General features: G+C 50.8%; 2 protein-coding genes, 2 non-coding genes and 1 pseudogene across 7 annotated transcripts in view; 2 read left to right on the top strand and 3 right to left on the bottom strand.

Moving 5' to 3' along the window:
- Window positions 1-40,360: 40,360 nt before the first annotated feature.
- On the top strand, window positions 40,361-159,735 carry AGPAT3 (1-acylglycerol-3-phosphate O-acyltransferase 3). Of its 2 annotated transcripts, XM_025379131.1 has the most exons (10): window positions 40,361-40,550; window positions 73,024-73,086; window positions 129,763-129,988; window positions 139,210-139,379; window positions 140,688-140,849; window positions 142,179-142,332; window positions 143,295-143,397; window positions 150,096-150,171; window positions 153,595-153,793; window positions 154,896-159,735. In XM_025379131.1, exons 3-10 carry the CDS (start codon window positions 129,811-129,813, stop codon window positions 154,982-154,984), a joined length of 1,131 nt encoding a protein of 376 aa, XP_025234916.1. In that variant the 5' UTR covers window positions 40,361-40,550; window positions 73,024-73,086; window positions 129,763-129,810; the 3' UTR covers window positions 154,985-159,735. The 2 variants fall into 2 exon arrangements, with proteins under 2 accessions (XP_025234916.1, XP_025234918.1); XM_025379133.1 differs by lacking the exons at window positions 40,361-40,550; window positions 73,024-73,086 and adding an exon at window positions 92,320-92,765.
- On the bottom strand, window positions 86,914-87,016 carry LOC112621898. Its single transcript, XR_003118830.1, has one exon. It is a non-coding gene; the product is annotated as a U6 spliceosomal RNA (small nuclear RNA).
- A 9,240-nt stretch (window positions 159,736-168,975) lies between the features above and the next one.
- LOC112621853 lies at window positions 168,976-169,080 on the bottom strand. The gene has a single exon (XR_003118791.1). It is a non-coding gene; the product is annotated as a U6 spliceosomal RNA (small nuclear RNA).
- An 18,260-nt stretch (window positions 169,081-187,340) lies between these two features.
- TRAPPC10 (trafficking protein particle complex 10) overlaps window positions 187,341-282,046 on the top strand; it is a 99,374-nt gene continuing 4,668 nt past the window's right edge. Inside the window, exons 1-22 of one of the 3 annotated variants that reach the window (XM_025379828.1) lie at window positions 187,347-187,582; window positions 208,341-208,422; window positions 214,718-214,853; window positions 229,052-229,248; window positions 233,771-233,966; window positions 237,162-237,273; window positions 240,927-241,041; window positions 241,415-241,662; window positions 253,146-253,292; window positions 253,873-253,987; window positions 255,319-255,395; window positions 256,449-256,540; window positions 258,301-258,441; window positions 258,756-258,868; window positions 263,254-263,768; window positions 264,909-265,050; window positions 267,588-267,746; window positions 268,480-268,709; window positions 270,223-270,323; window positions 272,324-272,450; window positions 274,479-274,649; window positions 278,707-278,884. In XM_025379828.1, the coding sequence (XP_025235613.1) occupies window positions 241,492-241,662; window positions 253,146-253,292; window positions 253,873-253,987; window positions 255,319-255,395; window positions 256,449-256,540; window positions 258,301-258,441; window positions 258,756-258,868; window positions 263,254-263,768; window positions 264,909-265,050; window positions 267,588-267,746; window positions 268,480-268,709; window positions 270,223-270,323; window positions 272,324-272,450; window positions 274,479-274,649; window positions 278,707-278,884 (2,479 nt within the window). In that variant the 5' untranslated portion in view covers window positions 187,347-187,582; window positions 208,341-208,422; window positions 214,718-214,853; ... (3 more) ...; window positions 240,927-241,041; window positions 241,415-241,491. Of the gene's footprint in view, window positions 187,583-208,340; window positions 208,423-214,717; window positions 214,854-229,051; window positions 229,249-233,770; window positions 233,967-237,161; window positions 237,274-240,926; window positions 241,042-241,414; window positions 241,663-253,145; window positions 253,293-253,872; window positions 253,988-255,215; window positions 255,396-256,448; window positions 256,541-258,300; window positions 258,442-258,755; window positions 258,869-263,253; window positions 263,769-264,908; window positions 265,051-267,587; window positions 267,747-268,479; window positions 268,710-270,222; window positions 270,324-272,323; window positions 272,451-274,478; window positions 274,650-278,706; window positions 278,885-282,046 lie in introns of those variants that run through there. The other 2 variants (XM_025379827.1, XM_025379829.1) reach the window with 2 other exon arrangements.
- LOC112620863 lies at window positions 223,188-223,881 on the bottom strand (annotated as a pseudogene).

The raw sequence follows: 282,046 nt of genomic DNA, 5'->3' as shown, positions 1-282,046 counted from the left end.
CCCAGGCTGGAGTGCAGTGGCGCGATCTCGGCTCACTGCAAGCTCCGCCTCCCGGGTTCACGCCATTCTCCTGCCTCAGCCTCCCGAGTAGCTGGGACTACAGGCGCCCACAACCGCGCCCGGCTAATTTTTTGTATTTTTAGTAGAGACGGGGTTTCACCGTGGTCTCGATCTCGTGAGCTTGTGATCCGCCCGCCTCGGCCTCCCAAAGTGCTGGGATTACAGGCGTGAGCCACCGCGCCCGGCCGGAACCTAAGCCTTTTTAAAGACCAACTTCAAGATGTTATTCATGCAGCGTTCAGTTCCCTGTTGTGGGTGCACGATCGGGCGGCTGTGCGCTGCAGCACAGTTCATCTTAGAGTGTCTCAGCGCCCCACAGAGCAAGTCCCCACGCAGGGCCACCTTTACTTGGAGGTGACTCCGGGGAGGGGCCCGTGGACTTGCAGGGTGGTGAGGCGAGTGTGTGCATGTACAGCTTCCTCCAGCAGCTAAACGGTCTAGAACAAACATGCTGTGTCCTTGCTGACTTCAGAGCTTCAGTAGCAACCCACGCCGCAGCTTCACAGTTCACAGTTGTCACAGGCTCTGCTGGGAGGTGACATTCTGGGGACTGAGCAGCAGCTCTGGAGTTACTTAGAGGGGCCGTCTCCGGGTGGCCCCCTGCTTTTCTTCCTTGCCTTGGTACCGGTAGATGGAGACCCCAGCTGCGGTCCTGCCAGCCCACCGTGGCTTACATGCCAAAGGCTCTCGGCCAGCCTGGGTCGCCAGAGGTGCCCATTTTCCTGCCTGGCATGGCTGAGCAGAGCCAAGAAACAGCCTTGAGCCACAAGACCTCTCCCTCAGCCAGAATGTTCTCTGTATGAACTGCTCATGCTCAAATATGATCGTGACCTGTAACTTCTCCCGGTAGGCCCCGCGGGAAGCGGCGGCATTGCACGGGCGAGGGAGGTAAGCAGGGAGCAGCCCCCGTGAGGGTGGGCCCTGCAGCTGCGGCCGGGGTGAGGGGAGGGGCTGAGGGGTGGACGGCAAGTCAGGCGGCGCCCTGGGTGCTGTGGGGCAGTTCACGCAGGAGTGTGACCTGGCCAGGCAATTTTGGACCCACTCTCTGGCTGTGGGATCGAGGGTGGGTTTGGGGACAGTTCTGGAGCAACCCTGGGACTGGAACATGGACCCATGTCTCCCAGAACTTCCACGGTTGTGTATACTGCCTGATAAAGATAGACGGGGAATGGGGACTGTCCCCCTCTTTAGCCCAGAAGTTCCCCTGAGGGGCACGAGACCCCATGTGGTGACTGTTGAGGCCTGGACGGTGGTGGTGGATGAAGAGGCCTGGTTTGCAGTGTGTGTGGTGCTGTGGTCTCTACCAGAAGAGGGCCCAGGAGTGGACATCCATGTGCCCAGCCCCCAGCTCGCGCAGTAAGGAGCCAGCCCCACAGCCACAGCCTGGAGCCTGAAAGGGAACATCTCCATCTCTGATGGGAACCTTTTCCCCGAATGGACTGTTCCACTGTGAAGAGAACGGCCAGCACCGAGGTGAGCCGCTCGGAGATCATCCCTCCAGGCATCACTTATATGAAGAGAACGGCCAGCACCGAGGTGAGCCGCTCGGAGATCATCCCTCCAGGCATCACTTAGCAGCACACAGGGCTGGTTTTATTTCCTGAACCGGATTCAGCCGGAAGGAGCTGCCGCGGACTGCCTCGGAGTCTTCCCGTGGGGGCCGTCTCCCCAACGCGTGGCCTCTCCCCCGTGTGGCATCTCCCCCTCGTGGCCTCTCCCCCGTGTGGCATCACCTGTGGGTTCTCACTGCGTGGAGCCCTGGCCCCCTCCTGTGGGGAGGACTGGCCATTGGGTTCTGGGTTCCACAGTCCACAGAGGGCAGCCTGGCCCTCTCTGTGCCTCCCCCAGGGATGTTGCTGCTCCTTTGCCCTCTTGTGTCACCTCCCCTGTCACCTGCCCTCTAGGACCTGCATGGCTGCAGTCCCACTGGCTGCCTCTGGGGGGTGCCCATGGTCCTGGAATGGGCTTCGGGGAGACTATGCCACCCAGGGCCTGTCCAACCCTTCCTCCAGGCCCTTCTTGCTGCCCCGTGTGACCCAGGATCCCTTTGGGCGAGGGCCTTGTTCTCTCCCTGAGTGGAGCCTCTGCAGGTGCTTCGCGAGGGCTGGCACCCACCTCTGCCTGTGTGCCACGGCCTGGGATGGACCCTGCAGCTGTGGCCCTCCTGGCACTGTCCCTACCCTGTGCCCTGGTGGGTGTGCAGTAGGGACAGGCACCCTGGGGTCCTTGGAGGCTCAGCCTCGTTAGCCCTCACCTCCGAGACCCCACTGTGGCCGCTGTGTCCACTCGGGGCTCATCTCAAGCCTGACCAGAGGTGGGGAGGGGGCAGAGGGGGCCACATAGGAGCCTGTACCAGCCTCTTCCTCACCATGGGGTGGGGGCACTTCCTTCCCATGGGGTCTCAGGCTTGCGGGCTCCGCCCAGCTGCCCAGGCCCCAGAAGGCACTTCTGACCCTTCTCTTTGGGGTCTGCCCTGGGGGGCTCCAGGCCACTCGTTCCACCCTGTCCCTCTCCTGGAGCCTCCAAGCACCTCAATTCTGACTGTGGGGAAAACAGAACCCTGGGAAGAAGCCTCTCGGCTGTGGGCAGGGGAGGGCAGCCGGAGCCCCAGCTGCCCCACAGGACCATTGGGTGAAGGCAGAGCCTGGGGGGAAAGTCAGGCCTGCGCATGGGCCCCGTCCTGTTGGTGTCGGCGTCCCTGAGTGAGCAGCCGCCTGCCGTCCCCTGGAAAGAGAGGCAGCTTGGAAAAGCAGCTTCAAGCCTTGGAGTCCCGCCCAGCTGCTAGCAGCCCCTGGGTCATGGTGCGAAGGGGAAGGGTGGGGGCTGGAGGAGGAGAGAGAGAGGAGTGTGCCCAGGGCCCCTGAGGGCCAATCTGGAGGCGTGTGGGGTGAGGCGGTGCTGGCTGTGCCCCTGTCTGAGATGGGCAGAGGGAAGGCACCTGGGGCTGAGCCGGGCTCCCCAGGCCAGTCCCTCACTGCTCTGGGGTTTGGTTTCCTAACCTGCACAAAGGGCGGGTCCTGCGCTCTGCGGAGGCCACACGGGGCCTCCCTGGGGCACTGAGTCTGACTTATTTCTGGAAACTGAGGCACAGGAGGACGTTGATAACTGGCCTCCCGCTGTCCTCTTTCCCAGGGGTGCAACTCGTCCATCCCCAGGGTTTCAGATTTGCCCAGCATGTTGCAACAACTGCCTGGCACTCAGCTTGCCCGGTGCCGCCTGGCCCTGCAGCCTTTCCCAGGCCTCACAAGGGCGGCACAGATGGGGAATCTCCATCTGCAGGGGCGTCACCCCCGAGAGATGTGTCTGCCCCACACCACGCTCCCTCGACGGTCACGTGGGTCCCGCGAGGGCACGAGTGACTCTTCCCAGGGTTGCAGCGTTGGGGTGTGCCAGCCTGGCCCCGTGGGTGCGGAGTGCTATGGACCCCTCGGTCCTCCCGACCTCGTTTCCCTTTGACATAGAAGGTCTGCGTGGCATGAATTCCAGTGACAACAGGCCGGGCGGGCCAGGCTCCCTGCGCCCCTGGTACCGCTGCCCAGGGCCGGTCTCTGCAGTCACCCTCCTTCCTTCCTGGTGGCTCCTCCCTCCCTCCTTTGTTCTTCTTTCTTTTCCTGCCTAAATGTTTATCCAGTCCCTCCTGTGTTAAGTGTCCGTGCTGTGCAACAAATTACCTTGAGCTTGGTGATTTCACCACCACTGCAGGTCAGCGCCCAGCCGTAGGTGAGGGTTTGGGAGGTATGGCTGGGCCCGCCCAGGGTTCCCAGGCTGAAGCAGGTGCTGGGGCTGCCGGGCACTGGAGGCTGGGCCTCTCCCACACTCCCTGGCTGTTGGGAGGGTGCATTCTTTTTTCTTCCACGTCTTCTAGAGGATGCCCTCTTGGCTGTAGGCCTCCCGTTTCTCTCATGGGCTCTTCCTGGGGTTCCCTCAGATCCTGGAGGTACCCACAGCCCGCTTCCCTGAGGCTTCCCCACCCCCACACTTTGCTGCTTCAGTGCCAGCAGGAGAAATTCTCTCTCATCAGCTTCCTCGGAGAAGGGCTCACCTGGTCAGGTCAGGCCCCACGCTCGGGTGGGCACAGTAGGGCGCACTCCGTGGTGCACCCAGAACCCGCCCCCACAGCCCCCAAGTTCTGCACCCCTCTCAGAGCTTGAACCAGGGGCAGCGCAGTGGGCAGTCCCTTGCCTCTCCTGTCCCTGGAAAACTCTGCTCTGGGCAGTTTGGCGGAGAGTGAGAGGATTTGAAAACGTTGGTATGTGACAGGAGCTGGCACATTCCAAAAGTGGCTCCAGATTCCTTGGACGCCCAGACCATCCACCCTGGTGCCACAGTACCTGATCCCCATGGCCAGGGCATTGGCGAGCAAGGCAGGGGCAGGGGAGGGGCGTTCCAGGTCCTCCCTCCTTGCCTTGACCTACATCCCAGGTGACCCAGCAAGGCCCAGACCCCTGCCCCCTGCCCTGCCTCACAGTCAGGGTTCCATGTTCATCCTCATCCTCAGCTGAAGCTATGTCTCACATGGTCCCCTCTGAGCCCCCGTGTCGCCCTCAGGCCCCAAGTGTGGGGCCTGGCCAGAGGCAGGTGGGTAACAAGGAATGAGTATAGGGCTTATGGTGCCGTGGCCTGTCTGCTGCCTGGTCTGTCCTAGGGCCAGTGGCCCTGTCCCTAGGGTGTGGGACACAGGTCCCATTCCCCGGGGAAGTGAAGGGCGCAGGCAGCAGGCAGTCCCGTCCCCTCCCCTAGGGTGTGCCTGGGCAGCTCCTGGGCTGGCCGACTTGGAGCTAGCCTGAGTGCAGGTTTTGAGTCTGAGCACCAGGTCTTCACACTGCCCCCGGAAGCCCTTGGGCACCTCCTGCTTTGTGCCACTTGCCCTGGGGTCTGTCCCTCCCTTGGACAGACAACAGTGTCCTACTTTTTTTTTTTTTGAGACAGAGTCTCACTCTGTCGCCTAGGCTGGAGTGTAATGGTGCGATCTCGGCTCACTGCAACCTCTGCCTCCTGGGTTCAAGCGATTCTCCTGCCTCAGCCTCCTGAGTAGCTGGGATTACAGGCACGCACCACCATGCCCAGCTAATTTTTGTATTTTTAGTAGAGACAGGGTTTCACCATGTTGGCCAGGCTGGTTTCGAACTCCTGACCTCATGATCCTCCAGCCTTGGCCTCCCAAAGTGCTGGGATTACAGGTGTGAGCCACTGCGCCTGGCCTATAATGTCCTGCTCTTGCCCAAAGGCTCTGAGCCGTTCGGGTCCCCTGGACACGGAGAAGCCACAGCCCAGTGCCACCTGTCCTTTCTCTCCGCTACTCACAGAGGCCGAGGTCTGCACACCCATGGCTGTCCCAGGCTGCCCGCCAGGAGCTGTGTTTTCACTGGCCAGGCTGTTTCTTAGCCCTGCGGTTCCCAAGGAAACGGCTTCCAGGCCAGCCCGGATGAAGTTCACTTTTCTCCCAACTGAAATGAGGCTTAATTGAATCCAGCCTCCGCTCCCTGCACCTCCACATCCTGAGTTTCTGCTCCGGCTCTCTCAGCCTGGGTCAGGTTGGGTGGATGATGACACCGTGTTCTGGCTTTGGGGTTTAGGTCGGAGTTGCTGGGGCCTGTGTGGGCTGATCACGGCGCTCTGTGGAGAGGGAGGGAGCCGCAGGTGAGCCCTGGAGCACAAACTGCCTGGAGTTGGGCTGGCTGGGGCAGGAGGGCTGTCTTTCGGGCACCCTTCCAACCCGTCAGTCAGCCGTGGGCTGCCCTTCCATTGAGATGCAGGGCAAACCTTGATGAGGTTTGTTCAAGGTGAATGTGTGTGAGGTGTGAGCCACCGTACCTGGCCCATAATGTCCTACTCTTGCCTCTTGCCTCAGGCAAGGGTCCCCAACACCCGGGCTCAGCCTGTTTTGGAGGAAGGAAGGAAGCAAGAAGACTACACGAAGCCCCCAGTGAGTGTAGTGGAGAAAACAGAGCCAGGTGAAGGATCGGACGTGTGAAGGGCGAGCATGTGGTCGCGGAGGGCTCCTTTGGGCAAAGATTAGAGGCAAAGCCAGGAGCCAGGTGGATATTTGGGGCAGAGTGGAGTCGACGACAGGAGTAGCCAGTGCCAAGGTCATGCGGGGGTGCACCCATGTGTAGACCGATGAGGGGGCTGTGGCTGCAGGGGAAAGGTGGGCGGGGCAGGGGGGCGGCCCCGGAGAGAACAAGTGGTCCCATTCTTCAGACCCCTGTGTGAGTTTGCTCTGATGGCTGTGACAAAGGACCTCAGGCTGGGGCTTCAGCAACCCACACAGATTCTCCCGCAGTCCCAGAGGCTGGGGCCTGAGGCCAGGGTGCGGTGGGGCTGGTTCCTGAGGCCTCTCTCCTGGGCGGCCTCCCGGTGCCTCCTCCCTGTGTCCTCGCAGGGCTGTCCTCCCGTGTGACTGTGTCCTTATTGCTGCTTATAAAAACACAGGCTCGGCCGGGCGCGGTGGCTCAAGCCTGTAATCCCAGCACTTTGGGAGGCCGAGACGGGCGGATCACGAGGTCAGGAGATCGAGACCATCCTGGCTGACACGGTGAAACCCTGTCTCTACTAAAAAATACAAAAAACTAGCCGGGCGAGGTGGCGGGCGCCTGTAGTCCCCGCTACTCGGGAGGCTGAGGCAGGAGAATGGCGTAAACCCGGGAGGCGGAGCTTGCAGTGAGCCGAGATCTGGCCACTGCACTCCAGCCTGGGCGGCACAGCGAGACTCCGTCTCAAAAAAAAAAAAAAAAAAAACAAAAAACACAGGCTGGGTGGGGTCCACGCAAATAGCCTTATTTTAACTTAAAAAATTTGTTTTTATGTTCTGGCTTCTCAATACATTTTTTTTTAATTAAGGTATTTGTGACACAGAGATCATATATTTAAGATACAATTTGCAATTTATGACCTATTTTTAACCTAATCGCCTCCTTTTTTTTTTTTTTTTTTTTTTTTGAGGGAGTGTCTCGCTGTTTTGCAGGCTGGAGTGCAGTGGTGCGATCTCAGCTCGCTGCAAGCTCCACCCGCCGAGTTCACGCCATTCTCCTGCCTCAGCCTCCCAAGCAGCTGGGACTACAGGTGCCCACCACCATGCCCGGCTTTTTGTATTTTTTAGTAGAGATGGGGTTTCACTGTGTTAGCCAGGATGGTCTCGATCTCCTGACTTCGTGATTCGCCCGCCTCAGCCTCCCAAAGTGCTGGGATTACAGGCGTGAGCCACTGCGCCCAGCCGCCTGGCCTCTCTTTTTGAAAAGAAGTGACCAACACATTTTACGAGATAACGTAACCTCAACACCAAACAAACGAGGACATTACCAGAAAGGATAATTACTGGTCAATCTTTATTATTAGAAAAATATTTTTAAAAACAGCAAAGAAAATAACAGCAAAATTCATCAAGCAATGGATTTTGTCCCGGGAACTCAGGTTTAGTAAACATTACAAAAGGTACCCAGATAATGCACCTTTTACTACTCTCACCAGTTAAAGGAGAAAAGACGTGTGCCTGTCTCAGCTGGTTCATAGCTGATACTCAGTAAAAGTCAACAAAGCAATGACCTCAACAGGAGAAAAATTTTCTTCCAAAAATCTACAGAAAACGCTTGATGGCAAAAAAAATAATAATTTTTTTTTTTTTAAGAGATGGGGTCTTGCGCCAGGCACGGTGGCTCACGCCTGTAATCGCAGCACTTTGGGAGGCCGATGTAGGTGGAATATGAGGTCAGGTGATTGAGACCATCCTGGCTAACACGGTGAAACCCCATCTCCACTAACCATACAAAAAATTAGCCGGGCGTGGTAGCGGGCGCCTGTAGTCCCAGCTACTCGGGTGGCTGAGGCAGGAGAATGGCGTGAACCTGGGAGGCGGAGCTTGCAGTGAGCTGAGATCCGGCCACTGCACTCCAGCCTGGGCGACAGAGCAAGACTCTGTCTCAAAAAAAAATAAAAAAAAAAAAAAGATGGGGGCTTGCTGTGTTGCCAAGTGATCCTCCTGCCTCAGCTTCCGAGTAGCTGGGATCACAGGCGTGAGCCCCCGTGCCCAGCTCAGAGGGGCTTCTTGTAAGTTAGGAGGAAGCCCAGGCCTTCCCTCCAGATGTGGTTGAGCTGGAGCTCGCTGGAGCTGGGGGAGAGAAAAAGGAAAGAAAGGAGAAGGGCACCCCAGAGAAGGCGCCTCTGTCCCACCCGCAGCGGACGTGTGAGCCACCACGCCTGGCCCCTCAATTTTTAAGAACATCACTAGTTTGTAAAATAGACTTTGTTTTTTATTCTTGCTTTAATGATGCATTTGTCTGCTATTCTCTGAACAGTGACTGTCTGCCGGGCTCCTCGCTGGGTGCTGGGGATGCCCCTGGAGCTTCCCTGCCCCCAGCAATAGGAGAAGGGAGGGGAGGGGCTGCGGGGCCGCTAGAGGAGGTAGTGGTGCCAGAAGTAGGAGAGTGGCCACACGTGGAAGGAAGGGAGCCGTGTTGTCTGGGGACTGTAGGAGGGTAGGGGGCTGACACATGGGTGCAACCTGGGTAGACATGACTGGGACAGAGGGAGGATGCAGTGGCTACGTAACTGACACTGGGGCCAGGGCAGCCTGGGCGCTGACAGCAGAGGAGCCCACCATGCCCTGGCCGGGCTTGGACATTGCCAGTGGGGAACAGAGGTGGTCCCACCCGGGCCAGCAGTGACGCAGGAGTGTCCCAGTTTTCCCGGCACAGGCTCCTGGTGACCAGCAGGGACCCTGTCCCCACCTGGCACTGAGTTACCACAGCCCCAAGCTCTGGTTGTTGGATAAACCCTTGTCCATGGTGAGCTGTCTTCAGCAGCGAGCTCTGGGGCGAGAGAAGGCTGCAGTCAGGGACATGGGAAAATGTCATTTCAGAGAGGCAGCTCGGAGGCTGAGAAATGGGCTTCTAGAACCTCACACTAACGTGCCTAAAGGGGCAGCAGGCATGGATCCCAAAGGTGCGTGTGTCCAGGCCTCCCTTGGCGGTCCCAGGCCTGCTGGCCTCGGTGTCCGGGTTGGCAGCGGCTGGCAGGTTGTGGTTCCCGCCGACACGGTGATGCTGCCCGCCCCAAGGCAAAGGGTGTCCTGGCGGGGGCCTGAGGGCATCTTCGGAGGAGTCCCTGCCCGGCACCACCTCCTCTCGGCTGGTCTCTCTGGTTTTAGGTTGCTTTGAACAGAATAAGCTCTTTTGTTACAAGAACAGGAGCCTGGAAAGCAGGTACGGACCAATGACTCATCCTAACCGCAGGAGTTTACACAGTAAGGACCCAAGCGGAAGCCCAGGACCCCGGGCTCAGACCCACCGCCCCGCGGGACCCTGGCCTCAAGTCTGCCACCCCACGGGACCCCGGCGCTCAGACCCACCGCCCCGCGGGACCCCGGCCCTCAGGCCCACCGCCCCCGCGGGACCCCGGGCTCGGGCCCAGGCGGCTTTGGCTGCTCATCTTCAAGGCCCCAAAGCTCCAATTTCTGCTCCTTTTTATTTTTATTTATTTTTGAGACAGGATCTCACTCTGTGGCCCAGGTGTGATTATAGCTCACTGCAGCCTGGACCTCCTGGGCTCAGGTGATCCTCCCTCCTCAGCCTACCAAGCAGCTGGGACCTCAGGCGCAGCCACAGTATACCGGCCTCTGCTCTCTTCCATACACGACGTAAGCAGCCGGGAGTGACACCTGCCCAAGTCCTCGTAGGTCTCCTCAGGTCCTGTCGGGTCATCAGGGCCGAGATCGGCTGAGGGTCGGGTGTTCACAGGCTGATTTCAGGCTGGGCCTGCTGACCACAGGCCTGGGAGTAAACCCCATGTCCCTGAGGCCTCTTCCCTGGTCTCCATCCTATCCCCGGTAACTTGGCCTCTGCTTCATCTTGGATAAACTGTGACCCCACAGAGGTCAGAAAGCCAAACCCTGCCCCTGGGAGGTTCTCGTCCCATTTCAACTCCTTTTCTAATTCGGTGATGAGTCAGCAAACCTGAGCCTGGAGTGGCCGTGCAGACGGGTCCCCGGCCAAAGGCCCTGGGTCTTCCAGCAGCTCTTGTTGTCACTGGGACCTAGCCTGCTACCAACGTTCCCAAGAGCGGTGGGGCTGTCCCCCACACCCAGGTCCCATCAGCGAGGCTGGCGGACGGGGAAGCCAGGCTCGCCTTCCCTCTGGGTCCTCGATTCTCGCTGGATCAACAGTGTCGCAAGTCAGACTCCTTAAAACTGCTTTCCAAGGGAACCCAAAATATCTGTTTCTAGAAGTGTTGGCAGTCAAGAGCTGGAGATGACTCACAGCCCAGCCAGCGTCTCCTCTTCCGCACCCACGCTGCTGGGTCTATTTCTAGACAGCTTGGTTGTGTGCGGAGTTCAGGGAACCTGGATCTTCCAGCATCTTGTCTTCACTGGAATGTTCCATCAGTGGTTCTGTCCGGAGTATCTGGCGTGCTGTTTGCAGCCACTCCCCTGAAGCTCAAAGGCAATAATGAGCTCTCCCAGTGATAAAGACAAAGTCACTTATGTTCCACATCATTGCCCTTTGCATTGATAGATGTTTAATTGCATCGTGGAGGTTTTCTGAGGCAGGCGGTTGGAGTATGGAAGTGGTCACTGTGGAAGCCACAGTCGCGTTTGTGCTGTTTTCAGGAGGCCTTCATCCCGAGCCCTGCACCCCACCCTGGCCACAGTGCCTAGCATCGCCTCCATCCCTGGGACAGGAAGCCAAGGGCCAGAGTAGCCCCTGCCTGTGAGCAGTGAGGGACTGTGCAGTGCTTTCATTCAATCCATCCCCGTTTTCTTATCAACAAAGTGAGGATGAGAATGCCTCAAAATCACAATGCTTACCTTTCAGGGTTGTTTTGAGGAGTAAGAGATGACACACGAGCGGGTTGCACCCAGCAGGCACTCCATGTGTGCAGGGATCAGTGTGCACACAGCAGGCACTCCATGTGTGCAGGTCCCTCCTCCTTCTGGACGTTTATTGAGCGCCTCCCTGACAGTGCCCTGCATTCGCTACAGGTGTCGTGCCCACTGAGGAGAGGCCCCTGGATCGAGTCCGGGAGGGCGCGGCTCCACCTCTCCCAGCTGCGGACCAGGAAGAGCCTCTCAGACTGCTCTTCAGGGCCATGTGGAGCTGAGGTTGGTGCCACTGTCTGATGGCCCGATGGCTGCAGACCACCGGCTATGTCTAAATCCATGAAAGTCCTAAATGAGCTAACAAACTGTTCGTGAGATCTTTTCTGTCCTCCTACTGGACACCCGTATTTCCACGAAGACCTGGAAGGCCCGTTAGAACTCGGAAACGGGCCGCCCCGAGTTGGGTTTTGGAAGGTGGTGTCGGGAGCTCTTGCCTCAACCCCAGCCTGCAGCCTCCTCTTCCCAGCTGGGACCCTCCCGGCACCACTACAGCCCTCAGCAAATAGCTGTCCTTGGCCGCCTCTTGGGCCTGGGGTGGTGCCCTTGGAGGAAGAACCCAGGAGAGGCTCATGCAGACCCCAGAGGCCAGCTGGGGGTCTTTGGGCAGAGAAATCTCCATCCGGGGCCCTGGAATGTGGTCTAGAAGGTGAGGGGGGGGCACTCTGGGCAGATGTTCCCTGGGCCCTGCGACGGCCCTGCCCTCCGGGTTGAAGGAGGCTGGGTGCCTCCCACAGCCTGGGTCTCCCCACCGGCCCCACCACGGGGAGATCAGCTCAGCAAAGGCACACCCAGCGCTGAGACTCCCGGTCCCCAGAGCTTCACCCGGAGGTTAGGGCAGAACTTCATCCATCAGGAACTGGGGGTTCAGCCTTTTCCATCCCTCTCCCATCCTGCCCTGGGAGAGGCTGTCCCCAGGCTCAGGGGTTCCTTTGGCCTCTTGGCAGGGTTCTCAGGGGCACCAGCAGTGAGCTGCCCGCGGTGCTCAGTGGTGCCCAGCGGGAAGCTGGCCCCTGCCCCCCACTGGCTCACCTGGCCACAGTGAGACGTCCCCATGCAGGATCCCGCACCAGCTCGGCTTGCTGAGAACCCGGCCAAGGCAGGTGTCAAATATGGTAACCCGAGAAGACAGGAATTTCAGTAGCCTCGGACACAGGGGCAGCATGATCCAGCGCCCAGCGCCAGGTCTGCTCTGATGGCACGGCCAGGATGGCGGGTCCCACACATTCCGACTCGTGTGGAAGGGCTACACTACTTAGAAGAAGAGGGTTTTATCACAGTAGCTAGCGCTGAGGGGACTGCAGTGTGGCCACCATCCCTTATCTTGTTTGCTCACTGCGTGCGCCTGCACAGACCCCCCCTGCCCCGCTGTGGACACACCGAGGAAGGGGCGTGGGGAGGCTGGAGGAGACAGGAGAGCCCTCCCACCACGCCCCTCCCCTGGCACAGGGCTGCATTTGCCCTCAGCCCCCAACTTACGGCTGCACAGAGCGGCAGAACTGGGGGTGCTGAGGTCCAGGGTTGGGAGGGGCTTAAAGCCTGAGAGGAGAAGAGAAGGAGAAGCAGCAAATTAGCACAAGGTGGCCCAGGATGGGGACCAGGAAGTGACCGTGTGAGGTGGCCGTGTCCACCCATTGCGAGGGTCAGACCTGTGGGCTGGATCCTGAACTGCCCTCTGGAGAAGCCGGCCCTCCAGGCCTAGGCATCCCTGAGCTTCCCTGGGGGAGGAGAAGCAGCTGGGAAGCCTGTCCCGTGCGAGGGACATCACGGGGCCCTTGAGCCGAGAGAGATGCATCTGGGTGTGGGGAGTATGGGGTGGGGTCTTGGTTGAGCAGCAGTTTAGGGAGGGCCGCAGCAAGCTTAGCTGGTACCAGCTACTCGGGAGGCTGAGACAGAAGAATGGCTTGAGCTCGGGAGGCAGAGGTTGCAGTGAGCCAAGATTGCATCATTGCACTCCAGCCTGGGTGACAGAGCAGGACTCCGTCTCAAAAAAAAAAAAAAAAATTACAGTAATTGGCTGGGTGTGGTGACTCATGGCTGTAATCCCACACTTTGGGAGGCAAGGCGGGCAGATCTCTTGATCCAGGAGTTCGAGACCAGCCTGGGCATCATAGCAAAACCCCATTTCTACCAAAAAAAAAAAAAAAAACAAACAAAAAACCAAAATTAGGCAGGTGTGGTGGCATTCATCTGTGGTCCCAGCTACTCTGGAGGCTTAGGTATAAGGGTGGCTTGAGCCTGGGAGGCAGAGGTTGCAGTGAGCTGAGATAGTACCACTGCATTCCAGCCTGGGCATGACAGAGCCAGACCCTCAATTTAAAACATTATAAAAAACAAAACAAAACCAAAAAAGTGATGACCGGGCGTGGTGGCTTATGCCTGTATTCCCAGCACTTTGGGAGGCTGAGGGGGCAGATCATTTGAGGTCAGGAGTTTGAGACCAGCCTGGCCAACATGGTGAAATTCTGTCACTACTAAAAATACAAAAATTAGCTGGGTATAGTGGTGCATGCCTATAATCCCAGCTACTTGGGAGACTGAGGTGGGCAGATCATTTGAGCCCAGGAGTTCAAGACCAGCCTGGGCAAGTGGCAAGACCTCAGCTCTACAAAAAATATAAAAATTAGGTCAGGTGCCATGGCTGGCTGGACACGGTGGCTTACGCTTGTAATCCCAGCCCTTTGGGAGGCCAAGGTGGGCAGATCACCTGAAGTCTGGCATTCAAGACCAGCCTGGCCAACATGGTGAAACCCCGTCTGTACTAAAAATACAAAAATTAGCCGGGCATGGTGGCACATGCCTGTAATCGTAGCTACTTGGGAGGCAGAGGCAAGAGGCTCCCTTGAACCTTGAACCTGGGAGGCAGAGGTTGCAGTGAGCTGAGATCATACCACTGCACTCCAGTCTGGGCCACAGAGTGAGACTCTGTCTCAGAAAAAAAAAAGAAAAAGAAAAAGAAAAGACAGCAAGAACCATAAAAGAAAATTGGATATATTGGACTTCATCAAAATTGAAAAGTTCTGCTTATTAAAAGACATCATTACAAAATAAGTAGGTGAGTCATAGACTGAGAGAAAAATATTTATAAAATACACATTTGTCAATAAAAAGAAAAAGAAGGCAACTAAAAATGGGCAAGCAGTCTGAACAGGCACGTCACAAAAGATGACACACAGATGGCCAATAAGCACACGAAAAAGTACTTGACGTCATCAGACATTGAGGAAATACAAGTTAAAACCACATGAGATACGTCATCAGAAAGGCTGAAGCTAGAGTGATGGGGTGTTTAGCTGTGGTGTGGGCCCCGGAACCCCTCCTGCACACTGCGGGTGGATGTGTAAATGATACAATCCCTTTGGTACAAGATCTGGTAGTTTCTTGTAAAACTGAATATACAACTACCCTATAACCTGGAAACTGCTCTATCGAATTTTTATGGAGAGGCCGGGCGTGGTGACGTGCACCTGGAATCCCAGGCTTGAGGCAGGAGAATCGCCTGAACCCAGGAGGTGGAGCTTGCAGTGAGCCGAGATCACACCACTGCACGCCAGCCTGGGCAAAAGAGCAAGACCTTGTTTCTTAAAAAACAAAAAATCTGCCCGGGCGCGGTGGCTCACGCCTGTAATCCCAGCACTTTGGGAGGCCGAGGCGGGCAGATCACGAGGTCAGATCGAGACCATCCTGGTTAACACGGTGAAACCCCATCTCTACTGGAAATACAAAAAATTAGCTGGGCATAGTGGCAGGTGCCTGTAGTCCCAGCTATTTGGGAGGCTGAGGCAGGAGAATGGCTTGAACCCGGGAGGTGGAGCCTGCAGTAAGCTGAGATGGCGCCACTGCACTCCAGCCTGGGCAACAGAGCGAGACTCTGTCTCAAAAAAAAAAAAAAAATCTCGAGGAACATCTTAGTCTTGCCATAAGATACTTCTAACATCTTAGTCAGAACTATCAAAATAGTTCTGACCTCCCAGACCCCCCAGGGCATCAAATGAGTCCACATAGGAGAACCCCGCACCCCGTGGCCTCTACACGGACAGACTCAAGCGAAGTTATCACCCCACTTCTACTCAAACAGGAACATTCTCCCACAAAGCCACAGTGCTGACGCCGCACTAAGGAAATTCACAGCGGTGTCTTTCTGTTGGAGCCCGATATCCAGTTCACACTCAGGCTCCCGGCTGTGCCAGCGTGTCACGTGCAGTGTTTTTCCAAACCAGCGCTGTCCTTGGCCGCGGGTTTCTTGTCCCTATTGTGGCAGAAGCCCCCAGCCCTCCCCACTTTTCCCTCTCCGTGGCGGTTTGAGGACACTGACTCAGAAGAGAAGGCACACCCCGGGCCCATCACTGAACAGCCCTCCCCAGTGCTCCTGAAACAGGCAGTGCTGTCTACAGCAGGTGTCTCGGCAGGAGAGGAGAAGCCACCTGACTGCTGGCTTCCATCTTGGATTTCGTGCTGCTTTGGGTGATGGACGTGGACAGGGAACCACCCCAGTGTGGACGGTGCCCATGACCCTCAGGCAACATGAGACACAGCTGCTTCCACATGCCAGGAAGGCTGTTAGAAAATCCCGCATGTCACCCACCTTCACCGCCAGGAGTCACTCGGTGGTCACTGGGCTGTGGCCCCGTGGTGGGATTGGCTTCTCACAGGTGGCTGCCTGCACCAGGCTGGTTGGTCACCGCAAACCCACACTGCCTTCCCACGCCAGCTGGTCAGCTCAGGAGCCGGCCTTGCTTCTTGGTGTCCTCGGCCACGGCCCTTGTTCATCAGACATGAAGGGAGCTCACCAAGGACCACCCGATGATGCAGAGTTCTTATCCAGCCACACAACGGCCTTCACGCAGCTGCCCTTCAGGAAATAAAATTTAACTCTAACCTGCCTATGTGTGCACGCACTGTCTTGTTATTAAATGCACCAACATATTACTTTAATAATTCCATAACTTTTTCATTTTAATTGATTTTCTTTGCAAACAGATGTGTTTTATCTTATGGATTTGTCAGCATCATTTGGGAAGAAGTCCATAGGGCTCAGCAGATAACCAGGTGGGCCATGGCATAAACATGTTAAGAACGTGCTTGCTTCGACAATACATGTGCTAAAATTGGAACGATACAGAGAAGATTAGCAAATTTTAAAAAAAAGTCAGGAATTCAGTACGTTCAGGTACGGTGCCTCACGCCTGTAATCCCAGCACTTTGGAAGGCCGAGGTAGAAGGACTGCTTGAGGCCAAGAGGTTGAGACCAGCCTGAGCGACATAGGAGACCCGTCTCTACTAAAAATAAAAAATTAGCTGGGTGTGGTGGTGCAAGCCTGCTGTTCTAGCTACTTAGGAGGCTGAGGCGGGAGGATCGCGTGAGCCCAGGAATTTGAGGTTGCAGTGAGCTGTGACTGCGCCATTGCACTCCAGCCTGGGCGACAGAGCAAGACCTTGTCTCAAAAAACAAAACAAAACAAACCCCAACAAGCTTGGTCTGGAGGATTTTGGAGCCATCCTGGTCAAAATGTGTGCAGGGTCTTGTGGATGATCTGTGAGTTCACGCTGCCCTCATGTGAGGCCACGGTGTGGGTCATCCCATGGGTGGGGACACCAAATGGGCCACGTGGTTGGGGCAGTGACCTTGAGAGCTCTCCTTTGTGAGGGTCCTTGGCAGTGAGCAAGTTGCCGGCTCAGCAGCACCGTGGACACGGCTTTCCCACACACCCCCTGGGTTTCAGCAGCCAGTCCTCACCCCCGCCTGAATCAGCCGTTCCCCGAGGGGGCTGGTGTCTGGAGACATTCTCAGTTGGCTGTTCCTGCCATACTTCTTAGCTGGCATTTTCTGTAAGGAGAAGCTGTTCCTCATTAACTAGAAAAGGCTGGGTGACTGGTGATCCCTTTCCTTTCAAAGCCAGTCTTCAGAGGGAGGGATTCGCAGGATGTCACCTCCCGGTGACAAATGACATTTGCTTCCTTCCTCACTCTCTCTTTGGTGTCACTGTGGACTTACAGATTTTTTCTTTTCTTTTTTGAATTGGAGTCTCACTCTGTCACCCAGGCTGGAGTACGGTGGCGCAATCTTGGCTCACTGCAACCTTTGCCTCCCAGGTTCAAGTATTCTCCTGCCTCAGCCTCCCGAGTAGCTGAGATTACAGGCACCCGCCACCTCGCCCGGCTAATGTCTGTATTTTTATTAGAGACGGGGTTTCACCATGTTGGCCGGGCTGGTCTTGAACTCCTAACCTCAGATGATCCACTAGCCTCGGCCTCCCAAAGTGCTGAGATTATAGGCTCGAGCCAGATTTTCATTTAGTAATAGTTTACAATCAAAATAATCGATTGCTCTTTTTTTTTTTTTTTTTTTTTGAGACAGAGTCTGGCTCTGTCGCCCAGGCTGGAGTGCAGTGGCCAGATCTCAGCTCACTGCAAGCTCCGCCTCCCGAGCTTACACCATTCTCCTACCTCAGCCTCCAGAGTAGCTAGGACTACAGGCGCCCACCACGTCACCCGGCTAGTTTTTGTATTTTTTTTTTTAGTAGAGACGGGGTTTCAACGTGTTAGCCAGGATGGTCTCGATCTCCTGACCTCATGATCTGCCCATCTCGGCCTCCCAAAGTGCTGGGATTACAGGCTTGAGCCACCGTGCCCGGCTCGATTGCTCTTTTTAATGTTCCAAATGACCCACACTTGGACAGTGGGAGCCCCTGGCGGCCCAGCCCTCCACCCTGCCAGGCATGGGCAAGTGTCCTCACCTCTGGCATGACCAGTTGCCAGGCACACCAGGACCTCCCCTGCCCCATCCTGGAGTCAGCCCCTTCTCCAAAGAGAGCGCCCCACAGCCCTGAGCAGCTGGGCGTGAAATCACAGCCGTCCTGTGGGCACAGAACGCAGCCTCTCTCTGCCTCAAGCTGTCCTGTGTGACTGTTTCTCTCTCTCTCAGTGACCCTTCCAGGCTCAGGATTTTCGGGGTGCCTAGAGCATACGTGCTTTCCATTTTTAAGGCTTATTTTCCCGTATGCTGCATGATGTGGCCTCCTCGGGCATCCGAGGCCCCGCCAAGGGTTTCCAACACGTGTCGATGACAAAACACCAGGCCCTTCTCCTCCCCTCACCCTGTGCCCCCACAAGTCCATTAGTAAGTCATGCTGGCCCCACCTGGACGATGTTTCCAGCATCTGACCTGCCCTCCAGGCTGCCCTCACCCAGGCCTGCACACTCCCTGTGCCCACATCCCCAGTGCACATGGCTCCCTGCAGCCCTGCAGCTTTGCAGAGAAGGCAACGTTTCTGAGTCCCTCGTCACCAATGAGGCAGCTGGCCTCCCGGGCAGGTGACATGTGAGGCTGGCAGCAGCTCCCAGGGAGTGCCACAGCAGGGACTCCTGAGGTTCCTGAGATTGCTTGAGAGCTGTCACCTTGCTCCTGGCCTTCCTTAGGGTCCCGTCCAGCAGCTGCGAGAGCCTTTGAGCACCTACGTCTGAACCCTTCTCCTCGGAACACCCGGAGTGGCTTCCACTCTCTGGACCAGATCTGACTGATAGCCCCAGACAGCCCTTCCCCGCACAGGGTCGGGGGCAGTGGAGATGACCCTTTCCCAGGGCCTCCCTGTGACTGGCAGGAAATGTCAGCAACCACTGGCCACCTTCCCACTCGACTCAGACCTTAGTTTTCCATGATGACTGTTTCAGTGATGGTTTATAAATATCAGATGCCAGGCTGTTTTTTTAAAAAGACGTGTGACAGTTCCTCAAAAGCTTAAACATATGAAACATAGAGTTGTCATGTGACATAGCAATTCTGCTCCTAGGACAGACCCAGAATACTGAAATCAGGGACTCAAAGAGATGCTTGCCTCGGGAGGCTCCGAGCGGTGCTCACAATGCTAAAAGGTGGAATCAATCTGGGGTTCCCTGACAAATGAATGGGCACACTCAGAGTGGCACCCGGTCTACTGAACATATTTTGGCTCCTGTGCGGGCGGCACCTTTTGTCAATGGGTGTCTAGCACTGCACTCCAGCCTGGGCGATATAGCAAGGCTCTGTCTCAAAACAAACAAACAAAAAAGCAGTGCCAAGAACAGGAAGGTGCGATGGAATTGCTGTGGTAGGCCCTTAGACACACATGAAGCGCAGTGATGTTGTTTCAGGGTGGAATATGCTAAGTTGAAGGTGTGCATTGTATCACTTGGTAGACAGGGAGCTCCCAGGGGGACAGGGAGAGGAGAGAAAGCCATTCGAGTTCAGCAAGCTTGCCCCTACTGTGGACACTGGCTGGTTTAAAGGAGAGGAGCCTGCAGAGGGCCCAGTGGGTCTGGGGGTGAGGGGGTGTCTCTACTGGGTGCAACCCCATCTCACTTCCTCCCTTCTGCAAGGCTGGGGGTCCACACACTGTTTCTGTGGTTTTCATGGCCGCCCTCCACATTCCATCTGGCGATGGGCTGAGGAGTCTTAAGAGGACCAGCACCTCCCCGCCCTCCAGACGAGCCTGCCTACGTCCAGGAGCGCCCGTCGCCTCCCCGCCGTGCCGAGGAGCCTGCCCTCCCCGCCACGCTGAGGAGCCTGCGCACACCCAGGAGCACCCTTCGCCTCCTAGCCTGCCCGGGTGCTGTCTGGTGCCATCGTCTACCGTGGCATTGGGTTCTCGGGGCGCAGCAGGAGGGTCTCAGAGCTCAGAGCTTGTGCCTGCCAGGGCCGTGTCTCTCAAGGCGCCCATGGCAGTCAGTCCTTCCTGTTGCGGCTTCCATGTGGCCAGGCTGAGTCCCCAAGTCTCATTCAGAGGGGGGACTGGCGCAGCCGCCGCGCTCACGATCTTTCCCTTCAATGAGCAGCTTTGGTGAATCATCTCTGAAAAGACAGCTGAATTATTTAAAGCGAGCGCATCCATGAGAGGGAACTGCTTGCTGGGGCCGCAGGCCTTGCTGTGAGCTGTTCACCAGGAGGGAGCTGGCTGTGCAGGGGCTATGAAGGCTGCAGGTGTGAAGGTGGAGTGGTTACCGGGCAGGGGCACAGTGTGACCCGCCTGGGCAGAGGGCCCTGGCCTGTCTCAGAGGTGAGCTCACAGGTCTGGAAATGGTCTGAGTAGAAAGGATCGGTCTCCGGAGGAAAGCGTACTCTTCCTATTGCCAGAACCCTGTGGGGTTTTTATTGATATTTCACTGGATTGCAAATGTTGAAAATGTTGCAAAACGAACATCCTGGTGACTCTAGTGTTTCCTGACCCTCACAAACCTCTGCAGAGGCTGTCGGATCGGACCCCAAACCACAGCGGGGCTGTGGTAGAGGAACTGCGGGAAAAGCAGGTTTCCTATAAGGAAAGACAAGAGGAAGCTTGCTCTCCACACCCAGACCACTGGGCGTGGTGGTCGGGGAGCCCTTGGGGGAGCCGTAGTGGGGCGTGGAGACCTGCTCCATTGTGCCCCTGACCAGGGCTGGGCCTGGCTCTGACTCCGGGGTGGGCCGTGATGCCACCTGTCTTCTGCAGACGAGAACGAACACTGGGGCCCCCTGACTCCAGGATGGGCGGTGGTGCCACCTGTCTACTGCAGACGAGAACACTGGGGCCCCCTGGAGCTTGTTTCAAGAACGACTCCAGAGCCGGATGTTTGCAGTGGGAGGAGAGGAAGGGAGTGCCTGGCTGTGTCTTCTTCATCTCCCTGAACGCAGGAGGGGGCAGCCGGGCTGCAGGCCTGACCCCTGTGGGGAAAGCACACCCGGTGCAAAACTGTTCTCTGACTGATGTGACGATAAAAGTGAATGGCAGGTCCTTCTCACACTGCATGTGAAAAGGCGGCCCTGGAAGTGCCGCTGCTTGGCTCCAGCGCCCTGGCTTGTTCGGAGCAAGCTGCGGGCCACAGGGAGCCCCTCGAGGATCTGCTGGCTTCATGCTCTGAGCGCCAAGGTGGGGACGGGGTCTTCCTCAGCATCTTCAGGAAGGAAACAAGCACTGCCTTTCCTTGTGGGCCAAGTTCCAGGCCCTGCCCCTCCCTGAAGGGCAAGGGACATTGGGGGACAAGGGATAGACCTCCTGGGGACACATCCTTTCCCAGGCCAGCCTGAGCGCCAGAGTTTGATTTTATTAAGGGAGTCAGAAGGGGGCCCGTACAGACAGACCTTCATGGGACCACTATGGCCCAGACACCATGGCTACAGGCCACCCCCAAGAAGAGGGCAGGGTCATGAGGCACAGGGACTCCAGCCCTCCAGACACAGCAGTCCCGGCCATCTCCTCACCCTGGTCCCTCACCCCAGCCCCACAGGATGACCATCACTGGCCACATAGAACTGAGGAGCTAGGACCCCACCAGGGCCAAACCCTGACAGGGAGGGTCACCAGACATCAAAACGAGAGGGAGATGGGAAGAGAGAGAAAGAGGCAGTGGGGAGGAGAAAGAAGATGTCTTGGAATTTCATACTATTCAATGTTCAAAAATCAAGCATCAGGGATAGCCGATTTTGCAGTGTCAGAGTAAGACCCTCTCCAAATCTGTTTCTCCATGAAAGCAATGAGAATACTGGCAAAAATTGTAACAGTGAACTTTTTCAGAGCTTTGGAAATTCACCAAAGGGTTGCAACCCTCTGAGGAGCATCTCTACTAAAAAATACAACAAATTAGCCAGGCGTGGTGGCAGCACCTGTAGTCCCAGCTACTCGGGAGGCTGAGGCAGGAGAATGGCGTGAACCCGGGAGGCAGAGCTTGAGCCGAGATTGTGCCACTGCACTCCAGCCTGGGCAGCAGAGCGAGACTCCGTCTCAAAAAACAAACAAACAAAAAAACAAAAACAAAAAACAGCTGAATCTCATTGGAACAATGAGTGTTGGAGCATTTTAGCTGTCACTGTTTCTATTCCCCCCACCCACCCCTGCAGCGGCCTTGAAAACCAGCCTTCTGGCACCCACTGGCAGACTTAGGGTGGGTTTGGAGCTCCCAGAAGCCCCACCCCCTGATAATTGTCACTATTTGACCCATCTGGCAGCTTCCTAGAAGCACCCCGCCCCCAACACCACCACCCCTTGAAGGGCTTGGTTTTATTGACCTGACTCAGACCTTATTCATTCGGAACAGCTCTTTCCCTGGGATGATTGTTGAGAACCGTCTGTGGAAACTGCTTAGCATCACAGCTGCCTAGCTGGTGTTACCAGGAGCGGCAAACAAGAAGATCAAAACCTTAAAAGGAAAAGCTGGGGAATGGGATGTCCACAGGGGGTTTGAAAGGCTGACCTGTTCCCGGGAATCTAGCAATTAGAAATCACTAATAGAAGAAAATTTGGGAAATTCACAAACATGTGCCAGTTAAGTAACATACTCCTAAATCACCAATGAATTAAAGAGGAAATCACAAAATAAATTAGAAAATACTTTGAGATGAATGAAAATAAAACCAGAGGCTGGGCGCGGTGGCTCAAGCCTGTAATCCCAGCACTTTGGGAGGCCGAGACGGGCGGATCACGAGGTCAGAAGATTGAGACCATCCTGGCTAACCCGGTGAAACCCCATCTCTACTAAAAAATACAAAAAACTAGCCGGGCAAGGTGGCGGGCGCCTGTAGTCCCAGCTACTCGGGAGGCTGAGGCAGGAGAATGGCGTAAACCCGGGAGGCGGAGCTTGCAGTGAGCTGAGATCCGGCCACTGCGCTCCAGCCTGGACGACAGAGCAAGACTCCATCTCAAAAAAAAAAAAAAAAAAAAAGAAAAGAAAACCAGAACATATCAAGATTTATGGAATGTAGAAATGAAGTGGCTGGAGGAAAATTTATAGCTGTAAACACCTGCATTAGTAAAGAAGAAGGAAAAACAATGAGATACCACTACATGTCCACTAGAATGGTGAAAATCCAAAGCACTGACAACACCAAATGCTCATGAGGACGTGGAGCCACAGGAACGCCCATTCATTGCTGGTGGGAATGCAGAATGGTGCAGCCACTTTGGAAGGCAGTTTGGCCCCATCTTACAAAAGTCAACACGCCCCTTCCACAGGACCCGGCAACCACACTCTTCAGTATTTACCCAAATGAGCTGAAAACTTACATCCACACAAAAACCTGCACATAGGACTGGATGTAGTAGCTCACACCTGTAATCTCAGCACATTGGGAGGCCAAGGTGGGAGGATCGCTTGAGCCCAGGAGTTCAAGACTAGCCTGTGCAATAAAATGAGATCCCATTTCTACAAAAATTTTTAAAAATTACCCAAGTGTGGTGACACACACCTGTGGTCCCAGCTACTCAGGAGGTTGAGGTGGGAGGATGGCTTGAGGCCAGGAGTTCAACGCTACAGTGAGCTATGATCACACCACTGCATTCCAGCCTGGGCGACAGAGAAAGACCCTGTCTCAAAAAACAAAACAAAACCAAAAAACCAACCAAACAAAAACCTACACCTGGATATTTATAGCAGCTTTATTCATAACTTCTAAGACTTGGAAGCAACCAAGATGTCCTTCAGTATGTGAATGGATAAATAAACGGCGATGCATCCAGACAGCATCCAGACTATTATTCAGCACTGAGAAGAAATGAGCTGTCAACTGTGAAAAGATGTGGAGGAACTTTAGATGTGTATTGCCAGGTGACAGAAGCAGTCTGAAAATCCTACCTACTAGGTGATTCTGTATGGGAGGAAAAGCCGTACCTCTACCCTCTTGGGGTCTTCAGCTGGGTCTGAGAATCAAACTGACCTAAGTCAGATTAATAGGAGAAAAGCAGGCCGGGCGCGGTGGCTCAAGCCTGTAATCCCAGCACTTTGGGAGGCCGAGACGGGCGGATCACGAGGTCAGAAGATCGAGACCATCCTGGCTAACACGGTGAAACCCCGTCTCTACTAAAAAATACAAAAAACTAGCCGGGCAAGGTGGCGGGCGCCTGTAGTCCCAGCTACTCGGGAGGCTGAGGCAGGAGAATGGCGTAAACCCGGGAGGCGGAGCTTGCAGTGAGCTGAGATCCGGCCACTGCACTCCAGCCCGGGCGACAGAGCCAGACTCCGTCTCAAAAAAAAAAATAAAATAAAATAAAATAGGAGAAAAGCAGGGCTGGGCACGGTGGCTCACATCTGTAATCCCAGCACTTTGGGAGGCCGAGGTGGGCGGATCACTTGAAGTCAGGAGTTTGAGACCAGCCTGGCCAATATGGTGAAACTCCGTCTCTACTAAAAATACAAAAATTAGCCAGGTACGGTGGCAAGCGCCTGTAGTCCCAGCTACTTGGGAGGCTGAGGCAGGAGAATCACTTGAACCTGGGAGGCAGAGGTTGCAGTGAGCCGAGATTGTGCCCCTGCACTCCAGCCTGGCAACAGAATGAGACTCCATCTCAAAAACAAACAAACAAACAAAAAAACAACACAGGAGAAAAGCAGATTTTGTTTTACAGGTACATGGAAGTCCCCACAAGAAGATGAAGACCCAAAGCCAGGCCTAAATGTCTATAGATTAGGTTGAGCAAAGAGAGGAAATTGTGGAAAAGTCACTAAAATATATGAGGCGACTAAAGGAAGACAAGAATTATTTTAACAAGATCTGTTTGTACAGATTTCTCTCTGCCTCGAATCCCCATCTCTGGTGATAAAAATGTTTCTTTCCTCCTGGTGTAGGGAACTGGGCTCTTACATGGGAATTTAATCTACTTTCAGGAAGAAAAGCGGGGGGTCTAAGCGTACTTCTTGCAGCTACTTTTATTTTTAGTGCCTTTAGCTAAAATAATTCTTATACCATAGTGGCAGGTTTTTGGCTGGCATATTCCCTTCAATTCCGACTATATGATCTCTGGAAAAGACAAAACTATGAAGACAGTAAAAAGATCAGCGTTCGCTGGGGTAGGAGGAGGGAGGCATGAATAAGGAGAGCACAGAGGACTTTTAGGGCCATAGAATACTCTGCATGATACTGTACTGATGGATCCATGCCATATCCATGTGTGAAAACCCACAGAATGTACAACACAAGTAGGCTGGGTGCAGTGGCTCACGCCAGTAATCCCAGCGTTGTGGGAGGCCGGGTGGATGACCTGAGGTCAGGAGTTTGAGACCAGCCTGGCCAACAGGATGAAACCCCATCTCTACTAAAAATACGAAAATTAGTTAGGTGTGGTGGTGGGTGTCTGTAATACTGGCTACTCGGGAGGCTGAGGCTGGAGAATCACTTGAACACGGGAGGCGGAGGTTGCAGTGAGCTGAGGTCACACCACTGCACTCCAGCCTGGGTGACAGAGTGAGACTCCATCTCTAATAATAATAATAATAATAATAATAATAATAATATTAATGCTAAGGACAGTCGTGTATGAGTTTCTGTGGGAACACGTTTTCATTTATTTGGGAGCTTTACCTAGCAGTGGAACTGTGGGTCACACAGTAACTCTATGTTGAACTTTTGGAGAGGCTGCTGCCCTGCTACCAGAAGTGTTTGCACCATGCTGCATTCCCATGAGCGTCCCCTTCAGTGCTCTCTGTGACCTGCCTGTTTTACTCTAAGCATCTGAGTGGGTGTGAAGTAATGATTCATCATAGTTTTGATTTGCGTTGCCTTAAGCTTACTGGTGTTGACCGTTTCTTCATGTGGTACTGGTGGGAGTGGCTTTTATTATAATACGTTAGTGTCTAATATATTATAATTAGTGTATAATGAGCAATGAGGAAGGCCAGAGGTGACTTTGGTCGCCGTCTTGGTTTCGGTGGGTTTTGGCGGGTGTCTTTATTGCTTTATCAGCAGGGTCTTTGTGACCTGTGTCTTGTGATACCAGTCCTGCTGACCTCCTACCTCATCCTGTGGCTAAGAATGCCTGGCCTCCAGGGAATGCAGCAGCCCAGCAGGTCTCAGCCTCGTTTTACCCAGCCCCGATTCAAGAAGGAGTTGCTCTGGTTCAAATGCCTCTGACAGTAGGAGGAGCTGAAGATTATCGGGGCTGTTAGGGCAACTGCCCATACTTAGGAAATGGCAGGGCCTGAGGGCTGTGGAGCTGAACCTGAGTGCAGGGGGGAGCGGGGCAGTTATCTGGAAGGCCGAGGAGCGGGGCAGTTATCTGGAAGGCCGAGGAGCGGGGCAGTTATCTGGAAGGCCGGGGAGCGGGGCAGTTATCTGGAAGGCCGCTTTTGAGGAAAGGTGTTATAGGTGCCCCCACTAGCACATCTGATGGGGACAGGGCCACACGAGGATGGCAGGAACAGGGCTGCAGGAGCTTCAGCCAGAGAGGAAACAGGAACTCCGGGAGGGGCTGGACCTGTGGGCTCTGTCCAGCATCCTGGAACAGACGTAGCAAGGAAGGAAGGGTGTGGCAGGGGTGGAGGTGCCGCCTAGAGCACCAGTGTTTGGGAGGGCACGCCCACCTGTTCCGGAGCAGACACTTTAGAGGCACTCAATAAACACTAGCCCCTGTTTTATTGACTAATGATAGTCAATGTGAAAGGAAAATAAACCTTGGGACCCCAAAATTACTAAGTTATTTATACTGAAGGAAAAAGTCAAGCAGGGAACTGCTTAGGGCCAACCTGCCTCCCACTCTATTCAAAGTCATCCCTCTGCTTACTGAGATAAGCATATCTGATTGCTTCCTTTGAAAAGGCTAATCAGAAACTCAAAAGAATGCAACCATTGGCCCAGCGTGGTGGCTTACACCTATAATCCCAGCACTTTGGGAGGCGGAGGCAGGCAGATCACTTGAGGTCAGGAGTTCAGGACCAGCCTGGCCAACATGGTGAAACCCCATCTCTACTAAAAATACAAAAATTAGCCGGGCATGGAGGTGGGCAACAAGCGCCCGTAATCCCAGCTACTTGGGAGCCTGAGGCAGGAGAATCACTTGAACCCAGGAGGCAGAGGTTGCAGTGAGCTGAGACCATACCACTGCACTCCAGCCTGGGTAACAGGCTGTCTCAAAACAAAACAACAACAACAACAACAACAAAAACCAGAATGCAACCATTTGTCTCTTATCTACCTGTGACCTGGAAGGCCCCTCCCCACTTCAAGTTGTCCTCTTTCCATACCAAACCAATGTCCTCTGCATTAGTCCATTTTCACACTGCTATAAAGACAACATGCCCAAGACTGGGTCATTTAGAAATAAAAGAGGTTTCATTGACTCATGGTTCTGTAGGGCTGGGGAGACCTCAGGAAACTTACAAATCATGGTGGAAAGGGAAGTGGCATGTCTTACATAGTGGCAGGCGAGAGACTGGTGAGCGAAGGGGGAAGAGCCCTTGATAAAACTATCAGATCTCATGAGAACCTCCTCACTATCACAAGGACAGCAAGGTGGAACCCTGGCACCCAGTCACCTCCCACCAGGTCTTGACCTAAACATGTGGGGATATGGGAATTGCCATTCAAGATGAGATTTGGGTGGGGACACAAAGCCAAACCATTCAAGATGAGATTTGGGTGGGGACACAAAGCCAAACCATTCAAGATGAGATTTGGGTGGGGACACAAAGCCTAACCATATCAATGTCTTACATATATTGATTAACATCTCGTGCCTCCCTAAAATGTATAAAACTAAGCTGTATGCTGAGCACCTTGGGCACAGGTCGCCAGGTCCTCCTGAGGCTGTGTCACAGATGTGTGCCCTTAACTTTGGAAAAAATAAACTTCCTAAATTGACTGAGACTTGTCTCAGATATTCGGGGTTCATATCAAAGACCAGGGCAAATGCCTAGTCATGAGCATGGGTACATGGAAAGAGATGGGGACAGGCCACACATGAGCAAAGCCAGCTGGGGCCCCAAAAGCATCAGAAGGGGGTGAGGCCCCACCTCATGAGCAGACTCTGTATTCACTGGTCCAGGGGGGCTGTTGGAGGTGCAGGCAGTTGGTATTGGCAGCCAGGCCACAGGGGAATCGTGAACATCTGAACTGAACCCTCCTCAGGACAGATGTTTTTAAATTTCACTTAAACCACGACCTCTTCATTATACAGGTTATAAAATAAACTGTTGCCAGGTTTGCTGTGAAATGGCTTTCTTCTCAGCAGACTGCTTGCTGTGTGTATTAATCAGAGTTCAATTACAGACCGTCTGGCGTCTGTGCGTGTCCCAGCTGGGCTGGTGTGTGCTGTGACAATTGTCCACAACTGGGGGTCTATCTACTGGATCCCCAAGGAGAAAGCTTCCTTCGTGGACGGCACGACCATTTCCACGCACACAACCCTGGCGGGGGGAGCTGGAGTTTGCCCAAGTCCCTCAGCAGTCACAGTGATAGGTGCTTCACATTTGTTTCTCATTTTAGCCTCAAGACAACTCTGCTGTCAATTCTGATTCCAAGTCTCCCCAGAGGTCAAACAAGGCTGGGAAGCTGAGTGACCTGGCAGGGACCTGACCATTGCAGGGAGGGGGCTGTGGACGGAGCCAGAGGCTTCCAAAGAGATGGGAAAGCATCCAGTTTGCAGACCAGGAAGCAGCACATCTGGAACCGTGAGGTAGGGAGGAGCTTCGAGATCATCCAGGGGGACCTCCTACCTGCCGGGGTCTTCCACTCCTGTTCCCTCCCAAGCAGCTCTCTGCTCAAAGTCTGTGTGAGCAAGGGTCCCTGACAGCTTAACTGGGGTCGGGGGAAGGATGAGCTGCCCCTCCTATTTAATTTTAATTTTTTTTTTTTTTGAGACAGAATTTTGCTCTTGTTGCCCAGGCTGGAGTGCAGTGGTGCGATCTCGTCTCACTGCAACCTTTGACTCCCGGGTTCAAGCAATTCTCCTGCCTCAGCCTCCCAAGTAGATGGGATTACAGGCATGTGTCACCATGCCCAGCTACTTTTGTATTTTTAGTAGAGACGGGGATTTCTCAAAGTTGGCCGTCCCGACCTCTGGTGATCTGCCCCCCTCAGCCTCCCAAAGTGCTAGGATTACAGGCATAACCCACCGCACCTGGCCTATTTTAATTTTTTTTGTGAGACAGGATCTCACTCTGTCACCCAGGTTGGAGTGTGGTGGCACCATCGGGGCTGCAGCCTCAGCCGCCCCAGGCTCAAGTGGTTCTCCTACCTCAGCTTCCCGGGTAGCTGGGACTATAGGTTCGTGCTACCATGCCTGGATAATGTTTCTATTTTTTGTAGAAAGAGGATCTCGCCATGTTACCCTGGGTGGTCTCGAATTCCTGGACTCACGCAATCCTGCCACCTCTGCCTCCCAAAGTGCTGGGATTACAGGTGTGAGCCACCACATCTGGCCTGCCCCTCCTATTTTGTTCCAATTATTTATGAGGGGTTGTGCAAAGATGCTCTCCAGCTAAAGAGACTGAGCTTTTACTCCCTGCAGCTGTGTGACCTCAGGCAAGTTTGTCTCGAAGGTGCTTCCGCTGCACAGGTATAGCATGCAATGAACGGGGGCTATAGTCATGACGACGACGATGGTGATGATGGTGCTTTGCCCTGATTCTGATTGGCTGGGTCGGTGAAGGGCTGGGGCGCTTCCTCCTGAACATGATTCAATGAACCGCCTCAGAGAAACACTCCTGCACCTCACAATGTTCCCCCTCGTGCTCTTGTCTTCTCTTTCCTACCAGATTCCAAATTCCCTTCTCAAGAGGTGGCATGAACCTGTGAGTCCCAGCTGCCACCAACAGAGAAGTGAGCAAGCCGTGTCCTTCATCGATCCGGCCAGTCAGCACCTCCGTCTCTCCATGCAGGCCAGGCGGCTCCCGATGCGGCACTTCCTCCTGGCAGCCTGGCAGCTTTGCATCTGTAAGGCGAATATTACTGTAGAGTGACTTTCAGTGTTACATAAGTCACTCGTGTATTGCAGAAAGAGAGAGAGGAAAAGAGAACGCTGAGCGTTCGGGTGGGTTTGCCTACCCCGGATTCACGTGTCGAAGCCCTAACCTCCAGCACTGCAGAAGGGGACTGTGTTGGAGATGAGGTCCAAACAGAGGTGATTAGAGTAAAACGAGGTCACTAGGGTGGGCCCTGATTGGACTGGTGTCCTTGTAAGAAGAGCAGATGAGGACACACACACACGCACAGAGGGACGGCCCTGTGGGGATACAGAGAGGAGATGGCGTCTACATGCCAAGGAGAGGCCTCAGAGGAACCAGCCCTGCCGATGCCTTGATCTTGGGTATCCAGCCCCCAGGATGTGAGAGGATCCGTGTCTGTGGCTGCGGCCCTGCACCCTGTGTTCTGTGCACAGCAGCCCAGGAGGCAAATCCAGCACATCAGCAAGGCTGAGAACACGCTTGTCTTTGTGGCTCCTACTGCCAGACGCCACCACACAAGCAAGGGACTGCAGACTCCCTGCTGTCAGGAATTTGCTCCATGTCTGTCCTTGCAGACAACACCTCCATTGTGGAGCCTTCCAGGAGACGGGCGCTGCTCAGGCTGGGTGCACAGCAGGGCCAAGGCAGGGCAGGGCTCCTGTATCAGGGCCCAGGTGGGGTTGCCAGGTACAGCCCTGTCGGGGAAAGGCCTCCAAGGAAGTGGATTTGTAGAGGAGACACTCAGAGACAGAATTTCAGAGAAACCCGTCGGTGGCTTTCCCCAGATTCACCTGATCCATGCAGAGACCTGGGAGACCAGCTGGGCAGCGCCCACCACCACTTTTGACCATGCAGGAAGCAGAGGCTCTGAACAAGACGATCTGCCCCCAGCAGAAGCCCCACAGCGACGGCACGCACACAGACTCCTCCAGCATGGCCACCCCTCCCAACAAGGCCATGTCCAAAGGCAGGGGTGCCTGTGGTGGCAGAGAACCCATGCCTCCTGCCCCTCACTGCACCGCGCTCAGGAGGCACCAGGGACTGAGCCCTTCCAGCCCTGGCGAAAAAGAGGAACAAAACCACACTAATTTTACAAGACCGGGTTCAGTCTGTGGCCTGTCCTGACACTGAAGGAGGGCTTATTTTTTAGGGTAATGACAGGACCAGGGATGTTAGGAAATTAACCAGATAAGAACTGAAACTGAGGGAAAGGCCCTGAAGTTCCTCCTCCAGTGTTTCCAAGAAGTGAAGCTCAGCTTGTGTTTAGCAGTCTCTGTGGTGCCTTCCTCCGCGGTGGCCCCAGGCGGGAGGGGTGTGGTCTGAGTGCCCTTATCTAACGCTCTCTTTTCTCCCAGAAATAACTCTTCTGTTACTCCCAGTTCTGAATTTTTTTTTTTTTTTTTTTTTTTTTTTTTTTTTTTTTAAAGACAGCACCTCTTTCTGTCACCCAGGCTGGAGGGCAGTGGCATGATCTTATCTCATCTCGTTGCAACCTCCACCTCCTGGATTCAAGCGATTCTCCCACTTCAGCCTCCTGAGTAGCTGGGATTTCAAGCACCCGCCACCAAGCCCAGCGAAGTTTTGTATTTTTATAGAGATGGGGTTTTACCATGTTAGCCAGGCTGGTCTTGAATTCCTGACCTCAAATGATCTGCCCACCTCAGCTAGGATTACAGGCGTGAGTCACTGTGCCCAGCCTTGAAATTTGTTTGGGTGGGGGGTACACAGAGAGGAAGTTTATTTGGTGAATGCTGATGGCAAACATCATCCAAGAGAGACAAGATGGGAAAGGTGCTACCACCAGAGACCCGAGGGAGCCTCAGGCTAGATGTGTAATGTCACCCAGGGAAAGGCCCGGGCTCTGGGAGGCTGGGAAGACCCTCAGCCATTCAGCACCCTGCAGATGAGCACTTCAGAGTCGAGGCAACCACTGCTGTCCTCATGCCCTGCCACCAGCATCTCTCCTCCTTCTTCTGTCGTCTTCTCACCCAGTGAGACAAGAACGTGCCGGATTTCCGCACCCATGACGGTGCCATTTCCTTCCTCGTCAAATACCTGAAGTCTTTCCACATAATCCTCGTAGGTGCCCTGGTCCTTGTTCCTGGCCACCGTCCGCAGCATGGGCAGGAAGTGCTCAAAGTCCAGCACCTTCACATTCACCTCATACTCTTGGGGTTCCCCAGGACCTCGAGCGCCTCGGCGTTGGTGGGGTTCTGGCCCAGGGCCCTCGTCACGTCCCCACAGGGGCTGGAAGGACCTTGCCATCACCTGTTCAGTCAAACAGCCGAAGGCAGCCTTGAACTCTGCGCTGGTCCTCGGTGAAGTCGCATGTCTTGACTGCTCAGCTTTGTGGGACCTTTCCCTGCAGTAATAGCTCAGTGAAATATTTCATAATCACGATCTACGTCTACGCCTAAATCGCCCTGCCTAAAGCACTGAATAGCCTTCCGAGAAAACTTCGCTTCATGCTAACTCGCTGGGCTTTTTTCTGGAAGACTTCCTTGGCCCCACCAGCATCAGTACTTGAGCTGCTCCTTTCCCTGTTTCTCAGGAATTAGGTGGTAAATTGGACCTGTGAGCTGTTGGATTCTCCTGCACGCCTTTAAAATACCAAATCGCGGGGCACGGTGGCTCACACCCGTCATCCCAGCACTGTGGGAGGCTGAGGCGGGTGGATCACCTGAGGTCAGGAGTTCGGGACCAGCCTGGCCAACATGGTGAGACCCCATCTTTACTAAAAATACAAAAATTAGCCAGGCATGATGGTGGGCACCTGTAATCCCAGCTACTTGGGAGGCTCAGGCAGGAGAATCGCTTGAACCCGGGGGGTGGAGATTGCAGTGAGCCGAGATCCTGCCACTGCACTGCAGCGTGGGTGACAAGAACAAAACTCTGTCTCAAAGAGAAAGGAAGAAAGGAAGAAAGAAAGAAGGAAGGAAGGAAGGAAGGAAACAAATCTGTCAGGCTTGGTGGCCCCTGCCTATAATCCCAGGACTTTGGGAGGTCGAGGTGGGCAGATCACCTGAGGTCAGGAGTTCGAAACCAGCCTGGCCAACTTGGTGAAACCTCATCTCTACTAAAAACACAATATTAGCTAGGAGTGAGGACACACTCCTGTAATCCTAGCTACTCAGGAGGCTGAGGCAGGAGAATCGCTTGAATCTGGGAGGCAGAGGTTGTAGCGAGCTGACATTGTGCCATTGCACTCCAGCCTGGGAGACAAGAGCAAAACTCTGTTTTAAACAACAACAACAACAACAAAACAACAAAAACAAAAAACAACAAAAAACCCCAAATCTGTTGGGAAGCTAAAGTGGGAGGATCACTTGAGCCCAGGAGTTCAAGAGCAGCCTAGCAATATAGTGAGACCCTGTCTCTACCGAAAAAAAGACAATTTAGCTGAGCATGGTAGCTCACAACTGTAGTCTCAGCTACTGGGGAGGATGAGGCAGGAGGATCACTTGAGCCCAGGAGGTCGAGGCTACAGTGAGCAGCACTGCAGAGTGCAGTGATCACACCACTGCACTCTAGGGTGAGTGATAGAGTAAGATCCTGTCTCAAAACAAATAAACTCAAAATTTGAACAGGTGAATTTTTTTTTTTTTTTTTTTGATTCGCATCTCGCTCTGTCGCCCAGGCTGGAGTGCAGTCGCGTGATCTCAGCTCCTGCAAGCTCCGCCTCCCGGGTTCACGCCATGCTTCTGCCTCAGCCTCCTGAGTAGCTGGGACTACAGGCACCTGCCGCCACAGCCGGCTAATTTTTTGTATTTTTAGTAGACATGGGGTTTCACCATGTTAGTCAGGATGGTCTCTATCTCCCGACCTCGTGATCTGCCCGTCTCGGCCTCCCAAAGTGCTGGGATTACAGGTGTGAGCCACCGCACCTGGCTGTGAATTTTTAGAAATTGTATGTATGGTTTTTTTTGTTTTGTTTTGTTTTCCCCAGAGTGCAATTTGAAAAAATGTTTGTGTAAAAGAGAGACACTAAAGTTTTTGCTTGCTCGTGTGCGCATGGCCTGTGTCCTGGGGTGTAGGCGTCTGGGAGGAAAGGAGGCCTTCCTTTGAGAGATGACATTACCCCGTGGTTTCTAAGGGGGAAACGCATCACTGGGGAGTTGAAGTGGGTCTGTCCCCTTCCCTGTGTCAGGGGCCTGCTCAGGGCAGTGGTTCCTGCCTTCATGAGGAGGCTTTTGTGAATTTAAGGGGCCGGTGGTCTTCAGTTCGGAAACAGGCCTGCAGAGTAGGGTGTGGGTCCCAGGAGGTGCTCTGGTCAAAGCCGCATTTCTAAGCAAGGGGGAGGCTGAGGTCTCCTTTGCAGTCCCCTGTGTCACGTAGGCCTCCGGGCGGTGGACACTCAGTGGGGTTTGGGTGCACGGGGCATGCGGGGCGTTGTAACTCCTGTGAAAGACACCAGAGGGGAATGGGACTGGCAGGCGAGCCTCAGACCCAGGCCCCAAGCAAAGGCTGGTGGCCAGGAGCATGGGGCCGCGTACCCTGCCTGCTTGGACTGGCTGGGGTGCCTGAAGAGGGCAGCCTCGGCTTGCATCCCAACAGCCTCCGCTTGGTCTCTCTCTGTCTCTGCTCCTTCCTCAGCCAGGACCTTGGAGCTCCTCAGACTCTGACACTTGCTGAGAGGGTGCGAAGCGTGGACCACAGCTCGCAGCTCTCACCTGCCCAGGCCCCGCACTGGGCTTTGCAGGTCCACAATCTCCACCACGCAGCCACTGCACAGTGCAGTTACTGTTGCCCCACTTTGCAGGAGAGATAAGATCTGGACTCACACCCAGGGCTGCTACTCTGTGCAGACACTTCCCCACTGGCTGGCGCTGGCCTGCTCTTGTGACCTTGACTTTGACCTCCAGGCTGATGAAGCCAGGCTCCTCTGGCAGTCGCTCTCTACTCTCTGCTGACCCCTGGGATGGGGGATGGATGTGTTACAGGAAATGGGTCCAGATCCAGACACCAAGAGGGGGTTCTTGGAGCTTGCACAAGAAATAATTCAGGGCAAGTCCGTAAAGTGAAAGCAAGTTTATTAGGAAAATAAAGGAATTAAGAATGGCTACTCCATAGACAGAGCAGCCCCAGGACTGCTGGTCGCTCATTTTTGTGATTATTTCTTTTTTTTTTTTTTTTTTTTTTTTGAGACGGAGTCTCGCTCTGTCGCCCAGGCTGGAGTGCAGTGGCCGGATCTCAGCTCACTGCAAGCTCCGCCTCCCGGGTTCACGCCATTCTCCTGCCTCAGCCTCCCGAGTAGCTGGGACTACAGGCGCCCGCCACATCGCCCGGCTAGTTTTTTGTATTTTTTTTTGTAGAGACGGGGTTTCACCGTGTTAGCCAGGATGGTCTCGATCTCCTGACCTCGTGATCCGCCCGTCTCGGCCTCCCAAAGTGCTGGGATTACAGGCTTGAGCCACCGCGCCCGGCCGTGATTATTTCTTGATATGCTAAACAAGGGGCGGATTATTCATGCCTCCCTTTTTTAGACCAATAGGGTAACTTCCTGATGTTGCCCTGGCGTTTGTAAACTGTCATGGCGCTGGTGGGAGTGTAGCAATGAGGACGGTCAGAGGTCACTCTTGTTTCCATCTTGGTTTTGGTGGGTTTTATCCAGCTTCTTTACTGCAACCTGTTTTATCAGCAAGTTCTTTATGACCTGTATTTGTGCCGACCTCCTATCTCATCCTGTGACTTAGAATGCCTTACCTGTCTGGGAATGCAGCCCAGTAGGTCTCAGCCTTTTACTCAGCCCCTGTTCAAGATGGAGTTGCTCTGGTTCAAATGCCTCTGACAGACGGCAACTATGTCATCTGACTCAGCGCCTCCAGACTGAACTGTTTCTCAAGAATCATTTCCAGGGGCGAGGTCTTAGTGCACCCAGGGTTTCCAATCTCTTTGCTGTGAAATATCTTGTTTATAATTTTTGCCTCTGTAGAAGTCTATGTTTAAAAAATAATGTGTCTCCTAGGAAAAAAAATGCCTTTGTTTGCAGTGTTTTCGTATTACATATAGCCAAAAATAGTTAACGTCCATCCAGCAGAGTTTAGCATCCACACGCTGGAGTTCATGTATTTACACAAAGTTATTATCTTTCGTTTTGGTAAACTTTTACATCTGAGACAAACATAGAGTTGTCTTTGGGCTTTTAAGAATTCCTGAGGGCCCCTGGCTCTCCCGGCATCCTCTTGGAGATCAGGGAAGTCTGGGTGGGAACCTCCTCACTTTACAAAAAAAGAAACTAAGACCAAATGGGTAACGTCCTCCTTTAAGGTCACAGGCTGGCGCCGAGCCTTGGCTCTCAGCTCCCCTGGCAGTCGCGTGACTCAGCGCCCAACCCCAGCTGCCCCAGGGCCCTCCTTGCTGCCAGCCACTGCCTGTCCTCTCCCCTGACCTGCCTTGAGCCAGACTGGGCCCCCTGGGCCTTGGGCAGGGCTGGGTGGGAAAGTTGTCCAATGAGGCCCCCTCAGAACTGGAAAGCCTCCTTCTGGGTGTAGAGGTGGGCGTCAATCTGCCATTTGGCCCTGGGATCACCTCTGTGGCTCAGTTTGCTTATCTGTGAGGCCAGATGTTGGCAAGTTCAGGCTGAGAATTAAAGCGAATAATGAAGAGGGAACCCCTTTCCCAGGGCCTGGCTCATACGCACCGTGGACAACAAATGCCAAAAGGCTGGGCACGGTGGCTCACACCTGTAGTCTCAGCACTCTGGGAGGTCGAGGTGGGTAGATCACTTGAGGTCAGGAGTTTGAGACCAGCCTGGCCAACATGGTGAAACCCCATCACTACTGAAAATACAAAGATTAGCCAGGGGTGGTGGCGTGCACCTGTAATCCCAGCTACTCGGGAGTCTGAATGAGGCAGGAGAATCACTGGAACCCAGGATGTGCAGTGAGCCAAGATCGTGCCATTGCACTCCAACCTGGGCAACAGAGCAAGTCTCTGTCTCAAACAAACAAATAAAAAAACTACTTTTCCTCTTTTGATTCCTTGCAAAAATCTCCTCTCTGGACAAATACTTCTCAAGGTCAGAATCTTCCTTTGCCCCCAGTTTTTCACTGAGAAGGCTGAGGATCTGAGTCTCTCTCTCTTTTTTTTTCTTTTGAGATCAGTTTCACTCTGTTGCCCACACAGGAGTACAATGGCATGATCTTGGCTCACCACGAGTCTCTTTCTTAATAACGAACCCCATTATCGGGTAAGGAGAAGCTGCTGTGCTGTGGCTGCATCAGGGCCTAGAGCTGGGCTGCCTGCCTCTGCTGCCCCGCGTGCTGGTGGATAAGGTAGGGAGGTTTGTTATGCCTCGGTTTCCTTAAAGGTAAAATGGGGTGTCAATCATTATCTCTACCTTGTGGCCTGGTTTTGGTTAATGAACTAATCTACGCACGTAACAAGGGCTCAATAAAGGTTAGTGATGACGCTTGCTGCCAATCTGAGCACCTGCTCGCTGGAACCCTGTAAACAGTTAAGGGTGGGTGGCCGACTTCCAGCTCCCTTTAAATGTTTCTCTGAGTGTCTGCGCACCTGCAGTTCTCCAGGGGCTCAGCTCGGATCTCAGTGATCACAGATTCTAATGAAGAAAGGGTCTGCCTCTGTCATCCAGGCTGGAGTGCAGGGCTGCATGGCTCACTGCACCCTCGACTCCCACCTAGGCCTCCTGAGTAGCTGAGACTACAGGTGTGCTCTACCACACCCAGTAATTTTAATTTTAATTTGGTTGCCCAGGCTGGTCTGTCAGTCAAGTTTTACACCATTGAGACAAACATAATATTTGGGGCTGATCTAAAAGCTCAAAGTGAGGCTGAAGGAACCGTCCAAGGTTTCAGTGAAGAGGTACATCATAATTCATTTTTAATAAGTATACAGAGCTGGGCGACTCATGCCTGTAATCCCGGCATTTTGGGAGGCCAAGGTGGGAGGATCGTCGAAGCCAGGAGTCTGAGAACAGCCTGGGTAACAGAGTGAGACGCCATATCTACTAAATAAATAATTAAATAAATAAATAAATAAATAAATAAATAAATAAATAACTAGCTAGCTGGGTGTGGCGGTGCATGCTTATAGCCCTAGCTATTTGAGAGGCTGAGGTGGGAGGATCCCTTGAGGGATCCTGCCGTGGGCTATGATCATAACACTGCACTCCTAGCCTGGCTAACAGGGGGACCCCCTTTTTCTAATAATAATAATCATCATAAATTTAAAAATTTATGAATTATAAAATGTGTGCTCATGATAAATCCAAACATTACTACCTAACATACATAGAAATTTTATTGTAATAAAATTTATTTACCCCTGCCCATTCAGTATCATATCTTCAAAGAGCTTTCTGGACTTGTATCTGACCATATTGTTTTCTGTTTTTTTTGTTTGTTTTTTTTGAGCAGAGTCTCGCTCTATCGCCCAGGCCAGAGTGCAATGGCTAGATCTCAGCTCACTGCAGCCTCTGCCTCTCAGGTTCAAACAATTCTTCTGTCTCAGCCTCCTGAGTAACTAGGATTACAAGAGAGCACCACCACGCCCAGCTAATTTTTGTATCTTGTTTTAGCAGAGGTAGAGTTTCACCATGCTGGTCAGGCTGGTCTGGAACCCCTGACCTCAAGTGATCCGCTCACCTTGGCCTCCCAAAGTGCTGGGATTACAGGTGTGAGCCACAGCATCCGGCCTTTTTTGTTTTTTTGAGATGGAGTCTCACTCTGTCGCCCAGGTTGGAGTGCAGTGGCAAAATCCTGGCTCACTGCAACCTCTGCCTCCTGGGTTCAAGCAATTCTCTGCCTCAGCCTCCCGAGTAGTTGGGATTACAGGCGCCTGTCATCACGCCAGGCTAATTTTTTTTTTGTATTTTTAGTAGATACGGGGTTTCACCATCTTGGCCAGTCTAGTCTTGAACTCCTGACCTCATGATCCACCCGCCTCGGCCACCCAAAGTGCTGGGATTACAGAGAGGTGTGAGCCACTGCGCCCGGTCATTTTTTTCTTTGTTTTAAATAAAGCACATCATTGTATATTCATTGCTCTGCACTATTTTTATTTTTTAATTTAACAGATCTTGGAGACTATATCCTATCAGCATGCACATATTATCACATTAAAACTTTAGAAAAATGTTTTAAATTAAAAATGCCAAATGAATGTTCTAGAGTTTATTTAACCAAGTGTCTGGTTGTTTTCAGGCTTCCTGTGATTATAGGTGGAGATGTAAGTCAGCACATCCCTGTATCCACACATCCCGCAGGTGCCTGTGGGAATTTATCTGCGGCACAGATTACCCAAAGTGACATGAGGGGTAAGAGGTTTTACAAATGGTGAATTCCACCAGCTTTGCAAAGCTTAACTCCTTTTTCAAGAATAAGGGAACTGTGAGTAGGACAGGTGCACGGTACTTTCATTTTATTTTAGTCTAAGTATCTAAGTATTTTCCGAAATAATTTGAGGAGGCTTAAAGGGAGGTGCAGGCTGCGTGCGGGGGCCTCATGCTTGTAATCTCAGCACTTTGGGAGGAGGAGCTGGGAGAATCACTTGAGCTCAGGAGTTCGAGATCAGCCTGGGCAACACCGTGAGACCCCATTTCTACAAAAAAAAATTTTTTTAAAGTAGGCAGACATGGTGGTGTGTGCCTGTGGTCCCAGCTACTTGGCAGGCTGAGGTGGGAGGATCGCTTGAGCCCTGGAGTTCAAGGCTTCAGTGAGCTATGATTGTACCACTGCACTCCAGGCTGGGCGACAGAGCAAGACCCTGTCTCAATAATAAAAATAAAAGGAAAAAAAGGGGCACAGTAGACAGTACCAGTACTTGGTATTTAAAATGGTTTTCAAATGAAGCCCACCCAAGCTCAGCAAGTCCAGCCTGGGCCTGAGGACCTGAGCAGGCGCCAGGTCACACGAGGTACCGGGTGCAGGAGACGGAGTCCGCCGCGCCCCCTGCCCTGACAGCGGCACCTGCGCGGCCTCCCCGGGCGGGTTCTGGGACCTGCCGCTGACCAGGTGCAGGGGAGGGGGGCACCGGAGCCGCTGTCCTGGGGCTGAGCGGCTCCGCGGTCCGGAGGGGACGGCGTCAGCACCCGCGTGGGTTCTCAAGGCAGCTCCAGGGCGACCCCCACCCCCGCCAGGGTCAAGTGTCGATACGATGTTGCCAGCCGGGTGCCAACTACGAATAAGTCCAAGGGCGCAGCACGTGGGCCGAAACGCGATCCTTCCGCGGAGCCGCTGCTCGCAGGGCCGTCCTCACCGAGCCCGCCGCGCGGCGACCCCTGACGGCGACCCTAAGCCCCGGCCGACGGGGGGAGGAGCTCGCGCCCGAAACTTCCCGGCGCCCGCAGGAGACCCTGGCCGGGGAGATGCCCGGGCCCAGGCCGAGCTCGGAGGCCCCTCCCGGCCCCACCCCGCGCCCCGGCCCCCTCTGCCTCCTCTGCCCCCGACCCCGTCCGTGGGAGCCCTCGCGGGACCCCAGCCTGGTCCTTCGCCAGCTCCCCCCGTTCAGTCCCGACCTCCCTGATCCCCGCGCCTCCCGCGGCCCCGGCCCGTCCGCACCCCTCCCCCAACCCGGTCCCCAGCCCCGTCCGTTAGCGGATCCCACCCGCTCCGCACCCGGCCCACGCCTCTCTCCGCGCGCGTGTCCCCCCGTGTCCCCCCCGCTTCCCCCCCCCCGCGTCGCCCCCCCCCGCCCCCCCCCCCCGCCCCCCCCCCCCGCTTCCTCCCCCCGTGTCCCCCCGCGCGTCCCCCCCGCGTGTCCCTCGGCCGCCCCGCGCGCGCCGGCGGAACTGTGGGATCGCCGCGCACAGGAAGTGGCGGCGGCGGCGCGGCCGAGGGCGGAGGGCGGCGGGATGGGGGCCGGGGGCGGCGGGCGCCGCACTCGCTGAGGCCCCGACGCAGGGCCGGGCCGGGCCCAGGGCCGAGGAGCGCAGCGGCCGGAACGGGGCCGCGGAGGTGACGCCGGGGACGCCCGCGCGACGAGCAGGTGGCGGCGGCTGCAGGTGAGTGCCGAGGCCCCCGCCCGAGGTCGGGCCGCCCCCCACATCCCCCACCGCCCGCCGCCGCCCGAGGTCGCCCCCCCGCCGCCGGAGGTCGCCCCTGTCCCCGCCGCCCGACCTCGGGCCGCCCGGGGCCCCGCGCCGCAATGGGCCGGCCGCGCTCCGCGGGGCGCGGGGCCTGGGAAGGCGCGGGGCCGGGAGGGGTCTGGGCCCGGGTCCTGTGCATCCCCCGCAACCCGGGCCTTCCCGGCGGCCTGGTCCCGCGCGAGGCCCCGGCCACTTCCCGCAGCAGCCTCGGTGGCGCTGGGCCCGGCGGGAGGCCCGGGGGTTCGGGGCGCCCGGGAGGGGCCCGGGCTGGGGCTGAGGGAGGGCGAGTGGGTTCCCGCGGGGACGTCCCCTCCCTCCGTCCTGGACTCTGCTCCAGGCCCCGCCCGGCTCCCCCGTGGACAGGACGCGCCCGCCGCCTGGTTTCGGGGCGCGGCGGACCCGGGACCCCCCCAGGGGCCTCCTCCTTGCGCGCCCAGACCGTGGGGGCAGTTTCACTTTTTGCCGCTCCGCGCGGGGAGGGCTGCGGGGCCCAGGGTTGACTGTGCGTTCGGCCCGGAGACCGGCGGCGCGTTTGCACCGGGCGGGTCACAGGATGGGGTCAGTCCGGGAACCAGAGCCCTGGGGGCGAAAACCCACCCCGCCACCGCAGGACTCCTGGAACAGTGGGTCCCAAGTACTTATCAAAGGAGGGTTATTAGTATTTGAAGCTAGTTGAAAATGGTGCAGTTTTTTTTTTTTTTTTTTTTAACTTTGAGAGAAGTTTAGTGACATGGGGAAAATGCTTTTATAAATGGTTTCCCAGACCTTTTTTTTTTTTTTTTTTTTTTAAGCACAATTTTAAAAACCTTGTCTAAGAGAATACTTGAGCAGTTGGGTTCTTTTTCTTGGGAAACATGATCTTAGAAGGAAAGATGTGGGCTGTTGGCCTCCAGACAGAGGGTGATGAGCGTGCGGCTCCCATTAAAAATGAAAGCCAACGCCGAGAACAGAGTGCACGGCTCCTGCTGGGGGCTGGGAGGTGGGGCGGGCCCAGGCTGCTAGAGGGACCCAGGATCCTGCAGCTTTTAAATTGCAGGCGCGGCTGCTCCGACTCGCTTAGGAATTGCTGATCTTCGCCTTCTCAGTGTAAAAGCTTCAGAGGGGTCTCCCGGGGGTGCTGGGCACTCTCTTAATTTGGTTGCTTCTTTGCTGCTCCCCCTCCCCCTTTCCAACTAGTCCCCCCTCCTCCACAGAGTTCGGAGTTAGCCTGTCCCTGTTACAACTCTCTTCTTGTATCCATTTCTGGTTACTCTTAGGTATCTTCTTGAGGACATTGTCTAAAAAGCAGCTACATGCCATTGACATTCAGACCGAACAGGGCCCCTTGGCCTTGGAAGGTTAGGGGCCTTAAATGTTCTGAAGCTGACTTCATGGATTGGCCGCCCTCTGTGGTCACCCTACCTGTGTGTGGCCCTGTCCTGGCGGATCTGCCAGGGGAACGCGCTGCAGCAGCCTGAAGACTGCTGGGTTAAAGGCAGTGTGGCCGGGTGGGAAAGTCCCCAGGGGTGTGGATTCTACAAAAGGCCTTCCTGGAGGGAGGGTGCTGCCCCACCCCAGGCCGGGCCCCAGTGCAGACTCCGCGCCGGGGAGCTACACCCTGCGCCTGCACGCGCTTCTGTGTGCCAGGGCTGGGGAAGCAAACTGAAAGTAATGGTTTTGTTTTGGAAATTAGAAAAGAACATTCATCAAAGTAATCTGTTCCGGGCGGTAGACACGTGACTGATACACATGCCTCCCATCCCCTCCGCACTTTGACCTCCTAAACAAATGGTCTGACAAAACAGGGCTTGAGTTACTTGCCGGAGGTTATGTCACGAAACGGCAGGGCCGACTTGAGGCTTACATCCTTGGAACTCCCACCTCCACTGACCCGTCCCGGTGCTGAAAGTCGGTGGATGCTATCCCTGGTCAAATCAGAGGTAGGTGGGAAATGTTGAAATTCTCCTAAACAGGGAAGGGGAAGATCAGAATGTGTGTTTGAGAAGAGCCTGATTTCCTGGATTCCTTTGGCAGAGGGGTGTCCTTAACTCGCCCAGTCACATTTACCCTCTTCATCGACCTTTCGCCCCGCTTAGTCTCTCACAGTGTGGGCCCCACGCTGAAGCCCCTACTGCTTGGCACTGAAGAGCCAGTGCAGGCCCCTTGTCACCATCAAAACCCACCTCTGGTAAATGGCTTCTGCTTCCACATTTTCCCTCCCTCTCTGGCCTTGTCAAAAACTCTTGTGATTTCCCTGTTACAAGCTATTGCTGGTAGACTGGTGGTTCTAGAGCACAGCATGGGACGTGATTGGCTACATTTGACTGCTTCCTTTTTAATGACTTGTTTAATGTGAGATCTTTAGCTACTCCATCTCATTGCAAGATTTTTGTTACAGTAAAGTTGGACTGAGTTTTCTAAAGACGGTTGCTCAGAAATTCCATGGGAATTTACTTTTGGTTAACCGAAGAGTGTTTGGGGTTTTAAAAGGGTCGTTTCAAGTGGTAAAGTAACATGACAATGAGCCGTCTGTCCTTCCTAAAACCACTTCATAATAATTTCAAGATGAGTTCTAAGCTACCAGTTTCAAAGTGCTGCATTTCAGGCAAATGCATTAGTGGTTCACCTTCTGACAGGCTTTCATTTAGTCATTTCGAAGTGGCCATGTTTTGATTATCTTTGTCAAGCAAAGTGCAGGAGATGTCACTCTAATAACCTTGGGACAGTGTCTGTGTTTAGTTTTGGAGGCGGGAAGGCCAAGTCAATGGTGAAAGTTGGCATTAGTTCTCTCTGCAGGGCCAAAGTCTACCTGGCCATTAGGCTACATGGATGCTGGGGTTAAATTGGCCACATCTTTTCCCAAGCCTAAGTAGAAGGATTGCAGATGGGATATGTTTTAAATGTTACTGGTGGTGAATCGAAAGCAACACAAGTACCCTTCAGTGCGTGACAGGCAGAAATCTCCCTCCTGGCTGGCGTGCCCTGTCACTTAGGACTCAAAGTGGAGCTGGGTGCTCTTGGTGGGACATTGTGCCTGCAGCCCAGAGGCCTGTCCCCTGTGACTGGGAAGGCCATGCATCATTGACGGAGATGGTCTCGATTCCTTTCCGAAAGCGGGTAGGGAATGAAATGCATAATAAATAACAATAATGATGAATTGTAAAATGAGCCGTAGTAACAAGCTGTACAAGGAAATACCTGTCCTGAGATCGATTATTCACCCCTGACTGTCTGCCCTCCTGGTTCTCAGCCAGGTGCCGGGAGCTGAGTACCAGTGCTGCAGCCGTGGTGGTTCTTATTCTCTTCTTCCTATCCTAGTTGCTGACCTGACATTAAATCTGTCACCTGCTTTATGACATGCTTACCTTATTATTTTATAAGCTCCTCTATATCCCTGTAAAGAGAGTGGTATTACCCCATCACACAGAAACTGACAGAGACACTGACAGGGGAAACTGAATGGGGAAGCCTGGCCAGCATCTCAGCTTGTGCAAATCTAGATTTAAACAAAGGTCTGATAGAATCCAAAGCTGTGATTCTTTCCACCAAACCACCTTGATGCTCGTAAGATCCAATAGATGAAAATCTACATTTCTGAAACAGAGACTAAGTCATTGGCTTCACATGTACATATTATACATTTAAACACTTTTCACTTGTAGAAGGGCCATACTTGCTGGACTGGGGGCTCTGAAATCTCCATCTGAATTGATAGACACAGATACATGCTAGATATGGTATGGAATCAAGAAGAAAATTAATTCAATTGACGTAAATTCATCTACGCTGAGCTTTTTATGGTACACTTGGTGGGAGTAGAATGAAGAGCTGTTTATTGACTCCTCGTGTGAAGAATGTGCTGATGATTGGGTTAAGCTTTTCATTGATTGATTTCTGATTTAGGCCCTTGTCCTAGTCTAATTGGAGTGATTGATTGAGTGAACAAATGTGCATTTTATTAGGGAGCTACACATAATCTTTGCGTTGAGAAATTAATCAGTTGTTAGACTTTGTAAAATATGGTGTAATAGCATTGATTTTTGCCCAAATAGACAAGTCAGATTGTTAGAGGAAGACCACGTCAGTTTGGGTTGCGCGGTTATCAGTTTGGGAAGCAGGTGCCAAGATGAGATGTGGAGTGCAGGGAGAAACCCTGCAGAGGATGGTGGGGGAGCACGCAGAACTCCAGGCAGATCTGACCCCCGTGAGAGGAGGCGGGAGGGAGCAGGGCTGGAGAGGAGGAGCCTCAGACTCAGCCCTGAGTTAGGCACAGCCAGCCCAGTGCCAAGTGGACCCCCAGGGTGGCCCTGCATGAGTACCCCCTTTGGTCATTACCCCTGAAGGAGTCCCAAAGGTGTCTCAGCAAGGAGGCTGTGGCTCACCTGCCTCCTCACCTGTCACCTTGAAGCTACTCTCTCTGGCAGAGCTCCATGGCAGCCTCAGAGACAAAGTTTAGGGACTTAAAATTTTATGCATTTATTTTAGAGATGGGGCCTTGCTGTGTTGCCCAGGGTGAACTCAAACTCCTGGGCTCAAGCGATCCTCCCACCTTGGCCTCCCAAGTGTCTGGGACTATAGGTGCTGCCACCACGCCTGACTAAGTTTAGTGACTTTTGATAATCCACAAAAACAAAAGGAACAGTAAAGACAGTCCCAACTGTGACTCACTATGCCGCATGGGCGGGCGGGCTTTTGGATTAGTTTTAGAAAGCGAACCACCGCCGTCCTCCTTGGACTCCCTGCCGTGGCTGGCAGTGAGCTGGCGCAGGGAGGCGAAGTGCTGGTGTTCTGGGAATTTTCAAATGCGCTCCAGCGATCAGAACACACGTGTTTCAGTGCACACAGGTTATTTTCAGTTTTCTAAATCAGGAGCTTATTACTACGACTAAAGTTCTAGAACATTGGTTAGAAAATATGTTTGTCGTGCAGTTCAGTTCCAGCTCCAGGCTAGCATTGCATTTTCCTGGAGCCCCAAAGCCTTTGTAACTTTTATTTCTTTTTTTTTTTTTTTTTTTGAGACGGAGTCTCGCTCTGTCGCCCAGGCTGGAGTGCAGTGGCGCGATCTCGGCTCACTGCAAGCTCCGCCTCCCGGGCTTACGCCATTCTCCTGCCTCAGCCTCCCGAGTAGCTGGGACTACAGGCGCCCACCACCTCGCCTGGCTAGTTTTTTGTATTTTTTAGTAGAGACGGGGTTTCACCGTGTTCACCAGGATGGTCTCGATCTCCTGACCTCGTGATCCACCCGTCTCGGCCTCCCAAAGTGCTGGGATTACAGGCTTGAGCCACCGCGCCCGGCCAACTTTTATTTCTTTTCTTTAAATGTTAGTGAATTATTGGGGCCCTGTGTGGTGGTTCACACCTGTAATGCCAGCACTTTGGGAGGCCGAGGCGGGTGGATCACTTGAGGTCAGGGGTTCGAGACCAGCCTGGCCAACATGATGAAACCCTGTCTCTACTCAAAAAAAAAAAAAAAAAAAAAAAAAAAATTAGCCGGGTGTGGTGGTGCATGCATAGGTCCCAGCTACTCAGGACGCTGAGGAAGGAGAATCCCTTGAACCTGGGAGGCGGACTTTGCAGTGAGCTGAGATCGTGCCACTGCACTCTAGCCTGGGCGACAGAGCCAGACTTCATCTCAATAAATGAATAAATATATAAATAAAGCTATACAGGAAAATCGTAAACACAGATTCTGACAGGGTCCAACCAGAAAGGTAAGTGAGAATGCAGACATGAGGCCTAGGAAGGGGGGGGTGGCGGTGGTGAATATGAGTGAGAAACTGAGGCCTCTTCCATGGGGTCTGGTTCACCTGGCCACCCGCCACTGACCCCCAGCTGAGCAGGGCTAGGTGGGTATAGGACCAGAGTGACTCCATCTTTAGTTTTCCGAGAGAAGCCAGGTATCTGGAGTTTTATATGCAATGTATTTATTTTTAACAAACTGCACATGCCAAATTACAAATGTTGCCACCTGAATTCAGCCGGGGCTACTATTTTTACAGCCTCTGGGCTACAGTATTTGTTTATTTCTTGAAACAAAGTAACTGAACTAATTAAATGAGGACAAAACGGGCACTTCCAAAACGCAGGAAGAGAGGGGAAAAATCCCAAGAATTTATGTGCAGATGAAACCAAAAGAATCATTGCCGCTGTCTCAGGGATGGCTGCTGGAAACAGCATTCTCTGATGATGCTTAGAGGAAAGGAGAAGTGGGTACTAAGAGAATAAACATCAATTGGAAAACAAAGTAACTCCACGTGTCTTTAAGTGCCTACAGGAGACCCTCCCATAAGATCTATGCAAAGATGAAGCCTGCAAAAAACTAATGTTTTCAGAATTCATCCATACATTTACCAGAAGCACTTCTAATCTTGACCTGTTTATATGGAATGTTCTGTGTCCGTGTCTCTGGGCACACGTGTGTAGCCCTCTAATGTCCTGCATGCTTACCTCTGAGTGGGCTGTGTCCCAGAATGACATCAAGTCACACAGCCACCAGCAATGTGTGAGGTTGATCCACATACTCGTTAGCACTCGGCATTGCTGTTGATTTTTGCAAAGATAGTCCATGCAAACTGTTGTGCAATTGTGGTCTTGCTTTATGCCTCCCTGCTGGATGAATTGAGTATTTGTGGGTCATGGGTGTCCTTCCCTGTGAAATACCTGTTCATGTGCTTCATCCATTTTTCTTTTGGGTTATATCTTTTTCTCACCTATTCCTTGTATATAGTTTCCATATTATATATTTCCTTATAGATTCTGGATGTTCATCTTTGGTTGTAATGTGTGCATTATATACTTTTCCCAGTTGAGTTTTATCTTTGCACTTTTTTTGTTTTGGTGAAAAGATAGTTTAATGTAATGTATAATTTTATCCATCCTTCTTTTCTAGGTAGTGCCTTTTGCATGTTACTTTAAGTTCTTCCCAATTCTTGGGTCACAAATGTATTCTGTATTACTATTAGTAGTAGTAGTAGTAATAGTAGTAGTAGTAGTATTTTGAGATGGAGTCTTGCTCTGTTGCCCAGGCTGGAATGCAGTGGCACGATCTCGGCTCACTGCAAGCTCCGCCTCCCAGGTTCACGCCATGCTCCTGCCTCAGCCTCCCCAGTAGCTGGGACTACAGGCACCCACCACTACGCCCGGCTAATTTTTTGTATTTTTTAGTAGAGATGGGGTTTCACCATGTTAGCCAGGATGGTCTCGATCTCCTGACCTCCTGATCCGCCCACCTCGGCCTCCCAAAGTGCTGGGATTACAGGCGTAAGCCACCATGCCTGGCCTGTATTCTGTATTTTTTTGTAAAAGTTGTAAAGTTTGCTTTCTCTGCTTAAGCCCTTTATCCCTCTGGAGTTGGCTGTGCAGGTCTTCCTCGGTGTCTTGATAAAGCACTGCGGTATTCCACATTCCGCCGGACACTCTGTGCTCACGTTTATTCCCAGGTGCTCTTTTTATTGTTCTCGCTTTTGTAAATGGTGTTTGTTTGTTTGTTTTTGAGACAGAATCTTGCTCTGTTGCCCAGGCTGGAGTGCAGTGGCAGAATCTCAATTCACTGCAACTCTGCCTCCTGGGTTCAAGTGATTTTCCTGCTTCAGCCTCCCGAGTAGCTGGGATTACAGGCATGTGCCACCATGCCTGGCTAATTTTTGTATTTTTAGTAGAGACAGGGTTTCACCATGTTGGCCAGGCTGGTCTCCAACTCCTGACCTCCAGTGATCTGCCCACCTCGGCCTCCCAAAGTGCTGGAATTACAGGCATGAGCCACCATGCCCGGCTGTAAGTGATGTTTTTTTTTTTTTTTTTTTTTTTTTTTTTTTTTTTTTTTTTTTTTTTGAGACGGAGTCTCGCTCTGTCTCCCGGGCTGGAGTTGCAGTGGCCGGATCTCAGCTCACTGCAAGCTCCGCCTCCCGGGTTCACGCCATTCTCCTGCCTCAGCCTCCCGAGTAGCTGGGACTACAGGCGCCGCCACCTCACCCGGCTAGTTTTTTTTTTGTATTTTTTTTTAGTAGAGACGGGGTTTCACCATGTTCACCAGGATGGTCTCGATCTCCTGACCTCGTGATCCACCCGTCTCGGCCTCCCAAAGTGCTGGGATTACAGGCTTGAGCCACCGCGCCCGGCCAATGTTTTTTATTTTTATTGATTTCTAATTCTTTGCTGCTGTTCTGCAGAAAAGCAGTTGGCTTTTGGGTATTGATTCAATAGCTGATCACCTTGCCATTGCTTAAAATTTGTAGATTTTGGGGATTTTCTCAGTAGACATTCATGTCATGTGGGAATGGTGAATATTGTTTCTTCCTTATATCTTTCATGTTTTTCCTTCCTGTTTTGCTGCCTGGGCCAGGCCCTGAGCAGGGCTGGATGGAAGCGTGACAGGCCCTCCTTGTCCCGTTCCTGATTTTAGGGAAACGCTTCTGCCATGTTGCCTTCTGGTGTGGGTACAAACAGTGGCCACTTAGTTCTGAATCGTCCCACTCTGCCTCCTCGAAGCAGAGGAGGCCTGGTGTGAGAAATACAAACGAAGTGACCCAAAAGCAAGGAGCTGGAGAGATGGAAGGTCCACTGTCATGGGTCACCAGGGAGACACAGAAACAAAACCACAGAGAGCCGTGGCCTCCCCTTGCTGGGATGGCGAAACTTAAAAGACCGTGGGGACAAGTGATGGAGAAGATGTAGGGGCAGATGGAGCACTGGTGCCAGTGTGGCTGCTCTAGAGAATGGCAGGAGCTGCAGGGAGATGGCATCGAGTGTGGGGTGCACCTGCCATCTGCTTCCCAGGGGACGTGCTAAGATGTTCATAGCGGCATATGTGTTAGAGTCAGACTCTGGGAGCTCTCTCAATGCCTGTCTCCAAATAAAATGAAAAATATCTTGTGCTACATTCACCATGGAAAGGGGAAGGAAGTAGGTCCTCCAGGCAGCAACATGTGTGCGCCTCTGGAGGATAATGCTGGGAGGAAGGAGTGAGCCGCAGAAGTGTGCACAGCACTAGACTCCATCAAGATAAAGCACGTGCACCAGCAAAACCCACGTGCCATGAGGACTCAGGCTCTAGTGCTTGGAAGGAGAACACAGGGTGCTTCTGCATCTTCCGCCTCCCGTGTTCACGCGATCCTCCTTCAGCCTCCCGAGTAGCTGGGATTACAGGCGCGCACCACCACACCTGGCTAATTTTTGCATTTTCTTTTTTCCTTTTTTTTTTTTTTTTTGAGACGGAGTCTCGCTCTGTCGCCCAGGCTGGAGTGCAGTGGTGCAGTCTCGGCTCACTGCAAGCTCCACCTCCCAGGTTCATGCCATTCTCCTGCCTCAGCCTCCCGAGTAGCTGGGACTACAGGCGCCCGCCACCTCGCCCGGCTAGATTTTTGTATTTTTTAGTAGAGACGGGGTTTCACCGGGTTAGCCAGGATGGGCTCGATCTCCTGACCTCGTGATCCGCCCGTCTCGGCCTCCCAAAGTGCTGGGATTACAGGCTTGAGCCACCGCGCCCGGCCTAATTTTTGCATTTTCAATAGAGACGGGGTTTTACCATGTTGGCCAGGCTGGTCTCAAACTCCTGACCTCAGGTGATCCTCCCACCTCGGCCTCCTAAAATGCTGGAATTACAGGCATGAGCCACTGTGTCCGGCCCAAGTTGTCAGTTTCTTTTTTTTTTTTTTTTTTTTGAGACCGAGTCTGGCTCTGTCGCCCAGGCTGGAGTGCTGTGGCCGGATCTCAGCTCACTGCAAGCTCCGCCTCCCGGGTTTACGCCATTCTCCTGCCTCAGCCTCCGGAGTAGCTGGGACTACAGGAGCCCGCCACCTCGCCCGGCTAGTTTTTTGTATTTTTTAGTAGAGACGGGGTTTCACCGTGTTAGCCAGGATGGTCTCGATCTCCCGACCTCGTGATCCGCCCGTCTCGGCCTCCCAAAGTGCTGGGATTACAAGCTTGAGCCACCGCGCCCGGCCAGTTGTCAGTTTCTTAAACAAAGGTCAGAATATTTTCTTGATTTTTAGATCTCTACTATATCTGACAGTAAATCACCCTTTTCATTCCTAAAATGGTTTTACCTTTCTTTTCTAGATTCATCTCACAGAGGCTCATCTGTTTTACTCGTGTTCACAAAGAACCAGCTATTAGTCTTGCTGATTTTCTCTACTGTGTCTTTGTTTCTGCATCACTAATTTCTGCTTTCATTGTCAGGATTTCCTTCTACACTCTTTGGGTTTATTCTGGCATTCTCTTTCTAGGTTACTGAATTGAAACATTAAATTTTTTATTTTCTCTAAGCTTAGGTTCTTAATTTTCAACTTTCTGTCATAAGTATTTCGCTATTTTTTTTTGAGACAGAGTCTCCCTCTGTCACCCAGGCTGGAGTACAGTGGCGTGATCTCGGCTCACTGCAACCTCCGCCTTTCAGATTCAGGTGGTTCTCCTGCCTCAGCCTCCTGAGTAGCTGGGATTACAGGCATGTGCCACCATGCCTGGCTAACTTTTGTATTTTTAGTAGAGACAGGGTTTCACCATGTTGGCCAGGCTGGTCTTGAACTACTGACCTCAGGCGGGGTTTCACCATGTTGGCCAGGCTGGTCTTGAACTCCGCCTTAGCCTCCCAAAGTGCTGGGATTACAGGCATGAGCCACCGCGCCCGGCCCTGTCATAAGCATTTAAGGCTTTATAGCTTTCCTACTTAGTTCTGCTGTACTGTCGTCTTGTTTATTTTGATATGTAATATTTTCATTGTTCAGCATTTTACAATTTTATTATTCTTCCATGACCCATGAATGCTTTTATGTCCAAAGCCATTGAGGATTTCAGGTTATGTTTTTATTATGGTATCAGCTGAAAAGGCTCACGGGCAGAGGATATAGTCTGTATAGCACTGAGTCTCTGGCATTTCTTTAAGGATTGAATTCTATTGTGTATCTTCTGGCTTATAAAGTTGCTGTTAGGAAGTCAGCTGTCATTTCGATTGTCCTTCCTGTGTCAGTAGTAAGCTGTTTGTCTGGCTGCTTTTATAGTCTCTTTATTTCTGGTGTTTTTCAACTTCACTGTGGTCTTTCTAGCATGGATTTCTTTTTATTTATCCTGTTTTGGATTCATTGTACTTCCTGAAGATAAAGTATCATGTCTTTCAGCAATTCTGGAAAAATTTCAGCCATTATTTTGTTGAATATAGTTATTCTGCAGTGTCCACTAGGGATTGGTTCCATAACCCAACACGGTTACCAAAATCAGTGGATGCTTAATTTCCTGATGTAAAATGGTGTATTTGTATATAACCTGTGCACATCCTCTCATATATATATATTTTTTCTTTTTTTTTTTTTTTTTTTGAGATGGAGCCTCGCTCAGTTGTCCAAGCTGGAGTGCAGTGGCACAATCTTAGCTCACTGTAACCTCCGCCTCCCAGGTTCAAGCAATTCTCAAGCCTCAGCCTCCCAAGTAGCTGGAATTACAGGCACCTACCACCACGCCCGGCTAATTTTTGTGTTTTTAGTAGAGACGGGGTTTCACCATGTTGGCCAGGCTGGTCTTGAACTCTGACTTTGTGATCTGCCCACCTCGGCCTCCCTCCCATGTATTTTTAAATCATCTTTAAATTACTTATAATATCTAATACAATGCCTATGTATAACTTCATTAATGTGGATTTAACATAGTAGAGAGTAGAAAATTTGAGTTTTGCTTTTTGGAATTTTTCCCCCCAGATATCTTTGATCTGTGGTCAAATCCGCAAATATGGAACCCCTAGATATGAAGGGTCAACCATATAGCATCTGCCTTATGCTTGGCTTTCTTGTACCATCCTCCCAGCCACTTAAACTCTCGTTCATGTTTTTGCCTTTCAGTCTTTTTATGCTTCATTCCAGGTTATTTCTTCAGCTCTGTTTTCCAGTTTAACAACTCTATCTTCATCTCCATCTACTGTGCCATATATATCTATTTTTAATATATTAAATAATTTTATATATATATAAAATTATTATTTTTGAGATAGAGTCTTGCTTTGTCACCCAGGCTGGAGTGCAGTGGTGCGATCTCGGCTCACTATAACCCCTGCCTCCTGGATTCAAGTGATTCTCCTGCCTCAGCTTCATGAATAGCTGGGATTATAGGTGCCCACCACCATGCCTGGCTAATTTTTGTATTTTTAGTAGAGATGGGTTTCACCCATTTGACCAGGCTGGTCTCAAACTCCTGACCTCAGGTGATCCACCCGGCTTGGCCTTGCAAAGTGCTGGGATTACAGGCGTGAGCCACTGCGCCTGGCTGAAATGGTGCTATTCTTGAGATCTGGCCTCTGTACTATTAATATTTAACCCGTTCTTCTTCTTCTTCTTTTTCTTTTCTTTTTTTTTGATAGAGATGGGGTCTTGCTATGTTGCTAGGGCTGGTCTTGAACTCCCAGGGTCAAATGATCCTCTCACCTCAGCCTGCCAAGTGCTGGGATTACAGGCACCATGCCCAGCCTAACCTGTTCTTTTAATTTTCATTTTTTTAATGGTTATGTTTTTCATTCCTGAAAGTTCTCTTTGTTTCTTTCCAAGTTTGCCTCTCCTCTTGTTTGGTATTCTTTTCCTGACACTTATTTTTATTTTCTCTTTATGTCTAAACATACTTATTTTCTATACTGTAACTGATAATACCAAAGGATAATAATATTAACAAATACTAAAATTTGAATTTTTTGAGGGTTGGACTCTGCTACTTGTTCTGCTGCCTCTTGCTCACTGATGTTTGCCTGTCACACGCTTTGTGATTTTGGATTGTGGGCTCATTTCACGTGGGCTTTGTCTGTAGATTCCTGCAAGACTTGAAGGGAGCAAAACCTCCCTGGAGAAACCCTGCTCCTGCCAGGAGTCCAGGAATGGGACTGATCTCGAATTACTTTAGGCTCATTTCCTGGGCTCACAAAAGGGATGTCTAAAGATGTAATTGACTTAGATGGAAAGTGATCATATAGCAGAAATCTGAGATTGAAGAACTTGCTGATGGTGTAGGTGGAACTACATCAATCCTGATGAATGAAACCGTAATGACAGTAGAAAGAATGTCACAGATTAGATATACCAAAATGACCCGACTGTCTGGGGGGAAATTTTATCTAACTCTAAAACTGCCTGGTGGAGGACAACGTGTAATTTCCAGGGTGTTTAAGGTTGGGAAGCCTCCCCGCTGAGTACATCATTATCAAATGCTTTTCACCAGTTTTGGTGGTGGTGTTGGTAGTGGTGTTGTGTTTTGAGACAAAGTCTCATTCTGTAGCCCAAGCTGGAGTGCAGTGGCAGGATCTCAGCTCACTGCAAACTCTGCCTCCAGGGCTCAAGTGATTCTTATGCCTCAGTCTCCTGAGTAGCTGGGATTACAGGCATGAGCCACCATGCCCAGCCCACCAGTTTTAACAATTGCAAAATGTGACTCAGATTTTGTCCTTATAAACTTAACTTTTTGTCAACTTCCCTGTCACCCATCCCACCTGAGATGCTTTCTGCTACTTTAAGATAGGCAGACTAGGTTGCCATTTCTTTTTTCTTTCTTTTTCTTTTTTTTTTTTTTTTTTTGAGACAGAGTCTGGCTCTGTTGCCCAGGCTGGAGTGCAATGGCCCGATCTCGGCTAACTGCAAGCTCTGCCTCCCGAGTTCATGTCATTCTCCTGCCTCAGCCTCCCAAGTAACTGGGACTACAGGCACCTGCCATCACTCCTGGCTAATTTTTTTTTGTATTTTTAGTAGAGACAGGGTTTCACTGTGTTAGCCAGGATGGTCTCAATCTCCTTACCTCGTGATCCGCCTACGTCGGCCTCCCACCGTGCTGGGATTACAGGTGTGAACCACTGCGCCTGGCCTAGGTTGCCCTTTCAATTGGCTTTCTTCAGATGACTTTTATTTGGTAACTGAAGAACCGCTGTACATATACATGGCATATGCCAGTAATAGTTAAAGGGCATGTCAGGTTTCAAAAGTAGAAAATAAATGTGAAGAAAAAGACTAGGAAGCACCTGAAATGGTGCTATTCTTTTTTTTTTTTTTTTTTTTTGAGATTCGCTCTTGTTGCGCAGTCTGGAGTGCAATGGCACCATCTCAGCTCACCACAACCTCTGCCTCCCAGGTTCAAGCGATTCTTCTGCCTCAGCCTCCTGAGTAGCCGAGATTACAGGCATGTGCCACCATGCCCTGCTAATTTTTTGTATTTTTAATAGAGACAGAATTTCTCCATGTTGGTCAGGCTGGCCTTGAACTCCCGACCTCAGGTGATCCGCCTGCCTTGGCCTCCGAAAGTGCTGGGATTACAGGCCTGAGCCACCGCGCCTGGCTGAAAAGGGTGCTATTCTTGAGATCTGGCTGAGGATATCTTCCCAGCAGGCCCACTCCCATCCGTTCTTCTGGTACCACCATCTTGTCTGCTCTGTCTTCTGTCTCCCTTGGTGTCCAGGAGAGAAACCTGGGCCCTATAAATGACCCCCTTCCTCCATCTCCTTCACCCCCTTCCCCATCTATGGCTCCTTGACCCTCATGATTCCTCCTGCCCACTCCCTGCCCCACTGCCAGCCTCACCTTCGACCAGGTCTGCCCGTGACCTTGCATGAGGGTCGCTTCAGTTCAGCTCCCATCACACTCGTTCCCTGCAGCACAAGAGGCAGTGTTTCGGTAGCCCCGCACGTTCCCCGCCACTGCCTGCTCAGCCCCCCGTGACGACGCCTACTGATGCACCCCCACACCCCGTCTTCAAGCTGCCCCACTGGCCACACTCTGCCTGGGACCTTAGCCTGCCTGGAACACTCTTTCTCCTTTTGCCTGGTGACTTCGACCTGGATGTCACTTTGCCGAGGTGGCCTGCTCCTATCCCGAGTGTGAGTTAGATACACACACTCTTAACACACAACGGAGTCACGCTGCGGCTCTGTCTCTGTGGCCTGCCCGCCTCAGTTCCCGTTGCACTGCTCGCCTTCCCATTTGTCTCCTTGTCTGTTCTTCCTCAGCAGTTTGTGAGGCTGCACGTGTGAAAATGCATTGTCGATGGCACAGTGGCACGTGGAACTGCTGTGCCATGTGTGTGTCGGGGCAGCCGTGTTGTGTGTGGCTGCGTGCATTCTGAGTCCTGGCTGGGCTGCCCGGGGAGGATGGCACTTAGGGAAGAGTGACTGCAATCAGTGAGCCCCCCGTTGAAAAGCAGAGCAATCTAGAAGCAACAGCCTGAGCTCTGCGCCTTTGTCCTGAGCTGGCCTGAGGACCTCCGGGCACCTGGTGCTCTTGGTTCCCGTGAGCTCCCATGTCCCCGCATCCTGGCGTGTGGGCTTCTCCCTACGCTCCTGGGGTGGAGCTGAGAAGACGTGGGTTCTGCCCATCTCTCTCACTGTTTATTCTTGAAGAACAGGGTAGCACGACCCCAGGGCTGAGGACACAGCCCTGCATCTCTTGTTTCCCCGGGCATCTCGGGAGCGCTGTGGAAACTCAGGCTGTGGACTTGAGCTTTGACATCAGTTGGCACCGGCCCTCTGCACCCACGAGACTGGTGTGTGTCTGTGGCCTCCCAGGCTGGCGCTGCGTTCCTGGACCAGCATCCGATTCCCCTGCTGCTGAATCACTTCATGGCTCAGCACAGCTGAGGGCAGCATCTGTTATCCCCTAGAGCCCGAGATCTGGGAGTGGCAGGGGCGGCTGCCGTTCCTGCGGAGCACACCGGAGAGGCATCTGCAGGGGCGGGGTGGGGCTCCTGGTCAGCCTGTTCTTGTCTTGTTCTCGTGCCACTTTCTCAGGTATGCGAGGGCTGCCTTTGTGAGTCACTGGCAGGAAGATGGGAAAGGGCCTCTGCAGGTCTCTACTGCCAGGAGCTCAGCTTTGATCTTGAGTGCCGGGGGCCGTCCAGCTTCCCTGGCCGGGATTCTGACGACTCAGAGACGGTAGCTGCCCGTTTCCCCGTGGTATTGCCACTGAGTGTGGGGATGGGTCACAGCTATGTCTGTGGCCTTTTGCAGATCAGCTTCAGAATTTGCGATCACATTGATGGTAGGACAGATTCATTTCACAATGATTTTGCCAATTACCCTTGTTATTTCCACTCACATATATCTCCCCAAAGTGGAAACAAGGACACGCCTAGAGACAGGTGCTGGACGTCTCCTGCTCACTGGCATTAAGTGGGCAGGTGGCTTATTGCTGGGTGTTGGTCCCTGGATGTTTCCAGTCAAGTGTGTTTGACATGGTGATGAATTGAACACATGACAGGTGGCAGTATGTTAACTGTTCGTAGCAAGGAAGATTTGGTTTGAGGCTGGTGGTTTGATTACAAGTTGGTCATTCTTAATGCCGGGGAGGGGGAAGAGAGAGAAAATGAGAGAGAGAGAATGAATGAGAATAAATGTAAGAACTTTTTTTGGAAGAAAAGAAAATTGAGAAGGAAGTGATAGTAATTGCTAATAGTTTTTACTTTGTCACTTATGTATTTATTTCCAGCAAAGGATCAGTTTTTTCTCCTTCCAAATTTTGTGCAAGAGGAAGAAAACTGGAAGTATTTAATAACTTTGTCATAATTTCTATTTTGTGCCTTGTGATTACATTGTCTTTTGGGGAGTGGGTCAACTTTTTCTTAAATTAAGAAATACTTTATATGAAAACACATACATAAAGTATTGAGCCCCTGCACCTGCCTCAAGTGGAGAAATTAACCACTATAAATACTTTAGAAGGCAAAGGGTTGGTGAAGCTAAAAACTTCTAAAATTCTTAACATGCAAACAGAAAAGGGATGTGGGAAGGATGTCGCCCTCAGAGAACCTGTCGTATCTCAGCCTGTGCTGTCTGGGGCAGACAGCATGAGCCACGCAGCCCACAGAGGCATGCTGGAAACATGGCTGGTGGGAACTGAGATATGCTCCTGGCGTGAAATGCACGCCAATCTCAGAGGCTTAATATGAAAGAGAATGTAAGTGATCTCATTCATATTTTTCTATATTGTTACATGTAGAAATGATAATATTTTGGATATACTGAGTTAAATAAAATGTATTATTAGTTTTTTTTTTAGACGGAGTTTTGCTGTGTCACCCAGGCTGGAGTGCAATGGCACGATCTCGGCCCACTGCAACATCTGCCTCCTGGGTTCAAGTGATTCTCCTGTCTCAGCCTCCTGAGTACCTGGGATTACAGGCACCCGCCACCACACCCAGCTAATTTTTTGTATTTTTAATAGAGACAGGGTTTCATCATATTGGTCAGGCTGGTCTCGAACTCCTAACCTCAGGTGATCTACCTGCCTCGGCCTCCCAAAGTGCTGGGATTATAGGCGTGAGCCACCATGCCGGGCCTATTAAAAATATTTTTTTGCCAATTTCTTTTTACTTTTGAATGTGGCCTCTAGCCATGTGAAGTTGCACACAGGCTAGCATTTGCAGCTCACGTGTGTTTGCCATGCTGGCATGGTCCAGGGTCTAAGCCACTGCAGGGGCAGAGCCTCGTGCCTTGGGTGAGTCCCTCACGTGGGGGCCCTGTGCCCCAGGCTGAGGGAGTGGTCAGTCTCAGCCTGTCATTCTCTGCCCTGCTGGGCCCCAAGTCTCCTTTGCATAATGGAGGTAATGCAGGAAAATGCTTAGAGCAGGGTCTGGCGAATGTGTTATTAATGCTTCATGTTATTAATAAAGCATTGTGATGTCTCTTTTTCAGTATGGAAATAGATTTCATAGATTGCACCCAGGATTTCAGATTGACATGTATTTCCATCTGGAAACTCTTGCACGCGTCTGCACTGGGAGATAAAGTGGTCCCTGTTGGCTCAAGCTGCAGTGAGAGGGTGGTGGGGGTAGACTCAGTCCCTCGCTGGGGTTGGCCAAGGCAGGCTTCCTCTTCCTCCCTGAGGTGTGTGTTATGGGAGGTTTCATTCCTGGAAAATCCAGTGTCTGTGAAACCAAGGTACATGCATTTGCATCAGAGTTGGAGTCAGCTCTCAGCCTGGGGGTCAGGTGTCTGGTAAGACCCGTGAAGGGTGCATTTCAGCCCCCTCTCTTAGAACCAGCAATGCCTTCCATCACTGCGACAGCAAACACCCCTCCACGAGTCTCACCGGATGTGTCAGAGAGCCCTTGGGTCTCCTCCAGCCACGGGTGCCCTGGTCTTGGGGGGTGGTGCTGGCCTCTTAGGGTGGTACCCCTGGGTGGGCTTAAGGAGGTAGCTGCCCAGCTCTGCCTGTTGCCTCCATCCTCAAGGGCCTGGGGGCAACTGCTGGCCACCGAGTAGTGTCCAGTGTCACAGCCCCTCGCTTGTCCTGTGGGGCCACCCGTGAGATGCAGGATTCCTAGTTAGCCCCAACACCAGGTCCACACCTCCACACAGGCCTGGAAGGCAGGAGAGAGCAACCTTTCTCCTCCTTTAGTTGTGAATTATCAGCACCTAGAAACTTAAGAGGGCAGATACTAAATTGCTGGAGACTGTGAAGCTGTGATACAGAGTTGCTCTTCCCTTCCTGGCTGGGACGCTGGCCTGCGGCGCCTCCTGCCCGGGTCACTCCGCTGCGTGTGCTTCACGGCCACCGTGAGGCTGACCTGCCTCAGACACCCTCCTCCTTGAGCCTCAAGGGCCTCATGGCCTGGACCTCCGTGATCAGCCGGAGGAGCCCGGAGTCCATGGTGGTGCGGCCTCCTGCCCACTCTGGGACCCCAGGGTGAGGGCCTGTCCTCGCTGAGCCTCCGAGGGCGGTTCTGAGCCTCTTGGATAACATTTTCTCTCCTGTTTACAAGCAGGAACTCCTTGCATAAATGAGTTGGGGGAAAACCCCTGCAGATGACATAGCTTGGGCCCTGGGCCCCTGGGAGCCGTTTCTGTTCCTTGTCACTCAGCCCAGCCAGTCCTTGAGTTTTTCCCGAGTGTCCTCAATAAGGAATAGTGAGCCCGGGTATTTTCTTCTGGTCAGTATTCTGGTTGTTTGTTTGTTTGTTTGTTTTTTTGAGACATGCAGTTTCACTCTATTGCCCAAGCTGGAGTGCAGTGGCACGATCTCGGCTCACTGCAGCCTTTGCCTCCTGGGTTCAAGCGATTCTCCTGCCTCAGCCTCCCGAGTAGCTGGGATTGCAGGTGCACACTGCCACACCTGGCTAATTTTTGTATTTTTAATAGAGACAGAGTTTTGCCATGTTGGCCAGGCTGGTCTCGAACTTCTGACCTCAGAGAGTCCACCTGCCTCGGCCTCCCAAAGTGCTGGGATTACAGGTGTAAGCCACTGTGCCCGGCTAATTTTGTATTTTTAGTAGAGAGACCGGGTTTCTCCATGTTGGTCAGGCTGGTCTTGAACTCCTGAGCTCAGGTAATCCGCTTGCCTCGGCCTCCCAAAGTGCTGGGATTACAGGCGTGAGCCACCATGCCCAGCCAGTGTTTTGGTCTGTTTGTGATGGGTGTAAGAATTTCTCTCTTTAAAGAGGTGCATCTGGCCAGGTGGTTACCTCTGTCACCAGAGATGAGTCACCCTGTCTCAGCTCGCAGGGCTTCCTGGACTTCCCCAGATAGTCCCCAGGGCTGGGGGCCTGTCACAGGTGTAGCCCCGCCACTCCCTTTGACGTCATTCTCCTCTCCCCTTCCCCTCCTTCCCCTGCTCCTTCCCCCTCCTCCTCCTCCCTCCTCCTCCTCCCTCCTCCTTCCCCCTCCTCCTCCCTCCTCCTTCCACCTCCTCCTCCTCTCTTGCCGAGGGCATTTGGCCTCATAGATAAGTGGTTTCTAATGAGCTTACTGGTTTCCGATGGCCTGTGGGGAGTGACTCTGGGCTTTCTGTGCTGCCTCTTCAGCCTTGTCCCTGTTTTCTGCTGTGCGGAGCTCGGCCCTTTCCTAATCCGAAGGAGCCACACAGTCCCTTCCTGTGCTGCCTCTGGTCTCGCCCAGCTGGCTGTGCTGTTGCGGGATGTGGGGCCCAGCCTCCTGCTCCTTCAGAGGCCTGGGGCAGGCGGAGCCGGGGTGTCCTGGTACTGGATGCTGGGTGGCCCAGTGCTGGGTGCGCTGGTGCTGGATGCTGTGTGCCTAGGCACTGGATGCTGGGGTGGCCTGGTGCTGGGTGCTGGGGTGGCCTGGTGCTGGGTGCTGGGGTGGCCTGGTGCTGGGTGCTGGGTGGCCTGGTGTTGAGTGCTGGGTGGCCTGGTGCTGGGTGCTGGGGTGGCCTGGTGCTGGGTGCTGGGTGGCCTGGTGCTGGATGCTGGGTGGCCTGGTACTGGGTGCTGGGTGGCCTGGTGCTGGGTGCTGGGTCCTCTGGTGGTGGATGCAGAGGCAGGGCTATCTGTGGGTCTGACCTTGGGTGTGGGGCGAGCCGGGTCAGCTTTTCAAAGCACACGTTGGGCTGCTGCTTGTGTAATTGTCTCCTGCTTGTGTAATTGTCCCCTTGTCTCTGCTGTCTCCCTTCTCCCCTCACCTGGGATAGCTCGGAGTTAACAGTGATGCCTTTGTTTTTTGTCAAAAGCATCATACTCATGCCCTGTGGCATTCTCTTTAAGGGAAGCACTGGTTTTACTGAAGATGTGCTTCAGTACAGTGACGCGCGGTGCTGAGCAAGGCAGGGAACTGGCGCCTGACCTGTCTATGCTGGCCGGCCGTGCTCCCGTGACCCTGCAGCTAGACCTCAAATGGTGTCCCCACCTCCCTCAGCCAACTGTGACCCCTCTGGTAGTGTGGAACTCGCAGAGGCTGGGTGCAGGAGGCCTGGGCCTGGGCCGGATGGGTTCCCTGCACAGCTGCTTTTGTGTCATTGATACAGACGCAGAGACTCACTTCTCTGCTTCCTGTGTTCCTAGTTGGTCTCCAGTTCTTGAACAAATAACTTTCAATTGCAATTTTTTTCTCTATTTATGATTGCCAGATTTTTGTTTGTTTGTTTGTTTTTTGTTTTTTTGAGACAGAGTTGCACTGTGTTGCTCATGTTAGAGTGCAGTGGCGCGGTCTCAGCTCATTGCAACCCCCACCTCCCGGGTTCAAGCAGTTCTCCTGTCTCAGCTTCCCAAGTAGCTGGGATGTGCCACCACGCCCAGCTAATTTTTGTATTTTTAGTAGAGATGGGGTTTCACCATGTTGGTCAGGCTGGTCTTGAACTCCTGACCTCAAGTGATCCACCCGCCTTGGCCTCCTAAAGCGCAGAGATTATAGGCGTGAGCCACCGCGCCCAGCGCCAGTTTCTTATATAAGCTCATTTGGAGGAAGAAAAGGGCCTGTTGTTTGATGACTCTGTGGCCCCAGGCCCAGCCTGGAGTGTACAGCTGGAGTTTGTTGCACAGGCGAGGAGAGCCACAGGTGAAGGTGTGCAGGTGCGCAGGGCTCCTGTGGGCGAGGGCACCATGGCTCAGGGACGTGTGAGCAGTATTTTCAGGAGCACTGAGGAGCAGGCCAGTGCTGGCAAGGGGGTTCCTTGGCAGCAGCTGACAGGAGGGAAGGTTGCCAGGTCAGGGGCTCCAAATACAGGTAGGGGTTTTTGCAAAGCCGGGGCAGTGACATGGCAATCGCGATGCCATAGGAAGCCAAAGCCTGCAAAGGGCACAGCTGGGTGGATGCAGCACCTGTGGCCAGAGACTGGTGGCTAAGCATGGAGGTGCCTGGTGAGGAGACTGGCAGGGCTTGGAGCTGATGGTTAGGGAGGGAGGAGCCAGTATCACCTCCTGGCAGTCCCCCTGCTGTGCTGTCAAATATTTGGTCTTTATACCAGGTCTTTTTTTATTAAAAAAATTTTTTTTTAAGATGGAGTCTTGCTCTGTTGCCCAGACTGGAGTGCAGTGGCACGATCTCGGCTCACTGCAGCCTCTGCCTCCCAGGTTCAAGTGATTCTCATGCATCAGTCTCCCGAATAGCTGGGATTCCAGCTGTATGCTATCACACCTGGCTATGTTTTTGTATTATTAGTAGAGATGGAGTTTCACCATGTTGGCCAGACTGGTCTCAAATTCCTGACCTCAAGTGATCCACCCGCCTCGGCCTCCAAAAGTACTAGGATTACAGGCATGAGCCATCACACCTGGCCAAATACTAGGTTTTATTCATTCTTTCTAACTAATTTTTGTACCCATTAACCTCCCTCTACCCCCATATCCTTCCCAGCCTTCTCTTCTCTATCTTCATGAGTTCAGTTGTTTTGATTTTTAGATCCCACAAATAAGTGGGAACATGTTATACTTATCTTTCTGTGCCTGGCTTATTTCACTTAATATAGTGAGCTGCAGTTCCATCCATGTTGTTGCAAATGACAGAATTTCATTCTTTTTTATGACGGAATAGTACTCCATTGTGTATGAGAACCACATTTTCTTTCTTTTTTTTCTTTGAGACAGAGTCTCGATCAGTCACCCAGGCTGGAGTGCGGTGGCGTGATACCGGCTCAATGCAAGCTCCGCCTCCCGGGTTCACGCCATTCTCCTGCCTCAGCCTCCTGAGTAGCTGGGACTACAGGCGCCCGCCACCTCGCCTGGCTAATTGTTTTTGTATTTTAGTAGAGACGGGGTTTCACCGTGTTAGCCAGGATGGTCTCGATCTCCTGACCTCGTGATCCGCCCGTCTCGGCCTCCCAAAGTGCTGGGATTACAGGCGTGAGCCACCGCACCTGGCCTCATTTTCTTATCATTCGTGTGTTTACTTGAGTAGCACTTTTAATTTCCTCCAAGAACTTTTTCTTTGCCTTCATCACTTGGCCAACTGTTTGGCACAAGAGGCCCAGTTTTTGGCCTGTCTCGGCTTTCAACACACCTTCCTCAGCAGGCTTAGTCACTTCCAGCTTTTGATGTAAAGTGAGAACCGTGCGACTCATCCTTTTACTTGGACACTTACAGGCCATCAGAGGGTTATTAAGTGGCCTCATTTCAACACTGCTGTGTAACAGGGAATAGGGAAGCTGGGGCAGAGGGAGAGATGGGAATAGGCGGTCGGCGGAGCAGTTCAGAGCATGCACGACCTTTATCCACTCAGTTCCTCCTCTGATAGCGGCCCGGTTCACAGCACTGAAAAAATTATGGTAGGAACATCAAAGATCACTGACCACAGGTCACCATGACAGGTATAATAATCCTGAAAAAGTTTGAACGATTGCAAAAGTTATCAAAATGTGCCACAGACGCCGGAAGTGAGCCCTGGCTGTTAGAAAGACGCGGCCGATAGACTTGCTGGATTCAGGGCTGCCACGAACCTTCACGCTGCAGAAACTCAGTGTCTGGAAGTGCACTGAAGCCAGGCACAGTGAACAAGCTTCCTTCCGGCTTCTGGCATTCATGCTCGTGAGAGAGACTGCTCTGTAATTATCCTTCGCGTCCTGTTTTTGTCAGGTTTTGGCAAAAAGATTATATTAGCTTCAAGATGCACTGAGCATGGCCAGGTATTTCTTTCTTTTTTTTTTTTTTTGTTTTTTTTTTTTTTTACTTCTCTAAAAGAGTTTATGGACGATTGGAATCCCTACACCAAGAGTGTAGGATCTCACTGGTGAAACCGTTCTGAACTTAGCGTGATCATTTTTTTGGTGGTAGATGTTCGACTTCTGTTTCAGTTTTGTAACGATTATGGTATTCTTTGGGTTTTCTTTTTTCTTTTTTTGGTAACAGCTTTGTGGAGATATAGTTCACCCACTATATGACTCACCCATTTTGAGGGGATAAGTGTGATAGTTTAATATATTCACATAATTTGTAAAGGTCAATTTGGTATAAATTGGCACATCTGTCACCTTAAGTATTTGTCTTATCTTTAAGCTTAAAACATTCAAGTTCTTCTCCATTATCTATTTTGAAATATGCAATAGATTATTGTAAACTGTAGTCACCGTACTGATCTGTAAACACTGGGTCTTATTTCTAAGTCTTGCTTCTTTTATCCAGTGTTTATCTGTACCCGCTAATCAGCCTCTCTTCCTCTCCGCCTCTGATTTATTCTTGAGGATATTTTTGTCTGTTATCGTTCTTAGGAATTTGTCCATTTAAGTTTACATTTTTAAGTTCATTGCTACAAAGAGGCATCAGTAGCCTCTGATTTTAAAAGACCTGAAGCACTGGACCCTGTTCCCCTTTCTTTCCTGACCTGATTCGCGCCTCCTCTCTTTTTATCATCAACTCTCTTGATAAAACTCTTGATTTTATTGATCTTTTCAGAGAACCAACTTTGTGGCTTTTTGTATGTTTTCTATCTTATTAATTTCTGAGTTTTAGATTGTTTTGTTCCTTCTTCTAAATTTGTTTTCCTAATTTTTTGAGATACATCTTGTGTCATTTGTTTTCAGCATTTTATTTATTTATTTATTTATTTATTTATTTATTTATTTATTTATTTTTTGAGACAGAGTCTTGCTCTGTCCCCCAGTCTGGAGTGCAGTGGTGCAGTCTCGGCTTACTGCAACCTCCACCTCCAGGATTCAAGCGATTCTCCTGCCTCAGCCTCTGATGTAGCTGGGACTACAAGTGCATGCCACCAAGCCCAGCTAATTTTTTGTATTTTTTTAGTAGAGACAGAGTTTCCCCATGTGGCCCAGGCTGGTCTCCAACTCCTGGACTCAGGCAATCCGCCCGCCTTGGCCTCCCAAAGTGCTAGGATTACAAGTGTGAGCCACTGCACCCGGCCTGTTATTAGCATTTTAAAATGTTCTAATGCAGTCCACACTTAAGGTTGCTGTTCCCCTTAGGAACTATTTAGGCTGCATCATGCAGCTTATATGTTGTGACATGAATTTCTTTTTTTTTACTGTTTTGTTCAACATATTTTTGAATTCCTGTTTTGAATTTTTTGACAGTTGATCACTTTAAAAAAAATTTTTTTTTGAGTCAGAGTCTCTGTCAGCCAGGCTGGAGTGCAGTGGTGTGATCTTGGCTCATTGCAACATAAACCTCTCAGGTTCAAGTGATTCTCCTGCCTCAGCTTCCCAAGTAGCTGGGATTACAAGCGCCCGCCATCACGCCTGGTTAATTTTTTTTTTTTTTTTTTTTGACACAGAGTCTCGCTTTGTTGCCTAGGCTGGAGTGCAGTGGCACAATCTTGGCTCACTGCAACTTCCACCTCCCTGGTTTGAGTGGTTCTTCTGCCTCAGCCTCCCAAGTAGCTGGGATTACAGGCACCTGCTACCATGCCTAGCTAATTTTTTGTATTTTTAGTAGAGACAGAGTTTCACTATATTGGTCAGGCTGGTCTCGAACTCCTGACCTCAGGTGATCCACCCGCGTTAGCCTCCCGAAGTGCTGAGACTATAGGCATGAGCCACTGCGCCTGGCCTAATTTTTGTATTTTTAGTAGAGATGGGCTTTCACCATGCTGGCCAGGCTGGTCTCGAACTCCTGAGTTCAAGTGATCCACCACCTTGGCTTCCCAAAGTGTTGGGATTACAGGCGTGAGCCACCACGCCCGGCCATGATAACTGTTTTTAACTTCTGAACAGACTAGGATTTTTGCAGATAACTTTTTGTTACTTTTTTTCCCTAGTTTAAGTGTCTTTGGGGTGAAGGAATCTGCTCTGCTTGATCTCTGTCTTCTGAAACTTGTTACGGCTTGCCTTATGGCTCAGCACATGGTCAGATTTTAAAATGTTCTGTGTCTTTGAACAGATTCTAGTTCTGCAGTGGTAGGGGCAGCGTTGTGTGTAGTTTCATTGAATCAAGTTTATTCATCGTGTTGTTCAAATCTTCTATACCAAGGGTCAGCAAACCTTAGCCCATAGGCTTAGCCTGGCTAGCTACCTGCTTTTATAAAGTTTTATTGGATCACAGTCATACCCATTTGTTTATGTCTTGTCTACAGCTGTTTTTGCATTGTGGATTTGCCTATTTTTTCTTGCAATTCTATCAAGTTTTGCTTTATATACTTGAGAGCTATGTTATTAGGTGATAAAGACTTAAAATTTTATATCTTCCTTATGAATGAAGTGACTATTGACTGTGAAATGATCTTCTTAACTTTTTAATGCTTTCTGCCTTTCAGACTTGGTCTGGAATTAATATAGCGGCACCAGCTGCCTTTTGTTTACTGTTTGCTTTGCATGTCTCTTATTTTTTTATTTTTAATTTTTCTGTGTCTTTAAGTCTTTTTTTTTTTTTTTTCTCCCCGAGACGGAGTCTCGCTCTGTTGCCCAGGCTGGAGTGCAGTGGCCGGATCTCAGCTCACTGTAAGCTCCGCCTCCCGAGTTTACGCCATTCTCCTGCCTCAGCCTCCCAAGTAGCTGGGACTACAGGCGCCCGCCACCTCGCCCGGCTAGTTTTTTGTATTTTTTAGTAGAGACGGGGTTTCACTGTGTTAGCCAGGATGGTCTCGATCTCCTGACCTCGATCCGCCCGTCTTGGCCTCCCAAAGTGCTGGGATTACAGGCTTGAGCCACCGCGCCCAGCCTTAAGTCTTAAAAGTGTCTCTTGTAGACAGTGTATGGATTGGAGGATTTTTTTTTAATTGAAGTTTGACAGTCCTTTTTTTAAGTCTGATAACTAAAAAAATGTAACTGGATCATTTATTGGGTTTACCTTAAAGGTAGCTACAGATATTTGCGTTTAAATATACCATCTTATATTTTGCTGATTTCTTGGTCTGTGCTGATTTTTTTCCTTTCCTTCTCCTTTCTTGCTCTTTTTTGAGTCAACTATTGATTCTTTCATTTTCTGCCCTCCACCAGTCTGGATGTTATAGACTCTATTCTTTTTTTTTTGAGATGGAGTCTTGTTGTGTTGCCCATGCTGCAGTGCAGTAGTGCGATCAATCTTGGCTCACTGCAAGCTCGGCCTCCCGGGTTCATGCCATTCTCCTGCCTCAGCCTCCTGAGTAGCTGGGACTACAGGTGCCCGCCACCATGTCTGGCTAGTTTTTTGTATTTTTAGTAGAGACGGGGTTTCGCCGTGTTAGCCAGGATGGTCTCAATCTCCTGACCTCGTGATCTGCCCACCTCGGCCTCCCAAAGTGCTGGGATTACAGGCGTGAGCCACCACACCCGGCCAACTCTGTTCTTTTATTGGTTTCCCCACAAGCACAACATTCTTACTAAACAAATCTGCAATTAACCTGTACCTTTTACACTTGGGAATATCCAAGGACCTGCGAGCATCCTTACTTTCATTAATGCCCTTTACAACTAGTAGGCTGTATATTTAAATTCTCTTTTTTTCCCCCCAAGACGGAGTCTTGCTCTATCGCCCAGGCTGGAGTGCAGTGGTGCAATCTTGGCTCACTACAGCCTCTGCCTCCTGGGTTCAAGCAGTTCTCTTGCCTCAGTCTCCCGAGTAGCTGGGATTACAGGCACCCGCCATTATGCCCAGCTAATTTTTGTATTTTTAGTAGAGATGGGTCTTCTCTGTGTTGGCCAGGCTGGTCTTGAACTCCTGACCTCAGGTGATAGCCCACCTTGGCATCCCAAAGTGCTGGGATTACAGGCGTGAGCCACCACGCCCGGCCTGTGTATTCAAATTCTTTTTTACTTTTGAATATCACAAAACATTGCTGGATTATTACTTTTTTTTTTCTTTTTCTGTGGATAACAGGGTTTTGCCATGTTGTCTATGCTGGTCTCGAACTCCTGAACTCAAGTGATCCTTGTGCCTTGGCGTCCCAAAGTGCTCGGATTACAGGCGTGAGCCACTGTGCCCGGCCTGATTACATTTTGTGTTAGATTTGCACACACTTGCCGCTTTCTTTGCTTTTATGTTTGGCATCTCAGACTTCCCGTCTGGGATCACTTTTTCTCCTTGAAGTGCACGTATGTGAGAAATTCCTCTAGTCAGAGTGTGCTGGTGGTGAACCCACCCCTTTTGTGTTTGTCCGGAAATGCTGGTTTTCCCTGCTCCTTGGGGGACGTGCTTGCTGGTTGCAGAACTCTCGGTTGGCAGTGGTGTTCTTTCAGAACTTTGATGTCAGCCTCTGCTTGGCCTCAGCATCTTTTTGTGTGAAGAAATCCTTGTCAGCACGTCTCTCCTTTGAAGGTAATCTCCCTTTTTTCTCAGGTTGCTTCTACGATCAAAATTTAAAACTTTTGTGCTTCAAAGGACACCATCAAGAAAGTGAAAGGACGACCGCAGGAAGGAGGAAGATGTTTGTAAATCACAGATCTGGCTGGGGACGTGCATCCAGAGCCTCTAAAGGTCTCTTAGAAGCCTGAGTGACTCGTGACCGAACCCTCGGGAACCCTTGCCCTTACTGAGTGCATTGGGAAGGGCTGGCAGACGGGGAGAAGGGAGCCCTGCTGCTTGGGCTGGCCGCAGTGAGCAGCAGCAACGCTGTGGTTCTGGCTCTTGCCTTCCTGCCCTGTGCAGAGCACCCCTCCCCATCTGCTCCCTGTGACTGAGAATTACTGGTCCCCCGGGAAGGCTTCCTTGTGTGCACAGTGGCTGCCTTGGCCCCAGTTCTCTCGGGTATTGAGAGGAGCCTGGGAGAACCCGTGGCTGGGAGTGGTGGAGATTGGCAACCCGCTGCTGGTGATGCTGTTGACCTACCTAGGTCAAGAAGAAACTGGGAAGAGGCCATGAACAGAGGAGGAGTGTCTCAGGTGCTGTCAGCACACGGTCTGCCTTTGGAGCACTGCCTTCTTTCTGCTGATTAACTGCAGGCTTGCCTTCTAGTTTAATGTGAGCAGGCAGATAGTCCTGCTATTGCATTCTGACACAGAAAATATACTTTGAATGAGCTGCCTTCATTGAGAGTAAATGATCTGGAGATAGAAAGAAAAGGCAAATGCTTTTGTTCTCTTCAAGAGTTGGCTGTCAGGCTGGCTCTGCAAGTCAGGCGCTCTGCAGCTGAGGTTCCACTTTAGACCTAGGTCAGTGTGTCTTGGAGAGGGAACACCTGCCAAGTCCATTGGAGAAGCCCATTCTGGATGAGCAAGAACTTGGATTTAAAAACGCAAGATTCCAGCTTGTACTTCTAGCCATGATGGAAGATACAGGGCAAATTTCACAGCCTACCTTAATCAACCAGAAGATCAAACAAAAGTGCATGAAGCCACAGGCCTCAGACACTGGTGGCAGGCTGTGTGGACGGTGACCGGAGAGGGGCATAAGGGGAGTGAGGCCTTGATAGCCCAGCTTGTCACCTGCGGAGTCTCCAGCCACAGGGCAGGGAGGGGAACCAGGACCTGGTGGAGACAGTGTGGAGTTAAGGGGCTCCAGGAAGGCTGGAATGTACAAAGAAAAATATGGGAGAAGAGGGAGTTGCATAAAGAAACAGCTTTGGAGAGCTGAGGAGGGGCCTTCCAGTCTTTGAGAGCTGACCACAGGTGGCGTGTGGATGCTGCCTGGGTGAGGGAAAGGGGCATGGGAGAGCAGGGGTGGCACAGTCCCCGAGTTCACAGGGTGGGGTCTGTGTGCTCAGTGGTCAGAGGGAGAGACTCACCACCCACGTTTGTCCTACAAAGGTCTGCTCGGGACTCACCAAACAGAGCTTACGAGCGAGATTCGAAAGGATCAGACTGGTTCTAGGTTGACTGCTCCTGGAACAAAGCCCAGAGATGCAGGACAGTAGCAAACCCAGCGTCCGGCGCCAAGTTCATAGGCACCAAGCTCACAGTGCCCAGCAGCCAAGCAAAAGTGACTGCCATACGGAAAACCCAGAAGAGGAAAATCAACGGTTAGAAACATCCAGGCTAGACACTGTAGCTCCCACCTGCAATCCCAGCACTTTGGGAGGCTGAGGCAGGAGGATCACTTGAGCCCAGGAGTTCAAGACCAGCCTGGGCCACATAGCAAGACCCTGTCTCTAAAAAGATATGTGTTCTTTTGTTTGTTTAAAAAAATAATTAGCTGAGTATAGTGGTGTGCACTTGTAGTTCCAGCTACTCAAAGGCAGAGGCAGGAGGATCCCTTGAGCCTGGAGTTTGAGGCTGCAGTGAGCTATGATTATGCCACTGCCCTCTAGCCTAGGCAACAGAGTGAAACTCTGTTAAAAAAAAGAAGAGAAAAGCGAAGGGAAGGGAACTATATCTATCCAGAGGATGGAGCTAGCAGACAAGGATGTTAAGATGGCATATGTTCCATGTGTTCAATGTCAGGGAATATATGATAAAAATAAAGAAAAAATGGAAGATATGAAAAAACGACCCAGGGCCAGACGTCATGGCTCACGCCTGTAATCCCAGCACTTTGGGAGGCTGAGGTGTGAGGATTGTTTAAGCTCAGGAGATCAAGACCACCCTAGACAACCCCATCTGTACAGAAAAGTACAAAAATTAACTGGGCGTGGTGGTGCACACCTGTGGTCTCAGCTCTTAGGAAGCTGAGGTAGGGGGATGGCTTGAGCCCAGCAAGGTTGAGGCTGCAGTGAGCCATGATCATACCATTGCACTCCAGCCTGGGTGACAGCGTGGGACTGTCTCAAAAAGAAAAAAGATCCAAAGAAAAAAGACCCAAATAAATCTTCTAAAAATGAAAAATATGCTGAATGGGATTAATGGTGGATTAGACATTGCAGAAGAAAAGATCAGTGTACTTGAAGACACAACACTTTGTAAAATGAAACACAAAGAAAGACCAAAAAATGAACAGAGCATCAGTGGGACCATATCGAGCAGAGTGACGTACACAGCTGGTTTCCAGAAAAGAGGCTCACGTGGTAGAAAATACTTGAGGACAATAATGGCTGGATCTGATGAACACTCATTCCGAAGAAGCTCAACAAATCTCAGACAGAAGAAACATGAAGACGTTCACCCCAGTACACACACACCATCATCCAATTGCCGAGAATCCTAAAAGTAGACAGAGGCAAACGCTGTCACGTACAGAGGAACAAAGACAAAAGTGAGAACTGGCTTCTGATCAGAAACTATACGATTTGAAGACAGTGGAGGAATGCCTTTCAAACACCCAAAGACAATATTGGACACCTATCTGCAAAAACAATGGCCCTTTACCCTACTTTATGCTATATTTAAAAATTATCTCAAAATGGATCATAGACCTAAACGTGAAAGCTAGAACTGTAAGATTAATACAAGAAAATATGTGATATATACACTGTCTTTGTCAGTTTGGGCTGCTATAAAAAAAATTAACACCGACTGGCTGGCTTAAGTAACCGACATTTATTTCTCACAGTTCTAGGGGCTGGAAGTCCGAGGTCAAGGTGCCTATAGGTTTGGTGCCTGGTGAGGGCCTCTCCTTGGTTGTGCCCTCATATGGCAGAGAGACAGGAAGCAGCTGGCTTGTGTCTTTTGGCATAATGGCACCAATCCCATTTTTGAGGCTCCTCCCTCTTGGCCTAATCCCCTGCCAATGGCCCTGTCTCCAAATTTTCATCACATTAGCAGGGAGGATTTCAATGTATGAATTTGGACCAGGCATGGTGACTCATACCTGTAATTCCAGCACTTTGGGAGGGCAAGGCGGCCGGATCACTTGAGTTCAAGAGTTCAGGACCAGCCTAGGCAACATAGTGAAATGCTGTCTCTACAAAAAATTAAAAAAAAATTATCTGGGCATAGTGGCACACACCTGTAGTCCCAGCTACTTGGGAGGCTGAGGTGGGAGAATCACTTGAGCCCAGAAGACTGAGGCTGCTGTGAGTCGTGATTGTGCCACGGTGACTCCAGCCTGAGTGACAGAGCGAGATCCTGTCTCAAAAAAACATATGAATTTGTGGCTGGGGGATACAAACATTCAGTCCATAGTGTCTGTAGTGGAATATTATCCAGCCTTAAATGTGAATGACATTCTGACACCTGCCACCAAGTGGGTGAGCCTTGAGGACATTATGTTAAGTGAAATAAACCAGTCACATAAGGACAAATGTGTGTGATTCCACTTATATGAGGTCCCTAGAGTGGTTAACTCAGAGACAGAAAGTGGGATGGTGGGTGCCAGGGGCTGGGGGGATGGTGTTTAATGAGGTCGGTGTTTAATGGGGACAGTGTTTCTGCTTGGGAAGATGGGAAAGTTCTGGAAATGGACAGGGGTGATGGTTGCACAGCAGTGGGAATGGACGTAAAGCCCCTGAACCACGCACCTAAAAATGGTGAATTTTATGTGATGTATATTTTACCACAATGTAACACAAATGAGCAAACACGGGCTTTTTCCCGATTGCGGGCAGGCAGGCTAATGGTCTGCTGGGGCGGCTGGGCTGGACTTTGGAGCGGCCCAGGGCTGCGGCTGGCAGGGCTTTGGGGAGCAGCGGGAGTGCATGTAAGGCTGGTGTACCTGTCGCAGGAGCCGTGGCATCCGCGGTGGCCCCACCTTTCCAGGAGCCTGCAGGTGGCTTCCCCGTGTCCGTCCTGGGGCGTGACCTCTGGTGGCTCCGGGACTGTTCATTTATGAGCCATCTGTTGGGCCTCCTGGCCAGGCAGTGGCAAGCAGTGCGACAGCAACGCCCTGAATGGCCTTGACCCTGATGTTTAAGTTACGGAGTGTTGGATCAGGAGAGGATGTTAATGCGTGCTTGTCAGTCTCCCTGGCATGCAGCCTTTCGGGTTTTGAAGTGGCCACACGTATTTGGTCACACGGCGTCTCTCCAGTCCTACGCAAGCACGTTGACATGTGTGCCTTTCACTTTCAGGCTTGTCCAGCCGGAAGCCCTGAGGACAGCTGTTCCCACTGGCTCTGCTAACCTTGTGCCTTGGTAAGTGGGCAGTGAGGCCGCCTGACACAAGGCGCCGTGTGTGTGTGTGTGTGTGTGTGTGTGTGTGTGTGTGTCCAGTGTTGGGGTCAGTGTTGGACCTTGATACCTTGTTGATTAATTTTTCTTAAAGGGTATATATTTTAACCTTTGCTTGTGACCAACAGAATATTTATTATGGTCTCTTCTAATTTGTCCAAAACCCAGATGGTAAAGTTCAGGTAACTTTGTTCTCTTCCTGCGAGGGGTGAGCTGAGCTCAAAGGGGCTGAGCTACAAATGCCGCTGGGCTGAGGCGCCTGCCCGGGCACAGCTGACATGGGGGTCACTTCATAGGGCTGCCCTGGCTCTGTTAGCAGCCCAGGAAGTCCATCTCTCTCCTGGAGACCGACTGGGAGCCATCTGTGGGATGGGGCAGACCTGTGGCCTGGGGACAGCTACACGATCCCCGTGGGGAGCCCAGCTGGCTATTGCTGGAGGGTGCCCTGCTCCTGGGGGTCGGTGCCCTGCTCCTGGGGGCTGCTCTCCTCAGGAAGCCCTGGGTTTGGCCGAGAGCAGGGGATTGCCTGGCCGTTGAGTCACTGGGTGGGCCCGGGGATGGGCAGCTCCTCCTGTGCTCCTGCGGCCCGTCCTCATAGGGCCCCTGCCCACTGCTCCCGTGTGTTCCGCCCCCATTCCCAGGCCCGCTGCTGCGGCTGATGAGGCTGCAGGTCCCTTCCAGGTGGGCCTGGACCCCGTGTCCTTCTCCCGCCGTGGCTGCTTTCGACCTGGGAGGCGTCTCTCCTCCAAATACTGTCGGCAGAGATCAAATCTCATCCCTGATGTTCTGAGGCTTCCAGGTGTAACTCACAGGCTCAGTTCTGGGTAGGCAGGTGATTTAGCCTCCTGCCTCCCAGTCACAACCCAGGGTGTGTTGACAGCTGCCATTTGATGAAAACAAACATGAGCAGGATTGACGTGGCCAGTGCCAAGCTCGAGCTTTCAGAGAGGCAGTCATGGCTGACCTCGAACAGCGCTGCTGACCGTCTGAGCCGGGTGCTGAATGCCTCCTTAGTTTTTAAATTAAAATGACTGCATTTAGTGTCTCTTTTTATTTTTTATTATTTATTTATTTTGAGACAGTCTGACTCTGTCGCCCAGGCTGGAGTGCAGTGGAACGATCTCGGCTCACTGCAACCTCCGCTTCCTGGGTTCAAATGATTCTCCTGCCTCAGCCCCCCGAGTAGCTGGGTCTACAGGCGCCCGCCACCACGCCCAGCTAATTTTTGTATTTTTAGTAGAGACAGGGTTTCACCATGTCGGCCGGGATGGTCTCTATTGCTTGACCTCGTGATCCGCCCGCCTTGGCCTCCCAAAGTGCTGGGATTACAGGCTTGAGTCACCGTGCCCAGCCTAGTGTCTCTTCAGGATTGTTTTATTAAGATCGCTTATTTGATAGCAGATACTATAAAGTTACTAACGATACTGTAAAGACACAGTGGCAGCTCCCAGCTGTGGCACTCCGAGCTCTCCTCTAACATTCTGAATTCACAAACGTTTACTTGCTGGGTTTGCTCATTGTTGATTTAATACTTTGCCTGTGGTTTAAACTGTTAAATTGTTGCAAATTGCTATTCTGTGCAAAATAAACTTGCACTGTCTTGCACCCCCCAGTTCGGCTCTCACGGCATTCCCGGCGTTCCCACTCTTCTGTGTGTGCTTTGGCTATTGTGGGACTGTACTCAGGGCTGAGAGGAGGGCATGGGGCTTCCGCCGTGGCCACAGGGCTGTGGGAAGGCCACCAGCAAGGGCTGGGGGGCCAGGGGGCTTCTAATCTGTCAGGTGCAGGACGTGGCGCACGTGGGCTTGTGCTGTGGACGAGGTTTTGCTTCTAGGGGAGAAACTGGCCAAGGTGCACCAGGCATCAGCAGACCTCTCCCAGAAAGAGGACATTTCGAGAAGATGAAGGTGGAAATCAGTTTGACCTCCTTGGTCCCTTTTCTGGGGACAGGGAATCACGGTTCTGTAACAGCCGAGATCTGGGGGAAAGAACGGGAAGAAGGACAGGTTGGAAACAGTGTGTCTTTGGGGGCTAGTAATGGCTGCAGAGCAACCCGAATCAGATTTACAACCAAGCTTCCAGGATGAGTAACTTGACATTCACAAAACTGGATGACTGTCAGTGGTAGCGCCGCATGTATCACTTTTGGGAGGGAGGAGAGATGGCAGAACTAAACAGACGGTGCCGCACTGCAGCCCCCTGCCCAAGCTGGTGAGTGTTAACATCGAAATCTGTAGCAAAACATTTGCCCATGACTTGCACCAGTACCTCTCGAAAGGTGCCCAAATATCTAACAAACATCTGAAAAGGCAACTTCATTGGTTATCAGAGAAATGAACATTTAAACCCAGAAATGTTGTATCACTCCACAGTCAGTGGATTGGCTAAAACCAACGAGTCAGATAAGGCCAGAGTTGGTGAGGAGGTGGGATGGGGCGCGATGGGGTGCGATGGGACGCTTGTTCCTCATGGTGGCTGTGACTTGACCTCTTTTTGGAAAACTTTGGCGGTATCTTCCAAAGTGGAGCAAACCCATGGCTTGTGACCCAGCTGCTCTGCTCTGGGACATGAACCCACAGCCAGGCCCAAGGGCATCACCGGCTCTGTGTTCATCAGACCCGTGTGCCCTGCGGAGGTGGACTGGGTGAATACACTGCTGTGTACATGCCCAGGGGAGCAGCATGGAATGAGGTGCGTGGAGACAGCCCCGCTCCGCCTGGACGAGCCGACAGGCACATGCTGGGTGGAAGAAGCGCAGTGGGTCAGCACATGTGCAAGGCGTGCAGCGCAGTGACAGACCTAGCAGGGGAGCAGGAGGCGCAGCTGCCCTGGCAGGAGGCAAAGGAGGCCTGGGGGGCTTCAAGGGCTGGCGAGGGTCTGTTGCTGTCCCTCCCCTCCCCTCCCCTCCCCTCCCCTCCCCTCCCTTCCCTTCACTTCCCGTTTTTGTTTGTTTGTTTGTTTGTTTGTTTGAGACGGAGTCTCACTCTGCCTCCCAGGCTGGAGTGCAGTGGTGCGAGCTCAGCTCACTTCAGCTTTGAGTTCTCCTGGGCTGAAGGGATCCTCCCGCCTCAGCCTCCCGGCAGCTGGGACCACGGGCATGTGCCACCACACCCGGCTAACTTTTTTATTTTTTGTAGAGACCGGGTTTTGCCATGTTGCCCAGGCTGGTCTTGAACTCCTGGGCTCAAGCGATCTGCCTGCCTTGGCCTCCCAAAGTAGTTGGGACTCGTTTCTTGATCTGGGTGCTGCTGGTCAGAGTGGATCCTCTCTGGAATTTCATCCAGCCGCACGCTGAAGATTTATGTACTTCTCTGTGTCTGTTACACTTTAACGGAAAGTTTCCTATAAAACCGTGCCATACCGGGCGCGGCGGCTCACGCATGTAATCCCAGCACTTTGGGAGGCCAAGGCGGGCGGATCACGAGGTCAGAAGATCAAGACCATCCTGGCTAACACAGTGAAACCCCCTCTCTACTAAAAATACAAATAATTAGCTGGGTGTGGCGGCGGGCACCTGTAGTCCCAGCTACTCAGGAGGCTGAGGCAAGAGAATGGCGTAAACCCGGGAGGCGGAGCTTGCAGTGAGCCAAGATTGCACTCCAGCCTGGGTGACAGAGCGAGACTCCATCTCAGAAAATGACGAAAAAAAAAACCGTGCCACATAAGCTTCGTTAGAGCTTGCGTTTTCAGTTTCATCTGATTCCCTCTGTGAAAAATACGTGCTTCTACAAAACAGCAGACTCAAAAAGCAACAACAACCAAACCCTCAAACCCAGCCGACCGGTACCATGTTAAAGCCACACGTCTGTCGATTTGCCTGCCGGGTGTTTGCACGGCCTCTCCGTCGCCGTCGCACGGCTCGGTGTGCTGGAGACCCCGGAGGACAGAGCAGTGCCCACCCGCATGGAAGCACGTTCCTGTAACAGCAGAGCAAAGGGATGACAGCCTTCGGAGGAGGCCGCTGGCCCAAGCTCCCCAGGGACACTTTGACATTCCATGTGCGGGAAGACCTGAGCACTTCAGAGCCTAAATTACGTGGGAAAAATGTGTGTGTGTCCCAAAGCTGGAGTGAGATTTCCAAGGCATGTATGAGGCACTTGGCAAGCTTCATTTGTGCCCTAAAGCACAAAGTACCAGGGCTTGGGGTGAATTTGGTGACATCCAGAGCTGGTAGCCTTATTGGGGCTAGTCACCCCCCAGCGCTGAGGACTGCGGGGAAGGAATGCCTGTCATGAGTGGAACAGCCGTGTTCACACACGGCCACCTGCTAGCCTGACCCGTGTGTTGAGCCCCGGCCCTTCTCCATCAGAGAGGAAGAGTCCCGATTGGGGAGAGCACACGGGCTGGGAGCTTGTGGAGCCCAGTGTGTGACTTGCTGCATGATTCACAGCAAGGCATTTGCTTTCCTGGGCCTTGGTGACCCGTCTGGGAAGTGGGCACAGGAGCCCAGCTCTTGCATAGATAGCAGGTGAGGGCATGGGGTGGGGGGAGTGGAGCCAGGGCTCGTGGGGGCAGCCCTAGAAGGATGAGAAGGGACCTATGGCCTCCAGCTCCAGGTTCAGGACTGAAATGCCAGCAGCTCCTAAAACCTTTGGGTTCTTTAAGAAAAGGCTAATTGCAGAGGACACTTGCTGACGAGGGCGAGGACCAAAGCCCGTGCTGCGTCAGCGTGGTGGCCTGCCAGCTCCAGGCTGCAAAAGTCCCTCGTCATTTCATTTCCTTCCATCCCTGTGGAGCGAACCCTGTTGTTTGCGTTTTTCAGATGAGGATACAGGCTCAGGCTCAGCTCACACGGCCCCCGGATGCCCGTCTGTGCTCCGAGGTTGGCCTGCGTCTTCTGCTCCCGGGTCCTCACGTGCCCCCGTCACAGCCACCCCTGCCCTGAGAGGGAGGCCACTGGGAAAAACCCTGAGAGCGGCCGGGCCTCAGCTCAATGGACTTCATTCGTTGATTCTAATTTTTACTTACTATTTTTTTTTCTTTGTGCAACAAACATTGTCTGATAAGGGACTTCACTCTTCCAACTTCAAGAAAGGTTCCTCGTGGGTCTGGGTGCTGCAAGGGCCCCATTGGGCCGATCCGGTGACATCACTTGGGGTGGCTTCCTCGGAAGCTGCAGGCCCCTCGGTCCACGGCCCCGTCACAGCAGGCAGTGGACTGGCCGGCGGTGGGCCACTCGTTTTTCATACACATTTTAAGAGGATTTTAAAGTGTTCTTGAGTCTTTCTTGGATAACGAAAGGTATCTGGACGGTGCCGTTCCATCGTATTTGTCTCAGGTCTCATCTCTCCTCACTCTGCCCTCGTTGTAGGAGAGCCTGGCTCCCAGGCCTGCAGGCCAACCGTGGATCTCTGAGAAGCCACTGGGTGGGACTTTGTTCTCTGCTGCAGGGGGAAGCTGTAAGGGAGCACCGGGCCCCCGTCCTGAGCGTTAGTCCACCGTCCTGCAGGGTCTATCTGAACGCTAGCCTGGTGGGGAGGGGGGCCCAGGCCTCATCGTGGAGAGGGTGGGGGTGAGGAGTAAGCCCCCAGGTGGCACATTGCAGCCCCCAGGGCACCCTGGGCTGGGAGTTTAGGAGACCTAGGACGCATCCTGGGGAAGTGAGGCAGGTATGTGGTGTCTTGTTCTTTCCGGGTTAAAACCCACAGCATGACCTGTGGCTGGGATCCCCCTGTTCGTGAGTTCTCAAGCGAGGGGAGCCTGAAGGGTGTGACTCACACCTGTCTCAGGAGCACGGAGGACAGAGGCGGATGGAGACGGCCTCCCTCTGTGCTTCCGGCCTCTTTCTGGGGAATTCGTGTTCAGCCCTGACGGCAGCCAAAGGTTTGTGCCAGTCTGGTCCTGCGCCCATGAGAGGGTGCTGGGCTGCAGAGATTGGTGGCAGATGCCCTGGAGGAGGGGAGTGGAGCCACAGGTGTCTCCCAGTGGCTGTGGCCGCACGTGTTGCCAGCAGCAGTCTAGGGTCCTAACACAGCGAGTGAAGGACAGGTGGAGGGGAGGGCCGAGGAGGGCCGGCCTTCCCTCTGGAAGCAAGCGTGCTACATGCCCACGGGGGACTGGAGGTGGTGGGTGTTCCAGGTCACTGTGCAGTTCTTACACCTTTGCTGTGCGTTGGAGGAGGAATTATCTTTGTGCTCTAAAGTGTGATATAGGCCGGGCACGGTGGCTCAAGCCTGTAATCCCAGCACTTTGGGAGGCCGAGACGGGCGGATCACGAGGTCAGGAGATCGAGACCATCCTGGCTAACACGGTGAAACCCCGTCTCTACTAAAAATACAAAAACTTAGCCGGGCATGGTAGTGGGCGCCTGTAGTCCCAGCTACTCGGGAGGCTGAGGCAGGAGAATGGCGTGAACCCGGGAGGAGGAGCTTGCAGTGAGCTGAGATCCGGCCACTGCACTCCAGCCTGGGTGACAGAGCGAGACTCCGTCTCAAAAAAAAAAAAAAAAAAAAAAAAGTGTGATATATATGAGGCGAGAGCAAAGGGCTCAGACTTTGATCTGCCAAGCTATGTCTCGTGAAGTCAGGTATTCTGCAAGGGAAGCTTCTTTCTTAAGAAACAAATCAGTGTTCAGGACAAGGCTGTACTGTTCCAACCACTGCAGAGACAGAGGATTGGAGGTTAATGTGCACACAAGTTAATTTTCCATTTGATATTTACCTTTTCATTATAGAAGTAATACATGTTTATGAAACTTAAACACAGAGGCAAATCTAATAAATAATTAAAGTTGCATTCTTCACTCCATCCCAAATGCCACTCTTTTTCCTGGAGGGAACCACTATAAGTGGTTTGTGGTTTATCATTCTAGAGTTTATACAAAGTACATGTAAGAACATACATACACACACAGGGTTTCCAAAAATGCACCTACGTGTCATGACATCTCTCGGCAAAACCTGATTTTAACTTGTCTTGGGAAACTTTCACTACACATAGATCTACTTCATTTAAAGAAACACTTCCTTTTTTATGCATGTTCTAAAGAGGTACCTATAGACACACACACGTATGCATTATGTCTGTGTGATGGTTTCGGAGCAGTTACCTGATCATCAGTCTCCCAGAACCAGAGTGTGCCTTAAAGACTTGAACTGTGTGTGTGCGATTTGGAAAGTGTCCTAGAACTGCGCTCTTATATTGAGGGACTGGGCAGGGTCAGAAGCAGCCTGTGCAGGCCAACGCAGTGAGGCCTGTCCAGGAAGATTTCAACACTGGCCCTCACAGCTCCCCGGTTTCTGGGTGACCCCGCCTGGCCCAGATGCCGCCTCGCTGGAAGGCGGACTTTGCCTCCTGCCTGCTGTTTCTGTCTGTCTATCTGGTGCGTTCATAAGTTCATCAAGGTGGCAAGGAGGCCCTAGGTGCTCCGTGGCCTGGGCTGCAGACTCCTTTTCCACTGTGGAGCCGCTGTGCTCTGAAACGTCCTGCACGGGGTTCCTCCTGTTGGAACACAGGTAAAGGGCTCTATGCATGCATATTTCTGCGTGTTTTATTGACCGGGTCACCTGTGTTCGTTAGCTAGCAGCTCCCCTGCAGTCATCTGAAGTGCAGGGCAGCAGACACAGGGGCGGTGACGTTCGTCTGACCATGCCTGGTCACAAGGCTGCTGTGTGTCTGTGGGTGCGTCTTCTCTCAGACGCTGCCTGCCTGGCACGCCCTTACCTCTTGGTGAATGTAATTCAAAGCAAAGGCTGCCCCTGGAACTGCCAGGCCGGGCCCCAGCATGTCTTGCTGTGCTGGTTTGGCTTTAGGTCAGGGGGTCCTGGTGGAACTCTACAGACTCGTGGTCGTGATGGCGCTGGGAGCCTAGAGGTATCTTAGTTGTCCTCACAGGCTTGACTTGGGTGTTGCTGTAAGTGTTCTTCTCGTCACTTCCATGTGGATTGGAATCAGGAGGCATGTCCATGGCAACACGTGGGCCTGAACTGGATGGGACCACTGTGTGTCTTCAGTCCAGCCTGCCAGAGTGACAGAGGATGATGCCGGGGCCACAGGGCAAGCCTGGCACACAAGCAAAAGGTGGGGCACATGGGAGTCACATCTCCTTTTTATTGTGGCCTTGTCTCCCTTCCTCTTCCCTCCCAAGTGAAGATGAATTTCTCCTGAGGAAGGCACTGGCCATGGCGCAGACCTGGCAAGGAAGGCAGGCAGCCCCCGTGGACGCCAGGGGTGCTCTGGCCGTGGCCGGGAACTTGTGGATTTTCCGTGCAGATGATCGTGTCATGTACAAATGATGAAAGCTTGCTTTGTTCTTTCCAATCTTTATCTCTCTGCTTTACTTGTCCTATGCCACTGGCTGCAGGAAGTGCCCTGTGGAACGGGGCCTCGTGCCTGCTTCTTTCTTAGTCGGTGGTACGTGGCCATGGACTTTAGCATCTGCTTTTCCTGAGTCTAAATGCAAATCATCCTGTTGCTTTTCTCCTTTTATCACTTAGTGTCAATAGTCCTGTTAATTGGTTTTCTATAGTAAACCATTCCTGTGTCCTAGGATAAACCAAATATGGTCATGATATTTTGGTGAAGTCCTGGCTGGAGTCAGTTTGCAAACATATATTTACTGTGGGTATTCCATCGCTGGGCATGCATGAGGCTGGCCTTTAACTACAGGGCGCTCTGCCTTGTCCCTGGTGTTGGCTGCGGTGCCTTTGGTGTTTGCCCAGCGAGTGAAATGCTGACTGGCCTGTGAATGAGCACCTCACTGGAAGTTCAGTGAGTGTCTTCTCCTAGGGGAGGCAGACATTGAATTCGTGTAATATTTTGTACTGGCCGCTGCTTTGCTGAGTGTTTTCACTGGGAAGCCAGGGTTGAATTTTCTTGTGTTGCCTGTCAAGCCTTCTTGTTAAGGAATCAGATGAACTTTGTTAGTCAGTTTCCTCATAGCAAACCATCCTTGCATTCATGAAACAGATCCACATGGTCATCATGTGTGTGTTGACTTTTTAATGCGCTGTTAGCCCTGTTTGCTAAGTTTTAAAGACATTTTTGCATTCGTAGTCGTATGAAGAGCAGTGATTCTCAAACCTATGGGCTCTTTACACTCTTAAAAAATTACTGAGGGCCTGGTGTGGTGGCTCAGGCCTATAATCCCAGCACTTTGGGAGGCCGAGGTGGGTGGGTCACTTGAGCTCAGAAGTTTGAGACCAGCCTGGGCAACATGGTAAAACCCCGTCTCTATAAAAAATACAAAAATTAGCCAGGCATGGTGGCACATGCCTCTAGTACCAGCTACTTGGGAGGCTGAGATGGGAGGATCACCTGAGCCCCAGGGGTGGAGGTTGCAGTGAGCTGAGATCACCCCACTGCACCCCAGCCTGGGTGACAGAGCAAGACCCTGTCTCAAAAAAAAAAAAAATTATTGAGGACCCCAAAGAGATTTTGCTTTTGAGTTGCAACTATTGTGGTCCTTAACTGGGGTGACTCCCCTTGTCCTCTGGCGGACATTTGGCGATGGCAGGAGATGTTTTTGGTTGGCAGCTGCCGGGAGACAGTCACTCCTGCATCAAATGCACAAAGACCAGGGAGACTGCTGAATCCCGCAGGGCACAGCTGGCCCCACAGCAGAGTTATCCCATCCAAAATGCCAGGAGTACTGAGGTCAAGAGACCTCTAATATGGTGTTGGTAGACGCTAGTTAAGAAATTAACAGTAAGGCCGGGCGCGGTGGCTCAAGCCTGTAATCCCAGCACTTTGGGAGGCCGAGACGGGCGGATCACAAGGTCAGGAGATCGAGACCATCCTGGCGAACACGGTGAAACCCCGTCTCTACTAAAAATACATAAAAAACTAGCCGGGCGAGGTGGCGGGCGCCTGTAGTCCCAGCTACTTGGGAGGCTGAGGCAGGAGAATGGAGTAAACCCGGGAGGCGGGGCTTGCAGTGAGCTGAGATCCGGCCACAGCACTCCAGCCTGGGCGGCAGAGCAAGACTCTGTCTCAAAAAAAAAAAAAAAAAAAAAAGAAATTAACAGTAAGAACATTTAAAAATATTTAATAATTCATTTCAAAGCCCAATGCGTACAAAAAATATTTTTTTTTTCCTGTGTCCTGGGATAAACCAGCTTTTGTAAGGAAAACCCATAGTTTCCAAAATTAGTAAGGACAGTGGCCCTGTTTTCTATTTTTATGTCTCTTTGATGTCTGACCTCAGCGACCACAGCCGACATCTCTCTGCCTCTGCAGGCAGCCCGTTGTGCTGTGTCGTGGCTGAGGCTCATAAAGAAAATTATGCTGCACAAGGCTCTGAGCTCGTGAAGAAGGCTCTCAGAAACCCCCTGCCTGCGAGGTCTGGGCCCCCCCGGGTTCCTCACGCCACAATTTGAGACGGTGATTCAGACACATTTCCTTCTTCCCTTCCCTCTGCACCCTTTCTCCTTGTGAATTTTATGTCACTGTTGCTTCATTAAAGGGATTGGGACGTCTTCCTTCTTTACATTCTGGGAAAGTTTAATTAATGTTAAAATAGTCTATTCTTATAGGATTTGTAGAATTCACTTGTGAAATCATCTGCCTTTGGTATTTTTGTTAGAGGTAAATTTTATAAAACTGTTTAATAGATAGTTTAATTATTTTTATTTTACAATTTTTAAAAAATACAAGATTCCACGTAGAGGTGGTTTTTTTTGTTTTTGTTTTTTTTTGTTTGTTTGTTTGTTTTGTTTTGTTTTGTTTTTTTAGAGATGAAGTCTCACTTTCTTGCCCAGGCTGGAGTACAGTGGTGTGATCTTAGCTCACTGCAGCCTCGAACTCTTGGGCTCAAGCAATCCTCTCGCCTCAGCCTCCCAAGTGGCTGGTGTGCCCCACCACGCCCAGCTAATTTGTAAATTTTTTGTAGGGGTGAGGGTCTTTCTGTGTTGCCCAGGTTGGTTTCAAACTCCTGGTCTCAAGTGATCCTCACAGCTCGGCCTCCCAAAGCACTGGTATCACAGGCCTGAGCCACCATGCCCAGTACTCAGATATTTTAATTCTGTAAAAATAGATCAGCTGGGTGTGGTGGCTCACGCCTATAATCCTAGCACTTTGGGAGGCCGAAGCAGGTGGATCACAAGGTCAGGAGATCAAGACCATCCTGGCTAACACAGTGAAACCCCGTCTCTGCTAAAAATACAAAACAATTAGCCGGGCGTGGTGGCGGGTGCCTGTAGTCCCAGCTACTCGGGAGGCTGAGGCAAGAGAATGGTGTGAACCCAGGAGGCAGAGCTTGCAGTGAGCCAAGATCGCACCATTGCACTCCAGCCTGGGTGACAGAGTGAGACTCCATCTCAAAAAAAAAAAAAAAAAAAAAATTTCAATTTAGCTATTAAGATTAAAAAAAATTTTTTTCCTTTTATATTTATTAATTCCTTCAGTTACTTTGTAATTTTCAGCTTTTTAAGTTGGAGGCTTCATTCTCTTATTGTCTTGCTTTCATTTCTAAAGATTTAAAGTAATTGATGGGTTAAATTTTCCTCTAAAGCACTGCTTTAGTTTTATTAGTATGGTTTCTGAAAATTCTTCAGTTTTTCTTTTCTTTTTGAGACGGAGTCTCCTTCTGTCACCCAGGCTAGAGTACAGTGGTGCGATCTCCGCTCACTGCAAGCTCCACCTCCCGGGTTCACGCCATTCTCCTGGCTCAGCCTCCCTAGTAGCTGGGACTACAGGCGCCTGCCACTACACCCGGCTAATTTTTTGTATTTTCTTTTTAGTAGAGACGGGATTTCACTGTGTTAGCCAGGATCGTCTCGATCTCCTGACCTCGTGATCTGCCCACCTCGGCCTCCCAGAGTGCTGGCATTACAGGCGTGAGCCACCGTGCCTGGCCAATTCTTCAGTTTTTACTTCTATTTTCCCTTTAAGAGGAACATCTAAGAAGATAATGTTTAAATTTCTTTTTTTTTTTTTGAGACGAAGTCTTGCTCTGTCGCCCAGGCTGGAGTGCAGTGGTGTGATCTTGCTCACTGCAAGCTCCGCCTCCTGCGTTCATGCCATTCTCCTGCCTCAGCCTCCCGAGTAGCTGGGACTACAGGTGCCCGCCACCACGCCCGGCTAATTTTTTTTGTATTTTTAGTAGAGATAAGGTTTCACCGTGTTAGCCAGGATGGTCTCGATCTCCTGACCTCGTGATCCGCCCACCTCGGCCTCCCAAAGTGCTGGGATTACAGGCGTGAGCCACTGTGCCCGGCCTTAAATTTCAATATAGAAAAGCCTGTTTTCTGATTTTGTTACTAATTTCTGGGGAATGTTGTTTGTATTTTAATTATTACTTGGTATTGGTTGAGAATTTCTTTGCTGCTTCATATATGGGTGCTGTTTATGAATGTTTCCATGGGATATTGAAAACAGAAAAGTGTGTTCTCTGTTATCAAGTACAGAATTGCCTCTTTCTCCTTATGCGCTGCTGCTTTAATTTTGTTGTTTATGTGTCTGATAGCCTCGTGTGCTCATTTCTTGCCCGCGTGTTCTTTCTCGAGTTGGAAGGGACATGCATGTCTCCTGCCTTCACGTGCTGAGATGGGTTTCTGTGGCATCCCCTGAATTTCTGCTTAATGAAGTGTGTCGGGTTATTTGGTATGAATATATCGAATGACTATATCTGCTCCAAGCATTTTAGTTTTAGCGTTATATTCCTGATTTGTCTCATTTATTTCTTTGGCCTGATATTGTCTAATATCATGATATCGGACCCTTTTTTTTTCATTTTTCCAGTATATATTTATTTCATGTATTTTTAACTCTGCTGAATTTCTCTGTTTTAAGTCTTTCTCTTCTATCTGCAGAGTTGGGGTTTGTTTTAAACTAGTGCGAATGTTGTCCTTTTAGTAGGTGATTGGAGTCTTTTTGTATCGGTAGGTGTGATTGGTGTTTGGACCAGGGCTATGGTCATTTTGTGTATTTTAGGGAGTTGCAGATAAAATACATGCACATTCGCGCACACACATCACAGATGCCTGCATCGTCCCGTGTGTGGTTTCTGCTCTTGGCCTTTCTGGGTTTTTGTTTTGTCTTGAGTTAACTTTCTACTTTACCATCACCATCGTTATTATTTAGCATTCTTTTCCTTCATTTTCCTGCCTGCTGTGGGACTGGGTGAAGTTTGTTTTTATTTCCTGTTCCTCCTATTGCAGAAGTCACACATCTGTCCATCATTTACATTCTTGGAGCATTGTCCTTAAATGTTAGGATGCATGCTTGATGTCACAAAAGTTCACCGGTGTCTCTATTTTCTTTTTTAAAAAATTTCCATAGTGTATGGGGTACAGGTGAATTTTGGTTATGCGGACGAGTTCTTTAGTGGTGAATTCTGAGATTTTAGTGCACCTGTCACCCGAGCAGTGTACACTAGACCCAATATAGAGTCTTTATCCCTCACCCCCTTCCCAATTTCCCTGCCCATTATGTTTTAGCTCCCACTTATAAGTGAGAACAGAGTTTTTGGTTTTCCGTTCCTGAGTTACTTCACTTAGAATAATGGCCTCCAGCTCCATCCAAGTTGCTGCAAGACATTATTTTGTCCCTTTTGATGGCTGAGTAGCATTCCGTGGTGTGTATGGACCACGTGTTCTTTATTCACTCTTCAGTCCATGGCCACTCAGGTTGGTTCTGTATCCTTGCAATTGCAAATCGTCTTGCTACAAACATGCCTGTGTCTTCTTCCTCTCATGGCTTCTTTTCCTCTGGGTAGATACCCAGGAGTGGGATCGCTGGATCGAATGGTGGATCTACTTTTAGTTCTTTAAGGAACCTCCACGCTGTTTCCGTAGTGGTTGTACTAATTTACAGTTGTAGAGGTGTTCCCTGTTCCCCACATCCATGCCAACAAAAAATATGGAACGCTTCACGAATTTGCTTGTCGCCCTTCTGCAGGGGCCACACTCATCTCCTCTGCCTCGCTCCGGTTTTAGTGCATGTACGGCTGACGCAAGCATGGGCGTCTCTGTTTTCTTCCCAAATAGCGTAAAGATCTTGGAGCCCGGACTTTGGTTCCGTGGTGTTTTCAAACTGGCTTTCCTGGTGCGTGGGTGCTGTGCGGGCATCTGCATCTCCATGCTCGGAGTCCCCGGGGGGTCTCCAGACAGGATCCCGGTTGTCACCTGAAACTTGGAGAAGGGACAGGAGTGCGCTGCAGGCAGGGGTGTGACCACATCTGCATCCCTCCCAGAGCGCGCAGCTGCGTCTTTTTAGTCCATTTCTTCCCCCACTGCATGCTGGGGCATTCATCTTGTCTCCAGCCCTGAGTGTGTGTGTGTGAGATTGTGTGTGTGTGTGTGTGAGATTGTGTGTGTTTGTGTGTGAGGGTGTGTGTAAAGCATGAATGTGGCAGTGTGAGAATGTGGGAGTGTGTGTGTGTAGAGCGTGAATGTGTCAGCGTGAGAGTGTGTGTGACAGATTGTGAGTGTGTGTGTGAGGGTGTGTGTAAAGCGTGAATGTGTCAGTGTGAGAGTGTGTGTGTGTGTGTGAGAGGGTGTGAGTGTTGAATGTGAGTGTGTGTGACTCAGGGCTGAGAGGAGAGAGCGCGCTGGGCATGTGATGCTTGGTGAGTGTGATAATGTGATGTAATCAGAAACATGCGTTTGGTCTCTGGCCCTGGCTCCGGGCACGAAGCTCCTACAGCCTTTACTGCTGAGTGTCTTTTTGTTTGCTACTGAGGTGACTGCAGCTGAGGCTCTGGGACCGCCTCATGGGGGACGGGTTGCCAGGGCAACCGACCACATGATTAGAGTTTGGAACTCCACGGTGGACCTCTGGGGAGGGGAGGGAGCCCGCAGAGGTGGAGTGGATCACCAGTGGCCGGTGATCTGCTCAATCGTGCCTGTGTAATGAGGCCTCTACAGACTCCCTAAAGGACAGGGTGTGGGGGGCTTGCAGGCTGCTGAGCACGGGGAGGTTCCTGGAGGGTGGAGTCCTGGGGAGGGCACACCTGCTCCGAGCTCCCTGCCCCATACCTCGCCCTGTGCATCTCTTCATCTGTGTGTATCTTTGTAACATCCTTTATAATAAACCAGTAAATGTGTCTCCCTGAGTCCTGTGAGCTGCTCTGGCAAATTAATTGAACCCGAGGAGGGGTCATTGGAAACCCACCCTGTAGCTGGTCGGTCAGAAGCACTGGATGCCCCTGTGCTCTGGTCACCCCAGGCCTCGCCCTGTGCCCCTCTCCGCCCGGCTGTCCATCCGGATCCTTCGTCACACCCTTCATAATAAACCAGCAGACAGTTTCCCAGAGTTCTGTGAGCCGTCCTAGCAAATGGTCAGACTCGAGGAGGGCACCGTGGGAACCCCAGCTTCCGGCCGGGTGGTCAGGAGCACAGGTCACAAGTGGGGCAGTCTCGAGGGCGAGCCCCGGCACCGTGGGATTTAATGATGCTGAAATCCCTACCTGTTGAGGAGAGCAGAGCGTTCTGTGTTGAGTGTTGGATGTGGGGACAGAAGGAAAGAAGAGTTTGCTTCCCGCGGGTGAGACTCTGGGCTGCACCAGGTAATGAGCACTCTGGAGCGCTTGTTAGTTGTGCGGTCAGTGCCTTTGACGGTCACTTCCCAGTTACTTCCCTCGGTCTGCGATAAAAAGCCGGGGTTCGTGGTGGTTCTTTTGTTAATCAGTAATGAGCTCCACGTTGCTGATTCTATGAGCTCTCTTTTTTTTTTTTTTTTTTTTTTTCTGGGGATAAAGCATTAATTACTTTGTTAACAAGATTCTAACCTCCTGACAGCCTTCCACCCCAAGCTGGGTGTCTGGGGAGGGCGGGCCTGTCTCCCCCACCAAGGCGTGGGGTGAGTGTGGAGAGGACGTTTCACAGCTCCCCGGGGGTCACCGTCAGTGTGAGTGTTGGGACATTCTTTTCCTGATTTCTCTGTCTCTTGATGCTAAACCTTTGTGAAGGTTTAGCAAATACTCGATAGATTATTGTGAGAATGCAGGCTTCCTTATTTGGGGGAGATTTTTTATAATGGAAAAGGTTTCCTTTTTTGGAAGTTGAAATCCTTGATCGCATCACCGAGGTGGAAAGAAATGAGGCTGGTATAAGGAGGAGGGTTTGAGGCTGGTGCCAGTCAGATGTGTGGACAGGAGATGCTCGTGGGAGGAGCGGGGCTGCGTCTGCTCTGGGGCAGCCACTCACTGTTGTCCATGCAAGAAAACGCCAAAATAGCAGTGTCTTGGCTTTTTTCAAAAGTCAGGTTGCTTGCAAGGAACTCTGCCATTTTGTGCTTCGAGAAAGAAAATTCTCTTGAGTACAGATGTGCTTGGGCCGGGGTTTCTGTGGCCGCTTGTGGCCCGCTGGGTCTTTGGGCCGGGGTTTCCGTGGCCTCCTGTGACCCGCTGGGTCTCTGGGTCTCTGGGCCGGGGTTTCCGTGGCCTCCTGCGGCCCGCTGGGTTTCTGGGCCGGGGTTTCCGTGGCCTCCTGCGGCCCGCTGGGTCTCTGGGCCGGGGTTTCCGTGGCCTCCTGCGGCCCCCTGGGTTTCTGCGCCGGGGTTTCCGTGGCCTCCTGCGGCCCGCCGGGTCTCTGGGCCTGGACTTGGTGCTGCCCTCCTCTGTGGTGTGAGTCTCTGGAGCTGGATGCTGGAGACTCCTCAGGGCTCCTCTGTGGTGTGAGTCTCTGGAGCTGGATGCTGGAGACTCCTCAGGGCTCCTCCAGGAAGGGGCTCCTCCTCTCCTCTGCTCTGCTCCCGCAGCCAGGCCCAGTGGCGTAGGGCGGGCAGCGCTGGCCTCTGCCGTGGTGGGGTCACAGAGGGGGGTTTAATGAGCTGCACACACCATCCAGGGCCTGTCACAGGCTGGACCCCCATCCTGCACTTGGGGACGGGATGAGTCACCCGAGGGCCTTGGTGCGTGTGGAGGCCCCGGCTCGTGGGGGAGTCGCACAGAGCACATGTGTGATACATTTATCAGGGCCCTTCTCAGCCTGGGGACAATGAGTGGATGTGATGGAGGAGGCCCCTGTTCTTGTGGGGGTGGCAAGGCGAGGGTGGTGAACACATCAGTAAACAGGAAGCACGAGGGGAAGCGTGCGAAGGAGTGCGGCACCCAAGACCCTGGGCCGAGCCAGGCGGGGACCTGCTTCGTTCCTCGAAGGAGGCTGCTGGCCTGGGATCCTGCTTAACCCCACCCTCAAGGCAGGCAGTGCATAGAGGAGAGTGTCCCTGGAAGAGAGACCTGCATGGCAGGGGGCACAGAGATGCTGGGCATAGGTTCCCCCCTGGCATAGGCTGTGACCCGTGACCAAAGGCTGAAGGCTGGGCTGGAGCTACCTGCTCTGAGGGGAACAACAGTGTGCCCTGGGCTTCAATGGGGTCTCCCAGCTCAGGGGCTGCGGCTCTGGAGCCATGTGCCAGGCAGGGCACTCTGTCAGCGTCGGGGCTGCCATGAGGACTGGCTGCCCCGTGTGATGTTCCCTGTGTGATGTGACCGGCTGCCCAGTGGTGGTGGCAGAGCTGGCATGGGGTCTGGGCATGGGGCACCTGTCCCCAGCGGGGCAGGCTCTGGAGTGTGAGCGTCTGTTCTGTGTCAGGGGTCCCTGTTTCTTTCTCCCCACACTCACACAGGGGTTTTAGACTTTGTGAAGAGTGTGCTTCCCAAAGAAAACCAGCTGCAGGTGTCTGCGCTGGCACAAGCGGAACAAACGCAGACAGCACTGGGTTCATTCCCAGAGGGGATGGAATCCAGGCCAGGCGCACCTTGAGGCTCGCAGCCTCGGGGACCTGTGCCCACCAGCACACCACCAGTGCAGAGCTCCTTGTGCTGCAGGAGGGTACACTGGCATGAAATAGGGGGTAGGGGAGCCGCTCTCGGCGGGGCACTCCATGTACCTCCAGATCCATGCACTCGGGGACGGGGTAACACCTCAGGAAGCAGCCTGCGCGGATGTCAGGATCCATAGTTTAATACTCGTTAGTTTGTCCCCTGTGAAAAGGACAAAAAGATTTTCTCCCTACTCCACTCTCGTGCTCAACACAGAACACTTCCTCAGTGAGATGTGTGGGTGTTTCCCCCCCGCAAGCAGTTCTCCAGGGCACCCGGCTGGGCGCCCCCAGTTCCACTGAGTTCCGATGCGTCAGATCCCCCAGGGCCAGGGCTCAGTCCCACGAGACTGCCCCACTGTCAGATGCCAATCCCAGGTTGTGACCCATGATGACCCATGGCTGGAGGCTGGGGTTCCCATGATGCCCTCGAGTTTGATCACTTACCAGGATGGCTTGCAAAACTCAGGGAAACACTGGCTGTGTCTGCTGGTTTCTTGTAGAGGGTGTTACGAAGGATCCGATGGACAGCCAAGGGGAAACGGGTGCCGAGTGAGGCCTGGGGGATCCTGGGTGCCAGGGCTTCTGTCCCTGGGGAGCTGGGGTCCACAGGCCTCCCAGCATGTGGGTGAGTTCACCAACCCTGAAGCCCACTGTACAAGAGTTTTGAGGGAGCCTGGTCTCCAGCCCCGTCCTTCCTGGAGGATGGCAGGGAGACAGCGAGTGCTGTCGAGGGCCCTGCAAGTCACCTGTCACTCAGGTGGGATTGGAAGGGCTTGTTAGGAGTAACAGTAGACGCTCCCATCCCGTAGGAAATGTAAGGTTTTAAGAACTTTGTACAAGAACCAAATAGAACAAAAGATGCTCCTGTCACCCTTCCCACTCGGGAAATGACAAGGAATTTATAAGCTTTGTGTCAGGAACCAGGGACTAAGACCAACAAATACCTGCTTCTTCTCACACAGCTCCCCAGGCCCGCACCCATGAGGATCAGGTACTGCCTTTGCAAGCACTTTCACGAGTAGCAGATCTGTCTTCCTCCTGCTAACAGTCAGGCTGTCAGGGTGGGGGCCGCCGCCCCGCCATGTCCCAGAGACCCTGGCCTCCTCCGACTGCGTGCTCAGGCCCCGGCTTCTGTCCTAGCTGCTGCTTGCCGGTCTCAAGATGGCTGCCTTGCCCCGGCTGTTTCATCTGCATTCCAGGCAGGAAAGTCGAGAAGGGCATACCTGGGCTTTTCCTTTTGAAGACTCTCCCTGAGCCCCACCCCACTGCAGGGGGCCTGGGCTGTCACCCTGTGGGCTGAGTCCAGGGCTGACATGTTGGAGAGGTGTGTGGGAGGGTGCGTTTTGGGATGGCAGCCAGAGTCTCCTGCGACTTGGCAGAGTGGTCAGGATTTCAAGTCCTGTGTGTCTTTGACCCTTTACCTGAGCTGCGTAGGAAGAGGCATTTTCTTGTTTCTTTGTGAGTCTTTCCTCACCGCACTTCAGCCAGGGAGCCGACAAGTGGTCGTTCGACTTCTGACTTGGCCTCTTTTGTAGGTGTGGGGCCTGATCATGTCCTCGTGGTCAGTCTCTCTGTGATGATGAGAATGGGAAGACGGCCACGGCGCCCACCCTGGCAGGACCCTCTCCCCTTGCTGGCGCTAGTCCAGCTGCTGTGGGCGGCTGTAGGCACAGTCCTGGGCCCTCCTGTGGTTGCTCCCAGCCACACTGCTGGCTGCTTCCGCCGTCCTGGCTTGCAGAGACTCTGGGTCATGCGGGGAGGAGGGCAGAGTCCTCCCCCCTCCTTGGGCAACAGAGGATCCAGCAAGATTCCTTCCTCCCCACGCTGCCCTGCCCCTCCCAGCCTGGGCAGGCAGATAAAAACCAGGGCCCCATACTTCTGCCACCTTGTGCCGTTCACACACTCCAGCCAGCGACCTGCCCCCTGGGTCCAACAAGGTAAGGCCAGCGGGGCTGCCTCTGAGCAGAACTCTGTCTTCTCCGGTTGACTTTGAGGCACCCGAGTCATTGTGGGTAGACAACAGGGGGAGGGAGAACGGGAGCTTGGGGTCCTGGTCTCAGACCCCATATTGTCTCCAAGTCCGTGCCCTCTGGGCTGGACTCTTCCTCAGCCCCAGCCCCAGCGCCTCCAGCTCCACTCTGTCCCCTCAGGGGGCATTGACCCTTGTAGCCCTGTGGCTTGTTGCCCCTGCACCCCGTAACCCTGGGTCAACTTGAGCACCTCTGACATTCGTGCATCTGACCTGCGCCTGTCTCCAGCGCCCACGTTCCCACACAGAGCTCTGTCAGGGCGTGCCACAGCAGGACTCCAGAGTCCTCTCCGCCTCCTCCGTCAGGGCAGGCCAAGCCTTGTCCGCTGCAAATGTCCTGGGAGTAACAAACCCAGAGCTGGCCTCTCTGGTGTGGTGGCCGCTGGCTCCATGTAGCTGCCTGCCCGGGAGAAGTGGCAAGGCCCACGTGTGAGGCCCTGAGAACTGGAAATATGTACTGGATTTCAGTGTCCAATGGAGAAGTCCGTGATATTTTGGATATGTTGGGTTAGGTAAAACACATCATTAAAGTTAATTCCACCTTTCTCTGTGTTTTACTGTGGCCACTGGAACATTCAGTGGCACAGTGGCTGCGGCTTTGCCTTCCGCTGCTGGGTCAGCACCATGGTAGAGGTCATCTGTAGCCTTTTGCCTGAGACACAGATGCCTGCTTGGGACATGGACTCCAGCCCTGCAGCCCTGTCCTCCGGCAGCAGTGAAGTCTGGAGCATTCTTGAGTAACGCACTGGCGGCAAGGGGGTACTGAGCCTTCACTCCCCTGTCCTTGGCTGCACAAGCTGTTTCTCTGGGGACCACGTCAGGTAACGTGTAGGACAGCAGGGCGGTCCAGCAGGGAGGTTGTGTGCGCATCTGTGTGGCAGGACTGGGGGTGATTTTATCTGGGATCCCCTGGGGTGGCCCAGGGTTGGCTCGGGTGTTTCATTCTCCCAGAGAACAGGCAGCTTCAGGGACCACGTGTGCACGAGAGGAGCCCCGGCCCCCACTGCGCATTCCTAGGTTTTGATGCTGCAGCATTTAAGAAAAGAGCTCTGTGTCGTACTGCTGGGGTAGCTTCTGTGAGCTACGCAGGCTTTATTTATTTATTTATTTTTTTAAATAAAAATGAGGGCCAGGCACAGTGGCTCATGCCATTAATCCCAACACTTTGGGAGGCCGAGGTGGGCGGATCACGAGGTCAGGAGTTCAAGAAGACCAGCCTGGCCAACCTGGCAAAACCCCGTCTCTACTAAAAATACAAAAAAATTAGCTGGGCGTGGTGGCGCATACCTGTGATCCCAGCTACGTGGGAGGCTGAGGCAGGAGAATCGCTTGAACCCAGGAGGTGGAGGTTGCCGTGAGCTGAGATCGCACCATTGCACTCCAGTCTAGGTGACAGAGGAAGACTGTGTCTCAAAAAAAAAAAAAAAAAAAAAAAAAGACAGGTTTTGCCATGTTGCCCAGGCTAATCTCAAACTCCTGATCTGCCTGCCTCAGCCTCCCAAAGTGCCGGGATTATAGGCATGAGCCACCAGCCAATACCAGATTTTAACAGTGGTCAGTCCTGGGGATGGAGATGGGGTGAGGGCTGAGCGTTCCCTTCTGACCATGTACCTCGTCTTGGTTTAAAATTTCTACAGCAAGGTGTATTACTCTGTTTTATAAAATACCATTAATTTACAAAATCTTGTATTTTTAATTTTTGTGGTATGTACATAGTAGGTATATATATTTCTAAATTTACAAAATCTTTTTTAAAAAAACCCACAGAATTCAAAAGTTTGGAGTGTTTCTTTGCTTGAAATGTTTTACTGCAGCTGAAGGGGTAGGTGGGTCTGTCTTCCCCGGCCGTGAGGCTGTCGGGGCTGGGGCTCCAGGTGGATTGGAGGACTGAGTTTTTGTTTCTTCCCAATCCATTGAGATCTGATTTTAGAAGTTAGCGAAAGGAAGCTCCGCCTCACGTGTGTCACGTGCCCGGCGCCTCTCTGCTTTTCCTGTCTTAAATTGCTGTAGGCTTCTTTCCAGCTAGAGGCTCAAGTGCTCTCAGCTGATGGGAAACCTCCTTTCCAGTGAAGATGCGAGATAAGCACTTTGGTTGGGTTGTGATCCTTGGCTCCTATCTATAGGAGCAGTGACTTCATGGTGAGATGGCCTGGGTTTGAGTCCTGATTCTGCTACGGATTTGCTGTGTGGCTTTGGGCAAGTTGCTGAACCTCTCTGTGCCTCGGTCTCCTCATCTGTAAGCTGACGTGAGGAGTGAATGTGCGGGGCCACAGAGCTGCCAGGTTGGGCCTGGCCTGCAGAGGGGCCTGGTGAGGGCGACTGACGTCCCTGGGAGCAGGCACCCCAGCTCAAGTTAGAACGCCTTGCCCCACATTCTGGAACTCTTCCTGTTGGTCTCGCACGCTCCCTCTCCAAGGAGCTGGGCCTGTTGCGTCCTGGCAGGGCTGATGTGGCGCCTGCTGCCCGGTGCCCTGGGAAGCTGAACCAGCTGGACGCGGCTCCCGGACGCAGCAGAAATGGAATAACCACTGGGCCCACCGGAAGCTGTGATCCTTGCCGGATGCGGAAGGCTCCTCTGCACAATAAGAAGGAACGATCTGGGGCAGGCCAAGGGCATGATGCTTTCAACTCCAGCCACAGGGGCCCTCTTCTCCGGGGCCTCCAGGCATACCCCTGCCCTGAGTTTGACATGGTCACTGTTTTGAAAATGCCTGCTGAGAAACGCTGACACAGCGTTAAGGAATATACACACAGGCAAGGTGGCAGGCCCCGTCATTTCAGGGGAGCAGCCGAGTTCTGTTTCCCCACTCCCCTCACCCCGAGGGAGGGAGTGAAATAGGGTAAGGTTCATCAAGAGATTCTGCAAACCAGCGCGGGCAGCACTCTGGAGGGGTCAGTGCCTCCCGCCTGGGGACAGAGGCCTCTGCTTCTCCCGACCTGTAGGCTGCAGTGATCCGTGCAGTTCACTGCTCTGTCTTAAGGTTTGACTTAGGTTTTAAGTGTTTTTACTCAGAGCAAGCTGATACATGTGCATTTTAAGAATTGTGATCATTGTTCCAACAGATTTCATGTCTGAAACGACATCTTGTTTAGAAATCACTTTCCATGTAGGGGTTTTCCTTCTGGGATGCGTTTCAAGCTGGGGCGCTCGTTACTGGAAACGTCATCAGATTGACTGAGGAGGGTGTGTTTGCGTGTGTTCGGCCACCTACGGATACTACAGATACGGCGCTGTCTAATTTTGTTTCACAATGAGCGGAACTGTATCCCCACGCCAATCCTCTTTTTTGCCCTACAGAGCTTGTGCCTTGGTCCCGCCCTGGGTGGCTCCGGCAGGTTCCTCAGCTGTGTGTACCCACCACCCCCACCTTGTCTGCACGTGACTGTGACTGTCTTTAGGAGGCCACACAATTCAGGAAGCAGAGCGTGCCACCCTGGCCAGACATACCACATTTTGAAAAGTACGTGCGTTCTCATTATTTCAGTGTGAGGTGCCTGAGTGGCAGGGCCCCGATGGCCAGTCCCCTGTGACCCTCAGAAGGAGGCCGCTGCTCCTGTAGCGGGTGCCTCGTGCGGGCGGGGGGCTTTGTGTGCCCACCGTTCACGGAAGCAGGGCGTGTACAGTGTACCACCCTGTACAGGCGTGTACCGTGCGGCAGTAGCAGCATGAGACGGTTCCGACGGGCTCCAGAGCACAGGAGACGGGCCTGGCTCCGGGTCACACGCGGGCTGTGTGTGCTTTGTTTGGTTTGCATAGTAACCCGCGCCCTGTCCCTGTGTGGATTGGAAGGACACCCTGTCAGCCACTCCCTGCCGTCACCACACACTCCTGGAGCCTCTGCCACCACAGCCCGCGCTGACCCCAGAGCGAGTCAAAGCCAGGAGCCTTCCCACGGTGGGACTTCTATTTTTATTTGTGTCCTTATTTGTTTATTGAAAGATGTGAAGGGCAAGTGGGGTTGGCACACAGAACAAGACGGTGCTGCCTGCTGGCCACGGCAAAGCCGCCTCTCCCCGGGCGCCACTGTCCTGGGCAAGGCCTGGTCCCTGCGGAACTGGACGTGGCCTGCCAGAGCCAGTGTGTATGGCAGGACAGGGGACACTCGCAAGGGCTTGGCCTGTGGACGCTGCTCCTCCCTGGGATGGAGGGAGAAGGTGCGGCCTGCATTCCTCAGGTGAGAGGGTGGGCAGGATGGGCAGCAGGGGCTGTGGGGCCCGTGAATGCTGGGCCTTGACTCTCCGTGTTGAGGTCCCGCCCCTGTCACTGGCCTGGAGATGGCTCCCGCCTGGCTGAGCGTGAGCTAAATCCAGATAAACGGGTTGGTGAGATGGCGCTCCCAGCGGGCTCCCAGCGTCTCATTAACCTCATAAATGCAACGGACGCTGTCTGGGCTGCAGGTGACAGACGCGTTCTCTGGAGCACTGACAGCCCAGGCGACAGCCCAGGCGACAGCCCAGGCGTGCCGGAGAGAGAGGACTTGAGTGTCTGTCCTCCTGGAACCCAGGGTGCCTTGTCCTGGTGGTTCTGTGTGCGTCGTCCAGCCATGTTTTCAGGTTCAGGAAGTCACAAATCACAGTGTGTTTGAAGAAAGTGGGGAATAGTTGTCAATCATCACTCCACAGAGAGTCTGAGGCAGAGAGAAGTCAGGTTCCCCTTCCAGGGTACCCTGCCCCTGGGGACGCAGTCATGGGAGGTCTTGGGGCAGAGCCGCCGTGCAGTGGGGTGGGAGGCTCAGGTACCAACACCAGTGCAGCCCGGTTCCCCGTCCTGGGCCTGCCAGTGACTTTGTGGTCCTGGGCAGGATTATTTTCAGAGGCAGTGGAGCTAGCGGGACAGAGCTGTGCTGAGTGCTGAGGGATCATTTGTGTAAAGCACCTGCCACTGAGTGTGACCTCAGGGTTGCCCGTGCGACCTCAGCGTGGCCCATGGGACCTCGCCGTGGTGTCTCAGCAACATCATCTTTCTTACTGTCCCTGTTCTCTGGGCCTCTCTCAGACCTTGGGGGCACCAAGCTCTGCCCAGTGAACTCAGAGGCTGCAGCCCCCGATTGTGGGTGTCCACAGTGGGCAGGCCTGGAGGGGTGAGGGTGGGTGGGTGTTTCTGCTGGGATGAGGGGAAGGCGGGGATGAGGTGGGGGTGCACACCTGGGCTGAGGGGGCAGAGGGAAGCAGGGCTTGCTGGTACATTCCCAGGGGGCCGCTCCAGGGTCCAGCTTCCCCACCCTGGGGCGGCAGGAGGCGTCTCCTCATGGTGGCCGCAGTGGCCCACGGCAGGCTGGCATGCGTCCTCAAGCTGCTGGTGACAAATGCAAGGGGCCTGCTGCCCTGTCCCCTCGGGTGGACGCCACCTCCTTCCTGCATGTTCCTGTTCCGCATTACAGGTTGTTTTTATGGCCCCCCTACGTGAGATCCTGGGGCAGGGGCTGTGGGGGCTCTAGAGTTGGGGTGAACGCACGTCTGAGGCTCGTCAGGGACTCAGCGTGGGGCCCTGGGTGGATTTGCTGTTGCCTTTTCTCGACGGCCCCATGACTGGACAGCCCAGCTGCTCTGCAGGTCGGTTTTCCGTCCAGACCCGGGGTCGGGGCGGACGCTGGATGAGGCGGAGTGTCAGCGAGGGAAACAGAGACCTTTTAGAAATGGTGTCAGTGACACCTGCGTGCTGGTCCTCCATGTTCCCCGCGTCTGGTGCTAGTGACCTCCCACTGCTGGGGTGAGGGGAGGTTAATCACACCTGGAGTTTCGTTCAGTCACTTGTGTGAGAAAGGGAATGAGGAATCTTCATGGGGTTTATCTGAAGAAAGATTTCATTGACATCCTAAAAACATGCTATTTTATGTTGCGGCTCTGAGGAGGCCTCCAGGAAATTGCATCAACAGACACTCGGTTCTTCTCTTGTAATAGTTTTGTATAAATCATTCAGTTTTCAGGTCCAGGGAAATAATCTGGAGATTTTGTATTCCTGTAACATTTGCTTGGGTAATATGTTCAAATGAGCTTTATTCTTCTTAACCTTAAAAAAGAGACGTGGAGGTAAAAACTGAAGAGCCACATGGAAGTAGGACACCACATCGGCCACGTTAGCGGGACTCCCAGGCAGAGAACTGCCACGTGCTTCGGCTTTGATTGACGTTGAGCGTCCCCAGCCACCGGCATGGTCGTCAGGAGTCAGACAGGGCAGCTCCCATTCATCAGGAACACCACTGGAAGGGGATTTTGGCAAAGGTCTTATACCGAAATCCGTTATTTCAAAATAAGTAAAACCGTAATTCTAAACATTCTAGGTTTGCTGTAAAGAGCATGGTGAAAAGCTCCAACTATCTCAGTGTTCCATACAGGTTCTGCTTTTTACCTGAAGAGGATCTCGTGTGTGTGTGTGTGTGTGTGTGTCTGTCTGTCTGTCTGTCCGTCTACCTACCTACCTACCTGTCATCTATCTATAACTGACAAAACATAATTGCGTATATTTATGGAGTACTGTGTGATCTATGTGTACATCATAGAAAGATTAATTAAGCTAATTAACGTGTCAATCAGCTCACCAACATCGTTTTTTGTGGTGTGGATATTAAAAATCTATTCTTTTCCGGATTTTGAAATACGATACGTTATTGTTTTTTTTCTTTTTTTTTTTTTTTTTTTTTTTTTGAGACGGAGTCTCGCTGTGCTCCCAGGCTGGAGTGCAGTGGCGTGATCTCGGCTCACTGCAAGCTCCGCCTCCCGGGTTCACGCCTTTCTCCCGCCTCAGCCTCCCAAGTAGCTGAGACTACAGGCGCCCGCCACCACGCCCGGCTAGTTTTTTTTGTATTTTTAGTAGAGACGGGGTTTCACCATGTTAGCCAGGATAGTCTCGATCTCCTGACCTCGTGATCCACCCGCCTCGGCCTCCCAAAGTGCTGGGATTACAGGCTTGAGCCACCGCGCCCGGCCAATACGTTATTGTTAACTGGTCGCCACACAGCACGGCTGATCACGAACACGTCCCTCCGGTCTAACTGAAACTGTTCCCTTTGATCAGCACCTCCCTTGCCCATCCTTGCACAAGCCCCCAGCCCCTGGTAACCACCGTGCTCCTCTCAGTTCCAGCGAGATCTCTGTTTCCGACTCCTCGTGTGAGTGAGGCCATGCAGGGTTTGTCGCTCTGTGGCTGGCTGATGACCCACTTAGTGTCAAGTCTGCCAGGTTTGTCTGTGATGTTGCCAGTGACAGGACTTCCTTCTTCCTTATGGCCGAATAATAACACTGTTACCACCACACGCTCGCTATCCATTCGTCTGTTGGTGGGCACCTGGGCTGCCTCCATCGTGCGGCTGTTGCGGTGAACGAGGGCCTGCAGGTGTCTCTTCGACACACTGGATTCGGTTCCTTTAGATACATACCCAGAAGGGGAATTGCTGGACCTTATGCTAGTTCCTTTTGTTTTCTGAGACAGAGTCTCGCTCTGTCGCCCAGGCTGGAGTGCAATGGCGCAATCTTGGCTCACTGCAACCTCCGCCTCTTGGGTTCAAGCGATTCTCTTGCTTCAGCCTCCCGAGTAGCTGGGATTACATTTGCCCGCCACCATGTCTGGCTAATTTTGTATTTTTAGTAGATATGGGGTTTCACCATGTTGGCCAGGCTGGTCTCGAACTCCTGACCTCAAGTGATCCCGCCCACCTCGGCCTCCCAAAGTGCTGTGATTACAGACGTGAGCCACCACGCCTGGCCGGTAGTTCCATTTTTGACTTTTGGAGGTCCCTCCAGACAGTTTGTGTAGTGGCCCACTGATGGACCCTCTCCCTCCCCCACAGTGTGCCAGGTCCCCTTTCTCTGCGTTCTCATCAACACCTGTTACCTTCGTCTTTTTGATAATAGCCATCTGAACGGCATGAGACGACCCCTCCCTGTGGCTTTGATTTGCTTCTCCCTGATGGTTAGTGATGCCCAACAGCTCTTCGTTAACCTGCTGGCCGTCGGTGTGGCTCCTTCCAAGGCACAGCCGTTTGGGTCCTTTGTCGTTTGCTTTCTTGCTACTGAGTCTGAGCCCCTTTATCCCGTGGATGCTGGGCCTTCATCGGGCATGTGGTCTGCAGGGTCTTCTCTCGCTGGAGGGTCGTCTCTTTACCCTGTGTCGCTCCCTTTGTCATGCAGAAGCTATTTAGTCTGCCGCAATCCCAGCGGTCTGTGTTTGCTTTCGTCATGTATTTCTTTAAAGCTCTGCCGTCTGTTTTTTCCATGGGGAAAGGGTTGGGAGTATCGATGATGTCATCACACTCCTGGCTGCTGCTTGGCATTTTCCATGCCCAGCATTGTTCTCAGTGCACCCCGGGGGTCTTTGGCTCTCCACAGCCTGCTGGCGTCCGTGTGTTGTTATTCTTTATGGTTGAGGAAACTGAGGCACAGCTTGGAAGCAGTTGGGCACTGGTGTTAGACTCCAGTAGTCTCGGCATGTAGCAGCGAGTGCGGGAGGGGCAGCACGTGGGAAGGGTGAGGGGAGAGTCAGGAGAGAAGGACGCCACATGCCAGATACCCAGAGGCCCCGGCGGCCTCCATCCAAGCACAGGCCCAAGCACCAGCTGCAAGAGCCAGAGGACGGCGCTCCCACGCCTGCCGCAAGCCTCCCGTGGAGAGTGGATGGTGGCATTGAAACGCCAGAGGGTTAGAACTAAGTAGCCGGGCAGGGTCTGTGGGTGCAAGGCAGGAGGCCCTTGGTCTGGAACAGCCTGGGGGCCCCATGTGCTGGCCTGGTGTGGGCCGGCCGCGCCTGGTGTGCTGCTTCCTTTCTCAGTCGTGACCGGCTGCTGTACCGGGGCAGAGGCAATGGAGCAGGTGTCTGCCCCACCATCCTTGGTGGTTTGGGTGATGAGGTTTTGAGACCTGGATGCTGGAGAACAGGCACACATAGGCGCACGGCATGCCAGCCCCCCGAGCACCAGCTCCCCACCCCAGCACCAGGCCCTGAGCACCAGCTCCCCTGCCGAGCACCAGCCGCCCTGAGCACCAGCTCCCCCAACTCTGAGCACCAGCTCCCCTGAGCACCAGCTCCTCCCCTACCCCGAGCACCAGCCGCCCCCACTGAGCACCAGCTCCCATATGCCAGCCCCCTGAGAACCAGCTCCTCAAGCGTGCCAGCCCCCCAAGCACCAGCTCCCACATGCCAGCCCTCTCGCCGCAGTGTGCCTGTGCCCACCTCCCAAGGGCGGAAGGAGGGGCCTCCAGGCCTTGCCTGCCTTTGCTGTGCCCATGCTCAGGGATGGTGACTTCATAAGAGTCCATAGAGACTCCGCAAGTCCCCAGGCCGTCGGCTGCCTGGCCCTGGCCTGCGTGGCAGCGCAACCTCATTGGTAGAGTCAGGAGGCTGGGCCTCCACTAGGAGGTTATACAGTCAGCATGGCTTAGGTGTCAGAGAGAGGAAAGGACCTGGAAGAAAAGAACTGTTTCCTTTAGATCCTGCAGGGTAACCGGAAGGTAAGACTAGGAGGTGTGCGGCAATGGTGGGGCGGACGAGGGGACAGCGGAAACCTGCGGATGGGCGGGGTCAAGCCCTGGTCATGAGCAGGATGACATTCAGGTAGTTGGGAGCATAAGGAGGCCACATGCCTGTGGTGGAGGAGCCACAGCACAGAGCAAGCCACACCGTGCCACCCACGTGCTGCCATATCATACCACATGCCACCCACACGCCACCCATGCCACTCACATGCCACCCACGCCAGCCACACACCACCCAAGCCACTCACACACCACCCACGCCACTCACACGCCACCCACACCACTCACATGCCACTCACGCATCACCCACACCACTCACATGCCACTCACATGCCATTCACATGCCACCCACGCTACTCACATGCCACCCACACCACCCCGCCACTCATGCCACACATGCCACTCACACGCCACCCACGCCACTCACACGCCACCCACGCCACTCACACGCCAGTCACATGCCATGCACAGAACCAGTGTGGAGGCTGGACAGAGGGACTTCTCAGCTGAGAGCATGAGGAAGCAGTGGGGAGCACCTGCCAATTCTGGAGAGCTCAGCAAAGTCACGAAAGTGCCGTGCTATGCTAGCACGCTTTGCTGTGTGGGCACTGGTTAATGTCACACACTGGGCCATGTGGTGGCCTTGAGTGGCGAGGGAGCAGGAGGCAGGCTCGGGACACACCACAAAAGCAAGTGTAAGAGCTGGGATCCCCAGGGGCAGCGCCCCCCAGTAGCAGCACCCAGATCCCGCCTCCCTCCAGCCCCAGGGAGGCTGAGCCAGGGTCCCCAGCTGGGAGTGCCTCCAAGCGCCTGGCCCTGGCAGGCATGAGGCCGTTTAGGAGGAGGGCAGGGCCAGCATAGCCTACAATGACCCTGCAGTTTTTACAGTGAGAAGTGGCCTTAGAGGTCAATTGACATCCCGGAGCGGCCTGCAGGGCGGCCTCTGCGCTCAGTGCTGGGCACTGGTGCCTCCGTGGAGCTTGGAGAGACCTGAGGCCGGGCCCACAGATGCTCACCGCTCGGTAGGGGCGTTCTGGGGCCTCAGGCTGGGTCCGCCTGACATCTGGGGAATCTGTTATTCAGACATGGAAAGGGAATGACTCTCCCAGGAAGGCATTTTTTTTTCTTTATCATGAGAAAGGCAGTGACCCAGGCGTGGGGCAGGAAGGACAGCCTTGCTTCTCAGGCTCCGACAACCTGGCTTCATCGTCGCAGGCGGCCACGGAGGAGCTCGGCCTCGGGCCCACAGCACCTCTGCTACTCTGCAAATTAAGGAGTGGAGAAGCCTCAGCCAGGGCTCGGGTCTTGGGGCAATGCCCCGGCTCTCCAAGTGCGTTAAGCACACGGATCATGCCGGGCTTTTTCCCTGATGGCGGCTCGAGTTGGAAGCCAGGGTGTTGAACGGTAGCAGAGCCCGCCCAGCTGTTCCTAAGCCAGGTCTAGGCCACACTGCGGGGTCACATGGAATGCTCACATGCTGCGGCCCTGGCCCTGGCTCCCACACCTGCAGCTCGGGCGCCCCTGGGACAGCCGGTGGGGTCAATCTGCTCACTTCAAAGAGGGGGAGCCAAGGCCAGGGAGGTCAGGTGACCTGCTGGGACCCCAGCTCTGCAGCCCAAAGAGGCCAGGACTGAAGCAAAAGCAGAGAGAGGGGAGGACAGTGCGGCCCCAGCCCATTGTGCCTGACGTCCTGCCGCCTGGCACCAGGCCTCCAACCCCAGCCGGGCTCCTGAGCCTCCCCTAGCAGTGGCAAGCATGGCATTGTCTACCGAGGGCTGTGGACTTTTCTGTGGGCACACCTGCAGTGTTCATCTGTCTGAGAGTGGACTCCTGTCCTCCGTGGGGCCAGTGCCTCTGCCCTCCTGCCACACGGCCGCAGTGCCTCCCTCCAGAAGAATGGCCTGGGAATCAGAGCTGTAAGTTTTAGTTGTCTCCTCGTGTACAAGGATTTTCTCCAGCAGAGGAAGACGCAGTGAGAGAATCAGGTGGCATCCTGGTAATGTCTGTGTTCAAAGACCTGCTTGTGAATGAGCTCTGCCCCATAACAGTTCTGTTCTATCACAGCTGAAAAGCTCACCTGACTGCTGCCCACAGAGACTTCAGATACCTTGGCAAAAACAAGACATCTTTTCCTTTTCTTGACCGCAGCTCTTGGATGGAGGTGCGGAGGCCTAGTGCTTCTGAGTGGAGCCATGCCTGGCGCCAGCCTGGCTGTCCAGCGTCAGCTCCACCTGGAGTGGCTCTCAGGCCTCTGTGCCTCAGCAAAAAGGGCTTCCGTGTGTATCTGCAACTGCACGGCCTGTTTCCTTGCCCTAAAATGAGCTAAAATGTTCATGATGTGAATACGCTTTTTTCCTCTTTCTAAAAAAAAAAAAAAAAAATGACATATTTAGAATAGGCTGTGGGTCCCTGGGATGCTGGTTCCCCCAAGCATTTTTCTCTAATAGAAATCTTTGGTTTTGTTTTTAAAAGGAATTCTCCATTCACGTACTGTTCTGAATGGTAGCCATGTCTGCTTTAAGATAAAAGAACACCCCCACCTGCAAACCTGAGTGGGGCTGGCCCTCCTGGGTGGGGGAACGTTGACCCTGTGGCTTCCCGTGGCCCTGGAGAAAACTGAGGCTTGCTGTTATCACAGGGGTACCCATGGGTGACTTTCGGATTTGGGGAAATGCAAAGCATGTAGATAAGAAGTTGGCCCCTAGATATGTGTGAGTCCCAAAGGCCCACTCGATGGGGCACTGATGGATGAGCTGAAAGGAGCAGAATCTGCCTTGAGCTGACCTAGGCGGGAAGCCCCAGAGGTCACCTCCTCCGTGCTGGCCTTTACTTGGCTTGGCGGAGGCACGCGAGGCCCCGGCTATCTCCGTTCCTCCTCTGGGCCACCCTCCAGGTTGCTTTCCACTGTAGGCCTGTCTCCTTGAGGTGACATCGTGGCTGCCTCTGCACCAGCCATCACATCTTGATACAGTGAAGTCTGATGTCAGGAAAAGGGAGTTTTTTTGTTTTGTTTTGTTTTGTTTTGTTTTGAGACGGAGTCTTGCTCTGTCACCCAGGCTGGAGTGCAGTGGTGCAATCTTGGCTCACTGCAAGCTCCACCTCCCGGGTTCATGCCATTCTCCTGCCTCAGCCTCCCGTGTAGCTGGGACTACAGGCGCCCACCACCGCACCCGGCTAATTTTTTGTATTTTTAGTAGAAACGGGGTTTCACCATGTTAGCCAGGATGGTCTCGATCTCCTGACCTCGTGATCCGCCTGTCTCGGCCTCCCAAAGTGCTGGGATTACAGGCGTGAGCCACCGCGCCCGGCTGTTTTGTTTTGTTTTTCTGGAGACAAGGTCTCCCTCTGTCACGAAGGCTTAAGTGCAGTGGTGCAATTGTGGCTTACTGCAGCCTTGAACTCCTGTGTTCAAGTGATCCTCCTGCCTCCGAAAGTGTTGAGATGACAGGCGTGAGCCACCATGCCTGGACAGGAAAAGGGAAATTTCTTTTTGCAGCCTTTTGTCAGGGACTGAAACCTTTCTGAAGCTCCAAAAGACTCCTCTGTCTCTCATTAACTACCTCTAAGGCAGTCATTAGGATGCATCCCATGAAACCAGATGACTTTTGCATAGCCATTGCCTTCTGTGCCTCAGGCAGGGTCTTGTCAGAAGAAGTGCTATCAGGGAAACCCACCCCTGATATTTAACATCGGTTCTTTTCTGTTTCCCCATGTGTCGTCTGGTCTGAGAAATAAAGGGAAAGAGTACAAAAGACAGAAATTTTAAAGCTGAGCATCCAGGGGAGACATCACATGTCCTCAGGTTCTGTGATGCCCCCTGAGCCATAAAACCAGCAAGTTTTTATTAGCAATTTTCAAAAGGGAGGGAGTGTACGGATAGGGTGTGGGTCACAGAGATCACATGCTTCAAGGGCGACAAAAGATCACAAGGCGGGAGGTCAGGAGATCACAAGGTCAGGGCGAAAGTAGAATCGCTAGTTAACTTCCACGTCCAGCTGTGCACGCACTGTCATTGATAAACAGGTTCAAGAGCAGAGAACCGGTCTGACTAGGATTTGCCAGGCTGGAATTTCCTAATCCTAGCAAGCCTGGGGGGCGCTGCAGGAGACTGGGGCGAGTTTCATCCCTATCTACATCTGCATAAAGGCAGATACTCCCCGAGCAGCCACTCAGAGGCCTCCCCTGGGAATGCATTCTTTTCCCAGGGCTGTTAATTATTAATATTCCTTACTGGGGAAAGAATTCAGGGATATTTATCTTACCCGTTTTCGGTAATAAGAGAAATATGACTCTGTTCCGCCTGGCCCACAGACAGTCAGGCTTTAAAGTTATCTCCCTTGTTCCCTGAAAATCGCTGTTATCCTGTTCTTAAGGTGCCTAGATTTCATATTGTTCAAACACACATGCTCTACAAACAATTTGTGCAGTTAACGCAATCATCACGGGGTCCTGAGGCGACATTCATCCTCCCCAGCTTATGAAGATGACGGGATTAAGAGATTAAAGTAAAGACAGGCATAGGAAATCACAAGAGTATTGACTGGGGAAGTGATAAATGTCCGTGAAATCTTCACAATTTATGTTCAGAGATTGCAGTCGAGACAGGCGTAAGAAATCATAAAAGTATTAATTTGGGGAACTAATAAATGTCCATGAAATCTTCACAATTTATGTTCTTCTGCCGCGGCTTCAGCCGGTCCCTCTGTTCAGGGTCCCTGACTTCCTGCAACAAAGTGCCAGGCAGAGATTGTGTGGGCAGCCGATCGTTTTTGCATATTTTGGGGTGACTGTGCAGACAGTGCTGGACTAAGGAAGTTGTGTGGGTCGTCACTGCAGAGGGAGGAGGAAGCAGCTCTCCTTTTGCTGTTGCCTGGTGGGAGGGCTGCGATTCTCCTCCCTCCCCGACTTTCTGTCTCTCTCTCTCTCTCTCTCAAACACACACACACACACACACACACACACACACGTTCTCTTGGGTTTCTTGGCCTGCTAACAGGATTAAATGAATGTCTTGGTTCCGTGGTGTGCATTCACACTAGAGAGCTAAGTTGGTTAACATTGCTCACTGGGATAGAAGGAACGTACTGAGGAACGTACTGAGGGTTAGAAGTCAGAATTCTTGAATCTGCAAATCTTTTTTTTTTTTTTGAGACAGAGTCTTGCTCTTGTTGCCCAGGCTGGAGTGCTCACTGTAACCTCGGTCTCCCCGGTTCAAGCGATTCTCCTGCCTCAGCCTCCTGAGTAGCTGAGATTACAGGCATGCTAATTTTTTTGTATGTTTAATAGAGACGGAGTTTCACCATGTTGGCCAGGCTGGTCTCTAACACCTGACCTCAGGTGATCCACCCGCCTCAGCCTCCCAAACTGCTGGGACTGCAGGCATGAGCCCCCGCACCCAGCCTGCAAATCTTCTATTTTGTTTAGACACTAACTCCAGTCCTATAAATAGTCATCCAATATTTCCAATATTTCCAGTAAATGGTGCATCTCATATTGATCTGCCTGGTTGCCTTACCGTGTTTGTTACGTTGCTGTGTAATGAGTTACCCACAAACTTAGCAGTGAAAACAACAGACATCTATTATGTCACACAGCTGCTGAGGGTCAGGAATCTAGGATTGGCTTAACGGGCGATTCTGGGTGTCACATGGAGTCACATGGGGTCAATGTGTTGGCCGGGGGTGCAGTCACCTGAAGCCTTGTGAGGGGGAAGGAGGGGCTCCCCCAGGCCTGGGAAGGGTGTGGCTGCCCCATTGCGCTCTCTCCTCCACCAGGTTCACAGAAGTAAAGGCTGAGCATGTCAGGACTGAGCTGGGCGAATGATTCCCGCCTCTCAGTCCACAGCTTCCCACAGAGCACGAAGGGGCCGCACCAGGTCTGGGACAGGGCTGCGACCAGGCTGGGGGAGCATCCTGGGCAAACTCTGCTGGTGACAGGTTCTTTGCATCTGGTACCATGGGAGACGCATGAGCAGTGACTTTCAGTTTATCCCACTGAGGCCTCGTGACCCTGAGCGAGAGTGCATTGGTCAGGACTCCTGGGGCTCTCCCTTAGTAACACCCCATCCCCATCCCCATGTGCTGTCGAGGGTCTCCAGGGGCCCCCGCTTAGTAACACCCCACCGCCATCCCCATGTGCTGTCGAGGGTCTCCAGGGGCCCCCCCTTAGTAACACCCCATCCCTGTCCCCGTGTGCTGTCGAGGGTCCCCAGGGGCCCCCCCTTAGTAACACCCCACCCCAGTCCCCGTGTGCTGTCGAGTGTCCCCAGGGGCTCTCCCTTAGTAACACCCCATCCCTGTCCCCGTGTGTTGTCGAGGGTCTCCAGGGGCCCCCCCTTAGTAACACCCCACCCCAGTTCCTGTGTGCTGTCGAGGGTCCCCAGGGGCTCTCTCTTAGTAACACCCCATCCCTGTCCCCGTGTGCTGTCGGGGGCCTCCTGCCCCCTGGAGGTTTCCTAGGGTGACGTGTGCTGTCAGGGTCTCCTGCCCCCCGGAGGTTTCCCAGGGCGACGTGTGCTGTCGGGGTCTCCTGCCCCCCGGAGGTTTCCCAGGGTGACGTGTGTTGTCGGGGCCTCCTGCCCCCCGGAGGTTTCCTAGGGCGACGCTCTTGTCCCTGGGTCCTTTGATCTCATCTGCCTAGTTTCGCCTTTGAACTCCTTCATTTCAGATGGGTGGGTTTCAGGCTGGAGAGATGTGGAGGGACGTGCCTGACTTCCTGGAGGGTGAGACCGGCCCGCCCCACAGCTCTTCCAGCATGGGGGCCCCGAACACCCAGAGCACCGCCATGGGTGGGACCCGGAGCACCACCGTGTAGCAAACCATGCTGCAGTTTGGAGCGAGTTTCGCGGGCGCCTGGCCTGTGCGGCAGGCTGGGTGGCTGTTCCCTGTTAAGCCCCACATGCAGGGCGTTTGCCTCTGTCTTGGAGACCTTTTCGGGATCTTTCTAGCCCACGGCTGAGCACAGGGTCAGCCTCACCGACTCGCCCCCAACCTGGCTCTTGAGCACACTGGTGTTGTGGGGAGGAAGATGTGGGCGTTCTCAGGTCCCCGGTCCCAGGGCTCCGTGCTGGGCGGGGCTCGCTGACCTGCATCCTGGCTGGCCCCTGACTCTGCCTGTTTACAGCGAGCAGCTCCGGGCTGAAAGCTGCTTATTGGATTAGCCGGTGCCCCAACGGCAGAGCCCGCGGCCGTGCACAGGAGGAGGGACCCGTGTGTATGTCCCGCTTCCGCGTGCTCCTGGGGTCCCTTGAGTTGGTCCCTGTGGCTGGAAGGACAGTGCTCACCACGCAGGGGGCACCCGGGAGTGCCCGGCACCCACTTCCTGCTGAGCAGATGCTTTGGGTGGCCACGGCCCCTGCCAAGCCTGGGCAGCTCAGGCCAGCTCCTAATCCCTCCGCTTGAACTCGGCTCCTCACCCTTTGGCCAGGCTGACACCTGCTCCCCACAGGCCCTTCTCGCCAGCCTCAGGCAGCACAGGACCAAGGGCTGAAGATGCTGAGCAGCTACCCGGCCTGCCTCTTCTCAGGGATCTGTGTGGCCCTGCTGGCGGTGGCTTTGGCCTATTACTTCTACTGGTGAGCGAGGCTGGGGCCTGGGGGCCTGGACCGTCCTGGGGGCTTTTACTGTGTGCTCCCCTCCTCTTCCAGCTCTGGACCATTCTCCACGTGTCAACAAACCCTGCCTAGCCCTTTGCAGGGGAACTCCTGGGAGGTAGGGAAGCAGGGGATGGCAGGAGCTCATTCTGATCCCGCCTGGGGTCCTTGGGCGGCTCTCCCATCCTTCTGCAAAGGGTTTTTTGTTTGGAACATTCCTGAAGGAGCTCAGAGGTTTCATACCGTCTGGGCGGTGTTCGTAGATGCCTGGGAAGGACGAGTGCCTGATGCATGGGCACTGACTCCCGTTGCCTCCCGAGGCAGGTGCTGTAGCGGTGGCTGATTTACATGGTGATCTGCACCCTGAGCAGAAAATGCGTCGTTCCTATCAAAGTGGCACTGCTGTGTCACACCCATCGCCTGATGGGCTGGTTTATGGTGATCGCGGGCGATTTCCTGGCTGCCCTTGACCAGAGTCCCTCCCGGCTCTAACTGCAGAAGCTAAGAATCAGCAGGCGTCACAGATCACAGATCACGCTGGCCTAGGGTTTCAGAGCCTCGGTCCCAGCCCCGCTGTGTCTCCAGGCTGGGATTAGATGGGGTGTTTGTGCTCCGGGCCTCCAGTGCTCATTGGTAAAACGGGACACTGATGCCACCTGCCCTGTTTCTGCAGAGGGTCAAAGGGCACAGGATGCATGTCAGTCTCTGTCCGTGGGATGTGTGATGATGGTACCATGTGGTGCAGGGGGCAGCTGGAGGGACCCAAAACCCCGAGTCTGGGTGCCGACTTTATTTTCCAGAGCCGGAGAACAGGGGTGATTTCCTAGGAAGAGACCACAGCTCCCCTGGAGGTTCCACTCTAGACTGCTTTTGTTTTTCTTGGTGCACACTTGGCCAGGAGCTGCTTCTCTCTGATCTGGAAGCTTTCTCTTCTATAGATCCGATTAATGCACTTCCATTGCTGACGGCGGGGAGGGTCACTGCAGGTGGCGCAGGCAGGAGGCTGCCCAGTCTTCCCCACTACTCAGTTTATGTGAAAACGATTGATACTATTTACAAAGAGGTTTACCCAGAGCCAAAAGACAAAATCCTAAGGCTGAAGCAGGAGGATCCCTTGAGCTCAGGAGGTCGAGGCCACAATGAGCTGTGATTGCACCACCGCACTCCAGCCTGGGCAACAGAGCGAGACCCCATCTCTAAAAAACAAACAGAACCTAAGGGTGGAATTTAGGAGACGGATTAGCCCGGGAACTGGGGCCTCTGAGGGTCTGAGCGAGGGGGCGGTCATTGGTGAGGGTTCCCAAGCCCCAGGAGCAACCACTCACTCATCCTCAACCTGGGGCCACTGCGAGTGTGACGGGGGCCACGTACACAGGGCAGGCTGGCCCCGGTGAGCGGGTGACTCTGACGGCTTCCACGGGCTGTTCCCGGCACCCGGGCAGAGGCATGGTATCAAGTCCTTTCTTGGGATTCATGTCTGAGCTGTGCAGTTTTGCAAATGCTCAAAATGATGGAAGACCTGTTATGTGCTGGGGAAAAGAGCGCCTCTGTCTGGGAAAAGTGTGGCCTTGCGCCTGAGCAGCTGCTAGTAATTGGCTTATGCCAAGCCTCTCAGCTTCAGCCTGCTGACCAGGTGGCAGGGGACTGGCTGGGCCACCTCCTCGCCCACGGCGTTTCCAAGGATGCGCATTTCTCATTTGCCGTCAGGTCTTCGGTAAGTCACCTGTGGAATTCGAGGCGTGGTGGCCTGTGCCGTGGCAGCGTACCCACAGGTGCCATTTAGTTGCACTTGCAGTGCGACCTGGGAGCTTCCGGAATCTGTGGGCTTGTGAGGTCCCTGTTGATCCCGTTTGACCTGGAGGGCCACAGAGGTGGCTTGGCTTTTTTGTGGGGATAGAGATGTTGCACCTTGCGGTGGGTGCTGGGCCTATAATAGGGGCGATTCTGCATAGGTGGCACCACGGGTCCGGGGAGGCCTCGCCAGGCCCTCCCAGAGCAGGAAGGAGGGCTGGCCACCACGTGGTCTCCACTGGCCAGGAGCCTGGGAGTCTGGCTGCCCACCCTACATTCGCCACACATGCCCAGGCACCAGGCGACGGACAGCAGGGAGCCCGTGATGCCAGCTCTTCCTGGAGACGCCTGCCCCCGCGGTGGCCATTGGTGTCCAGTGTGTGACTCTCTGAGCATGGGGTTCTGGACCAGGAACCTCTGTGCTCGGTGCACAGTGAGAAGAATGGCTTCTCGTTCATCCTCTGAGACCTACTCTTAATGGGCAGCAGGGGCTCTGAATGCTGAGAAAACCCCACAGGCGGTGGCTGGGTGCCCGGCCCTATAGCCACGGCTGCCAACGGTCGCCCCAGGGTGCAGCAGTCACCCTGGGCTGCTGGGGTCAGGTGGGGTCTTCTCTGTAGCCCCCTTCGGCAGCTCACTTGGCAGGAGAAGGGTGGCGGGATGGTGCCATTGCCTCATCTGGGCTCAGGGAGACCTGGCAGGACCTCTGTTCTGTCTCCCATCACCTGCGTTTTATAAAGAGAAACAGCCGTCCTGGCAGCCCTCAGAGCCCCTTGCCTGTTGGAGATGGAGGAAGACAGGCCGCGGGGCCCCGTTCATCTGGCATTTCCACAGTGGAGGGAGGGAGGCCCGCTCCCCAGGGCCAGGTGGCCAGGGTGCGTGGTCACCCTGGGACATCATTTTCTTTTTTTCTTTCTTTTTGGGATGGAGTCTCGCTCTGTCGCCCAGGCTGGAGTGCAGTGGCACGATCTCAGCTCACTGCAAGCTCTGCCTCCTGGGTTCAGGCCATTCTCCTGCCTCAGCCTCCTGAGTAGCTGGGACTACAGGCACCCACCACCACACCCGGCTAATTTTTTGTATTTTTAATAGACAACATTATTTTTAATAGAAACAGGGTTTCACTGTGTTGGCCAGGATAGTCTCGATCTCCTGACCTCGTGATTCGCCCACCTCAGCCTCCTGAAGTGCTGGGATTACAGGCGTGAGCCACTGCACCCGGCCGGGACATCATTTTCTACTTGTAAACCAGAAACCTCCTTCCTCCCTCCTGCCCTCCCATAGGATTTTATTGATCGCCTACTGTATACCAGGCACTGGCTAAGCCCTGCACACACAGTGGTGAGCAGGCAGTCCCCACCCTCCTGGGGCCCAATTTCCCAGAACCCTCAAGAGAAAGCCAGTCCTCAGGTGTCAGCAAGTTTCACGTTCGGCTTCGGCTTTCAGCCATTCCTGCCTCCAGGCCACGCTGAGAGTCTGCTGGGGCGCCTTGGTTCCCTGCGCCCGTCCTGCCAGGCCTCAGCTGCCACCACCTGCATCCTAGAGGAAGGGGGCTGCAGCTGCACCCCAGGAGGTTGGAGTCGGGGTGGGGCAGGCCTCGTGCTGTTGGTGCAGGATGGGCGATAGCAGTAGAGGCAGCTTATTGCCACATCAGGAGAGGCCGGCGCGTTTACAGCAAGGCCAGAAGCCTGCGCCGTGTTTAAGATCAGGGTGAGAGGGAGACAGGGAGGGAGCGTTCCACTGCCTGCACCACTTTCCCGCCACGTGCGTCTTTCACCTGGAGTGGAGGGGCGAGTGCCTGGGCCCAGTGGTGGCAGCTTCAGGAGGGTTCTGTGAGGCTGCCTCAGGAAGCAGGGGTCCTGGCGGAGCCGGGCGTTCTCCTGGGCGCCCTGAGGACAGCAGCATCCACTTCAGGCGCTGCCTCTCTAAGGAGCCACACCTCCCTCTCGGGTCAAGTATGAAAACGAGCCGCAGCATCACGTGTGCCAGGGCCCCAGCATTTCACCCACGTGGCAGAATCTGCTCCGAATGTCACAGCCTCCCGCCTCGGAAATGCAGGCTGAGTGGAGGCCCCGGCCCTTGCCGCTCTGGAGCGATGGCTGTTTCAGGCTCCAGGAGGCTGCAGAGTGGTTCCCGGGCTGGCCCTGCATTGCGGCTGGGCAGGGGCCACACGTCCCTCCCCCTGGGCCCCGGTTGCCTGGAATCTGGAGCAGAGAGAGAGAAGGAAGGTAACAGCGTGGCCTGTACATTCCTGCCTGCGGGCACTGGCCTTGCTGTCCCCGGGCGCTGCCTGTGGACTCCAGGGCCCTCTTTCCTGGAGAGGAGGCCGCGGGAGTAGGCGTGGGCAGATCCGGGCAGCCGGCAAGGCCATCCCTCCTCCTAGTGGCACTGATTGACAGGCGAGAAAGATGGAGGCTTGTTCCCCAGAAAAGCACAGAAAACCAGGCTTGTTCCTCAGACAGGAGACGGATGTGCCAGGAGGCAGGCAGGGGGACGGCTGCGCTCGGCCTCTGTGCAGTGAGATTATTAGTGACAAATTCCAGAACAAAACTTGGGTTTCATCTAAGCTTTCTGGGGATTTGGGGAAAGCAGAAGAAAAGAGGAAGCCCAGGAGGAGGTCAGTACACCATGCCAGGAAATGAGGAAAAGCTCAGATGTGCAGTGTCAGCGCTTTTCCATGAATCACCTCTTACCTCTAGAACAGTGAATGCAGGAGGCGTCCAGGTGCGTCCACATGCCCTCAAGGGCTCCCCTCCCCAGCCCGCCTGGAGGCATAGTCACTGACTCAGCTCCAGCAGGCAAGGGTCTCTCAGGGTCCACCACTGGGATTGACGCCAAATCAGGCCCTTTCTCGGAAGCCCAGAGGGCAGGCAGAGCCGCAGCCACAGTTTGGAGGCATCTGCTGGGCTAGCGCAAGTTTTAACAGCACCTGTGATAAGGTGGGGCAGCGTGGGTGGCCCTGCGGGTGGCGGTTTGCGTGTGTGCACGTCCAGCCAGCTCTGTTTTCCAGTCTGGGGACTATGGTGACAGGAAGTAAAAAGCCTGCAGTTTGGCCTACGGGGTGCTGGGGTCGTCCCTGGGGTCGCACCTCAGCTACCGGGCTTGGGGGTTCTGTGTACGATTCCAGGGGAGACCCACAGCCCATCGCACACCTGACAGCCGTCACCCTAAAGAAAATTCGGCTGAACTCTGTGCACTGGAGACTGTCTTCATTACACATTTCATTTCACTTCACGTTTTATTGGTCTGAGTAATGGTTTAGAAACTATCTTTTACTTCAAAATGTTTGTGCCGCTGAGATTTTCTGAGTTTATATCCGGACAGGGCACCGTAATGATAGACGACGGCCGAGGTGCAGGGAACCCTGGTTCTGTGGCTCAGGACAGGTCTGGCCTTTCTGAGCCCCGTACCCAAAGAGAGCCCCCTTCCAGGCACCCGTGTCTCGGGTCGCCGCTGGCCCTGTGAGGTGACGCTCTGCAGCTCTTCCGCTGTGCAGGCCAAGGTGGCTGTTCTGAAACATACTCAGTTTATTCCATCTTGAATCAATGCATTTTTTCAAATCTGTGGCTCAGGGTGCCTGTTGAATGACCAATGTGGCATTTGAATCTGTAAATAACGAGTACACCTTTAAGGTCCATACACTCTTTGTTTAAAACCTTGTGGAATGCCTACATCATCTCAGGTTTGCACAGAAGCAAGGCTTTGTCAGGGCTCATCCCCAGGCATCCCTGTGGGCACCTGGTAGGGGCTGGACGGTTGTCACGAGGAGAAGCCAGCAGGAGGGTGGGCCCTCCACCTCGTCCCCGCAGGACTCCCCGCTCTCCCCAGACACACTCAGCCTCCACCGGGACTCAGGGGTTCCAGCCGAGCTTCTCTTACCAACCGTGTCCCGTGACTGCCTCAGGGACAGAAAGGCTCCATCCCATCCCCCTGCAGGCCCCGTCTCTCCCCAGCTCAGTCCCATCCGCCTGCAGGCCCCGTCTCTCCCCAGCTCAGTCCCATCCGCCTGCAGGCCCCGTCTCTCCCCAGCTTCCAGTTGGCTGTCCTGCAACCTCAGGTCTCTGATGGGATAAAGCAAAGTCGAGAACTTACGGTTTGTCTGGCTTTATTCTTGTGAGAGTGGGAGTGACAAGCTCACTACATCCCCAGCAGAAACCAGAATTTCACCTCCTACAAAGCTTGGTAAATTACAAAATATAATGAAAAGTGCATGAGGCCGGGCGCGGTGGCTCACACCTATAATCCCAGCACTTTGGGAGGCCGAGGTGGGTGGGTCACCTGAGGTCAGGAGTTTGAGACCAGCCTGGCCAACATGGCAAAAACCCTTCTCTACTAAAGATACAAAAGTTAGCCAGGAGTGGTAGCCTGCGCCTGTAACCCCAGCTACTCGGGAGGCTGAGGCAGGAGAATCACTTGAATCCAGGAGGCAGAGGTTGCAGTGAGCTGAGATCACGCCACTGCACTCCAGCCTGGGGACAGAGCAAGACTCAGTCTTAAAAAAAAAAGTGCATGAGACATTGATGACCAGTTTAATGAGCAAGCATGCAGCAAATGTCCATCTGTTTCTGTAGAGTAAAAGTTGTTATTATAATGCATAGTTCATTGTAAGAAAATTATGTCCAGGTCAACTTAGTTGTGACTGTTTTATGTGTGCGTGCATGTGCATGTGTGTGTGTACATGGGTGTGTGTGTGTTTTGGAGTGTGGTCCCCACAAATCTGCCCCTACCCTTGGAAAATGCTCTTCTGCCCTGGCGCATGGCCGTACCCTGATGTGGGAAGTGCCTGCTGTGCCCTGCAGGCCCGCAGACTTGTCACAAGTCTATTGTGTAGTCATCAGGCCCTGGGAGCTTTCCACATCCCTCCACCTCCCACCAACATCACCACTCTGAGGCCAGTGAGACCATCACAGCACCCCAGAGGAGAAAACTTCTGGGGCTCAGAGAGCTGGGGTAAGTGATGGCAGGGTGGGAGGCTGGAGGTCCTTAGCCAGCAGCCTTCCCACCCCGGGCCACCGGCACCCCCATCCTCCCCTCGTCCTGCCCAGCTCTACCCTCCTCCCTGCCCTCTTCCTGCCAGGGTTTGCAGTTTACACTGGCAGTGATGCAGTGGCAAGCACGACTCGGGGAAATAACTCTAAGACCCTGGTCTTTAGTTCCCATTCCCGGTGAGACAGTACCTGGCGGGGAGCTTCTCGCCCTCTTCGGAAGTGGCCTGGGGGTCTAGGGCTGCTGATCCAGCCCAGAGCTGCAGCCAGGAGAACATGCGACTGTGTGGGTCTCATAAGAGAGACCTACCAGGGCTGCCAGGCGGAGCTTCTGTTTGGCCTCTGCCTGCTGGAAACATCGCAGTTTCCTCTTCACTGAGTCCAGAGTCACGTCCACCTCGGGCCCATCCAGCGTCTGTCGGGGCCTTGATTCCGAGACGAGACTGTTTGCTGAAGTGCTGCCTGGACTGTCTTTCAGGGGTGCCGTTGTTCTCCCAGGAACTTTAAACGGAGGTGGCACGTAACGCGTGTGGACTAAGAAGCCATATGCTGCTGTTGCTTTGTGTTTTTTTTTTTGAGACGGAGTTTCAACAAAAACCACCTCCCGGGTTCAAGCAATTCTCTTGCCTCAGCCTCCCGCGTGGCTGGGATTATAGGCGCCTGCTACCACACCCGGCTAATTTTTTGTGGCCAGGCTGGTCTCAAGCTCCTGACCTCGAGTGATCTGCCCACCTTGGCCTCCCAAAGTGCTGGGATTACAGGCGTCAGCCACTGTGCCCGGCCTGTGCTGGCTGTTTCTCACAAATGTATGTATGTTGAATATGAGCCATTCGCTTAGAAAGCATTGATCAAGCATCTTTGTTCTATGCCAGGCCCACGTGAGTAAGAGTCATAGTTGTCGATGATGTAAGGTGTGTTTTTGGCCAAACGTAACAGAGATAGTGATTTAAACACTGTTACCTCTTGTCCTCCCCACCTCTTGAAGAGGGCAGCTGCTGGTGTGACCTCAGCTGCTCCCCAGACCCTAAGGGGACCTGGGACCTTCCACCTTCTACCAACAGCGTTGGTCTTCTGTCCTCACGCCTATGGGCTTCACGCTCCCATAGTGGCTCCTGTACCTTCAGACGCCACCTCCTCACTGAGAGAGGGAAGAACAACAAAGGGGATGACCAGAGGTATTTGTTTCTTGTCTTGGGAAAGTAAAAGCCTCCCTTAAAGCCCCTGCAGACTTCTCCCTGGCTGGACCCAGGGCACATGCCCATCCCCATCCCATCCCTGGATCACTTGCTCAAAGAGGGGATGGGATTACCTTTATGGCTTAGATCTGGGGCTGGCCTTCCCTCCCATATTCAAGTGTGTGCGCTGCCATAATAGCAGGAGGCTCTGTTACCAGTAAAGGGGGTGGTGGCAGGTAGGTAACCCACAGTGACTTGCATGTTGCAAAAGGCAGGGTTCTGTTATCCAGAATTGGAGGAGTAGGTATGTCATACAATTGTGCCTTTAAATCCATTGGTTGAGAAAATAGGCAATTCTAAAAGATTTTCATGAACCTAGCAGTGGTTTTAAGTTAATTTTGTATTTTATTTATTTTATCAGTATCTAAATACAGTAGAAATATAAATACAATAGAAATGGAATGGATCATGTGAGATGTGTGTTGTTGACTAACCTGTAGTCAGTGCTTAGTGCACATGGGATCCAAGTCCCCAAACAGTGGCTGCAGATCCACACCCTGCTCCAGGTGCCGAGGTGCTCTAGACAGCTGCTCCTAGTCAGTGGAGCATCGACTCTTTAGTCTCAATTGTTGGTCTGCATGTCTGCTGATAAGCCAGTACTGTGCTATTTTAATTATGGAGGCTTTCTAGATGTTGTAATACATTTTAAGGCTATTTTCTTGTTCTTTTTCATGATTTTCCTGGCTTTTCTTTCCTGTTTAGTTTTCCAAATGAACTACAGAATCAGCATGTCTAGTTCTGGGGCTGAGAGGAAGCTTTTGCTATTTTAATTAGGATTCAATTATATATTTAAATTTATCATTTATGTATTACTATCTAACAAACCACCTCAAAATGTATCAATTTGAAACAACCGCCATGTGGGGGGCCCTCAATTCTGTGGGTCAGCAATTTGGGTTGGGCTCAGCAACGTGGTTCTTCTGCTGGTTACCCCTGGGGTCACTGGAGTGGCTGCCATCAGCTAATGCTGCCTGGAGAACCTCAGGTGGAATGGTCAATTTCTGGTTCATTTCTGCTCCATGTGGGCCCACCTTCTGGCAGGCTGGCCTAAGCCATCACCTCTGATGGCCACAAGGGTCTAAGAGAGTGGCAAGGCTCTAAAGACTGGCTTGGAAATCCTGTGACACCACTCGTACCACATTCTATTGATGGGGTGAGCTCTGAAGCCAGCCTGGGTTCAGAAGGGTGGGGAGTAGACTCTGTGTCTTGACAGGAAGAGCTGCACGTTGCCAAGGGCATGTGTGCAGGGAAGGGATGGTTGCAGCCTGGTCACACGGGGTTTTTCCATTTGTTCAGCTCTGCTTTTGTATCTTTCAAGATGTTCTGTGTTCCTCATAGAGGCTTTATGTCCTCTGAAGCTTGTGTTTAGGTATTTTTTCTTTGTTTTTGCGATCTGCACTCTCCTTCAAGATACCTCCTGCTTTTGTGTGTTCCTGTGGAGGTGTGGTCTGCCGGGTCCCTCTCCTTGGCTCCTGAACACACAAGGAGATGATATATCCGTGTCCTCCCAAGCTGTAAGCACTTGCACTGGGCTGCGAACTTGCATCCCACTTGCTGTAGAAGGCAGCCCCGCCCCTAAACTTCCAGTTCCCTCCTCTCCCGCCTGCCTGAAAGGCACCAGCCAGGCAGTCTCGGAAGCCGTGTGTTGAATGAAGGTGGTGGAGCCCCCAGAGCCTGGGCCCAGATGACCACGTGGGACAGAGCCACCAGTGACCTGGAGCCATTAAGGGAGCAAGAGATAAACTCTGTGATCATCTTGGTCTCTTCTGACTGATTTAGAGGCCACTGCAGTCTGCATGTTGTACGTTATTCCCATCAGCATCACTATCAACTCTTGTTCCTGTTGCAGTGGATTTGGATTCTCCTGGATATTGAGGCCACACAATTGTCTGCACAGACTGACAGTTTCACCTTTTCCTACCAGACTTTTAGGCTCCTGCTAATTCCAAATGCTGATAAGGTTGGGCTGGCAACGACTTCATATTTTTCAGGCTTATGAAAAGATAAGGTGGTCTCTCTAAGTGAATTTACCCAAGAACTGAAGTTTGCCCTTTAAACCTCAAAATAGGATTGTGTTTGTTTCATCTAAAAATTTTACTTGAATGCTTAGTAGTACCTTTGCTGCTCACCAGACTTCTCAGATAATGTGGTGACTATGACACCGCCCTCTCTCAGCATTCCGGCGAGGTCAGTGCGGGCCACGGTGGCTGCATTGTGCCCTCACACGTGATGTCGTTGAGAGCCTACAACCATGCCCCCAGTGCTCAGTGGCCTCCAAGGGGCCTGTTAGCAGCATGACTGCCTTCTGCAAGCCCCTCATCCCCATTCCTCAGCCCACACTTCCAATGAGCCGTGGGCCAGGAAACCAGCCCGTCACACTTGTCCACGCTGCATTTAAAGTGGGAGGAAGGAGGACCCAATGCGGGGCCCGAAAAGTCCACCGTGAGTGAAGTCTCTTTCCTTATGGGACACCTAGGCTGGCTGCTCAGAAAGTGTGTCTGGTTTATTTCCGGGTTCTTGGCGGTGTTCTGAATAGTAAGCATTGCCACCTAAATGAAGACCCTTTGAGATATCGCCGTGTCTCTACTGTTCCTGATGGTGGACTTTCTCCTTCAGTGTCTCCTGACAATACAGCGGAGCTTTCCCCAGCACGCCGAGAGCCAGGGCTCACCGCGGTCCCCTCCTGTGCAGCCGGCACACAAGGCCCTCCCATGCCACCACCTCCCAGGGGCCAGGTCTGCTCGGCCCACTACACCAGAGCACTTGGGTGCGGGGTGGGTGGGACAGAGAAGGAGAAGGGGGGAAGGAGGGAGCTGACAGCCGTTTCTCAGTTTGCCATTATGGACTTGGATTTGGATCACTGAAATCCATATGGAACTAAAAAGTTATCTTTATCCCACAATTCAAAACTCCCGTCTAGAGCATCAGAAATGATGTACTTTTGGCATCCTGAAATGTCTTTCTCCTCCACCAACTGCTGTCTGCTGAGAGCTAGCCTTTCTTTCGGAAGGGCGGCTCGGGCAGGGCAAAGGGAGGCTTCCAGGGTTTGGGAGCGTCTGCTGATCCCAGAATAGTTGTTAGTAGCGACACCTTCTTCCTGGACCCCAGGACCCAAGGATAGCAGGTCCCACCCCAGCTCTGCCCAGCTCCTGCGCCTGCACAGAGCAGGACGCCGGTTGGGGTGGGCATTCTGTGGCATTTTGGGAAGATGGTGCTGTATTTCGGAGGCAGTGCCATCTCCTCTGGGGGATTTCGGTGCTGGTGGCAGAGGCATGAAAGGCTCACGGATAGAGGAACTGGTGTTGACCCCTCATAGAAACGAAGTCACCATCCCATGTGTGCAGAGAAAACCAGGGACTCCTCTGTTCAGAAGGAAGAAATGGCGGGGCCTGGGGGGCCTGGCAGCGGCGTGGAGGTGGTGGGCTTGGAACTGTGGTTTCCATTCCATAAAAAGGCGTCATCGGAAAGGTTGGGGTTTTTGGCAAAGAAGGGGGGTCCCTGGGGATACTGCGTGTGGGTGAGAGCCTCTGCCTAGCCGGTTCTGGAGGAAGAGCGTCGCAGGGACCAGCGACGGGATGAGGGTCACATGCTGCGGCGAAGGACCTGGGACAGGGGGTGGGGTGGGCTGGATGGCGGAACACGGAGATGGGCCGGTACCTCTCCAGCTACGGATCTGGGATGAGGCAGCCTGTGAGTGCGCTTGGGCTGTGTGACGGCACCAGAGGCTGGGCTGCAGCTGCAGGCCTTTGTCGTCCTGTGGTCCTGGAGGCTGCACGTCCAGAGGTCAAGGATTCCTTCCGAGGCTTCTCACCTGGGCTCTGACTGCACACAGTCTCCCCTTTTCATAAGGATACTGGTCACGTGGAATCAGGGCCCATCCTAATGATATCATTTAACTTAATTACCATTTTAAGAGCCCTTTCTCCAAATAAGGTCACATCTCGAGGACCTGGGTGTTACCTTTGTGGAAGGAACCCAGTTCACCCTAACAAAAGGTGACAGAGTTGGGTGTGGGCGTGTGGGGCTGGGCTCTGATTGGCAAGCAGTGTTCTGCCCCTGCCCAGACAGAGGCGGCCTTGTCCCTCACCTTTGCTCCCCTGATCTAAGAAGGTGCAGACCCTGGTAGCTTGTGCGGGGGCCATGACGAAACCCAAGAAGCAGCCATCACACCCCAGGACTGAGATGCGCTGACGCCAGGCTTCTGGGCGACCCAAACCTGTTGTTTAATGAAGGGACTCAGAAGCAGCTCAGTGTCCTCGGCATCTTGGTGGTGTCTGAGCAGCCGTGGAAAGTGCCATGGGGACTGGAGAGGCCCACTGTCCCACCTCCCGGCTAAGGCATCCAACCCCAGAAATCAGATGGAGCCCCAGAGGTCCACGGGCCCCTGGAGGTCCCACCCTGTGTGGCTCTTCTCTCCCAGGCGTTCTCCAAGGGCCCTGGGGTGCTGGAGGCCTGCCCGGGCTGCCTGCTGCAGTCAGGGTGTCAGTGGTGCCACCATCACCAAGTGAGAGGAGGTTCCGTGTCGCTTGCCAAGTAGCTTTATGTGCCTCCGATGGGATGTGGCAGGAAGCACCCAGTGGCTCTGCCGTGCATTCTTGACCAGAAATGTTGAATCCGAGTTAATTGTGAGGAAACGGACAAATGCAGGGTGTGGGGCACGCTGCAGAGAGCTGCCTCAGCCTCTTCAACACCGTCAGGCCAGAATAGGCGGGGAGTGTCTCGGGGAAAGGGGGCAGAGAGACACGCCATCCAAATGTATGTGTGTCCCCGCAGGGCCCTGCGTCCCCAAAGCTAGGAAGGTCATCTGGGGACAGTTGGTGAAATGGGAACAGGGATGGGACGTTTGGCAGTGTTCTGTCGGCGTTCGTTTCTTGGGTGTGCTGATGGTGTCCTAGTGAGCAGGCTGTCCTGATTCGTAGGAGATGTGGACGGACATGGGAGGGAGTGTCGTGACGTAGCCCGGGAGACCTTTTTAGCTTAAAGCCTGTGCGTAAGAAATATGCAAGTGAATTTAGATGTTCATACATATTTCATTGCAGAATATTAGTTTAGGGTGATCGATAAAAGACTTTCAACCCTAATGTCAAGCAAAAGAGACTTTTAATATATTCCACAATGATAAAACCCCGTGGAAGAAGGGCAGTGGAAATGCAGATTCCAGGAGCAAATGGAATGAAGCCAGCTGTTCAGAAGAGCTTTTTTTGTGGGGTTTGAAAATCGGTGCCAGTGGTGGCTGTGAAATCATGATGGCGTTTAGGTTCTACTAGCTACATTGGAGAGAAAGAAAAAAGCTACGCTTTACAAAGTCAAAATCTACAATATGCCAGACTTTACACCCCTTGCATATTTAAACTTGGGCTTAAAAATGTAGAAGTTGGCCGGGCGCGGTGGCTCACGCCTGTAATCCTAGCACTTTGGGAGGCTGAGACGGGCGGATCACGAGGTCAGGAGATCGAGACCATCCTGGCTAACACGGTGAAACCCCGTCTCTACTAAAAATACAAAAAACTAGCCGGGCGAGGTGGCGGCACCTGTAGTCCCAGCTACTCCGGAGGCTGAGGCAGGAGAATGGCATGAACCCGGGAGGCAGAGCTTGCAGTGAGCTGAGATCTGGCCACTGCACTCCAGCCCAGGCGACAGAGCGAGACTCCGTCTCAAAAAAAAAAAAAAAAAAAAAAAAAAAGTAGAAGTTGTCCAGGTGCAGTGGCTCATGCCTGTAATCCCAGTGCTCTGGGAGGCCGAGGCTGGAGGATCACTTGAACCTAGGAGATCAAGGCTGCGTGAGCCATGATGGCATCGCTGCCCTCACTGCACCCTAGGTGACGGAGCGATATCCTGTCTCTATAAATAAATAAATTTAAAAAATCTAGGTGTCAACTTCACATTGCCTGGGGATATATAATTTTCTAAAAATCACCTTAATGGGCTCACCAGCTTTTGGGGGCCACTGCGTCCAGGCCCCTCCCAATGCTCTCCAGCTCTGCCAGCCCGAAGGACTTTGAAGCTGGAGACGGGGACCCGTGTGGCCGAGCAGGGCACCTTCCTCACCATCACCCTTCTGCAGGGAGGGAGGCGGCCTCTGCCCACTGCCATTGGAGGTTTGCACAGTCACGTTTATCAAGGAGGTCCAGGTGGGCTGCGTGCGGGGAGGCGGAATAGGGTACCTGCGAGGTCTGTGAGTGCAACTACACTGCTGGCTGGACAGACGTGGGGCGATGGCCCAGGGAAACTGTGCTGGGCATTCTTGCTGGGGCAGGCAGGCGGGAGAGCCCCCTGAGTTCTGCTGGCTGGAATTAAGCAGGTGAACAGCAGGTGTTTCTTGGAATGGAGCCTGGTCCACAGTAAGTGATGAAGACATGTGTTTTGACTCCGTATCTAGGACCTCCAGGAGGTAGAGGTTGATGATCCAGCCAGGTGGCCGTCAGCGAGGGAGCACGTCAGAAGGCTGTGGGCCATGCAGACCGCTGGGGGACACTGTCCCAGATGTGACCATGGGCCACAGAGCAGGGTGGTGGACTTGCTGCTAGAATTGGGCTCCTGGGCTGAAGCCAGCCCCTCTGATGTGGCCTTGGCCGGCTCCATTCACCCTTTTTGAGACTTCCTGCTGCAGAGACTTCTGTGAGTGGAGCTGGACCCGAGACGCCAGAGTTCCGGGGGCAGTGAGTGCTGTGTGGCACCTGGGCCAGGAGAAACGTGTGCCAGAGGGCAGGCGTGGGCTCTCCAGGGAGTCTGTGTAGACTTTCTAGCCCAGAGGTTCAGGTGATGGACCAGGGACTGGCTGCTTTGTGACACCGAGGATGGTTGATAAAGTGGATTCTCGAGGGGAAGCTGCATCCACGCAGAGGCTGGGACATGCATGTGTGTCATGGCTCTGTCTGGCCCCCAAAGGCTGGGTGCTGGCTGCCTGTCAGCAGGGAGCATATCACCGTGGCACGTCCATGCCTTGGAGGTCACTCGGCAGCCACGGATGCGCCCCTGGGTGCTGTCCCGGGCCGTCTCAGAAGCACTGCGCTGGACCGGCTGGGCCAGATGCCGTGGGATTCTGTGTTTGTGAACCTCTAGAAAAGGTAAATTAACCGATAGAGGTGGAAAGCTGATCTGCGTTGTAGTGCTGGGTGGGGAAGGACGTGGATGGAAATGTTCCCTGTTGCAGTGTGGTGGGGTCACAGGTGGCTCAGCTTGTCAACACCCATCACGCTGTGCGCGGAGTAGCAAGCCCATCTGAGTCGTGTGTGAATTATCCCTGGGCGAAGTTCTCTTTTTTTGAGACAGAGTTTCACTCTTGTCACCCAGGCTGGAGTGCAGTGGTGTGATCTCAGCTCAGTGCAACCTCCACCTCCCAGGTCCAAGCGATTTTCCTGCCTCAGACTCCTGAGTAGGTGGGATTACAGGCACCCACCATCACACCTGGCGAATTTTTGTATGTTTAGTAGAGAGGGGGTTTCACCGTGTTGGCCATGCTGGTCTCCAACTCCTAACCTCGAGTGATCCGCCTGCCTCAGCCTCCCAAAGTGCTGGGATTACAGGTGTGAGCCACCGCACCCGGCTGATAATCTGATTTTTAAAAATAAACTTTGTGACTGGGTGCGGTGGCTCACGCCTGTAATCCCAGGACTTTGGGAGGTCGAGTTGGGCGCATCACCTCAGGTCAGGAGTTTGAGACCAGCCTGGCCAACATGGCAAAACCTCGTCTCTACTAAATATACAAAGATTTGCTGGACATGGCGGTGCATACCTGTGGTCCCAGCCACTCGGGAGGCTGAGGCACGAGAATTGCCTGAACCCAGGAGGCAGCAGTGAGCCGAGATGGCGCCACAGCACTCTAACCTGGACAACACTGTGAGAATCTGTCTCAAAAAAAAAAAAAAAAGAAAAGTCAGATTCTTCTACTTTGCGCCCTAGCAATGGAATCAGCGCAGGTCTGCCGTGGAGCCCGGGCATCTGCTTCTTAGAGCATCACAGCTGATGTGCCGGCCCTCAAGCGGGCTTCTCGGGACCCCAGTTCTTCTGGGCCAGTGTGGAGTGATGTGTGCCCCTGGGTGAGGACCACTTGGTCTCCTGGGCCTCTGCTCTGTGCCAGGTGGGGGCCAGGTGATGGACTGCAGGGCGGCCCCCACCCTGTGAAACCCAAGGTCTGGTTGAATACATCATCTCTAGCTCAAGAAAGGCTTTCTGAGACAGCAAGCCTGGTCCGCCCCACGTGTCTGAGGCTCTACTCTAAGGGGCCCCTGCCCACCCTGGGGGGCTGCAGTGTGTCTGGGTGAACACTGACTTCTGAGCCTCGCTGCCTGGACTGGCACTGGCTCTACTGCTGACTCCCTGTGTGGCCTCATATGATGCACTAAGTCTCTCTGTGCTTCTGTTTGCTCACCTGTCAACTGGGGCAGTGATGGCGTCCCGCTGGGGTTGTCTGAGTCTGGGAATGCGTGAGAGGTGTTTGATGCAGACCGTGGAACAAGTTAAGCCCCTAAAAAGTGTTTTTGTTGCTCCCTTATCTTTTCTGTCCTTTGTCTGTGGGGTAATAATTTCCTGTTACTGCTTTGATGAACGAGCCCACAGTGTGGTGGCATAAAACAGTAGAACTCCTCCACCCCACAGTTCGTGGAGTCAGCAATTCAGAAGCGACTTAGCTGGCTGCCCTGGGGTTGCAGGTGAGCTGATGCCAGGGCTGGGCTCATCTGAAGGTTTGACCAGGGCCAGAGGGCCTGCCTCCCGGGCGGCCCCCTCAGGGGCATGCGGTCAGCCCCTTCCACACAGGCAGGACCTGCCGCTCACACGTCCTTGTGATGTGGCCATCCTGGGAGCAGAGCCAGGCAGAAGCCGCCCTTTCTGTGACCCAGCCTTGACAATCACATAGCACATTTCTGCAAGGCTGTTCCTCAGATGCAGCGACCAAGTCCAGGCCACAGTCAGAAAGGGAAGGACGACCCCTCCACCTTTTGTGGGGAGGGGCGGAACCATTTCGGGCCCATTTCTAAACCACAACCAGAGCTCTTGTCCCCACGGTGTCTGAGAAGCCAAGGGCCCAGTGTCCGGGAGAGGTGACTTTTAATGCTCCAGATTGAGAACGTCCAAGGGTGGTGGGAGCGACACTGGCATCGGTGGCCCCTGAGTGCTGTTCAGGCAGCGCCTGCAAATCCCTGAGAGGCGGAGGGCGCGGGTCTCCATGGAGGGCGCTCCATGGAGTCGGGACAGTGGGTTTCCCGGGAGGTTGGGGTGGGCGTCCATGGAGAGCCTTGCTCTGAGTGTAAGAATGGCCGCAGTGGGGGCAGCCGGCGGTGTGGAACAGGGGCCGCCCTGGGAATGTGGAGGGCCAGCTGGCACCACTCCAGAGCCTGCCCCTGTGCCGGCCATGGGAGTGCACTCGGTGCCCTTCCAGAGGGCCAAGTCAGGGGCTGGCAGCGCCGCCAGCCTGACTGCCAGGGTTTCCCCTCCACCCGGGGGCTACAGGTTCCCCCCTCCACGGGGGCGCCGCGGGTTTCCCCTTCCACCCGGGGGCCACGGGTTCCCCCTCCACGCGGGGGTCGCCGGTTTCCCCCTCCACGTGGGGGCCGCGTGTTGCCCCTCTCCACGCGGGGGTCGCGGGTTTCCCCCTCCACCCAGGGGCCGCGGGTCGCCCCCTCCACGCGGGGGCCGCGGGTTTCCCCTTCCACCCGGGGGCCACGGGTTCCCCCTCCATGCGGGGGTCGCGAGTTTCCTCTTCCACATGGGGGTCACAGGGCCGCTCAGTAGCAGGCTGCTGAGAGTGGGGGTCTGCCAGCTTCCCCGCTGAAACTGAGACGTGCGTAGAAGGAAAGGGGGAGCCCGTGGAGCCCGTGGGGAGTCGCTCCTTTTGTGCGGGGAAACCAGAACAGAAATCTTTCAAGCTTAAAATACGCACACGCGCGTGGGAGTGAAAAGCATTGATTCCCACACCGAGGGGTTCGTGAGGCCTCCTGGCTTTGTTTGCAGAGATTTATTGTGCAATTTGGATCTTTTAAATGAGATACTAAATAAAATAAAAATTATGGTGCCTTCACCTTGAGTTAATCACTCTCAATATTTGGGTGTATTTCTTCTAGTCTTTTCGTTTTTCTTTCTGGTTTGCATGGAAGAGTGTGTGTGTGTGAGCGTGGCATGTTTATGCCTGTGGTGTGTGTTGTGTGAGACTGTGGTGCATATGAGTGTGCTTGGGGTGGGGGGATGTGTTGCAGTGTGTGGTGTGTGGTACAAAGTGTGTGTGTGGCATGTGTGTGGTTTGCAGTGTGCTGTGTTTGTGGCGTGTGTGTGGTTTGTGGTGCATGTGGTGTGTATGTGGTTTATGGTGTGGTGTGGTATATATAGTGTGTGTGTGGTGTGTGTGGCATGTTTGCGGTGTGTGGGGTTTGTGGTGTGGTGTGTGGCGTGTGTGTGGTTTGCAGTGCGCTGTGGTGTGTGTGTGGGGTTTGCGGTGCGCTGCGTTTTGTGACGTGTGTGGGGTTTGTGGTGTGGTGTGTGGTGTGTGGGGTTTGTGGTGTGGTGTGTGGTGTGTGGGGTTTGCGGTGTGGTGTGTGTGGGGTTTGTGGTGCGCTGTGGTGTGTGGTGTGTGTGGGGTTTGCGGTGTCCTGTGTTGTGTGGTGTGTGTGGGGTTTGGGTGCGCTGTGGTATGTGGTGTGTGTGTGTGGTTTGCGGTGCGTTTTTGTGTGTGGTTTGTGTGTGGATTGCAGTAGGTGTGTGGTTGGCAGTGTGGTGTGTGGTGTGTGGAGTTTGAGGTGTGTGTGTTGTGCGTGGGTTTTGCAGTGTGGTGTGTGGTGTGTGTGGTTTGCAGTGCGCTGTGGTGTGTGGTGTGTGTGGGGTTTCTGGTGCGCTGTGGTGTGTGGCGTGTGTGGTTTGCAGTGGGTGTGTGGTTTGCGGTGTGGTGTGTGGGGTTTGCGGTGTGTGTGTTGTGTGTGCGGTTTGCAGTGTGGTGTGTGTGTGGTTTGCAGTGCGCTGTGGTGTGTGGTGTATGTGGGGTTTCTGGTGCGCTGTGGTGTGTGTCATGTGTGTGGTTTGCGGTGTGCTGTGTGTGGTGTGTGTGGTTTGCGGTGTGCTGTAGTGTGTGGTGTGTGTGTGGTTTGCAGTGGGTGTGTGGTTTGCGGTGTGTGTGGGGTTTGCGGTGTGTGTGTTGTGTGTGGGGTTTGCAGTGTGGTGTGTGGTGTGTGTGTGGTTTGCAGTGTGGTGTGTGGTGTGTGTGGGGTTTCTGGTGCGCTGTGGTGTGTGGCGTGTGTGTGGTTTGCGGTGCACTGTGGTGTGTGGGGTGTGTGTGGTTTGCGGTGTGGTGGGTGGGGTTTGCAGTGCGGTGTGTGTGGTTTGCGGTGCGCTGTGGTGTGTGTGTGGTTTGCGATGCGCTGTGGTGTGTGGTGTGCGTGGGGTTTGCGGTGTCCTGTGTTGTGTGGTGTGTGTGGGGTTTGGGTGCGCTGTGGTATGTGGTGTGTGTGTGTGTGGTTTGCGGTGCACTGTGGTGTGTGGTGTGTGTGGGGTTCGCGGTGTGGTGTGTGGGGTTTGCAGTGGGTGTGTGTGGTTTACGGTGCGCTGTGGTGTGTGTGTGGTTTGCGGTGCGCTGTGTGTGGTGTGTGTGGTTTGCGGTGCGCTGTGGTGTGTGTGGTTTGCGGTGCACTGTGGTGTGTGGTGTGTGTGTGGTTTGCGGTGCGCTGTGGTGTGTGGTGTGTGTGTGGTTTGCGGTATGCTGTGTTGTGTGGTGTGTGGGGTTTGCAGTGTGCTGTGCAGCATGTGTGTTTGAGCGTGAGGCATGTGAAGGGTGTGCAGTGAGCAGTACCCCGGTGTTCCCGTGGGGGTGTAGGCGTGGCCACCCTGACGCTGTCCCTGTCCCTGTCTTTGCAGGACGGCTGTCCTCAGTGAGGGGCCGTGCACCCGCTCCTGAGCAGCGCCATGGGCCTGCTGGCCTTCCTGAAGACCCAGTTCGTGCTGCACCTGCTGGTCGGCTTCGTCTTCGTGGTGAGCGGTCTGGTCATCAACTTCGTCCAGCTGTGCACGCTGGCGCTCTGGCCGGTCAGCAAGCAGCTCTACCGCCGCCTCAACTGCCGCCTCGCCTACTCGCTCTGGAGCCGTGAGTGTCTGCTGGGCCAGTCCCCGCCACCTGGGGCTCCCGTAGGGGCGGCGCGGGACCATGGACGGGGCAGTCGTGGGCTCTCAGGCTGGAAGTGAGGGCTGTGCAGGAGGCGCTTGAGGCCATCTGGCTGGCAGGCTGTAGAAAGGCCACCTCTTTTCCTTAGCTTGAGCTGTGTGATGTACCAGTCTGACCATTCTGACCCACAACAATGGCAGCTTCCCACGGTTTACCAGAGCATATGGGAATCTTTAAACAAACAAAAGTAAAGAGAGAGTTGAGTTCTGTTCACCTGTTACCAAGCTCCAACAGCTCCCTACACGGCCCCTCGTGTGTCCCGCTCACACTGCACCAACACCGGAGCATGCTGAAGTGTATTTCAGCATGCATCCCTGAAAGAAAAGGCATCCTACCTCCCTGCACATCAAACACATGTGTAGCTGTGTGTCTGTCCGTATGTGCTTCTGTGGGTGTGTGTGTATTTATACATAGAGAAACCAGTCTTTACCTGTCACGTGGACAGAGACTCAGAGGCTTGGTGACAACACCCACCGTGGACGGGTAACTGCTCACGCCAGGTGTGGTGGGGATGTGAACAGCCACATCTCTGGAGGGTGGTTTGGCAGTGGCTGTCAACAGTTTAAGTGGTTGCAGTCTTCAACTCAGCAATTCCACAGACATGCAACCTACAGAGACATGTGCAAAAGTGTGCAACGGGACAGGTGTTCTCATTTTATCACAGGTATCCTCATTATTGTATTATTTTTATATTAGTACAAAACTGGCAGCAACCTAAGCACCTGTCACTGGAGACTAATTATGCCGCACCCATACAGGGACCCTCTGCGGCCATCATAGAGAGCCTTCATCTTACACGTACAGTTTTAAGTGAAAAAGAAAGTATACAACAAAGTCCATAGTACGCTATGATTCATTTTGTTTCTTAAGAAAGGACACTGTGTGTGTGGTGTGTACATGTGTAGAAAAATCCCAGAAGGGGCTGGGCACGGTGGCTCATGCCTGTAATCCCAGCACTTTGAGAGGCCGAGGCAGGTGGATCTCCTGAGGTCAGGAGTTCAAGACCAGCCTGGGCAACATGGTGAAACGCCATCTCTACTAAAAATACAAAAAATTAATCCCAGCACTTTGAGAGGCTGAGATGGTGGATCACAAGGTCAGGAGCTCGAGACCATCCTGGCTAACATGGTGAAACCCCATCTGTACTAAAAATAAAAAAAAAAATGAGTCAGGCGCGGTGGTGGGTGCCTGTAGTCCCAGCTACTCGGGAGGCTGAGGCAGAAGAATGGCGTGAACCCGGGAAGCGGCGCTTGCAGTGAGCCGAGATCATGCCACTGCACTCTAGCCTGGGCGACAGAGCGAGACTCTGTCTCAAAAAATAATAATTAATTAATTAATTAATTAATTTTTAAAAATTAGCTGAGCATGGTGGCGCACGCCTGTAATCCCAGCTACTCGAGAAGCTGAGGCAGGAGAACTGCTTGAACCTGGGAGGTGGAGGTTGCAGTGAGCCGAGATCACACCAGCCTGGGCAATAGAGCAGGACTCTGTCTTAAAAAGAAAAAAAGAAAAATCTCAGAAGGATGCCCGAGAAAACTGCGTGGTGCTGATATCCAGGGAGTGGGGAAAGGAGGGGATTCTTACGTTTTATTTCACACTCTCTTGCTGTTTCCATGTTTTTGCATGAGTGCCTGTACACTTTGTTTCATATGGGAAACGGTGAGCCCAGCTGTAAACACTTTGTCTCATATGGGAAACCTTGGGTCCCAGATACACTTTGTTTCTATGGGAAACAGTGAGCACATACACACTTTGTCTCATATGGGAAATGGTGGGCCTGTAACCTTGTCTCCACGATCTCCTTCCAATTCTGGAGCTGGTAGCACTGCTGAAAAGGCTGTTTATGTCAGCTAACTTTTTTTTTTTTTTTTTGAGACGGAGTCTCGCTCTGTCACCCAGGCTGAAGTGCAGTGGTGCGATCTCAGCTCACTACAAGCTCCGCCTCCTGGGTTCACGCCATTCTCCTGCCTCAGCCTCCTGAGTAGGTGGGACTACAGGCACCTGCCACCACGCCCGGCTAATTTTTTTTGTATTTTTAGTAGAGACGGGGTTTCACCATGTTAGCCAGGATGGTCTCGATCTCCTGACCTCGTGATCCACCCACCTCGGCCTCCCAAAGTGCTGGGATTACAGGCATGGGCCACCGCGCCCGGCCTATGCCAGCTAACTTTCTATGCCTAGGACACTCCACCGTCTGCAGAAAGACTAGTGACTCAGCCCTTAGACCAGCTTGTCTTACGTGTGTTATACCAGCCGGGCACGGTGGCTCAAGCCGGTAATCCCAGCACTTTGGGAGGCCGAGGTGGGTGGATCATGAGTTCAGGAGATCGAGACCATCCTGGCTAACACGGTGAAACCCTGTCTCTACTAAAAATACAAAAAACTAGCCAGGCATGGTAGCAGGTGCCTGTGGTCCCAGCTACTCGGGAGGTTGAGGCAGGAGAATGGCGTGAACCCAGGAGGAGGAGCTTGCAGTGAGCCGAGATTGCACCACTGCGCTCCAGCCTGGGCAACGGAGCAAGACCCCGTCTCAAAAAAAGAAATAATAAAAAATAAAAATAAAAGCAAATGTGTTATAGCTTCAGTTCCTGATTTTTGTTTGTTTGTTTTTTAAAATAAAAGGCTGCTTTTTTTGTGGGAAGGAAGAATTGGAAATGCTATAATATAAAATATACAAATGAGTTATTCATAAGTATAACTGGATAAGATGAATACATACAAAAAGGGCAAATCTTAACTAATGAAAACTAAATTACAGACTCTTACTTTCTAGCAATATTCTGAAGCTAAAATACTAAAAAACAGCTAAATCCTGGATGAAACTGGCTTTTTAATGCATTTCTGGGCTCACAGTAAGGAAAGAAAAACCTCTCAGCTCCACCCTTCCACCAATCCCTTTAGCAAAAAACAGGGTGTGTGTGCGAAAATGGAACGTCAGCACTGCCTTTGAGGAGCCTAACCCTTGGGCAGCTGTAACAGAGGGAGCTGAAACTAAACCAGGACTCTTGAGCGAGGCCATGAGACAAGCTAAGTTAACACCGTGGGTCTCAGCAGAGGCAAACGAAAGTACACTCTGGGGAAAGTCTCTCATTTAGGCCTGAAGAATCCCACAGATTAAGAAAAGTTAAATAGGAGTTCATAATCAAGAATGACAATGTAAACAGCAGATGTAGACCAAAGACCACCCAAAGTGCCCCGACTTGGAAAAGAACCAAGTAGAACTGCTATCAATGAAAACTGTTGATATTTTAAAGCAAAAACTTACGGATGGATTTTGTATCAGATTAGACACAGTTAATGAGAGAATGGGTACACCAGACATCAATGTGAAGAAATCATCCATTGACCACAAAGGAGATGAAAAATGTGAAATAGGACTGAAAAGATGTAAGGACAGAATGAGAAGCTTCATAAAATAGGGCTTTGGCCCCCGCCCCCAAAGGAGAGAACAGGAGAAGCCACGTAGGAAGAGAGGATGCCTGAGGACCTCCTGAACTGAGGAAGATACGATTCTGCAGTTACAGGGAGCCCATGTACACCAAGCAGGGCAAATGCACAGAAATCCACACCTAGGCAGGCCCTGGGGCATCACAGACCATCAGAGACAAGGAGGAGCCCGGCATAGTGGCTCACGCCTCTAATCCCAGCACTCTGGGAAGCTGAGGCAGGAGGATCACTTGAGGTCAGGAGTTTGAGACCAGCCTGGCCAACATGGTGAAAACCTGTCTCTACTAAAAATACAAAAATTAGCTGAGCCTGGTGGCACGTGTCTAATCCCGGCTACTTGGGCAGTTGAGGCAGGAGAATCGTTTGAACATGGGTGGTGGAGGTTGCAGTGAGCCAAGATTGCATCACTGCACTCCAGCCTGGGTGACAGTGAGACTCTGTCTCAAAAAAAGATGAGGAGGTCCTCAAATCCCCAGAGAGGAAAGCTGGAGAACCATGCTAGATGGTCAGCAGTGAGGCCGACAGCAGATTTCTCATGGCAGGCAGCAGTGGTGGGAGACGGTGGAAGGTCCTCAATGTGCTGGAAAATGGCCAGCCTAGCACTCTGTGTCGTTCAAGAGTGCAAATGAAAGAAAAAGTGGTGCACTCCAAAAAAATGAGAGCTTTTACTGGCCGTAGATCTTCACTTAAATATTTTTTAAAGATGTGTTTCAGTAAGAACAAAAATTATAAAAGTAGGGTTTAATTTTCAAGAAAGAATAGTAGCCAAATAAATTAGGAGGTGGATGAATCTAAACCCTATGTAAACTAAAAACTATGCCTGGCGGGGTGTGGTGGCTCACGCCTCTAATCCCAGTACTTTGGGAGGCTGAGGCAGGTGGATCACCTGAGGTCAGGAGTTCAAGACCAGCCTGGTCAACACGGTGAAACCCCATCTCTATTAAAAATATGAAAATTAGCCTGGCATGGTGGGGGGCACCTATGATCCCAGCTACTCGGGAGGCAGAGGCAGGAGAATCACTTGAACCTGGGAGGTGGAGGCTGCAGTGAGCTGAGATTGCACCACTGCACTCCACCTTGGGTGGCAGAGCGAGACTCTGTCTCAAAAAAAAGAAAATAAATAAATAAATAAATAAACAACGATGCCCAAATTGTGAGGTTGGAGAAAGGCAGGTCTGAAACGGTGGGCAGCATAGCCCAGGTATCAGGACCAGAGTATCCAAGGTGGGGTACTCTGTGTTTGTCAGGAAGCGCATTCAGATTTTTTTTTTTTTTTTTTTTTTGTGAGGTGGAATCTTGATCTGTTGTCCAGGCTGGAATGCAGTGGTGCAATCTCAGCTCACTGCAACCTTCACTTCCCAAGTTCTAGAAATTCTCTTGCCTCAGCCTCCCGAGTAGCTGATATTACAGGTGCCCGCTACCACACTTAGCTAATTTATTTTTATTTTTATTAGAGATGGTGTTTCACCATGTTGCCCAGGCTGGTCTCAAACTCCTGACCTTGGGTGATCCACCCGCCTCGGCCTCCCAAAGTGCTGGGATTACAGGCGTGAGCGCCCAGCCCAGGTTCAGATTTTAATGGTAACTTTGTTAAGTATAGGATAGGAAAAAAGAGAGATCAAACATAACTTCCAAAGTATTAGAAAAAGATGAAGAAAGAAAAGGCAAATCTCTTTTTTTTAATTCAAGAAAATAGAAACTAGAAAAAAGCATTAAAATAAGGAATATTGAGGTATACATTAAGAAGATCAATATAAAATTCCCAGATATTTGGAATGACCACAAATACACAAGAAAAGCACCTCAGTAAAAACAAAAGTAATCGGCCTCTCCATCTGCTGGGCTTGCGTGGGTGTGTGAATTCCCTCTATGACTCGTTGGATTTGGGATTTTCTTCACTTAGATGTATTTCCATGAATACGTTTGTGGGAGCCCTTCTCCAGTCAGAGCTATGTGGAAGCTTTTTCCAGTTCAGTGACGTATGGTGAGAGCAGACATCACAGTGGCTTTGTCGCTGTTTGTTTTTGAGACAGGGTCTTGCTCTGTTGCTCAGGCTGGCGTGCAGTGGTGTGATCTTGGCTCCCTGCAACCTCCACCTCCTGGGCTCAAGCAGTCCTCCCACCTCAGCCTTCTGAGTCGCTGAGACCACAGGTGTGCACCACCATGCCCAGCTAATTTTGTACTTTTTGTAGAGACAGGGTTTTGCCATGTTGCCCAGGCTGGTCTCAACCTCCTAGGCTCCTGTGATCCTCCTGCCTTAGCCTGCTGGGCTGCTGGGATTACAGGCGTGAGCCACCGCACCAGCCACAGTGGTTTTTAATGACTCTGAACCACTGTTTTATTTTCTTCATTCCTATTCTCGTTCTTAATGCCGGGTACCTTCTTGCTGCCCGTTTTGAACTCACTGCCAGTGTCTCTGCTGTCATCTGACCTGCAGAGCTATAGGTGCTGGGGCGAAGGGTGCAGGTTTGGAGCCATTTAAAGAGCCTGGCCCAGGCTTCTCCCTCCCTGCGGACCTCGGTCAGGGCTTCAGTGTCTAAACCTCAACTTTCTCATCTGCTGAGCACAGACAAAACCACCTGCCTTTGGCCGGGCGCGGTGGCTCAAGCCTGTAATCCCAGCACTTTGGGAGGCCGAGACGGGCGGATCACGAGGTCAGGAGATCGAGACCATCCTGGCGAACACGGTGAAACCCCGTCTCTACTAAAAAATACAAAAAACTAGCCGGGCGAGGCGGCGGGCGCCTGTAGTCCCAGCTACTCGGGAGGCTGAGGCAGGAGAATGGCGTAAACCCGGGGGGCGGAGCTTGCAGTGAGCTGAGATCCGGCCACTGCACTCCAGCCCGGGCGACAGAGCCAGACTCTGTCTCAAAAAAAAAAAAAAAAACAAAACCACCTGCCTTTGAGCTGTATTATGAAGCCTAAATCAGCACGCACAGCAGGTGCACAGCAATGCGTGATAAATTGTTAGTGTTATTGGGTGAATTTTAGTTTGTTTGTTTGTTTGTTTGTTGTTGTCTGTTTTTTGTTTTTTGGGTTTTTTTTTAAGACAGAGTCTCTCTGTTGCCCTGGCTGGAGTGCAGTGGTGTGATCTTAGCTCACTTCAACCTCCATCTTCTGAGGTTCCGGTGATTCTCATGCCCCAGTCCCCCGAGGAGCTGGGATTACAGGTGCCTGCCACCACACCCAGCTCATTTTTGTATTTGTAAGTAGAGATGGGCTTTTGCCATGCTGCCACAGCTGGTCTTAAATTCCTGGCCTCAAGTGATCCTCCTGTCTTGGCCTTCCAAAGTGCTGGGATTACAGGTTTGAGCCACTGCACCCGGCCAGAATTTTAGATTTTTTAATATCAGTGGTTGAAAAATAGGCTACGGCTGGCTTACTCATTGTGCTTTAGGGAAGCATATATTTGAGTGAAGGAAATGATGAAAGGAATTTCATGTCGGGCCCAGGAGATGCCCACCCTGCAAGACAGTTTACAGATGCCCACTCTGACAGCTGTCTGCAGTTAGCCAGCGTCGGCTGAGGGGTCCTGAGATCTGCTGAAGGCTGCCCTCGCATGCCAACGGCAAGGGAAAAGGGCAACCTGCCCCTGGGCTTGCCACAGGTGACCTTTGGATGGGACCATTGTCCAGACAGCACAGCTTGTCCCTCCAGAACACTCATGGGGAGTGTGCCTGTGTCTGGCTGGCTGTGTGGGCTCTCGTTCAGTTCTTTTTTTTTTTTTTTTTTTTTTTTTTTTTTTTTTTTTGAGACGGAGTCTCGCTCTGTCGCCCAGGCTGGAGTGCAGTGGCCGGATCTCAGCTCACTGCAAGCTCCGCCTCCCGGGTTTTTACGCCATTCTCCTGCCTCAGCCTCCCGAGTAGCTGGGACTACAGGCGCCCGCCACCTCGCCCGGCTAGTTTTTTGTATTTTTAGTAGAGACGGGGTTTCACCATGTTAGCCAGGATGGTCTCGATCTCCTGACCTTGTGATCCGCCCGTCTCGGCCTCCCAAAGTGCTGGGATTACAGGCTTGAGCCACCGCGCCCGGCCTCGTTCAGTTCTTTCCTCCTCTCCAGCCCTCACCGGGCTTGACCCTAAAGGCAGAGGTCTCGAGCACTTGCCAGGGGCAAGCCAGTGGTGGGGGCGCCCCTGCCAGGCCAGGCCTGCTGTGGGGCTTGGTTAGCAGGTCTTCTCCCCACACGCAGGACTTCCTCCCACCCACTGCCTCTGCCCACAGGCGACCTTTCTCTTTTAAAGGAATTGGGGTACCTTGGTGCCCCCACAAACCCTGAGTTCCCTCTCTCCTTTCTGCGTCCTTTCTGCTTGCCTGTGTGTGCACACAGCGTCGTGACCCCTGGGAAGACACTTCCCTGCATCTGCACACTGTCTGCAGGCGTCTCTGGCCATCCTGGGCTGAGCTGCGTGATCTCGGGTAGCGGCCCCTTGTTCACCCGTACAGGATGTCTTTGGAATTGGTCTCTAGTGTCCTTTATAAATAACTGGTATAAAAGAAGCCCAGGGCGATGGCCTTGCAGAGAGCCCACACTTCAGAGCTGGGCTGGTGTCCAGCCCAAGAAACCTGCGGCCGTCCTGAGCTGGAAGCCACATCCTGGTTCTGTGAGGCCGTCCTTCCCGGACGACTGGCTGGGGGGCACGAGACTCCGGCGGCCGACAACACGCCCACCTGCTTGGCCTCCCTCTTGTCCTTCCCTACACGGCCCTCTGAACGGGACTGTCTCCCTCTGAGGCCTGCGTGTGACAAAGATGTGTGGTTCTCACCATGGATCTCTTCAGCCCTGCAGTTCTCCTGAAGGTGAATGCGGGCGTCCCGGAGTCCCCATCAGGAGACAGACAATGCCGTGTTCCCAGCGTCCCCAGAGTCCCCACAGGCGCGCAGGTCTCCTGCCTGCAAACAGAGTTCCCAGCCACGGGCCCCCCCGCACTCCTGGGAAGCGCGTCTTCAGCCCACGGGGCCGGAGCCAGGGGAAGGGACCGAGGGAGGAGGCTCCAAGACCCCGTGAGTGGGCGGGGGACAAGCACCCAAAGCAGGGACTGGCACCCCTCACATGCCAGCACCCACGGGGTCAGGTGCGCCCTGCTGTCTCTGGGGGCCCTGCAGGCCTCTGGCCGCCTGCCCAGCAGCAAGCCCCGTAGGGCACTCCCAGTCAGCCTTCCTGGGGGTGGGCTAGACCTCACATGACCTTTTTTAAAATATGGAAAACCAGTGTAACCCCAAAGCAAGTTTTAAGAGAAAGTGTAATTCCTATTACTCGATCATCTATAATTCCATTCCACCCAGCGCTTTGCATTTTCTCCCACTGTCTGTTCTGCGGACATGAGTGGTTGTATTCTGCTTCCTAATCATCTAGCAACATTTTTCATCTTCCTGCGCATCTCGGGGGTGTGGCTGTGCAGTACTCGGCCACACCAAGGCGCACGTGAGCATCGTAATTGGGCGTAAAGATCAGTGTCTCTGTGCAGAGTGGCAGTTCTCCCCTTTTCTGCTGCTACCTTCTGTCTGTCTCCTCCCAACAGTTGCTTAGAGAAGGTCGTTGTAATTTCATAAAACATGCTCAATGTAAGTCATCAAAACTCATGTTTAGCAGAGACTTCCGCTCTGGATGAAAATAGCGTAGGTGTCTCCTGCGGGCGCTCCCCGACCATCCCAGGAGGAGGGGTCCCACCGGTGCCGACGCCCTCCCTCTGTCCACAGAGCTGGTCATGCTGCTGGAGTGGTGGTCCTGCACGGAGTGCACGCTGTTCACGGACCAGGCCACGGTGGAGCGCTTCGGGAAGGAGCATGCGGTCATCATCCTCAACCACAACTTCGAGATCGACTTCCTCTGTGGGTGGACCATGTGTGAGCGCTTCGGAGTGCTGGGGGTGAGCGGGGGCCCGGGGAGGGCCGGGGGTGAGCGGGGGCCCGGGGAGGGCCAGGGGTGAGCGGGGGCCCGGGGAGGGCTGGGGGTGAGCGGGGGGAGGGGTCCCTGGAAGGCTGGGGGTGAGCAAGGGGGAGTCCCGGGAGGGCTGGGGCTGAGTGGGGTGGGGTGGTCCCGGGGTAGGGCTAAGGGTGAGCGAGGGGGGGGGCCCGGGGGGGGTGGGGGGGAGGGGGGGGGTCCCAGGAGGGCTGGGGGTGAGTGGGGTAGGGGGTCCTGGGCGGGCGGGGGGCGAGGGGGGGCCCGGGGAGGGCTGGGGCTGAGCGGGGTGGGGTGGTCCCGGGGTAGGGCTAAGGGTGAGTGGCGGGGGGTCCCAGGGAGGGCTGGGGGTGAGCAGGGGTCCTGGGGAGGACTGGGGTTGAGCAAGCGTCCTGGGGAGGGCTAGGGGTGAACAGGGGGGACCCAGGAGGGCTGGGGGTGAGCGGGGTAGGGGGTCCCGGGGATGGCTGGGGGTGAGCGGGGGGTGTCCCAGGGAGAGGCTAGGGTGAGCCATGGGGGTCTCAGGGGAGTTGCTGAGAGTGGCAGGGGTCCCAGGGAGGAGCTAGGGGAGTAGGGGGGTGCCAGGGGTGAGCAGGAGGGCCCTGCAGGGGGAGGTATTGGGTAGAGCAGTGGGGGTCCCATCAGAGGAGCTGGGGGAGACTTGGGGTTCCCAGGGAAAGGGCTGGGGGAGCAGGGGAGTCCCTGGCGAGGTGCTGGAGAGGCCCCTGGGGTCCGAGTCCCTGAGTGTTCCTCCTGGGGCGTCTCTTTGAGCTGGGCAGTGGTGCCTGGCTGCTTGAGGGGCCCTGGCCCGCAGGGCCTCAGCTGTCCCCGAGCTGTGCCCTCCTTTCTCATCATGGCCTTTGCCTTTGAGATGACCCCACCTGCATCCCCGCAGAACCGCTTCCATTAGCCAAGCTGCCTCGGATGAAACCTAAACTACTCCCCGATGCTGGCAGAGGAATTTCGTTGCAATCAGAGCCCCTGTGTGAGGCAGCACCCCCAGGCCACCCCCAGGAAGCCTGGTACCCTCTGCATCGGGCTCACCCACCCTCCCTGAGGCCCCCCCAGCCAAGCCTGAGCCTCAGTTTCCTCATTTCTGGGGCGGCCCACTCACTCTCAGAAGCCAAGTCCTCATTCACAACAGACCCCCTGAGCCACAAAACCGTGACTCCCAGAGCAACACCACGCAGGAGCTGGGTGCGCCGGGAGCCTGGCCAAGCCCCTGGCCTCTGTCTGATGCTGAAGTGCCCGGTGCCCCTCCTTCTCCTCCCTCCAGAGCTCCAAGGTCCTCGCTAAGAAGGAGCTGCTCTACGTGCCCCTCATCGGCTGGACGTGGTACTTTCTGGAGATCGTGTTCTGCAAGCGGAAGTGGGAGGAGGACCGGGACACAGTCATCGAAGGGCTGAAGCGCCTGTCCGACTACCCTGAGTACATGTGGGTGAGTGCGCAGAGCGGCCTGACACCCTGCGTGCTGGGAGGCGGCCACGACCACTGCCCGCGTCCCAGGCTGGAAACCCCAGGAGAGCCTCTGCACACGGGGCACTGTTTCCATGGGGCCAGAGCTCCCCATCTGAGCTGCAGGCGTGGAGGCTTCTCTTGGGCCACCTCCCTGCTGTTCACCGAAATCCCAGCTCTGACCAGGCCATCCTAAGGGGACCTGGCGGGGGAGGGGCAGGCCAGGGTGCCCCCAGCGAGCCCTGGCTGTGCCTGCCCTGCTCAGTATGCGTCCCCATCCCTTTTTCTGTCCCTTCTTCCTGGTCTGTATTGGAAAATGGGCTGCCTGTGCTGTTAGCATTTCTGGGTTTTTTTTTTTTTTGGTTTTTTGGTTTGTTTTGTTTTAAGATGGAGTCTTGCTCTGTCACCCAGGTTGGAATTCTATGGCGCAATCTCGGGTCACTGCAACCTCCACCTCCCAGGTTCAAGCAATTCTCCTGTCTCAGCCTTCCAAATAGCTAAGATTACAGGTGCACACCACCACACCTGGCTAATTTTTTGTATTTTTACTAGAGATGGGGTTTCACCATGTTGGCCAGGCTGGTCTCAAACTCCTGACCTCAGGTGATCCACCTGCCTCGGCCTCCCAAAGTGCTGGGATTATAGGCATGAGCCACCTTGCCAGCCTGCTGTTAGCATTTCTTTTTTTTATTTTGATATGGAGTCTTACTCTGTCGTCCAGGCTAGAGTGCAGTGGCGTGATCTCAGCTCACCACAACCTCTGCCTCACGGGTTCCAGCAGTTCTCCTCCCTCAGCCCCCGCACCGGGATTACAGGCGCACACCACCACGACCAGCTAATTTTTGTATTTTAGTAGAGATGGGGTTTCACCATGTTGGCCAGGCTGGTCTCGAACGCCTGACCTCATGATCCACCCGCCTTGGCCTCCCAAAGTGCTGGGATTATAGGGTTGAGCCACCATGCCTGGCCTGCTGTTAACATTTCTAACTCACGCTGTAGCAAGTGGATGAAACCCTCTCTGTTTTCACACTGATCAGAGGCTGCTGCCCCGACACACCTTCATGTCTCACTTCTTTCTGGAAAGTTCTTTCTGCAGATCTCTCCTGTGTGAGTGAACATGTGTGATTGGAGTGCAGACTCTGGCCCTAGAATAAAAGAACCTTTCAGTCCTAACCCATGCTGCTCGCTAAAGCAAGATTTCCACAAATTCAGCCACAACCTTTGCTACCTGTCAGAGAGGCAGGTGTGGCCTGGACATGCGCCTGCCCCAGCTGCTCTGCAGGGTGACCCTCTGTCTCCGTGTCGATCCTAGTTTCTCCTGTACTGCGAGGGGACGCGCTTCACAGAGACCAAGCACCGTGTCAGCATGGAGGTGGCGGCTGCTAAGGGGCTTCCCGTCCTCAAGTACCACCTGCTGCCGCGGACGAAGGGCTTCACCACCGCGGTCAAGTGCCTCCGGGGGACAGGTAGGCCCCAGACTGCCCGAGCCGGGGCCACCGCTGTGCTCACGGAAAATAGTGATTTCTTAAAAAAAAAAAAGAATAGTGCATTCCATGTGAAACACAGGAGAGCGAAAGTGAGAAAGGAATCAAGTGAGGGGGTTGGCACCACAAGGTTCCCGCGTCAGGTTTTGAGGTGATAAAATGCTAATTCATGAGAAACAATTAAAATAATAAAAAATACATAATGTAAAACCTTATGAAGGGGAAGTAATCATTATTATATCCTATTAATCCAAAAGGAGTCGAAATAAAAGAAAGGGACAAAGAACAGAAAACAGCCAGACAGCAGGGGTCAGATAGCAGGGTCCAGACAGCAGAGGTCAGACAGCAGAGGCCAGACAGCAGAGGCCAGACAGCAGGGTCCCACTCACAGCGTCAGTACCCGTGGGAAACGTCAGCCACTAAGTGCCCTCCCCAGCAGAGGAGAACGAGGCAAAAAGAGGGAAAGAAAACTCGGAGAAGAGGTCCTGGCGTGTTCTCCCCAGGACGGGGCCAGGCCCCTGGCATATTCTCTTTTTTTTTTTTTTTTTTTTTTGAGACGGAGTCTCGCGCTGTGTCACCCAGGCTGGAGTGCAGTGGCGCGATCTCGGCTCACTGCAAGCTCCGCCTCCCAGGTTCAGGCCATTCTCCTGCCTCAGCCTCCGAGTAGCTGGGACTACAGGCGCCCGCCACCACGCCCGGCTAGTTTTTTGTATTTTTAGTAGAGACGGGGTTTCACCATGTTAGCCAGGATGGTCTCGATCTCCTGACCTCGTGATCTGCCCGCCTCGGCCTCCCAAAGTGCTGGGATTACAGGCTTGAGCCACCGCGTCCTGGCATATTCTCTCCAAGATGGGCCGGGTCCCAGGTGGAACCTGCATTTCCCTCTGGCAGTGACCGTGCAGCCGCCCGGGCTGGGTCACCTACCCTCCCGTCTCCTCCCACAGTCGCAGCTGTCTATGACGTAACCCTGAACTTCAGAGGAAACAAGAACCCGTCCCTGCTGGGGATCCTCTACGGGAAGAAGTACGAGGCGGACATGTGCGTGAGGTGAGGCCAGACCCTGCGACTCTTGGGCCGCCCCCCATACCTTCCTGAGTTTGCACTGGGCAGAGGCCAGGAGGGCGGCTGGGTCCAGGCGCCATGTCCCACAGTCCCACGGGGTGGAACCCACACAGAAGGCCCGTCTGCAGCCCTGCCCCACTAAACAGACACGGGAGAGGCCCTGCAGGACTCGTCCGGGGCTCGGGATGCAGGCCACAGAGAGGACACGGAGACACGGGGGATGCGTGGGGAGACTCACCGTTGCCCACAGTGTGTTTTGTTCCTTTGGGGACATCGTTGACCTGGCATTGGGGGCCACCTCCGTCCTCTCCTTCTGCCTTCTTGGGAAGCCCCTGCAGTTCCCTCTGTAAGACGCTCTGTCCCTTCCCGGGCCTGGTCTCAAACCCCACTGGGCTCCATAAGTCTCCTGGGTCCCGCAGTCACACGACCTGGGGGGCATGCGGTGCTGACTTCTCACCCAGGGGTGAAACCCAGGCAGGTCTCTTGGTGGGCAGGACGGGACCCCCTGCAGAGCCTCTGGCCTGAAGCAGCACTGGTGATGGGAGTGGCTTTCTGCTGGCCCTGGCAATGGCAGCCCCAGCACGCGAGGGACCATAGTGTCTGAAGGAGACAGTGGTGAAGGGAGAGGAAGAACCTGTTTGATTTTTTTTTTTTTCCCTTGGAGACGGAGTTTCACCCTGTCAGCCAGGCTGGAGTGCAGTGGCTCAATTTTGGCTCACTGCAACCTCCGCCTCCCCAGTTCAAGCGATTCTCCTGCCTCAGCCTCCTGAGTAGCTGGGGTTACAGGTGCCCGCCACCACGCCTGGCTAATTTCGTATTTTTTTAGTAGAGATGGGGTTTTACCATATTGTCCAGGCTGGACTTGAACTCCTGACCTCCGGTGATCTGCCCACCTCGGCCTCCCAAAGTGCTGGGATTACAGGCGTGAGCCACCACGTTGGGCCAAAGAGCCTTTTTTAAACCCCGTCTTGAGAGTTGGGGCTTCCGTGCTATGGGGCGCCAGTCCTGTCCCAATGAAATAAAACAGGAGTGGTGTGTCCAGACCCCAGGAGGAGTCTGGGGCTTGCTCTGAAGGGTACTAGCGGCTTTCCCCCGGGCAGCATGTCTCTTTCCCCACAGTCAGGGCTGTGGGTGCCGCCACTGAGCCATTGCTGCCCTTGGACTCTCCAGGCTTCTCTGGCTTACACAGAAGAGAAAATCCACCCAGAAATCCTATTGACTTAAAGCCCAGGTTGAGGTTGTGACCTTAATTCCAGCATAAATCATCATTTCAGGCAGACTTTTGAGGCACAAAGAAACTGTGCTGGATGGCCCTTGTTGAGCTTGTCAGTCTCTGGTTTCATTCAAGTGTGTGCAGAAAGGCAAGGCCCTCCTTGCCTGGTAAAGCTGCACAGAGCTGTCACTATATGCGTTTCCATATTTGCAGTCCAACCGCAGCCTACTGGGCGTGTGTCCTGGTCAGCCTAGCCTGCCCATGGTGGCTACAGGCCCTCTACATTCTAATAGCGAGAACCTGAGCACGTACAAATTAAACAAAGCAAAACACACCACCACTCAGTTCTTCTGGCCACACTCTAGAAGGTTTCCGGAAAGGGTTTGTGAACATAAACACAAGCTAGGTCACACTCCCTTCTGAAGTTCAAGGACTGGCTAATTAGAGGCGGAGGCGCTCTTCTCCTGACCTGGCGTGAGTGAGACCATGAGTGGAGAGTTCTCTCCCTTATGTGCCTAAAACCCCTGGGAGGGAGCTCTGAGCCACTGTGGACCGTGGAGACTGCGGTGACTGACCGGGGCCCTGGACGGTCCAGATGGCAGGCTGGGACGGGACATGAGGTGGGATAATAGCAGCTGGTGGCCTTGTGCTGGATCCTGGCCACAGCTGGCCTCAGTCATCTTCACGAGAGGAGCCCTTGAGGCACATCTCGCTCTCATCCTTGGGTGGTTAGTGGTGGTCCAAGACTGGGCGGTCAGAGTAGCTGCCCAAGGTCAGCACTGGCCGTGGAGGAGCCGGGCCGCCTGCCAAGCCGCACGGCGCCTCCGCCTCGGGTGCCACGCAGCTCCCCACGGAGAGATTCCTCATCAGCCATCCTCCCTGCCGCTGCCTTTATTTTGCCCAATCGTAGTTTAATAAATACTCGCTTTGAACTTCTAAGGCTTCAGCTATTCAGGTCACTGACCGCTTCGCTGTTGGAGGAGCAGCAGTGTCCCCGCGCGCCCCTGTGGCCATGCCGTGCTTCCTCCTGCATGGGTGGTGATGCCTGGGGCCGCAGGGAAGCAGGGCCCGTGTGTGCAGGATGGCTGCAGGGCTCTGCTGTCCCCAGGGCTGGCCTCTGGGCTGAGGGCCTTCAAGTGACTTGAGTCAGCTCCAGGAGGCAGATGCTCAGGGTGACACCCTGGGGTGCAGAAAAAAGTAGAATTTTTATTTATCTTTACTTTTTATCTTATCATTTTTAATTCTTATGTTTATATATTTCATAATGTATATAACAGACATATAATAAAACCCGTATGTGGGGTGTGTGTGTGTGTTCATGTGGGGTGTGTATGTGTGGTGTGTATTATGTATGTGGTACATGTGATGTGCACATGGTGTGTTATGTGTGCATGTGTGGTGTATGTGTGTGCATTATGTGTAAATTATGTGTTGTGTGTGGGTGTGGTACGTGCAGTATAGTGTGTATATAATATAAGTGTGTATAAATTATATGTGTGTAGTATGTGTGTAAAAATTTGTATATTCATGTGGGGTAGTGTGTGTGGGAGTGTGTGTATAGCGTGGTGTGTGTATAAATTACATATGTGTATGGCGTAGTGTGTGATGTGTGTGGTGTGCATAAATGTGTGTGGTGTGTGGGGTATGGTGTGTGTAAATTATGTGCGTGTGGTGTGTGTGTTGAACTATGTGTGTGGTATGTGTGTATAAATTATAAATGCATGTGTGTGCAAAATGTGGGTTTGGTGTGGGGTATGTGTGGTATAATGTGTCATTTATACACATGTATAAATTATATGTGTGTATAAAGTATATATGTGTGGTGTGTGTATATAAATCATGTATGTAAAGATGTGTGGTGTGTGGTACGTGTATATGAATCATATATGTGGGGGTGGTGTGCATAAATTACAAATGTGCGTGTGTGTGTGGTGTGTGTATATGAATCATATGTGGGGGGTGGTGTGTGTGTGTGTGGTGTGGTGTGTATAAATTAGATACGTTTGATGTGTGTGGTGTGGTGTGTATGACGTGGGACTGTGTGTGTCAGGGACCAGTCAGCCAGCGTGGGCCTCTGGGCAGGCCCCTCCCCTCACTGTAGACAGAGGAGCCTCTGCGCCTCGGTTGTTCCTGAAATGGCATCTGTGGCAAATCCTCCCCACGCCAGTTGAACGTGGGGCCAACGTTAAGCTGTGTTGGTTCACCGGGACGTGATGTTGTCTTCACGGCCATCTGCTCACCAGTGGGCAGCCGAGCCTTGTGAACCCTGCATGTGTGCTGGTGTGTGCTGTGTGCTGTTGTATACTGGCGTTTGCTGATACGTGTGGTGTGTGCTCGCATACGGTGTGTGGGGTATGTGCTGGCATGTGCTGGTGTGTGCACCGGTGTGTAGTGTGTGCTGTTGTATACTGGCGTTTGCTGATGCGTGTGGTGTGTGCTCGCATGTGGTGTGTGTGGTATGTGCTGGCATGTGCTGGCATGTGCCGGTGTGTGCACCGGTGTGTAGTGTGTGCTGGCAGGTGGTGTGTGTTGAGGGGTGGTGTGTGGTGTGTGCTCGCATGTGGCATGTGGGGTATGTGCTGGCATGTGCCGGTGTATGCCAGTGTGTGCACTGGTGTGTAGTGTGTGCTGGCAGGTGGTGTGTGTTGAGGGGTGGTGTGTGTTGAGGGGTAGTGTGTGGCAGGTGCTGGCGTGTGGCGGGTCCTGGCGTGTGGCGGGTGCTGGCGTGTGCTTGTGTTGTAACGAGACTCAGCTTTCACTTCTGATGGGCTGAGGATCCATAGGTGGAATCCCCAGACACCGAAGCTTCGGGTTCCTCGGTTTCTAGACTGAAGTGTGAGGCGCGTGACCCTCGAGCGTGGAGACCTGCCCGGCTGTGGAACCCTCGCGGGTGGGCCCCGCAGCTGGAGCCGCGTCTTTGCCGCTCTGAGGTGCGCCGTCGCCCCCTCCTGGGCGCTGGGAAGCACTGCGGTTGCCTGTGGACGGCAGGTTCCTGCCTGTTTGTCTTTTTATTTTTATTTATTTTTATTTATTTATTTATTTGGCTTACAACGCAGCGATTTGCTTCTCCCTCATAAAGGTCCACGATAAGCCCAGACGGTGCTCAGGGCAGCCCTGCTGTCCCTGCGTAATGGCGTCGGGCCGCCCTTGCTTAACAAGGTGACTCTGGCAGCCGGCGCAGGGAAGAGGCAGCGTTGGGCACCCGCTAAGATGCTCCCTTACGCAAGCGACTTGTGGGAGCAGGGATATGTGTTTTTCTTTTCCTTTTTTTTTTTTTTTTAAGAGAAAACCACATTTTATTTTTGTTAATGTTAAAGTTAATTTTCAATAAAATTTTATATAGAAAATGATTTTTTTTTTTTTTTTTTTTTTGAGATGGAGTCTCGCTCTGTCACCCAGGCTGGAGTGCAGTGGTACAATTTCGTCTACTGCAACCTCCGCCTCCTGGTCCAAGCAATTCTCCTGCCTCAGCTGCTCAAGGAGCTGGGATTACAGGCGCATTCCACCACCTCTGACTACTTTTTGTAGTCTTAGTGGAGATGGGGTTTCACCATGTTGGTCAGGCTGGTCTCGAATTCCTGACCTTGTTATCTGCCTGCCTCGGCCTCCCAAAGTGCTGGGATTACAGGAGTGAGCCACCGCGCCCGGCCGAAAATGAATTTAATTTTAATCAGTTTGACTATAAGGCAAGATTTTCTGAATTTCTTATAACTTTCATAATTGTTTTGAATGAAAGAGTACATTCATGTTCTAAGAAAACTCGACTCTTCAGACACGTGAGCCAAATTGTGTTCTCATATCAGTGTGTCTTAAATTTTATTGCTTAATTTATATAAACAGCCTGTTTATATAAATTAATAGCCTGAATAGCCTGTTTTGAATGGTAGCCAACTTGTTCGGATGTGTGTTTTTCTTAACTGCTCAGAGGCAAGGGAGAACTGGGCACCAGTGAAAACAGGTCACGCCTACCTAAAGTCTTGCTGTGTGGCTCAGTGACGGGTGCCGTGGACGTGGCAGCCCCTGAGTCCCGGCTCCCATACATACAGTATTGCTGTTTCCTTAGCATCACTGCTGTAGGCCGGCGCAGTGGCTCACGCCTGTAATCCCAGCACTTTGGGAGGCCGAGACGGGCGGATAATGAGGTCAGGAGATCGAGACCATCCTGGCTAACACGGTGAAACCCCGTCTCTACTAAAAAATACAAAAAACTAGCTGGGTGAGGTGGCGGGTGCCTGTAGTCCCAGCTACTCGGGAGGCTGAGGCAGGAGAATGGTGTGAACCTGGGAGGCGGAGCTTGCAGTGAGCTGAGATCTGGCCACTGCACTCCAGCCTGGGCAACAGAGCGAGACTCCGTCTCAAAAAAAAAAAAAAAAAAAAGAATCACTGCTGTAATCCTAGCTGGCGAACTTGGTGTTCTTATTCAATTTTAAAAGATTTTAATATATCATATGTGAGTGGCTTACCCCATCTACTTACTCAAATTCCAACTGACTTTCAAAATAAGAGCCGTGACATGTTACTTATTTAAAATTTTCCAATTAGATTTGTCAGGTAATGACCCTGCTTATCTTACCAAGTAGACATGTCAACTTGTGGGCTGCTAATCCACTTGGTAGATTAGGTAGGTAAATAAATTAGCGTCCAAACTGAAATCAGCTCTTTCTTTATTGAGATTAAAATGTCTACATTTTTAATACTTTTCATATTTGAAGCAAGTGGATTTCATTTGTGAAATAATCTTCTTTGCCTTATGAAAGACACTCTGAGTCATGACTGACTCCAAAGACTGAACATGCTACGAAGGACCAGAACTCTCAGAAGCTCACACATGACCGCCCTTCTCATGGGACCAGAGGCGGGGCCTGCCCGGTTAAATCACTCATAGGCACCCTGGGGTTAACGCTGCCGCCATCCCTGCACAGAAGGCCACTTTGTGGCGCCTCACCGCCATGCCAGGCTGACCGTGTACTCAGGGCGAATGCCTGAAGAGAGGCTCATTTGATGTCTGTTTTTGGAAATTGAGAATGTGAGGGCGGGCGCGGTGGCTCACGCCTGTAATCCCAACACTTTGGAAGGCCGAGGTGGGCGGATCACGAGGTCAAGAGATCGAGACCATCCTGGTCAACATGGTGAAACCCTGTCTCTACTAAAAAATATATATTAAAAAAAAAAATTAGCTGGGTGTGGTGGCACGCGCCTGTAGTCCCAGCTGCTCGGGAGGCTGAGGCAGGAGAGTCACTTGAACCCGGGAGGCAGAGGTTGCAGTGAGCAGAGAGCGCCACTGCACTCCAGCCTGGCGACAGAGTGAGACTTCATCAAAAAAAAAAAAAAAGAAAGAAATTGAGAGTGAGATGTGATAGAACGAGTGGGGCCCACAGGCCACCCTGGCGCACGCCATGTTCCCCTGTGCCCTCTTTTTAGTGTGAACTCGTGATGATTCACCCTACCTTGAATCTTCTTCATAAAACAGGAGATTTCCTCTGGAAGAGATCCCGCTGGATGAAAAGGAGGCAGCTCAGTGGCTTCATAAACTGTACCAGGAGAAGGTAAGCAGGCTCTGCTCCCGCTCAGCGTCCTGGTCTCCTGAAGAGGCTGTGGAAGGGGCGCTGGCGAGCAGGCAGGTGATACGTGGGAACTCCTTGGGAGACAGGAGTGACACCCAGGTCCCAAATACTCCTGATCCTTCTTTCATTTCTTCTTCTTTCTGTTTTTTTTTTTTTTTTTTTTTTTTTTTTTTTCCTGAGACAGGGTCTCACTTTGTCACCCAGGCTGGAGTGCAGTGGTGTGATCCTGGCTCACTGCTGCCTTGACCTCCTGGGCTCAAGCAATTCTCTTGCCTCAGCCTCCTGGGTAGCTGGAGCTACAGGTGCGAGCCACCATGTTCAGCGAATGATTCAAACAATTTCTTTTTGTAGAAATGAGGTCCTGCTATGTTTCCAGGTTGGTACCGAACTCCTGGGCTCAAGCAATCTTTCCGCCTCAGCCTCCCAAAGTACTGGGGTTACAGGCATGAGCCACCACACCTGGGCCCCTTTTCTTAATGTTTGAGAAATTAACAAACTACAGACAAGTATGAAGGGTAACATGATGCCTGTATAACTAGGGCTGGTGACATTTGGTCACATTTGTTTCATTTTCTTTTTTTTTTTTTTTTTTTTGAGACGGAGTCTCGCTCTGTCGCCCGGGCTGGAGTGCAGTGGCTGGATCTCAGCTCACTGCAAGCTCCGCCTCCCGGGTTCACGCCATTCTCCTGCCTCAGCCTCCTGAGTAGCTGGGACTACAGGCGCCCACCACCTCGCCCGGCTAGTTTTTTGTATTTTTTTAGTAGAGACGGGGTTTCACCGGGTTAGCCAGGATGGTCTCGATCTCCTGACCTCGTGATCCGCCCGTCTCGGCCTCCCAAAGTGCTGGGATTACAGGCTTGAGCCACCGCGCCCGGCCTCATTTTCTTATATAAAAGAAATTACAGGTATGTAACAAACATAGATGGTCACTAGACTCCTTGTGTAATAGAAACAAATTAGGGATGTTAGAAGATTATTTTGAAAACCACACTCAGTCCTTATTTCTTTCCCCCACGGCTTGCTCAGCCCAACTTTCCCTTTGTTTTATACACACAAATGCGTGGGGCATTCACTTTCCACTGTTGGCCCTGTGGGAGAGGAGATAACCAGGAAATCCTCCCAGAATGTAAAAAATACTGTAAATGCATTGATGGGCTCTCAAAGTAAGGGAAATCAGCCGGGCGCTATAGCTCACGCCTGTAATCACAGCACTTTGGGAGGCCGAGGCAGGCAGATCACCTGAGGTCAGGAGTTCAAGACCAGTCTGACCAACATGGTGAAACCCCGTCTCCACTAAAAACACCAAATTAGCCAGGCATGGAGGCACGTGCCTCTAATCCCAGTTACTTGAGAGGCTGAGACAGGAGAATCGCTTGAACCTGGGAGGCGGAGGTTGCAGGAGCCAGGATCGCCCCATTGCACTCCAGCCTAGTCAACAGAGCGAGACTCTGTCTCAAAAAAAAAGGAAAAAGAAAATAAGGGAAATCTCCTGGGACTGAAAAGGGATGTGGGGCTGAAACAGGGCCCTGGGCCTGGGGGCCAGCAGCGCCATGTCCGGCTAGTGCTTTCTGCCTGCCCCATCCCCTGAAGTCTCGAGCTGTGATGCCTACATGGAAACAGAAGATAAAGATTTCCCCTCGTTCAAGGCAGGACGTTAGAACCGAAAACCCCACATTATGCTGGGACGCTCTGAGAATCAGGCCCTCAGAAAGGTTAAACTGAAAAGGAAAATTACCTCCCAGCACAGAGAAGTGGCCTTGAAACTTGCCTTTCTCCTCTTGGGCTCAAGAAAGTCTGCCCTGAGAATTCATAATTACAGGCCTGCCCTCCAGCAGGCTTGAGGTTTGAATTTATACAAACAACATAGTTCAGGAAGCACACAGCCAGAATGTGTGTGCCAGGACACTCGGAGTCATTCCAGAGGCAGGGAGCTGGGTGCTCAGGGGTGGCCAGGACACGATGACACCTGCCTCCGCACAGACACAGTGTGTGGCTGCCAGGGGGCACCCCAACCCCAGTTTCCAGCAGGAAGCTGAGAACCATGAAGAGATCAACTAGTAAAAATAAAATCTCGGGCCGGGCGCGGTGGCTCAAGCTTGTAATCCCAGCACTTTGGGAGGCCGAGACGGGCGGATCACGAGGTCAGGAGATCGAGACCATCCTGGCTAACACGGTGAAACCCCGTCTCTACTAAAAATACAAAGAACTAGCCGGGCGAGGTGGCGGGCGCCTGTAGTCCCAGCTACTCGGAGGCTGAGGCAGGAGAATGGCGTAAACCCAGGAGGCGGAGCTTGCAGTGAGCTGAGATCCGGCCACAGCACTCCAGCCTGGGCGACAGAGCCAGACTCCGTCTCAAAAATAAAAATAAAATAAAATAAAATAAAATAAAATCTCTTGAAGCCAGTGAGCTCAGCGTTAAACAGTCTCCAACCACCTTTAAAAGAGAGAGGGTCGGCCAGGTGCGGTGGCTCAAGCCTGTAATCCCAGCACTTTGGGAGGCCGAAGTGGGTGGATCACGAGGTCAGGAGTTCGAGACAAGCCTGGCCAACATGGTGAAACCGTGTCTCCACTAAAAATACAAAAATTAGCCGGGCGTGGTAGTGGGTACCTGTAATCCCAGCTACTCAGGAGGCTGAGGCAGGAGAATCACTTGAACCTGGGAGGCAGAGGTTGCAGGGAGCCGAGATCACACCACTACACTCCAGCCTGGGCAACAGAGTGAGACTCCGTCTCAAAAAAAAAGAAAAAAGAGAGGGTCGATGGTCCCCTTCCCTACTTCCCAAGCATCCTAGAATCCCACAGGCTGCCCCACCCATGGCAGTGGCTGCAGTGTCTGCTCTATCAGGCGTGGTGATTTCCACCAGGGCCAGAACCTTCTGCAGGTGGCCCTGGCCAGGCTCCTCTCTCCTCCCAGCTCTTCATTAGCCTCCTTCGCCAGGCCAGGAAACCGAGTTACGGGAGGTTAAGGAACTTTCTGTGGGCCGTGCAGCTGAGATTGCGGGATGCAGGGATTTGCGTCCAGGCTGCAGGACACACAGGCCACACCTGCCATCCCCACGGACTCTGCCTCATGCGAGGTGTGGGATGTGGTGGGTGGCCTGGGCTGTGCCGGGCAGGCAGCCCCTGCTATTCACAACGTTGCTTTCTTGACTGACTATTCTCCTGGGAGACTTCCTCAATCAAAGGGTTGATACACTTGCGAGCTCTTGATGCACGCTATCAGATTCTCCAAAAAACGTAAAGCCAGCTTCGCCTCCCACCCGCAGCTTCTGTGATTTGTCCTCTTAATTGATGTGGCACTTTTTTAGGTGGAGTCGTTTTCCGTTGCCAATAATTTTCTCCTGCACTGAAATAATAGCTTGTAAAGAAGCCTCACGCCTCCTTTTTCTCTGTTGGCTCTTCCAGGACGCGCTCCAGGAGATGTACAATCAGAAGGGTGTGTTTCCAGGGGAGCAGTTCAAGCCTGCCCGGAGGCCGTGGACCCTCCTGAACTTCCTGTCCTGGGCCACCATTCTCCTGTCTCCCCTCTTCAGTTTCGTCTTGGGTGTCTTTGCCAGCGGATCACCTCTCCTCATCCTGACGTTCTTAGGGTTTGTGGGAGCAGGTAATGGACACTGTCGCTAACGGCTCACACTCTGGCGGGCCTCACAGTATTGGCCACGGGGTCCGGGACCCGGTGACTCATCACAGTGGCCATGGGAGGCGGGGGCCTGGCTGTTATGGACCCTGGACCCAGGATCCCCCACAGCCTGCAGGCCTCAGAGCCTGAATTCTTGCACCGAGCTGGGGGTCGCCTCAGAGAGCCAAACGGCCGCCACCCTGGCACCATCCCCACTGCAGCCCCACTGGCCGGTGCCCTTGAGGATGCTGACGAGAGGGTCCCCAGTCCCCCTGTCTGCTTTTGGGCTCTTAGGGGGTCAGGCTGGGACGGCCATTCAGGAGGTTTAAGCAGGACATCAGCATTCAGCTCCTCCCCGTTGACCCCAGCGACTTCCCCACTGCGTGCCCACCCCAAGCATGATGCTGCGCCCACCACAACCTGTCAGCTGGCCTGGGGCCGAACACACACTCAGCCTGTCTCTGTAGTGAACTCGGGAGCCCACCCACTCCCTGTAATCGAGGGGTCTCTGTCCACGGAGACGCAGTCCGTGTGCATCGCCCCGTGAGCCGACTCCCCAGGCCCGGCCCCGGGTCAGCTCCTCCCCTGCTCCTGCCTTTGCCCCCTGCCAGGGGCCTTGGGGGGAGGGATCCCCAGAGTTAGTGACTGCCATCAGCCTCTCCCATTGGACTACATGATGACTTGAGGTCACCCACAGAGGACAGGATGTGACCTGGTTACATCTGAGGGTCCTGCTCGTCCACTTCTGCCACCTGTTGGGTTTGCAAGGCCGAGCTGTTAGAATGCCCTGAAACCCTTCTACTCCCACCAGCCAAAGACCCAGAGGGGCAGGCAGGGTGAGGCCCACGCGTCCACCTGCCTCGGACCCAGCCGGTCAGAAGATGTGCCCGTCACCCCTGCCTGAGCAGGCCATGGCCTGAGGGCTCTCTCCCCGCAGGCCACACCTACTCTCTGACAGCAGACGCCACCGGGTGTGGGGCAGAGGGAGAGGGTCTGGGGCAGAGGAAGGAAGCCCCCGTAACACGTTTTACAGCAAAAAGGCAAAGTCATCTGACTCACCTCTTCTCTCTCTCTCCTGTCTCGAAAGCTTCCTTTGGAGTTCGCAGACTGATAGGAGTAACTGAGATAGAAAAAGGCTCCAGCTACGGAAACCAAGAGTTTAAGAAAAAGGAATAATTAATGGCTGTGACTGAACACATGTGGCCTGACGGTGGTATCCAGTTAACTCAATTAAACCCAGAGCAACACACAGAGTGGAGGAAAAGACAGTTAGAAACTATTTTTCTTATTAACTGGTGACTAATATTAACAAAACTTGAGCCAAGAGTCAAGAATTCAGAAGGCCTGCCAGATGAAGTCTTCAGCCTCCCGCAGCGCAGGGTCCCGGCATCTCCGAGCGCACCCGTGGGAGGTGGGTCCCGGCGGAGAGGCCTCCCGCGGACGCCTCTCTCCAGAACTCCGCTTCCAAGAGGGAGCCTTTGGCTGCTTTCTCTCCTTAAACTTAGATCAAATTTTTTGTTTTTTAATCAGTTATTTTGGGAACTTAACCTGGCCCTTCACCTCTTCTGCACCTCCCGCCCCCCCAGAAACTGTCTCATAATGAATTTCTGCTGTCCTCCTGGGAGCAGACGGCCGGGTCCCGTCCCCCGGGGAGCTCGCCTGGCTCAGCACCTTGGCTCCCAGTGGGGGCCCCGTGGAGAGCGCCCGTAGCGATAAGCACACCGGCACGAACATCAGGTCGATTCCTCCAAGTCGGAGCCCTCACTCTGCCCTGTCCTGGGGTGGCTGAGGGCGAACGCCCCACCTTACTTTCCAGAGCCCTGTCTGCCCTAGCTCCTATTTGACCCTGTGTGTAAATACGTACATCTGTTTTTAAAGTGGATGGACCCCTGAGAACTCAGTGAAATGCAGAGTTCTCCATGCACCTAAAGCTCCTCTGTCCCTCTCATGGCTGTCAGACCCTGGTCCCTCCACACTGGGTGCTGGGGAGGGAGGACCCTGGGGGCTACTGCGCGCCCGCCCATCCCACAGATCAGGAGCCAAGGAGGGAGGACGGGGTGGCCTGTGGGACTCTAGGGTGCTTCAGAAGAAGCGAGGGCACCGTCAACCCTCTGTTTTTTAAAGGTAGTTGGAGACTGTTAACACTGAGCTCATTGGCTTCTAGAGATTTTATTTTTACTGGTTGATCTCTTGGTAGTTTTTAACTTACTGCTGGAAACTAGAGGTGGGGCCCCCACCCCCCAGCCTCACACTGTGTCCTTGGGGAGGACCTGCCCCCATCCTGGCTGGTGTCACTGTGGCCCGGCCACCCCTGAGCGCCCAGCTCCCTGCCTCCTGGACGCCTCTGAGAGTCCAGGCAGAGCTGAGGGCAGCGCTCGGCTGGACATGCTGGCTCCCTCGGCCTCGCAGCGAGCCCCTGGCCCACGCCAAGCGAGGGATGCTTCTCCCTACAGCATGTCCACTCCCCCAGCGCGGCCGGGTGGAGCCCCTGGAGCAGTGGCAGTGGTAGAAAGCTCAACTCGGTTGCGGTACCATCAGCCCACCTGCATTTGGCTTTCATCTTGCTTGTTCTAAGTCACACCCCCCTCATCTTTTTAGCAAGGGAAGAAACAAAAATGGGTGTTATCTCTGATATATTGTAACCAGCATTCTGAACAGAGGTAGGTTGAGTTTTGTAGGGGAAAACAAATGGAGAAAAGAGGCATGAAGAAAAGTAAACCGAGAACATAATTAGGCATCAGGCCTAAGTGTCCTCGGGAGATTGGATGGGGATGGCAGCGTTCTGCATGACAGAGGCACTGCCGGGCCCCGGGTCTGTGGGGGCTGTGCTCTCGGGGCGTGTGCGGGATGCCAGCTGCGCACACCTGCTCAGAGCACGGCTCCTGACGGGGGTGAAGGGGCAGACCAACGAAACCAGACGAGACCAAGGAAACCAGACGAGACACGCTTGCAGACACTGTTGTTTTGGAAATGTGCTTCCCTCCATCTGAAATGTCATCCATCCACCTGCCCACTCGGGCAGCTGTGCTGTGAGCAGGGCGTGCACTCCCCTGGCTGAGCACCCCGGAGATTCTCCTGCACCTTCCTCACGCTGCACACTGCTCACCCGTCTCCGTGTGTGTTTAGATCCACGCCATTCACTGACTCACTAACACCCGCAGAATCTTAAAGGAGGAAAGCTGAAGGGCACGACCATGCACATGTGTGACCTGGAAAATGCAAATTTAGATCTTTTATGATTTAATTAATAGTTATTGTTTCCCATAGAAGTTCCCTCCCTTTGAAAGTAATATATAATGTATAAATTCTGCACTGAGTCGTGGCGGAGCGGGGCAGCCCCTCGGTTAGAGTGGAGATGGAGGCCCAGGCCCAGGGGTCACACCTCATCTGGTTTCCTTCCCATCTCACAGCTTAGCTTGTGCTTCTCAACACCAAGCCTTTAAGAGCAATAAAAACTACACCATGAATGTTTGGGGTTTTTTTTTTTTTTTTTTTTGGAGGAGGGTGGATTTTGCTTTTCATCCACTTCAGAAGGAAAAGGGGAGGAGAGCTCCTTTACATTTTTAAATTAAATTCATAAGTCCCAGAGTAGTCTTTTTTTTTCTTTTTCCTTTACACTCTACTTCTGAGCTGAATTCAGTTAATGTTATGTCCAAATTCAGGCTGAATGTTCAGGCTGAAGCAACTCTGTAGCCCACAGTCCGTGCTGGCCGCTGTCGGGGTGAGGCAGCTGCTGGGCCTGGCGTCGCTGATGCCCTCCACACCTGGTCCTCGAGTCAGGCTGAGGACAGGAAGGGCGTTGCTGGCCTGTAGCTCCTGTTGCCCACCCGGAGCCAGGCTCCCCACTGGAGGCTCCCAGCCGAGAGGACCCAGGCCCACCCATGGGCGTCTGGCAGGCCAAGCTCCCAGCCCGGGCCGTGGTCTCCTGGGGACGCCGCTGGCCTGACTCTCAGCTTAGGCCCAGGTGTCAGGGGGTCTCCTGCCCGTCTTCCCAAGGATGCCATTGCTGTCTTCATCATCTTCCCCCGTGTGAGACACTGGTTGTCCGGTACTTGGTGACAGTGTGCCAGACGTACACCCCATGTGAGGTGCTTTCAGGTCCCTGTCCTCAGGAAGCGCAGAGTCCGGTGGAAGAGATGAGTGCTGAATAAATCACTAAATACACAAAACAACAATGTAAGCAGCACTTTCTTATTTAAAAAAAAAAAAAAAAAAGGTACTGTCGATCAATTTTGAGTCTCTCTGCCTCGTCTGTCCCCTGACTCCCTTTCGTGCACCACGGCATGAGAATCTTTCCTCACACTGTTAAGGTATTGCTGAGCATTGACACTGACCTCAAGGAAAAGCAGTGGTTGGACCCAGCCGTGTGTGGCACTCACGTGCGATTCAGTAGCCATTGCCGGGCTGTCCACGCCTGTTGTGACTACCGATTGGGGTCAGATTTGGGGTGAAGAATAAGTAACTTTCTGCATGCTTTGTCTCTCTCTGAGACACTTATACAACAAGCTGAGTATAATCTCTCCAGCCCTGCAGATTTTCACCTGACTTGTTAACCCCACGCGTAGACTCCCGCTGCAGGCCTCTGGCCTGAGGCTCACTGCATGTAGCCCCTGGCGTACAACACTAGTGCCCCACAGCGCGATGTGCTTCTAGCCCTTCTGCACTGCACCTAGGCTCAGGGTTCCAACGGCCAGCCCGAAACGCCTACCTGCCTTCTTTCTGGAAACAGCACGTCCCGGCCGTGTGCCTGCCCCTTTCTCTACTGAACTAGTCCCCAAACCAAAGGCAAGCCCTCTCGGGCCTGGGGGGATGGGGCCGGCCACACCCCTGACTCCGTCCTGGCTCTGCCCCATACCCCTGCCGTGGGGCCGACCCGGGGGATGCAGACATCCAGCTCCGTATTCCTGCCTTTCGGGGCCAGGATGCAAAAACAGTTTTTGCGTAAAAGATGTCACACTGATCTGCTCGAGTGGGGTGGACACATGAATTAAGTTTTATCATGAACACTCGCTGCTTGTTAATTCAGGGATAATGGTGGCATTCTGACAAAGTGCTCGGGAAATAGAATGACAGGAACGCTTTTAGGGAGCCCAGGAAGTTACCAGAGACACTGGTGTCAGTCGGCCTAGGCAACAACAGCGTACGCTTTTCAAAGATCATTGAGTTGTCTTAGAATCTGAAGCTGTGTAATGACAATGTCAGCTGGAGTTCTTTTCCATTTCTTAACTTTTTGTTGCACAAGTATTTGGACAGAAGTCGAACTGTGAATGAGATACTGAAATGCACTAAATTGTATTACATTAAACTGGAGTTACTTGATACAATGAAGAAATGCATCTGATCTACTTGTATTTATTGTCTCAGAATTGTACGTTGTGACAATCAAATGTTACTTGCCTAAATGCCAGGAAATTCAACTGGCTTCTTAATCACCAAGATCGCCAGCAAGTACTGTAACTGTAAATGAAAATCTCTCTGGAAAACTCACACAAACCATTGACCTGAGTGCACATGACAGCCACTGGCTTCTTTTTCTATAATTGAAAATCTGCCATCGCTGACTGTTGGCCAGTTTCAAAGGGACCCATTGTATACAGGGTGCAAATGTATTATATGGATGTTTCCTTTTGTACGCTTCATTTTTACAAGTTTTGCTACTCACAAGCTTTATGTAGTGGAGGATAGAGGTATTTTTGGTCTTTAGAAGCTTGTTGGGGTGAGGGCTGCTAACTTACTCTTCGAAGGCCTGTGTCCCGAAGGCCTGGCTGCGTTTGCCGTGCTGTGCGAGGACCTGTGTACACAGGCAGGTGTGCACCTGCCCAAGCGCGAGTAGCTCTTGTGTACTGGTGAAATGCTGCAGGCATCTGTTTATTAAATTTGCTGCTGTGAAAGAGAGGGATAAAAAACCACAATATAAGAGAAAGCGACTCCGTGCCTCCTTCTGTTTCTTTGTTTCCAGTCTGCATAGATGTCTCCAAGGGGAAACCAGGGCCACCAGGCACTCCCGTCCCATGGGCCCACCCACCTGCACAGCCCACTCCCACGGGCTCTGTTTCCTTGGAGGCCATCCTGCCGATGGCACTTTTCAAGGCCCTCCATTCCCTACGAGTTGCTTTCTGGAAGGGAAAATTGAAAAGGAGAGAGGTCACCTGGCAAAAACACAGGGGAAAGTCAGGCAGTCCACACGCGAAATGATCCGATGATGTCCAAAAAAGGGTTTTAAAAGCCACCAAGGACAAAAGGTTTTCCTAAGTGGCACACATCCAAAACAACCTTTTTTTTTTTTTTTGTAAAAACAGATTCGTCTGTGGAGAAAACCAAGGAACCTCTTTCTCTTCTTTATTAAAAAGCAAAACAAAAACTCTCGTTAGAACCAAAAGATATTCCAGGTTCTCGTTTCGTGTCTTCTAAAAATAAGCTAAGCTGAAGAGTCTGGGTGTCCACGTGCTCCTGGGAACGGCCCTGGCAACCTTGGTGACATGCTGTCTTCTCCGGGGCTGCCTCCTTCCCCGATGGCATCGGTGAGGGTGACCGGTCCGTGCTAGTGCTTAGCCCAGTTCCTGAGAAGCTGGGAAGGCCTGGCTCAAAGTCCCGCGTCCAGATGCCATTTATTTTTTAAAAATATATCCTGAATTCAGAGCACACAGAATTTGGCATGACGTTCTGTTGTTTTCTTGGGAGATGAAAGCGAAGTGCCTGGTGCCACTTGGTATGGGGATGTCGTGGGCAGGTCAGGCCTGGCCCTCTAACAAGAGGGACTGACTTGCCTGAACCCCACTTCGCCTATTTGAACACAAGTGCCCAGGGGCATTGGGGGGCAGCCATGCAGACCCCTGCGGACTTCATCACCCTGAGCATCACAGGCATCCGGCTCACCCAGGAGAGGGGCCAAGGTTAACCGTGAGGCCTGTTGCCTGCCTTTGTTGGCCCAGATCCCACCTCCGCTTCACCCAGAAGCTCAGTATGTAGGAGTCAGACCCTGCCACCTGACATTCTGGGACATGTGAGTGTGTATAGATGCACATGCACACACTGTGTGTGTGGGGACATTCATAGCCATACACATGCACACATGTGTGCATGTCCCAGCACACACACGGGCACACCTGAAGAGTAAGGGGCAGCATTAGGAAGTGGGCTTGGGGAACCCTCCTCTTCATGTCTCTTCTTGTTTGTTTGTTTGTTTGTTTTTGAGATGGAGTTTCACTCTGTCACCCAGGCTGTGGAGTGCAATGGTGCAATCTTGGCTCACCACAACCTCCGCCTCCCAGGTTCAAGCGATTCTGCTGCCTCAGCCTCCCAAGTAGCTGGGATTACAGGCGCCCACCACCACCAGGCCCGGCTAATTATGTATTTTTAGTAGAGACAAGGTTTCTCCATGTTGGTCAGGTTGGCCTCAAACTCCCGACCTCAGATGATCCGCCTGCCTCGGCCTCCCCAAGTGCTGGGATTACAAGTGTGAGCCCCCGCACCGGCCCTCGTCATGTCTCTGCTGCACATGATGCCTGAGAACCCGGAATCGTCCAGGTGGCTCACACAGCAGCAGGGTTCATGGAGAGAAAACCCCTCTGGAAGAAAGTGCCCCCAGGGCTAAGGAACCTGATGAAGAAATCAAACAGTCCTGTGAAGTCTTAGCAAGTTGGCAACGTGGCCCGAGCTTTGCTTTGCTGTTGGACGTGAGCTCTTCCGCTGCAGGCGGCCTGCACCTGGGCTGGGCAGGAACAAGTCCAACCGCAGGTACTCTGGACGTGAGCCTCGACCATCCCACATGTGGCCAGGCGGCCTCTGAGGGTGCACGTGCACACACACATGCACACATAGACATACACGTGCAGGTACACCAGCAGGTGCTTGCCCTGCCGCTGAACCCCTGGGGGAGGGACAAGCCCAGTCACAGGGGCAGGCACCAGAGGACAAGGCCACGGAGGGCTCCGGGTGGCTTCAGCTGCTGCTCTGCAGTCGGTCCCAGCCTCCCAGCACTTGCCAGGTGGAGCCACGCCGAAGTCTTAGGATCCAGGGATGGGAAATGCCAGCAAGGTCGTGCCGTCCAAACGCCCATCACATGTGAGAGCTCACTTCACAGCTGCTGGTGCAGCCTCTGCTTAAACCCAGCTAGATCCCAGCATGCCTCTACCGTCTCAATCGGCCCATTCTGTTGATCACAGATGGGGAGAAGTGTGTTTCCGTGGGACAGTGTGTTACGGGGGGAGGCTTGGATTTGGGGGCCTGGAGGCCTCTAGGTGAAAACCCAAAACTCACTCCTTAGGACCTGTGTGGCCCAGGCCAAGAAGGTTCTTAGCCTCCATGCCCTTCCGTGTTCTCGCCTGTAAGATGGGGACGGTTGTCGGGACGATCAGCGTACATCCTGAGCTTAAGCTGTGACAGGTGCTGAGCAAGTGGCTGCTGTCCTGGCAGACCCGGGGGCATCCCTGGCCTGTGTCTGTCCTGAGCCCTGCCTGTGCCAGCCTGGAGGGGAGGGGCTGTGGCAGTAGCCTTTGCTTCCTCTCCCCTTGGAACCTTTCATGAACCCCCAGGGGCTCCTCCTCCCCATGATTAATCTTTTCCTGTCACTTCTTAAACCCTTTGTGTCTGGGCGCGGTGGTTCACACCTGTAATCCCAGCACTTTGGGAGGCCAAGGCAGGAGGATCATTTGAACCTAGGAGTTCGAATTTTTTTTTTTTTTTTTAGACAGGGTCTCGCTCTGTCGCCCAGGCTGGAGTACAGTGGCGTGATCTTGGCTCACTGCAAGCTCCGCCTCCCAGGTTCCCGCCATTCTCCCGCCTCAGCCTCCTGAGCAGCTGGGACTACAGGTGCACGCCACCATGCCCGGCTAATTTTTTGTGTTTTTAGTAGAGACGGGGTTTCACCATGTTAGCCAGGATGGTCTCGATCTCCTGACCTCGTGATCTGCCCGCCTCGGCCTCCCAAAGTGCTGGGATTACAGGCATGAACCATGGTGCCCGGCCAATTAAAAATATATATATATTTTGGTGGGGCACAGTGGCTCACGCCTGTAATCCTTGCATTTTGGGAGGCGGTTGGTGGGAGGATCACTTGAGCTCAGGAGTTCGAGACCAACTCGGGCAACATGGTGAGACCCCCATCTCTACTCAAAGTACAAAAATTAGCCAGGCATGGTGGCGGGAGCCTGTAATTCCAGCTACTTTGGGAGGCTGAGGCAGGAGAATCACTTGAACCTGGGAGGTGGAGGTTGCAGTGAGTTGAGATTGTGCTACTGCACTCCAGCCTGGACCTCAGAATGATACACCATCTCAAAAATAAAAAAATAAAAATTAAATATTATATATATATAAAATAGCCGGGCATAATGGTGCACGCTTATGGTCCCAGCTACTTGGGAGACTGAGGTGGGAGGATTACTTGAACCCAGGGGGCAGAATTTGCAGTGAGCCAAGATTGTGCCACTGCACTTCAACCTGGGTGACAGAGCAAGATCCTGTCTCAAAAACAAAAAATCAGCCAGGTGTGGTGGCGTGCACCTGTAGTCCCATCTACTTGAGAGGCTGAGATGGGAGGATCACTTGAGCCCAGAAGGCTGAGGCTGCAGTGAGCCATGATTGTGCCACTGCACTCCAGCCTGGGCAACACAGTGAAATTCTCTCTCAAAAAAACACAAAAACACCCGTTCTTGCTGGACTGGGCCTCCCTTGCAGGTGCGGTGCAGTTCATCCCTTAGCACCTCTGAGGTGCGTACGCCGCCCCCGTGTCCCTCCACACTGCTGTGATAATGCTGCTTTTGTGCAAAGTTGATAGCACAGGGCATGTGAATCGACGTCATCCCCCTCTGTCAGGGCACACAAGGAGGGTGGGCTCCTGACTGACCTCAGCAGGACTGTGCCCACCAGAGCAACACACCCAAAGCCTCTGGCTGCAGCTCCTCAGACCAGTGGGAGGTCATTAGACCCACAGGAGCAGCACGTGTCTCCAGGAAGTGGGATGGGACCGTGTTGCCGGAAAAGCAGATGAGCAAAGGCGGACAAGTCCAAGGTGTTCAGAGCTGGCCGGAGAGGCAGGAGGCTGGGAACATGGCAGCTGCAGAGCTCTCCCCAGGAGAGTCCGCGTGTGGTGGGAGGGACCCGGGACCCAGCCTGGTTTTCATGTGTGGGGCCCACAAAGACCTCGAGCTGCTTTCCGGAAGGATTGTCATGCAGGGCAGGGTGCGTAAGCAGACGAGCTGCTCTGTGCCAGGGGAGCAAGCCCCAGGGCTGTGCCAGCTTGTGCTCCCCTGCCCACGCAGCAGGCAGTAGATTCTGCACCTGGGATGCCTGGGACGCCCACAGGCCTTGGCCAGGCTCGGCTTGTGGCGTGCAGAGCGAGGGCTGGTGGAGCTTCCCGGGCGCTTGGAGCCAGAGAGTGTGCGCAGCGGCAAGGGAGGCCCTTGGAGACAAGCAAATGCTAAATGATCTGAAACTGGGATTGGAGATAGGGCAGGGGAGAGTCGGCTCTAGACAGGCATGTCCAGCCTGTTTGCAAAACCCCTGCAAGATCTAAGGACATCCAGGGGACAGACATTATGAGCGTGGGGTTCGGCTCCCGTGAGCCACTTGTCATGGAGGGACTTGAAGCCCTGACCGATATCAGAGGTCAGAGGACCTAGAAGGACCCACATCTTGTCTGTCCTGGGCGCCTGCAGAGCTGGGTGGGCCTTGCCCACAGTGTATCTGGGAAGGGGCTATACACCTGTCCCCATGGCTTCCCTTCAGCTTCTCTGCAATTCTCAGTCGCCCATCAGGACCAGAAGGAATTCTAGAGCATAATTTCCCCTCAAGCAGTTGTTTGTTTTTTGGAGACAGAGTCTCACTCTGTCTCCCAAGCTGGAGTGCAGTGCCATGATCTCGGCTCCCTGCAACCTCCACCTCTTGGGTTCAAGCGATTCTTTTGCTTCAGCCTCCCAAGTGGCTAGATTACAGGCACTCACCACCATGCCCAGGTAGTTTTTTTATTTTTAGTGGAGACAGGGTTTCACCATGTTGGCCAGGCTGGTCTCGAACTCCTGACCCCTCAGGTGATCCACCTGCCTTGGCCTCCCAAAGTGTTGGGATTACAGGCGTGGTCACCATGCCTGGCTCAAGCAGCTTTTAAATGCATCACTTTCCGCCCCCAAAAATTCCAACTCACACAGCTGTGATTACATGGTCAGTTCCACCTGCCCAGGACTTTGTAAGAAACCTGACCCCCTCAGGCTGGCCCAAAGCCATTGGATCTGCCCTCTCCCCAGAACAAACAGGGAGGTGGCTGACACCTCCAGTGGCTTCACGGCAGAACTTGTGCAATCGCAGGATGCAGCCTTGGGTGGCTGAAGAGAGCAGGGCAGCTGTGAACGGTCTACGCCATGTCTCCTGCTCAAACCCTTTTCTGCTGCTCCCAACCAGAAAATAAGGGTGGAGACAGCCTGCACCCCTCCTTTGCCAGTGAAAGATCTGGAGGGGAGGCGTGGGGTCTCTGGGGGCCAGGGGGGCGGGCATGATGATGCTGGTGCCCATCTCTCTGGGGCATGCCACCCCCTTTGGACTTCATTGTCCCTGCTGTGTCACCAGCGGCCCTGCCACGCCCTGCCTCTGAGTGTGTGGGGTCTGTACCTGCCTCGCCCCCGCTGGCTGCTTTCTCCAGGACACCCGTGAACATCTCCAGCGTCCTCGGAGCAAGGGAGGAATGCTCCCCGGAGCAGAAGTGGCCACAGTGATGCTAGGTCAGCAGATGGCCGCAGAGGCCTGGGCAGTGACCGGTCGGAGAACAAAGCCTGAGGTGTTCCCGGGCAGGTTTGCATGGGGTCTCAGCGGTGACCATGCATGGAGAAGAAGCGTGCCTTCCTGGCCCCGCAGTGTGGATTCCTGGTGCCTCTAAGGTCTGCTGACGGTAAAGCTGCACCCCAGTGAGCACGACCCAGGGTAGGGTTGGGGGGTGGCCCTTCACATTCCCTGCCCTCAGTGACAGAAACTCACTGTTATTATCCTAAACTCTGTTTCTGCTTAGAATTTGGGGCAACTTGCCCTGAAATAACCCTTCCCTTGTCCTTGGCATGAGAGGACTCTGTCCTCAGGGCGCAATCATGTAGAAATAGGTCGTCCTGAAGGTCCCCCCAGGAGATTCCTGAGAGGAAGGAGGGAACCTGCTGTGAGCTGCCTGGGTCATTCCTCCTGCATGTCCCCTCCCAGACCCAGCCGGCGCTGGAGACTGGTCTGAGGTCAAAGGCAGCGCCTTCTTCAGAGAACGGCCACAGCTGGCAGAGTCAGGCCTCCCATCCCCTCCAAGACAGCTGGGCTCCCTGGGGCTGTGGGAAGGAGGGCGTGGGGAGGTGACCAGCGGTTTCTGGTCCTGTGTGCCCAGCACCTGTCAGGCCACAGAGCCTTGCCGTGGCGCCTCCCCTGCCCACCAGCACACAAAAGGAGCAGGAAGGGATATCCATCAGAGGCTTTGCCCTCAGTGGGGGAAGGAAGCAATCTCACTCCATCTTCTGGTCCAAGGCCTTTTCCCTCTTCAGGGTGGGCCCGTCCACACCCCCCTGAGGTGGCTCTTCCATCTCTCCCACCCGTGCAGATGGGACCTGCAGGCTGCAGAGTCAGACCTGGGGGAAAGTCCTGACTCCGAAGTCATTTCTCAGCCTCCTCGTCAGAAAATGAAACGCAAACTAAGAGCTCCCCAGGAGGCTGAGGGAAAGGAGCCGGGCTCCCATCCGACAGCTCACTGGGCCATAAGCACAACCTGGGGTGTGGGGAAAAGCCACTGCCTTGCCCTGGGGGTCTCCAGGGTACCTGGGCCGGAAGCCTGCAGTGGGGGCCCGGGGAACGAAGGCCTGGGCAGCGGTTCACGAGGAGACCTTGGACGGGAGCTTGTCCCTCCCTTTCTGCAGCAACCACTAAGAAAGGAGCAGAGGGACTGGGCACAGTGGCTCACACCTGTAATCCTAGCACTTCTGGAGGCTGAGGCAGGAGGATCTCCTGAGGCCAGGAGTTCAAGACCAGCCTGGGCAACATGGTGAAACCCTGTCTCTACAAAAATAAAAAAATTAGGTCGGGCACGGTGGCTCAAGCCTGTAATCCCAGCACTTTGGGAGGCCGAGATGGGTGGATCACGAGGTCAGGAGATCGAGACCATCCTGGCTAACATGGTGAAACCCCGTCTCTACTAAAAAATACAAAAAACTAGCCGGGCGAGGTGGTGGGCGCCGGTAGTCCCAGCTACTTGGGAGGCTGAGGCAGGAGAATGGCGTAAACCTGGGAGGCGGAGCTTGCAGTGAGCTGAGATCCAGCCACTGCACTCCAGCCTGGGCGACAGAGCGAGACCCCGTCTCAAAAAAAAAAATTTTTAAAATAAATAAATAAAAATTTTAAAATTGGCTGGGCGTGGTGTCTCATGCCTGTAATCCCAGCACTTTGGGAGGCCGTGGCGGGTGGATCACCTGAGGTTGGGAGTTCAAGACCAGCCTGACCAACATGGAGAAACCCTGTCTCTACTAAAAATACAAAATTAGCTGGGCATGGTGGCACATGCCTGTAATTCCAGCTACTCGGCAGGCTGAGGCAGAAGAATCGCTTCAACCCGGGAGGCGGAGGTTGCGGTGAGCCAAGATCGTACCACTGCACTTCAGCCTGGGCAACAAGAGTGAAACTCCATCTCAAAAAAAAAACCAACAAAAAGCCTGGCATGGTTGTGCATACCTGTAGTCCCAGCTACTCGGGAGGATGAAGTGGGAGGATTGCTTGAGCCCAGGAGTTCAAGGCTGCAGTGAGCCACAAATGTGCCACTGCACCCCAGCCCAGACAATGGAGTGAGACTCTGTCTTAAAATAAGAACAACAACAATGATAAAAAGGAACAGAGACAAAGCCACACGGTGCTCTCTGACTGCCGCGTCCCAGGACTACGTACATAACTGTGAGTGATCTTCGAAACTCCCAACAGCAGCCCACAGGCTACACGATGAGGAAGCCGGGGACCAGACCCACGACACTGACCATGCACAAGCCGTCCAGCTAGTTCAGAGTCAAGTGGAAATAACCAGGGCGGGAGCACAGAGAGCCACATCCCAGTGGCACCAGATCCTGGTGTGGGACAGCTGGGTGCTTTGGGAACTGCCGTTCGTTCACAGGGCTTTGCGGCTGAGCTCAGAACTTGATCTTGACTTTGATGGATGGAAGGAATGTGAGTGCCTGGGGTAAAAGGGGATTGTCACGTAGGCCACAGGATTCACGTGGGTAGAGACCCCTGGGCAGCAAGGAGCAGCCCCCAGCCCAAGTTAAGGTGTGGAGACAGTGAGCTGGGCGTGCCACCCTCATGTGCCATCCTCAGAACCCTGTAAGTGCTCCCTCCTGACCTCAAGTGATCCACTCGCCTCTGCCTTCTAAAATGTTGGGATTACAGGCGTGAGCCACCACACTCAGCAGGTTTCCAGTTTTTTGATGTAGGCGTTTATTAACTTACCTTTTTTTTTTTTTTTGAGACGGAGTCTCCCTTTGTCACCCAGGCTAGAGTGCAGTGGTGTAATCTCGGCTCACTGCAAGCTCCGGCTCCTGGGTTCACACCACTCTCCTGCCTCAGCCTCCTGAGTAGCTGGGATTACAGGCACCCGCCACCATGCCCGGGTAATTTTTTGTAATTTTAGTAGAGACGGGGTTTACACCATGTTAACCAGGATGGTCTCAATCTCCTGACCTTGTGATCCGCCCACCTTGACCTCCCAAAGTGCTGGGATTACAGGCGTGAGCCACTGCACCCAGCCCTAATTTACCTCTTAATGCTTCTACTGTGTCCCATAGGTTTTGGCACATTATGTTTCTATTTTCATTTGTTTCAAGGAATTTAACATTTTTAAAACTTTTTTCTTTTTTTTTTTTTTTTTTTTTTGAGACGGAGTCTCGCTCTGTCGCCCGGGCTGGAGTGCAGTGGCCGGATCTCAGCTCACTGCAAGCTCCGCCTCCCGGGTTCCCGCCATTCTCCTGCCTCAGCCTCCCGAGTAGCTGGGACTACAGGCGCCCGCCACCTCGCCCGGCTAATTTTTTTCTTATTTTTTAGTAGAGACGGGGTTTCACCGTGTTAGCCAGGATGGTCTCGATCTCCTGACCTCGTGATCCACCCGTCTCGGCCTCCCAAAGTGCTGGGATTACAGGCTTGAGCCACCGCGCCCGGCCAAAACTTTTTTCATTTTTAAAAATATGGATCACTTCATGAGTTTGCACATCACCCTTGTGCAGGGGTCATGCTAATCTTCTCTGTATCATTTCAACTTTAGTATATTGCCGCTGTTTGCCACAGTTACTAAGGGACTGGACTGAACGAAGGGGACCAACATGCAGAAATGAAAACTTAAAACAAAAGTAACTATTTGAAAGGAAGGGGCCGGGGAAGAAGATGAGCACTCCCAGCTTCTGGTGAGCAAGGGCAGCCCCCCGAGCTTCCACAGCCCTTCTTAGTTATCGAGTAGAATGAGCAGGGAGGAGGAAGTAACGATTAGTCAGCTGCTTAATTGATCACAGGTTCATTATTATTACTAACTGGCTTCAGATGTGTCCTGTAGATAATCACAAGAAACACTTGTGCCTGGATCGTGACTCCCCTCAGTATTCCTTGGGGGTGGCAGAAGCAGTTTGTCAGTTTACCAGTTTGCCAACATTCTGCTTTTATGAAGACAGTTTGCTGTCTACTCACATAGCCTCCAGTGGTATACTGAGTTGATCACGACCCTCACTCTTTCGGCCTGCAACAGCATCTGTGTTGCCAAAGTGAGTATGGAATTTTAAATTTTCATTCTTAATCTCTTCCTTCATCCACTGGTCATTTAGGAGCATGTTAATTTCCATGTATTTGTAGAGTTTCAAATGTTCCTCTTGTTATCACTTTCTAGTTTTGTTGCACTGTGGTCAGATAAGATACCTGGTATGATTTTGATTTTTAAAACATTGTAGAGACACGTTTTGTGTCTTAACATATTGTCAATCCTGGAGAATGTTCCATGTGCTGATGAAAAGAATGTATTTTTCAGCTGAGTGAAATGTTCTGTAAAGGTCTGTCAGGTCCATTTCGTCTACGGTGTAGTTTCATTCCAGTGTTTCTTTGTTAATCTTCTGTCTAGATGATCTTTTTAATGCTGAAAGAGGGGTGTTAAAGTCCAACTATTATTCTATTGGGGTCTCTCCCTTTAGATCTATTAATAATATTTGCTTTATATATCTGGGTACCCTGGTGTTGGGTGCATATATAAGTGTTATATTCCCTTGCCAAATTAACCCCCTTATTATTATACAGAGTCTTTGTCTCTTTTTACAGCTTTTTACTTGAAGTCTGTTTTGTCTAATATAAGTACCGTTACTCCTGCTCACTTTTGGTTTCCGTTTTTGTGGAATACTTTTTCCATCCCTTCACTTTTAGCCTCTGTGTTTCTTTATATGCGAGGTGAGTTTCTTGTAGGCAGTGTATAGTTGGGTCTTTTTAAAAATCCATTCATGCCAGGTGCAGTGGTTCATGCCTATAATTCCAGCACTTTGGGGGGCTGAGGAGGGATGATTGCTTGAGCTCAGGAGTTCAAGACCAGCCTGGACAACATAGGGAGACCCCATCTCTACAAAAACACTTAAGAAATTAGCTAGGTGTGGTGGTGCATGCCTGTGATCACAGCTAATTGGGAGGCTGAGGAGGGAGCATCACTTGGGCCTGGGAGGTTGAGGGTGCAGTGAGCTGTGATCATGCCATTGCACTCCAGCCTGGGTGAAAGAGTGAGATCCTATCTTGAATGAATGAAGGAATGAATGAATGAATAAATGAATAAATATATTCAGCCAGTCTATATCTTTCAAATGGGGGAATTTAATCCATTTACATTTAGGGTTGTTATTGATAGGTAAGGATTTACTCCTATCATGTTTTTGATATTTTTGGATTATTTTCTACATCCTTTATTCTTTACTTCCTCTCTTTTTGTTTATCTTTGTGATTGGCTGGTTTTCTGTAGAGATAAGTTTCTACTCCTTTTTCTTTATCCTTTCTACCAGTGACTTTAATAGTTTCACGTTTTCCCAACAGTTGTCATTTTTTTTCACTTCCAGATGTAAGATCTGGAGCATTTCTTGTAAGGCTGGTCTAGTGGTGATGAATTTTCTTAGTTTGTGCTTGTCTGTGAAATAGTTGATTTCTCCTTCATTTCTGAAGAATTATTTTGCTGAGTATATTTTCTTAGCTGACAGTTTTTTTTTTTCTTTTAGTACTTTGAGCATATCATCCCATTCTTTCCTGGCCTGTAAGGTTTCTGCTAAGAAATGTGTTGTTAGTTTAAGGGGGAGTCCCCTTATATGTGACTTGCTGCTTTTCTCTTGCTGCTCTTATAATTCTTTGTCTTTGACTTTTGACACTCTCACTGTAATGTGCCTCAGAAAGAATGTGTTTTAGTTTAATCTATTTGGGATTTTTTTTTTTTTCCAGCTTCTTGGACCTGAATGTCCATCTCTCTCCCAAGACTTGGGGAGTTTTCAACTTTATTTCATTAAATATGTTTTCTAAATAGTTTCCCTTCTCTTCACCTTTTAGAATGCCCATAATGCAAATATTTGTTCATTTAATGGTGTCCCATAAACTCCGTAGGGTTTATTTTGTTTTTTTAATCTGCCTGTGTTATTTCAAATGATCTATCTTCAAGATCAGAAATTCTTTCTTTTGCTTGTTCTAGCCTATTGTCAGAGCTCTCAATTGCTTTTCAAATATCATTCATTGAATTCTTCAGCTGTAAGATTTCTGTTTGGTTCTTTTTTGTGGTATCTATATCTTCATTGCATTTCTCATTCAGAGCATGAACTATTTTCCATATTTTATTGAATTGCCTATGTGTATTCTCTTGTGTCTTGCAGAGTTTCCTTAAGCTTATTATTTTGAATTCTTTTTCCAGCACTTCAAATATTTCTTTATGATTGGACTCTGATACTGGAGAATTACCTGTGTTCCTTTGAACCTGGGAGGCGGAGGTTGCAGTGAGCTGAGAGGGTGTTCCTGCCCTCCAGCCCGGGTGACAGAGTGAGGCTATGTCTCAAAAAAAAAAAAAAAAAAAAAAAAATATATATATATATATATATATATATATATACACACACACACACACACACACACACACACACACACACATTTATTTATATATTTATTTATATGGAACTAAAAGAACTCAACAGCAAGGAGCCGGGCATGGTGGCTCACACCTGTAATCCCAGCACTTTGGGAGGCTGAGGCAGGCGGATCACAAGGTCAGGATATCGAGAACATCCTGGCTAACACGGTGAAACCCTGTCTCTACTAAAAAAATTGGCTGGGCTAATTTTTTCTTTCTTTTTCATGTTTGATGTGTCCCTGCATTGATTTCTACGCATCTGGTGAAAAACTTGCCTTTTCCGGTTTTATGGAGTAGGTTTCATAAGGAAAGACTAATTTCTTTTTTTTTTTTTTTTTTTTGAGACGGAGTCTTGCTCTGCCGCCCAGGCTGGAGTACAGTGGCCGGATCTCAGCTCACTGCAAGCTCCGCCTCCCAGGTTCACGCCATTCTCCTGCCTCAGCCTCCCGAGTAGCTGGGACTACAGGCGCCTGCCACCTCGCCCGGCTAGTTTTTTTTTGTATTTTTAGTAGAGACAGGGTTTCACCGTGTTAGCCAGGATGGTCTCGATCTCCTGACCTCGTGATCCGCCCATCTCGGCCTCCCAAAGTGCTGGGATTACAGGCTTGAGCCACCGCGCCCGGCCGGGAAAGACTAATTTCTATGAATGGGTTTTGGGGTGTCACTATGGTAGGGGTACATTCGCCTTGGTTCTAGGTGGACACAATGTAGTCTCCACGTAGTTTCTTCAGCTGTAATCCAGGCTAATGACACTTGTGAGTGTCTCAGTGGCCTAGGCTAAGAGACATGGTGGAGGCAGTGTCATGGCTTTGCCATTGCTGGACGATTTCTCAGGTCTTGGGTATGTGTGTGCATCAGGCGTCAACCAACTTGGGGCTGGGGTAGGGGCTGCGGGACTGTTACTCTGGCTGGGAGCCTGTGCACACAGTTGCTCAGCTGGCCTGGGGGCGTGCCTGCCAGCAGTGGTTGGTGGGGCTGTTTCCCAGGCCCAGGACTCAGGCACACAGCTGTCTGGCCAGCCTGGGGGAGGGGGTGCATTTGCCAGAGGGGAACCATGGGGCTGGTTCTTAGGTCCAGGATGTGGTTACACAGCTTCTCAGTGGCCTGGCCTAGGTGTGTGTCTTCTGGGGGCCACTCACGGGGCTGTTTCTCAGGCCTAGGATGTCACTGCAGAGCTTCTTGGCTGGCACTAGTGTGTGTCTTCTGGGGGTGGCCCACGCGGCTGCTTCTCAGGCCTGGGATGAGAGGATAACGCTATTTGGCTGGTCTAGGGACATGTCTGCTGGGGGCAGCCCATGGGGCTGTTTCTTGGCCTGGGACATGGGCGCGCAGCTCCTCAGTCAACCTGGGGATATGTCTGCCAGGGGCAGCCCTCAGCTGTTTCTCAGGCCCTTGTTGTGGGCACAGAGCTGTTGGGCAGGCCAGGGGCTTATCTGTAGGGGCGGGGGCACCCAGGACTTGGGCCAGGGCACATGGCCTCTCCACTGGCCCAGGAGTGTGTCAGGCTGCTCAGAAGCTCAGGGGCCTCTCCTGCTTGAGGGAGGGCATGCAGCAGTCTGGCTGGCCCAAGGGTGGGTTCGTCCTGGGTGGGTTTGCCAGATTGTTCCTCCAGCTGGAAGAGAGGGCGATGGGAGCTGGTTTCTCTTTTTTTTTTTTTTTGAGACGGAGTCTTGCTCTGTCGTCCAGTCTGGAGTGCAGTGGCGCGATCTCAGCTCACTGCAAGCTCCGCCTCCCGGGTTCCCGCCATTCTCCTGCCTCAGCCTCCCGAGTAGCTGGGACTACAGGTGCCGCCACCTCGCCGGGCTAGTTTTTTGTATTTTTAGTAGAGACGGGGTTTCACCATGTTAGCCAGGATGGTCTCGATCTTCTGACCTTGTGATCCGTCTGCCTCAGCCTCCCAAAGTGCTGGGATTACAGGCGTGAGCCACCACGCCCGGCCAGGAGCTGGTTTCTCTTCTGTGTAGGAGCAGAGTCACCACCGAGCCTTGGCCTGGGCTCCACAGAGCTGGGATTGTGACATTCAGCCCCCGGTGCAGGCATGGTGGAATGGAGATGGAGCCCCAGGGCTGGAGAGGGGCAGTGGCTTCTGGCACACAGAGCAGGTGCACTGCAGAGGCGGCTCCAGTCTCACATGGCTCTGAGCTGCAGCAGTTTAGCTCACGAGGTGTGTGTGTGGGGGGGGGGGGGGGGGGGGGGGGGTGGGAAGTGTGCACCTTGTGTTCCTAGACCAGGGCAGTGCTGCTGTGTGACTTCCCGGCAGCTCTCCAAGCTGAGCTCGGGGCTTGCAAGGACCGTGGAATTCTCCTGTTGTAAGGACTGTAGGTGTTGGCAGTGGCAATGGGGGCTGATGAGGATCTTCTGCTTAACTTTGCCCCACAAGGGGGTGCCCTCCTGACTCCCAGCAGATTCAGTCTAGGTGGAGGAGATGGGGCTGCAGGGCCAGGTGCCTCAACACTGCCCTCCAATTTGATGGGCTTCCAATCACCAAAGGTGTGTCTCTTCTCCCTGCTGCACTACAGCACTCTCCCTCTGACACTCCAGTCAAATCTCAGCTATTTATTTGTTGTCTTGGTCCTTTCTTGTGGAGGACAAGTGCCAGGGGTCTCTAGTCAGCCACCTTGATGACATTATGCTCTGTGGTTTTAATTTGAATTTTCCTGCAATGCAAATAATTAGTGATGCTTGGTGTTGAGTGTTTTTTTATATACCTGTTGGTCATCTGCATGTCTTCTTTTGAGAAATGGCTATTCCTTTTGCCCATTTGTAAGATTGGGTTGTTTTCTTGCTGTTGAGTTCTTTTTTTTTTTTTTTTTTTGTGAGACGGACTCTCACTCTGTCGCCCAGGCTGCAGTGCAGTGGCACGATCTCGGCTCACCATAAGCTCTGCCTCCTGGGTTCACATCATTCTCCTGCCTCAGCCTCCCGAGTAGCTGGGACTACAGGCACCGGCCACCATGCCCGGCTAATTTTTTTTAGTAAAGATGGGGTTTCACCGTGTTAGCCAGGATGGTCTTGATCTCCTGACCTTGTGATCTGCCTGCCTCGGCCTCCCAAAGTGCTGGGATTACAGGTGTGAGCCACCGTGCCTGGCTCCTTGCTGTTGAGTTCTTTTAGTTCCATATAAATAAATAAATATATGTATATATGTATATAACATATTTATACATATATACACATATACACATATAATATATATGAATATATAAATAATATATATATATATATATATTTTTTGAGACAGAGCCTCACTCTGTCACCCAGGCTGGAGGCCAGCAACACCATCTCGGCTCACTGCAACCTCCGCCTCCCGGGTTCAAGCGATTCTCCTGCCTCAGACTCCCAAGTAGCTGGGACTACAGGTGCCTGTCACCATGCCAGGCTAATTTTTTTGTATTTTTGGTAGAGACAGGGTTTCACTATGTTGGCCAGGCTGGTCTCGAACTCCTGACCTCAGGTGATCCACCTGCCTTGGCCTCCCAAAGTGCTGGGACTATAGGCGTGAGCCACTGTACCCGGCCTCTTATATATTTTGGATATTAACTCCTTATCGGATGCATGGTTTGCAAATATTTTCTCCTATTTTGCAGGTTTTCTCTTCACTCTATCGATTGTCTCCTTTGCTGTGCAGAAGCCTTTTAGTTTGATGTAATCCCATTTGTCTATTTTTGCTTTTGTTTCCTATGCTTTTGGGTCATATCCAAAAATAAATCATTGTCCAGAACACTGTCATGGAGTCTTTCCCTGTGTTTTCTTCTAGTGGTTTCACATGTTCGGGTCTTGTGTTGAGGCTTTAATCCATTTTGAGTTGAATTTTGTATATGGTATGAGATAAGGGTCCAATTTCATTCTGCATGTGGATATCCAGGTTCCCTGGCACTAACTGTTAGAGATACTGTTCTTTTCCTGAGTAGTGAACACACTCCCATCATTCAGACATTGCAGCCACCCAGTCCAGTGCACAAGGAGAGGCCTCAGTCTCCCCCAGCCCTGTCTGCCTGTGTCCTCCATCCCCTCCTCCCTGTAGCTTGGCTGGTGCGGTGCCCATGATGCCTACTCTGAGTGGCAGGCGGTCTGTCTCAGTTGGTCAATTGCTGTGCTATACTGGCCAGCAAGTATTGTAAGTCTTACCCCTGCTTGTAGATAAATATTTGTATTAGTGTATGTTTCCAGTAATGTTTTTTTTTTTTTCTGAGAAAGGGTCTTACTCTGTTGCCCAGGCTGAAGTGCAGTGGTCAACCTTTGCTCACTGCAGCCTCAACTTGGGCTCAAGCAGTCCTCCCATCTCAGCCTCCCCAGTGACTGGGATCACAGATGTGTGCCACCACACTGGTTAACTTATTTTTTTGGTAGACATGGGGTCCCTCTATGTTGTCTAGGCTGGTCTCAAACTCCTGGCCTCAAATAATCCTTCTGCCTCGGCCTCCTAAAGTGCTGAGACTACAGGTGTGAGCCACTGCACCTGGCCTTATTCTTTCTTTTCAAAAACTGGACATGCTTGGCTGAGTGGCTCTCTGGAAGATTCCTTGGCATCTTAGTGTATGTCAGTGTTTAGAAATGTTCCACTGCCATGTGGCGCTGCACCGCCGTTGCTGGGTCAGGAGCGCGTCCCTCATCTACCTTATTGCTGATGCTGTTGGCGTCTTGAAGGGTTTACTTTTTCTGCTCATGCTGGGTTGGACTAAGAGAAGGAAAAACCTCCTATTACTAGCAGGTGTTGGCCTCTCCCTCTCCTGACATGAGAATGCATCTTAAATAAAGACCTACCTCTTTCTCCCATGCCTGAAAAGGGCCGAAACGCTCCGGCTGAAGTTGCCAGGAGATCAGCACCTCTTCCTTTCCCCTGCCTTCTGCAGATTGCCCCTCCCCACGGCCTCTGGTTGAATGTGTCTGTGCAAACCTCTGTAGTGATCTCTGCAAAGGGAGGAGGGCAGGGAGGCCAGGACTGAGCCCGGGGCAGAGGTGGGAGCTGGGCCCTGGGGAGCCTCCCTTGGGGCCAGGCAGTGGCAAGAGCCATGTGGAAAAAAGCAAGTCCCTTTACTCAGAAAACCCACTGCTGTCCCTCCACCAGCCTGGGTCAGGACAGGACAGATGGGCCTTGGCAAACCTCCCACGGACACCACGCCAGCCTCACCCAACAGCATCACAGCCTTAGGTCTGCAGCTCACAGCCCATCCTGCCAGGGACAGTTGGAAGACTGCCTGGAGGGAGGCCTTTGGTTCCCAACAAAGCTGGGCTGAGGCCACGGGACCCCCTGCAGACCCTTCGTCCTCAGACTTGTTTCCACATTTATTTAAAGGATGCAGGGAGGAGCTGGTTTTCTATTAATAACAATTAAGTACTCTTCATGTTCAAAACAGAACACTTATTACTTGCAATTTTCTGAGCCAGCTAAGCTTCCAGCCAGTGTATTAAACATGTAACCTTTAGGTAATGAGATGAACTCTTGATTTCAGTACCAGGCCGTGGGTGCATCTCTCCTAGAATTCCAGCAGCCGTCGGGACCCCTCTAAGGGCTGGGGGCTGGACGACAGGGGTGCAGGAGAGACGCGTCCATCACAGAGCAGTCTGCCTTCGAGGCAGAGAGTGTGCATGGACTGGGGTGCAGGTGGTTTATTTGGGCCTAGAGAGAGGGGGAAGGGAGTGGGGATGGTGGGGTGGAGAGGACAGGGGGTGAGACAGGGACTGTCACTGAGCTGGTTCCTGCCACGGGTTTGACCTGGCCAGGGCTGTGAACGAAGCTCCTCTGAGCAGAGGGAGGTTTGCGTGACCACCCACCTACCCCAGGGTGGCCATCGTGGAGAGAGGGCCTGCTGGTGTCCATTTTCCAACACTTCCTGGCTGAGCCTGTTTCTGAGCCCACGGAGAAGGTTCTAGGCCTGGGGCAGAAAAGTAGGGCCCCCAACTAGTCTCGGAGGAGGGACCCTAACAGTGTCTGGTGCCACCCAGCTGCAGCTGAAATCGGAGTGAGCTGAAGGCATGTGGCCTGGGGCACCTGATGCATCTGTTAGGATCTGAGTGCACCAGGGAGGGCAGTTCTCTTGTCACCACTCAGGCCACTGTGGTTGGACAATTTCCCATTGTACCAGTTATGTAGGAAGAGATGTAGACATTGGGCTAGCTGACACCACCTTCCAAGTTATTCGAGTGATGTTTTGGAGGTTGGCTTACTGGCAGCTCAGCCCTCAACTAGCTCTTGCCACCTTCTTCTGTGCATGTTACTCGATGTTAGGTGTGCCAGGGTTTGGCATGAGAGGCATTGGCTTTTGCCACCTGGGCAGAGGGCGGCTCCCTGATCCCTGAGAACATCAAGGAAAAGGTGGGGCACAGACGAGGGCCTCCAGCAGAGTGGCTGCTCCTACCCCAGTCCCGAACCCCACCGTGTAGGCACACAATTGGGGGACATGAGGCCAAGGCACACACAGGCCTCTTGGGGAGTGACCTCTGCTTGGAGAGGGAGCATGAGAATCCAGGCTGTCAGGAAGCCAAGAAAGATGCAACTGAGTTAAAAATAGGAGCACGAGGCAGAGTGTTTGGAGCAGCCGTCCACAGCGCCAGGCTTGATTCCATCAGCGCTACTTATTTACATCACACTATGCAGCCTAAAACCTGGGAAGAGCGTATTTTTTCTGCACAAGCTCACGTGGGAGCAGGTTCTTTCTGAAGACACCACACAGTGATGGCAGCAGTTGACAGTGTGCCACACACAAGACTGAGACTCAGCAAGAGGAGAGGGGCCAGGCTGAAGGCCGGGCACACCCTCACCGTGCCGGGAACCTGCCATTTCCTCTTGTATAAAATGGCTTGATAGCTGCAGTCCTGGCAACTGTGTTCTGGGCGTTGCCAAGCCCCAGTGGGCCTGATCCCTAAACAGCTATGAGGCGAGCCCTGGGCCTCTGTCTGTCCTCTCATCTGTGACATGGAGCTAGGATACCTCCTCCCAGGCTTTTTGTAGGCATTAAAATAATCCAAGGCTGGGTGATGGTGGCTCACGCCTGTAATCCCAGCATTTTGGGAGGCTGAGGCGGGAGGATCACCTGAGATCAGGAGTTCGAGACCAGCCTGGTCAACATGCTGAAACCCCAACCCTACTAAAAATACAGAAATTAGCCAGGCATTGATGGCGGGCGCCTGTAATCCCAGCTACTCGGGAGGCTGAGGCATGGAAATTGCTTGGACCCGGGAGGCAGAGGTTGCAGTGAGCTGAGATTGCACCATTGCACTCCAGCCTGGGCGACAGAGCCAGACTCTGTCTCAAAAAAAAAAAAAAAACAAATCCAGGTGTGTTGATTGCATAGAATACATGTTTTAAAGGGGGGGGAATTCTATCATAATCCCTGCTTTCAGATGAGATAACAGACGCAGGAGACATGAAGAGTAACTGAGAATCCATGCGGCCCTGTGCCAGGATCTGCTGCGTAACCACAGTGCGGCCTCACTTTTTGCAAACAGGTAAGCTCCTTATGGACCGAGTGGGCTGGGTGTGGTGGCATGCGCCTGTTATCCCAGCACTGTGGGAGGCCAAGGCGGGAGGATCACTTGAGCCCAGGAGATGGAGGCTGCAGCGAGCTATGAATGCACCACTGCACTCCAGAGTCGGTGACAGAGCAACTCTGTCTAAAACCAGAACAAAACAAAACGAAAACAAAACAAAACAAAAAACAGTGGAAAATGCAGATGTGTGGTAAAAGGGGGAAGGAGCTGCTGAGTCTGTGACCCAGACACTGTCACTGACACTGTTTTGATGAATTTCCCTCCAGTCTCTTTTGTAATGATAATGGGGTGGAGATTTTTGCTTTTATGTAGCTGTTATTATATCACATCACTTTTTTTTTTTTTTGAGACAGGGTCTTGCTCTGTTGCCCAGGATGGAGTTCATTGGTACAATCTAGGCTCACTGCAGCCTCTACCTTCCAGGCTCAGGATCCTCCCACCTCAGCCTCCCGAGTAGCTGGGACCACAGCTGTAGCCACCACACCCGGCTAATTTTTGTATTTTTTGTAGAGACAGGGTCTTGCTATGTAGCCCAGGCTGGTCTCAAACTCCTGGGCTCAAGTGATCCTCCCACCTTGGCCTCCCAAAGTGCTGGGAATACAGGTGTGAGCTACCAGGCCTGGCCTTCACTTTCAAGATTTTTATTAATTCACGTTTTAAGTATTTCCCAGATTATTGTAAGCCCCTTTAAAAAGTGTTTATAGGCCGGGCGCGGTGGCTCAAGCCTGTAATCCCAGCACTTTGGGAGGCCGAGACGGGCGGATCACGAGGTCAGGAGATTGAGACCATCCTGGCTAACACGGTGAAACCCCGTCTCTACTAAGAAAAAAATACAAAAAAACTAGCTGGGCGAGGTGGCGGGCACCTGTAGTCCCAGCTACTCGGGAGGCTGAGGCAGAAGAATGGCGTAAACCCGGGAGGCAGAGCTTGCAGTGAGCTGAGATCCGGCCACTGCACTCCAGCCTGGGCGACAGAGCGAGACTCCGTCTCAAAAAAAAAAAAAAAAAAAAAAAGTGTTTATAGATGGAGAGGGTCCAAGTGCAGTTCTGTTACGTGGATATACTGTGTAGTGCTGAGGTCTGGGCTTCTAGTGCACCTGTCACCCACGTAGCGAACATCGTGCTCAACAAGCAATTCTAAAAGCATTCAGAAGCCCGTTCTAAACACCGTGTTGACAGTGACAGCTCATCAAATGGACGAAGCCTGGTTTATGTGACACAGACCGCGCCTGTGGTCCCAGCTAACAGTTGTCGACATGCAGGTTGTGTCCAGTTGTTGCAATGCTGCAACGTGTGTTTTTATCCATAAAGGTTTGGGAGAGATTCTGCTTCTTCAAAGAGCTCTAGATGTAGAACTGCTGGCTCAAAGGATGAAAGGTTGGAACTGCTTTTTAAAAAACCGATGCCTGGCCGGGAGCAGTGGTTCACACCTGTAATCCCAGCACTCTGAAAGGCCGAGGCAGGCAGATCACTTCAGACCAGGAGTTCGAGACCAGCCTGGCCGACATGGGGAATCCCTGTCTACTGAAAACACAAAAATTAGCCAGGTGTGGTGGTGCATGCCTGTAATCCCAGCTACTTGGGAGGCTGAGGCAGGAGAATCGCTTCAACCCGGGAGGCGGAGGGTGCAGCGAGCAGAGATCATGCCACTGCAGTCCAGCCTGGCGACAGAGGGAGACTCCGTCTCAAAAACAAACAAACAAACAAAGGTGGCATCTTAGAGAATCTCCCACCAAGCCCCAGAGGCAGTATTTTCCCTTTTTTGGACTATTTGCTCACCCGGGATATTATTTATGGAGAGATTGGTTAAATGGATGGATGAAAATGCACATCAAAAAATATCCGCACCAAGGTGTTGGGCTCACACCTGTCATCCTAGCACTTTGGGCTGAGGTGCGAGGACTGCTTGAGCTCAGGAGTTCAAGACCAGCCTGGGCAACATGGTGAGACCCCATCTCTACAAAAAAATACAAAAATTAGCCGAGTGTGGTTGTTGTGCCTATAATCCCAGCTACTCAGGAGGATGAGGTAGGAGAGTCTCTTGAACCCAGGAAGCAGAGGTTGCAGTGAGCTGAGACCGTGCCACTGCAGTTCAGCCTGGGCAACAGTGAGACCCTGTCTCAAAAAAAAACCAAAAACCAAAAACTGTACCAGGTTCAGGCCTGGCTCTCCCTGCACCTGGAGCGGCTTCTAGAATACGTGGTGAGTGCAAGAGGAGGAAGTGCTCTGTGAAACACTGAAAGCCACACACAATGTGAAAACTCACATGTGATTACTTTGAAGTCACTTGGCTTTCTATTAAAAATGTGAGGCTAGGCGTAGTGGCTCACGCCTGTAATCTCTGCACTTTGGGAGGCCGAGGCGGGCAGATCACCTGAGGTCAGGAGTTCAAGACTAGCCTAGCGAACATGGTGAAACCCCATCTCTACTAAAAATACAAAAAATCCGGGCATGGTGGTGGGCACCTGTAATCCCAGCTACTCAGGAGGGTGAGGCAGGAGAATTGCTTGAACCCAGGAGGCGGAGGTTGCAGTGAGCCGAGATCATGCCACTGCACTCCAGCCTGGGCAGCAGGGCGAGAGACTGTGTCTCAAAAAAGAAAAATTTTGAGATGATAATGGATTGACATGCAGTGTAAGAAATAATCCAGGGAGGTCCTGGGCACCTTTACTGAGTTTCCCCAGTGGTGATGTTTCGTAACACTGGATCACAGTGTCACAGCCAGGTATTGACATGGACACAGTCCAGATCCAGAACATTCTGTTTACGCAGGAGCTGTTCTGTTGTCCTTTTCTTTTTCTGAGATCGAGTCTCGCTCTGTCGCCCAGGCTGGAGTGCAGTGGCGCGATCTCGGCTCACCGCAAGCTCCGCCTCCCGGGTTCATGCCATTCCCCTGCCTCAGCCTCCCGAGTAGCTGGGACTACAGGGGCCTGCCACCACGCCCGGCTAATTTTTTGTATTTTTAGTAGAGACGGGTTTCACCATGTTAGCCAGGATGGTCTCGATCTCCTGACCTCGTGATCTGCCGGCCTCCACTTCCCAAAGTGCTGGGATTACAGGCGTGAGCCACCGCGCCCGGCCTGTTGCTCTTTTCTAGCCACACCCCCCTCCCTCCTTACCCCACGCCCCGGTGTCCCCTGGCAAACACTTGTCTGTTCTCCATTTCTATAATTTTGTTATTTCAAGAATGTTGTATAAATGCAACTGCATGGCGTGTAACCTTTTGGGATTGAAGGGGCTTTTCTTTTGTTTGTTTTTGAGACAAGGTCTCTCTCTGTTGCCCAGGCTGGAGTGCAGTGGCCCAATCACAGCTCACTGCAACCTCAGCCAACCTGGCTCAAACAATCCTCCCACCTCAGCCTCCCAAGTAGTTGGGACTACAGGCACACGCCACCAGGCCCAGCTAGTTTTTGTATTTTTTGTAGAGACGAGGATCTCCCTATGTTGCTCAGGCTGTTCTTGAACTCCGGGTTCAAGCGACCCTCCTGCCTCAGCCTCCCACAGTGCTGGGATTCCAAGCATAAGCCCCCGCGCCTAGCCTGGAAGGTTTTCACTCAGCACCTTTCTCTGGAGGTTCCTCCAGGCCTTTGAGGGGACCGTTTGTTCCTTTCCGCTGCTGAGTAGTATTCTGGGTGTGGATGGACCACACTGTTTGACAATTCAGGGGTTGAGGGACGTCTGGATTGTGTCCAGTTCTGGGCAGCTTGCTGTGAACATTCACTGACTGGCCCTTCCTTTTGCCTTCTGTGCAGAGGGCCCAAGTAGTCCCTCTGGTTAGATAAGGCAGACACAATGTCCCAATACATAATTTAACAGGCTCTTTGCAGCCTGGAGACGATGTAATGGGTTACCAGGAAAAACCATTTGAGTTCAAGTTCCAGCAACTTTTCAAAAATAACGAAACAAAACAAAAAACACCCCAAATGCTGTCTCATGAAAAAGGCTACTAAAAAAAAAGAATGAACATCGATTCACAGGAATAGCATCATTTCACCATGATTCATTAAAAGAAAGTGCCAAACCAGTGTTTGTGCTGAATTCAAGCATTTTCTAAATTCCCAAGTGGAAAAAAAAAAAAAAAATCTCTTATAGGTCTGCTCAGAGGGAAAACAGCCTAGCAGTCCACTTACTGCCCACGCACCAAGGGCTGCCTGGACCAGAGCCGGTGGGGTTGGAGGCGGGGACTCTGCCTTTGCCTTCCTCCCTCCAGAGAGAACACTCCCTAATGTGGGGGCCCGTCCAGCCGCACAACACTGTGTCCATGTCTTCGGGAAGGGGAAGGGCTAGTGTCCGTCTTCTCAGAGCAGCAGGACCCAGTTCTCTGTGAGAACAGAACAAAGACATAGGTATTCCTTGGCTTGAAGTCTACACTTGGTATTGTCCGGGTTTTTATTTTTTTATTTTTTGAGACAGAGTCTTGCTCTGTTCCCCAGGCTGGAGCGCAGTGGGGCAATCTTGGTTCACTGCAACCTCCGCCTTCTGGGTTCAAGCGATTCTCCTGCTTCAGCCTCCCGAGTAGCTGGGATTACAGGTGCACACCACCACGCCTGGCTAATTTTTTGTGTTTTTAGTAGAGACAGGGTTTTTACCATGTTGGCCAGGCTGGTCTCGAACTCCTGACCTCGTGATCCGCCCACCTCGGCCTCCCAAAGCACTGGGATTACAGGCATGAGCCACCGCGCCTGGCCTCGTCAGGGTTTTTAATTATAAACTTCAATTTTAGCGATTTGAGTACACGTGAAGTGGCATCTCATTTTCATTTTAACTTGCATTTCCCTGATGTCTAATGAGCGCTGAGTGTCTTTTCCTGACATAACTGGTCCTTTCTGTCTTTGATTCTTCTGTTGTTCTTTCCCTGCCTTCTTTTGGATTAGTCAGATATTTTCTATTATTTCATTCTCTTTTCTTTGTTGGCTTCTTAGCCAAACCTCTTTTGTTCATTTTTTCCCTAGTGCTTTTTCTCTAGGGCACTGACTATGTATGCCTCACACACCAAATTTAATGTAGGGTCAGTATTGTATCACTTCAGTCTTCCCTCTTCATACATAACCCTTCGCATCTTGCACCTCACACCTGGAGTTCCACACTTCACCAGTGTGCAGAGCTTATCAGTGGATGACCTCTCTCCACCCATCCTTCATCCTGTCCTTACCTTACCAGCAACAGAGTGGGTCCCTCTCTCTACAAAAAAAGGAAAAATTAGCCGGGCGTGGTGGCACTCACCTGTGGTCCCAACTACTTGGGAGGCTGAGGTGTGAGGATCACTTGAGCCCAGGAATTCTAGGCTGCACTGAGATATGATCAAACCACTGCACCCCAGCCTGGGTGACAGAGCAAGACTGAAAATAAAACAAAACAGAAAGGCCTTTCCTGCAGCACTGCTGGACTTCCAGTCTTTGTGCCGTCCTCAACTCTGTAATAGCTGCTTCCTGGTAAACCCCATGGAGTCGTCCCACACATGTAGTCCAGCCTAGGCCAAGGACTTTCAGGGAACCCTACACTGACTTCTGGCTCCCCACTTCTGCTGTTTCTTCCCCTCCAGTGCCCTGCTTTGCTGGCCTGCCACTTTAGCTGCCCGGAAGTCTGGTCTCTTGCCTCTCACACCATTACAGCACACCACACTACACTATGTTCACGCATTTAGCAGCTGTGTTCACACTCAAACTATCTCATATATACATTTTTTTTTTTTTTTTTTGAGGCGGAGTCTCGCTCTGTCACCCAGGCTGGAGTGCAGTGGCGCGATCTCGGCTCACTGCAAGCTCCGCCTCCCGGGTTCCCGCCATTCTCCTGCCTCAGCCTCCCGAGTAGCTGGGACTACAGGCGCCGCCACCACGCCCGGCTAATTTTTTGTATTTTTAGTAGAGACGGGGTTTCACTGTGTTAGCCAGGATGGTCTCGATCTCCTGACCTCGTGATCCGCCCGCCTCGGCCTCCCAAAGTGCTGGGATTACAGGCTTGAGCCACCGCGCCCGGCCTCATATATACATTTTGTTAAAAAAAACTTCAGGACTCTCTAAACTTATGATGCCAAGGGTGAAGTTAAGCCCTGGAGACTGAGTCAGTAGCAAGTTTGCAATTCTGCTTCTTCAATTACAGTTTCATGCTCTTCCTCCTTGTTCTTGAGCGGAATTGTCTTCCCCATTGTTCTTGTTCTGTAAATTAGGGTTCTCCAACCCCTAGGGCCACAGACAGCTACTGGTCAGGCCACACAAGCAGGAGGTGAGCCTCGGGCCAGTGAGCAAAGCTTCATCTGTATTAACAGCCGCTCCCCATCGCTCGCATTACCGCCTGAGCTCTGCCTCCTGTCAGGTCAGCAGCAGCACTGGATTCTCCTAGGAGGGTGAATCCCATCGTGAACTGCACATTGGAGGATCTAGGTTGCACGCTCCTTATGAGAATCTAATGCCTCATGATGTGCCCCTGGCTTCCATCATCCCCAGATGTGACCATCTAGCTGCAGGAAAACAAGCTCAGGGCTCCCACTGATTCCACACTATGGGAAGTTGTATTTTACTCTATATTACAACATAAAAATAATAAAGTGCACAATAAATGAAATGTGTTTGAATCATCCTGAAACCACCCCAACTATGTCTGGAAAAACTGCCTTCTATGAAACAGGTCCCTGGTGCCAAAAAGGCTGGGGACTGCTGCTGTAAATGACTAAGAGAGACCGGGTCTCCCCCTTTCCATTTGCTGATTTTTGTTACAGATTAGCTGTCTGCTTCATTTCCTGTACCCAACTCAGACCTGATAGTACAGAGACCCCATGACTGTTTCATCTTCGGTGGACCCCAAAAGAAAAAGACCACCTCGACTAATCAGACCGTTGTAACTATGCATTAGGCGTTATACAGAAAGATGTTGAAATCGTTAGGCTTCCCGAAACGTTGGCTATAGAAACGACCCCAAATTTCTACGTTTGAGAACACTGACTTCCATTCTTTGTAATATTTCCTGGGCGGCACATCAAGCTGCGCATTTGACTAAACTCTAGATTCTGACACTTTTGATGATTTTTGGTGGACAATTTTTGTCATTTTATTCGTACATGTTACCTCAAACCCAGTTTATGGCTGGGCATAATGGTTCACGCCTGTAATCTCAACACTTTGGGAGTTTGAGATCAGCCTGGGAAACATAGTGAGACCCCGACAAAAGAAAAGAAAAGAAAAAAATTAGCTGGGCGTGGTGGCTGGCTGCCCCCGTGGTCCCAGTTACCGGGGGGCGGGGGGAAGGGGGAGGATCGCTTGAGCCTGGAAGGTCGAGGCTGCAGTGAGCCGTGATCCCGCCATTGCACTCCAGCCTGAGCAACTGAGCGAGACCCTGCTCCAAAGAAAAAGAAAAAGAAACACCCGCCCCCGCCATTTACGTGCACAAGAAGTCCATGTGCAGTTAAGTGTAAGGTTTATTTTGTGGTATTCCGAAAGCTGCCCCGCCGCCTGCCCGTGCAGACACGGCCGGGGGCCAGGTCCCCACAAAAACCTGTGCGGAGTGAGGGAGACAGGAAGAGCCCAGCGGTAGGCGGAAGGCACGCGCCGGGGACACTCAGCGGCGAGGGCCTGCGGGAGCCTCCAGCGCGAGAAGGGGCCCGATCGCAGGGCAGCGACCGCACCGCGGGACGCCCGAGCTGCCGGGAGAGCGAGGGCCGCGAGACCGGCGTCTCCAGTCCGGGAGCATCCAGGCTCCCTCACCGTGCGCGAGGCCCGCCTGCCGAGTCCTGGGCGCAGCTCTGGCGCAGGGCCCCGCGGGGCGCCCACTGCCGAGGGAGGAGGAAGGACGCGTCCCGGGAGCCCCGCCCCGCCTCCCACTTCCCGCCTCCCGGTCCCCGCGCGGCCTGCCCGGGCGCCCTTCCGTCGGAGGCCAGGCGCCGCGAAGGCCCGCCCCGTGAGGCCTCGCGCGCCCCGGAAGTGGTCATGCCGCGGCGCCGAGGCCGGAAGTGGCTGCGGCCGGCGGCAGCGGGCGGCAGAGGAGGTGCGACCGGCTCTGGAGCTGCCTAGCGCGGCCGGGCGGGCGGCGCCGCTCAGGCTCGGGCTCGGGCTGGGCCCGGCGCGGCCTCGGGGCTGCCCATGGGGCGCGGGGGGCCGGGCCGGTGACGCCGGACGCCCATGGACGCCTCTGAGGAGCCGCTGCCGCCGGTGATCTACACCATGGAGAACAAGCCCATCGTCACCTGTGAGTGCCCGGAGGCGGGGAGGGCGCGGCGGTCGTTGGGCTGGCACGGGCCCCGGCCGTCATGCACCCGGCGCCCCCAGACTTTCAGTTCCCGGCGCGCTTCGGGCTGGGCCGCTTCCTGGAGGTGTGACCGGGGCTGCGGCTGAGGCGGGGCCCTCCGACCTTTCGGTGACGCCCTCTGACCTTCCCGCCGGGCGACCTCTGACCCCTGGGGGCGCCCTGCGAGCCGGCTGCAGTTGGAGCCGGTGGAACCCGGCGGACTCTGCCCGGGACTGGGCGCGCTTCAGCGTCCAGGGTGAGGAGAGGGGGCTGCCGCCGCCCCGTCCCGCCCCCGTTGAGCCGCGCACCCGGGACCTGGGGGCCCCGGGCTTTTCCGCCGGGCGGTTTCCTTGCGGGCCCCCTTTCCCCGACTCCGGGGAAGTCCTTCGGGGCTCGCAGAGTTGCAAGCGTTGGTGAAGTAGGAGCAGTTTGTTGCGGGGTGAAGCGTCAGGCAGAGCCGCCGGGACTGCTTTGCCTCCTTGACGCTTCCCTGCCGCGCACTCAAACCATTTTACGGATGAGAAAGCCGAGGCTCGGGCGCTTATGCAAGCTGCTCCCCATGAACGGCGTCCCGCTCGAGTCTACACTAGGGACACCCGGTGCCTCTTGGGTGTCGTGTCCTCCCCCCACCCCTCTTTTAATGCATACACAAAGGAACTATTTTTCTGTTAGGGGAAAAATATTCCCTAAATTTTACAAGTGTGACTCTCCGGAGTTAAATACGGTTAAGAACAGTGAGCTTATGAAATGTTGGTTGGCTTTTTGATGACTTGCAGAGAGGTGTTTCAAACTATTACGATTTTTGACCTTTGACAGTATTCTGTATTTTCATGCATGTATGCAGTTAGTTTTTTCTAATTGCCTTTCATGCTTTGAAAGGAAGCACTCCCTATTGCAAAATCTGGGTGCCAAGGCCACAGTAGAGTATGTCTTGAGAACTCCTGTTTCCTTCTCGCTCTGTCAGTGGGGATGCACCTGCTCTGTTCCTTCCTGTTAGATCCCTGAGAAACTGTATATTTAAGGTTGAATTTTGTTGCTTCAGCTTTAGATGATAGACTTCTTTCTTTCCTTCCTTTTGCTTTATTTTTTTCTCTTCCCCTCTCCCTCTTTTTTTTCTACAGAGACCTGGACGAGATAATAGACTTTTCTTAGGGAAGTGGACTGTGTCTCCTTTAAAATTGGAGACTTGCATAGTTCAGCAGTAGCCGTCTTTTTTCCTTCCCAGAGTGTTTGTGAACTGGAGGTCTTTCCCTACCCTGCACCTGCAGCCCCAGAGGGCAGATGTGGATAGAGCTGGTCTGGAAGCCCTGCAATTTCCCGGGTGCTTTCCCAGTGCTGGGGAAAGATGAAGCCATGTGCATTTCATACTAAGTTTCACTGTCTTCCAAATGTTGAACGTTTTTCTCCTGAAGTGCTGTGCACATTGTGAGTGCTGGATACATATTAATTGCCTGTGTGGACATCCATGCATCTAATTATATCTTCTACCTCCTAGCTTGCTTGCATTTCAATAGCAATATGTATTTATAGGCACTATGTAAATACATTTCTGAGGAGAAAGTTCCTAAGTTCTATTGGATTCAACTGTAACTAAAGGGGTAGAATTTATTATCTCAATAGTCAGTGTTGGAGATATTTAATGTTTAGTTTTGTACATGCGTGCATCACGGACAGCTGAAGGATGCAGTTGTCTTTCTTACAGATTTATTGGATTGTCATCTTGGTGGAGGTTTTTTTCCTGTGTTTTGAGCAGCAGAGTGAATGGTTTTTTGTTTTTTTTTCTTCTTCTTCTTCTTCTTCTTTGAGTTGGAGTCTTGCTCTGTCACCCAGGCTGGAGTGCAGTGGCATGATCTTGGCTCACTGCAACCTCTGCCTCCCGTGTTCAAGCGATTCTCCTGCCTCGGGTTCCCGAGTAGCTGGGATTACAGGCGCACGTGGCCACGCCCGACTGATTTTTTTTTTTCCCCAGTAGAGACAGAGTTTCACCTTGTTGGTCAGGCTGGTCTCGAACTCCTGGCCTTGGGTTATCCACCTGCTCAGCCTCCCAAAGTGCTGGGATTACAGGTGTGAGCCACCACCCTCGGCCTCCAGCAGCATAGTGAGTGTTAATCTCTGCACTGATACTACACTGTGTTAGAAGGTGCAAACTGTCATTCATTGGAGTCTCAGAAGAGAAAGGGGCTTCGGTAGACTTTCAAAGTTAACTAGTTAACTTGAAAAATTATCACTTTACAAGTGAAGGTTTTTTTAAAAAAGCTGACTTCATATTTCACACTTGAAATTATGTTGTGGTATATCTGGGACTGAAGCTTTAGGAAGCACTTGGCCTGGTTTCACTTCATACCTTCATCTTGCTCCCCTCTTTCAGCTATACATGTTTTGAAAGAAGGTAGTATGAACAGTTGCTTTCAAAAAATCCACCCAGAGGCTAATTAACTCTTAACTTTTTACTATTATATACATAGTTCTCTTAGTCAGCAACATTTTTGTTTTCAAAAACCTTTTTAATTTTTTTTTTTTTTTTTGAGACGAAGTCTTGTTGCCGAGGCTGGAGTGCAGTGGCGTGATCTCAGTTCCTGCAAGCTCCGCCTCCCGGGTTCACGCCATTCTCCTGCCTCAGCCTCCCAAGTAGCCGGAACTACGATCGCCCGCCACCACGCCCGGCTAGTTTTTTGTATTTTTAGTAGAGACGGGGTTTCACCGTGTTAGCCAGGATGGTCTTGATCTCCTGAACTCGTGGTCCTCCCGCCTCGGCCTCCCAAAGTGCTGGGATTACAGGTGTGAGCCACTGTGCCCGGCCAAAAATCTTTTTAATTCTCACTTGAAATGTTATTATCTCAGATCTGTTCATTTTAAAATGAAAGTAGAGTTTATGCACGTTGTTGAATTTTTTTTTTTAATAGAATGTCTAATATTTTACTTCAGTGAAAATGCATTCTGCTTAGACCTTTCTGGGAAGAATATAGAATGTAACTGGTTCAGGTGAATTTAAAAACTGTTTATAGGTAGGGATAGAAGAATGAAAAGTTCCCAAAGATTAAGGGTGACTAGATTAGATTATTACTTTAAAACCTAGCTGATTATTTTGCTTCGTTTTATTATTATTGTTTTTAGAGATGAGATCTCGCTCTTTCACCTATAGGCTGGAATGGAGTGGCGTGGTCATAGCCAACTGCAGCCTTGCTGGGCTCAAGTGGTCCCGTCCCTTAGCCTGCCAGTAGGCAGCACTACAGGTAGGACCCACCTCACCGGCCTGAATTATTTTAATAATATTTTGAAGCTCTCCAGATGGCTTTTTTTTTTCTTCCTGGGACAGAGTCTTGTTCTGTTGCCCAGACTGGAGAGCAGTGTTGTGATCTTGGCTCACTGCAGCCTCTTCCTCCTGGGTTCAGTCAGTTCTCCTGCCTTGGCCTCCTGATTAGCTGGGACTACAGGGGCACACCACCAAGCCCAGCTAATTTTTGTATTTTAATAGAGATGCGGTTTCACCAGGCAGGTCTCGAACTCCTGACGTCAGGTGATCTGCCCGCCTTGTCCTCCCAAAGTGCTGGGATTACAGGCATGCGCCACTGCACCTGGCCTTAGTAGACTTTAGCCCTGATTAAACCTCCTGCCTAATGGGCTCCTGTGAAGAGGGACTACCTCAGCAGAGGCCTTCTTAAACTCAGAACTAGTTAAAGCTTGTAAATATGGAAGCGTGTATGTGAAATGTGCAGGGATGGGAGCCGAACAGTTAGTGGAATTAATGCTTTGACCGAATCATAGCAATGGGAAAACCTGTAGTATAATTTATTAATCATGAAAAATGCCTGGTGAAACTGAAACAAATCCAGCAGATCCATTTGGTCTAAATTTAAATTTTAGCGTAGATTTTTTTTCAGCCACAGGGTCAGTTTTCTGTTTTGAAATAAGAACTTGGGTTTCTGGCCCAAGGGTGTATTAGGAAAGACATGTTCCTTTTCCAGCTGTCTCATTCAGTTAGTGACAAAGTTAGTGTAATTCCAGTGATTTGTGGCTTTTCTTTGTTGACTGTCATCATAGCTACAATAGCACATACCTGTTATTACCTTGGAATTGAATAGTATCTGAACAATAATAGTGCCCTCCCTCTAGATAATCTGTTTTCACTAGTCACATCTATTGCCTGTTTCATTTTTCTGAGTCTCTGTATTTGGGGTTCCGGGTCCGATATTAGAAACTTTTTTTTTTTTTTTTGATACGGAGTCTGGCTCTGTAGCCCAGGCTGGAGTGCAGTGGCCGGATCTCAGCTCACTGCAAGCTCCGCCTCCCGGGTTCACGCCATTCTCCTGCCTCAGCCTCCCGAGTAGCTGGGGCTACAGACGCCCGCCACCTCGCCCGGCTAGTTTTTTGTATTTCTTAGTAGAGACGGGGTTTCACCGTGTTAGCCAGGATGGTCTCGATCTCCTGACCTCGTGATCCACCCGTGTCGGCCTCCCAAAGTGCTGGGATTACAGGCTTGAGCCACCGCGCCCGGCCTAGAAACTTTTAAAGGGGAAAACAGGCAACAGAAATGAGCAGATTTGTAGAGCTTTGTATCTGGTTGGGCTTTGGGATTTTCCCCTGCAGGTTAAAGTTTTAAAATTTGCACACTGAAACTTTCTACTAAACCTGAAAGTGTGGTGCTTGTGATTTAACCACCATCAGTTTTACTACCATAAAAGTCACTTGAAATGTCTGTTTAAATGGGTGAACATATAATAAATGCAGATCTTGTTCCATATTGAATTCTCAAGGCGATGTTGAACCAAAGCTTGAAAAGTAGGAGGAACATTCTCCTTAGGAAACCTCAGTTGTCACATAGAGTATATATTTGGAGGCAGGGACTAACGGCACTAACAAATGTGCTTACTGTGTCATTTCTACCCGAGGATGGTTAAAAACCATTCCATCTTGTGCGCATGACCTCGGTTCTTGCATACTTTCACAGACTCTCAGCTGTGAAACGGGTAGAGTACCAACCTCATCGGGTTGAGAAGGGGTGTGTAAAGCACTCGGGAGAATGTCAGGATTATAGTCAGTGTGCAAAAAAAGTTACTAAGGAGAGATTCCTCAGTTTTCTCTGTTCACAATGCTTTTAGTGTCTCAGTAATTTTTTTCATGGCACCTCTAGACTAAAAGGAATACTTAAAAATTCCATTTATTAAGTAGTTAGGTTCCAGTAATTTATTAAATATTATGTACTAACAGGAGCTATTTGAAAAAAACATATACATTAGTTGGAAGAAAAAAATATTTTCATCATTCTTCCTAACCACAGCAGTGTGCTGCGGGAGGGCAGGCCTGGCAGCAGCTCAGTGGCGCCTCTCACCTGGGGGTCTGATTGGATGCTGCTGCTCCCTTAGATTTTTATTTTTTTTTTGCTTTTTGGTGGTACTTGCTTTTCATCAGAGCAGCCACCCTGTTTTGCAATGATAATGATGTCATTGAAAGAGTGGAGCTCTGATCTGATGTTGACACTGTGAATACCTTATGTGGGATTCCTACACCACAAACATTGCTGTTTCCTTGTGAATCTAAAACATCTCTTGGTGCCTCTCTGACTGCGTAGTGTGTGGGAAGTCTAGATACACGGTTTGGTAACCCGTGCTGTTAGTGTTATTAGCCCAACTCCAGGGTGGATTTGAACTGATACTTTAGAAGTGAAAAGCTTCCTTTCTTTTCAGCTCACATACCTAGTTTTCTACAAGATGTGTTTCTGAAGAGTTTCTAGTAAGTTCTGGCTTATGCAAATGAAATGGAAAGGTCTGATTTTTCTTTTTCTTTTTTTTTTCTTAAGTGCTGATGAATCTCTGAAATAATGAAGTATGATGCAACTTAGGCAACATAGGGGATTCCTATGTCTACAAAAATAAAAATAAAAAAGTTAACCAGGTGTGGTGGTGTGCGCCTGTACTTCCAACTACTTGGGAGGCTGAGGTGGGAGGATCACTTGGACCTGGGAAGTCGAGGCTGCAGTGATCTGTGATTGTACCTCACACTGCAACCTGGGTGACAGAGCAAGATCTGGTCTCAAAAAAAAAAAAAAGGCTGGGCGCAGTGACTCACGCCTGTAATCCCAGCACTTTGGGAGGCCAAGGTGGGCGGATTGCGTTGCGAGGTCAAGAGATTGAGATCATCCTGGCCAACATGGTGAAACCCCGTCTATACTAAAAATACAAAAATTAGCTGGGTGTGGTGGCGGGTGCCTATAGTCCCAGGTCCTTGGGAGGTTGAGGCAGGAGAATCGCTTGAACCTGGGAGGTGGAGTTTGCAGTGAGCCGAGATCATGCCACCGCACTCTAGCCTGGCGACAGAATGAGACTCCATCTCAAAAAAAAAAAGTATGACGGGCATAACACACGAGCCAGTCTTTACTTAGAGAGTTTTTACTGTGTGCTTCCGCCAGAAGCCTGCCAGCTGACAGTGTGATTGTGTGGCTCACCCTTGCTGAAAGCTGGTTGTCTTAGTGGAAATACAAGTAACTGACTTGAGGATTTTTTGTCATAGAAAAGTGTGTTGCCAGTTGACAGAGTGTCTTCACTGGAGTCGCATGCTTTAGCGTGTAAGTGTGTGGTTTCAGAAGGTCGCACACTGATCTCCAAGCACTGAACCTCCCACCCCCATGCTCCACCTCTGGATCCAGTGGCTTTAGATCTAGAGTTACAGACCAGCAATGGCAGAAGACTGCAGGGTCTTTTTTTTTTTTTTTTTAAGACACGGTCTCACTCTGTCACCCAGGCTGGAGTGCAGTGGCATGATCTTGGCTCACTACAGCCTTGACTTCCTGGGGTGAGGTGATTCTCCCGCCTCAACCTCCTGAGTAGCTGCTTGTGCGCCACCATTCCCAGTTAATTGTATTTTTAGTAGGGGTGGGGTTTCGCCGTGTTGCCCAGGCAGGTCTTGAACTCCTGGACTCAAGTGATCCGCCCTCCTTGGCCTCCCAAAGTGCTGGGATTACAGGCATAAGCCACTGTGCCCGGACAGCTGCAGGGTCTTAAAACAGTCAAAACATTCCCGCCTCAGTGCCTGCCTCTGTGGTTGAGTTTGCCTCAGAGCCCCCTGTGGCTTCCTCTCCTGTGTCTCACCTTCTGTCTTTCTTCCTCAAATCTTTCCTCTACCTGCTCTTAACATCAATTTCAAATATAGTCACAGTATTTTGGCCTTAGAGAATATTTGTTTTTAAATTAAAAATCGATAACCTTGGAGTCATTTGTGACTCCTTTTTTCTCTCACAACTGACATTATCTTTGAAATATATCTAGAATCCAGCTATATATAGGGCCTGCCTGGATAATCTGGGATAATCACATCTTGAGCTCCTGAACTTAATTAAGTCTATAAAGACCCCTTTCCCGAATAAGATGACATTCACAGGTTTTGAGGGTTAGGACGTCATGGGGCGCCATGCCACCTGCCGCACCAGTCTGTGTTAGCTACCAAGCGTGCCGTGGCCGGCATCCACCAAGCGTCTGTGGTTTTAGATAGCTGTGTCTGTCTGTGGAGGTTTGTCCTTCCTGTACTCCTGACCAAGGGAATGTTATCTTGACATTTGGGCTTTGGAGTTCTAGATGTGGATACAAGGTGGGGTGACCCCTTAGAAAAAGTCCAACCTCTTCTGTACTCTCTCTCTCTCATGTGGCTTTTTGGACGTTTTTACCTGGTGTTTCATTTCTGAATGTTATTTTAGGCCCCTGTTTGCAAATTTTTTTTTTTTTTTTTTTTAAACAGTGACCGGGGACCATTGTATGTTTGGACATTTTTCTTATTTTTAACTGAGATCTGTTAGCAGTTTGAAGCTATTGTATACATTTCAGAGTTAGCTGGGTGTGGCAGTGCATACCTCTAGTCCTAGCTGCTTGGGAGATAGACCAGAGGATCGCTTGAGCCCAGGAATTTGAGGGTGTGGTGAGCAATGTTTGTGCCACTTCACTCCAGTCTGGGCAACAGAGTGAGACCCTGCCTCAAAAATAAATAAATAAATAAAATAAATAATTTCAGGGTTGAAATTTGTCAGTGGGTTGAAATGACAGTGCCATTTGTCGGCACTGTCAGTTCACCTAGACCAGTCAGCAAGCTCTAAACATCCAGGTTGATGAGAAGGGCCGACAGAAGTCATTTTGAAGTTGAGTTGCTGAGGGCTAGTTTTGCTGTGACTGGCCATCATCAGTGTTAACTGTTTAGTAGCACAGCTCGGACCAGTATTAGCATGTCTGATGACTCCTGCTTTACCGAGTACTTAGGGAAGGCAGACACCATCTGTTCACATGGAAGCAGGGAGGTTTGTCCCTAAAATTATGCCTCTGAGAAAGCCTTTGCCATATAATTAAATAAAAATGTTACTTTAGCATTCTAAGAATTGAGTAAGTCAACTATACACTAGAAATTTTTAGCATAGTCTTACTCATTCCAAAATTAAATTCCTATTCTGAGAACTTGATACCCAGCACTGTTTCTGCTTCTCCTGTAGTCTGTTCTGTCCTTTGGGGATCCTGGGTTGTCTAGCGTGGAGTATGGAGGAGTTGGGCTGTTTTCATCGGTGAGCAAACATTTACAGAGCACCTATTACATGCCAGTTACTGCTGAAGGGGCTTGGGTTATGTCAGAGAGCAAAGATCCCAACCCTTTGAGAGTTTACGTTCTAGCAAGAAGAGATGGACAATAGACAAATTATGTTAGGTGACAAGTGCTATGGGAAAAAGAAAAAGAGAAGGATAGGGGAAATGGAAGAACTATAACATTTCACATATTTTATTACAAAAGTTTGCAATATGTATAAAAGTAGACAGAATATTATGAACAGACCCTACAAACCTTTCACCCAACTTGAACAGTTAGGTGAATTGCCCCGTCTTGCTTCTCTATACCCCTCATTCTCCGCAGTCTTATGTTATTTTGAAGCAAGTCTCAGACATATAATTTATCCACAAATGGATGTTATGGACTGAACATTTGTGTCCCTTCCTACACACCGAAGCCCTGACTCCCAGTGTGCTAAGAATAGGAGTTGGGCCTTTGAGAAGTACCAGGGTTAGATGAGGTTCAGGAGGGTGGGCCCTTTATTATGGGATTAGATGAGGAAGAGTGAGAGGACACCTCCCCCTTGAAACAGGGAAAGACCGCCTGAGGATAACAGCGAGGAAGTGGCTGTCTGCAGTCTGTGACACAGGCCTCACCAGAAACTGAATCTACTGACGTCTTGATCTTGGGCTTCTTGGCCTACCGAGCTATGAGAAAATACATTGCAATTTTTTTTTTCTTTCATAGGGTCTTTCAGAGAAAAAAAAAATCTGTTTTCTGAGCCACCTAGTCTATGGCATTTTTTTTTGTTTTTAAAAATTTTTTATTTCTTTTTTTTCTCTTTCATGGTATTTTTTAATTACACCTAAAACGTTTCTTTCTTTTTTTTGTTTTTGTTTTTGAGATGGAGTTTTGCTCTTGTTGCCCAGGCTGGAGTGCAGTGGCACAATCTTGGCTCACTGCAACCTCCGCCTCTTGGGTTCAAGCAACTCTCCTGCCTCAGCTTCCCAAGTAGCTGGGATTACAGGCACACGCCACCACGCCTGGCTAATTTTTTTTTTTTTTTTAGATGGAGTTTCACTCTTGTTGCCCAGGCTGGAGTGCAGTGGCGCGATCTCGGCTCACCGCAGCATCCGCCTCCCAGGTTCAAGTGATTCTCCTGCCTCAGCCTCCCGAGTAGCTGGGATAACAGGCATGTACCTCCACGCCCAGCTAATTTTTTATTTTTTTACAAAGATGGGGTTTGTTAGTAGAGATGGAGTTTCTCCATGTTGGTCAGGCTCGTCTCGAACCAGGTGATCCACCTTTGCCTCCCATAGTGCTGGGATTACAGGTGTGAGCCACCATGCCCGGCCCTAAAATGTTTCTTAATACCAAATATTTAGTGTTTAAGTTTCCAATGCGTCTTAAATGTCTATTTTTAAAACTGTTCGAATTAGTATCCAAATGCAGTTTTTAGATAAATCCTTTACGTCTCCTAAAATCTTCATGTTCGCTCTGTCTTGTTTTTTCTTTATGACTTGATGAACCTGGCTCGTTGTCCTAAAGAGGACCCACTGCCTAGACTTTGGTAGTTGGAGCTGGCGGCTGGGTCAGCTTCAGGCTGGATTTTTTGTTGACAGGTCTGTTTCATGGGTGGTGCTGTTCTTCCAGCAGGTATGTGGTGTCTGATTGCCTCTCCTTTTGGAAGTTGGCAGCCATTTATTTTCACATCACTGTTTCCCTAAAGGTTGCAAAATGGTGATATTCTCATTTCCCTATTTCTTTTTCACTTATTTCTGGTTTTTTTTTTTAATTATTTTATTTAAGACAGTGTTTTGAGACAGAGTCTCGCTCTGTTGCCCAGGCTGGAGTGCAGTGGGCGGATCTCGGCTCACTGCAAGCTCCGCCTCCCGGGTTCACGCCATTCTCCTGCCTCAGCCTCCCGTATAGCTGGGACTACAGGCGCCGCTACCTCGCCCGGCTAGTGTTTTGTGTTTTTTAGTAGAGACGGGGTTTCACGTGTTAGCCAGGATGGTCTCGATCTCCTGACCTCGTGATCCACCCATCTCGGCCTCCCAAAGTGCTGGGATTACAGGCTTGAGCCACCGCGCCCAGCTCTTTTTCACTTATTAGCTGAACTATTTCTGTGAAAAATGCGTGTGTGTACACATATGTGCACGCATGTACATGCATACATTTACAGTCATTGGTTACCCAGTGGTACAGAGAGGCATTATATACTCGATTCTTTCCCTTTATGTAACCATTTTCAAAGTGAGTTGGTTCACTGGCATCCTTCAGAGGTGATCAGTTGGCGTGTTTTTGTTGTTCGTTTATTGTGGCTGTGAACTTAATCATTACAAACATACTTGGTGTGTTTCAGTCCATTGCATTGTTGCCTCGTTGGCCAGCAGGTTGTTCTCCCTTTGGCCAGGGAGAGTCTCATTTCATGTTGGGGTCTAAGATGGAGGCGTCTTTGTCAGATTCTTTCTTATCTAGCATGACAAGATGTTCCGGGCTCATTTTGAACATTTAATGCCCTGATCTGCGCTTAGCAATCGTCAGGGAGTCCTGATTCCTTTTAGTGAAAAATAGTATTTCAAGACCATAGTCTGCAAGCTTGGGCTCCTAGTTGCTGTGAGGCCTTTTCAATGGACAGAGCTAGGAATAGCTATAGGAATTTTTGTTTGTTTGTTTTTTGTTTTTGTTTTGAGACAGGCTCTTACTCTGTTGCCCATGCTGTAGTGCAATGGCACGTTCTCGGCTCACTTCAACCTCTGCCTCCCGGGTTCAAGAGATTCTTGTGCCTCAGCCTCCCGAGTAGTGAGTAGCTGGGATTACAGGTGCATGCCACCATATCTGGCTAATTTTTGTATTTTTAGTAGAGACAGGATCTCACTGTGTTGGCCAAGCTGGTGTCAAATTCCCGACCTCAGGTGATCCACCCACCTTGGCCTCCCAAAGCATTGGGATTACAGGTGTGAGCCACACTGCAGTGGCCTAGGAATTGTTCTTTGTTTTTTGTATTTTTAAGATAAAATACATTGTAAGTTCACCTTTTTGATGAAAACTCAGGGCTGCAGGGTTTTAATTAACAGCTCCGTCCTCTGTGTTTTCTGTTTTCCACACTGAAAATCCTAATTCTCATGGGTACTTGAGGAGGCTAGAGTTAGAGGTTCCCTAGCTCATGCTGTTTCAGTCACCTGGAGAGCTTGTGGACCCACAGATGGCTGGGTCCATTCCCCATTTCTGAATGAACAGGTCTGGGTGGGGCCTGAGAATGAGCATTTCTTTTTTTTTTTTTTTTTGGAGACGGAGTCTCGCTCTATCGCCCAGGCTGGAGTGCAGTGGCCGGATCTCAGCTCACTGCAAGCTCCGCCTCCCGGGTTTGTTTACGCTGTTCTCCTGCCTCAGCCTCCCGAGTAGCTGGGACTACAGGCGCCCACCACCACGCCCGGCTAGTTTTTTGTATTTTTTTAGTAGAGACGGGGTTTCACCGTGTTAGCCAGGATGGTCTTGATCTCCTGACCTTGTGATCCGCCCGTCTCGGCCTCCCAAAGTGCTGGGATTACAGGCTTGAGCCACCGCGCCCGGCCAGAATGAGCATTTCTAACAAGTGCCTGGGTGGGGCCTGAGAATGAGCATTTCTAACAAATGTGTGGGTGGTGCTGATGCTGCAGGGCCAGGGGCCCCTGAATAGAGCATCACGTGATTGCTCAGTTGCCTTCAGTTGCTTTATCCCTCACTACACAGTCTCTGAGTAACACTATTAACTCCACCATCAACAACAGGACTAGTGATGGACTAGGGCTAGGAGTGTTTTTGACGGTTCTTATTGGCATCTGGACGTATCCCACAAGGAATGAACTGTCAAATTACTGTAGTTGTAAAGTTACTTGTCATAGCTCCTCTCTGAGATTATACTACTAAATGTATATGTATACATTTAAGTTCACTTGTTTTATTTTTCCTGATTATTTTGAGTGAAAACCTTTAAAAAATCTAATTGCTTTATAATTATATAAAATATTTACTTCCAAAATTAAATCTACAAAATGAGATCTGTTTAAAGAAGTCTTGTGTACATTCTGTCTCCATGCTAACTCCTCCCTTCCTAAGTACTCCATCACAGTTTTCATGGTTTTCCTTCCACATGAAAAACATATTTGTATTTCCCTTTCTTAGCTTAGACATTGACAGCTGCGCACACTGTCCCACGTCACTTTCCCCGGACTGCACTCACGCTGGGAGTGTGTTGAGATCGTTCTCATTCCTTCTGGCCGTGTAGAGTCCATGGTGTAGATGTTCTGTGGTTTACTCCGCCAGTCGCCTCTTGGTGGAATTTGAGTTGTTTTGTCTTTTGCTGTTTCCAGTCGTTGTGCACAGGTAGCCTGTCTGTGGCCTTTCCGATGGGCCTGCTGGGACGGAGCCCTGCAGGGCGGGTTGCTGGGCTGAGGTCGATGGTTATGTCACTGTGCTGATGCTGCCTCAGTTCCCTCCTGAATGCTTGCACCATTGGGAAGCTGCCTGTAGCCTCACGGAGAAGCCAGCCCTTGAACAAAAGCTGTGGGGAAGGGGAGGTCCGGGGGAAGACCAATTTGGGAGCCCTTCTGTCTGAAGCCTTAAGGCATTGGGGTGCCAGGAACAGGAGTGTTTCTTTCTGACTTGTAAGTACAGTTCTGTGGTTCAAACTGCTACAGGAACGCTGTGTTTATTTTAGAAAAGTACACACTGTTAAAGGCTGATTCCTCAGTATTCTTATATTCATGTGCATTTATCCAATCTTTTTGTTTTTAAACTCTTGAACTTTAAGTTTGCTCTCCAAGGGCCAGAGAAAGCAACTTGTTTCCTTGATTAGAAGAGTTCATTCAACTTAACATTCTTGGCCTGTGTGTTCTTGTCTTTTAAGTTAAAAAGACTTTGGGATTTTCTGTCTTTTGACTAGTCTGTATGTGTAGTAGTTCCTTTTCTGCAAATTTCCACGGTAGGAAACTTGATGAACACTAATGTATGGGTTTTCTTTTGATCCCACCTACACTGGGTAGTATTTTCATATGACTGGGTGCTGGGAGAGAGCAGCAGAGGGCAGGGGTGTGTGTGTGTGTGTGTGTGTGTGTGTGTGTGTGTGTCAGAGGGAAGGTAGAGACCACAGGAAGGACCCGGAGGAGAGCCAGGCCAAATGGGTGTAACGTTAAGCCAGCGATGAAATGACGGGGTGTACTGAGTACTTCTTTAAACTTGGCCTTTTTTTTTTTTTTTTTTTTTTGAGACGGAGTCTCGCTCTGCCGCCCAGGCTGGAGTGCAGTGGCCGGATCTCAGCTCACTGCAAGCTCTGCCTCCCGGGTTCACGCCATTCTCCTGCCTCAGCCTCCCGAGTAGCTGGGACTACAGGCGCCCGCCACCTCGCCCAGCTAGTTTTTTGTATTTTTTAGTAGAGACGGGGTTTCACCGTGTTAGCCAGGATGGTCTCGATCTCCTGACCTTGTGATCCGCCCGTCTCGGCCTCCCAAAGTGCTGGGATTACAGGCTTGAGCCACCGCGCCCGGCCTAAGCTTGGCCTTTAAACTTGGAGGTGCAGAATTGTGGGAGGGTTCATTTGCTCTACTTCTCAAATATGTGTCTTCTAATGAAGGGAGGACCGTGTCTATGCTAGAAATGTGGAGTCCGTGGCCTAGTCATCTTAGGGGATAACTCAACCTTGCTTTCTACTTAGAGAATCTGGATAACATCTGGATCCTTTTTTCTGCTTTATCCTTGACCTTCACTCCCTGCCCCCACCCCGGACTGCGAAGGCCTTTCACAGACAGATACTTTGGGAGGAGCACTGGGGAGGCTTCCATACCCGTGATTATGAATTTGATGTTAGTTTTCGCCATGAAAGCACTCCCAATCTGAAGCATTAATTTTCATTACTGCCTTGACATTATACACGAATTATAGCAAATCTACTTTATGCATTATTGAACAGGCTGAGATGACTTCCCAGTTTGTAACCTTGGATATTTTTATCGTCCATTTGAAAGCCCGTTTTACCGAAAGCCATTGAGGAGAAATTAGTGTATGGTCTATGGACAAGCACATGCATTCTTAGGCTTGAAGATAGTGCCCTCTCTGATCCGTTGTGTTCAAAAATGGACTGCCTAATAGTGGATTGCAGCTTTCTTTTGTTAATAGGCTTAAAGAATCATTATTTCTGCAGAATTTTCTGTAAAGCAAATCTTAGATAAATTATACATTTCCTTTGACTTTTTTGTTCAAAAATAGAAACGTAGAAACTTGCTTGGAAGGGCCTTAAAATGAGTTCATCTCTTGTCATAGTCCAGCCACTCCACTGCTTTTAGTCGCAACTGGGAGATGACCCAGCCCCTGGTTGAGGCCCCTAGCTGTGGGACGCTTTCGGTCATTCTTCACCCACCTCCACCCTCAGGTTCTTCTCTCTTAGGCCATAGCACTTCTTGGGTTGAGTTAAATCCATTTCTCTGTCTTTCCCACTCATTAGTGCTCTGAGACCTACGAAGCCCTACAGAATAAAGCCAGCCTTTTAAAATAAGACAGCCCCTTAGATGGCTGAGGACAGTGTCTTGTTAACAGGTTGGAACACTCTAAATGTCTCCAACAATTTAAGATAAAGTGAGATGTAGTTTATTAGAAAACCTACTGTTCCTTTTACCAAGATTATACTAAAGAATTTGAAGAAAAGTTGTCCTGTATCAGAGTATCAGCAAATATTCAGACTCTTTATGTCAATTTTTTTTTCCAACATAAATCTCCAAATAAAGGTATTAGCTTTGAAAATATATCCTGTCAGGTATTTAGGAAAGCCACAAATTGATTGAACATTGTTTTTCTTTGCCACTCTCTCTTGGTTGCAACTTCGGGATCCTTTTGTATTTTTGTATAGGTAAGACCATCACGGCTTTGCGCGTTCAAGAATTGGTTCAGTAAAAAACAGATGACAGAAATGTTCACTCTGTCTGCAGAAGGCCTTTTGGAACCCGTATTTTCAGCCAACCATTGTTAAAACAACTGCTGCAGAATAAGTAGTAAACTGGTTAGAATTAAGAAGTTAGGAAGGAGCACAGGGCAGTATTGAGTCCCAAGCTAAGCTCCCTGGGTTCGAATCCCAGCCTTGGTGTTCATTTGCTTGATGCTGAGCCAGTTAGGGCAGTTCTTGATGCCTTGGTTTCCACATGAAGGTTCAGAGAGTGAGTACACGTGAGGTGGCTGGGGCATACCATGCCCACCGTGCTGTCTGGAGGGACAGTGAACAGGCGGCCCTTCTCTTGACTCTGTTACCTAGCAATTTTTCTGGGACCCTAATGTGATGGTATTAGGAAGTGGGGCCTTTGGGAGGTGGTTAGGTCATGTGAGTGGAGTCCCCACAAAAGCGATTAGTGCCTTTGTGAAAAAAAAGGGCCCCAGAGATCCCCCACGTGAAGGCACAGCAAGGTACTCAATGTGCTGAAGCCTTGAGCTCAGACTTACAGCCTCCAGAAATGATGAATAAATTTCTGCTGTTTATAAGCCATCCTAGTTTATTGTATGTTGTTATGGCAGCCTGAAGAGACTAAGACATTGAATTTATTGAAACGCTACCTGTTACACTAAATCACTGAAGTCGTCTTTTTTTTTTTTTTTTTTTGAGACAAAGTCTCGTTCTGTTGCCCAGGCTGGAGTGCAGTGGTGCGATCTCGGCTCACTGCAAGCTCTGCCTCCCAGGTTCATGCCATTCTCCTGCCTCAGCCTCCTGAGTAGCTGGGACCACGGGCGCCCGCCACCACGCCTGGCTAATTTTTTTGTACTTTTAGTAGAGACGGAGTTTCACCGTGTTAACCAGGATGGTCTCGATCTCCTGACCTCGTGATCCGCCCTCATTGGCCTCCCAAAGTGCTGGGATTACAGGTGTGAGCCACCACGCCTGGCCTGAAGTCATCTTTTTGAATTCTTTCCCCCACTGTGTTTAATTCTTATTTGCTGTGAACATAAAAGGTTTTAAATTACACAAGTAATGCGTGAATACATGCTTGTAAAAATCTCAGGGAATACGGTAATAATTCAGGAAATAGCCAAGCCTATGTTAGTAATCTGATTGCATGTAACAGAAAATCCAATTGCAACTGCATAAATAATCAGAAAACTGACTGGTCCATGTAATCGGACCCCAGAGCCCTGCTCCCCCTTTCCTGGGGATTCTCTGAGCCTGGGGGCCCATGCAGCGGGCACAGGCAGCACCCTAAAAAGAGTGCCCATGTCCCCCTGGGTGGCTGCTGCTTGCCATTCCCTCTACATGTCTCTTCCCATTTGGGGGCTCCAGTGCCTGCTGTTCATCCAGGGTGATGCTGTGCTCCCATGGGCTCTGGGGATCCGTGGCGCCCCAGCTCCCTGACCTGCTGCACCCTCTTCTCTCCCTGTCTCCCCAGTTGGCATGAGAGCCGATGGTGGATGTGGAGGCACACAGGGAGAGGGGTGTATGTAATGAAATTGTGTTTTGAATTGCTCTTATAAATTATTTTGGTAGGTCTCCTCTGTCACCAAAAAAAGGAGACCTTAGTTATTGGAGTAAACGGCCTGAGTTGACTCTTAATAAATAGCCTCTTGAGTCAGAACAGTAAACTTGGTGACTTTGTGAACAGAGTTTTCTGAACATGGCCACATCAATCTCAAGCCCCGTTTTGGCTCTTAGGAACTACCTTATTAACAGCTGAGTTCTTTTTTTTTTTTTTTTTTTGAGACGGAGTCTCGCTGTGTCGCCCAGGCTGGAGTGCGGTGGCGCAATTCGGCTCACTGCAAGCTCCGCCTCCCGGGTTCACGCCATTCTCCCGCCTCAGCCTCCGAGTAGCTGGGACTACAGGCGCCCGCCACCTCGCCCGGCTAGTTTTTTGTATTTTTTAGTAGAGACGGGGTTTCACCATGTTAGCCAGGATGGTCTCGATCTCCTGACCTTGTGATCCACCCGCCTCGGCCTCCCAAAGTGCTGGGATTACAGGCTTGAGCCACCGCGCCCGGCCAACAGCTGAGTTCTTACTGGGTTTTGCTCATGCCTCTGTTGCCCGTGGGATTAAAATGAAAAATCAGCCTGGAAGGTGCTCTGCCTTGCAGTTCAGCCCTCAGAGCTCTAGTGACTTTTCTGCTTAATGGTTGGATTAGTTCAGGAAACTACAAAGTCTGTGTTGTTAATTTAATTACCTACCGTGTGAGCCACAGTTGAATTCTTTTGGGCTCTTACACTTAAGCTGTTCACCATCTTTGTTTGTTTGTTTGTTTTTTGAGACAGAGTCTTGCTGTGTCTACAGGCTGGAGTGCAGTGGTGCGATTTTGGCTCACTGCAACCTCCGCCTCCCGGGTTCAAGCGATTCCCCGGCCTCTGCCTCTCGAGTAGCTGGTACTACAGGCCCGCACAACCTTGCCCAGCTAATTTTTGTATTTTTGGTAGAGACAGGGTTTCACCGTGTTGTCCAGGATGATCTCGATCTCTTGACCTCGTGATCCACCCACCTCGGCCTCCCAATGTGCTGGGATTACAGGCATGAGCCACCACGCCCAGCCTCTCTTCACCATCTTTCATGTGCTGGTTCTCTATACCTCATTTTCAAAGGCATCTCTAATTTCATAAGACTTGATGTGAAGATTTAAGAGTGTGTTAAAATAATGGTTGTATATGCTGATGAAATTGTGATTTTTCTTCACATTCTTAATGCAGAGCTTCAGTGGGTTAGAATTTGGCCTTCATATCTGCATCAGGGGTACTGTCTTAGTGTGCTCGGGCTGCTGCTGCAGAGTCACACAGTCTGGGTGGCTTAGCAGAAATGCATTGCGTCACAGCTCAGGAGACCAGGCCCAGGCATCCACAGCGTGGGCCTCTGTGTCCTTATGGGGCCTTCCTGCATTCCTCCTGTCTGTGACCAAATCTTCTCTTATAAAGACACCAGTCAGTTGGATTAGGGCCCATCCTGAAGACCTCATTTTAACTGAACTACCTTACCAACTTTGAAGACCTTATCCTCACATGGTTATATTCTAAGGTACTGGATTTTAGGACTTCAACAGGTAGATTTTTGTGGGACACAGTTCAGCCCATAACAGGTACTGAGGTCAGATGGTCACAGGTCAGATCCCTACTTACGTCAGGTGACACTTTTGCCACTGTTGGATGTGCTGATTGAATGGTCATCTTCCAGGTGAACACAGGTTAGAGAGTTAGTCCGTGACGGAATGCGAGAGACATTGCTACTTGGCAGTCTCCATTTAGACGAGTCTTACTGTACCACAGGTTCCCCGGGAGAAGAGCTTGGAGCAGGTGTTGGAGGCAGTTCCTCTTTTACTCTGTGTGGATGTTGTTTGTATAATTATGTGAAGTTACTGTATTGCAAGGACAGAGTGTGAGAGAGGGAGAGAGTGATTGTGTGTGTGTGTGTAGTTTTATATAGAAAACCAAGTGGAAGAGAAGAAAGCTTCCATTTAGTTGGCTTACTTTCCACTTAGCAAAGAGTAATGATTTTTATATACTAATCTTGGAACTGTTTAACAAGACAACAGAAATTGGTAAAGTTAAGAAACCTGAGGCTAAAGATTTTCTTCTTTTATTGTTTTCTTTTATTTATTTATTTATTTTTGAGATGGAGTTTCACTCTCGCTGCCCAGGCTGGAGTGCAGTGGTGCAGTCTTGGCTCACCGCAACCTCTGCCTCCTGGTTCAAGTGATTCTCCTGCCTCAGCCTCCCAAGTAGCTGGGATTACAGGCATGCAGCACACCTGGCTAATTTTGTATTTTTTTAGTCGAGACAAGGTTTCTCCATGTTGGTCACGCTGGTCTCAAACTCCTGACCTCAGTTGATCTGCCTGCCCCGGCCTCCCAAAATGCTGGGATTACAGGTGTGAGCCGTCGCGCCTGGCCTCTTTTATTGATTTCCGAGATGACTACCAAATAAATGAACAAGATGAAAAGTGATAACTTCAAACAAACATTGTTTTTGTGTTATCAAAATGTAGTAGTAGTCCCTTTTTAACCGCTGTGTGCCATGCCTTGTTTGAGGTGACTGACGCGTGGTCTCATTTAATCCTCAGCAGAGCTCCTCTGGCTGAGCTCTTCCCATTTTCCCATTGCCCATGTCCCCGCGGCACAGGAAGGTTAAATCGTCTCCCCAGGTGTAGTCAGCTGGTCAGTGATGAAACTGAGATGGGGACCAGGCAGTGAGGTTCCCAGCACCCTGCCCACTCACCGTGCCATCTGCTCAGAAATGTCATTACCCTTCCTTAGTGACTTGACATTATTATATGAGTTTCAGGATGTTTTTTATTTTTAGGCTTTTGATAGCAAAATAAGCAGATGTGTTAATGGCACACATCAATTCCCAATGATTTCTTAAAGATCAATATAAAAGCAATTTGGAAAATGGTTTGCTGAAGTAAAGAGGATCCTCTGAGTATAAGAATTTTAGTCATCTGTATTAAAAGGTTCTTTTTTCGCTTAAGTGTAATTCAGTTGTCTCATCATTTTATGAGAACAAAATGGATTTTTCATTTACATTAAAGCGAAGATAAAAGAGCTGAATTAACACTGAGCGTGCAGTGTAAAGTCGGCCGCAGCCAGATTCCTGACTCGCGTCTGCCACTGTCAGCTCTGTGCTCTGAACACGTTGACCCTCAAAGCTGACTTTCCTCGTCCATGAATGTGGGTCATGTTTGAGCCTTTCCTCCGAGGAGTTATGGGGAGGACAGAATGAGAGGGTGCCTGGCAAGTGCCTTGTGTAATACTCGCACATGGGGAGCCACCTATACATTTTAGCTTCTCCTGGCATTTGGTTGAACAGTGAGTTGATTTTGGTGAAGTTTTGGTTTCTTTTTCTCCATGGATTTTGGCTGTCTGGGAGAAAGTGGGGGCTGTAGAACACAGCAAAACTGGGTGAGGTGGAGCCGGCTCCCTCTCTCCTTAGCTTTGTGTCCTTGGGGCAAGTTTGTCACCTTCTCTGATCCCCATTTTCCTCGTGGGGAAAATCACACCCGCCCCATGGAGGTGTCATGAGGGTTCAGCTCCGTCACATCCGTCCCGTGCTGGGCTTCCCTGAGACTCGTTATGTAGAGGCCCAGGTCAGAAGAGTCTTGCGATATTGTTTTATTAAACATAAAATTACCTAAAAACACCAATTCATTAAGCTCTAGAGCCCATTTTGCATGTATTCACCTAAAAATATGGTAACTGAATTTTTTTCTTCCCTTCATAGGTGCTGGAGATCAGAATTTATTTACCTCTGTTTATCCAACGCTCTCTCAGCAGCTTCCAAGAGAACCGATGGAATGGAGAAGGTATGTTGTGTATTTTTTGACTGTATGCCTCTCTTCATTTTTTAAAATGAAGTACATGTTTTTAAATAAGTGTATGTTGTTTAAACATTTATGTGAACAAGTGAAGTAGCACAAGTTAAAAGCCTCAGTTCTAAAGAAACAGTGACCTCATATAATCTATGGGTCTTATTCTTTATGGAAAGCAATGGTTTTCTTTTTTTCTTTTCTTTTTTGTTTTTTTTTTTTTGAGACAGAGTCTTGTTCTGTCGCCTAGGCTGGAGTGCAGTAGCACGATCTTGGCTCACTGCAACCTCCGCCTCCCGGGCTCAAGCAATTCTCCTGCCTCAGCCTCCCGAGTAGCTGGGATTACAGGTGTGTGCTACCGTACCTGGCTAGTTTTTGTATTGTTAGTAGAGACAGGTTTTGCCATGTTGGCCGGAGTGGTGTCGAACTCCAGACCTCAACTGACCCGCCCTCAGCCTGCCAAGGTGCTGGGATTATAGGCATGAGCCACTGTGCCCAAACTACAATGGTTTTCTTAACGAGACATTGGCAAGTAGAAACAAGACAATTAATTTGAGTTAAAGACTCACTTTTATAGGAATGATCTGTGATTCTTCGTGGTTAACCAGAACGTCTTAAAGGCACAGGCATTTTGCAGAGGCGACATGTCCTCACTCAGACTCTACTTTAAAGCAGAAGAGGCCGGGCGCGGTGGCTCACGCCTGTAATCCCAGCACTTTGGGAGGCTGAGGCGGGTGGATCACAAGGTCAGAAGATCGAGACCATCTTGGCTAACACGGTGAAACCCCGTCTCTACTAAAAATACAAAAAATTAGCCGGGCGTGGTGGCAGGTGCCTGTAGTCCCAGCTACTCAGGAGGCTGAGGCAGGAGAATGGCGGGAACCCAGGAGGTGGAGCTTGCAGTGAGCTGAGATTGTGCCACTGCTCTCCAGCCTGGGTGACAGAGCGAAACTCTGTCTCAAAAAAAAAAAAAAAAAGCCGGGCGCGGTGGCTCAAGCCTGTAATCCCAGCACTTTGGGAGGCCGAGATGGGCGGATCACGAGGTCAGGAGATCGAGACCATCCTGGCTAACACGGTGAAACCCCGTCTCTACTAAAAATACAAAAAACTAGCCGGGCGAGGTGGCGGGCGCCTGCAGTCCCAGCTACTCGGGAGGCTGAGGCAGGAGAATGGCGTGAACCCGGGAGGCGGAGCTTGCAGTGAGCTGAGATCCGGCCACTGCACTCCAGCCTGGGCGGCAGAGCAAGACTCCGTCTCCAAAAAAAAAAAAAAAAAAAAGAAGAATTGGGCTGTATCAGCCATCTTACAAGACCCTCCCTCCACCCTGGCTCCTGTACGTTTTCCTTAAGGACAAGAAGGTAAACAGAAAGATGGTGTTTAAAACTTAGGAGCGAGGTTAGATCAGCCATCACAGGCTCTGTTGCATGTTTATAGTTAGTAGTCTGGTGACATACTCATAGGAAATCATGGGCTGGGAATCCTCTTTTTGGAAAACTTATTTCTGGTAAGACCAGATGTTATTTGTAAAAAATGGTTGGATTTTATCTTGTAACATAGGTAATCTAATTTTAACCAGGGTATACAGAATTTCCTGTTATTTGTGTTTATGTAATTCTGATTCTCACAGCATTATTCCTTTCTGACCACCAGTTTGTGCCTTAGTAACATGAGGGATTAAGGTGGCTTTCTAGAGATGACTTACCAGGTGAATACAGTCTAATTTCTGTGCTGATTATAGTGTCTCACAAGATACGCATTTAGTTGCTAATATTTAATAGAAAGAGTGTACAGAGTGTAAAAGAAAAACTGCTTAACATGTGAGGAGGTCCAGTGCTGTGAAAGAGAGAAAACAGTTTAGCAAATGGAGTAATCTGTAAGTAATCTGTAAGGGCATTCTGATAGATAAAGGGAAAAAAAAGTGTGTCCATGAAACAAGATAATTTTGAGAGAAAAGTTAAATAGAGAAATTATGTAGGCCCAGTGGTGGCTCACGCCTGTCATCCAAACACTTTAGGAGGATCAGGTGGGAGGATCGCTTGAGCCCAGGAGTTCAAGACCAGCCTGAGCAACATAGTGAAACCCTGTCTCTATAAAGAAGAAACAAGTTTAGCTGGACGTGGTGGTGCATGCCTGTAGTCCTAGCCACTTGGGAGGCTGAGGTGAGAGGATCACTTGAGCCCAGGAGCTGGAGACTACGGTGAGCTAAGATTGCACCACTGCACTCCAGCCTGCGTGACAGAGCAAGACTCTGGCTCAAAAATAAACAAATAAAAAGGAACTGTGTAGATTTAATATTTGTATTCATCGCTTCCGCTTTCTGAAGCTCCACTAAATGGACTATGTAAATACTAAACAAATAAATGGACTAAAAAAAATTGACCAAACAAAAGCTAAACAAATAACCCTACATAAAGAACTAAAAAGGCGGACGTGCATAAAGACAGAGAAAGGAGGAGGCAGCGGAGGCAGGGGGATGTGGCTATGTTTTTGGGAGAAAGAGAAACAGGTGGAGGAATTGGGAGAGAAAGCTGAGGAAGTTTGTGTCTTGTGGCTCCGTGAGAGGAGGGGAATTTCTGACAAGGGACAAAGTGCCAGATCTTGAAAGGCCTGGGTGAAAGCAGGGCTGGGGATGGGAGTTGGCAGAGGTGTGGACAGGGGCAGTTAGACTCAGGGTCCCCACTCCTGTCTGTAGTGAAGTGATCGCTGTCATTACCCACCCCTCCACCCCTTAGGAACCAGGAAAGTCTTTCTGTGAACAGAAGAGCTCCAGACCGTTGGATCTGAGGCACTGCAGAAGGCAAGGGAGAAGGGCCGTTGTAAAACCAGCTGGCCTAGGTTCTGAACAGGGCACAGCTCTGCTCTGGGAACCCTGCAGCCAGATCCATGCTTCCTGGGCAAGAGAATGGAGAACTTATCTCAGGAAAATTGTACGGCCCAGGGAAAAGACTACATTTTTCAGAAACGACCTTGAAATTTAGGAAAGAAATGTGTTACCTTAGGGAAGATACGTCCACCTGAAACCTCAGGATGTGGCTTTATTGGAATAAGGGTCTTCGCAGATATAGTTAAGATAAGGACCTCAATGTGAGATCATTTTCAATTAGGGTAGACCCTAAATCCAATGACAAGTGTCCTTATAAGAGGCAGAAGAGAAGACACAGGGGGAGAAGACCTTGTGAAGATGGAGGTAGAGATTAGAGTGATGAGGCCATGAGCCAAAGAATGCTGAGGATGCCAGCAGCCTCCAGAAGCTGGGAGAAAGGCAAGCAACCTCCCACTGCAGCCAGAAGGAACTAAGCCCACCTACACCTTGATTTCAACTTTCGGGCCTCATGAAATATGCAAGAGTAAGCTAAGCCTCCAGGTTTGTGGTAGTTTGTGACAGCAGCCCTGAAACTCATGCAGGAGGGCAGGTTGAGAAGGATGGGGTAGGTACTTGCTATAGTTTGAATGTGTCCCCCAAAGATTCTTGCCATGGAAACTTAATTTCTGCCCTCGTGAGTGGATTAATGTTGCTGTCACGGGAGTGGCTCCTTATCATGTGGGTGGCTTTGTTATCAAAGTGAGCTCTCTTTGGCTCTCTGGCTCTGGCCCTGTCACCATGTGATGCCCTCTGCCATGTTTTGACATAGCAAGAAGGCCCTCACCAGATGTTGGCACCTTGATCTTGGACTTCGCAGCCTCCAGAACTGTGAGCGCAATAACCTTCTGTTGCTTATAATTTACCCAGCCTGTGATATTCTGTTATAGCAGCGGGAAACAGACCAAGACATGGATGTGTGTGTATTGGTGGGCGGTTAGGGGGAAGAGAGGGAGAGAGAGAAAAGCTTTTCAGTACTCTTCGTATTGAAGTACTTATCTCAGCCCAGCACAGTGGCTCATACCTGTAATCTCAGCACTTTGGGAGGCCAAGGTGGTTAGATCACCTGAGGTTAGGAGTTTGAGACCAGCCTGGCCAACATGGTGAAACCCTGTCTCTTCTAAAAATACAAAATTAGCCGGGCATGGTGGCACACATCTGTAATCCCAACTACCCGGAGGCTGAGGCAGGAGACTTGCTTGATCATGGGATGAGGAGATTGCAGTGAGCCGAGATCGCGCCATTGCACTCCAGCCTGGGTGACAAGAGCGAAACTCTGGCTCAAAAAATAAAATAAAACAAAATAAAATAATTACTTTGATAAAAAGTAGAAATTTGAAATTAATTGATTGGATCTAGGAAATGAAAACAATTGAAACAGAGTTTCCCAGATGCACTGAACAGCTGTGTAGCTGAAAATCAAATCAGTGTGCTGCAAGAACCGAGCTTAGAGACTCCGGATACCATTGCTAAAAGCAGGAGCAGGAGAGCACGGAGAAAAAGCTGGCTCCAGAGGATAAATCCAGGAGCTCCAGGATCTACCTGAGGGGCTTTTCAGAAGGAAAGTGGAGGGAACAGAGGACAGCTGACATTTGAAGAAGGGCTGTCAAGATTCTCCCAGAAGGGAGTCGGGATACTGCAGGAGCCTAGTGAATGTCAAGCAGAATGAAGAAAACAAAGCAAACAGAAAATCATGCCAGGGCATAAGAGAGAAACGGAAGAAGAACCAAGTATGCAGTTTCTAACAGAACCACTTACAATGCAACATAAAATGCATTTACGACGGTGGGCGCCTGTAGTCCCAGCTACTCGGGAATTTGAGGCAGGAGAATGGCGGGAACCCGGGACACGGAGCTTGCAGTGAGCCGAGATCGCGCCACTGCACTCCAGCCTGGGCGACTGAGCGAGACTCCGTCTCAAAAAAAAAAAAAAAAATACATTTACGAGCAGCCTCCCCACAGTCCTGAGGGAAAGTACCCCAGACCCTAGAATTCTTTATCATTCACAGTGTCGTCAAGAGGGAAGACCGTGTCACAGCTTCCCACCCTGAGGGCCTTGCGGGAGCCACAGGTGCTGAGCGGTTTTTCCTCTAGGCCTCCAGGTGGCCGTGTGGGGCCCAGGATGGCCAGGAGTTCTGCCCCACCACTTCTGTGTGCAGAAAACCATTCGTGTCTACCCCAGAGTCCCATTCAGATAACATGTTTATTGCTTGTCATGCTATGGAGATAGGTGCACTGAAGTGAATAAAAATATTTTCAGACATCTATAAGATCAGAAGCCTTGCCACCCTCTGAGTGATTAAAGAATGCATCCCAATATGAAGGCAAGTGAACCCAGGGATCCAGGGTGATAGCAGCGTCTGCCAGCAACATGACATGTTTTGCTGAAGTTAAGGTGTCACTTTTAAAAAAAATTAAAAATCTAAAATTTCAGATGTGTGTGAAGGAAAACAGAGAGAAGGGGGGATAGACTTTAACTTTAGTCTTTGTAGTAAAACCTTAAGTTACATACTAAGAATTAAAATGTAACCAAAGGTAGAATAGAAATAGATGATAAGACTTTCAAAGCAGAGAGAAAAGATGGAAAAAGAAAACTTGATTAATCTCCCAAAGGACAGGGAAAAATAGAGCCTGCAAATAGAAAATGCACATACTTGAGCATCAGCATAGTCAAGTTAATGATGGTTGGTTTTAAGTTATTAAACACAGCATCCTTAGATTGGATGAAAAACAAAATTCAGCTGTAACATTCAGAAGAGATGCAGCTGCTAGAAGCGAGAAGTACAGGCATGGCACAGAGATCCATGCGGTGTGGTTCACTGTTAGAAGCATTGTTGGGCCGTCACTGAGAGCCTTGGATGAGATGCAGGGAGCGTGTGGGATTTCTTGATGGGTTCCTTCTTCTTGGGTTGAGAATAAAATAGAGGTTTGTACTGCTATTTTATTTGTGCTCTGCAAACAAGAATCTCTTATCTTTTCACCAAATAACTTTGTTTCTTGGATAAAATACAAGTTGTTCCAAAAATACGAATGCAACCCTAAAGCTTTCGTAAGTTAAAACTGCACTTTGGACATTTGGGACACACTTTTCTTCTTTTATGGTGACATAATTATAGATTCCGTTACACTGAAACCGGCTGTTGAGTCTGTAGTGGCCCTGGTTAAATGCAATACTTGGAAGAATGTATTACTGTGCCTGTATCCTTGAGGAAAATGAAAGATTTTGTGGAAATGGAACTTTGACCTGTACATGTGAACTGTGTTTAAAATAATTCATAGAATGTTTTTGAGCAGAATAGTACAGTTATGATTTGCGGTTAATATATGTGCTCTGAACTCATGGCTATGATTACATTGTTTGTTGTTCTGTTTCCCCTCTTCTGATGAATGCTGTTTAGTTGTTTTCTCAGTGACTTCAAACAATTGTTTACAGGTCCTATGGCCGGGCTCCGAAGATGATTCACCTAGAGTCTAACTTTGTTCAATTCAAAGAGGAGCTGCTGCCCAAAGAAGGAAACAAAGCTCTGCTCACGTTTCCCTTCCTCCATATTTACTGGACAGAGTGCTGTGTGAGTACCAGTGAGGGGAAGAGGACGTGCGGTGGGATAGGGTTGAAAATGTATGAGTCTAGGCTTTGTTGAGGCAGCTGTAATTTTTCAAATTTACCTTTTAACATACTCTGTTGTCCCTTCATTCCTTGGCCAAGTGTGGGGCTTGCTGTTGCGTGTTTGCGCCCTCGTCTGGCGTGCTGTGCTCACCGTGGCCCCAAGCGCGGTTGTGTGCCCGTGTCTCCAGTCTTGTGAGCTGTCTCACTGTGCCCCATGGCTGCCAGCCGTAGTCTGAGCTGTGTTTGATCATGACTTTCAGCTTTGTTTTCATGATCCCCGTGTTCCCATCATGGCTCCGTTGTCCTTGGTCATCTATTGTTTCTTCTGCTTGTTTGTGACCCCACTGAGGCCAGGACCATGATCTTCCTCCCTGTTGCCATGCCTGGGCAGGAGGCGCCCTGTGACTCTCCGTGGAACGAGTGGGCCTCAGCGCTGTGGCCGCCACAGCTTTCACTTGTGTTGTCTAGTTGTGTATTCATGAATCCAGAAAGAACCTTCTCATTCTTGATACACTTCTTCTGTTGTGAACTAATAGAAAATTCTGTGAGGCATTTCTTCCTGTGTATTTTGACTCAAGTAAAGCAAGATTCAGCAGCATAGAAAGTGCATAGATGATTACACACTGTGACATCGTAGCCTAAATCTGAGGCACAGAGGTTAATGAGACAGGAACTGTAAGTCTGCACCTGGTTTTCCTCAGACTTCACCTCATGCACCCTTTCTCTGCTGACTTTGCTCTGCCTCCTTTCCCAGGGGCTCCACATGGACGGGGCTTGGTTCCCCAGCAGTGAGTGAGGACACACGTGAGGTGTTTTCCACCAGGGAAGCCTGCCTGGGGTTTTCACCAGGCTGCTCCACAGGCCCCCTCTGCCTGGCGTGCCCGAGAAGGACGCTGTCCCTGGCCTGCTGTGCCAGCTCTTCTCTCCATAGCCCCTGGTTGTAATGTTGGATTTGATCACTCCTTCCAGGAGTTGTCCGGTGTCTCCCTGAGTGGGGCTGTTGTCCCTTTGCCATCAGTGATCTACCTCTGGGGAGCCGCTGTGAGACCACCTGAGTGTCCCGCCCTCACCCAGTGGCAGTTCTTTCCTGAGCCAGTCTTGACTAAGGGTGCTGACCTTTCTACCCACCTCTGTCAGCCCATCCCCTAGGCTGGGGAGAGTCCGCAGGGCCTTCCGTTCAGGCAGTGGTTAAGAGTCAGTCACCTTTACTGATGCTCAGGTTGTCCCAGATTTAGCCATCAAGAGTCACTTCAGACTGGCATCTGTGTTCTTTTGAGCACTTTCTAATCATTTGTGGCATACCAAGATGTTTTAGGTTCTGGGAGCTTGTCGCCCTTGTGCTGGAACCAGCCGCGTCTCCACAGAGCCCTGGTTCCTCTGGCAGCAGGTGTGCTTGCTGCTGTGGGGGCGTTGCTGCTTCTCCACCCTTTCAGCAGACAGAGCTGATAGGGATGTGCCTTAGAAATCATGAACTGGGCCAGGCGCGGTGGCTCACGCTTGTAATCCCCACACTTTGGGAGGCCAAGGCAGGTGGATCACAAGGTCAGGAGTTTGAGAACAGCCTGGCCAAGAAGGTGAAACCTCATCTCTACTAAAAATACAAAAATTAGCCGGGTGTGGTGGCACGTGCCTGTAGTCCCAGCTACTCAGGAGGCTGAAGCAGGAGAATTGCTTGAATCCGGGAGGTAGAGGTTGCGGTGAGCCGAGATCGCGCCACTTCACTCTAGCCTGGGAGAGTAGTAAGACTCTGTCTCAAAAGAAAAAAAAGAAGAAATCATGAACTGATACTGATGCGTCCAATTTTATAACCTGGAGGGCTCTTTCTTGCCTCTCATTTGTTTCTGCTCTCACCAACATCAACACATTTCTGTATTTGCTCAGTGCTACAACGTGCATAAGATAGTTTCAGAATTGCTACACCCACGCCACAACTAGGAACAAGCCTACTGAGAACAGCTCCAAATTTGCTTGCAACTAAACTTTTCCTTTTGGACAGTATGTATCATAGTGTTTATGAACATCTCCCTCAGCTTCATCCTTTTCAGGGTTTTCGTAGTTACTCTTGCATGTTTAATTTAGGCATTTTTGTTGTGATCAAAGTAAGTTTATAAATTCCCATATGCAGAACTAACATCTTGATCATGTTGAGACATACTCAAGAGCAAGGGCTGCCTTTCCGTTTGTGCAAGTCTACTTCTGTGTTACACTTTATTAGAGATGTTTAAAAATTCTCTCTCTTCTTCTAAGACAGGGTCTTGTTCTGTCACTCAGGTCACTGTAGCCTCAACCTCCTGGGCTCAAGTGATTCTCCTACCTCAGCCTCTTGAGTAGTTAAGATTACAGGCATGTGCCACCATGCCCAGCTAATTTTTTTGTATTTTTTGTAGAGATAGGGTTTTGCCATGTTGGACAGGCTGGTCTTGAATTCCTAGGTTCAAGGGATCCACCTGCCTCCACCTCCCAAAGCTCTGGGATTGCAGATGTGAGCCATGGTGCCTTACAGGGTCTTGCTGTGTCACCCAGGCTGGAGTGCAGTGGTGTGATCTTGGTTCACTGCAACCTCCGCCCCTCTAGGCGGACGCCATCCTCCCACCTCAGCCTCCCAAGTAGCTGGGACCACGCCTGGCTTTTTTTATTTTTTTATTTTTTGGTATTTTTAGTAGAGGTGGGATCTTACCATGTTGCCCAGGCTGATCTCAAACTCCTGGCCCCAAGTGATCCTCCAGCCTCAGTCCCCTGAAGTGATGGGACTACAGATGTGAGCCACTGCGCCCGGCCACAGTAGTTCAATACTGAACTGTATTTGCATTCCTGGTATAAATCTCACTTAGTCATAGTATTATTTTCTTAATGTGGTATTGGAGTCTATTGCTTCAATTTTATTTAGGAGTTTTTGCATCTATAATTCACAAGTGGTTGGTCGGTAACTTTTGTTTTATGCTCTTTTTATGAGGTTTAGGTATTGATGTTCTACGTAATTCATTAAAAGAATTTGGAAGTTTTTACTTACTTTCTGTTTCTGGAGTAATTTATGTAGCACTGGAGCTGCTTGGTCTGTAAGGTTTGATGGAATTTTGGGAAACTAGCTGGGCCAGGTACTTTTTTGTATCTTTGATGAAAATTGGTCTGTTTCAGCCATTTGCTAATTTTGATAAACTATATTTTCTTGGAAATTATGTATTTCTTTTTTTTTTTTTTTTTTTTTTTTTTTTTTGAGACGGAGTCTCGCTCTGTCACCCAGGCTGGAGTGCAGTGGCCGGATCTCAGCTCACTGCAAGCTCCGCCTCCCGGGTTCCCGCCATTCTCCTGCCTCAGCCTCCCGAGTAGCTGGGACTACAGGCGCCCACAACCGCGCCCGGCTAATTTTTTGTATTTTTAGTAGAGACGAGGTTTCACCGTGGTCTTGATCTCCTGACCTTGTGATCCGCCCGCCTCGGCCTCCCAAAGTGCTGGGATTACAGGCGTGAGCCACCGCGCCCGGCGGAAATTATGTATTTCAATTAGGTTGTAAAATTTATTTTCATTGAGGTGTATGAAGTGGTCTTTCTTTACTTTTTTTTTTTCCCCCGAGATGGAGTTTCGCTCCGCTTGCTCAGGCTGGAGTGCAGTGGTGTGATCCTGGCTCACGGCAACCTCCGCCCTTTGGGTTCAAGCGGTTCTGCTGCCTTCGCCTCCCGAGCAGCTGGGACTACAGGCGCGCCACCGCGCCCCGCTAATTTTGTAGTTTAGAGACAGGGCTTCTCCGTGTTGGTCAGGCTGGTCTCAAACTCCTGACCTCAGGTGATCTGCCTGCCTCAGCCTCTCAAAGTTCTGGGATTATAGGTGTGAGCCATCACGCCCAGCTTTTTAGACTTTAAAAACGTGCTGTCAGCAGTTATTTTCCCATCATTATTTATTTATTATTATTTTTATGAGACGGACTCTCGCTCTGTCACCCAGGCTGGAGTGCAGTGGCGTATTCTTGACTCACTGCAACCTCTGCCTCCCAGGTCCAAGTGATTCTTCCACCTCAGCCTCCCAGTAGCTGAGGTTACAGGTGCCTGCCACCACGCCCGGCTTATTTTTGTATTTTTAGTAGGGATGTGGTTTCAGTGTGTTGGCCAGGCTGGTCTCAAACTCCTGACCTCAGGCGATCTCCCAAAGTGCTGGGATTACAGGCGTGAACCACGGCGCCCGGCCCCCATCATTATTTCTTATTTTGTATGTTTGTGCTTTCTCTCTTTCTTCCTTGATTAAATTAGCTAGTTCTATTTTTTTTCCCCCTCCAGAGAACCAGGATTTTAACGTATTCATCTGATTTACCGTTAGTCTGTTTTCTACTCAGTTTCTACTTTCATTTTTATTATTTCCTTCTTTTTGTTTTCTCATGGTTTACATTGTTCATTTTCTAGTTTTTGGGAGTTTGAAATGCACTTATTTTCATTCTTAAATTTTTATTGATATAGGTCTTTAAAGTTAGGAATTTTTCTCTGGTTACTACTTTAAATATATCCTATTGTTTTATCATTATTTTTCAGAAATTCTCTATTTTTGATTTGAATTTCCCCTTTCATTAAATAGTTGTTTAACAGAAAGCTTTTTAGTTTACAGAAAAAAAAGAGATAAAAAATTTTTTGTTTAGAAATTTCTAGCTTTATTGCATTGTGGTCAGAAAGTGTTTATATTTTTGCTTTATAAAACTTATTTTAAAAATTTTATGAATTTGACTATTGTGTGACCTAATGAATGATCAGTTTTTTTGGACATTTCATGTGTGTTTGAGAATGTATTTTCTGTTTCCAGATTGTAATGTTAAATGTCCGTAAGACCTATCTTACTGCTTGTGTTGTTTAGGTCATTTATATTTTAAATTTTGTCCATTTGACCTATCTTTAACTGACAGTGGTTTGGTAAAGTCTTCTGTTAGTGGTGTGTTTCTGTTTCTCTTGCATCTCCTGTAGTTTCTGTTTTGTGTAGGTGGTTGATGTATTATTTGGTGCTTAGGTGTTTAAAACTTACAATTTTTATGGAGTGACATATGTCATTTACAGAATGGCTTCTGGGTAGTGTATCTTGCTTAGGGAGGCCTTGTGTGTCTGAAGAGAACTGATTTTCTGTATTTTCTTTTAATAATTTTATAATTTATGTCTTATACTGGGACCTGTATAACTTCAAATTACTTGTATATAGTTAGGAGCTGTGGGGGTTGAGGGTCTAATTTTTCTGTCTGAATGCATAGCAGATTGGTCTAACACCATTTCCTAATAGTGTGTCTTTTCTCCGCTTACTGGGAATGTCACCTTTATTTTACACCCACATCCTGTATGCACAGTATTCTAGACACTTCGGTTCTATTGATGATTGTCTATCCTGTGCTAGAATCAGACTTTTAATTATTATGCTTTTTGTTTTTTTGTTTTTTTTTTTGAGATGGAGTCTTGCCCTGTTCCCAGGCTGGAGTGCAGTGGCTCGATCTTGGCTCACTGCAGCCTTTACCTCCGGGGTTCAAGCGATTCTTCTGCCCCAGTCTCCCGAGTAGCTGGGACTATAGGCGCCCGCCACCACCCCCAGCTAATTTTTATATTATTAGTGGAGACGGCATTTCACCATATTGGCCAGGCTGGTCTCAAACTCCTGACCTCGTGATCCACCCGCCTCGGCATCCCAAAGTGCTGGGATTGTAGGCCCAAGCCACCACTCCAGGCCTATTATACTTTTATAATATGTATCAATATCTTTCTTTTAAAATAAACCTTGTGGCTGTCTACATTTTACCTTCCACATGTTGAGTGTCCAGATGTATTTTCTGAAGATGGTTGCAGCAGCATACCCATCCCACATGCTCCTCTCTGTGTGACAGTGACTTTCCTCTGTTGAAAGGCTGGGCCTGTGTTTCCTCCAGTTGAATCTGGGTGGGCCTCTGACTGTGGCAGAAGCAACACTGTGATACTCGAGAGGAAGTCATAAAAGAGAACGTGCCTTCTGCTGGATTCTCTCGGGATGCTTATTCTTAGATCCCAGCCGCCATGCTGTGAGGAAACCAAGCAGCCCCCGTGGGAAGGCCACTCGCAGGTGCTCTGCCTGCCCCAGGTGTTCAGCCTGCCCCAGCTGAGTCCCGCTGTGTGTTTTAGCTCCAGCCTCAACACGCCGCTGACACCAGGTGGAGCAGAGACCTTGGTCCCCAGCAAATCCTCTCGAGGTTGTAGGTCCATGAGCAAAAGAAAGCTTTATATCACTACAGCTTGGGGTGGCCTGTTACATAGCAGTAGATAACTGGAATATCAGTCGAAAAAGAGAAGGGTGGTGGCATTTTGATTGGGATTGCCTTGAATAAGTTATTCATTTGAGAATAATTTTAATCATGAGTCTTCTTGAATCAGGGAATGTGGTATGTATGTTTCTCCATTCTTTATGACTTTTTTCTGCCCTTATTTTTCATAAAAGTTTTACATTTTTATTGTTAGCTTTAGCTTTTGTGGCCATTTTGAATGAGACTTTTTTCCTTAAAATCACATTCTAATAGAGAGCCTTTATTCTAAATCTTGATTATCATCTATTTAAAAAAAGGAGTAAGTTGATAATAGTTAGGATTTTAGATTTAAAAGTAAAACTCTTTGTTATGTTGAGTAGGTGCTTTAGGATTTATAGAGTACATCTGTAACTTACCATAATTCTTCCTTCAAGTAATTTTTTTTTTTTTTTTTTTTTGAGACGGAGTCTCGCTCTGTCACCCAGGCTGGAGTGCAGTGGCCGGATCTCAGCTCACTGCAAGCTCCGCCTCCCAGGTTCACGCCATTCTCCTGCCTCAGCCTCCCGAGTAGCTGGGACTACAGGCGCCCGCCACCTCGCCCGGCTAGTTTTTTGTATTTTTTTAGTAGAGACGGGGTTTCACCGTGTCAGCCAGGATGGTCTCGATCTCCTGCCCTCGTGATCCGCCCGTCTCGGCCTCCCAAAGTGCTGGGATTACAGGCTTGAGCCACCGCACCCGGCCTCAAGTAATATTAATTATATTACTTGATGTATAAGAGCTTTGTATCATTGACTTCTGTTTTCTCCCTCCCAGCCTTTGTTATTGTTGTCATACATTTTCTATATGTGTTAAAACCCCATAGTACATTGTTACTGTTTTTGCCTTAAACAGTCAGTTATGCCTTGGAGAGATTAAAATAGAAAAATGTCTTTTTTTTTTTTTTGAGACGGAGTTTCGCTGTGTTGCCCAGGCTGGAGTGCAGTGGTGCCATCTCAGCTCACTGCAACCTCTGCCTCTTGGGTTCAATTGATTCTCCTGCCTCAGCCTCCCAAGTGGCTGGGATTACAGGCATCCGCCACCACACCCGTCTAATTTTTTGTATTTTTAGTAGAGATGGGCTTTCTGCCACGTTGGCCAGGCCGTTCTCGAACTCCTGACCGCAGGCGAGCCGCCCGCCTGGGACTCCCTAAAATGCTGCGATTACAGGTGTGAGCCACTGTGCATATTTACCCACCCAGTTTCCATTTCCATTGCTGTCTCTTCCTTTTCTTTAAAATCTTTTTTTTTTTCTTTTGAGACTGAATCTCATTCTGTTGCCCAGGCTGCAGTGCAATGGCGTGATCTCGGCTCACTGCAAGCTCCGCCTCCTGGGTTCAAGCAATTCTTCTGCCTCAGCCTCCTGAGTAGCTGGGATTATAGGTGCCCACCCCCATGCCCAGCTAATTTTTTTTGTATTTTCAGTAGAGATGGGGTTTAGCCGTGTTGGCCAGGCTGGTCTCAAACTCCTGACCTCGTGATTCACCCAACTCGGCCTCCCAAAGTGCTGAGATTACAGGCGTGAGCCACCACGCCTGGCCAAGATTTTTTTCTTTATATTGGTTTTTAACAGTTTGATTATGGTATGCTTTGGTGTAGATTTCTTTGTATTTCTTGTGCTTGGGGTTTGAGGGTTTATTTATTTATTTTTTCTTTTTTGTGGAGGTGGATATGACCTTTATTGAGCTTATCTGCCAGAGTGGAAATAATGTCTGTACAAAACTAGATGTTTGTTACTATAACTTCTGCATCCCAATTAAAATCCAAGCAGTTTTTTAAAAACAGTCAACTCAGTCAAAACCCACTGCTTCAGAGTCAATAGCTTGTTTGAAGCCACAGTAACACTTAAATATGGTTAAGACTTGAATGCAGAAATTTGGTTAGTTGGAAAGCTGATTAAACTTCTAACTTTCTCAGATAGAATTGCAGAAAGGTAAAATTGTGTTTTTCACAGAGATAGAGTCCACTGGAATCACCAACACTGGACAGCTGGTATTTAGAGTCCTGAGAAACAAGGAATCCAGGCATCCTTTAGACAGTCTGCTGTTGTCCTTTCTTCCCAGTCAGAGATTTGTGGGTGTGTGAGTGACCACCACCAGCAATTGTAGCCTTGACAAGAGAATCCAATTCCTCATCTCCATGAATAGCAATTTGCAAGTGACGAGGGGTAATACACTTTACCTTTAAGTCTGTTTTTTTTTTTTTTTTTGAGATTGAGTTTCCCTCTTGTTGCCCAGGCTGTAGTGCAGTGCTGCGATCTTGGCTCACTGCAACCTCCGCCTCCCAGGTTCAAGCGATTCTCCTTCTTCAGCCTCCTGAGTAGCTAGGATTATAGGCATGTGCCACCACATCTGGTTAACTTTGTATTTTTAGTAGACACAGGGTTTCTCCATATTGGTCAGGCTGGTCTTGAACTCCCAACCTCGGGTGATCCTCCCGCCTTAGCCTCCCAAAGCGCTGGGATTACAGGCATGAGCCACCGTGCCCAGCCACCTTTAAGTCTTTTGATGCATTTCCTGCCAGTTCAGGCCCCTCTGTGGCGAGGTACTCCAGCATGACGGCGTCGTACACAGCGGCAGTCGTGCCCACACGTCCATGACTGGCCATCCTAGATTTCAGGTGTCGACGAATACGGCCCACTGGGAACTGCAAGACGGCTCTGCGAGCGGGAAACCGCCTTTGTCTTGGCCTTTCCAGAGTCCTTCCCCGCCTTGCTGCCAGCCATTTCGAATTCTGCTGAAGCTCAAGCAAGCAAGGCAGAGAAAGGACTGATCAGACCCACGGCAAGATCCCACCACCTACTCCTTCGTCGCACCGTGATTCAGACTGCCTGGGGTTTATAGTTTTGATCTAATTTAGAACATTTTTCTTTTCTTTTTTTCTTTTTTTTTTGAGATAGGGTGTTACCCTGTCACCCAGGCTGGAGTGCAGTGACTCCATCTTGTCTCACCACAACCTCTGCCTCCTGGCTTCAAGCGATTCTTGTGCCTCATCCTCCCATGTAGCTCAAAGTATAGGTGTGTGCCACCATACCTGGCTAATTTTTGTATTTTTAGTAAAACTGGGGTTTCGCTGTGTTGGCCAGGCTGTTCTCGAACTCCTGGCCTCAAGTGATCCCAAAGTGCTGGGATTACAGGCGTGAGCCACTGCATGTGGCCTAACTGGGATTACAGGCATCAGCCACCGCACGTGGCCTGATGTAGAACATTTTTCGTCATTGTTCCCTCAGATTGTTTTTCTGTTGCTCCCTCTTCTGGGGATTCTATGTATGTATGTATGTATGTACGTATGTATATATATGTGTATAAATGCTACATGAAGTTCCATAACTCACTGATAATCCGTTGATATTTTTTAGTAGCCCTTTTTCTTGGTGTTTCATTTGGGTAATTGCTGCTGCTCTGTCTTCATGTTAACCTTTTCTTCTGCAGTGTCTAATCGGCTCTCATTCCACTTAGTATATTTTTCATTTTAGATGTTGAGGTTTTCATCTCTAAAAGTTCCATATGGGTCTTTTTCTTAATTAAGTATCTTCCATGTGTCTGCTTCACTTCAGTCCACTACCTTCTTCAACATATGAAATAACTAAGTGACAGTAGTTACTGTAACTCTTTTAATTGCTTTCTGTGTCATTACTGGGGCTATTTCTATTGATTGATTTTTTCTTTCGAATATAGCTTTATGATATGATAGGTCTGGAGCAGTGATCAGTCCGGGACAAATTATTCCTTACAGCCGAGGCAAGATGGTCTTGAGTTCCTCTGGTTTTCCAGACTGGCCTATGGGGACAGCCCTGTTCCCTGCCCTGTGTGACTGCCAAGCATGGGTGCCTCTGATCGTGTCTGCGGGTTCTGTTCCGGCAATGGGTGGTTCCTGCATGCACTTACTCGTTAGTTCCCTGTGGAATACTCGAGGGCCCTGTGCCGGTCTACAGGACTCATTGTGTCCCTCTCCTCTCCCAACACAGTCCTAGGAAGTCTAGCTGTCTTGATCTCCCTGGCCTTGGCTCTGTGTCCTCAGCTCAGGGAGTCTGCCAGCTTCCCCTCTGTAACCCCCTGCCCTCCCCCACTCTGGTCGGCACCCGGGGGGCTTGCTGGGCTTGTTTCCCATCTCCAGGGGTTGAGGGGAGAAATCATTGTCCTTTGTTCCTTGGGGTCCATGGTCTTGAAAACCATTGATTCATGTTTCTTGGTTTTTGGTGTTTTTTTGTTTGTTTGTTTGTTTTTTGAGACAGAATCTTGCTCTATCACCCAGGCTGGAGTGCAGTAGTGAGATCTCAGCTCACTGCAGCCTCCACCTCCTGGGTTCAAGCAATTTTCCTGCCTCAGCCTCCCAAGTAGCTGGGATTACAGGTGCACACTACCATGCCCAGCTAATTTTTGCATTTTTAGTAGAGACGGGGTTTCACCATGTTGGCCAAGCTGGTCTCGAACTCCTGATCTCAAGTGATCTGCCTGCCTCAGCCTCCCAAAGTGCTGGGATTACAGGCGTGAGCCACCATGCCCACCTTGCTTTTTTTTTTTTTTTTCCGGTTGGTTCAGGCAGTGGTGTAAATCCAGTCCCTGTCACTTCATCTTGGCTAGAAGCAGTTCACTCATTGATTTCTAGTTTTTGATGGAGTGTAATCTATTACTATCATATTAATAATTAATATCATTGATGTGCAGATTGTTCTGAATTTGGCTTCTGTACTGATGTACTGAGAATGTACTGATTCTTGGAGTACTCTTTGGGCTCATCCCCTCCTTTTGCTTCATCTCAGGGCTCAGCCCTGGCTCCTTCCAGTGGGAAATTGTATTTAGAAGTCAGGACCTGGAGCTAGGGGAGAGCTTTGCTGGTGAGCTCTCGGCATGGCTAGAGAACATGTGTGGACGCCCACACGTGTACGTGCACACGTTTACATTTGTATTTCGTGGGTAGCTGCTTGTGTATGTACATACATACGTGTACACACGTGAGCCCATTCGAGTCCAGCACTGCAAGGGTGATACTGGTTTCCTCCCATCTGTGTTTGTAACTCCCTTTTTCACATGGAGGAGCTGGGTGCTGGTTCTCCTCTGTGTTTCTGATGGGAGTAATCCCTCTGTGAATGACCATCCTTCTGTCACTGCTGCTCCACTCCCAGCAGGTGGATGCCCGTTCCCGCACTTGCCTGGCACAGACTTCCTCCTCACCTCACTTGATCTGCAATACCCTTGTGAGGGCATCCCTGTCTGGGGGATGCCCTTTGTGCCCCGCTTGGCCCCTTGTACCCTTATACCCTTATTCCCCTGTGCCAGCCCCAGAATCCTTCATCATCTCACTTGGGGCTCACATCTTGTTCTGTACTTCCCTCTTCTGCCACCTGGACGCCCTCCTCACTGCTGAGCTCTGGTACCTGGGGCGGCCTGCTGTGCTTGCCCCCCGTGGCCCTGATGCCCTGCCCCTGGCTGCTGCCTCTGTCGTGGAGCTGGAGCCTTCCCCTCTGGCTTGGCTCTTGGGTCCTGCATGTGTCCCCCCCACTGCTCATGGGTTTTCCTGTAGTGACTTTGTTTTCTTTTTTTTTTTTTTTTTTGAGATAGAGTCTCGCCCTGTTGCCCAGGCTGGAGTGCGGTGGCATGATCTGGGCTCACTGCAACCTCCACCTCCCATTTTCAAACAGTTCTCTTGCCTCCGCCTCCCGGGTAGCTGGGACTGTAGGTGCCCGCCACCACGCATGGCTGTTTTTGTATTTTTAGTAGAGACGGGGTTTCACTATTTGGCCATACTTGGACTTTGTTTTCTTTAAAGACCCTTAGCTTCACTGGCTCCACTGGTCCCCTTCAGAGTCACAGAGTTGTTTTTATCACGTCGTTTTATTTGCTCACTGGGATGAGTGATAGGCTGGATCTTGCCAACCCATTTGCCCCAGAATTATGTGGAACTTCTCTGTACTCTCTCTGTCCTGCCTCGTGCTCTGTGAGCTTTCTTCTGGAGAGTTCCTGCAAATTGACTGAGCAGATCTGCTCTAGTGTCCCCTCGGGATGTGGCAGCCCCTGCCCGGTGTGAACAACTTGGAGCCAGGACTCCTTCTTGGGTGGGGGTGGGGAGGAGTCCAGGTAAAGGGCTCCTGGTGGCCTTGTAAGGGGCAGAGAGTGGATGGCTCACCTGTGACGTGTGGATGGGGGCAGCCGGGTGCTGTGTGTCTCTTCTTGGCAGTCACGGGCTCTGGTCCCTCCTAGCCTTTGGTTTTTCTCCAGGCATGGCGCTTTGGGGCCTCCAGCAGAGCGGTTCACCAGTGCTGTAAAATCTGTGCTTCAAGTCCCAGGAGCTGCCGTGCTATGTAAAATGTGCACTAGATAATTAAGTTACTGTCGGATATTTATTTGCAGAAAATTGAGTTTACCAGATGGTTTTAACCTCAGTTTTCAAAGTAAAAGATCTTTTCAGATTGTACAATATTTGTAATTTAAATCAGGACGTAGCAGGTTTTAAAATCAGGATACAAATGAGAAGTACTGCCTTTTTAACTTTCTATTTAGTTAATTAAACCAAAAGAGAGGCTGGATACAGAATTTAGGATTTAAGATTTTTTTTGGAGATGGAGTCTCGCTTTGTCGCCCAGGCTGCAGTGCAGTGGTGCAATCTCAGCTCACTACAACCTCTGCCTCCCCATTCAAGCAATTCCTCTGCCTCAGCCTCCTGAGTAGCTGGGACTACAGGTGCACACTGCCACGCCCTGCTAATCTTCCCATTTTTAGTAGAGACAGGGTTTCACCGTGTTGCCCAGGCTGGTCTTGAACTCCTGAGCTCAGGCAGTCCGCCCACCTTGGCCTCCCAAAGTGCTAGGATTACAGGTGTGAGCCACCGTGCCCAGCCAGGATTTAAGATTTAACTCACTTGTGGATACTCTGATTGGCTTCTCTCTGCGTGTTATTCAAGAGTGACTTGAAAGTCCAGAGGAATTACGGCAGGACAGTGAGGAACTAGCAAGAGGATGAAGTAGCGATTTAGATGGTAGCTGTGAGTTACTGTTTGCAGATATTTTCAGTGCCTAACTTGGAAATGAATTAAGTATCTTGGTTTTAGATTTTCTAAATCTAAATGCAGTTGGACTCTTCTGAGTAGATTTATGGAATAGAAGGGCAAGGATAAGGGATACCAGGCAAAGTGTTTTCGTGGCTCTTTATGGAAGAGAACCAAGCTGAAGGCCTTGGCATGTATGTGGGAAGGGCCCTTCCTCTGGCAGGCTCGTGCTTGGGCGTCTGCTTGAGAAGCAGGATTGATTTCTGGGGTGGCGCGGCTCCCTGCTGCCTGTTGGGGAGTAGAGCAACATTGCGGAAGCTGCGGGTCGCCTTCTGTCTGGGACCTCACAGCTGTAGCTGCTTGCTTCTGACATGGCCTTCGCAGACTTCCGGTTGGGGTGGTTCCTGGGGTACAGAGCTCAGAGGCTGTGTTAGAAGCTGGCGGGAGGCTGGCCTGGGGTTCCCGTGGGCAGTCTGGGCTGTGCCATGACTCTTGCCGTGAGACCAAGGCGTGGCCCACAGCAGGATGGCAGTCATGTAGTGCTTGGGTCCAGAGCTGGTGGCCACAGTGGACCTGAGTTTTAAAGCCCTAGCTTGCCTAACAGATGGTATTGCTGTGGGCAGCTCACTCACCCCTCTGACTCTCAGTCTCTTCATCTGGATCATTGGGACGCTCACAGCCCTTGGGGTTGTGAGAAGTGGGGATCGTGCATGGCCGTGTGTGGCACTGAGTCCGACAGAGCTCGCCTGCAGGCTTGCTGGGCCACTGGGCTTTTTATTCCATTTAAGTCCTGAGCCTGTCCCGACGCTTCAAAACATTGCGGCCATTGCAGGCTGTTATGAGGCATATTTTGCTGTATAAACTAAAGGGCATTAGTTAACCTGCTTACACAGTGACTTGTTTGTTTTTAGGATACTGAAGTGTATAAAGCTACAGTGAAAGATGACCTCACCAAGTGGCAGAATGTTCTGAAGGCTCATAGCTCTGTGGACTGGTTAATAGTGATAGTTGAAAATGATGCCAAGAAAAAAAATAAAACCAACATCCTTCCCCGAACCTCTATTGTGGACAAAATAAGAAATGATTTTTGTAATAAACAGAGTGACAGGTAAGTGTATCTTTAATTTTACCTCATTTGGTTAATACTTGACATGATACGGATTGCTGGCTTCCTGGGTAGTAATAACTATTTACTCAGCAATCTCGAGTGAGCGTCCATGGGGTGCTGTCAAGGAGACCTGGTGCCTGTCCTTGTGGAGTTCCTGTTCAGGCAGGCAAAGAACTCTAAGCAGCCATCTCCGAGTGTGCTGCCTGGGAGAGCGGGTCTTGGACCCATGGTCCTGGGAGGCCTCTTGGTGGGTCCTTTCTGAAGACTGACAGCAGTAACTCTTGCAGTTCTTCTCTAGAACAGGGGTCCTTAAAGGTTTTTTTTTTTTTTTTGAAATGATGGCACCTGTGTTTCTTTCTTTACCTTAACACCTACTGAGAAGTTCCTAAGAACGTTCCTAAGTTGTAAAATGCTGACCTAACCCCTTCAGAAACTGTGAAAGGGAATCCTGAAACTTTGGCGGTTAATAGATTTTATGGGCTTTCTCCGCCTTGCCCTGCTCTCTCTCCTGGGGTAGGTCGCTCCCTTTCTCTTCAGTGATGCCGTTGCCAGCTGAGCCAGTCAGCATGTTAACTCCTCTGTAATTGATGGTCTTTATCTCATAGTTTACACTAGAACTCACCAGGGCCTGGGGATTCAGCAGCGAACCTGGACCCTGCCCTGGTCCAGCAGGTCGTTATAGCCATGGTCACCATGCTTATGGTGGCAAGGGTTCAGATGGAGGACTCCAGACTACTGCGAGAGCCTACAGCTGGGCACCTGGCCTTCTCTGGGGCCAACGGAGGCTCACTGAGAAAGCAGAGATGGGCTGAGAAATAAAGGATGCGCGGGGGGTATGGACTGAGAAATAAAGGATGCGCGGGGGGTATGGGCTGAGAAATAAAGGATGCGCGGGGGTATGAGCTGAGAAATAAAGGATGCGCGGTGCGGGGGGTAAGGGAGGAGGAGCAGGGGCAGGTGGTGCGAGTGCAGCCTGTAGCCCCAAACAGACGGGGCCCTGCACTATTCTGTCATGTGACTCTCCAGGCCTCCGTGGTAGTTCTTCAGCGGGAGGAACTAGGGTGGGTGCCTTTTTCATGTTCCACACAATACTGGATACACAGTAATGTTCAGACTTGCTTTTTTAATGGTTTGAATTAAATAATTAGGTAGTTGAGCTTATGGTTTATCTTAGAGAAGTTTCATTCAATTTGGGCTTACGGAAACTTCTTTGTAACGTGTGTTACTTATAAATTAGTTAATCAAAAGGAATCAGCTTAGCATTTAAGAAGATGCTACGTGATTGAATGTCCGTGCCCTCTACGTGGTTCAAGTACTGACATTTTTTGTTCTGAGAAAGAGAGTAGACAGCCATGAAGCCTGGCAGGAGGAGCAGTGTGTTCTGTAGCCTAACGCGAGTGAGGGCCACGCTGACGGGGAGACCGCTGAGGCAGCGCTAGGAATCAAAACCAAGTGGCCTTGGAGGTTTTTCTTAGTATCACAAAAGAAATCATATTTATTTGGGATTATATTAAGTAAACACGTTAGTGTTAATGAGGTCTATTAGTCTTACCTTGTGAAATGTTCAAATTGTATAATTTTCTCAAAGTACCTATTGATTACTTTTAAGTCTGCGTTTATAATCTTTATCTAATTTCCAATAATATGTTTTTACTGAGCCTATTTAAAACTAACTTGCTTTTTAATGACTGTTTTTTGTACATTAAATGTAATTTACTAAAATTTTCAACATTTCGTCTTCAGTAGGTTTAAATATACCTTCTACCATTTGGTTTTTATTAATTTGCAAAGCCACTTCTTAACAAATCTATTTTTTTTTTAAATGTAAAGAGTTTGGTGAGATTTTCATAAATTTGAATTTAATAGAGTCTGTATTGACAATTGTTTTGTTTTTTTACTTTTTTTTTTGACAATTGTTTGTTACCCAGTATAATTTCTGGCCTTTGAAAATATTGTAACACTTGACCCTTAAGTGGCTTACTGTTTTTTTAACATTAGACTGGTGTTTAATTTTGATTATGCACACTACATGCTCATTGTAGAATTATTAGAAAAAGGTAATGAGCAAAAAGACAATGCATATTAACTCTTAGCATTTTGGTATGTATCTTCTCAGACTTTTTTTCTTTATGGATGTATAATACATGTGTGTATTTTAAGTTAATATAACGTTGTGTGTTGTTTATACTTGCTTTTTTCACTCAATATATGGTAAAGATTTTCCACAAACAATAAATGTATTTCCAGACTCTCGGTGTTAGTGAGTGGATAATATTCCGTAGTATTAATGTGCCATAAGTTATTTATACATTCTGCTGCTGGGCTTAGGTTATTGCTTATTGTTATAAACAGCAATATTGTGAACACCTTTTCTAGCTCAAATGTTGTGAACATCCTTAATTATTTCAGGATACCTTCCTGAAGGAAAATTGCTTGGCAACAGATTTTACGCATTTTTCGGCTTTTGCTACGAGGCTGGTAGAGACAAGGGTTGACTTGTGATCAGCAGTGTGACTTGTGATGGCCGTAGCCGTGGTGGTGACTTGCTGAGGCTGCAGCCGGGAGCCCCTTGTTCTACATGTGCCTCCAGCCCCTGCAGTCTGTGTGCCTTGGGGTATTGCGCCTCTCTCCAACTTGGCCCCACCATCCCTGACTTCATTCGTTTGTTTTGGGCTCTCCTTTTCTGAGTTAACAACTTAGGCTTGATGTGAACTTCTGAAGCATAGTTCTTTTTTACTTAAAAAAAATGGATGGTGATGTAGAACAGGATCTACTAGAGATGGGACATATCATGACTGTGTATCTGATTGATCTCTGGAAACGGTTACTGTTTTGGTGGTTGGCCCTTGTTTAGTTTCTGTTTCCATTCACCCCTGTAGGTGCACAGGAGAATTTGCGTCGGGTCGGGAATAAATGTGGGTAATTATAATCCTTGAGAATGCCTGAAGGATAAACTACCAAGCTCATAGGTTCCAGCAAGCTCCTACTGTGGATAAATACACGTTAGTCCTCTGGGGGACCTTTGGAGGGAGCGGCTCTGGCCCCTTTGTCTTTGAGGGAGGAAAGTGTGCAGGGGGGTGGGTTCAATGGATTTGTAGCCAGCCACCAAGTTTTAAGTTTTCTTCTTGGTTCTGGTTGTTCACATGGTGGAACATGTAGAGTGTGTGCTGCTTCACTGAGGTATAATTCTATGAATTTAGCCATGCCTCCAAAGGATATGCTGGGGCATGGAGAAAAGGAACTTAGAGTCAGTTCAGTTTGCTACTTTTTGGTAATTCAAGTAAAACATTTACTAAGGAGAACTGGTGAAGCTCACAGAATCGATGTTTTAAAATTATTTCTGAGTTCAGATTTATGCATTATCTTCCTAGATTAATTACTATTACCAAGGCTAAAGAAATTTACCATTTCCAGCCTATCAAATACATTGCCTTGTCCAAATCTGTTGGGAACTTTGTATAATTTTGTGTGTTTGACCTTTTTACATCATGGGTTCAGGCTCTTTGTAATTAAACTCTTCTGGCCTATGTGTTAAGCCATGTTCTAAGCCTATATTTGTTAAATTGTTTATTAACCCTCCCCTTCAAGAGCTCACAGGCTAGTGGGAGGGATAGAGGTACAGAGAAGGGGAGTGTTTTCCTGTGAGGCCCGCAGCCTAGCAGCAGTGTGGGCAGAGCAGTTGGGATGGTGATGGGGGGAGGTTCGTGAAGATGCCACGCCTGGGTGGAAGGAACGTGCTCATGAAGAGAGGAGAGCGGGAGAAGGTCAGCAGGCTTGAGCTGGGAAGCAGAGGAAGTAAAGTGAGACATCATGGTGCTCGTGTGCCGTGCTGAGAAATCTAAATTTATCCTGTCGATCCCAAGGAACCAAAATGGATTTTGAAGGAGGCAGGGAACTGAGTGAGGCGTGACCATATTATTTTACAGAGAACTCAGAGCTGGGTCTTTGGCTCAGGGCTCATGTAAATCCCTTTCCCCCTTTCCAGTTGATTCTATAGCAAACTCTCCTTTGAATTTCTGTAGAACTTACTGCTCATGTTCATGACCAGTTTATGATGAAGCCTTTTCCTAACCTGGTTTCTTACCACCTGCCTCATGTTTTTGACTGTTTAAAGAAGGAAGAAGCCAGATGCAGTGGCTCATGCCTATAATCCCAGCACTTTGAGAGGCCGAGGCAGGAGGATTGTTTAAGCCCAGGAGTTTGAGACCAACCTGGGCAACATAGCAAGACCTCATCTTTACAAAAAAATATAAAAATTAGCCAGGCATGGTGGTGTGTGCCTGTGATCCCAGCTACTGGGGAGGATCACTGGAGTCCGGGAGGTGGACGTTGCAGTGAGCCAAGATTGTGCCACTGCACTCCAGCCTGGGCCACAGGGCAAAACTCTGTCTCAAAAAAAAAAAAAAAAAAAAAAAGAGGGAGGAGGACGGAACGAAATTGCCGCCCAGGACAATGGCAGCTGCTGAGCCGTGGCGCTGTGCGTGGAGGGTCTTTCCCAGATAGTCTGTTCATGTCTTTGCAGGTGTGTTGTGCTCTCCGACCCCTTGAAGGACTCTTCTCGAACTCAGGAATCCTGGAATGCCTTCCTGACCAAACTCAGGACATTGCTTCTTATGTCTTTTACCAAAAACCTAGGCAAGTTTGAGGATGACATGAGAACCTTGAGGGAGAAGAGGACTGAGCCAGGCTGGAGCTTTTGTGAATATTTCATGGTTCAGGTACTTGACTCATTACAGAATTAGACAGTTCCCTTCCCTCCCTCCCTCCCTTGTGCCCTCCCTCTTTCCTCCTTTCTTTCTAAGTAAGGCACCTCTCGTGGTAATCTCATTGGCAGAGTTTTTAAAAACAAAAAACCTGGAATATCTTTAGGACTAGAAAGTCAGGAAGTGCGTGGAAGCAGATGGGGCATGTATAGGACACGCACTGCCCCGAGGATCATCCGGGGGTCAAAGCTGGAGCAGTTTCAGCAACAGAATAAATAAGGATAGAGTCAGGGTTTAACCCATGGAATAAAATTAATATCCTTGAGTCTGTATCAATAGACAGAAATCATCGGTTAAATAAATAAATGGCGGAGAAGGGCCGACTCTTCCATACAGAAGAATTCTGCTTAAACGCAGAAGGAAAGAAAAGCAGAAAATCACTTCTAAGCCAATGTCCCAGCAAGAACTGTTGGAGGCAGGATTAACGGTAGATGTCCAGGGTGGTGGGCAAAGGCCTGAGAAGAGGTGGGCTTGCACAGTCTCACGGTGGCCCCCCAAGATGTCTGTCAGCTACTGAGGGAGCAGTAGCCACTCCACAGTGGGGGAACCAGGTACATACCGCCTGAAGGAAATGATAAGACTGCTTCCGCCCTGAGAAGTTGTGTCCATCTCATGAAATCCTTGGTAAGATGTGCTGAGGAATACTTAGCATCTTTTCTCTGTAAAAGATGATCATCTCACGGCAGTCATGGAACATATCAAGTGAACCCAAGTAGAGGGACATCAGACAACGCAGCACTCTTCAAGGGTGCCACGGCAGTGAAAGACAGACTGAGAAACTGACAGACTGCAGGAGCTGAAGGAAGCAGCAACTCCGGCCTAGTTGGGGGTCAAGGGTGGGGTCTTGGAGCAGAAACAACTGCATCAGTGGAAAAACCACTGAAATTCCAATGAGGGCTATTTAGTTAATAGTATTATACTTAGGTTAATTTTCTGGTTGTGACAGTTGTACCACGGTCATGTAAGACGACAGTGTTCAGGAAGCTGAGTGAGGGCTATATGGAAACTAGATCCTTTTTTTTTTTCCCTCAATATTTCTGTAAGTCTAAGTTCAGAATTTAAAATGAGTAAGGAAGGAAAATCTGACACACACTGCAACATGGATGGACCTAGAGGACATGATGCTGAGTGAAATAACACACAAAGTCACATAGGGACAGACTGTGTCTGCTTCTGTGAGGTCCTCGAGTGCTCAGGTTCAGAGACAAGGTGGAATGGGGGGTGCCAGGGGCTGGCGGAGGGAGAATGGGAGTGAGTGTTTAATAGGACAGAGGTTCCGTTTGGGAAGGTGAGAAAGTTTGGGATATTGATTGCACAACGGTGTGAGTGCATTTAACACTACTGAGCTGTACTCGTCTCTCTCTCTCTCTCTTTTTTTTTATGACGGAGTCTTGCTCTGTCACCAAGGGCTGGCGTGTAATAGCGTGATCTCAGCTCACTGCAACCTCCACCTCCCAGGTTTAAGCGATTCTCTTGCCTCAGCCTCCTGAGTAGCTGGGATTCCAGGTCGGCGCCACCATGTCCAGCAAATTTTTGTATTTTTAGTAGAGATGGCGTTTTGCCATATTGCCCAGGCTGGTCTCAAACTCCTGGCCTCAAGTGATCCGCCTGCCTCGGCCTCCCAAACTGCTGGAATTACAAGTGTGAGCCACTGCACCTGGCCTGAGGTGTACTCTTAAAAATGGTTAAGATGGTCAGTTTTATATTACATACATTTTAATCACAATTTAAAAGAAAAACATTAGAGTGCTCAGTCTTGAAAATACTTCACAAAGAAAATGAAGTTCAGTGTAACTTCACAGTTTCTCTCGCAAAACACAGCCCACCACTGTTTTCAGGGGAAACAGGATACAAAGGAGCGCCCTCAGTTCTCACCTAGTGAGTGGGACCTGGGTGGGCCTTTTGGGGTCTGGGAATAATGTCCACAAATACGTGGGGTGGAACTGGATTCCCAAGACCTGACCATGTGGGGAGGTTTATGTGCGTGCACATTCTTTTGGTCTTTACTTTTTAATGTACAGTAATGGAGATCGGAAAGCAATCACCTGTCGCCGTCTCTTTTCATTTTCTCATTCGATAAAGGTTACTGAGCACGAACAGGGCCAGGCCCTCCTTGATGCTGGGACGCCGTCACTACACGGTTCTTGTGAGCTTGTGTGACAGTGGAGGAGACACAGGAAAGGAAATGACGCAGATGCTAGGGCGAGACAGAGACACGAGGCAGAGATGGTGTGGGGCGCTGCGCAGGGGCAGGAGGAGGAAAGGCCTCACTGGGCTGGGGACTTAGCCAGAGCTGAAGGAGGTTGGAGAGCAAGCCATGTGGATGTTTAGAGGAAGAGAAAGTGTTCCAGGCCACGGAATGGGACAGTGCACAGGCCCCGAGGCAGCTCCCTGCCATGCACATGTGAGCAGCAGTGAGGAGGCGTTGGTGGTGGAGCTGACGCCAAAGGGGTGGTGCTGGGGGACATAGATTTTGCAGGGCCTGGAGATGCCTTGGAAGGACTTAGGAGTCTCTTGAATGTGATGAGCAATCGCTGACTGAAATGGGGAAGACGGTAGGTGGAGCACTTTGTGGGAAAGGTTTGGGGTTCAGGTTTCCATGTGTAAGCCTGAGCTGTCTGTTAGGTGTCCACGCAAGCGTGCTGTGCTTGCCATTGGAGCCAGAGTCGGGTCTCAGCTGGAGTCCTAAATGTGTGTGGTTTTGCTGTGTAGATAGGCTCAATCTCAGAGAGGGAATAGTGAGTGTAGACAGGGAAGTCCAAGGGCTGAGCCCTGGGGCCTCCAGCAGAGATCCTGGGGGAACGAGAGGAACCAGCCGTCTGACCAGAGGGAGCCAGAGTGAGGGATGAGGGGAGCAGGTGGCTGGGTCCTGGACAGCAGGAAACATCCCAAGGACAAGGGGTGGCCAGTTATATCCGGTGCTGCCGATAGGTCAGGGAGGGTTCAGGAGTGACCTTGGCCTCTTCTAGCTTCTCGTGCGTGTGTGAGTGTTGACGCGTGTGGTCCTCACACTGGTTTTTACTCAGCGGAGTGTAGGCGTTGTTCATAGTGCTGCATGCCTTTCTCTGTTGTAATTTTTAATGGCTACATACTGTTTTTTCAATATGTTGATTTATGTTTTTTTTTTAAAAACGTATCTTGGGCGAATAGGAGGAGCTTGCCTTTGTTTTCGAGATGCTGCAGCAGTTCGAGGACGCCCTGGTGCAGTACGACGAGCTGGACGCCCTCTTCTCTCAGTATGTGGTCAACTTCGGAGCCGGGGGTGAGTAGTGGCACTTCAGTAACGCATGCTTTTCTTAGTGTGGCTTTCTCCACTTGCAGATGGTCTTGAAGCAGCCATTTATTTACCTCATGAGTACGCATGTTTTGCTGTTGTCTTTATACACATTGTATCAGATATATTCTCATGATTCCTAGAGGAAATGAGAATTAAGAATTAGTCATTTTCACTTTTAGAAGAATCTTAAGTAACAAAAGTAATGAAAACAAACAAACTGTTTTCCAAGTATAAAATGTCCTTTCCACAACTCAGTGGCCTGCTGGTGGTGCTTCGATGCTGTCCCTCGTTAGAGTCAGAGTGGACGTCCCTTTCCCTTCCATCCGGGGGTTGTCTTTGGAGTGCTCGAGTGCTCGTTGCTGTGAGCTTACGTAACACCCTTGGGTGTTCATCTTTCTTTTGCACTTTTAAGCAATATCTTAAGCTCTTTTACAATTAAAGAATTAGCACAGTGAAACCATACACAAAGAGAAACATTGGTTACTGTCCTCAGTGTTTTTCCCTGATGCTTATTTTGATGAAAGTGATATCATGTTACGTAGCTGTTTCTCTGTCGCTCCTTTTTCTTACTCACAGCCCGTCGTGGGCGTCTCTCCAGGTTAACAGGTGGGGTTTGGAGTCTCCAGGTTAACAGGTGGGGTTTGAAGCTGTTTTTTTAGAGTTGGTATATTCCTGGCTCGATTCTACTCCCTGGTGTTGGACATTGGGTTCTTTCCTGCTTCTTGCCACCACAAGCAGGGCTGTCGTGGGCATCTTTGCCAGGTTCCTTTTTGAGAACCCTTGTCACCATGTGTGAAGGAAGGGGTAATTTCAAGGAGCCCCGGTGTCAGCTGGAGAACCTGGAGGGAGGTGAAGTGTGGGGATGGTCAGCTCTAGCTGTGGGCACTGTCCTCACTCTGGAAATCAACAGTGGCGCCAATGGCTACTGGCTCATAGTGAAGATCGGGTCTGATCTCAGTCTCCTGAGATGCCAGTGTAGACGTAGAACCAAAGCAAAGTGTTTACTCAGTAAAAAAAACAGAAGAGGTAAAACTCTATTTCTTATATTTTATGCAGGTGTGAGCCACCATGCCCGGTCTTAGGTGTCCATATTATACATATATATCTATTATTTAGTTTTGAGACAGTATCTCACTCTGTCCCCAGGGTGGAGGGCAGTGGTGCAGTCTTTGCCCACTGCAACCTCTGCCTCCCAGGTTCAAGCGATTTTCGTGCCTCAGCCTCCTGAGTAGCTGGGATTACAGGCACACGCCACCATGCCTGGCTAATTTTTATATTTTTAGTAGAAACGGGGTTTCACTGTGTTGGCCAGGCCAGTCTCGAACTCCTGGCCTCAAGTGATCCTCTTGCCTCGGCCTCCCAAAGTGCTGGGATTACAGTTGTGAGCCACCATGTCCAGTCTACATACCTACCTACCTACCTACCTACCTACACACACACACACACACACACAATTTTTTTTTTTTTTTTTAGACTGAGTCTCACTTTGTTGCCAGGCTGGAGTGCAGTGGTGTGATCTCGGCTCACTGCAACATCCTCCTCCTGGGTTCAGGCGATTCTCTTGCCTCAGCCTCCCGAGTAGCTGGGACTACAGGCACACACCACCATGCCCAGCTAATTTTTTTATTTTTAGTAGAGACAGGGTTTTACCATGTTGGCCAGGATGGTATCGATCTCCTTATCTCATGATTCGCCTGCCTCGGCCTCCCAAAGTGCGGGGATTACAGGTGTGAACCACCGCACCCGGCCTATATTTTTTAAATATCTTACATGTTTTTTTTTTTGAAAAATAGATTTATTTAGCAAAAAATGTTTGAATTTAATAAAGAAATGGCAATAACTGGTACATCCATTAGTTGAAAAAATTAAAATATTTTCACTGAGCACCAAATAGTTCTCAGTCTTTTCGTGGAGAACTCCTTTGAAAGAATGCCTAGAACTTAATCTGTTTATTTAGGTTTTTAATCAAGAAATCTAAAACTGCCAATCACAGTTTCAAATTACCATGAGATGACCATGTTAACAACCTTGAGGTCATATCATATGAGCTTGTAAAAGCTGTGTTGAAGCTATATATTCTAACTGAGGGCATTTGTTAGCCTCAGGCAGGCTGGTAATCACAGGTCCATGTGCCTGTGATGCCATATACACAACATTGAGTGATAAGGTGTCATTTATAAGATAAAGACCATATGGTCCCTGGCAGCAGAATAGGTGCTGGGCAGCTTTAGGGACCAGGCATCTGAATGGATGTCAGTGCCTGTGGGAGGGGAGGGGCCTTCAAGGCTGAAATATCTGACATACTTCTTATATTTCACCTAATTTATTTATTTTTTCTCTCAGTTTTAAAATTTGGGGCAATTTAAAATCCAAAAGTAAGCCTGGACGAAGTTTTGCTGCTGAATAAGACGATTCGTTTTTGTTCTTTCATTCAACAAGTACTTACTGAGGGACCACCGTGTGCCAGGCACTGTTCTAAATACAGGGAGGAATAAAACAAAATCCCTTTTTTTTATGGTGCTTACATGAAGGGGAAACAGGCGCCGAAAAGTAAATCTGTCACTTGCCGTCCGTAGTAGTAAGTTTGGGCTGTAGAAAGGGGCTCCCGTGAGGGGTGGGGCAGTGTGTGCTGTTGGAGCTTGGATAGGGCACTGGAGTGGCCTCTCTGGGGGGGGTGGCACTGGCACCAGAGGCCTGACTGAAATGTGGGCGTGCCCCATGAGAGTCCTGGTGGGAGGGGAGCCTAACCAAGGGAACTGCTGGTGCAGGGCTGGGCTGGCGGGTCCGCACCACACTACCGTGTGCTCCAATAGCCCTGAGGATGCTGGTGCAGGGCTGGGCTGGCGGGTCCGCACCACACTGCCATGTGCTCCAATAGCCCTGAGAATGCTGTTGCAGGGCTGGGCTGGCGGGTCCGCACCACACTGCCGTGTGCTCCAGTAGCCCTGAGGATGCTGGTGCAGGGCTGGGCTGGCGGGTCCGCACCACACTGCTGTGTGCTCCAGCAGCCCTGAGGATGCTGGTGCAGGGGCTGGCAGGTCCGCATCACACTGCTGTGTGCTCCAGTAGCCCTGAGGATGCTGGTGCAGGGGCTGGCGGGTCCGCATCACACTGCCGTGTGCTCTAGCAGCTCTGAGGATGCTGGTGCAGGGGCTGGGGCGGGTCCGCATCACACTGCCGTGTGCTCCAATAGCCCTGAGGATGCTGGTGCAGGGGCCGGGGCGGGCCAGCACCACACTGCTGTGTGCTCCAGCAGCTCTGAGGATGCTGGTACAGGGCTGGGCTGGCAAGTCCGCGCCACACTGCCGTGTGCTCCTCGGCTCTGAGGAGAAGCTCCCGTCAGTGAAGGGAGCTTCAGTTCCTGCACACAGTTGTGCAGCATTTAACCATGTCAGGATGCCACGTAGGAATGAACTGGTTATGACACCTCTCCGTTGGAGTGAGAAAAATAGATTCAAAGGTTTTTTCAATAATGATTGATGGACTTGTTATTATACATTGTTATGCTTATTTTAAGATCATATTTGAGTCTTAGGGGTATAAGTAAACCTCTGGGAGCCTTGCTGAAATTTGTGACAAGCAGTCATTCTTTTTTCTTCTGTGTGCTGCTACCAAGTCCTCCCTGTCCCTTCCTCTAGGAGCTTGACTCAGGGAGGTGACGTGGTTGAGTTAAGGAAATAAGTAAGGAATATGTAGTCTAAGGAAGACCAAAAGCACCAGGATGGTCAGAGCAGGCAGCACTCCAGCCCGCAGGTAAAGATAAGGAAGCCCAGCCCCGCTGCAGCCGAAGACTAGAGCCCTCCCTCGGTCTGAGACAGAGCCTGCGCTCCCCTAACCATGTAGCCTGTTGGTCTCTGGGCGGCTTCCCGACCTGTTCAGCTCCCGCCCATGGCTTTCTGGGCATGGTAGGGTGGCATGCCTTGTTGCCTGGGTCACGTTACCCTCATCTCGGCTGTCAATGCCGGGAGCCAAATGGTGCACATCGCTAGACCACAGGGGGTGGGCAGTGTTCTTAGAACAACTGGTTCTGAAGCTGCCCGTTTGCTCACCATCCTCAGCCTGAGGAGGAAGCTCAGGAAGGTGAAGTACCTGCAATCAGCACCTTTCATGATGTGTGTTTGTTTAGATGGTGCCAACTGGCTGACTTTTTTCTGCCAGCCAGTGAAGAGCTGGAATGGATTGATCCTCCGAAAGCCCATAGATATGGAGAAGCGGGAATCGATCCAGAGGCGAGAAGCCACGCTGTTAGATCTACGCAGTTACCTGTTCTCTCGCCAGTGCACCTTGCTGCTCTTCCTGCAGAGGCCGTGGGAGGTGGCCCAGCGCGCCCTGGAGCTGCTGCACAACTGTGTGCAGGAACTGAAGCTCCTAGAAGTGAGTTGGCTCTTTTCCCAATTTACCCGTTTCTTGATTGTTGCAGGAGAAATCTCTGAACCTTGAGGTTCCAGGCATTGAACTGTTTGTGCTTAAGAAAGAGTTTTCTTTTCTGAATGTCTTTTATTTTCAATATATTATTTGCTTAGTTACTTTTTACATTGATTAATTGCTCAAAAATAGAACTCTGTTCTCAACATGGTGAAGTTTGTGCCGGTCCAGAGCAAGCCTCTTAGATGAGCTCAGTGGAGCTCACTGGCTGACTGCGGCCTGCGCTACTGCGTGAACCGTCTCCACGGAGAAGCGTCACTCACCTGAGGGACCCGCAGGGCTAGGTTTTGCAGGTAGACATTTATTTTATCTCAGACATTTATTTCATGTAGACATTTATGTTATTTTTCTTTTCAGATAAATAGTTTTGCACATGGCCATGCAGGTAGCAATGTGAGTGACACACAGCAGGCTGTGCCCCATTGATTAGTAGTACGAAGCTTCGTGGAAGATATGTCATAAATTGTGTGTGTGTGTGTGCGCGCGCACGCGCGCGCTCACTTATTGGGTGTGTGAATGTAATTAGTAAAACATTTGCCTTTAGAGATAAATTCACCCAAGCACTAAACTGTTACTGCCTGTAGAACCATGGACATTCTAGTGAGGTGGAAGGACTGTAGAGACTGTATCCAGTCTGGTGATTCTTGTTTCGGGGTCCTCTTTATCCAGAATAATTCACACACACAAACGAAATGATACTTACGACTTGAGGATTCGTGTACGCCCCTGCCACCCATCCTCTGGTTAAGATCTCCTGAGTGAGTGGTCTGATGCTGTTTTGTAAACAAGAAAACAGAGTCTGGAAGTGATTAGGTCTGAAGAGTATAGGCCATTGATGGGGATGGTGTTTCATAATATAGGAACTTATTTTTGTGTGCTTGGTTTGAAATAATTTTAAGAGATTTAAATTTAATTAATGAAGATAAATGTATTTTAGTTAATTTCAAAAGGAGAAATTCTTATTTCAGAGCTCAGCTCATTAGTCCCTGCCCAAGTCACAAACTCAGAAACTTAGGAATTTTTATCAAATGATTTTTCTTCACCTAATGAAGCAAATGAGGAAAGGCAACATTTTCCACCTCGAAATGGCACTCTGGGCTGCCTGTAATCCCCTGGATCGAGAGACTCTGCTTGGGCTGCTCAGCCCTAACTGCAGGCTGGGTACGGGGCTGTGGGGGACCATGCACTCCTGGAGCCGGGCGCTCTGTTCACGTGTGCCTCGGGCTTTCGCCTGATGTTGAGATTTTTGTCTTACTAGCCGATTGGGGAAAAAATTGAAGTATTCAAGTCCAGATGATTCAGACGTGACGTCTTCTGAGTGAGACGACCCCAGCAGGGCTGATTGGAAAGAGCTGTTGCCCATTTTGGGACAGGCGTAGGAAACCTCGGAGGATGGCACAGACCCAGTCCCTTTATTGCTGGTCTCCGCCAATTCATGAACACCAGGATTTAAGAATTTCAAGTTGTTTTTCCAGCTTCAGAAGGTTGCCTGGGAATAGCATGACTACCAGCCTGTAGAGGGAGGAGAAAAATCCCCACAGCCAGGCGGGCCAGTGCAGAGTAGGCTGACCTGGGGTGGCGGGGGCGGGGACTGTGCCCCGCAACTGAGGAGGCCACTGGCCCAAAGCAGCTCCACCAGGAGGGAAGCGGGCACCTCCACCCCCCCACCCTTCCCTCTGAACTCCTCCGGGCACTCTGGAAGCTAGAGGCCAGGGAGCCCACTGATGTGTTACATACAGCTCCCCCAGCAGAGAACAGGGCGGCAGGGGATGGAAAGTGGATATGAGAGGCCAAGCCGAGAGGTCCGGTACTGCGTGGAGATGGCAATCCCTTTTCCTCTTCTGGCGCTGCTCACTAGTGTGCTTGCCCCACCACGGCTGCCCTCCTGTGGGCGTGCGCAGGTGCCATGGAGGCCTGGAGGAGCAGCGGCATAGTGCGTAGCGCTGCACTCACTCCCCGCAGAGCTGCGTGCTCGCCTCCTCCTGTGGGCTGTCCTCCTGTGGAGCAGGTTCTTGGGGACTTCCTAGCGGTTCTCCGGGGTTCTGGAATGCCTGTGGCCCTTGTGGAAGGAGGTTGAAGTAGGGCTGTTATTCCCTTGTGGCTGGAAGGAGAAACGTGTAAGTAATAGAGGGTGTGGGTTCTGGAGTTCCTTGGAGCGTCGGGGTTCACAGGAGCCACACGGGGTCTGTTGGCTCCTCTGGGCGCTCGTCTGCAGGGCCAGGAAGTCACTGAGGTATTTTCAAGGCTTTATGTTGTGTGAGGAGCCTCTTATCCGTGGTGTATTTTCTGAGCCCTTTGCTTTACTGAATGAAGTTGTTGTCTCCTTGGCCTTTCCTTGAGTGGAAGCTGTCCCCATTGCTTTTAGTCATAGCTATTGCACTTCTTTGCACTGTTGAGTTCTGTGTCTCCAGTGAGAGGAGGTGGCCAAAACTGAATGCTGGATTTGAGGAAAGGACATGCCACCCACTGATGACTTTTTCACAGTCTCTCAGTCTCTTTCCTTCTAAGAACCCACTTCCTGTTTCCTCACCTCCTTCTGATGTACACAGCTGGCTGCGCCTCCTTACACGCGCTGTGCATGTCAGATTCCCAGTCCAGAGAGGACAGCCTCCCTTGTCGCTTGTGTTGAAGTGCACACAGTCCTTTTTGCACACTTTGCTCCTGAGTTTGATCAACACTGAGATTCACACTGTTTACTTAGAGGGCTTCACCAGTAGCTTCACATCAGAAGTGTTTCTCTTCCTCTCCCTTTTTCTTTTCTTTTTTTTTTTTTTTGAGATGGAGTCTCACTCTGTTGCCTAGGCTGGAGTGCAGTGGCGCGATCTCGGCTCACTGCAGACTCCACCTCCCAGGTTCACGCTATTCTCCTGCCTCAACCTCCTAAGTAGCTGGGACTACAGGTACCCACCACCACACCTGGCTAATTTTTTGTATTTTTTTTTTTAGTAGAGACGGGGTTTCACCGTGTTAGCCAGGATGGTCTCCGTCTCCTGACCTTGTGATCCGCCTGCGTCGGCCTCCCAGAGTGCTGGGATTACAGGCGTGAGCCACTGCGCCCGGCCTTCTCTCCCTTTTTCTAAATTTTTAAATTTTTTGGTAGAGATGAGTCTCATTGTGTTGCCCAGGCTGGTCTGGAACTCCTGGGCTCAAGTGATCCTCCCTGCTCGCCCCCTAAAGTGCTGGGCTTACAGGTCTGAACCACCCCTGGCTATGGTTTTCTCTCTCGTGCAGTAGTTTTTATTCCAGTCTAGTTGTGAGAGTCGGGTTTTAGGGCCACAGTTGAGCAGAGGCCAGGGGGTAGGTGCACCACGGTCAGCTGCAGATCCCACGGCCCAGTTTTGAGTGGGTGGCTTATAAAACATGTCCTGCTAACATCCTGCTTGCTTTATCAGTTGATTTGAAGTACCTCATTTATTTAAAGAGAACAGGGGGCACCGAAGTGGCCAGCTGTGATGGAAAGCAGCACTGCCTCTATAGTAGGGCTCGATCCACACTCCAGGGGCGATGGGGGCTGAGAAAGAGAGCAAGATGGCCGGATAGAGGCATCTACCCTGTGGGTGCCGCTTACTAGCCTTGGCCCACTCCCGTTATGGAAAATGTGTTAAGAATGGAGATTGTGCCTACCTGCTGGGGTGAGCGGTAACACCCGTGAAGTGAGGCCAGTTGCACATGAGTTGAGGATCCTCCTTCACAGAATATTTCCTCTTTTTTTTCTGTAACAATTTCTAATTTTCCCTCCATTTACAAAAGTTGAATGTTTTCTCTATGTCAATTTGGAAAATACAGACAAACACGCAGAAGAAAACGTTGTTGCTTTTGCTAGCGGGAAGAGGTTCTCTTTTTTTTTGTCCATGGCCGCCTTATGTATAGATGAACTGCAATGATTTCCTTGCTCCTATTTGGACATTTAAATTCTTCAAAATTCTTTGCAATTGCAGTAGTTTGTATCCTTATACATACATCTTTGTGTGTAAATTCATACAAGTAGAATTGGAAGGTTGAAGATAGACGTGTTTTTAAAGCTCTTAATATGTGTTGTCAATTCGTCCACCAGAAAGGTCTTCCCATTTTTAGTCATGCTAGTGATGCCTGTTTTCCTGCACCTTTGGTAAGAAAAAAGTATGATACGTATACATTTTGTTGCCAAATTAGAAGAATGAGGAAGATACTTTCTAGAAGGCCATAATGTGTTTGTTACAGTGATTGCCCAAGTGATTTTTTAGGGGGTTTGGAATGTGTTTCATTCAGCACCATTTGACCTTTTATTAGCGTAGATTCTGGTTAGGTGTGGGCCTAGCAGGGTCAGGACTCCTCCTGACCCCAGGAGAGTCACCCAGCCTAGCCTGTGGCATGGAGGAACCGCGCATGGCACGCCATCAGAGTTAGCTGGCCGGTTTGTGAACAGGGGCTGTGTGTGGCCAACCTGCAGGTTGAACCAGAGGAAGAAGGTTTACAGTCAAAGCTGGCCGGTTGGGGTCAGTATTCTGAGGTGCAGGCCTGGCAGAGGACAAAGGCAGAGATGTAGTGGAGGGATGTAGGTTGTGTTTACTGAGGGCTTACAGTGTACCCTACACCCTGCTGGGTGGGTGCTTTCATGGGGAGGTGGAGGATCTTGTGTGCCCCTGAGCCATGAGGACCTGAGCTGGAGGAGGAGGGGTGGTTGTGGGAGCTGTTGCTGAAGAACTGATGGCTCCCTGGACAAAAGGAAAGAGAGGACTGTCAAGAATCATTCAAGACACATTTCCTTGCCTGCCAGGCACTGTGGACAGAGACAGGGATAGATAGGGGGTACACATAAATGAAGAGGAAAGGGCCTCACCTGCCGGCATGAGGCTGCCACGGGTCATCAGCACAGTGTCCAAGTAGTGACGAAGTGTTGTCTGTGCACAGGGGACCGTAAGGAAGGGAAAGGCAGCTTTGCCGGGTGCCTCAGGTCAGCTTGGTAAACATTTGCGGGTGCCCGATAGGTGCTAGGGAAGCTTTCTGGAGGAGGCCCTGTGTGAACTCCGTTAAAAAGATTCATTCAGGCCGGGCGCAGTGGCTCACGCCTGTAATCCCAGCACTTTGGGAGGCTGAGGTGGGCGGATCACGAGGTCAGGAGTTTGAGACCAGCCTGGCCAGTATGGTGAATCCCCGTCTCTACTAAAAATACAAAAATTAGCTGGGCATGATGGCGGGCGCCTGTAATCCCAGCTACTTGGGAGGCTGAGGCAGGAGAATTGCTTGAGCCCGGGAGGCAGAGCTTGCAGTGAGCCGAGATCACGCCATTGCACTCCAGCCTGGGTGAAAGAGCAAGACGCTGTCTCAAAAGAAAAAAAAAAAAAAGGATTCATTCACTCAGCATATCTTCACTGAGCATCTGTTTTGTGCCAACCATTGTGGTAGGCACTGTATTTTCAGCAGAGAGTGAAGTAGAATTCCTGGCTTTACGAAGCTTACATGCCAGGGAATGAGTAGGGGGAGTAAGAATTCACCAGGTAGATGTGACTGCTGGTGGCACAAGAGAGTGCGTTTCAGGCAGAGAAGGTGGTGTTACCGAAGGTGCTCTGAAGGAGTCTGGTCTCACTGGAACTTCTGGAACTTCAGGGGCGAGGCAGGCTTTGGTGACAATGAAGGGAGATTCTGAAGTTCTTTGTGTGTCACCTTGAAGGTTGCCCTTTGTCCTGTAGCCAGTAGCGAGCCATGAAAGGTTAGGACCTAGTGAGGAGGCAGAGGGCAGAGAGAGGTGAAGAATTTGGAAACTTCTGCCATAGTCCAAGGGAGAAGGTGGAGTTCCAAAAAGCAGTTGAGGTAGATATTGTTGTTTATCATTATTATTATTTGAGACACTCTGTCGCCCAGGCTGGAGTGCAGTGGTGTGATCTTGGCTCACTGTAGCCTCTGCCTCCAGGGTTCAAGCAATTCTCCTGCCTCAGCCACTAGAGTAGCCGGGATTACAGGCACGCACCACCATGCCCAGCTAATTTTTGTATTTTTTGGTAGAGATGGGGTTTCACTATGTTGCCCAGGCTGGTCTTGAACTCCTGAGCTCAAGCGATCTACCCTCCTCGGCCTCCCAAAGGGCTAGGATTAGCACCCAGCCGGTAGATTTTAAATAAATGGGTTCAAGAAAAATTTAGTGAATTGGTGGTTCTGGGTCCACTGGATATCCATATATAAAAACATATCTTGGTCTCACCCCATAAACAAGATTAATTCCAGGTGTAGTTTTGGTCTAAACATGAAAAATAAAATAAGAAAACTCTAGAAGATAACATGGGAAAATACCTTGGGGACCTTAAGGTTGGCAAGTATTTCTTAAATAGAACATGAAACCCTTATAGTTATGCACCAGCCGTGAAGGAAGCCGGCCCTACATTAGACCACATAAACATCAGCGCTTCTCTTCCCCGAAAGGTACTCTGAAGGGAGCAAGAAGGCCTTCCGCAGCGTGGAAGTACGAACAGTATATGCAGACAAGAAAGGGCCCTATCCAGCATGCACTGTGAAGAACTCACATACATCAATGCAGAAAGACTGACCAACCAATAGAAAAACAGGCAAGAGAGGAAATCCAAATGGCCAATAAACATATGAAAAGGGGCTCAGTCTCATGAATCATAGCGAAATGCAAACTGAAACCATTGTTAATGAAGTACCAGCACACACCAGCAGAATGGCCAGGATGGAAAGGCTTTCCTCGGGTATTGGTGGGAGGGTGGAGACACTGGCGCTCGTTCACTGATGATGGTGTGCACCACTGGAAGCGCTTTGGAAGGCTGTTTGCGGTATCTAGCGGGTGTCGCCATCACGACACATGCCCCATGACCCAGCAGATCAGCCCTGGTATGTGCAGACACATGCACACACACATGCATCAAAAGGCAAGTACAGAGATATTTGTGGCACTGTGAGTCATCAGAGCTAGAAACGGGGAAGAACCCAAATGTTCATCTCGTCCAAGCGATGACGACACGGCACCGTGGCCCTGCAGTGCGCTAGGGTACGGTGGTGAACGTGACTGGGTCGTAGTGGATGACTCTAACCAACCTCAGGTTGAGCTAAAGAAGTTGAGGGCATACCTTTTTTTTTCCCCTAGGTGGAGTCTTGCTCTGTCGCCCAGGCTGCAGTGCAGTGGCGTGATCTTGGCTCACTGCAACCTCCACCTCCCGGATTCAAGCGATAAGAGAAGGCATACTTTTTGATTCCTTGTATCTAAAGTTCGCATTGAAGCTACACCAGTCTGCTGTGAGCTCTCTGGCAGGTGGAGGGGCTGGTGACTGGCAGGGAGTTCCTGCAGGAGCTACTGCTCTGATTCTGCTTTCATGGGAGGCATATCAGACGTTCACCTGGGACTCGTGCACCTTCCAGTGTGTGGGCTGCACTCAAATGGTAGGGGTATCAAAAGAAAGAACAAGAGTGCCTTTACTTTTATACTTGGAAGTGGCAAAATGGCACTTGCCATTGCTAATACAGCGATCAGGAGAGGAGGAGGGGCTTTAAGGAAAATTAATATAAATTAAGAATTAGTTTAAAAAGTCTGTTATTCACAAAAGATGATATCCAAATGGCCAAGAAGTGTCTGGCGGCCCATTAGGGAAATGGGAGTTTTCTGGAGACGGTGAAGCCACCACCTGGTTCCAGAGCGAGGTGTCCAAGCCGCACGCTCTGCCGTTCAGTCTCAGGCTCTCGGGGCAGAGCGGAGGCCTGGTCTTTGTTGTGTTGGGTGCTGTGGCATGCTGGGTGGCAGATGCCACCATAGAGGCATGGCTTTCGTAATGTTGGCTGAAGTGCCCATTTTCTGTGTCGACCACTGTTTAGGAGCAAGGGGCTGACACTTGTTTGGACGACTCAAAGCCATGAAGCCATGGCTGCAGAACAATCGCTCTTTTCCAGAGTTTGTGAGACTTTTGTGTTTTATTCTCAAGCTGCACTATAGTGGGTAAAATGAGCCTGGATGGCTCTGGCAGTCTCTCTTCCCTTCCCCCGCGCTCTTGCGTCTCTGCTGCAGGGATGCTGGTGGGAGAAGAGTGCTGGCGCTACCTGTGTTCTGCTGTGAGTAGCCTGGCGCACTTGGGGCTGGGGGCGTCTTCGGAGTCTGAGAAGGCGTCCCTCAGTTGAGGCAGGGGTAACATTGCAAATAGTTTTACCCATAGTAGCCAAACAGTGGAAACAACCCAGACACTTAAAAGGAGTGGATAAATAAGCTGTGGCCAACTTGTAGAAAGGTTTAATAAGCAGCAGTGAAAAAGAACAGGCTGACAGACTCTGCAAGGTTGAATCTTAAAGAGACTGTGTTGAATTAAAGAAGTCCCATGTACAAAAGAGGACGTGCGTGATTTCATTATGTGAAGTTCACAAATCAGCCAGGAATTGATGGTGGCCGAAGTCAGGATAGGGGGTGCCTCTTTGGGGTGGGTCTTGACTAGGAAAAGGGACTTGAGAGAACCTTCTAGAATAATGTTGTTGCTTGATTAGGGGGTGGTTACATTTGTAAAAATCATGGACCTCTAAATTTAGGGTTTGCGCCCCTCACATACCTTGTTGTATGTATTTTGCCACTTGTTTTTTCAAAGCAATGAAAAAGTATCGCTGCAATGAAGTTATAAATTGTTTTGTTAACATGTCTGGAAGTCTTCCATGTCCCACTGTGGAAGGTCTCGCTGCTGCAGAGCCCACCTCTGTCAGGCCCTGGAAAGTATAGAGAAGAAGCAGAGTGCCCGGCCCCCTTTGGGGTGTTACCTGGGGTTTGGGTGGGAGCTAAGAGACACACACAGTAAGTAGTAACATAGGAGGCAGTCGGCTCCTCAAGGCGGCACTGCAGAAAGGCTTGTGTATGCCACATCACATGCCCAATTCATATGCATGTCTTTCTTTTCCATAAAAACTGAAGTTTTAAAATGATGTGTGATAGGAAATGTAGGGAGCTGTGATTCTCCTGGGAAACAGAGGCACTTAGAGCACGGAGTCAGGCAGAACTCGCAGCCAAGACCAGAGCAGGCCCCGGGGAGGCTTCGCACTGTGGGAGGTGTGAGTTCCAGAGGGAGGGGTGGCCGAGCTCACCTTCAGGTTTCTGTTACTCAGTGACAGCCTGCCCTGTACCTTGGCGTGGGTGTGTGCAGGACCTGCCTGCTCTCTCCCTCCTCTTCCGGGGTGGAAGTTGAAGGTGAAGTCTCAGCAGTCAGTGGCCAATGGCTGCCACTGGATTTTGTTGTTTTTACCCCAGAAAAGCTGCTGTTACCTGATGCTGCTACTTTTTTAATACTGTCGTTCAAGCTTACCAAAGCGGGACTTGCTCTTTGCAGGAAAAAAATATACCAAGAACTGTTCTATAATCATGCCACGCAGTAATTAATGCCACCGTTGGCATTTTGGTGGTATCATTTGGGAGCCTTTCTGAGGTGAACCTGTGCTGTCAGGCGGCTCCTCAGCTCTCGGCTGCTGCTGTTCCCTGGTGACTCAGTCAGCGCCTGGTGCCTCGGCTGCTCCTGCTTCTGCATCCAGCGCCCTCTGCCGTGGCTCCCCTGCCGTGGCCCTTGGGCTTTATCTCCCTTCTCTGTGGCTGCATCTTGACCACAAGCCCTGTACGCCTTCCTGCTTTGTAGGAGTCTCTCGTGGTCTCCTAGGAGGTGTTTGTTTTGTTTTGTTTTTTTTGAGACGGAGTTTCGCTATTGTTGCTCAGGCTGGAGTGCAATGGCATGATCTTGGCTCACAGCAACCTCCGCCTCTCCGATTCAAATGATTCTCCTGTCTCAGCCTCTCGAGTAGCTGGGATTACAGGCACATGCCACCACACTCTGCTAATTTTTGTATTTTTAGTAGAGACGGGGTTTCATCATATTGGTCAGGCTGGTCTCAAACTCCTGACCTCAGGTGATCCACCCACCTCGGCCTCCCAAAGTGCTGGGATTACAGGCGTGAGCCACCGCACCTGGCGTCTCCTAGGAGGTCTTTCTGTCACCAGTGTGTGCCCAGGGGAGGCACATGTTTACAGAAGCTTTTGTGCAGTGGGTACTGGTGGTGGTATCATCTTGGGAGATGAAAAGTATCCCAGATCTCCTGGCACCTGGGAACCAGGCGGGCCTGCTCCAGGTCTGCTCTGGTTTGACTGATGAGGGCGCTTATCAGTCAGAGGGACACGCTCTGTCCAGGATCTCAAAGCTGCGTCCGGCCGCCCCGCTTTTCTGCGCCTTCCCTCAGTGGGGTGTGTTTGGGCGAGAGAGTTGTGCAGCTTTCTGAAAGTGGCTTCCGATTACGCAGTTTTTGTCCTATGCTGATTTTTTCCCCACAGGATTTAAGTAGCTTATCTTATTTTTAAAAAGTTGGGCATTTTAGCTTTTATGGGAACATTTGATGGCAGTGTGTTCCTTCCTTGTTGGTTCTAGGTCCTTTATTTGTGCTCAGGGTGCCTTGCAAGAGTTGTTATGGGAGTCAGTTTCCCCGGCAGTGGCAGCTCATCACCTGTTGACGGGTGATTTGAGGAGCACCGGTGAACACATTTCACCAAAACTAAGACACGTCATGAAGTTAGTGCCACCAGAGAAAAAGCCAGCATTGCCACTGAAGAGTGTGAGGTGCCACTTGATTAAGAGAAACGTTTCTATTTCAGAGGTGCTAGAATGTGGGGGACGCTGCATCTTACAGAGCAGGCGCTTTTGCTTTTCCGATGGTGTTTCTTTTTTGTTTTTAAGTGGAAAAGCTCAAGAAAATACAGAAGCAGAGAGGGTAGCGTAATGCGTGCGTGGGACCCAGGAGCAGTCAGAGTAGGCGCGGCACCTGGCCAGCTCTGCTTCGTCTGAGTCCTTGTTCACTTGCCCTGGGATGTTTTTCAAATACAGACATTGGGTTTCTCCTGTAAATACTGCAGTGTATCGGGAGCAGTAGGGAGCTCTTCTTCCCAGACATAATTGTACTGTCTTTATCACGCCTGAAGAGTGAACTGTAAGTCTTCCTGTGATATTTCTACTCAGTATTCAGTTTCTGCTGTTGAATGTGATCTTTCTTAAATGTGAGCAAACAGTCATCTGAAGTCTTAGTTTTCCCTCCCCACGTGACACTGATGTGTGGCCAATCCTCACTCCTAAAGTAAATGATCATATTTGGTCTTTTTCTAGGCTTTTCCTTTTTAAAAAAAAATTTTTTTCTGTATATATTTTTCAGATCTAGACCTGCGGAGGCTTTTTCTTAATAAGGTTTTCAAAAATACAATAATTGAAAGTTATACCTAAAACCTGATAACACATTTGAATATAGGTCACACTGCTTTTCTCTTCCCATGTGAGTGTAGGTGATTAGTTTCTCTCTCCTGTAGCTCTGCGGATCACAGCACTGTTAGGTGAGGTGGCTGCTTGAGGGAGGGAGGGTTTCGCACATTCAAGCTAGAGCATGTGGGTTTGTTCAAGCTACAGCTCTCCCGGAGCGCCCCTCACACGTTCACACTTGCACCCCCACAGGTCTCCGTCCCGCCTGGTGCTCTGGACTGCTGGGTGTTTCTGAGCTGTCTGGAGGTGTTGCAGAGGATAGAAGGCTGCTGTGACCGGGCGCAGATCGACTCAAACATTGCCCACACTGTGGGGCTGTGGAGCTATGCCACAGAAAAGGTGCCTACCTGCCCAAGTGTGGAACGCTCGTGTTGTCTCTGCAGCCATGCCTGGGTGGCGGAGGAAGTCTGCTGTTTGGAGCTGCTTTCCTCCTGCTTATTTAGATCATGATGCATCCACTTTAGTGGCCGTAGGAGGTGTCTAGGTGCAGCCAAAGAAGTCATAGTTCCCTACCACATGTCGATGTAGTCAGCGGACAGCAAGCACTCGCTGTGCTCCCGTGAAAGTGACTCTGTACCCTGAGTCGGGGGACACAGAGGGTGGTGCGGAAATGTCACCTCAGCAGGCAGAGCTGTGCTGGTGTGTGCAGCAGGTAGGCTGCCCGGGCGTGGCTTCTGCAGGTGCAGGCGGAGTCTGGGGAACTCGGGGAGCTGAAGGGCAGAAGCAGAGGATTCCCGCTATCCAGGTCTTACTGGGAGCTGTTGTGTAGGATGTAGTTTTATCCAGATTTGAGTCATCTGGGTAGGAAAGCTAAATTTCTTCTAGAAGTTAGCTGGATTTGAATTGTTATATTTAAATTCTCGAATTCCCTGCTGACTCTTATGGCAAATTAATTGAAATTGTGAATTTATCTTAACAGTTAAAGTCCTTGGGCTATCTGTGTGGACTTGTGTCAGAGAAAGGACCTAACTCAGAGGATCTCAACAGGACAGTTGACCTTTTGGCAGGTTTGGGAGCTGAGCGACCAGAAACAGGTACTTTTTTGTATGTACCTATGTTAGTGGTGAGGTGGACAATAATGAAAATGTCCTTTGCAAGTTGGCACATTTAACCCAGGTTCTAATAGTAATCATATTACTCACCATTTGGAAAATTATACCCATTATTAGCTGACTGGATTGAAGCACCTGATATTTTACCTTTTAACAGCATAATGCAATATTAGAAATAGTTGAAGGAATTGGAAGGAGTTTGAGAAATGTCGCTGAGTTTCTCCTGGACTTAAGGGACTTTATAGCTCATGTTCAAATGCACCACTCTCTCCGAATTACAGATGATCTGTTTTTCTAACAATACAGCCTGATGGTTTTTGCTTTTGTTTTTGTTTTTAAAGAGACAGGGTCTCACTGTCTTACCCAGACTGGAGTGCAGTGGTGCAATCTTGGCTCATTGCAGCTTTGACCTCCTGGGCTCAAGGGATCCTCTTGCCTCAACCTGCCAAGTAGCTGGGACTACAGGTGTGTGCTACCACACTTGGCTAATTTTTTTTTTATTTTTTGTAGAGATGGAGTATTGCTGTATTGCCCAGGCTGGTCTCAAACTCCTGGCCTCAAGTGATCCTCCTGCCCTGGCCTCCCAGCAAACTTTTTAAAATAAATTGGCTGGGCACAGTGGCTCACGCCTGTAATCCCGGCACTTTGGGAGGCCGAGGTGGGCAGATCACCTGAGGTTGGGAATTCGAGACCAGCCTGACTAACATGGAGAAACCCCGTCTCTACTAAAAATGCAAAATTAGCTGGGCGTGGTGGCGCATGCCTGTAATCCCAACTACTCTGGAGGCTGAGGCAGGAGAATTGCTTGAACCTGGGAGGTGGAGGTTGCAGTGAGCCAAGATTGCTCCATTGCACTCCAGCCTGGGCAACAAGAGTGAAACTCCATTCAAAAACGAAAAAAAGAAAAAAATTCTCCTGATTAATAAGGCTGTTTGAAAGGAGCCTTACTCATTGTTTTAAGTGTTTAAGGGAAAAAATACTTAGTATTTATATTTCACTGTTTCAACTTGAGACCATTTCAGATCATTTCAAAAGTAATTTAATTCATTAGAGTATTTGTAAAATATGTTCCTAAAAAGTCTAGTTCTAAAGATCAGAGAAAAGCATGACACAAAAGTGTTTTGACTATTTTATGAATATGTGAATTGAAAGAGAATATACATAATCATGTAGTTTCAGTTGGCATTGGCCATGTTTATAATTTCACAAGAGTCTGGTGGGGTCATCCACCTGCAGTTTGTGAAGGTGAATGTAAAGTCATGTGACTGGACATGATGAAGATGAAGAGGGACTCTCGTTTCTTTCTGTTTAAGCCAACACAGCTCAGAGTCCTTATAAGAAACTGAAAGAAGCATTATCATCAGTGGAAGCTTTTGAAAAACACTACTTAGTAAGTATTAACAAGTGTTCAATGTCTGTTCCATGAATACCTGTCTCTAGAAGGCCTGTTGAGTTGGGAAGGAGCTGGTATTGGGGGCCCTTTCTTGTTAGTTTTTTTAGTTTCTTTGGTACCTGGGGAGTTGTGGACAAAACATGGAATAGTTGTTCATCAAATGCGTATTAGTACCCATGGTACCATATTAGGCATGGAATCATCTTTGAATATTTACAGTTTTGTTCAAATTGGGTTTTCTCACATAGAAATTATAAGAGAGGATAATGAATACTTTTCTTTGTAAAAAGGAGTAATTTGGACTTGGACAGAGCTATTGTATTTGATTTTGAATGATTTAAATTAGCGAAACTTTAAAAAATGGTGTAGGTAGAAGTGTCGTGGGTCAGCATCATCCCCGGGGTCATGGGCAACTCAAGCGTTTGGACTGCCCATAATGGCCGTACCTCTTACACACACAGGTATGAAAAATATCCAGCACGTCACCCACATGCAGAAAGTCCTTGGAAAAGTTAGATGTTTTGGATGAGTTTGTGGGTTTCTTTTATTATTATGCTTCATAATTTTTACACAGGTTACCAATTTTGATTATAACAGAAAAGCTCAACACAAAAATAGATGCAAAGGAAAAAATAATGTTATATTAATAACATGTCTTCTGCAGGCTGGGCCTAGTGGCTCACGCCTGTAATTCAGCACTTTGGGAGGCTGAGGCGGGTGGATCACTTGAGGTCAGGAGTTTGAGACCAGTCTAGCCAACATGGCGAAACCCCATCTCTGCTAAAAATACAGAAAGTTAGCCGGGCGTGGTGGCACCTGTAGTCGCAGCTGCTTGGGAGGCTGAGGCACAAGAATCACTTAAACCTGTGAGGCGGAGGTTGCAGTGAGCAGAGATCTCGCCGCTGTGCTCCAGCCTGAGTGATGGAGCAAGAGTCTGTCTCAAAACAAAAAACCCAACAACGTCTTTTGCGTCAGCTTTAGGTAAATAAATGTAGTATTTGTCTGTCATGAAAAGTTCAAGTCCGTAATTGTTTTTTTACTTCCCCACAGGATTTGTCCCACGCTACCATTGAAATGTATACGAGCATTGGGAGGATTCGATCTGCCAAGTTTGTTGGAAAAGATCTGGCAGAGTTTTACATGTAATTGATTTTGTACTTTTTCTTTGAATTCTAAACATACACATGAGAAGATTTGTTATATATGGAGTTAATATAAAGTGCACGTAAATGTGTAGATTGAAAAGTGTAGATTCTCTTACCCAGTCCTCATAATTTTGTTTTTTAGTTTTTTCTGAAAACCAGATGGAGAGCTTTTCTGCTTGTTACTCTTAAAAACTGTTATTGGTCTTGGAGATTATTTTATTTAATTAAATATATAAATTTTTGTAACTAAGTTTAATTAAATAATTGTAAGAAAGCATAATGGTGAGTAAATAGGCATATAGATCTTACATATTTTGTTATATAGCATTTTATCAAGTATTAAGAGGATTGAAAAACCTCAAAGCCATTGATGTAAAGCTACTGCATGTGTCAGGTTCGTGAAAGAGGGATGATCTCAGGATAACTGGAAGAAGGTGTGTACAGATACTGTAGGATTTCCATTCCAACTCCAGCTTTGAAGTTTGATTCCAGAAAAACTCAAAATTTAGCATATTTCTAGTGTGTTTCATAAAATCAGACTATCAAAGAGAAGAAACCCCAGTGGGTCATGTGGTTACTATTTCAAAGTACTGAAAGGAGATACAAGTTTAAGGAAAACGATGCTTGTTTTCATTTTCTTAAAAAGAAAAAAGTGTGATTGAAATGAGATCTTGAAATCTGTACTCAAGTAATTTCATAGGTGAAGCAAGAAATGAGAATTGATTTGAACTGACGTGAATTGGCTGGAAAGGGATTCTTAGATCAGCTAAGTGAACTTTCTAGCTTTCCAGATGTGGTTGGAGCAGCTTAGCCAATTACCCACTAATTAACGGCAGAGTTACAGCTAGAATATAGTTCCCTTGAATTTCCATGTAGTGCATCTAAAGAGGAAGGTGCTCCTTAATGAAGCAAAGAGGCTTCTTCGGGAAGGGGAGAGGATCCTTGTTACTCCTGAGGCTTTGACAAGCCCTGATTAATTCGCATTTTAAAAGCAGGCAAGGCCGCACACACCAATAGTCCCAGCTACTGTGGAGGAGGCTGAGGCGGGAGGATCACTTGAGCTGAGGAGTTTGAGGCTGCAGTGAGCTATGATCACGCCACTGTATCCCAGCCTGAGTGACAGAGCAAGACCCCATCTCTTACAAAATAGTTGTGCTTTAAACTTTGCTTTGCGGGGGCCAAGTGTTGCTATTTTAATTCTCTGGTGTTCTCTGGAAGCCGGAGCCTGTGGAGTGCTCTTTGCCTGAGTTTCCAAGTGACTCTGTGCTCCCTTCCGCTTGCGCCCTGTAGACTGCTTCTGTGTTTCTGTGCCTTTAGTAGATAGTGTAGACCCATACCTGGACTTCCTGGCTTCATTGCTGACTAGCACTGTACTTGTGGACAAGCCCTTCCTTCACCTTCTCTTAACCTTGACTCTCTTGCCTGTCAGCTCGAGATCATTAATGATACGCTCACTTTCTTATCCTGAGATTCAGCTATGGAAGTTCGTCGACGTGTGTATAAAGCCAGACCAACAATGTGTTGTGCTTTTATCACCACACGCTCATTTCTCAGATCTTTGCCTGGGAGTCTAATTATTCGTCCTGAGTAGGTGCTCTTTCTCACGGAGCGGGGTGGGTGGAAAAGGGCTCTCTGGAGATGCTGAGTCCGTCCTGGCGTGGAGTCTGGAGGATGGAGGCCAAGGCGGGAGAGGTGGGGTCTCAGTGTGTTGATTATCCCTAGCTGTAATGAAAGCTACTGTTTGTTGATTTTGCAAGGAGGAAAAAGGCTCCACAAAAGGCAGAAATCTATCTTCAAGGAGCATTGAAAAATTACCTGGCTGAGGGCTGGGCACTCCCCATCACACACACAAGGAAGCAGCTGGCTGAATGTCAAAAGCACCTTGGACAAATTGAAAAGTATCCTTTAATGTTTCCATGAAGCAGGAAAATTATTTTCTATTTATACAGCAACATTGCCCACAATCAAATGTTTCATTGTCATCTATTATTAAGGAGAGAAAAGTCCTACCTTATACATATATATTGTATAGAGAATTAATGAAATATCTAGTCAATTTTTATAATCTAATTTTGAGTCCTAGTAACTTAAAAAAAAAAAAAAAAGCCCTTTGGCTTTTGAAGCTCTGTGAAGGCTGTAGGAGGCTTTGCATCCACTTTGCCCCACACTCCTCAGTATGAGCCTCTCCACGCTCCTTACCTCTCCACTCCAGCTACCTGCAGACCAGCAGCCTTTTAGCCAGTGACCACCACCTCACTGAAGAGGAGCGCAAGCACTTCTGCCAGGAGATACTTGACTTTGCCAGCCAGCCATCAGACAACCCAGGTAAGACCAGTTCTTAAAACTTTACTAGGAATATTTTCAAACATTAGGAAGTAAAAAGGATACAAGATATAGCAGCCACTTGAGAGTAAACAATTGCTAACATTTTGCTGTGTAGCTAACATGTATCTATGTCTTTCACTTGACTTTTTTTCTTTTTGCTTAAAGCCAAACTCTAGACCACATTGGATCTTCTAAATATAAGGACAGTCTCTTAACCACACCGAAAGAATTAATAAGGTTCTGATATCTACTAAGTAGGCCATATTCACATTTCCCTAATTGTCTTAAAATATTTTTATAAATCATTTTTAATAGAGTCCAACAGGATATCACATATTACATGTGGTTGTTAGATCTCAGTTCTCTTTTAATTTTAAAAAAAAGTTCTGCCTGTAATCCCAGCACTTTGGAAGGCCGAGGCGGGCGGATCACAAGGTCAGGAGATCGTAGCCATCCTGGCTAACACGGTGAAACCCCATCTCTACTAAAAATACAAAAAGAAATTAGCCGGGCGTGGTGGCGGGCGCCTGTAGTCCCAGCTACTTAGGAGGCTGAGGCAGGAGAATGGTGTGAGCTCGGGAGGCGGAGCTTGCAGTGAATCGAGGTCATGCCACTGCACTCCAGCCTGGGCAACAGAGCGAGACTCCATCTCAAAAAAAAAAAGTTCTTCCCATCTCTTTTTCTTTTTCTTCTTCTTCTTTTTTTTTTTTTTTTTTTTTTAAAGACAGAGTCTCGCTCTGTCGTTCAAGCTGGAGTGCAATTGTGTGATATTGGTCACCTCAACCATCATCTTCCGGGTTCAAGCAATTCTCCTGCCTCAGCCTCCCAAGTAGTTGGGATTGTGGGCACCTGCCACCATCCCTGCTAATTTTTTGTATTTTTAGTAGAGACAGTGTTTCGCTCTGTTGGCCAGGCTGGTCTCAAACTTCTGACCTCAGGTGATCCATCCACCTCAACCTCCCAAAGGGCTGGGATGACAGGTATGAGCCACCACACCTGATCTTTTTCTTCACTTTTTAAACCAGAGCCTTTTTTTTTTTAAAATATAACAGCATTATTGTGATATTCACAAACTACATAATTCACTCATTTGAAGTTTATAATTCAATGGCTTTTAGTCTGTTTCAGAAATGTGTGCAACTGTTACCACAGTCAGTATTGTTTTGTTTTTTTCTTTTTGACAATCTTGCTCTGTCGCCTGGGCTGGAGTGCAGTGGTGCGATCCCAGCTCACTGTAGCCTCAACCTCGGGGAGTCAAGAGATCTTCTTACTTTGGCTTCCCAAGTGGCAGGGACCACAGGTGTGGCAACCACACCCAGCTATTTTTTGTCTTCTCTGTCACCCAGAGAATCATGGAGTGGCATTATTGTAGCCCACCGCAACCTCTGCTTTTTGAGCTCAGTTGCTTCTCCCGCTTCCACCTCCTATGTAGCTTGGACTACAGGAGCACGCCACCACGCCTGGCTAATTTTTGTATTTTTAGTAGAGACAGGGTTTTGCCATATCGCCCAGGCTGGTCTTTAACTCCTGAGCTCAAGGAATCTATACACCTCGGTCTCCCAAAGTGCTGGAATTACAAGTGTGAGCCACTGTGCCTGGCCACCACAGTCAATTTTGAAACATATTTATCACCCTAAAAAGAAACGCCATACTTAACCCCGCCACCCCCTTCCTGCAGCCACGAATCTACTATCTCTCTCTCGATTCCTATTCTGGATGTTTCATACAAATATAGGTGGAGTGTCCCTAATCTGGAAATCTGCAGTGTTTTAAAATTCAAGATTTTTTGAGGACCAGCATGACTCTCAGAGGAAATGCTTATTGGAACATTTTGGAGTTTTAGATTAGGGCTGCTCAACAGCATGTCATGCAAACATTCCCAGATTCACAACCATCAGAAATCTAGAACGCTTCTGGTCCCAGTCATTTTGGATAAGGGATACTCAACCTGTAGAATCTGTCAACCTAAATAGTACACATAGGGAGTCTCTCTACAAAATGGTATTTATTTGGAAATAGGGCATTGCAATGCCATATACGGGCCATAGTAAACTATGTGCATATTCAGGAAGGGGCTTTAAAGGGAAAATGAGGATTACATCACTGGTTTGGGGTGGTGGTTCTCGGCTGCAAGGATCAGCAGGGAGACGCCAGTCAGGGTTGGACAGCAGTTGCTGAGCAGATGTCTTGGTGGAAGAGTGTTTCGTATAAGGTTGCAGTGACCTTTCTGCAAGGCTGTGGTGTTTGCAGACTCTTTGTGAAGTTTTTTGTTAGCACGCATTCATGCATGAGAGTCCTCCCCTCATAGCCTTCTCTGGCTCTATTAGTCAAGGTTTTGTTGTTGTTTTTTAGCACAAGTGACTCCCTTTTGATTCTGACAACTTTCACACGTGGTCCAATGTGTGGTGGTTTGTGGCTGAGTTCTTGACTGACCGTCATGTTTTCAAGGCTCATCTGTGTTGTGGCCTGTGTCAGTGCTTCATGTCCTTTCATTGCTGAGTCCTCCAAGCCGGTTGTCCTACAGGCTAGCCTGCCTTCTGGAATTTGTCTCAGTGTTTCCTCATAGGAGCATCTAAATGGAAGTTAAGAGTCACGTTAATTGTTTTGGAAAATATACTTGTAGATCATGCTGTGTGGTAAGATTAAATTTATTGCGAAGCTGAGCTCCTCACCTTAGTTTTGAAGTGTGCTTATTTAAGGTGGTTACTGTGTTACTCTACTCGGGCTAACATAAACAACAGGTGTTTACTTTCTCACAGTTCTGGAGGCTGGAAGTCTGCTATCAGGGTGCCGCAGGGTCGGTTTCTGGTGAGGGCTCCCTTCCCTGGTTGGAGACAGCTGCCTTCTCGCCTTGTCCTCACATGGTGGGAAAGAAGAGAGAGCAAGCTGTCTGATGACTCTTCTTAAAGGACAGTAATCTCATCATGCGTGCCCCACCCTCACAATCTCATCTAACCCCAGGCACCTCGCAGAGCCCGGTTCCAAATACCATCACACAGTCTCATCTAACCCCAGGCACCTTGCAGAGCCTGGTTCCAAATACCATCAGGTTGGGGGTTAGCGTTTCAGCACATGCAAGTTGGGGAACACAGTAGTTCAGTCATAGCCATGACTAACTGCTTGAAAACCAGTTTTCCTAGAAGTTTCAGGGTCAGGTTGATGTGGTTATTGACTGCTGGCGTGTATTCATGTATCGGCATCTGCGGCCTGGTGTGGTGGCTCACACCTGTAATCCCAGCACTTTGGGAGGCCGGGGCAGGCAGATCACTTGAGGTCAGAAGTTTGAGACCAGCCTGGGCAACATGGCGAAACCCTGTCTCTACAAAAAGTTAGCCAGGTGTGGTGGCAGGCACCTGTAGTCCCAGCTACCCAGGAGGCTGAAGTGGGAGGATCACTTGAGCCCAGGAGGACTGGGCTGTAGTGAGCCAGGATGGTGCTGCTGTACTGTTGCCTGGGCGACAGAGCGAGACCCTGTCTCAAAGAAAGGGGGAAACGAGATCCATCTGGATGGGTTTCTCAGAAGCATCATGACATTAGTTTGGCTTTGTAGAGTCTTTAACATGCCCAAACTGATTGTTGCTAGAGCCATGACCACATCTGCTGCTTTGTATTTGAGACTATTTGAGTTGTGATTTTCCTGCCAACGTTCTTTGGTATCTCTATATGAATAAAATATTCCACAATTGTTTACTGTTTCTCATGATCTGTGGCATCAGTCTTGGCAAGTCCTTTAGTTGATGAATATTTAATAAAAACTTAACTGGTCAGTTCTGCAGCCTTGTGGATTTTCTAGACAAAACTAGGGTACTTACAGTTTGGTCAGAGTGAGATGGGCCCAGAGAGAGCATTAGGCTCTCACTTCAGCAGCGACTGACCTGGCTGGTAGCTACCGTCCTGAGCCTGGGGGCACAAAGGGGTCCTTGTTTAATCGGCTGACTTGGTAGACTGGCAAACACCTGGGGTTTATTTCCACATTACAGCAGGGCACTTGGGCATCTTCACTGAGCATGTTTTTAAGTAGGTGAGAAAATATTGGAATCTCTTGAAAAGAGCTCTAGAAATTAGACTATTTACAAATTTTAGTTTGGAATTGAGAGGTAGTTGACCTGTATTTCTCTTAAGTTTGTCAAAGCAGACTTGAGAAGGTTAACTTCTGTACATTTTATGATTTCTAGGCATTACGTAGGTATTTGTTAATATTTTGCTTTTGACACAATAACTTTTGGGGGGTGTGAAGATGGCAAGAGACTGGGCTTGGCTGTTCTGCACGTCACTGCTGCTTGCTCCAGTACGCTCTCAGTAACCTTACTGTGTCCACGGCCTGCTGCCGCTTACTGCCAGGAAGTGTGACCTGGGGAGTAAGTTACGATAATGTCTGTTTACAGGTCATAAGATAGTGCTACCCATGCAGTCCTTTGCACAACTGCGAGATCTCCATTTTGATCCCTCCAATGCCGTGGTCCACGTGGGCGGTGTTCTGTGCATTGAGATAACCATGTACAGCCAGATGCCTGTGCCCGTTCATGTGGAGCAGATTGTGGTCAATGTCCACTTCAGCATTGAGAAAAACAGCTACCGGAAGACTGCGGAGTGGCTTACGAAGCACAAGACGTCCAACGGGATCATTAACTTTCCACCCGAGACCGCACCTTTCCCTGTATCCCAAAACAGTTTGCCCGCCCTGGAGCTGTATGAGATGTTTGAGAGAAGCCCATCTGATAACTCCTTGAACACGACCGGGATTATCTGCAGAAACGTCCACATGCTCCTGAGAAGGCAGGAGAGCAGCTCCTCTCTAGAGATGCCCTCAGGGGTGGCTCTGGAGGAGGGGGCCCACGTGCTGAGGTGCAGCCACGTGACCCTGGAACCAGGGGCCAACCAGATAACCTTCAGGACTCAGGTATGCGTTCCGGGTGGGAACTTGACTTTCAAGTTTGTGAAGAAGGGCCATGGAGCTTGCAGGAACTGTCTGGAGTGTGGTGAGAACTGAGTAGAGTCCTTCGTTCTCCTGACCCTGTTTTTGTCTCTATCCTTATACAAAAACACACTGATGTTTTCTTTCGTATCTATACAATTTTCTGACAGTCGATACATTTTGAGTGAAGTTCTTAACATAGATATTTGTTCTTAGATTAAGTTAGCTTTTTAACTCATTGGATTATTGGATTCAGTTAGCTTTTCCCCTTGCGTATGAAAATATACACCCTCGTTAAAATGAGGTTTCAAGAAGGTGGTACACTTTCCCGCTCAACCTTATTTTCCCTTTGTGGCTGGCTGGGTGTCAAAACTGGTGTTTCTCACCCACTCTAACATGAAGTTTTCTCTGACACAGGATGTCCTGTAAGTTGCACTAATCTAACAGGATTTGGCCTGTGGAAAGTACAGCTGTTTGTCACGCTTTTAGTCTAGAGCAGGGCTTAAATCTCTGCTGAATGTCTCTACTAAATACACCTGTCAAAGAAAATGCCACAGGCCAGCACGGTGGCTCACGCCTGCAATCCCAGCACTTTGGGAGGCCAAGGCGGGCGGATCACGAGGTCAGGAGATCGAGACCATCCTGGCTAACACGGTGAAACCCCGTCTCTACTAAAAATACAAAAAACTAGCCGGGCATGGTGGCGGCGCCTGTAGTCCCAGCTACTCGGGAGGCTGAGGCAGGAGAATGGAGTGAACCCGGGAGGCGGAGCTTGCAGTGAGCCGAGATGGCGCCACTGCACTCCAGCCTGGGCGATGGAGCGAGACTCTGTCTCACAGAAAAAAAAGAATGCCACAAATACAGTTTATAAAGTTGAAAATACCTTATTAAAGTTAAATTTAAGCATCGTGAATTAAGTTACTCAGAAAATCATGAATTGAGAGATTCTGAGGGCCTTCTGAAGAGGCCCTCAGAGGTTTGGGCACAAGAGCAGGGGGTACAAGAGAGAAGGAAGTACAGGCCTTTCTGTAGTTGAGAGAGAATACAGCACAGCACTACCGCAGGGAGCTCCTAACTACAAAACTGGGCTGACGTGGTTTCAGATGCCTGATGTTTTGACTCTAGGCCAAGGAACCTGGAACATACACACTCAGGCAGCTGTGCGCCTCGGTGGGCTCCGTGTGGTTCGTCCTCCCTCACATCTACCCCATTGTGCAGTACGACGTGTACTCGCAGGAGCCCCAGCTGCACGTGGAGCCGCTGGCTGGTGAGTGTGGTCCCCAGCCCTTCAGGAGGTGCGCTGCAGGGGCGATTCTGAGGAGACCTGCTGAGATGCCAGGCTTCTGGTAGTTTTTTGCCGTGTCTGCCTTTAAGAGGTATTTTGGGTAACATAATGGGAAATTTGCCTGGGAACTAGCCGACTCCTCTTTTGTTTATCTGAATATTTGCTTTCCTATAATTGCTTTTTCATATTTAATAAACATGGTTGTATCTGAAAATAAGAAACATAGAAGAATTAACTCTGAGAGTGGAAAAAAGAAACTCAAGGTGTTTTTTCTATTGGCTCCCTCAACCTAATAATCAGTGCAGAGGACTTCTGGACCTAAATGTGCAGGGATTTCCCCCTGCCAGCAAGCAAGCAGTCAGCCCTGCAGCGGGGTCCTGCAATTCTGTTCTGACCCTGTCTACTGGAGCTGGTGTCAGACGTCACAGGGTGAGGGCTCAGTCCCCAAGACAGTCCCCCATTTCCCATGCCAGCTGCCAGCCCAGGGTTCTTTTACTTGTGCTTCTGACCAACTAGCTAGAAATCAGGGCTCCCACAACCCCCTTTCAGGGGTTGAAGAATTTGTTAGAACGGCTCACAGAACTCAGGGAAACACGTTGACTGGATTATTATAAAGGATATAGATGAAGAAGTACAGAGGATGAGGTATGGGGAAAGGGATGCAGAGCTTCCACGCCCTCCCTGGGTGCCACCCTCTAGGAATCTCCATGTGTTCAGCTGCCCGAAAGCTCTCCAGACCCTGTCCTTTGGTTTTTATGGAAGCGACATTACACAGGCACGATCAATTACACCACTGGCCACTGATGAGCAAGTCGACCTTCAGCCCCTCTTTCCTCCCTGGAGGTTGGGTGGCACTGCTGAAAGGCCCAACCCTCTAATCCTGCCCTGGTCACTCTGGTGACCAGTCCCCATCTTGAAGCTAGCTTGGAGCTGCCAGCCTCCAGTCATCTCATTAGCCTACAAAAAGACATCACTTCGGAGATTGTGAGGAATTTGGGAGCTAGTGCGCCTGGAAATGGGCTGAAGACCACACGTGTGTTTCACAGGGTCACATTAGCCAAGTAGCAGCTCATGTCTACCACGGTTTCATAAATGTGTATATAATTTCCTGCTTAGAAGTACATCTCAAATGCTAAACACTAGATTTAGTTATGATCTATACTCAGATCCCAGCACTTTGGGAGGCCAAGACTTTGAGACCAGCATGGGCAAGCCAGTCGGGGCAGGATGACAAAACCCCATCTCTACAAAGTTAAAAAATGAAGTAAATTAGCCGGATGTAGTGATGCGCCATGGCCTGTAGTCCCAGCTGCAGGCTGGAGCCTCAGCTTCCTGACCCAGGAGTTTGAGGCTGCAGGGAGCTGTGATTGTGCCACTGCTCTCCACCCTGGGTAACAGAACAAAACTCCATCTCTTTAAAAAAAAAAAAAAAGTTTTCTTTTGAAAGGGATGATTAAACTTGTCCATCTGGCATGGCATTTGAGAAATTCAAAGCTATTGTCCTTTCTGATAAGTTCTAAAATTGGAAGGAGTTGCTGTAAACAAATGATTGCAGAACATGTGGCAACTGAACAAGAGTGAGTGAATGTCTCCTTTGTTCAGGCTAGGAACAATTTATTTATTTGCCTGTTTCTTCTATTTGGAAGAAAAAATCACAAAGAGCATTTTTCTGTTATTCCCCCATTCTCCCTATTTTTCCACATTCGTGCCTCTTGCATGGCCACCAGCAAAGGCTGTCAGATGTGGGACACAGCAGTCGGTCTCTCCAGTGATTCTTCCATCGGAACATTGTGTAGAGAAGCTGAACTTGATTCCTGCAGGGGAGCTGAAGCACCAGCCAGCAGGCCCTGCCCTCCCCATGGCCCAGTGTCTGCAGTGCCACGCTCATGGCCTGGCTCCTGCTTCCCGCCTAGTGTCCGCTGTCTCTGTCCACTCTCCCCCGAGTCCTGGTATCTTGCCTGCCTTCTGCCTTCCCTGCGACAGGATTCTCAGAGGCCTCAGCTCACTCCTGCCCCTCACTGCTGTCTGGGAGTGAGGGGGGGCCACCTGACTGCTGACTGTTCTTAACCCAAAAGCCTGTGGCCTGAAGCTGAAAAAGCCAGAGAATGTCTTGAATATTTGAACAACACCAACACAGTCAAGTTTTGTTTACAGTCTTTTCTTAAGCTTCATTATCTGATTCTCTCCTACTGCTTATTGGCAGGCAAATTTTGTGACCCTCGGAGACACAGTCATGATCATAATCCCTGACTTGCTAAACCCAGATGGGGATAAGACTCCTTTACTCACAGAATTCTTTTTTCCCCAGCAAGGTTCTCCTTCAGCCCTGTGGTCCACATCATTGAGATGAAAAGTTAGGGCAGAAGGGAATGGAAATAGAGGGAATTCATGGAGATCCCAAAGGAGCAAATCTTTCATAGTAAATGAAAGAAACAGAGCCCCTTTTCACCCCATTGTAGGCCCTGACTTGCTGTCTTCTGGTTGGCAGTGGTGCTGAGCCGTGATCTCTTTTCCTTTAGATAGCCTTCTGGCAGGCATTCCTCAGAAAGTCAAGTTCACTGTCACTACCGGCCATTATACTATAAAGAATGGAGACAGCCTGCAGCTGAGCAATGCAGAAGCCATGCTTATTCTGTGCCAGGCGGAGAGCAGGGCCATGGTCTACTCCAACACGAGAGGTGAGGTGCCGACCACCCAGGCCCGAGGAGGACGCCCACCTTGCCCTGCGCTGTGTGGGTGTGAGGGTGAGCCTGGCCTTGCTGCCGTCCTGCTGAGTGCCCCTCAACAGTGTCTGGAGTCAGTGTTCCATAGGAGCACAATAGCCTGGTGCCTGTGCTGGGGTCCCATTTGAGGTGGTAAACCGACAGTGGTTCACACGCTGAGTGGCCAAGCAGTGCTTGCCTGACGGAGGATAGGAGATGTGGCATCACGTTGCACGGCGATGCCTGCCAGACCCTGTCCACCCCGGGCCGGCCCTGCTCCCGAGAAGCAAAAGCAGAGCAGCCCTCGTCGGTGCTGCTGAGAGCCCTGAGCACTCCATCCTCCCAGCCCCAGCCATGAAGAAGGGGAAGGGGAGGACCCTGATCCCCTGGGGGTGGGGGTGGATCTGCAGATGAGACGGAATGGGAGAAGGTCATGCAGGGACATAACGTAGGGCTTGGGTGGGCCCTGTGGGAAATGTCCTTTTCCTGTCTTCAGCTTGTGAGCAATGATGGGTCTGGGCTCCTGCCTGCCGGCTTTCACACTGGGCCGCTCTGTCCTAGGGGCTTTGTTCTTGGGTTTGCCTGCCAGGTGCGCAGGAGCGGGAGAGGTTGAGCGGTGGCCTCACTGCTGGGCCATCACCTGCTGTAAGGAAAAGGACAAGTGAAACCGAGAGAACAGCTTTGAAGTGACTTTTTCTGTCTTTCGCAGAACAGTCTTCTGATGCCGCGCTCCGGATTCAGTCCTCCGACAAGGTCACGAGCATCAGTCTGCCTGTTGCGCCTGCATACCATGTGATCGAATTTGAACTGGAAGTTCTCTCTTTACCTTCAGCCCCAGCACTCGGAGGGGAGAGTGACATGCTGGGGATGGCAGAGCCCCACAGGAAGCATAAGGACAAACAGAAAACTGGCCACTGCATGGTTACCACAGACCACAAAGTGAGTCGGGGCAGTGGAGGAGCTTAGCTTGTGGGGCCTCCCCGCCCGCCCACCTGCTGGGAAAGGCAATGTAGTGATGCCTGCTGGTAGCCTGGCTCCTTCTGATTCCTGACGCCCTGGCCGTGTGGTTAGCAGTTCTGTGAATCACCCTTTCTTAGATAAGGGGTGCATTTTTTGCAAGGACAGAGGCAAGCCAGCTCTACCTTTCCCTCTCAGTTCCAGGGGCCAGGGAGTTCCCTGTAAGAGGTTAGGGCCGGCCTAGGCATGAGGGGCATCAGACTTGGGTCATGTCTATTTGACCAGTGACGAGGCCAGAGGAGGACTGTGTCATGTGTGCCTCGGTGTCTGTCCACTGAAACATCATAAGCTCAGCCGGGGAGGAGCTGTCTTGTTTTAGGCTTTGGTGCTGGTACTCATTGACAGTTACTTGAGAAAGATGTGATTTCGGTCCCAGATCCATAGGAAATCAGCTCATGGAATGTGTCACTACATCATGTTACTCAGGGTGTGCCCAAGTCTTGTAGCCCAGAAATCAATCCTGAGGGCTCTAAAACAGCCCGAGGGTCGCAGTAGATGCCCAAGAGCAGTGGGGGAAAAAGGGCAAGGAATGCCTTCTTTCCAAAGCACGAAGTTACCAGACAAGTCCACACCTGAAGAAGAATGTTGTGATGTTCAGTTTTTGAAGATACCTGAGGAAGTGTCTTTCCCTTAACTCACACAGACGTTCACCATTCGCGAAGGTAGCGCTCAGCTCAGCAGGAACGTGCAGCGCTGGTGGCACCTGTGCTGTGTGCCCGAGTATCCCACTCTTCCCTAGCACTGGCGGCACCTGTACCGGGTGCCCGAGTATCCCGCTGTTCCCTGGCGCTGGCGGCACCTGTGCCATGTGCCGTGTTATCCTGCTTTTCCCTGGCATTGGTGGCATGCACGCTGCGTGCTGGGGTATTCACCTCTTCCCTGTGGGGACTAAGGCTTGAGACTTGCTTCATTCCTGCCCTTAAGGGATGTAATATCTTTGTCCTCCCTGTGCCCCTAAACTGATTTGGTTTTCAGTTACATATTCAGCCTCACATGGATTAAATGCTTAGATAACTCATTAAATATGGAGTACTCATTGACTAATGTCATCTGGAAATATATGACTGAAAGCACTGTGTCAAAACCCTGTGCACATTGAAACATGGCTCTGTGGTCCTGCGTTTATGGGAGCAGCAGGTGGGTCTGTTGCTTAGGGGACGGCTGTGCTCTTCCGCCATTGAGATGATTCTGGTGACGGGTGCACGTCTTGCCAGTTCTGTGTTCGTTTCTCTTGTCTCTAGACTTAGTGTCCTATTTCTCGTTGGTTTGTGTATGTGTTAGGTAAGGCTTTGCTTCCTGGATAACGAGTGGTGGAAGCCATAATAAAATGACTAGGGTGTGGGCAGGCACTGCAGGTGTATCTGGGCAGCAGTGGTGGTGGCTGTGCTGTCCGTCGGGCGAGTGGTCAGAGAGTGTCTTTGTGCTTCCTCCTCAGGTGTCAATTGACTGCCCGTGGTCCATCTACTCCACGGTCATCGCACTGACCTTCAGTGTGCCCTTCAGGACCACGCACGCCCTGCTGTCTTCAGGAACACGGTAACAGAGACGTGGTGTGCAGGCCCTGGCTGGTTTCCCAGGACTCTTCTAAGCGGAGGTTCCTAGTGTTCAAAGCTGGCCTTCGTGATGACAAAGGATGTCTTCTTATGTGACCACAAGGCCATTGTTCGTCTCTTAAAATTACAATTCCCTGGTGTCCTATGACACCCAGTTCATATTCAGATTTTCCCAACTGTCTGAAAATGACCTTTTATAGTTGGTTTGTGTGACTTGGGATCCAAAATCTCCATCAGACCACTAGATCTCTGTTCATCCTTTCTTCCCTGTTTTCAAGCCATCGACTTATTCACATGCAGGCCAGGTTTCCTCTGGAGGCCTACCTTTCTGGATCTGACTGGATTTGTTTAACTAATTCCCCTGTCCCTGTATCTCTTGTCAGTTGCCTACAACCTCTAGAACAGGAACTTTTAAGCTCAGCATGAGTGACATTTTGGGCCAGATAAACTCTGTTGTAGGGGCTGTCCTGTGTGCTGTAGGGTGTTGAGCAGCACCCCAGGCTCTCCCACGAGATGCCAGTAGCACTCCCCACCCCCAGGTGTGGCAGCCACAGATGTCTGTAGACACTGCCCAGTGTCCTCTGGGTGGGGCAGACTTGCCGCAGTGGAAAACAGCCGCCCTAAAGGCTTGAGTAGACTCCGATTCTGCTTTGAGGCAGGCGGGGCTGTGTGCTTCCTGTTGACTGCATGGGGGGCCCACGGTGTCCAGGTGCCCCACCTTAGTGACGGTGCTAGCATTGATCACTGCGCTCGGGATGCTGGCCTGGCCTCTGCCCGCAACTTTTTATCCATTGACGATGTTTGGATAATTTGGAAACAAAAATGTCAGAACCATGTTTAGAATGGAACATTATACTAGCAGCTTTTCTTCCCCTTCAAATCACAGCAAAGGGAGCTGTAGATATTAATGGTTAAAAACATCAATAATCTCTAAAAGAACCTTATTAAAAAAATTTTCATCTGGGCACGGTGGCTCACGCCTGTAATCCCAGTACTTTGGGAGGCCGAGGCAGGCGGATCACGAGGTCAGGAGTTCAACACCAGTCTGACCAACATAGCAAAACCCCATCTCTACTAAAAATACAAAAATGAGCTGGGCATGGTGGTATGCACCTGTAATCCCAGCTACTCTGGAGACTGAGGCAGGAGAATTGCTTGAACCCAGGAGGTGGAGGTTGCATTGAGCCAAGATCGTGCCATTGCACTCCAGCCTGGGCGACAAGAGCAATACTCTGTCTCAAAAAATAATAACTATTATTATTATTTTTCAAAGCTTTGCATGTAATGGAAATGGAGATAAGCCCCGCCTTTCATCTCTCAATGGAGAGTCTTTACCTCTAATGAGGAGGGCCGCTGCTCTCTCCCTGTGGCTCCCCATAGGCCAGTGAGGGTGACCAGCCATGATCACTTTATAATAAGGCTGGTCAGAAACTATATTCTTTCTTCCATTTCCTCACAGAAATCGCCTCTTTAAAAATGTTTGTTTATTATTATTTGTTATTTTTTTGAGACGGAGTCTCACCCTGTCACCAGGCTGGAGTGCAGTGGCACGATCTCAGCTCACTGCAACCTCTGCCTCCTGGGTTCAAGCGATTCTCATACCTCAGCCTCCTCAGTAGCTGGGATTACAGAATTACAGACACGTGCCACCATGTCTGGCTAATTTTTGTATTTTTAATAGAGATGGGGTTTCACCATGTTGGCCAGGATGGTCTCGATCTCCTGACCTCATAATCTGCCCACCTTGGCCTCCCAAAGTGCTGGGATTACAGGCGTGGGCCACCGTGCCCAGCCAAAAAGGTTTATTTTTTTCTGACACTTTTTGGTGTGAAATCTGAAGGAGAAACATATGCAACAACGTAGCTTACTTTGCTTTGCTGCTTTTTTGATTCCCTAGACAGAGAGGGTCTCCTTAACAAAGCTAAGATATATTTAATAAAGTTCTTACATATCAAAATAATACTTCTTGTTTTTCCGCTTTAGGAAATATGTTCAAGTTTGTGTCCAGAATTTGTCAGAACTTGACTTTCAGCTGTCAGATAGTTATCTTGTAGATACCAGTGATAGTACCGACCTGCAACTAGTACCACTGAACACGCAGTCCCAGCAGGTAAACATTGTGTAGACCTGAGCATAACTTCTCAACAGAGAACCGGAGTGTACGGAAATGATGTAGTATGTGTTGCGATCGAGCCTTTAGATAGAACAGCTGCACTGCTGATGAGTAAAGGCTCCTGTGCAGCTCCTCCGGCTGCCCTGAGGCTGGATTGGGGCTTGCTGCTGAGTAAGTGGGTGGCTGGATGGATGAATTCTTCTTTTTAGAAGAATTAAATCTGAAACTGGTCCCACTGTATGCATAGATGTGTGCAGGTACAAGCTTCTGTTTGAACGCACTGTTGATTGCATGGGCACTGCTCCACTCTGCCTGGAGCGTGATGCCTGCCAGTGCCAGAGCGATGGTGCCCGACATGTCGGTGCCTTTGTAAAAGAGCCATGCTCGTGCCTGCATCTGGACCTTGCTTTTTCTGTTTATGCCTCGCTGCCTGGCTGAATCTTGACCTTGCTTTTTCTGTTGATTTTTCACATATGTTTTTAGGCAGTAAATGCTGAGTGTTTAGAGCTCAAAGGCTTTCTTAATGTATGTCTGAATCTTCAGCATTTTCACAGGATTCTCCCCCACTAATCCGTTAGCTCTTTCAGATAGTCCTGGAGCTTGACACTGTGCTTTTAGGTGTGGACTGTACGTGTAATAGCGGTGTTCAACCCATACATCAGGTTGTGCTGGTTCCTAAAATAATTTAAATAGAAAATAATTGGCTGGATGTAAAGACTTACTTTTTATTTTGTTTTTTAAATTTTTATTTATCTTTTTTGGAGATGGAGTTTCGCTCTTGTCACCCAGCCTGGAATGCAATCGTGTGATCTTGCCTCACTGCAACCTCTGCCTGCTGGGTTCAAGCAATTCTTCTGTCTCAGCCTCCCGAGTAGCTGTGATTACAGGCGCCCGCCAACACACCCAGCTAATTTTTGTATTTTTAATAGAGCCGTGGTTTCACCATGTTGGTCAGGCTGGTCTTGAACTGCTGACCTCAGGTGAACCACCCACCTTGGCCTCCTAAAGTGTTGGGATTACAGCCATGAGCCACCACCTCTAGCCAAGATGTACTTTTAAATTAATTGATGATATATTCCCCTGTTTTGGAGCTGCATGGGATATGCTATATATTAATTAATATCCATTAATATCCTTTGGGCATGGTGGCTCACACCTGTGATTCCAACATTTTGGAAGGACCAGGTGGGTGGATCACTTGAGCTCAGGAGTTTGAGATCAGGCTGAGCAACATAGCAAACCCCATCTCTACAAATACAAAAATTAGTCAGGCATGGTGGCACACACTTGTATTCCCAGCTACCCAGGAAGCTGAGGTGAGAAGATCTCTTGAACCTGGGAGGTTGGGCTGCAGTGAGCTGTGATCACGCCATGGCACTCCAGAGTGACAGAGTGAGACCCTGTCTCTAAAAAAAGGGGAAAAAAAAATTGATGGGGCGCGGTGGCTCACACCTGTAATCCAAGCACTTTGGGAGGCCGAGGCAGGTGGATTGCCTGAGCTTAGGAATTCAAGACCCTCTTGGGCAACACGGGGAAACCCCATCTCTACTAAAATAAAAAAAAAAGTTAGCTGGGCATGGTGGCATGCTTCTGTAATCCCAGCTACTCGGGAGGCCGACACAGGAGAATCACTTGAACCCAGGAGGCAGAAGTTGCAGTGAGCCGAGATCATGTCACTGCACTCCAGCCTGGGCGACAGAGGGAGACTCCGTTTCAAAAAGAAAAAAAAAAAAATTAAGCTACTTTTTAATGATCTCATATGATATAAAACTTATGGAATCATAAGAAATTAAAGATTTACCAATTTTGTACAATATTCTGCTGGGACAAGGCCAGGCAAAGGGAGTTAGGGCAGGGACAGGTGCTGTGGGGCCTAAAGCAGCGTGCAGAGGCGTGCTGTGAGGCAGAGGCCTGCCCATGGTGTCTGCTCAGCACCCTTCGCATGGCATGTGTTTCGCTGCAGTGTCTGTGTTGTCTTTGCGGTGATGGTGCTGTGTGAACAGTGACCCCCGACTCTCTTTCCAGCCCATCTACAGCAAGCAGTCAGTGTTCTTCGTCTGGGAACTGAAGTGGACAGAAGAGCCTCCCCCTTCTCTGCATTGCCGGTTCTCTGTTGGATTTTCCCCAGCTTCTGAGGAACAGCTGTCTATCTCCTTAAAGCCGTATACTTATGAATTTAAAGTGGAAAATTTTTTTGTAAGTGATGTATTATTTTGGGAGGGTGGGGTGGAAAAATGAAAGGTGGCATTATGTTCTTTATAATCTGAAGAACTGAATAGACAGCTTCTGCCAACATAATGAAGGAGCAGCTGGAGAAAAACAGTTGCTGGGGTAGTTGAATCATCGACTGTCTTTATTTTAGAACCCCAGGTCCTCCTCAAGTGACACATCTGAGATGCCCACACTCCTGGGGGCATCTCTAAGAGGAGTGTTTGTCATTTGGAAGGCCCAAAGACTCCTTTTTTCTTCTTTTTCCCTTTCTCATGTTGACTTAGTAACTCCCTGGAAATATTTCTTGGAGTCATTTCATCTTCGGGGGCATTGCTTTCTAAGGCATATCTCTAGTTTTTCAAAGAAAAGCTGAAAACTTGCTAGCTGAATATTGTGAAGATTTTCTTAGAACTTGTGCATCATGTTTTAGAAGCCAATTTGAGTGTGGAATGAAGAGTAGCCTTGAGCTAGGTGAGTAGGTAGAGGTGTGTGCTGTGTTCCTTTAGGGAGATTATTCGACTTAATGTTTTACAATTTTGTGATACTTTCTTTTCTTCTCTTTACTGTTTGAAATTGTCAAACCATGTTGATTTGAAGTGTTTGTCTTTATAGTTTTGATATTAGCAGTTTTTTTCTATCTTCTTCCAAACAAGACAAATTGTTTTGACCTTCATGTTTTATATAATGCCTTATTTAATACATTTAAATGAATAAATAAAATCACAAATTATTAAATAATAGTATATATTATAATAATTTATATATAAATAATTTATTTATTTATGAGACAGGGTCTCACTCTGTCCCCCAGGCTGCAGTGCAGTGGCACAATCATAGCTCATGCAGCCTGGACCTTCTGGGCTCATGATCTTCCCACCTCAGCCTGCCGAGCAGCTGGGACCACAGGCATGTGTCACCACACCTGGCTCATGATTTTTCTTTTTATTTATTTATTTTTCTGAGACAGAGTTTTGCTCTTGTTGCCAGGCTTGAGTGCAATGGCACGATCTCAGCTCACCGCAACCTCTGCCTCCCAGGTGCAAGCAATTCTCCTGCCTCAGCCTCCCGAGTAGCTGGATTACAGGCATGCACCACCACACCCAGCTAATTTTTTGCGTTTTTAGTAGAGACGGGCTTTCTCCATGTTGGTCAGGCTGGTCTCAAACTCCCAACCTGAGGTGATCTACCTGCCTTGGCCTCCCAAAGTGCTGGGATTACAGATGTGAGCCACTGCGCCCGGCCAAAGTACAGTTTTTTTTTGTTTTTGTTTTTGTTTTTTTGAGACAGAGTCTTGCTCTGTCTCCCAGGCTGGAGTGCAGTGGCGTAATCTTGGCTCACTGCACCCTCCACCCCTCTAGGTTTAAGCAGTTCTCTGCCTCAGCCTCTGGAGTAGCTGGGATTACAGGCGCGTGCCACCATGCCTGGCTAATTTTTTGTATTTTTAGTAGATATGAGGTTTCACCATCTTGGCCAGGCTGGTCTTGAACTCCTGACCTCGTGATCCACCCACCTCGGCCTCCCAAAGTGCTGGGATTACAGGCGTGAGCCACCATGCTTGGCCCAAAGTATGGGTTTTTATGGGACCATATCTATTCAATTCTCCTGGTAAAGACCTGAATGGAATTTCTGGGTCATATGGGTAACTCTATGGTTAGCTTTTTGAGCAACTGCCAAACTTTTTCCAGAGGGCTCTACATTCCCACCAGCAACATAGTGGATTCCAGCTGGGACCCAGAGAGTCCCAGCTTCTGTGTGTCCTGCCAGCACTTGTCTCACTGTGTTTTTGGTTGTGGCCGTTCCAGTTGGCGGGCGTTTTCCCAGTGGCTAGTGATGTTGTGCTGCTTCTCGTGGGCATGTGGTCCATTTTTCTGCCTTGTTTGAAAGGATGTCTGTTCAACTCCTTTCCCCATGTTTAAATAGGGTTATTTGTTTTTTATTATTGAATTGTAAGTTCTTCATATATCCTAGGTACCAGGTCCTTACGTATGATTTGCAAATATTTTCTTCCATTTGTTGTCCTTTGAAGCAGAAAAGTTTTAAACTTTGATGAAATCCAATTCAACTCTCTGTTTTATTGCTTGAATTTTTTGCTTTGGACCTAGAAAATCATTGCCTTTGGTCAAAAAGATTTTCTCCTGCATTTTCTTCCAAGATGTTCGTAATTTCAGCACTTATATTTAGGTCTGTGATCTACTTTGACTTAACTTTGTGTATGGTAAGAGGTAGGGTCCAAATTTGTTCTTTTCAAGTGACCCATCAGCTGTCCCTATCCCATCTGTCATAACGATGCTTTCCTCCCTGTGGGGTGACCCTGGGCTCGCTGTCAGAGACCAGCTGGCCATAAGTGCTCACGTGTCGCTCTGAAGAGGCTCCGTGGTTCTGGTCACTGTGCCTGAGCTCCAGGTGCTGCCAGGTGAGGCCCCTGCTACTCACCCTGGGCTGTGCTTTCCCCCAGCCACTCTCCTTCCCAGATGCAGCTGAGAGCAGTGTTCAGGCACACGCAGGTCTCAGCACACCCCACTTTGTCCTACTGCAACTCTGGGTGTCCTTCAAGCCCTTAGGCAAGTCTGCATTCTTTGCTGGATTCAGAAACATTCACACTGTGCTCCAGCCAGAAGCTTCTCAGAAGGAGGAGGTATTTCAGGGACCTCTAGCACAGCATTCCACTGCTTCAGTTCCCAGGACCTACGGGTATCCGGGCCCATGGCTGGCATTTTTGCATCTGTGTATTTGGGATCTTTTCTGCCCTGTGGCTCGAGAACATCAGGAAGTCCCAGCATGGCCCCTGTTGAGACTGGTGGGAGTTTGTCCCATGTCCGAACAGAGGTAATTGGGGATTTGGTAGGAGATCACCTAGAAAGGCCACGCTCAGGACTGCTGTTTAGGCTGTGAACTCCCAGCAGACGACTTCATCTTGGCCTCAGACTCCAGACAGACACTTCTTAATATACTGAAATATCTTCTTTGAACGTTTTACAATGCCAATAGAACACTTTTAAGTCAAGTAATACTGTATTACAAACATGCACGCGTGTGCACACACCCGCTTCCCTTCAGAAGTGGAGCTGCGCGAGCCCTTTTTCATCTTTGCGGTGGCGGATGAGTTGTGATTGTTCGCCATGGGTGGTGGTAGAATGTTAAGCATGTTTGAATAACCACTGAGAATAGGTTGATTATGGAAAGAAAACATGGACAAAGCAGATTATGGACTGAATTGGGTTATACCAAGGAATTCCTGTTGCTTTTGCTAGTTGTAATAATAGCTTTGTGTTTTGGTAAGAAAAAGGCCTTAGTGTTTAGTAATGCATACTGAAGTAGATGGGGCAAAATAACAGGTTGTCTGAAATTTGCTTTATTTTTTTATCTTATTATTTTTTGAGACAGTCTTGCTCTGTCACCCAGGTTGCAGTGCAGTGGCGTGATCTCAGCTCACTGCAACCTTTGCCTCCTGGGTTCAAGGGAGTCTCCTGCTAAGTAATCCAAGTAGCTGGGATTACAGGCACCTACCACTGTACCCGGCTAATTTTTGTATTTTTAGTAGGAGATGGGATTTCACCATGTTGGGCAGGCTGGTCTCAAACTCCTGGCCTCAATTAATCTGCCCACCTCGGCCTCCCAAAGTGCTGGTATTACAGGTGTGAGCCACCATGCCTAGCCTGAAATTCGCTTTAAATTACCTCAGGCAAATACAGAAATGTACATGGCTCGATTGGTGATGCTGAGGCATCAACATGCTAAGATCTTGGGATCCGGGTGATAGGCAGCGGGAGGGTCGCTGTGCTAGCCTTTCTTCCTGCAGTTGGAAATATTCATAATTTGAAGAAGGATGTTAAGGTTGGGGGTGTAGGACTTCCGAAAACATTGCATCTCCCATGGGAATTATTGAGAGTGAGTGGCCACAGTTGCTCTAAGGCCAGCCGAGCAGATAAGTGTCTTTCCTCAGCTCTCCAGGGTCTGCGGGCAGCTCTTCTTTTGCCTCTAGTTGCATTTCTTGAGAACAGTTAGGTACATTTCCTTTCTTTTCTCTCCCTTTCCTGCCCAGACATTATACAACGTGAAGGCTGAGATCTTTCCCCCTTCGGGAATGGAGTATTGCAGAACAGGCTCCCTCTGCTCCCTGGAGGTATTGATCACGAGGCTCTCAGACCTCTTGGAGGTGGATAAGGATGAAGCACTGACCGAATCTGATGAGCATTTTTCGACAAAGCTTATGTATGAAGGTAGGTGGTCTCAAACCCATGGGCTGAAGCAGTCCTCCCGCCTTGGCCTCCCAGAGTATTGGGATTACAGGTGTGAGGCACTGCACCCGGCCTATCTTGCATGTTGAGTGGTTCTTTTACCCAGGCATCATAGCATGACACCCTGTGCCATTAGTCACGTGAGAAGCATAGCTTCCTGAGTTGTGCAGATCTTCCAAATGGGGGCACCTTTCGTTTGACAATATTTTTTTAAAATCTGCATTTGTGATCTCTCAGGGAGAGCTTGGAGCATCAGGACTCTTTTAAGCTCACAGCGACAGGTGTAAGTTTTCCAAAATTCTGATTTTTGCTCAGTCTCAGATGGCATCATTGGCAGCAAATACTCATGTTGTTTTCTTCGAAGTGACAGGCTTACATCATTCATTTTTAATCAAACGTCTGCCAAATACCCAACACTGAATAACTAGCTTCCCCAGCACTCTTGCAAGTGGAAAGGGTGTTCTGTGAAAACAGCAGCTATTTCGGCTCACAGCACCGAGCGCTCCCCACGTGCTTTCCCTGAGCCAGCTGTCATTCTGCAGCAGAGACCCGGAGAATGTCAAGAACACAAGCACTCAAGAATGGAAATAATTCAAACGTCCTTCAGCTTGAGAGCGGTTAAACAAACTGGCACATCTGATTCCTCCTCAGCAATGAAACAGAAGGGACTCTTGACTCACACAGTGCTGTGGTTGGATCTCAAGGGCATTGTACTAAGAAAAAGCCAATCCTATAAGGAGGTGTACTGTGTGATTCCATTTCTAAATGACACCCTCAAAATGCCAGCCGCAGAAGGAGGGCGGGTCAGTGTTGCACAGAGCAGCAGGAGGCAGCAGGAGGCCGTCCTCTGTGGTAATGGAGAGTACTGGGCCAGGGCCGCTGTGGTGGTACAAGAATCTACACATGTGACAAATGCCATAGAATTAGACCCAAAGAATGCCTGCGAAAGGTGCTGAAATCCAGTGGGGTTTGCAGCCTGATTCATTCTGTAGTGAAATCTAGTGAGGTCTGCATTCTGGTTCACTCCATATTGAAATCCAGTGGGGTCTGCAGTCTGGTTCACTCTAGTGAAATCCAGTGGGGTCTGCAGCCTGGTTCACTCAGTAGTGAAATCCAGTGGGGTCTGCAGCCTGGTTCACTCAGTAGTGAAATCCAGTGAGGTCTGCAGCCTGGTTCACTCTGTAGTGAAATCCAGTGAGGTCTGCAGCCTGGTTCATTCTGTAGTGAAATCCAGTGAGGTCTGCAGCCTGGTTCATTCTGTAGTGAAATCCAGTGGGGTTTACAGCCCAGTTCATTCTGTAGTGAAATCCAGTGGGGTTTACAGCCCGGTTCACTCTGTAGTGAAATCCAGTGGGGTCTGCAGCCTGGGTCACTGTATGGTACCAATGTCAGCTTCCTGTGTTACATGAGATGGCACAGTTGGGTGAAGCTGGTGATGAAGGTAGGTGACCCCTCTACTATTTTTACAACTTCTTGTGAGTCTATAAACATTTCACAATTAAAAAACCAAAAAAGTGTACTCAGGAGCTGAATTTAATAAAATGAACACTTTGACTACTTTGTGAAGCGTGGCATTTTGTTTTGGTTTTCTGCTGTGAGTTCATGGCAGTGATCTGGTTCCTGAGTTCACGCCACTGTGGTTGCCCCAGCAGCACCGAGGTCAGCAGCATGGAAAGGCAGCAGTGTGAAAGCTACGAGCTTGCGGGTGCCCTGAGAGCCACACTCTGAGAACCGTCACTCCATTGCCTTCCTCCGGACACTCCTAGGGCCTCTGTGTGTCCTGTAGTAGCCCCTGTCCTCAAAGGTCCGCCATTCCCACCTACAGAATGTCCATCTCCCTGAGCCCTTCTCTGCTGCTCATGGCCTTCTGGTCACTCACTCCCCCTGGGCGGTTGCTCGGTGTCCTCATGATGGGAAGCTGTGACCTCTTTGCCAGGCCAACTACTACTGGATGGCAAGGATCCTGTCTTGCTTACTGGATGGCAAGGATCCTGTCTTGCTTACTTTCATATCTCCAGGGCTGGTCCCAGTGAATGATCACTTAGGTGTTTGAATTGCATTGAATTACATGAAGGTTGTTTTAATAATGAATGTTAATAATAACAACACCTGCCATATATTAAGACACTACCATGTCCGAGGAGTGGGACTAAATGCTTTACATACAAGGGTTCTTCAAACAAATCACGGAAGATACATTATGAAAAAACTATGCATGGATTTCAACACTTCTTGCACCAAAATAAGCTCCTCCTCACTGAGCAGGATCTAGTTTGAGGCACTAAGAAGGATGAGACATCAGTTTAAAAGAGCCCCTATCAGAGCAACATGAATTCTGCTAAAATTAAATCAGGAACCAACACTGGCCAGGCGCGGTGGCTCACACCTGTAATCCCAGCACTTTGGGCAGCCGAGGTGGGCGGATCACCTGAGGTCAGGAGTTTGAGACCAGCCTGGCCAATATGGTGAAACTCCGTCTCTACTAAAAATACAAAAAACTAGCTGGGTGTGGTGGCGTGCACCTGTAATCCCAGCTACTTGGGAGGCTGAGGCAGGAGAATCGCCTGAACCCAGGAGGCGGAGGTTGCAGCCAACCAAGATTGCGCCATTGCATTCCAGCCTGGGCAACAAGAGAGAAACTCTGCCTCAAAAAAAAAACCAAAAACAAAAACATCAAATTTATGGTGAAGCTTGGGTGGAAGAATGGTGAAATCATTGATGCTTTATGAAAAGTATGAAATTCTTTGGACAATGCCCCAAAGAGTTAAGTAGTTTGCAAATGGATATCTTGTTTTAAGAAGGGACGAGATGATGCTGAAGATTAAGGCCACAGCAAGCAGACCATCCACATCCATTGTCAAGGAAAAAATTCACCTTGTTCATGCTCTAATTGGAGAGAACTGACAATTAACAGCAGAAATGAGAGCCAACACCGCAGACATCTCAACTGGTTCAGCTTACGCAATTAGGACAGAAAGGTGAGCAAACGTTCCACTCAGTGGGTGCCAAAACCCTAACACCCAGGTCCGCGGCCGACCAGAGCAGAGCTTCCCATGGAAACTTCAAACACATGGGATCAAGATCCTGAAGCATTTACTCAAAGAACTTTAACAGGAGATGCAGTGTGGCCTTCCCAGTACCATT

Source organism: Theropithecus gelada, chromosome 3 (genome assembly GCF_003255815.1).
Source record: "Theropithecus gelada isolate Dixy chromosome 3, Tgel_1.0, whole genome shotgun sequence".
NCBI classification, from domain to species: Eukaryota; Metazoa; Chordata; class Mammalia; order Primates; family Cercopithecidae; genus Theropithecus; species Theropithecus gelada.
The sequence above is the reverse complement of the archived record's forward strand: the minus strand, read 5'-3'. Positions and strand labels throughout refer to the sequence as shown.

Coding starts and splice junctions, on each gene's coding strand:
- AGPAT3 (XM_025379131.1), top strand. CDS start 129,811: ATGGGCCTGCTGGCCTTCCTGAAGACCCAGTTCGTGCTGCACCTGCTG. Junction 140,850..142,178: donor ACTACCCTGAGTACATGTGG/GTGAGTGCGCAG, acceptor TGTCGATCCTAG/TTTCTCCTGTACTGCGAGGG. Junction 142,333..143,294: donor CAAGTGCCTCCGGGGGACAG/GTAGGCCCCAGA, acceptor CTCCTCCCACAG/TCGCAGCTGTCTATGACGTA.